We start from the raw sequence: 288,358 nt of genomic DNA, 5'->3' as shown, positions 1-288,358 counted from the left end.
AAACCTATCTAAAATTTCATAAGTAGAAAAAATCCTATCTAAACCGCATCCAAGATGGCTGGCGCAGCTCCGTTCGTAAGTAGAAACATTCGTAAGTAGTTATTCGTAAGTAGAGGTACCACTGTATGTATAAATCTGTGATGCTGCAATTGTCCTAATAAAGATGTTACCTTACTTTTCTCCCCACCTCCCTGTTTCAACACAGCTGCCTGCCATTTTTCTTAAGAAAGAGACATTGTGGCTAATTCTGATATGTTTAGAGTCCTCTGTGCATATAATCCAATCTGTTCCCTGGTGTCTTCTTCTTGTTGTTGTTTAGTCGTTTAGTCGTGTCCGACTCTTCGTGACCCCATGGACCATAGCACGCCAGGCACTCCTGTCTTGCACTGCCTCCCACAGTTTGGTCAAACTCATGTTCATAGCTTCGAGAACACTGTCCAACCATCTTGTCCTCTGTCGTCCCCTTCTCCTAGTGCCCTCAATCTTTCCCAACATCAGGGTCTTTTCCAAGGATTCTTCTCTTCTCATGAGGTGGCCAAAGTATTGGAGCCTCAGCTTCACGATCTGTCCTTCCAGGGAGCACTCAGGGCTGATTTCCTTAAGAATGGATAGGTTTGATCTTCTTGCAGTCCATGGGACTCTCAAGAGTCTCCTCCAGCACCATAATTCAAAAGCATCAATTCTTCGGCGATCAGCCTTCTTTATGGTCCAACTCTCACTTCCATACATCACTACTGGGAAAACCATAGCTTTAACTATACGGACCTTTGTCGGCAAGGTGATGTCTCTGCTTTTTAAGATGCTGGCGTCTTTTAATTTCGTGACTGCTGTCACCATCTGCAGTGATCGAGGAGCCCAAGAAAGTAAAATCTCTCACTGCCTCCATTTCTTCCCCTTCTATTTGCCAGGAGGTGATGGGACCAGTGGCCATGATCTTGGTTTTTTTGATGTTGAGCTTCAGACCATATTTTGCGCTCTCCTCTTTCACCCTCATTAAAAGGTTCTTTAATTCCTCCTCGCTTTCTGCCATCAAGGTTGTGTCATCTGCATATCTGAGGTTGTTGATATTTCTTCCAGCAATCTTAATTCCGGCTTGGGATTCATCTAGTCCAGCCTTTCGCATGATGAATTCTGCATATAAGTTAAATAAGCAGGGAGACAATATACAACCTTGTCGTACTCCTTTCCCAATTTTGAACCAATCAGTTGTTCCATATCCAGTTCTAACTGTAGCTTCTTGACCCACATAGAGATTTCTCAGGAGACAGATGAGGTGATCAGGCACTCCCATTTCTTTAAGAACTTGCCATAGTTTGCTGTGGTCGACACAGTCAAAGGCTTTTGCATAGTCAATGAAGCAGAAGTAGACGTTTTTCTGGAACTCTCTAGCTTTCTCCATAATCCAGCGCATGTTTGCTATTTGGTCTCTGGTTCCTCTGCCCCTTCGAAATCCAGCTTGCACTTCTGGGAGTTCTCGGTCCACATACTGCCTAAGCCTGCCTTGTAGAATTTTAAGCATAACCTTGCTAGCGTGTGAAATGAGCGCAATTGTGCGGTAGTTGGAGCATTCTTTGGCACTGCCCTTCTTTGGAATCGGGATGTAGACTGATCTTCTCCAATCCTCTGGCCATTGCTGAGTTTTCCAAACTTGCTGGCATATTGGGTGTAGCACCTTAACAGCTCTGTGCATATAATCCAATCTGTTCCCTGGTGTCTTCTTCTAGTCCAGTCTATTACAGTATCTGCAGGGACGCAGGTGGCGCCGTGGTCTAAACCGCTGAGCCTCTTGGGCTTGCTGATTGTAAGGTCATCAGTTCGAATCCCTGTAACGGGGTGAGCTCCTGTTGCTCTGTCCCAGCTCCTGCCAACCTAGAAGTTTGAAAGCATACCAGCGCAAGTGGGTAAATAGGAACTGCTGCGGCGGGAAGGTAAACGGTGTTCCCATGCGCTCTGGCTTCCATCATGGTGTCCCACTTCAGCAGAAGCAGTTTAGTCATGCTAGCCACATGACCCACAAAGCTGTCTGCGGACAAGTGCCAGCTTTTTCAACCTGAAAGTGACATGAGTGCTGCACCCCATAGTTGCCTTTGACCGGACTTAACCACGCAGGGGTCCTTTACATTTTTTAATCTATTACAGTATCCTATTTTCTGACAATGAAGGCTTTGTAGGTACATTCATGGCTTATCTACAGGATTTCCTTTGGACTGGGCAATTTAACCTAACACTAATCACCTGTACTAACATTTGTATTACAGATTATGAGCAAAAGCACAGAGCAAAGTCATTCTTAATCTGCTGTACGAATGTCAGTGCAGGAGATTACTCTAAACAAGACACTTTGTTAGGACAATTCCTGGATGGGCAATCTCTGAATGACAATTTGTAAAACTGTGGACATAGGAAGGTGACTTAGCTCCAACCAACAAGCCACACCAGTCTGGAAAGAAAATGAACAAGACAGGAGGCCAGGGAGCTGGGATAGGAGGACTCCCCTGCTCAGGATATCCAATTCCAAGGAGTTTTCAAGACTGTGCGATTCTAAGTCAAAATAGTTACTGAGCAAGCTAAGGGCCAGTTGGCCTCTTCAGTTACTGAGGTGGTACATTAAGGCGGGTAAGAATAATTCTTATTCTTATTCTTTCAAGATTACTTAGGAAATGAGCTAGCATAAACAGATACAGTTATCTCACAGAGATGGAGAGAAATTCTGTTTAATTCACATTTAAAGGCAAACTGACTTAATTTACCCTTCCCGAAGCAATATGTAAACTGAAATACATCTATTCTTCAAAATTCAAATTCATACTACTCTGAATTTGCAATGCAGTTATCCACCCACAAAAGTGTATTTTATTAGGGGAATATCACTTGCAGAATTGCCAATGGATTTTCATGAGGACTTTAAAAATAAATAAATCACAATCAGATGCGGAAATGTGGAGAACTGAACATAAGACTGGAATATTGAGAAACTGAGAAAAACCAAAACTGACAGAATCTACCTAGTCCTAGCACCCCATTTACAATGCTGGTTAAATGGGCTTCAGGTTTCGCTCGTGGGGGGAAATGGCTGACCCCTGTTCTACCACTCCGACCTTCATGGGGAATTTGGCGGCTGCTTGGGGAGTAAAGCAGTCTCCCCACCCACCCCGGGTTTGGATGGGGGGGGCCGCTGGCCCGCGGATGCCCCCTAACCCAACATACATACATACATACATACATACATACATACATACATACATACATACGTATTTGTTTCTTTGCTATACTAGTAAGGGAAAGAGGGCTGGGCTGGTTTGTTGTGCTTATTGGGAAGTAGAGGCAGTGGCAGAGGAAGCCTCTCTGGCAACCATTGCACCTGGCTGCGCATGTGTGGCACCCATACCGAAGGCGCGCACACACCCTCGGCCGCCCTACAGCTGCAGGGGAGGCAGCAGGCAGAAAGCACGGAGCCTGCGGGCGCCCAAGACGTGTGGCTCGGGTGCGCTGCAAGCCCCGCGGTGAGTGCCACCCACCATTGTGTCACACACATACACACAGGTGACACCCGGGGCAGACCGCAGACCCCGCAGACCCCTTCCTACGCCCCTGGGTAGAGGGGGAGAGGTGAGGTGGTGGCAGCAGAGCGTACGCCAGCCAGGTGCAAGAATGCTGCCTCAGCAACATCCTCATGTGGTGTTGCCCAGTCAGAGGGAGGGGCTGCAATATTGCCATGACTCTCCTCCTCCTCCTCTCTGTCCCGGGTCAGACCAGAGCCAAGAACAGAGCTGCATCTGAGTGTGAGCCAGTCCCAAAGAGGTAGCCGGGGGGGCGTCTGGTTGCATCTCCTCTCAAAAATGCCCTTGGGGCCACAGCTCCCCCAGACCCCCTTGCTATGCCCCTGGGTGGCAGTGAGGCCAGTGGCTCCAATCCACTCCTGCCCATGTGTTTGCACTGCACTGACTGCCCTGCTGCCCCCCCCCCCGTAAGCAGCAGTGATGTAACTGACCAGAACTCAGGTGAGCGGCAGCACTCCGCCATCCCATGTGCTCTACTGATTTATACTTTGTCCAACCATAGAAAAAAAATACTCAAGTAACAATAAAATCCATAACAGAAAATAAACAGACCACATAACAGAGTCACAATGCAGAGAAGCAGGGAATAATTCCTTGGAAGAATATATTGTTGAAAGTGCCATGTGCTTGGTACGTTCTGTTGCAAGATCATAGAATCATAGAATCATAGAGTTGGAAGAGACCACAAGGGCCATCCAGTCCAACCCCCTGCCAAGCAGGAAACACCATCAAAGCATTCTTGACATATGCCTGTCAAGCCTCTGCTTAAAGACCTCCAAAGAAGCAAATTCCACTGCCGAACAGCTCTTACTGTCAGGAAGTTCTTCCTAATGTTTAGGTGGAATCTTCTTTCTTGAAGTTTGAATCCATTGATCAAACCCTTATTCATGGGATGGGGAAATAAGTTAGCAAATCAAGAAGTGCGACGATTCAATTCTTTTTTTCTTCCCTTTTCCTCCTTATAAAATTCATCTGCTGAGCCCACTTTCTCCCAGCGTTCAATGTGCTACTGTTTTGAACTGCAGCCAAAGGGCATGGGTGTTACAGAATGCAAATTGTAATAAGATTTACTGGGTCTAATTGCTATGTACTTGTAGGTGCCCCCGAGGACTGTACGGAGCATAAAAGTTTGCTAAGTGTGGTGGACGTGAAATACCGATCAGGACTAAGTGCTGTGACGACCTGTCATCAAAAGGGCATCACTTTCCTTGTGTTTGTTCTGCTTGCATTCAACTCTCCTTAGGGAGCAATTCAAAGCTTGGTGCCCTTGTCAATTGACCCATCAGGGGTTGTCCATGGAAAGCCAATTATTTGACTGTAACCATATGTTTTCTGATGATAAAATGGGCCCAAGACCTTGGACACAATATCCTTATAGAACAGTGGAAGAGGCTGTGGAAAAAAGATATAAAATTCACCGCCTGTTACAACTTGCGGGAAAATATTTTTAAGATGATGTACAGGTGGTATCAGACTCCTGAAAAATTAGCCAAAATGTACAAAAATAAGTCACCAAATTGTTGGAGGTGTGAGAAAGAAATAGGAACCCAAATGCACATGCGGTGGAAATGTGCAGAAATAAGTAAATATTGGAATAACATCTATGAAGAGTTAAAGAAAATGTTGAAATGTAAGATTATAAAAAAACCAGAAATGTTCCTACTAAATATAATACCAGAAGAAATAAAAAGTGCAAACAGAATATTACTTATGTATGGCATCGTAGCTGCGAGAGTTTTAATCGCAAGAAACTGGAAAAGTAAGAACACACCCAATGTAACAGATTGGCAAATATTAATGAAGGAATATTCACAGCTAGCCAGGGCCAGTGGGAGAATCAGAGGACAAACAAAACAAAAAATAAAAAAGGAATGGAGGATCTTTGACGATTATATATCAATGAGTAAAGTAATAAGATCATGAAGGCAGATTGGAACTGAACCTGCTGGAAAATAAAAGGAGAAAAACAGAGGTGAACTTTCTGTGTATAATAAGATGGACTAATATAAATTGCATAGGATATGATTGGAAGATCGTTGTTATTTTTTGTGTTTTACTATATATGTATAGATTTTTCTTTTTTCTTCTGCTTTTTTTTCTTTTCCTTTTTTTCATTTAGAGGAGAAAATTTGTGTATAGAATAGGACATGTCGTGGTTGACATTGCTGTGGTTTTGCTTCCTCATCTTTTTTTTCTATTATTTTGTAAATGATGACTCATGATTCTTTTGTATGGTTTTAAAGATTGAAATAAATAAAAAACATTTTTTTAAAAAAAAAAAGATATTAGTTTGCCCTCAGCAGACTGCAGAAATAAGCAAATACAAGAACAACATTAGATGGATTTCCTAATAACATGGAATGTTTGCAAGACTACCAATGAAGCAGTTGTGGATCTGGGTGTTCCTGTGCGATAGCAGCAGACGTAGAGCATGCTTCTGTATTTGCTGGGCAGGGCTGTTTGTTTTTGTTATATTTCTGTATTTTGGTTAATATGGTCCCCATATGCTTTGTGCTGCTTTAAAATGTGGATTTTATTGTGATTTTTGCATTCATTTCTGATGTTTTTATTGTGATGAAAACCAGAGAGATTTGTTTGAAACATGGAACGGTATATAAATTACCTAAATAAATAAAATATAAGTGTACGTGATAACAGGCTAAGGTATGTGGAGCAACAGATGTGATTCTTCCAGTAGGCTGCATCCCAAAACCAGAGGGTTCTGTGCACAAGCCTCATCTCTCCATCCAGGCAAACGCACTCAAGGACCGGACCGGGTGGGGCAAAGTGAGAAGTGTGTCCTGAGGACGAGGTATAGCCTGGACTCAGTCTCCAGGGTAGGACAGGGAAGCCTGCAGGATTGTGTTTGTCCTCTGGGCCTGAGCCCTGCTTAATGTTCCATGGTGGCAGTGTGGGTAAAACACCTCTGAGCTTATGCAGAGTGCCTTTCCCTTCCAAGGGGAGAGTGTATGGTCTGCAGGCAAACCTGAGTCCCCATAACATATTTTGTTGTATGAATTAAGCTCCAGTGCCAGAAGAGATTGTAAGGGGGAGAGATTATAGAGAACCTCCCCCTCCCCTCAGGAGCAGTTCGTCCCCAAGCAGCCATGAAAGCGCGGGGTCTGAAGGGGCTAGTCAGGAAGAGGAGAGAGAGTGCCAGGTCTCTGGCAGCTCCACAGGCGGGAAGAGAGAGAGGTGGAAAGGGGGAACAGGGAAAAGACGGATCATAGACCCTTTCCCCCGGCACGGGAATTAAGGAGGAGGAGAAAGGGAAGGAGATTCACTGTCCTGAGGCTGTTATGTTGGTCGAAATCGCGCAAAGGGGCAGTGCCGGATTCTGAAACGGAATGAGAGAACCCGACAGCTCACTACACTTTAAATAACGTGCACTAATAAAGACTTTTAAAAGACAAGTATGTGGATAGTCGTTACTCAGGAGTAGCCATAACAACCTCTGACAGAGATATTGACATATTTCTTCCCTTTCTTCTCATTCCCTTAAGGAGTAAGAGTTACAGAGGCTTCTGGTATCTACATTGGTCCTCTCATAGACACTTAAACGTTTGCTTCAACTGTTAGGAGGAAGGAGTACAACTTTAATTTTCTCACTCCTGAGAGCTACAGTCCTGCTGGTCTCTGGGGATTTGCCTCTGATCTATTCAGGTTGAGGTTACTTGACTGACAATTCATCTCTCCAGAAGCTTTCCCCCTGGGGATGAAATTCAGCTCATAGCTGAACTGGTTGCCTTTGGGCTGCTCACTACAAATTTTCGCTTATAAGATTCAACTAAGTCTAAGGATGAGATGTGCCATCACTTTGGTTATGAGTAGAGGAGAAATAAAATTTTATTTGGATTTTAATTAGAAACAACCTAATTCACCTCTCCACAATGTCACCTACCAGCCACTCCATTCAAAGTGCTTGTGACTTGTTGGCCTTTATCTGTCTCAAGAGACAATGGCTGGGCGCCTCCAGCAGTAACGCCAAACTGCTGCGTCAGCACAAGTGTGGGACTGTATGGAGGTCCTGGGCTGGCCAGACGAGAAGACCCGTGGCCTTCCTGATGTGGCCTTCCTGATGTGGTCCAAAGCAGTGTTTACTCCTGAGCCTTTTGTTCTCTCCAAAATATCCTGCAGGGCAGTGGAGGTTTAGGATAAGAGTTTTCCTTCTCCTAGATGGACTCCCTTCCCAGGTTGGGTTGGAGCAATAAAGGGGGTGGTCACCAGGGCCAGTGCTAGGGCTTTTTGCGCCCTAGGCAAAACACCTTTTGGCGCCCCCGGCACATGCGTCATAACGCATGCATCGCGCGTCATGGCGCATTGCTGACGCCCCTGCGTCCCCTCCATAGGCGGGAGGAGCGCAAGCCAAAAGAAGAGCTCAGCACCCTCCCGCCTATGGAGGGGACGCTGTGAGCTCCTCAGCGGCTGCAGCGAGTGAGTGGTGGCGGTGGCGGCGGCAGCAGCGCCCATAGTTGAAGCCTTCAGCTATGGGCGCTGCTGCTGCCGTCGCCACCGCTCACTCGCTGCAGCCGCTGAGGAGCTCACAGCGTCCCCTCCATAGGCGGGAGGAGCACAAGCCCGCGCTGTGGGAGGGCGGAGGTGGCGCGGGGTTTTTGCGGGGCAGGCTGCCCAGCGCCCCCTCCATTTACGCGCTCTAGGCAGCTGCCTAGTTTGCCTAAATGGACGCACCGGCCCTGCTGGTCACCCAAGGTGTGTTCCATATGTGCTATGATGAGCATGTGATCTCCGCAGAATTGAAAGGGCAGGCTGTTACCTGTCAATTACGTCAAGTCTGGCTACATGAACTACTACTGTCTTGTCCTACAAGAAACTGTCTCAGCCCTTGACTCTGCTTCAGGTCCCCCACCCATCTGAAGTGATCGCAGGGATTGCCTATGCCAGAGAAGCTCACCTTTCAGTGTCAGACATAGACTATTTGTCCTGACACTCTGCTTTATATTTTAGTGGATTTTGATGTGGCTTCTGTGACTCTGAGGTTTTATCTTTATGGTTTTATTTTTCTTGCTTTAAACTGTGCACTGCCCAGAGAGTTGGTTCCTAAATGGACGGGCAAAATGAATGTGAATTAAGGGTGTGTGTGGTTGTTTCATGAACAGGATAGGCCAGATGATCTCAGGACTAGGGGGGTCATTATTAGAAAGTGAATTTCGTCCTTCTGCTTCAGAAGGCAAACCTTACAAATTGTGTTGCTGATAATTCACATCACAATGCTGATAATTCTCTCATCACTATGTCCCTTCTCATTATTATGTGGGTGCAGTGCTTGTCATGACGGAGGGTTCCCTGATCTATATCTGAGGCCTCCAAGAATTACTGCAGTGCAAATCATCCTGATGATAAGGGGTGCTCAGCAAAATCCCCAGGGGAACCTCATTACTTTGCAGGATGAGTCAGGAGCAAACTTTTTCTAATATTTTATCCCCTAACCATTGCATCCACTGTGCAATGTTCTAAAGCTGCTCAACAATTCATTAGGCACAGGGCTAAATGTTGGAAAATGCCTGATGGGATTAACCTTCAAAAACTAATTACTGAAAAGATCAGCAATAAAAAAAATAAAATGCAGCCTGCATCTCAGCAGAGCAACACACCACAGCCGTCTGCCGTCTGCAGCCGAGACTTGGAATGTGTGATTTCGACACAAGCTGCTATGTACATAAATCATGCAATGGCAAAAGCCTGTCAATGAATCAACGGCCTAATTATTGGAAATGAAAACAATTTCCCTCCAGAGAATGTTGGTCAGGATAACTAGTGTGTACATTATGTAACAAGGGCATCATAATTTGCACTGGCTAACTGTAGCCGTGTGCAGGGATGGTAATATGGTGTCCTGAGGAAGGACAAAACATGGCACCTCTCTCAAATATTTCTTATTTTCACAGTACGGTAATTCATTTTGGTATGTTGTTTGTTTATGGATTTTCTCAGTGTGTACTAACATTTCTTCTTAGGGCTCATGGATAGGGATATTCTATGGGTACCTTCTCAGTAGGTACCCATATAAATATACCCAAAGCCCTCAACTTTGAAATCTCCTTCTTTGGAGGGTTCTCCCTCCCCCATATTTCATTTATTTTATTTTCTGATAAGATTTCATATCAACAAAATATGAAGAAAAATAATAGAATAAAGAAAAATCTCTGGACTAAATAAAATGTATTTTTAAAAGAAGATTTCTAATAACAGACAAAAAATCAGGAAACATTCCTTAACCAACTTCCTCACCTCTACTTCCATGGTTCCTTTTATCCCCTCTTCCCCCCCCCCCCGCATTTTCTTATTTCACCCTGTCTATCGCAACAACTTTTATATACTTTATTTATTTCGTACTCTGCTGAAAATCTTACCATCCTGCTAGGTAAATTGTTTGCTTACAATACTTTCCCATAAACACTATCCAGTTCTTTATACCTTTCATCATTTTGGTGTCTTAGTCTAGTAGTCATCTCTGCTAGCTCCGCATATTCCATTGTTCTTTTGTTGGTACTTTATCTGTTTTCCATTTTGGGGCTAATAGTACACAGGCAGCTGTTGTCGTGTATAGAAACAGATTTATCTCTTTTTTGGAGACTTCTGTTGTTATTAACCCCAGGAGCAATGCTTCTGGATTTTTAGAGAATGGTTTTTTTGAACAGTTCTTTAGTAAAGTCCAATCTTTCAACCAGCATAAGCATGATGCTTCAAGATATAATTGTAGGTCAGGAAGAGCAAAACCACCTCTATCTTTGTTATTAATCATAATTTTATGTTTTATTCTGGGTTTTCTCCCCTGCCAAATAAACTTAGATAGATCTTTCTGCCATTACTTAAAATTTCAAATATCATTAAATATCAAAAAATCTCAAATAGAGTGGTGCCTCGACTTACGAATTTAATCCGTTCCAAAGGCACCTACGTAAGTCGAAAAATTCGTAAGTCGAAAACGCCTTTGGAAACGCGATTTCCCATAGGAATGCATTGAAAATGGGAAAAAATGTAAGATAAACCCTATCTAAAAATTTGTAAGTCGAAAAATCCCTATCTAAAACTGCCACGGGTTTTTTTTCGGATGTCGAGACATTCGTAAGCGCACGGCCATTACCCCCATTCGTAAGTCGAAAAATTAAGTTGTCGAGTCATTCGTAAGTCAAGGTACCACTGTATCATTAACTATAGCCAATTCAATTCTGGGCTGCATCAATAGGAGTATAGCATCTTGATCAAGGGAAGTAATAGTACCACTGTATTCTGCTCTGGTCAGACCTCACCTGGAGTACTGTGTCCTGTTCTGGGCACCACAGTTCAAGAAGGATACTGACAAGCTGGAACGTGTCCAGAGGAGGGCAACCAAAATGGTCAAAGGCCTGGAAACAATGCCTTATGAGGAACGGCTTAGGGAGCTGGGTATGTTTAGCCTGGAGAAGAGAAGGTTAAGGGGTGATATGATAGCCATGTTCAAATATATAAAAGGATGTTATACAGAGGAGGGAGAAAGGTTGTTTTCTGCTGCTCCAGAGAAGCGGGCTCGGAGCAATGGATTCAAACTACAAGAAAGAAGATTCCAGCTAAACATTAGGAAGAACTTCCTGACAGTAAGAGCTGTTCGGCAGTGGAATTTGCTGCCAAGGAGTGTGGTGGAGTCTCCTTCTTTGGAGGTCTTTAAGCAGAGGCTTGACAGCCATCTGTCAGGAATGCTTTGATGGTGTTTCCTGCTTGGCAGGGGGTTGGACTGGATGGCCCTTGTGGTCTCTTCCAACTCTATGATTCTATGATTCACTGTTCGTCCCCTCTTTCTTCCTCTGCCTCACCACTGCAGTCCGTAGATAACTCAGGTACTGTATGAGGGCTTCCCATGAATGAGTCTATCTTGATTTTAATGCCTTATGAGGAGCGACTTAGGGAGCTGGGTATGTTTAGCCCGGAGAAGAGAAGGCTAAGGGGTTGGACTGGATGGCCCTTGTGGTCTCTTCCAACTCTATGATTCTATGATCACCAGTAGGGTGTTGTGGCTGCTCAATGATCCCACCCCCAACACAAGGCCTATTTGCCCAGTCCCACTGCAACACATGCCCTCTGTTTAGGGAGGACCCGATTTCCAATATTGATGTCCGCTCTATGTCACTGTGGAAACTTTTCTGGCCCTTACCGTACCAACATTGGTGCTCCAATGTCCGGGGGGGGGGAGAGAGATTGGAGTAATCTGGCAGTGCACCAGGAGAGAGCTTGGATCCAAAGGATCTGATGTTTTTCCAGCCCCCCCCCCTCACCTCGCCAACACACTCTAAGGCCAGGGATAAAACTAAGCCAGTGCTGGTACGTATTGAAATATCACGAGACCATTGTTATTTTGAGAAGGTTTTACGTAATATACAATAATGCTCCTTGCATGCCCAGAAATCTTGTGGGGCCTGAGCCCTTTAAAGGGTTCTTTCCATAAAATAGTGCTTTCTCATTGCTAGTTATATGCTGAGATGACCGTGCTTGGGAATTTTAATCTATAAGATAACTTCCACAGGGTCTAATAGTGACATAGTCTGTGAGGAATATCTGCTAGTCTTGGAGCTATGTTGGCTGCTTGCCATATGTTAATTGGTCCTTCCCTCTGCCAAGTAAACATTGTCAAGGCCACTGACCCAAATACCAGGTGTGATTTAGGTAAAGGTAAGGGGGCCCCTGACCATCAGGTCCATTCGTGTCCGACTCTGGGGTTGCAGCGCTCATCTCGCTCTATAGGCCGAGGTAGCCGGTGTTTGTCCGCAGACAGCTTCCGGGTCATGTGGCCAGCATGACAAAGCTGCTTCTGGCGAACCAGAGCAGCGCACGGAAACGCCGTTTACCTTCCCGCTAGATCTATTTATCTACTTGCACTTTGATGTGCTTTCGAACTGCTAGGTGGGCAGGAGCTGGGACCGAGCAACGGGAGCTCACCCCGTTGCAGGGATTCGAACCGCCGACCTTCTGATCAGCAAGCCCTGGTCTCTGTGGTTTATCCCCCCCCCGGGCCACCTGGGTCCCTTGTGATTTATGTGTGATTTATGTGTGATTTATGTAACCCCAATAAGACCCAGGAACACCTCTGCTAGCCAGAACCTCAACGAAAGCTAGATCTGGAAAGTGCTGTGTACCAGTCCCTGCTCTAGCTCCAACTTTAGGAATCACATCCCAGCAACCATTGTTCTTTCTCTGTCTTTTAGCTTTTTAAGAATATAGAGTTATTTTACTTTGGCTAGTAAAAATACAGGAAAGGACAGACAAGTGTCAGTTTCCCTCAACCTTCACTTCTTCTCTGCCAATGTGAGCCTGAATGTTATGATTCATCCACCTTTGGTTCTGCCCCCTCTCCCCAGTTTAGGGTGGTTTTTTAATGGATTTACTGGTGGCTGATTCCATTTTTGAGCCCTCAGGCATCTCCATCTGCTCTAAACTATTCTCCTTGATAGGTCCCACTGTTAAACTAAATGAGCAAATACAATCCTCACATTGCCTCCTAAAGCTTAACTTCTTGTTGAATATTCACACACACTAAATAAATTAGTGCAATCGTGTAATGAATTACAAGCAGCAATTCATTAAATTACCAGCTATTAAATGATAATAGGACTTATTATTTCATTTCTTGCTGACATGAGTAGTAATCCTTTCTAAAGAAAATGCCACCATACTATGTGGCTTTACAGGACAGTTAAGCCTTTATTCTCTGAACTTAATATTCTTTATCATATCACCCCAAATATTTGGAGCACTTTAAATGTCCTAAAAATAAATCCTCAACTTGAGGCCTATAAAATATCCTGTCAAATGGTCTTGTGAAATCCTAATATAACTAAAATCTTCATATAAGAGCTTAACTCGGGTTAATGAAAGTGTGAGTTTTCATCGCTCCAGAGAAATATTAATACCTGTCTGTTAGTGAAACAGTGAATAGGATGGGACATATTAATTGTGAGACCACCCTCCAGGAGAACGCCTCTCTAGTTAAATGGACTTGGTGCAAAGGTAGATGTTTTGAGAAAGCATGTATCTCACTCACATTCCATACACCAAGAACTAGTGTAGCATAACATGGTGCAGAGATGGAGATGGCCTTCCCATCAATGTGGGAAGCCTTTCTCATGACACCCCAGCTGGTTCATTCAGTGGAACCAAGGCTGCAGTCCTAGTACATTTACTGAGGAAGGTAAAGCACTAACATCAATGGGGCTTGCTTCTGATTAAACAGTTAAATGTTTAAACCAGGAGTGGGGACCATTTTTTTTTCCATCAAAGGCCATTGGCCCACAGAGGAATAATGATAATAAGCAGAGGGCACACATGTTTTAATAGTTCTTCCCTATGACAAATAGCCATCAATAAAAATTATTGTAACTTGTATGTAAGGGGGAGACAGTATAGAGAACCTCCCCCTTGCATCAGAAGTAGCTCCTCCCCAAGCAGTGATGGAAGCGAGGGCTCTGAGGAAACCAGACAGGAAGTGGAGGGAGAGTGCCAGGGCTCTGGCAGCATGGGAGAGCCCCAGCTACACAGGAGGGAGGAGATAGAGGGGGAAAAGGGGGAGAAGGAAAGCATGGAGCGTAGACCCTTTCCTCCGGTTCCGGAATTACGCAGGAGAAAAAGGGGAAGGAGGTTCACTGTCCCGAGACTCTTATGTTGGAGGAAGTCACACGGAGGGGCAGTGCCGGATTCTGCATTGGAATGAGCAGACATGTTTTCCACACCTGTCTCACTGTAAATAGAGTGCACCAATAAAATACTGTTGAAGGACAAGCACGTGGAGCAGAACCCCTGACATTGTAGGAAGAAGAGTGTTGACTGTGTTGCTGTCTTCTGAAGCTCTGACAGCTCCAGGTGTGATCCACTGAGGAACAGGAACAATACCACAGCTATCCTTGGAGCAGATTGATGAAAAGCAGACACATCTGCTCCAACTATCAGGGGATGTACGCACACACACACACACACTTTCCAACATTATTTAATGGAGTAGGTGAAGAGTCCCTGGAAATGCCCAGGGCCCAGGTGAAATTAAGTAGGTGGGTGGAAAGCATCTAATCTAACTGGTAATGGAATTGTGAAATATAGAGCATAGTGCAATTGTAGTACATGTAGATTTGTGGCTATTGAAAGTCTTATTTATGCATCTCTGAAATCTGTCAGGAAACCAAAAGGTACAAATTATTCATGCTCAGCAGTGCCTCCAGTCCTCTACGTCAGGCTTCATTTGCCTGTGGTCAGCATTGGATCAATATATCATTGCCGACTGACATCCATCAGTCAACATGTTGCTAGGTCTTGTGGAGCCAGAAGGAAGGGCATAAGGCATAAAGTATGGCTTCTATTTGCACAAAACATGGATAGCATACCTATAAACAGCACTGCATCTATAAGCAGCATTCACTCATATATGGCATAATCATAATCTGAAAGATTACTCACACTTTTTAAAACCTTGGGAAGAGAGCAAAATTCAAGAGGTGCAGTTTTAATCACCACCCTTTCGTTATGACAAAAGGAACTCCATCTTACGCCTAATGGGGTAAAAAGTGCCCAAATAAAAATTGCATCAACCCACATCCTAAATAATTTTTAACGTTTTTCTGTATTTTTTCTGTATTCTGTGCGAAATGCAGCACAAAAATCCCTAATTAAGTTGCATTCTGGAAGCAAGGAATCATTATGAGACATTTATTTTGAACTAGTTTATTTGACATGGACAAGTAATAGGATAATACTCTAGTCTACAGATTTCTTTCTGTTTTTTCTTTTTTGGTAGCAAAAGGCCAATAAAATTATGCCCCTCCCCTCAAAAGACAGCAGGGGAGGTACCAACTAAAAATACTTCTGGATAAAGGTACCCCTGGCCATTAGGTCCAGTCGTGACCGACTCTGGGGTTGCAGCGCTCATCTCGCGTTATTGGCCGAGGGAGCCGGCGTACAGCTTCCAGGTCATGTGGCCAGCATGACTAAGCCGCTTCTGGAGAACCAGAGCAGCACATGGAAACGCCGTTTACCTTCCCGCCGGAGCGGTTCCTATTTATCTACTTGCATTTTGACGTGCTTTCGAACTGCTAGGTTGGCAGGAGCTGGGACCGAGCAACGGGAGCTCACCCCGTAGTGGGGATTCGAACCGCCGACCTTCTGATTAGCAAGCCCTAGGCTCTGTGGTTTAACCCACAGCGCCACCCACTTCTGGGTGGACATGTAGAAATGGAAAACATTATTTTGACTGTCCTTTTGCTTGCTGGCTTAAATCAAAGGAATTTAACATCAGACTACTCCTTCTTGGTAACAGGGACTTCTAATATTTATTTATTCATTCATACATACATACATACATACATACATACATACATACATACATACATACCCCGACCATCTGGCTGGGTTTCCCCAGACACTCTGGGCGGCTCCCAACAGAATATTAAAAACACGATAAAACATCAACTATTAAAAACTTCCCTAAACTGGGCTGAAAGAGTCTCCTGCTGCTGTTTTCTGCAGATGCAATAGAGGCAGTGAAGAAGGTCCTCTTCACCGTCACTATCGCCACTTGGTAGGCTCGACATTGAACTCTAACTTGTGTCTGGTCTGATTCAGAATGAGTTTTCCACCACCGGCGCTCTAGCCGTCAGGGCCGTCTTAAGTGCCCCTGTCGCCATGGTGTGCCGGATCTCTCTGGCGCCCTATGGCCCCCCTGTCGCCATGGTGCGCCGGATCTCTCCGGCGCCCTTCCGCCCCGTTTCCCAGCGCGGTGGGCAGGTGGGCGCCGCGCGCAGCTGCGCAGCGGACCGGCGGACCGGCCGGTCAGCGGGCGGGCACAGCTCGCGGTGCCCTCCTGGCGGGCCGGCGCCATGGTGCCCTGCGCCACCGGGGGTCTATGTAGAGCCGGCCCTGCTAGCCGTCTCAGCAATTGCTTCATCACCCTCAGCTCCGGGGAAAACTACGCGGCTGTCTGGGCTTCATGCAATCAGAGACAGACAATTGATAGCCCTGGTTAACTCTACATTCCAGCGGGTCACCAGGGAATCAGTTGAAAGGCTATCAACATGGGATATAACATCCCCTACCACTCTCTGGAAACCATTTGGATACATTATTTTGCCACAGCTAAGGCATGGGCTTGGAGTGAATTTTTGCAAAGGAATACAGAGAAAGTGTTAATGGCTGCACAGCAAAAGTGTGGTCCTCCTTGCTGTTCCTCTCCAGTAGCCTTGGACCTCAAGTACAAGTTGTGGGGAGCGTCTTGTTCTCCCCAAACACTTGGAGAGGAATCCAGTGATGTGCTATTATGATTCTTCCATCAACACATGCAGATCAACTTGCCCTGTCCTTCTCCTGCTTGCTGTTCAGAGGGTTCTCCGGAGCCGCTTGATTTTGAGGAGGATGGAGGGCATGTAGAAGGAGAAAAGCCCCCCCCCCTCTGCTATTAGCTTCCTCCAACATATTGACTGATGGACACTCCCAGGCCAGAAAGGTTTCCTTTCTGACAGATAAATGTCCACCCAGAACTGTGTTTTTTTATTACAATGGTACCTCGGTTTAAGTACACAACTGGTTCCGGAAGTCTGTACTTAACCTGAAGCATACTTAACCTGAAGCAAACTTTCCCATTGAAAGTAATGGAAAGTGGATTAATCCATTCCAGACGGTCCACGGAGTACTTAAACTGAAGCGTACTTAACCTGAAGTGAACTTTCCCATTGAAAGTAATGGAAAGTGGAGTAATCCGTTCCAGACAGTCCACGGAGTACTTAAACTGAAGCGTACTTAACCTGAAGTGAACTTTCCCATTGAAAGTAATGGAAAGTGGAGTAATCCGTTCCAGACGGTCCACAGAGTACTTAAACTGAAAGTTCTCAAACCGAAGTGTACTTAAACCGAGGTATGACTGCATTGTATTTTGCCTTGAGCTTTTAAATTTTGTAATTGGAGCTTTGTCATTGACCATAATAAAACAACTTGTACTTGAACTTGCTTCATACCTGTCAAAATGGCAAATTGGGATTGGTGCAATCCCCGTCCTGAATGAATGGGGTCTTATAGCAATTTCACTGGGGCCCTTATTTACGGGCACATAAAGAGGAGAATGGCGAGGAATACGGTGGAAAGATGGGGATTTCTTTGCAGATGGATGGCTGAGTCATGTGTGGTGAAGTTAGTTGCCTCTTGGGGAGGGTTCCTCAGCTTTTCCAGTAACACTGAGTCTGCGTGATTTGCTGTATGTGAGCTCTAATTTAGGGTCCGTCCACACTTGTTCCAGGCCTAGACGCTATGGGGCTGAGCGGTTTCCTGCTTGTCCTATGCTTTCTAGGCATGGGCCTGAGTGCTTTTGCCTTTGGCCTTCCTCTTTCCCCTGGAAAATCCCCTCTTTATCTTTAAATTGGACCAAATAACATTCTGCTGAATATCTGAATCATTTGTTCCAATTCAGCACTAGATTGCTGCTTTCCTGGGGGGAAGCAGTGGGGCAGAGGGCAGTGTTTATGAGTCCTTCCTCTATGCAAAATCACCTCCTTTTGCTCTATCATTGTCTTCCACTTGCTGAACCTCACCCTGTGTTCATTGTTGAACAGAACTCCAAACCAACCAAGAGACTGAAAGCTCATTGGTATTGTATAAGAGTGCTGGTGCTGCCCAGGACTCTTCCTGCTGTGAGTGCCCACAGGCCCTGTCCCTACCTCTCTCCACCTGGTCTAGGGCGGGGCCTGGAAGGCCTCATAAAGGACTGCTGCCGCCGCTCTGCTGCTGGTGCTGCCCAGGGGAACTTGAAACAGCACAGAGTTCTTTTTAAAATGCTTTTTAAAGAATTTTTTATGTTTTTATCTTCTTTGGGGGAGGGATTTTTAGTTGGGTGTGGGAATCTGTTAAATTTTAGTGTATTTGTAATTTTTATTGTTTTTGGTTTTATTGTTTTATTGTCTTTTTTGTACTCTTCTTTTGTTGAGTTCTTTGCTGTTTTTTACAGAGGTTTTATTTTGTTTTTAAGGGGAGGGGTCAGGGCTGCCCGGGAGGGGGTCCCAGCAAGCAAAATGGCTGGGGCAGATTCCACAGGGGGGTGTGCACTGGAACAACCGATCTCAGTGGTCACGGGTAGGAGGAGGAGTTACGCTAAGACCAGACCATGTCATTACCGAGGAGGCAGACTTAGTCGTTGTCTGAGGACTATCCCTGCCTCCAGGTCTGGTCCTGACCGGACGGATATTGGAATAGGCAAGGGATACCCACATGACCTGAAGGTGCTGCTGTGCAATGCCAGGTCGATGATGAATAAGACCACCGCCATTCACGACCTGATTGTGGATGGAGGATTTGACCTGGCATGTGTGACAGAGACCTGGTTGGAGGAAGCCGATGGGCCCGTTCTTGGCGCTGCTTGCCCACCAGGTTTCTCTTATGCACAGCAACCCAGGCCATCTGGGCGGGGAGGGGGGGTTGCAGTGATTTTTAGGAAGTCATTAGTTTGCACCAGGCGTCCTATTGGGAAGACCCAGTTCTCTGAGTGCATGTTCTGGAAGTTGGGCAATAGAGGCAGTACAGGATTCCTTTTGGTGTACCGACCTCCCCGCTGCACCAAGGATTCCCTGCCCGAGCTGCTTCAGGTCGTGTCGGATGTGCTCCTGGAGACACCTAGCTTGGTTGTCTTAGGGGATTTTAACATCCATGCCGACACGACCTTACAAGGAGCCGCTCGGGACTTCGTGGAAAGCATGGCCACCATGGGGCTGTCCCTGAATAAGTCTGGCCCAACTCATAGCCGCGGACATGCCTTGGACTTGGTGTTTACCTCTATGGATGTTGGTGATCTGACATTAAGTAAAAGCGAAACAAAAGAAGTGCCATGGTCAGATCACTTTCTGGTGCAACTGGACTTCTCCGCAACCCTTCCCCTCTGCAGGGAGGTGGGACCGATTCGGATGGTCCGCCCCCGCTACTTAATGGATCCAATTGGCTTCCAAAGAGTGGTAGGGGATGTTTTATCCCATGTCGATGGCCTTTCAGCTGATTCCCTGGTGGCCCGCTGGAATGCGGAGTTAACCAGCGCTATTGACTGTCTGGCTCCGAAGCGCCCTCTCAGATTGCATGGAGCCCGGACAGCCCCGTGGTTTTCCCCGGCGCTGAGGGCAATGAAACAGTCGTTGAGACGGCTAGAGCGCCGGTGGCGGAAAACTCATTTTGAATCAGACCGGACACGGGCTAGAGCTCAACTTCGAGCCTACCAAGTGGCAATGGCGACGGCGAAGAGGACCTTCTTCACCGTCTCCATCGCATCTGCAGAAAACAGCAGCAGGAGACTCTTCCAGGTGGTTCGCAATTTAGCGGAACCACCTGCTCCATCCGGGCCCAGTACGGGCCACATGATCTCCTGCAATGATTTTGCAAAGTTTTTTGCAGATAAAGTCGCTCAGATTCGGGAAGAGGTAGACTCCACCGTGGGAGCAGGGCCAGGGCGGGGGAGTGCTAGAGTCCTGTCTAGTCAAGTTTTGTGGGATCAATTTCAATCTGTTACCTCCGAGGATGTGGACAGGCTGCTTAGACGAATGAAACCAACCACCTGTCTCCTTGATCCTTGCCCATCCTGGCTTATAAAAGCTAGCCAGGAAGGGCTGGGCGATGGGCTTCGCAGGTTGGTAAATGCTTCTCTCCATGAGGGAGCCTTCCCAGACCCGCTGAAAGAGGTGGTTATTAAACCGCTTCTTAAAAAACCATCTTTAGATCCGGCCAATATGGCCAACTATCGCCCAGTCTCAAATCTTCCATTCTTGGGCAAGGTGATTGAGCGAGTGGTTGCGGAACAACTCCAGGCACGCCTGGAAGAAGCGGACCATTTGGATCCCTTCCGGTCAGGATTCAGGCCTCATCATGGGACTGAAACTGCCTTGGTCGCACTGGTCGATGATCTCCGGCGGGCTAGGGACAAAGGTAAGAGCTGTTTCCTTGTTCTGCTGGATCTCTCAGCGGCATTTGACACCATCGACCATAACATCCTTCTGGACCATCTAGAGGGCTTGGGAGCTGGGGGCACTGTCATGCAGTGGTTCCGCTCCTTCCTCCTGGGCCGTGTTCAGAAAGTGGTGGTGGGGGATGAGTGTTCAGACCCCTGGGCGCTCACTTGTGGGGTGCCTCAGGGTTCTGTCCTCTCCCCCATGCTTTTTAACATCTATATGCAGCCGCTGGGAGAGATCATCAGGGGGTTTGGGCTGGGTGTCCATCAGTATGCTGATGATACCCAGCTCTACCTCTCTTTTAAATCAGAACCAGTGAAGGCGGTGAAGGTCCTGTGTGAGTGCTTGGAGGCGGTTGGAGGATGGATGGCGGCTAACAGATTGAGATTGAATCCTGACAAGACAGAAGTACTGTTTGTGGGGGACAGGAGGCGGGCGGGTGTGGAGGACTCCCTGGTCCTGAATGGGGTAACTGTGCCCCTGAAAGACCAGGTGCGCAGCCTGGGAGTCATTTTAGACTCACAGCTGTCCATGGAGGCACAGGTCAACTCCGTGTCCAGGGCAGCTGTTTATCAGCTCCATCTGGTACGCAGGCTGAGTCCTTACCTGCCCAGTGACTGTCTCTCCAGAGTGGTGCATGCTCTAGTTATCTCTCGCTTGGACTACTGCAATGCGCTCTACGTGGGGCTACCTTTGAAGGTGACCCGGAAACTACAACTAATCCAGAATGCGGCAGCTAGACTGGTGACTGGGAGCGGCCGCCGAGATCACATAACACCGGTCCTAAAAGACCTACATTGGCTCCCAGTACGTTTCCGAGCACAATTCAAAGTGTTGGTGTTGACCTTTAAAGCCCTAAACGGCCTCGGTCCGGTATACCTGAAGGAGCGTCTCCACCCCCATCGTTCTGCCCGGACACTGAGGTCCAGCTCCGAGGGCCTTCTGGCGGTTCCCTCATTATGAGAAGCCAAGTTACAGGGAACCAGGCAGAGGGCCTTCTCGGTAGTGGCACCCACCCTGTGGAATGCCCTCCCACTAGAGGTCAAAGAGAACAATTACCAGACCTTTAGAAGGCATCTCAAGGCAGCCCTGTTTAGGGAAGCTTTTAATGTTTGATGGATTTCTGTATTTTAGAATTTCTGTTTTTTTTTGGAAGCCGCCCAGAGTGGCTGGGGGAACCCGGCCAGATGGGCGGGGTATAAATAATAAATTATTATTATTATCATTATTATTATTATAATCTCAGATATTGTATAATCTGAGAAGGGGGAGTGGCTGTGAGGGGAAACTGCACTTTGAATTTGCCATTCTTCTACCGCGTGTCATCCCGTATAACCCTTTCATTAGATGAGTTACCTCCTCTTCAGTGTCCCATTGTAAGATAATTGCTTTTTAAGGGCTAATTATATTTGCAGTGGAAGCACGTCCTTGATTCAGAGACGGGTCTCTGTTCACCTTTAGCGCCCAGAGAAACAGTATCTCTCTTTTGTGAGATCCAAAGTTCTAAGATCAGCTCAGGGATTTGGGCAGAACACAATTAAAAGCACACACAGTACAGGTGGTCAATAAATCCCAATAAATACAATAAATCCCAAATTTCTGCTGCAAATGAGAGATTACACCTCTCCCATCCTTTCTGTTTCATGATTGTTCTGTGGTTAGGCTCTGCTGTGTTCTTTTCCACCTTCCTTCTGATTATACTAGGCAATTGATCGATTAATTTTGGAATGAATATATACACGGTTTCACCAGTGTTCAGCTTATTCTCTTTCTTCATAGGTTTCCAATGCACTCATAAGGCACCAGGGCAGACCTTCAGACCCTAGTCGCTAGCAACCAACCTCTTGCACTGGCTGCACTCAGGGGCCTCAGTAGCACAGCCAGACTGGGCTCTATTGATCAGGTACAAATATAATTTATTTACCGTCCAGTAGAAGCCCTCTGCCTCTAGCTTTCCTACAGTCAGCTGTGTCAGTGCATTGTGACATCATTTGGGGTTCCTTTTTCAGTCAGCAGCAGGGCGGGCCCTAGGGCAAGGCTGGGCGGCGCAGGGCACCGGGCTGCCAGGGGGGGCGCCGTGCTGCTGCGCCTACGGAAGCCACGCTGCTGCTGTGCCCACCAGCCAGCCGTACTGGGAAACGGGGCGGGGCCGCCGGAGAGATCGTTGCACCACGGCGCCAGGGCTTCATCACCCTCTTTCATAATCTTCTTTCTCAGTTCAGCTCATCTGCTAGTGAATTCACAAGCGGGACTAAACATGTCACCCATTCCAGTTATGTTTGAAATGTTTACTGAAGAATTAACATTGCAACTTATGCAATTACTGGTCTAAGGAAAATCGAGTAAAACGATGTATGAAGAATCGTTCCTCCTCTCCACTCTTCAGCCATCTGGGCAGAGGAACAGCCACTTTTCTTTTCTTTCTTTTTTAAGCAATTTATTAGATTTTTCAAATAAACACATTAAACAAAACAAAACATTCCACAACAAACACCACACACACCAATTTTCTCTTTTTAACATCTCTTCATCTATCTCATATTCCCAGTGCTCTGCCGAGCTTTGACTTCCCTCCCTCCCCTCATCTGGTTTTCTTATCAACTCTTGTCTCGCAGTTCCTTTACTCCTTCTACTTAAAGTCATTCTGTAGGATTTATTTCAAGAGGAACAGCCACTTTCAGAGCACATCTAATATAGAAGTCTTCTGCTGGGGGAAAAACTTGTTGCTGGGTCAGATTTGTTGACGGGGGCAAAACTATGCGAGGATCATTTCAAGTCTGTTTTTAGATTACACTAACAAGCTGATTGACACCCACTAGGCCCTGTAAAACCATTGGGACCAGCCACTCAGGCCAATGGACCATCTCCTCCTCCAGCATCCTGTTCTCATAGTGGTCAACCAGATGCCAGGGGGAAAGCTACCAGCAAAACCCAAGCAGAATAGCACTCTCCTGTGGCTCCCAACAGCGGTGGTTCAGAAGCCATTTATAACCTTCTTTTCCCTGAATTTATCAAATCTTCATTTAAACCAACTGTAGGAACGAAGTTCCATAGTTTAGTTTCTGCTGTGTAAAAAAGTATTTTCTTTTATATGTCCTGAATCTGAATCTTCCAACATTCAGCTTCATTCCATGTCCACAGAAAGGGAGAAGAATAAAGCAAATTAAAATCAAGATAGACTCATTCATGGGAAGCCCTCATACAGTACCTGAGTTATCTATGGACTGCAGTCGTGAGGCAGAGGAAGAAAGAGGGGACGAACAGTGAATCATAGAGTTGGAAGAGACCACAAGGGCCATCCAGTCCAACCCCCTGCCAAGCAGGAAACACCATCAAAGCATTCCTGACAGATGGCTGTCAAGACTCTGCTTAAAGACCTCCAAAGAAAGAGACTCCACCACACTCCTTGGCAGCAAATTCCACTGCCAAACAGCTCTTACTGTCAGGAAGTTCTTCCTAATGTTTAGGTGGAATCTTCTTTCTTGTAGCTTGAATCCATTGCTCCGTGTCCACTTCTCTGGAGCAGCAGCAGAAAACAACCTTTCTCCCTCCTCTATATGACATCCTTTTATATATTTGAACATGGCTATCATATCACCCCTTAACCTTCTCTTCTCCAGGCTAAACATCCCCAGCTCCCTAAGCCCTTCCTCATAAGGCATCGTTTCCCAGCCTTTGACCATTTTGGTTGCCCTCCTCTGGACACGTTCCAGCTTGTCAGTATCCTTCTTGAACTGTGGTGCCCAGAACTGGACACAGTATTCCAGGTGAGGTCTGACCAGAAAGGAATACAGTGGTACTCTTACTTCCCTCGATCTAGATTAGGCATCCCCAAACTTCAGCCCTCCAGATGTTTTGGACTACAATTCCCATCATCGCTGACCACTGGTCCTGTTAGCTAGGGATGCTGAGAGTTGTAGGCCAAAACATCTGGAGGGCCACAGTTTGGGGATGCCTGATCTAGATGCTATACTCCTATATATGCAGCCCAGAATTGCATTGGCTTTTTTAGCTGCTGCATCACACTGTTGACTCATGTCAAGTTTGTGGTCTACCAAGACTCCTAGATCCTTTTCACATGTACTGCTCTCAAGCCAGGTGTCACCCATCCTGTATTTGTGGTGAGAATTTATTTACTCACAGTTATTCCCTCAACTTCTGCCAAAGTGAGGGAGAGGGGATGAGTGAGCATGTGATGGCTGCTGGTGGAGTTCCTTCCCTTTCCTACCATGTGATCACTCACGCTCCCACCACTGTTGTGACGGAGAGAGTCAGCAAGTGAATGAGAGGGCAAAAGGAATACAAGGTGCTGGAAAGAATTTGGCCTGTTTACCACAGTGTGGATGGGGAGAACCTTGAAGAACATGCTGTGGATTCCAGTAAATATGCACCAAAATGGATCTCAAAGAGCAGATCTTACTAGTGTTCAGATTGCAGCTGCAGGGGGGGGGGTGGTCATATGTTTGAAAAACCCTGCATGCAAAAACAAAACACTCTCCTCACTACACAAAGTCCTCTAACCATTCAACCTAATACAAGCACTGGCAGTAGGAATCGGTGAATCTTCAATTTCGACTTCTCTCTCTCTCTCTAACAATCAGGTTCAGTTCTCCACATTTCCACATCAGGAAAATTCATCAGCATTTTAATGCAAATTTCTCCCAAGAGACACATGTTTGCAAACCAATTTCCCTAATATTAATATCAATATTATTCTCCCTCCCACTAATATGCATTTTATTCATACTTTACCCCAGTGTATACATTTTTTCACACATTACTTGTCCAGAGAACTGCATTGCTACATTTGGAGAAGTACAAATGCAAAAGGATGGCTGTGTTTTGGTTTGTTTATTGTTTCAAAAAGTGTGAAGTAAGTAAATTTGCCTTTAAATGCAAACTGAATCAAATCTGTGCCCTGGTCCTAGTTGGCAGAACATTCTGAGGCTCTATAATGACTTGCTATATTCAAAGATTGCACTTCCTTTACCAAAGCTGATGATAATTATTTTGTATACTGAATTAATTTAACCAGAGTGTATAAATTCAGATCCTTTATTTTAGCCTAGTTCAAGCTGATGCAGAATTTTGTTTAAGATTAGCATATGCTCAGAGTTTTATAATCTGAACAGCCTAAAGAAACACTAAAAAAAAATCAATTTACCTGGTGTTTAAAAGAATCAACTTTGAAATATTTTGACATTTTCTGACATCTGTCAGTTTATACAGGACTAGGTGAGCCCTGTGCTTCCTCTCCTAGCACCATAGCCAATAGATAAATTTGATGGCATGCCAATGCAATGCACAACAATTGGGATTGCTTTGTGCTTTTGTGCCAATGTTCTCCTCTGCAAATGTTTACAGAGATAGCATCTTCAGAGCTCTCTCTTTTTTTCAAAAAGTGAAACCAATATCTGACTCAGATGTGTAATAAACTGGGTATAAGACATGAGCTGATTTTGGAACAAATACATTTGTATTATAGTAATATGTGTTTTCTTTGTTCACCTTGAAATTAAATTGTGTTCTCAACTAATATTGGGATAGAACATAGACCCAGAGTGTCACAGTACTGAGAAACTTTGTTGTGTGTCCCTCATTTAACTATTTTCCCTTGCTGTGTTGTAAGTGACCAGACCACCCAACAAATCCTCCTTTGGCTCTCTATCTGTTCGGTTGCATGAATTCTCTCGATAGTGTCTTGCAAATGGTTGTTGTTGTTGTCATTTCCCTCCATCCTGCTCTAGCTATCTCTCACTTGGACTACTGCAATGCACTCTACGTGGGGCTACTTTTGAAGGTGACCCGGAAACTGCAACTAATCCAGAATGCGGCAGCTAGACTGGTGACTGGGAGCGGCCGCCAAGACCACATAACACCGTTCTTGAAAGATCTACATTGGCTCCCAGTACGTTTCCGAGCACAATTCAAAGTGTTGGTGCTGACCTTTAAAGCCCTAAATGGCCTCGGTCCAGTATACCTCAAGGAGCGTCTCCACCCCCATCGTTCTGCCCGGACACTGAGGTCCAGCACCAAGGGCCTTCTGGCAGTTCCCTCATTGTGAGAAGCCAAGTTGCAGGGAACCAGGCAGAGGGCCTTCTCAGTAGTGGCGCCCGCCCTGTGGAATGCCCTCCCATCAGATGTCAAAGTGAAAAACAGCTACCAGATTTTTAGAAGACATCTGAAGGCAGCCCTGTTTAGGGAGGCTTTTAATGTTTAATAGATTATTTTGTTTTATTTTTCTGTTGGAAGCCGCCCAGAGTGGCCGGGAAACCCAGCCAGATGGGCCGGGTATAAATATATATTAGTAGTAGTAGTAGTAGTAGTAGTAAGTAAAACCTTTATTGGCATCAAACAAACTCGCAGACAAAATAATAACAGATTAAAACTGTCACTGTGCCAAACACTGTGTTAAGAGAGAGAAGGGAATAATCCGCTATCGGCTTTCATGACAATGGGGCTTCTAATAATTCAGATGACTGCAGAGTATAACGACGAGAAAATAGTAAATTAAGATATTGAGCCACCATCTTGGTGAGGACCGGGTCCTTCCCCAGCAAAAGGAATTGTAAGATTTCCCGCTCTGGTCTCCTTCTGGGAATGCAGAGCCGGTCCAGGAATTGTTGACGAAGGTCGACGTAAAGATTACAATGAAAAACCATAGAATCATAGAATCATAGAATCATAGAGTTGGAAGAGACCACAAGGGCCATCCAGTCCAACCCCCTGCCAAGCAGGAAACACCATCAAAGCATTCCTGACAGATGGCTGTCAAGCCTCTGCTTAAAGACCTCCAAAGAAGGAGACTCCACCACACTCCTTGGCAGCAAATTCCACTGCCGAACAGCTCTTACTGTCAGGAAGTTCTTCCTAATGTTTAGGTGGAATTTTCTTTCTTGTAGTTTGAATCCGTTGCTCCGTGTCCGCTTCTCTGGAGCAGCAGAAAACAACCTTTCTCCCTCCTTTATATGACATCCTTTTATATATTTGAACATGGTTATCATATCACCCCTTAACCTTCTCTTCTCCAGGCTAAACATACCCAGCTCCCTAAGCCGTTCCTCATAAGGCATCGTTTCCAGGCCTTTGACCATTTTGGTTGCCCTCTTCTGGACACGTTCCAGCTTATCAGTATCCTTCTTGAACTGTGGTGCCCAGAACTGGACACAATACTCCAGGTGAGGTCTGACCAGAGCAGAATACAGTGGTACTATTACTTCCCTTGATCTAGATGCTATACTCCTATTGATGCAGCCCAGAATTGCATTGGCTTTTTTAGCTGCTGCATCACACTGCTGACTCATGTCAAGTTTGTGGTCAACCAAAACTCCTAGATCCTTTTCACATGTACTGCTCTCAAGCCAGGTGTCTCCCATCCTGTATTTGTGCCTTTCATTTTTTTTGCCCAAGTGTAGTACTTTACATTTCTCCTTGTTAAAATTCATCTTGTTTGCTTTGGCCCAGTTGTCTAATCTGTTAAGGTCATTCTGAAGTGTGATCCTGTCCTCTGGGGTGTTAGCCACCCCTCCCAACTTGGTGTCATCTGCAAACTTGCTCAGGATTCCCTCAAGCCCATCATCCAAGTCATTGATAAAGATGTTGAACAAGACTGGGCCCAAGACAGAACCCTGTGGCACCCCACTAGTCACTACTCTCCAGGATGAGGAGGAGCCATTGATGAGCACCCTTTGGGTTCGGTCAGTAATCCAGCTACAAATCCACTGAATGGTAGCATTGTCTAGCCCACATTTTACCAGCTTCTTTACAAGAATATCATGGGGCACCTTGTCAAAGGCCTTGCTGAAATCAAGATAGGCTACATCCACAGCGTTCCCTTCATCTACCAGGCTTGTAATTCTGTCAAAAAATGAGATCAGATTAGTCTGACATGACTTATTTTTCAGGAACCCATGCTGACTTTTAGTGATCACAGAGTTTCTTTCTAGGTGCTCACAGACTGTTTGCTTAATGATCTGCTCTAGAATCTTTCCTGGTATTGATGTCAGGCTGACTGGGCGGTAATTGTTTGGGTCCTCTCTTTTCCCCTTTTTGAAAATAGGGACAACATTTGCCCTCCTCCAGTCTGCTGGAACTTCGCCTGTTCTCCAGGAATTTTCAAAGATTATTGCCAGTGGTTCTGAAATCACCTCTGCCAGTTCTTTTAATACTCTTGGATGTAGTTCATCTGGCCCTGGAGACTTGAATACATCTAAACTAGCCAAGTATTCTTGTACTACCTCCTTACTTATTCTGGGCTGTGTTTCCCCTGCTGAATCATCTGCTCCATATTCTTCAGGTCGGGCGTTGTTTTCTTTCTTGGAGAAGACTGAGGCAAAGAAGGCATTGAGGAGTTCTGCCCTTTCTCTGTCCCCTGTTTGCATTTCACCATCTGCTCCTCTGAGTGACCCCACTGTTTCCTTGTTTTTCCTTTTGCTACGGACATACCCATAAAAGCCCTTTTTGTTGCTTTTAACCTCTCTGGCGAGCCTGAGTTCATTCTGTGCTTTAGCTTTTCTGACTTTGTCTCTACACGTGCTGGCTATATGTTTGAATTCCTCTCTGGAGATTTCCCCCCTTTTCCATTTTTTGTACATATCCCTTTTAAATCTTAACTCAGTCAAAAGTTCTTTAGATAGCCAGCCTGGCTTCTTTAGGCACCTTCCATGTTTCCGTCTCATTGGTATTGCCTGAAGTTGTGCTTTTAATATCTCCCTTTTAACAAACTCCCAACCATCATGAACTCCCTTCCCTTTTAGTATTACTGTCCATGGGATTTCACCCAGCGTTTCCCTAAGTTTTCTGAAGTCGGCTTTCTTAAAGTCTAGAATTTGGACCTTAGTATGCTTGGTTGCTCCTTTCCGCTGGATAATAAACTCCAGAAGAGCATGGTCACTCCCACCTAATGATCCCACCTAATAAAAGGATTTCCACCTGAGGGTCATGACACGGACAGATCCTCTCATCCTTATTATTATTGTTGTTGTTATTTGCTAAAAGCCTCCCCTGTTCCTCAGGGTGCTCATTTTGGGGATGGGGAGTTCAGAACAGAGGAAGCTACCTTATACTGAATTGGATCATTAGTCCATCTTGGCCAGTGTCATTTAAACCAGTGATGGGGAACTTTTGGCCCTTGAGATTGCTAAACCACAACTCCCATGGAGTCCAATAACACCTGAGAGTTACAGGTTCTCCACCCCAGGTCTACACCGAGTGGCAGCAGCTTTCCAGGGTTTCAGGGGTCTTTTTAGCCCTACCTGGAAATGCCTGGACCCTTTTGCCTACAAAACATGTGCTCTGCCACATGTTGAAATAGGGCTGGAGTGGGGAACCAGTGGTCCTCCAGATGTTGCTGGACTCCAACATCTATTTGCATGGCCAGTGGTCAAGGGTGATGGGAGTTGCAGTGCAGCAACACCTCAAGGGCCACAGGTTTGCCATCTGAATTTATAACTCCTAGGAGGCAATATCAAAATGCATGCAGCATTTATGTACTGGGAGAGAATGCAGAAGAGGGGAGAATTTTTTTAAATTTTATTATTATTATTATTATTATTATTATTATTATTATTATTATATACCTCTCTTCATCACAAGATCTCTGGGTAGTTCTCAGGATAAAAATACAAAGGAAAAGCACAAATAAATAGCTTAAACAGCAAAACAATAACCCATCTCCCACAAACATATGCAAAAGACTGCAGAATATTAATTAGCCAAAGGCCTGATTGAAGAGGAACATTTTCACCTGGCACCTAAATATATAGAATGAAGGCACCAGGTGAACCTTCCTGGGGAGAGCATTCCACAAACAGGGAGTCCCTGCAGAAAATACACATTCTGGTGTTGCCAGAGTGGTGGCACAGCCCCGGCACCTACAGAGGAATGTGAGGAATTTGTGCCGGGGGAAGACTGGTGGAGGCACTCCTCAGAAGAGGAAGAGGAAGAAGTTGAGTCAGAAGCAGGCCCCAGTCAGGGAGGGGAGCAGCCAGCCCCCTCACTTCCCCCCCCCCCATTCACAGCTCTACAACGCCGAGCGGAAAAACGAAGGGAGCAATTAGAAACAGCTGCAGCTCGTAGAAAGCGTAGGAGTGAGTCAGATACTTAAGAGAAGGCAAGATAAGAGTCAATCAGTGTCTGCAACTGCCGCGTTTGTAGGCATAAGTTGAAACGCTCATGGTGTGTGTATTCCTGCATTCTGACTCCTGATTAACCCTGTTCCCGGCTTCCTGATTTCGGCATTTTGACTCCTGGCTCCCCTGAACTCGGCTTTATCTGAACCTGACTGCTGGCTTTGACCCGGACTGTGTACTTCGGCTTTATCTGACCCTGACTGCTGGCTTGACCTGGATTGCGTACTTCGGCTTTATCTGGCCCTGACTGCTGCTCTTCAGCGCACTAACTTGTCGGTGTCCTAACAGAGGCACATGAAGAAGGGCCTCAGATGATGAACACAAAGTCCAGGATGGTTTATATGGGAAGAGGTGGTCCTTGAAGTATAGTGGTTCTTCAAGGGAGCTTATACTGAGCTCATGCTGAATTGAGCCTTGGAGAGTCTACTTAGAAGCACTATAGGTTAGGAATGATATAATTATGGGCTTCTGGTCAATGCCCATATTCAATGATGAGTGTTCTTTACAGCTCCTCTGGGGGTTGTGAAAAAGTTCAAGCAGAGTGGAGGAAGAAAATGAGACATGATCGGTGGACTCGTAATCTGGGGAACCAGGTTCACTTCTCCGCTCCTCCACATGCAGCTGCTGGGTGACCTTGGGCTAGTCACATTTCTCTGAAGTCTCTCAGCCTCACTCACCTCAACTTTGTTTTTACTCGAGGTTTTAGTAAGGCAACAGGTTAAAAATGTGACAATATTATTTCAACAACAAAAAATGTTACAGTCTGCTTGGTTACTACTAAAATAAAAATAAATAAAGACATATAATCACATTCAACTTTGCCTCTTATAGGTCATTTAACCTAATCAAGTCAATATTTATTAATTGACAGCCCTTAGTTTGGTGTCTGGATCCCTTAGGGCATTTTCTGCAGGCTCCTTTCTGCTGCAGTGTTCTCTTAAAATGTTTCAACTCCTTAGTTCATGATCTTCAAGTTTCTCTGAGTGCACCATAGCTGGCTAACTGCTCCATTTACTAGCCTGACTTTGGTACCATTGTATTACTATTCTCCCGAATCAGAAGGAGAGTACGTTCCTGGTTAAGATTCTATTTACCTGTAATTGCCCAATTCCTAGATTGAACCTTTGATCCTCCTAAGCAGAACTTCCTGTGTAAACAATTCCTTTAAACTTTTTGCCCCACTTGCAATAAAACATGTCTCTCCCATTATTGTTCTCTACAGCCAATGGCTCACTGGAAGGACAGATCGTGAAGCTGAGGCTCCAATACTTTGGCCACCTCATGAGAAGAGAAGACTCCCTGGAAAAGACCCTGATGCTGGGAAAGATGGAGGGCACAAGGAGAAGGGGACTACAGAGGACGAGATGGCTGGACAGTGTTCTCGAAGCTACGAACATGAGTTTGACCAAACTGCGGGAGGCAGTAGAAGACAGGAGTGCCTGGCATGTTATGGTCCATGGGGTCACGAAGAGTCGGACACGCCTAAACGACTAAACAACAACAACAACAACAGCCACAGCAGGCATTGTAATTCTCCAACCGTTTGACTTCACCCCCAAAGACACACCCATCCATTGTTTCCCGAGACAGACCAACAACAATGAACTTTTGACCTTCCTGTGCAAATGAGCCTTTACAGCACTGCCAAAAACCAAACCCCGATCTTCTGTGAGATGGTGCTTTGTTCCCAAAGATAAGACTCTCAAGAAACTTACGGGTAATCTGCCAGGAACAAATACCTCCTTGCCTCCCTCCTCTTTGCCAGAGGAGATGAGAGCAGCGTGTTTGAAGCAAGTGACCTTCCCCTCCCATTTTTAATTTTGACTTGAGTGTTGGTGCTGTGGTACTGAAAAGGTGGGTTGAGGGTATTGGTAATATTTCCAATACGGCATCTGTAATAGCACTGCCGTGTGGCGCTAAATTGGCTGGCCACACCTTGAGAGCAGCGATAGGTGAAAATCCTGTCTCCTGGCCTCCTTTCCTCTCTAGAAAGGACTTCATACACTCCTACCAGTGTGGCCAGAGAGCCAGTGTGGTGTAGTGGTTAAGAGCGGTAGACTCGTAATCTGGGGAACCGGGTTCGCGTCTCCGCTCCTCCACATGCAGCTGCTGGGTGACCTTGGGCTAGTCACACTTCTCTGAAGTCTCTCAGCCCCACTCACCTCGCAGAGTGTTTGTTGTGGGGGAGGAAGGAAAAGGAGAATGTTAGCCGCTTTGAGACTCCTTCGGGTAGTGATAAAGCGGGATATCAAATCCAAACTCTTCTCTTCTTCTTCTACCAATGTTTGTTTTTACTCTGTGTGTTTGTGTGAAACCCTTTTTGTCCTATAACCACACACACAAAAAGGAAAGAAAAACCCCAATCTTAAGGAAGTTACAGTGTCAACAGCTGTGTAAGCATTAGCGTTCCATTGCAAACTTCAGGTGGTTCGGTACAAACTGTACAAACCTAGTACATTATATTCTTAGTGAAGTACGCTGCCCTGTGATAAATAGAATGAACAAAGAAATGAATAAATAAGAGACAGAAGAAGAGTGTGCTTGGAAACATAGAATCACAGAGTTGGAAGGGATCCCCAAGGGTCATTGACTCCAACCCCTTGCAATGCAGGAATCTCAACTAAAGCATCCTCAACAGATGTCAGTTCAACCTCTGCTTAAACACCTCCAAGGAAGGAGAATCCACAACCTCCCGAGGGAGTCTGTTCCATTGTCGAACAGCTCTTACTGTCAGAATGTTCTTCCTGATGTTTAGTTGGAATCTTCTTTCTTGTGACTCCTTTCTTCTTATCTAAGTTCCTTACATGGCTGCCATTTCTGCACACCACATTGATCTTCCGAACAGCTTCTCCCATTCAGTTATGCAGCTGGTACCCTGTTCAGAAGTGGGGGGGGGTTGCAGTGGGGTGGTGTCAGGCGAGGCCTCACAAGCAGAATGGCGCACTTCCTAACTGGCAGGCAAGAGCAGCCAGGTTATGGGGACACCAGGAGGGCAAGGCAGAATGAATGGTCCTTTATGGCTTTCTTCCTTTCCCTTTGACGTCTTATGTTAACCTACGGCTGAGACCACGCAATCTTGGCACAGCATCATTCTGTCAGAATTGTCTTCCAGGTTTTCTGGATGGGGCCTTAGGCAAATGAGAAAATCCTTCCCACTTTTCACATCCAGCCCTTGGGTGGCCCAAAGGTTACAGTTGTTTACGTTGTGCTTATTGGTGGTCCGCAATGTGAGGGCTTGCAGCGACTTCCCTCACATCCTAGTTCGCCCAGTTCTCAGAGCTGTAGCCACTGACAAGAAAAGGATTCGTTCTCATTAGAAATGCACCAGGAAGGGGTTTTTTGAGGACAAATGCAGGATTTCACCCCACCCTCCAGGAAAAGGAAGTAAAGTGCCCCCCTCCCTGTTTAACAAGGCCCAGAATGGATGTGTCAGTCAAAGTGGACATTCATAGCTGCGTCTTTAGAAAGGATTTCACTTGACTCCCTCCCCCAATCCCACAGCCTAATTTAAATTAGAAGGTGGTCGTGAAGGTGGCCTTTGATCTTTCTGTGTCTTGTTACAGGCACTCCCCCAACCACCACCACCCATGCTCTAAAATACAAATGGAGACCTCAGTTCAGTTTTTTCCCACATTGTTGAAAGTAAGCCTATTCGTTGCCAAAAGCCAATTAGCAGTGTGCACACAGAGGGCACCTTAGTTTGCTTGGCTATTTATTGATTGAAATTTGCATGCCTATTTCTTTATGACTGCAATTCTGTACTTCCTTACATGGGAATAAGCCCCATGGAACTCAATGGGACTTCCTTCTCAGCAATCATATGTAATATTGTACTGCAAATACGGTATATTGGAGAAAGGCAGTAGGCTACTCCTAAATCACCTTGTGGGTGTTTGCTTAGCTCTCTTCCAACTGAGATTAGGATCTAGCATTTGGATAAAATTAGATGGAATATGAGCAGATTTTTTTGGGGTTTTTTTTTTGCAGTGACATGGAGGTGCATACATGGTTATATGTGTACCAGTGGCAAAAGAGAAACTTGCTTTGGAATAACAAATATCAAGATTGCTGCAGTGTTTCAGTAGCCTATGGGAAATGTACTCTAAAAGACATTCGTTTTGATTTTTATTGGCAATTTGTCCAGGCAAAGTATTTAAATCAAACAAGAGTTGTAATCTTGATGAGAACATGCTTTCATCAGAGTGAGCTGCATGTTTTAATTAAGTCTGGCAGAAAGCAAGAGTAGAGATCTTGAGACACATTAAGCTCCTTGTCTTGAAAATAAGAGCTTTTCGAGCTTTGACCTCTGTCAAGAACATCACATCCTATATTTGGATATGGGTGTATTTGGGTGTTCCACTGTTTCATAAAGATGAAATGATATAATGAAAGGCCATAAATCCTTTCTGGCATCTTCTGAGCAGCTTCATTGATCATGGCAAGACATAGCATGAGTAGGTGAGACATTGTTTTGTTATACAGTGTCCTCCCTCTGTTTGTGTGGGGAGGGGAACTCCTTTCTAGCCATAGGAGACCTGTTGACTCACTAGGCAAGTGGGTCATTTGTCCCAGGAGTGAATTACATCAATCCATCCAGACCACATATTCCTCAAGTTCTACTTTCTCTGAAGTAGAGATCAATAAATCTGTCAACTTTGATTTCTCTCTTTAAAAAATCCAGTTTTGAGTTTGTTTCTTCTCATGATGTTGTTGTTGTTATTTATTTGTACCCCGAACATCTGACTCGGTTGCCTCAGCCACTCTGGGCAGGTTCCAACATATATAAAAACATAGTAAAACATCAAACCTTAAAAAGCTTCCCTATACAGGACTGTCTTCAGATGTTTCCTAAATGTTATATAATTACTAATCTCAACATCTGATGGGAGGGCATTTCACAGGGTGGGCACCACTACCAAGAAGCATACATTTACATGCCGTTGTGATTTTTTTTAAGCAGCATGAAAATGTACACAATTTACTGGCCCCAACAACATCCAACATACCATCTCAGGACCATTTAATTGTGCATCTTCTAACATGCCAACAGTGCCCTTCAGCTCTCTATATTGGACAAACAGGCCAAACCCTACGCCAAAGGATAAATGGACATAAATCTGACATCAGGAATCACAAGACAGAGACCAGTAGGAGAACACTTCAATCTCCCAGGACATTCTATACAAGATCTCAAAGCAGCTGTTTTATTACAGAAAAATTTCAGAAACAGACTGGAAAGAGAAGTTGCTGAATTGCAACTCATTAGCCAGCTTAAAACCATGGAGCCACCTGGAATGAACAGAGACATAGGATTCTTATCTCATTATACATGATCAAGCTTTCCTTAGCACCTCAGCCCTTGCTCCCCCCCCCCCCCCGGCAAGACCACTTGCGGTCGTTAACAGTCATCAACAGGTTTACCACTCCTATCAGCCCATCACCCATTCCCATCACCCCCACCCCCACCCTCTGAATATACATAAGGGTCTGGTTAATTCTGCTTCAGTGTATCTGATGAAGTGTGCATGCACACGAAGCTCATACCAAAATAAAAACTTAGTTGGTCTTTAAGGTGCTACTGAATGAATTTTTTTATTTTATTACACAATTTTACATAGTATATGCATTTTTGCATGCAACTTTCTCAGAACAAAATGCACTTTTGTCATTTTCACTAATATATGTGGACATGCATTCTTTGGATGGACAACTGCACCACAGGCACTGTGGGCACTAGGGGCTCCAGCCCCCTTAATATTTAGAATCAGGGGGCCCAGCCCTCCCCCCATATCAAGGGAGCTTTTTCTGGCTCAGCACAACTGGCAAGAGACCACCCTACTGCAGTCGTGCCTATTTGATCACTTCAATCCGCATAATTTATACTTCTACAAGTGCCACACAATGTTGCTTCCCCATTTGTGATGAGTCATTTCTTTAGTGAGGCAGCATCTGAACTCTGGAACTCCCTGCATCTTGACGTTAGACAGGCATTTTTACTATATTGTTTTTGACACCTGCTGAAAACATTTCTGTCCAGATTTAGTTACATTTCTTAAAGGTTTTATTGGTTTTATCTTTGCTTTTAATTATGGTTTTATGTACATTTGTTTTTAGTTGATTGTATAGTCAACTATAAAACAATCATGCTTTATATGAGGTTTTTCTGTTTGTTTTTTGGTAAGTGCTTTAATACATTTAATTAATTAATTAGTGTGCGCTGTGATCCTATTTCCACATAATAGATTTCCAGGCAGGAAGGAAACTTGTGATACAGAAACCCTACAGAAAACCTCTGGTCATCTAATATCTGCCTGGTGTAGCTCATCATTCTTCTCTCTTCTTTTAGGAGACCGTTTAGGTGGCAATTGAGATCTTGTTATAACTTCATTCAGCTGGATGACACCATTAAATCACTTCACAGTTTGCTGCAAACAGACCTATCTCAGAAGACAACCAGGTTTCACTGAAGATACTATTAAGATAACCAAAGACTTGCAAACAGACCCTTGCCTGGTTGACTGTGGTGAGCAACTGTTCATTCTAGGAAACCTTGCACATAATATTTCATAATGAAAGTTTCAGTGTGCTTCTTTTTAGACTAATACCATGACACAAATAGTGAACATGTGAACTGACATATTAAAACAAACAATTCTGGGTCTTTATCTAGCATGAATTTCTTTGCAAGAGTACAGTAGTTACACCCAGGGGCGTCGCTACAGGGGGGCGGGGCGGGCCACCCTGGATACTGCCCTGGAGGGGGTGACACTCGCCGGGGTCCTGCCCCCGCGATGCTCCCTGGGTGGAGTTGAGGGGCGGGCCAGCGAGGGGTGTCACGCCCACGCGTCATGGCATCATGACGAATGCAATACCCCTGCTCCGTTGCTGTTGTTTTTTGCAGTCTGAGACAGGTGCTTTATCAAGCCACTATATATGATTGAGGAGCTGCATTTGGCTTGGTGGCTTCCGAGTTGTGCAGGTGTGCTATAGTATATGAAATATTGTTTGAAATAACCTCCAAATATGTCACAGACTGTGATCCTACCCATTTCCTTGGAGCTCGCTCAGCATTCTTGCTACACTAGCTCACGATCAGCTGACATAAGAGGTCAGATTGCTGGTCTGTCTCATTCAGCTCAAGATTTTCCTCAAAATTCCATATCAGCCATTGTAACTCTCTGCATCGCTCTGGTCTCAGACAAGTGAGTTGGGGGTATATTAGTTCATGGTATCATACTTGATGATTAAACATCAACAGCTAGGAAGATATTTATACATATTAATCAAAGCAAAGGAAAAGGATAAAAGGGTTATACAAAACTGAAAGTTTGGGTGACTGGATACCAAGGGACTGAGAAACTGCAAAGAAAGCCGTTTTCTGCTCCAGCCTCAAAGCAAGTACTGCAGAATTCCATTTGTTATTGGGGGGGGGGGGAATTAAACATGTTGGCTCTTGCATGTGATGAAAAAAACACAGTTTAGATTGAGGCTGAGTCAAATGCCCACCACTGGTGAATTACTTTGCAAGGATCTTTTCAAAGTTTGGCAAGTGTGTGGGCATTTGGGGAGGGGGTTAAGTAGTAGATAAAAAGATCAAAAATAGTGAGGACACACCTGAAAATCATGCTATAGCACTCTGCAGATTTGTTTCCTGGGGCATCAGCAGCCGCATTTCAGAAGAGCTTAGGAGCCAGGCTGCAAAACCAAGCCACAAATTTTGGCTGTTTAGGTAAAGGTAAATTTTGGCTGTTTAGGTAAAGGTAAAGGTCCAGTCGTGACTGACTCTAGGGTTGCGGCACTCATCTCGCTCTATTGGCTGAGGGAGCTGGTGAACCAGAGCAGCGCACGGAAATGCCGTTTACCTTCCCGCTGGAGTGGTACCTATTTATCTACTTGCACTTTGACGTGCTTTCAAACTGCTAGGTTGGCAGGAGCTGGGACCGAGCAACGGGAGCTCACCCCATTGCAGGGATTCGAACCACTGACCTTCTGATCGGCAAGCCCTAGACCCTGTGGTTTAACTCACAGCGCCACCTGCGTCCCTGTTTAGAGTTTAGAGTTTAGTGGCTGTTTAGAGTGAGACAAAAAGGCTCTCGAAGCACCTCATTGTTCAGTGTATAAATACTAATACTCCCAGATGTCTTTAGAGTCTTCCCCACTCGCCAAATATCTCTCCTCTCTCCCACTCCCACGTCATGGTGGATCAATTTCTGCAGCAGGTGGAGAGAAGAGACTTTAATCTAGCATTAGATGAATGATGTGGCTGGTGCAATTGAATCCATTCTTAGCTCCTGCAACTCCGGAGTAATGGGAAGGTATGCATGTTTAAGATATGTCCCCCAATGATCATTCTACAGCAGCCTTTCTCAATCTTGGGTCCCCAGACGTTCTTGTGCTGCATCCCCTGCCCTCAATAGCCAGCAGGGGCAGCAGTGAAGGGTGTTCAGCCAACAAGAGACTCTGGGGACCCAAGGTTGAGAAAGCCTGTTCTAGTGGTGCCCTGATGTTTCCTCAAATATCTCTGCTAGAGGGCTCCCCCACAAGTGCTAATCTTACAGGTTTTGTTTTATGCAGTGTGAAAGCAGAACACTAACTTGTTGCCATACACAGTGGCGAAGCTGCATGCTCTGGCACCAGGGGTGGAGAGCAGGCGGGGGCATGGCTGGTGCATGTCCTGGGGCGCGTGGCATGAGTTCTGGGGGCGTGGTGTGCCACCTGCAGGGGCATGGTGCCTGGTGGGGTGGGGAGTGCGCTGCGTGTGTCCAGGGGGGCGGCCGCGATGGTACCCCCTTCCCCATGGTGCCAGGGGTGGTACGTTCCCCTGCCCCGCCACCGCCCCATTCCTCCGCCAGTCGCCATACATATTTTTGCTGTTGAAGTGAGAATTACTTAGGTTTATCCCTAAGTTACTCGCCCTGCATTGTTTTCGTAAGGTCAGAAATGCAGCCTAAAAAGCAATCAAAATCATTTTAGATCTTCACCTGCCCTTTGTATAATTCACTGTTCCTTTCCCCTCACTCCTCTGCCACTGCCTTCTGGTGACCCTTCCATTTAGATTTTACTTTTCTTGGAAGTTATGAAGGCAATCTTTATTTTATTTATTCCATTTATCAGCTGCCCAATAATAATGGTTCTCCGGGCAATGCACAAAACAATACAGCTTAAACATGAAAATTCCAATAAAATAAAAATCGATACAGCAGCAAATAAAAAAAATCCCCTCTAAAAAGCAAAACTTAGGGTCAAACAGGACAGCAACAATCAATTATTGCAGAAGGACAAAGGAATCCATTTTACTGAGCTGAAACAACTGTGAAGCTTAAGGAATAGATCACAAACCAGGCAATTGCTCGTACTCTGTCAAGAAGATCTTTATTGCACTGCCATACATCAGGGCAAATGGTCAAGAGCATGTGCATGAAATAAATAAATAAAATGTCTCGTTCACATTAGAATGCACTGAAAGTGGGCCTGCTCCAGCTTGGGCAGAATGTGGCGGCTAGACTGAAGAGGGCAGACAGCTGTCATTACATGCAATCCTTGTTAATACATCTGCACTAGCTGCCCCTCTGCTACCAAGTCAGGTTAAAGGTTCTTGTTTTAATTTACAAAGCCAACTCAGGTCCAGTGCAGGAACTCTTATATTCCAGCTCAACCATGGAGAGCATCTGCAGGAGCATTGCTTGTTGTCTGCTGAGTTTATGGTGCTCATCCAACGTCAACATCAAACTGAACCTTTACTGTTATCAGTCGTTATGTTATGTAGTCATTATGTTATGTAGATGCTCTTCTGATGGAGATTCAGCAGGAATCTTCAATATTAATTCTTAAGCCTTTGCTGAACACCTTTCTATGTTGCCAGGCTGATGCAGACACTTAAAGAAAAAGAAAAATTGTTCTGTTACAGCAATCTGAGTTTGGTTGACATGTCGTATTTCTTGTTTATATATATATTTGTTGTGCAGCACTTGATTTTTTTTAAAAAAAACAAAGGAATTACAGTGTATAAGTAATTGTAAATAAAAATAACATTTAAAACAACAATAAAAAAACAAAGAACAACTTAGTCCAAGAACATTGCAAGGAATAGTGGCAGTGCTTGGCAACATGCTCACACTGTTTTGGGTCTCGTGTGGGTGGGGTACCTTTGGCCTTAACCTGGGCCTCAACTATGAAAGCTCAAGAGGTGGCACCCCCACAAACACCCTAACCACCCTGCTGGATCTTGCTGAAATCTTCCTGAAACTTGCTGCCTCTTTGTAGCCTCCTCACAAATGCAGGCTTTGGTTGGGGTGCAGAAGCAGCGGCAAACTGGGGTGCCATGGTCCTGCTTAACTAATTATGCTCAAATCAGACTTGTAAATAGATAAAACTATGGTCCATAGAATGCAGCCTGGGGTACTTCTGAATCTGTTGTTGCCTGGAGCTCAGGTGGCCTCAGGGGCAGGGGAGTGGCTTCCTTCAGCTTTGGTTGGTGGCCCAGCTATGCCCCTATCTGGACAGGGAAAGCCTAACTTACTACTGTTGTCTATGCTCTGGTAACCTCAAGATTAGATTACTGCATTACGTTAAATGTGGGGCTGCCTCTAAAGACTTGCTTAGAAATGTCATCTGGTACAAAATTTAGTGGCCAGGTTGCTCATGAGGGAAAAACGGTTGGAGCATAGAATCATAGAATCATAGAGTTGGAAGAGACCACAAGGGCCATCCAGTCCAACCCCCTGCCAAGCAGGAAACACCATCAAAGCATTCTTGACATATGCCTGTCAAGCCTCTGCTTAAAGACCTCCAAAGAAGGAGACTCCACCACACTCCTTGGTAGCAAATTCCACTGCCGAACAGCTCTTACTGTCAGGAAGTTCTTCCTAATGTTTAGGTGGAATTTTCTTTCTTGTAGTTTGAATCCGTTGCTCCGTGTCCGCTTCTCTGGAGCAGCAGAAAACAACCTTTCTCCCTCCTTTATATGACATCCTTTTATATATTTGAACATGGTTATCATATCACCCCTTAACCTTCTCTTCTCCAGGCTAAACATACCCAGCTCCCTAAGCCGTTCCTCATAAGGCATTGTTTCCAGGCCTTTGACCATTTTGGTTGCCCTCTTCTGGACACGTTCCAGCTTATCAGTATCCTTCTTGAACTGTGGTGCCCAGAACTGGACACAATACTCCAGGTGAGGTCTGACCAGAGCAGAATACAGTGGTACTATTACTTCCCTTGATCTAGATGCTATACTCCTATTGATGCATCCCAGAATTGCATTGGCTTTTTTAGCTGCTGCATCACACTGCTGACTCATGTCAAATTTGTGGTCTACCAAGACTCCTAGATCCTTTTCACATGTACTGCTCTCAAGCCAGGTGTCTCCCATCCTGTATTTGTGCCTTTCATTTTTTTTGCCCAAGTGTAGTACTTTACATTTCTCCTTGTTAAAATTCATCTTGTTTGCTTTGGCCCAGTTGTCTAATCTGTTAAGGTCATTCTGAAGTATGATCTTGTCCTCTGGGGTGTTAGCCACCCCTCCCAATTTGGTGTCATCTGTAAACTTGCTCAGGATGCCCTCAAGCCCATCATCCAAGTCATTGATAAAGATGTTGAACAAGACTGGGCCCAAGACAGAACCCTGTGGCACCCCACTAGTCACTACTCTCCAGGATGAGGAGGAGCCATTGATGATCACCCTTTGGGTTCGGTCAGTAAGCCAGCTACAAATCCACTGAATGGTAGCATTGTCTAGCCCACATTTTACCAGCTTCTTTACAAGAATATCATGGGGCACCTTGTCAAAGGCCTTGCTGAAATCAAGATAGGCTACATCCACAGCGTTCCCTTCATCTACCAGGCTTGTAATTCTGTCAAAAAATGAGATCAGATTAGTCTGACATGACTTATTTTTCAGGAACCCATGCTGACTTTTAGTGATCACAGAGTTTCTTTCTAGGTGCTCACAGACTGTTTGCTTAATGATCTGCTCTAGAATCTTTCCTGGTATTGATGTCAGGCTGACTGGGCGGTAATTGTTTGGGTCCTCTCTTTCCCCCTTTTTTAAAATAGGGACAACATTTGCCCTCCTCCAGTCTGCTGGAACTTCGCCTGTTCTCCAGGAATTTTCAAAGATTATTGCCAGTGGTTCTGAAATCACCTCTGCCAGTTCTTTTAATACTCTTGGATGTAGTTCATCTGGCCCTGGAGACTTGAATACATCTAAACTAGCCAAGTATTCTTGTACTACCTCCTTACTTATTCTGGGCTGTGTTTCCCCTGCTGAATCATCTGCTCCATATTCTTCAGGTCGGGCGTTGTTTTCTTTCTTGGAGAAGACTGAGGCAAAGAAGGCATTGAGGAGTTCTGCCCTTTCTCTGTCCCCTGTTTGCATTTCACCATCTTCTCCTCTGAGTGACCCCACTGTTTCCTTGTTTTTCCTTTTGCTACGGACATACCCATAAAAGCCCTTTTTGTTGCTTTTAACCTCTCTGGCGAGCCTGAGTTCATTCTGTGCTTTAGCTTTTCTGACTTTGTCTCTACACGTGCTGGCTATATGTTTGAATTCCTCTCTGGAGATTTCCCCCCTTTTCCATTTTTTGTACATATCCCTTTTAAATCTTAACTCAGTCAAAAGTTCTTTAGATAGCCAGCCTGGCTTCTTTAGGCACCAATCCTGGCACCAATCCTGGCCCAACTGCACTAGCTGCCAATTACCGGTAGTTTCTGGGCCCAATTCAAAGTGCTGTTTTTATTATTTATTATTATTATTTATTATTTGTACCCCGCCCATCTGGCTGGGTTTCCCCGGCCACTCTGGGAGGCTTCCAACAAATATAAAAATACATTAAAATATCACAGATTAAAAACTTCCCTAAACAGGGCTGCCTTTAGGTGTTTTCTAAATGTCAGGTAGTTGTTCATCTCCCTGACCTCCAATGGAAGGGCGTTCCACAGGGCGGGTGCCACTACCGAGAAGGCCCTCTGCCTGGTTCCCTGTAGCTTTGCTTCTCGCAGTGAGGGAACCGCCAGAAGGCCCTCGGCGCTGGATCTCAGTGTCCGGGCTGAACAATGGGGGTGGAGACGCTCCTTCAGGTATATAGGACCGAGGCCGTTTAGGGCATTAAAGGTCAGCACCAACACTTTGAATTGTGCTCGGAAACGTACTGGGAGCCAATGAAGAGCCAGTGTTATGTGGTCTCGGCGGCCACTCACAGTCACCAGTCTAGCTGCCACATTCTGGATTAATTGCAGTTTCCGAGTCACCTTCAAAGGTAGCCCCACATAGAGCGCATTGCAGTAGTCCAAGCGGGAGATAACCAGAGCATGCACCACTCTGGCGAGACTGTCCGCGGGCAGGTAGGGTTTCAGCCTGTATACCAGATGGAGCTGGTAGACAGCTGCCCTGGACACAGAATTGACCTGTGCCTTCATGGACAGCTGTGAGTCCAAAATGACTCCCAGGCTGCGCACCTGTTCCTTCAGGGGCACAGTTACCCCATTCAGGATCAGGGAGTCCTCCATACCGGCCCACCCCCTGTCTCCCAAAAACAGTACTTCCAGGGCATTCATGGCCTTCACTGGTTCTGATTTAAAAGAGAAATAGAGTTGGGTGTCATCTGCATACTGATGAACACCCAGCCCAAACCCCCTGATGATCTCTCCCAGTGGCTTCATATACCGTGTTTCCCCTTTTTTAATACGTAGTCAGAAAGTAAGCCATGGCAGCATTTTTTACCATTAGTGAAATACAAGACACCCCCCGAAAATAAGGCATACCTCCATGCCGTGTAGAACGAGACCGCCGAGTGCCCCAGCCAGCCAGCGGGACCCAGACAGACAGAGGGGCCTGGAACCAGCTGCTGCTGCTGCAGGAAGCGCACGGAGCACCTGAGCCAGCAGCCTGGCCTCTTTTTTTTTGCCTGCCCGAGGCGGCCTGCCGCCCTGCCAGCGGAACCGGCGGCTGCAGAGCGGAGCGCTCCGCAGCGCCGGGCGGAGCGCAGCGGCCTGGTCTCTTTTTTCCCTTCTTTTGCCTGCCGCCCCTCCACCAGAACAGGCAGCTGCAGAGCGGAGCGCTCCGCAGCGCCGGGCGGAGCACAGCGGCCTGGTCTCTTTTTTTTCTTCTTTTGCCTGCCGCCCCGCCACCGGAACCGGCAGCTGCAGAGCGGAGCGCTCCGCAGCGCCGGGCGGAGTGCAGCGGCCTGGCCTCTTTTTCTTCTTCTTTTGCCTGCCGCCGCGCCATCGGAACCGGCAGCTGCAGAGCAGAGCGCAGCGGCCTGGCCTCTTTCCCCCCCTTTTTTTCTTTTGCCTGCCGCCCCGCCACCGGCCGCTTCAGAGAGGAGCACCCAGCAGCGCCGGGCGGAGCGCTGAGCCAGCAGCCTGCTGCCTTGGTTCCTGGACCCGGCTGCTGCTGCAGCGCCGAACAGAGCGCCCAGCAGCACCCCGAACCAGCTGCCTGGCCCCTCCGAGGAGGCCTTAAGGTACAAGACATCCCCTGAAAATAAGACACCGTGTTTTTTTTTTGAGTAAAAAAGAGAATAAGACGGTGTCTTAAAAAGGGGGAAACACGGTAGATGTTAAAAAGCATGGGGGAGAGGACAGAACCCTGAGGCACCCCACAAGTGAGATCCCAGGGGTCTGAACACTCATTCCCCCATCACCACTTTCTGAACACGGCCTAGGAGGAAGGAGCGGAACCACTGTATGACAGTCGCCCCCCGCCCCCCCCCCAGCTCCCAACCCCTCTAGACAGAGCAGAAGGATGTTATGGTCGATTGTATCAAAGGCCGCTGAGAGATCCAGCAGAACTAGGAAACAGCTCTCACCTTTGTCCCTAGCCCGCCGGAGGTCATCAACCAGCGCGTCCAGGGCAGTTTCAGTCCCATGATGAGGCCTGAATCCCGATTGGAAGGGATCCAAATGGTCCGCATCCTCCAGGCGTGCTTGGAGTTGTTCCGCAACCACTCGCTCAATCACCTTGCCCAAGAATGGTAGATTTGAGACTGGGAGATAGTTGGCCATATTTGCCGGGTCTAAATATGTTTTTTAAGAAGCGGTTTAATGACCGCCTCTTTCAGCGGGTCTGGGAAGACTCCCTAATAGAGGAAAGCATTTACCACCCCACAGAGCCCATCGCCCAGCCCTTCCCGGCTCGCTTTTATTAGCCAGGATGGGCAAGGGTCAAGGAGACAGGTGGTCGGTTTCACTCGTCCTCGTCCAAGCAGCCTGTCCACATCCTCGGAGGTAACAGATTGAAATTGATCCCTTGAAACATGACTAGACAGGGATCCAGCACTCTCCCGCTCCGGCCCTGCTCCCACGGTAGCGTCTACCTCCCTCCGAATCTGAGCGACTTTATCCGCAAAAAACTTTGCAAAATCGTTGCAGGAGATCATGCGACCCGTACTGGGCCCAGATGGAGCAGGTGTTCCTCAGGCCTTTTCTGCAGTGGCTCCCCATTTGTGGAATACTCTTCCCAGGGAGGTTCGCCTGGGGTCTTCACTGCATATCTTTAGGTGCCAGGCAAAAACATTCCTCTTCTCTCAGTTTCTTTGGCTAATTAAACAATCTATGGCCTTTTAAACTGGCTTTGGGGTATTGTTTTTGTTTGTTAGTATGTTACATATTTTTGTGTTTTATATTATAAACTGTCCTGTGATCTTCAGATGAAGGGCAGTATAAAAAATTCAATAAATAAAAGTTATCGCCCAATTTCTGTGCTGTGCCAAAATTTTATTCCATATTTTTGACCATTATCCATCAATTAATGAAAAAAGAAATTGCATTCAGAAATCATCAAATGGGCAGCAAATTTTTTTTAGTGAATTCTCATAAGCAGGGTGAAGGGCTTTCCTGCACCTCCCTTACTTTCAAGGTGGCTGAGGGGTGTGTGTTGGATGGCCATCAGTCATGTATGATCTAGTGGAGATTCTTGCATCACAGGGGGTTGGACTAGATGACCCTCAGGGTCCCTTCCAACTCTACAATTCTATATGTCCTTTTTCATTCTACAAATCTGGTGGTTTGCAGTCTTCCTGAAACCCATACCATCCTCAGCTCAGCTTTCTGTGGATGTGGGAAATCGCTTCTCGGCCTTTTGGCTAAGATCAAGTGTAGTTTCTGTAGATGTGGAAAAATTGGAAAGGCTACTTACTGTGGGGGGGTGGGGCAGGTGTTCATTGCTATTTTTAAAAGTGAAGTTTTTTCTCTTTTAACCAAATCAAGGCAAAAGAAAGGCCTTCCCTTTAAAAAGGCACCATATTCAGAGGCTTTCTGGCTGGTGCTTTCTCAGATAGGAGGTTGAACAGCAATTGAACAGCTTGGCTGAAGGGGTTGCTGGAAGGCAGCTTGCAAAGCGCCATCTAGTAGGGTATTAGGGACTCTGCTCTGGATTTGTGTAGGGTTTACTCCTCAGCCTTTTCTTCTCCTGAACATATTCCACAAGACAGCAGAGGTTTAGGATCAGAGTTTTCATTCTCCTAGATGCCTCCCTTCCCAGCTTGACAAGCCTCATCTGCCCCTCAATTCCCTCTACAACGTGTGGAAGAACTGCCTTCTTCACCACTGGACCCACTCTTGGTCTTGTCCACTTAATTCACCAGATCCTTCACAGGCAGGGGAAGTCCCTAAATTCACTGGGGATTTGAGGCCAATCAGCTACCCTCATTTGGTTTAGCTTATCAGTCCCTGGGTGTGGCTGCGGTCACATGCTGGCAGTTTCTAGGAACCACAGGTGAGAGCTCAGAGCTGAGTGCAGGGTGGGGACCAAAGGTGGACAAACTACCCCTGAAGGACCATGTTTTCTCCACCGGTAGTACGACCCCTCGTGTCATAAAACCCCTTCTGATCTTAAGTACTCTGAAATTTCTTCCAAATCGTGTGTCTGATTTGCCACTTCTTGTTTTAGTTTGCTGTGTCCTATGCAGTTTTCCTCAGGCCTCATCCTCTATCTCTACTTCTCCTGACCAGCTGTCCTCCAGAGGTTTTGGTCTACAGCTCCTATCACCCCAGCCAGCATGGCCACTAGACAGGAATGATGGTAGCTAGCTTGTCTACCACCCCTTCCTTCAAACTCCTCTTTCTCAGCCCATGGTCTCCACTATAACCTTTCTTCAACCTCCAGGCCTTTGTGCTGCCAGCCTGACTATTCCTTAGCTTTCCTCCATGGGATGTGTGCCTACTCTTCATCTGCTCCTTTTGGCTCTTTAACATTGCCCAGATTGATAACTTTTTCTTCTTAACAGAAGCTGAACTGCAAAATATTATGTTCCCACACCATGCTAGAAAACCTCAGCTAACCGGTGTATGGAATAGTGCGCATACGATTTTGAAAGGTGACTTTGAGCCTATGTGGTATACATGAGAAGAAAGAGCATGCGTTCTGCTTCTGCCAGGTTTATCTCATTAACATCACACATAAACTTTTAAATGTGAAAGACATGAATTCCACAGTCAGTCAGGAAGATTGAAGAAACAAAGGGAGCCACGTCTGCAAAAGAGCATCTGTCAACCATTAGTGAGTGACAACACCAATTACTGCCTCCAAATGAGCTAACATTCAGACTATTGCCTTATTGTCAAAACTACTGCTATTTAGGGCCTGTTTCTAGGTTAGAAAAGCCCAAGTGAATTTATGCATCTCTACAATTGCAAAAGTGTTGAAAGGAAAACCTTTACAAGGTTGTAGGAAAAGCAACTTCTAGGTCCCTCTAGGATAGTGATGGGGAACTATGGCTGTGATCATCCCTGGGGCTGATGAGCGCTGCTGTCCAAGCACGCCTGGAAGGCCACAGCTTCCAGGAGGCATGGGTGCTTTAGCTGAGATCCCTGCATTGCAGGGGGTTGGGCAAGGTGACCCTTGGGATCCCTTCCAACCCTGCAATTCTTTGATTCCCTACCCTAATCTACAAGCTTCCTCTATGACAGCAACTCAGAGGGAGATCCAGTGAGTTAAGCAAATCCAGTGGCAACAACTTTCAGCCCCATGTTGCAGATAGCTCACCACTGCAAGACCCGAGTGAGCTGACTTGAAGTAATCTTTGCTGGATCCTTTTATGAGTCACCATTGTTGGAAAAGGATCCACTGGTGGAGCAATCTATCCCACCTAATGGTAAACTGATCCTAAGGTTAAATTCATAGTTAAATTATCTAGAAATATTCTGTCCAAGAGTGTCTAGAAAAGCAAAATAGCTCTATTTAGCAGACCCTTCACAATTGTGGTTGATGGAAACCCTGGGGTGCCTAGCCTTTGAACTATGAATCACCATGGGGAATTTCCAGCACCTCATTAAGCAGCAGACTAATTATTATGACTTATTTATGGCAGGTCATACTGCAGATGTCCACCGCAGTTTGGGAAACAAATGAAGATGGAACGCTTGGTCAAACAGGTTGTTTGGCATGTAAATAAGAAATGTGATTGTGCCAAGAATTGAAATGGAGACAGCTTCCTGGCGATATGAGCTGGATTCATATTGGCAGTTGGGGAGGCATTTTCAGCAAAGCTGTGAGCATCAGTAGTCACCCTGATGAAATGTTACCTTTCCTCTCTCTCCTGTGTGGCTTGCCTTGCCAAGCTCTGCCAAATGGATCCAACCATAGGGAAGACATGTGGAAGAGATGCCCCCCAATTTGCTTTGTAGCCTTATTTGCTAACAAGGATCCTTAAGTTGTGCCCAGGCAAGGACAGAGACAGTCAATAACGACTCCGAGGGTTGAATCCAGAGAAAGAATTTAATTCTTAAATTTAAGAGACTCTTGGTGATCAGCTTCACGACAAGAGTAAAGAAAGACAAATTTGCAAAGATTCTTATACACTTCTTGGGCTCCTTTCCCCCCCCTCCTCTGTAGGAGTGCGCACGCAAGAGGGTCATAGGTTACAAATACATATATGGATCTTCCTGTGTCCGGTCCTTCTTGTAAACACATGCTGACTCAACAAAGCCTTCAGTAAGGCTAGTCTACGCATCAAGCCAGCAACTTCCAGCGTCAGGCTGGAAGTGCATCCGCTGATAATAAGCCTCTCTCTGCCCCTCATTCTGTGTTCCAGACAAGGCCAGCTTATTCAGCCTTGATAGCCAGCTGCCTCACTGTTGAATGTTTTCATTGCACTTTGGCCTACTTTGTTACAGAGACGCGGAGGCACTGAGAGCGTCCACGGAATATGGGGGGGGAGGGCTAAGCCATACGCTCAAAAGTATACAATGCAGGCAATGCATTGCATAATATATAGGGTCAGATCTAGCTCAATGACACAATTGGCAAATCTCTCCCTTCAGCTTCTGTTCACCTTCCTAGTGGTGCAGCAATAAAGCTGGATGGGGGCCCATCCTGCATTGCAGGGGGCTGGACTAGATGGCCCTTGGGGTACACTCCAACTCTGCAAGTATATGATTCTATTATTTTGACACACACTTCATGAGCACAAGTTGGAACCAATCAGTTGCAGGTGGCTCCCTCCCTCATTCCATCCTGCAAGGTGTCATTCCAAGCTCACTGAGTATCATCTCTCCTCCCACACTACATGGAAGAGGAAGTGGTTCCTAGAGGAGTGGTTTCAGTGGTTTGGAGAACAAGGGTGGGCCCATATCATCTGAAAGACTGTTTGAAATACGGGGAGCAGCAGGTTCCCCAACATTGATTTAAGCAATATGAAATTCCTTATTAGCCAAAGTGCCAGAAATATTTGTCTTCAGCACAGTTTCAATTCTGCCTCTAGGCTTACAGTGGATATTGGATCTACAGCTTACATAAATATCCCAGGAGAAGAAAAGCCAATACTGTTGCTGCCTTTATAAAGGTTAGGGAATGGGATAATTGAGTCTCAGAAGGCTAAAGTCTTGATGGTCTTTGTTCTCAAGTCTGTACTTAATTCCAGCAACAAAAAACAAGATTGTTCATGAGAGAGCTTTACAGCTAATATATATTTGCATCTGTTGTAAAAATGCAGCAACCTCTGGCACAGTGGAAGAATGAATTTAGCATATATTAGTGTAGAAGGTAAAGAATGTTCCCCCTCTCACGAAAGCACTTTAGCAGCCATGCTTCATTTTTGGAAGTGCTTCCAATTCCTACACTCTCAAAACTGTTGGCCAGGTTCTGTCTGAGCCCCCACCAGTCACTGTAGATGTGTAGTGTGTAGATGTCATTACCAAAATACATGAGCATAGCTTTTCCCTACTTTTTCACTGCATTTTACAAATAAGTCATCGTGTCAGTTTATAGGTCAAATACTGGCAGGGCAAAGAATATTTAAGCAATTAAAACATCTATTTGCTATTAGGATATCACTTCCCATCCTGCAATCTGAGAAGTTTGGATAGAACTATATCCAAATAAAATTACTACATCTCCAACTTCAGGACCAGTTTTTCACATACCAGGCGGCATGGATTTCATGTTGCACATTCATTTTGCACAATACATATGCTCTCAATATGTGTTACGATATTGTTGTATAGTTGTAATCATTGCTTCTGCTTTTTAGAACAAGAGGTGCTGGAACTCTCCATGAACACCTCCCTTGTTCTCTTATACAGTGGTACCTCTACTTACGAATGTTTCTACTTACGAATGTTTCTACTTACGAATGGAGCTCCGTCCGCCATCTTGGATGTGGTTTAGATAGGATTTTTTCTACTTACCAATTTTTAGATAGGGTTGCTTCTACAATTTTTTTCAACTTACGAATGTGCGTTCGGAACGCATTAAATTCGTAAGTAGAGGTACCACTGTAATGGCAATGGCACGCACCTGAGAGGCGCTAGAACTGAGTTCTGGCAAGTTCCAGCTGAAAAAAGCCCTGGTTATGAGTTTGGGCAGGAGAGGGTTGATGGGACCAGAATGACAGCAAATATTTTGAGTAGTCTGTGGCAGAGTTGCCAGGCACATATTTTGTTAAGGATATTGCTGGCTAAATGACCATTGTACTCTCTCCGAATGGCTAGGAAATACAAAGAAATACAAAAAAGGGGGCATGGTATCCCCGACCCCCAGCCTTATCTAAGGAACATGTAATATAGATCTCTCTGTGTGTCTATGAAAGGGAACAAAGGAGATGCGGAAAATCATGTCCTGGGCATATGCCAGAAGATTAGGTTAGCCTTGGAAAATGACTTGACCATGGTATTTTTGCTTTCCAGTTCCATTTGTTGCTAGGAATGTTGGAGTACTGCCATTATTTCTAACTAATAGTCAGCATAATTATCTTCAGAGAAGGCAGAGACCAGTGGTAATAATCACATGGAATTTGATCTCAGAAGATGGAGTGATGGCTACCAACTTGTATGGCTTTAAAAGAGGAATTGACAGATTCATGGGCAATACGGCTGTCTGTGGCTACTAACTCTAATTGCCTCCACTATCAGAGGCAATGTGTTTCTGAATACCAGTTGGTGGGAATCACAAGTGGGAAGAATGGTGTTGAACTCAGGTCCTGCTTGTGGGCTCCCCATGGGCATCTGGTTTGGTGCTATGAGAACAGTGAGCCAGCCAGATGAGTGGTGGGAGGTGTGTGTGAATCTGAACTTATGATATGGTTTATCTCTGTAGATCATGGCATAAGTATACGATTGCCATGTCTAATATGACATGATTGGGTTGCCGTCTGTCCCTTATAATAAGGGATTGTCCCCAGAGGCGTAGGACGGTCTGGTGGTGCACGGTGCAGAAAATTTCTTGACATCCCCCTCCCCCACATTGATTTTTTTCTTTTCCTTTTTGCCTGCAAAAATGGTTTTACGTTATTTCATATTTTCTTACAAAGGAACGTGGATTCTGGGCCCCTGGCAACAAGTAGGCGACTGTGGACAGATACTTAAATCTACAGGATGGATTGTGTTTTGGTTCCACTGAATTGAAATTTCAGCCTTCACGACATATGAAAACGGCCAAGTAAACAGTTATTTTCATGGAGGAGGGTCACGATATTAACTGATATGGATGAAATTTCAGATATAGCTATATAATCCCTAGTGTAGTCAGATAAGATGTTTGGAGCAGGCATTTTTTAAAAAAGTTTTTTATGAACCGCCCTAGTAGGGCAGTAATTGTTCCTTGATAATTTGTCACACACACCCTCCATGATGGCACCCAGGGCAGACCACCCCGCCCCCCCTTCCAACGCCCCTGATTGTCCCTTATTTCAAGGGAAAATGCTGCATTGTTTGTCTCTTATTCCTGCCTCACTTTCTTCTCGCCCCATCTCTGCTGAGACGAGTGCTGAGCTCAGCTCCTCCCTCCCATCTCTACCAACACATTGCCTCCCTCCTGCTTGTCTGCATTCTCTCTCTCTCTCTCTCTCTCTCTCCTTCTCTCCTTTCCCTGTTGTTGTTTAGTCGTTTAGTCGTGTCCGACTCTTCGTGACCCCATGGACCATAGCATGCCAGGCACTCCTGTCTTCCTCCTTCTCACATTAAAGCTGACTGTTCTTTTCCTGCTGACCCGGGAGGCAGGAGATACTAGGCTGCTGTGTGGGTCCTCATTGCTTTTACGGGCTTCCCTGACTCTGTTCCTTTCCTCCCCCACCCCAAACCAATGACTATTTAAAGTGCTTTAAATGTTTACTGCAGATGAGGACTCAAACTCCCTTGCAAGAAACTGTCATAGCCCTAAATTCACTTTCAGCCTGATCCTTTGAAAATAGAAATGTCTAGTTAGTTCAGTTGAATTTGCTTTCAAATAAGTATGCAGAGGATTGAAGCCTTAATATGGTTGTTTTTATTTATTTAAATAAATTGATGCAAAATATTGTATAAAGGGCAGGTCCAAAAATGAAGCACACATGTAATCCTAGTGCTTAGATGAATTTGTCTGACTATGATACATGTTCATGAATGCGCGTGGCATTAGCAGCTACTTGGAAAGGGATGTTGGAGGCAAAGCTCCGTGAGGAAGAGAAACAGAATTTGTTGCTATCTTCCCCCCTCTTTCTTTTTTTGGCTGGGTTTCTACATTTACCATTCTTCCGACACACAGAAATTCAGCAAGTGGGGAGGATGTGAGTCATTGAAATGAATGTGCATTGCTAACTGAGATCTGTAGATTTCATTGAGTCTCCTCTATGAGTATGACCAGGACTGGAAACAACCCATTGTAATGGATTGCCTGAGCCAATACAGGTCTTCTTCTTTTCTTCAGAAGCTGCCTTCTACTAAGTCATACCACTGGTCCATCCAACTTAACACTGTCTACCATGGACTGGCAGCAACTCTCCAAGAAGATGCCAGGTATTGAAGCGGGAACTTCCATCATGGAAAGCATAGTTGGAAGGGGCCCGAGGGTCATCTAGTCCAACCCCCTGTAATGCAGGAATCTCAGCTAAAGCATCCATGACAGGCGGCCATCCAACCTCTACTTAAAAACCTCCCCTGTGCTCTACCACTGAGCTATGGCCAAGGGAAGTGTCCTAGTTGGAAGCTTATTTCACTGGATAACCATTTGGAAGAGAGGGTGAAAGTACTGTTCAAAGGTTTTCCTCAAGCTGCCCTGCCCGGTGTGGACAGTTGAATATCTGCCCATGCATCCTCCCTTCCTATTGGCCTGACAACTTGAAGGCATGCAAACTGTAGACAGGAGGTGTTGATTTCTACAGTAAAGGGCCAGGAAAGAAGCCGAGGAAGGCAAACAAGACATTGCAGTGAAGAAAATAAATACATTAACTGTCTGGAATTTTTTTCCCATCTTATTTGGTACAAAGAAAAAATACATTTCACTCTATGGGAGCTGAACTGAGCCTCAGAGGCATGGCAGTATCTCCAGTCACAACCACCACCTCTGCTGTGCAGCCTCCCATAGCTGCCAAGTTTTCACTTTTCTCAAGAGGAAGCCTATTCAGCATAAGGGAAAATCCCTGTAAAAAAGGGATAACTTGGCAGCTATGCAGCCTCCTCCTAAAGAAAACACAGCAGCCTTATCTGCAATAATGTTATTCAGTTTGATTTGTGCTTCAGAGAGATTAAAGTGCTTAAAAAATGACCCTGGGTCCAACTTTTGTCATCCAGTCTATATCTCGCTCCATTCCCCTTTCTTGTGTGTTCTCCGATAAGGGACTTTGGGGACTAAAATATAGATCAAAGCTGTGGCCTAAGGCTGATCAGAAGAAAGGAAAGGTTGGTTCAACAACTTTTTTTGAAAAGGGGAGGAGGAGCCCAATGTCTTTGAGCTGATTGAATCTTCTAACCTGTGGTTTTTTTTAACAAAAACAAAAACTTTTAAATAAAGTATTCTCATAACTTTTAAGATATTGAAAAAGGGAGAGAGGGAAGGAAATATGAGATGGTATGGTGGGGTGGTTCATTGGGTCGCTGCACGCCATCAGCAAATTCTCTTTCTGATTTACCCTCCTCACCACCACCCTGTGTCTGTAAATAACCGTGAGGGTAATAAGTACTAGCCTACATTACAGACTTCTTGTAAGCATTATTGGAGCCAGCTTTAGATAACACTGAAGCAACATGGTGTTGCAAACAGTGCACAGTCATCTCTGGAGTGCCATCAGCCCAGCTGAATGCAAACAGGATCAGGCCAGAACCGATGCCTGGTCATTGGCAGGAGGGCATGGCACTCCAATGCAAATCCGAAGGCTTCTTTATTTTCAGCAAGAGAAGGCAGCACACAGATAGAATAATGGCCGTCACACGCTGGGGAGAAAGCAGCCCTCCAGGGGAGAAACTTCGGCCCTCCAGATGTTTTGGACTACAATTCCCATCATCCCTGACCACTGGTCCTCTTAACTAGGGATCATGGGAGTTGTAGGCCAAAACATCTGGAGGGCCGCAGTTTGGGAGTGCCTGAGCTAGAGCATCAGGAGAAGCAACTGGGTGGCAGGCAAGTAAAAAGGCCTTAATGACTTGGGACCTAGATATTTGTCAGGGTGCATTTCCTCAGGGCAACTAACCTGAGACCTGAGACCAGCCAGGTATGTGTGTCCTTATGGTCCCACCCATGGGCACAACCCATCATGTAGGGACTTGGAACAGGGAATTCTCAATACTTGCAGGCCAGTTGTAGAACTCCCTGGCTTGCCTGACACCACTTTGTGAGTTTATGCCCAAGGCATAGCTGCCAAGTTTTCCCTTTTCTCACGAGGAAGCCTATTCAGCATAAGGGAAAATCCCTTTAAAAAAGGGATAACTTGGCAGCTATGGCCCAAGGTGGTACTTGAACTGGCCTCTTCTTAACTCATCTAATATGATCCACTAGCTTGGGGGTGGGGAATCTATGGACCTCCAGATGTTGTTGGTCTCCTACTGCTGTTAGCCCCAGCCAGCATGGCCAATGGTGAGTGAGAATGGGAGTTGTACTGAACTGAATTTCTCCTCCATCTCTCCTCATCACTTATGGCAAGCTTGGAAATATCCCATTTGCTGCTTATTTTCAGGATTCATTCCCCCTACACTTAAGCCCAATGTAGAAACATGCAAGGGGAGAGTGAAGATGAGCTAGTTGCCTCTGATCCCTCCATGTGGTCACCACTGAAGAAACTACTGTCTGCATGGAGTTTCCCCCCATGATTTTGAACCCTGATCATGGAAGGGTTCTTCATCCTGTTGGGAGCCTCCATGAGTAGAATACACACACACCCAAACATTTGCCCTCCGATGTATTGCATGAGGACACCTTTATTTAGCACAACTCCTGACTAAGGATGGGGGTTTCCAGGACAGAGCTAGCAGGTGTGTTATATTTCTGTATTGCTGTGTGAGCCATGGACTCTTAGCCCTGTTGGCATTGCTTCTTTAGGAAATAATTTACAGCACATTTTGAGATATAAGATAAAATCAAACCCTCTTCCGCCAGGCTACTGAAAAGAGCCCTCATATAGTTCAGCATTGCCAGACACTGTTCAGAATAACGAGACAGCTCTTCAGAATAAGAACCTGGTGTTAGGAAGATTGGACTGAGTACCCAAGGAAATCTTTTTATATTCCTTCTGTCTTTAACATAGAGAGCATTTTTCCTCCTTCTCATATAATACTAGATCTTGGTTCATCCCATAAAGCAGATTGGCAGTATGATCAGAACTGACAAAAGGGAGCTGTTCATCGCACAGTGTTTGCTTTAATTGGTAGGACACACAGTCACAAGTCATGACATTGACTCCTAGCTTAGATAGCATTTTGAAAGCATCAAGCACACCTGTGGAATAAACTATATATTCAGTATAGAGATGCCAACAGGTATCCCTGCATTAGCAAGACTTCGGAAGTGCCCCCCTTTGAAGTCCCTTCTAATGCTATGATTCTAGTCCCATGAGATAGAACTTCCATGTAGAGAGACTGTGCACCTTGTACACCAGATCCTGCGACCAAACTTACAACATAGGGAGGCCATGAGCTTTAGGCTCTGCTCGGTAGTAGCCAGGAGTATCTAGCTGGGCTGCTATTGGAAAGAAAACCCAGGAATGACCCTCATTCTGACCCAGCAAGGCAATACATAATTCATACGTACTTTTTAAGCCTGGAGGATTTCCTGTGGAATCCAAAGTTCTGTCTGCTCCTGCAAAAACTAAAGAAGTTACAATATAATACAAAGTTAACAGGCTTTTATCGGACGTTGAGGGGCCAGAATAACCAGCTACGGGGCTGCTTGCAATCTGTAGGCATTGTCTATATTTTTTACTATAAATCTATATGCTGAGGCACAATGTGACATTAGATGTCTGGATGTGAATGATATCACTGTTTTCCAAAATCACTCTGTGTTCTCTCTCTCCCTGCCTTTTGAAATCTGAATCAGAGTTTCACTTGCTCTTTCAAAATATGCATAAAATGAGCCAATTAAGGTCTGGTAAAGTGGGAACAACGGCAAGATCAAAGAAACGATTTCTTAAAAAATGAATTATCTGATTTTTGCTCCTATACAAGAAGTAATAGTTTCTCAGATTTGCCACTTTATATTCTTTTTATGTATATTTAAATAAGAGCTCTTTCATGCATCTAAGTTACAGTAAAACCTAATCTCCTGACTTTTTGTAGTTGCAAAAAAGGGTGGAGAACAATCAAATTTAAGGAAGGTTAGGCAAGAGCTAGAGGTATGTTCACTTCCGGTCTACTGCCAGCGCTGATCGGCGAGGAATCCTCGAGCTCCGAGGTTCCTGGCGCTGTGAGGGAGGGGGAGAGCCGCAAGAGCAACACGGCCCCCCAGAAGAACCCCAGATTGAGCTTTCTGGGGGCATGAGAGCTTGGCTGCGCCCTAAGGTGACTCCTTCGCTCACCGGTAAGCTCTCAAAGAGTCGGAGCAGAGTTGTAGTCGCAGGTGCCATTTTTGAGCAAATCGCTACCCTCACAGAGCGAAGGATTCAGAATACATAATTATAAGTTGTTGTTGTTGTTGTTGTTACAAGCCCCATCATTCCTGAACATTGGCCTTGCTGTCTGGGGCAGATGAAAGTTGCAGTCCAACAACTGAAGGGCCACATGTTTCTCATGTCTGATCTAAGAGAACCAGCTAATGTTTGCTGTATGTGTATGTCTTTCTGAAAAATACAAGGAATAATTTTGAAGAGGACAATATGGATATGTTCTTCAGATGACTCTCATCTGGCACTTCCCAGTCATGTGCTCTCTTGATTATTTAGTAGATCTCTGGCCCCACCTTTCAATACCCAAGATGACCTGCAAGCTAAAAACACAAAAATACAAGAAAAATAATGAGAACTAGAAATGTTATGGTTATTTTGCAACATCCAGGGGTGACATGAATGTTACCTGCCATTTTTCTATAGCAAATGTGTAGCTGCTATCCACAGGGGAAATGATCTATTTCTATTGGGGCAGCAAGGTTTGAGAATCTATGAAAGCATTTGTTAATTAATTTGTGGGAACACAGTTTAACTAGTGAGGCTATGAATTGAGGCCACACTTGTACTGAGATTTTGCTTAAAAAATTGAATAATAACTTGCCCTAACTCCTTAATAACGCACATCCCTTACCTGCATAATGCCTGAAACCTTGGAGTTTCAGTTAGCCGAGATCAGAGACAAGGAAAAGAAAGTGGGCATGGGTTGGGGAAAGTCCCTAGGCCGATTAAAATTGGTACTGTCTGCAGGGCTGCTGCAACAAACATCCACACAAACCTTGGGGAGACAGAGATGCAAGAGGGCATCAGAGGAGGGAGGGAAGAAATGAGGAACAGAGGCCAGGTTTACCAGCTGCGTCCCTGACAATCATTCAAGGCACTCCAGGGGCCTATGGCAGTGCTCCCCAACCTTTTTATCACCGCGGACCAGTCAACGTTTGATAATTTTACTGCGGCCCACTGAGGGGGGGAATGTTGATTGTTTATATTTTATTTAGATTGTTTTGATTTAATAATTTTAATTTAATTGTATTTAAATGTTCCTTGGGCGGCCCGGTACCAATTGATCCATGGACCGGTACCGGTCCGTGGCCCGAGGGTTGAGGACCACTGGCCTATGGCACACTGGTTGAAAACCACTGGCATAGGAGATAGAATTGAGCCCTGAGGAACTCCACATTGAAGGTTCCACAGGGCTGAAAAGCGCTCCCCAAGCATCACCCTCTGGGAACGACCATCCAAGTAGAACGGGAACCACTGCAAATCAGTAGCATCTACCCCCAACTCAGATAGTTGCTCCAGAAGAATACCACAGTTGATAGTATCAAAAGGTGCTAAGAGGCTAAGGAGAATTAACAGGGACATATTTCCCCTGTCTCTCTCTCTCAAAAAAAATGTTATGATGCAGGGCAACCAAAACCAGGCCTAAACCCCTATTTACATTCCAGGGCTGCCACATTTTTTTCAGTGAAGCTTGGTTTGGTCTGCAAAACCTGGCATATTCTGAACAACATCACTCTTGGGGACGGATCCCTGGACCACTGTGCTGTTGAACTCTTCCATTGCTGAGAACTAGACATTGTTCTCCCTTCATACCATCCCTTCTAAATGGATTTTAATCTGACAAGCCTTTACCTCTCACTCCATGGTTACTGAACTCTTCTAATAGAGTCTTTATCAAAAGCTCCTTTGAAGTTGTGAATACATTACACTGCTTTGCCTTTATTCTTTCTTTTGTTAATTCCGATTGAATTCTGGCATCTTTGATGAGTGCTATTTCCTCCTCCTCCTGAAAAGAGCTCCTTTTTGTCCTATCAGATTAAATACACTTAAATACACTTATTTCTAACACTGTCCTTAGCTATTTTCTCAAGCATTATTTCCACCTCACCCCTTGGACGCTCAAGCTAGACTTTCACATTCTGAACACTTAAAATCACCCTTAGATCACTGTGAATGAATAGTGCAGAATGTCACACTTCCTTCATGTCCAGAGAGGCAACTGTTTTCCTAAGCGGAAAATGTTTTGGATTTTGAATAGTCCGCACTGATTCCTGAAACCAAAGCTAAAAACAAACTGCCAGTCTGTGCACAGCACATTAAAGAATCAGGAAGAATGGATCATGAACAATATGCTGTAGAAGAGCAATTCAGAGATACTGGTGCTATGCAATAATCAGAGATAACAGCAGACAACTACCAATAAAAGGAGCTTTTAGTGTGGTTTATCATCTTCTATTTTATTCAACTATATTTTTAAATTTAAATGTATGCATATTATGACAACTTGAATATACCGTATATGCCCTTCTGAGGATGTTGGCAAAAGTTTATCATTGCTTCTATGTAGATAGCCAGATTCAACTACTGTAAATAGTTGCACTGGTGGGAGCTAGCACAATGGGTCTCTCTCTCCTCTTCTGAGGACCCCCGGACCCCCAAATTAGCCCTGGGATGTCAGGAGAACACTCAGAACTATTCATGGGGGAGGGGAGAGCATTCTGACTGACAAACAGAAATTCTTGCACTGATAGAACAATTGTATTCATGTGATGATGCTGAATTCTGCCCATAATTTACTACTATATACTGCTCTAGTGTTTATATTTTCTGAAGTTTAAATCTGTTTTAAATTTTGTACATGGTATTTTTAATTTTTTTGTAAGACACTTTGAAATACTTCGTAAGCCACTTTTTTTCTTTAAATAATAAAAGGAAAAGGAAATAAAATAAATTTGATTTAAAGAGTTACCCATTTTTAAAGGTTTTATGCCATCACTCTCCGCTTTTCAATTATTGGTCAAGATGCACCATTCCAAGTTTTCAGATGAGTGTGCTCTGCTGGAGCACATGATCTGAGGGGGAGGAACTACTGCTGAGAGAAAGCCAGGCTGAATGAGGAAGTGAGTTGAGGAAGGAGTTAGCAGTCAGCAGCAGTCAAACTTAGCTCAGTGCAGCTTCTGGGAGCTCGCGACCAAGAGCTCACAAACAGGACTTCCAAACAGGGGTGTTTGCAAGGGTGTTGAGTGGGAAAGTTTAAGGGGGAGGCCACTACTCTGGTACTGTCTCATGGTGTGCATAGGATCAAAAGACATGGAGGGCGAGGGAGCTGCTGCAGAGACCTGCAACATCTGTGCAAGGTTTGTCTTTCTGCCAGAGAACATGAAAAGTACACTTGTAGCAAGTACAAGCTGGTTCTCTTGCTGGAACTCAAGGCCCACCTAGTCACACTTCAAGCTACAGGACAACATGCAGAGTTTCTCAATGGAGCTGTGTGGTCTGTGATGGAACAGCAGCACAGGTGGGATGCTCCTAGGGAGAAGGAAGAGCGCCCCTTGCAAGAGACTAACTCCTGGAGGAATGTGATGCTCAGTAGTAGGACAGTCATGAACCATGCTTTGTCATTGGAGCTACAAAATCACTTCCACCTCAGATACCAGAACTGGGCCAGAGGAGCTAGGATAGCAGTTGCCAACCTCAGAGTACACCAAGGTGGTTGTCGATAGCCACTGAGAATTCTTGGAGAACAGGGGAAGTCCCTACAGACTAGAGGCAGGCAATTGCCCCACATACATTAAGTAAAATGGAAACATCACCACCTGACCCCACCCCACCCATCTTTTCCCATCTGCCTCTTTCCCCCTTTTCTTCCCAATGTCTTAACAAATGAAACTGATTTGTAAAACTGTTACGAGAGACATTGCACATATTTTTGTAAATCAAGAAAATCTTTAATAAAAGGGGGGGAGAAAACCCGGGAAACTACAGACCAGTGAGCTTAAAACCCAGGGAAGGCCCTAGAAAACATAATTCAACAGTCGGTCTGTGAGCACTTAGAAAAGGATGCTGTAATGACTAAGACCCAACATGTGTTTCTCAAAAGTAAGTAATGTCAGATGAATCTCATTTCGTTTTTTTGTTGGAGTCAAAAGCTTGGTGGATCAGGAGGATGCTGTGGACATAGCGTATCTTGCATTCAGTAAGGCTTTTGACAAAGTCCCCCATGATATTCTCTTCTTCTTTTTCCAAATAATATTTATTCATTTTCAAACACTATAAAATACACAAAATCACAAAAAGCAAAAATAGTACATAGAAAACAAGAAAAAAGAAAAGAAAAAAACATATCAGTTCTAACATTTTTTACTTAACATTGTAGACTTCCTCGATTCCCCCCACACTGGGTCCATATTTATATGCAAATTAAGCAATTTTCATATTATATCTTATATCATTTTACACATTTATATCATTATCTCTCAGTTGATATTTTTTAGAATAAAAATAACTATCTTAAACCTAAAATACACCAATTAATCCAAATCTAACTTTATTCTCCCAACCATCTATCTTCTTATTCCCCCCTTAGCCTAAAGTTTACTCACAAAAATTCTCCATAAATTCAAATATTACTTCTTCTAACCTAACAACATTTAAACACGTAAATCTTATTCAGCCCCCCTCCCCTGGACTCAGGGTCTCCCAGATGATGTTCTTTTGGGTGGCCACATCGCTCTCATGGCTCCCCCCCCCCAAACAGTGCCAGGAGCTCAGCAATGGCGGTAGACCGGAAGTCCCCCATTATATTCTTATGAGGAAGCTGGTAAAAGGGGGGTTGAACAAGGTAGCTGTTAGGTGGATTTGTAGCTGGTTGACTGACTGAACCCAATGAGTACTCATTAATGGTCCATCATCATCCTGGGAAAAAGTGACAAGTGGGGTGCCACAGGGTTCTGTCCTGGGCACATTGTTGTGCAACATCTTAATAAATGACTTGTATGAAGATCAAACCTATCCATTCTTAAGGAAATCAGCCCTGAGTGCTCCCTGGAAGGACAGGTTGTGAAGGTGAGGCTCCAATACTTTGGCCACCTCATGAGAAGAGAAGACTCCCTGGAAAAGACCCTGATGTTGGGAAAGATTGAGGGCACTAGGAGAAGGGGACGACAGAGGACAAGATGGTTGGACAGTGTTCTCGAAGCTACCAACATGAGTTTGACCAACTGTGGGAGGCAGTGCAAGACAGGAGTGCCTGGCGTGCTCTGGTCCATGGGGTCACGAAGAGTCGGACACGACTAAACGACTAAACAACAACAAATGAAGGAACTGAAGGGATGTTCATCAAATTTGCCGATAACACCACACTGTACAATTCTATGATTCTATTATTCCCTCCTCCTACATTCCTCTGCATTGCTACACACTGCTGTTGCATACTACTCTTTTGTTATTCTGATATTGGTTGTTTTTATGGTTTTCATAGAATCCTAGATTTGGAAGGGATCCCATCTAGTCCAATACCCTGCAATGCAAGAATCTCAGCTAAAGCATCCATGACAGATGGACATCTGACCTCTGCTTAAAAACCTCCAAGGAAGGAGGGTCCACCGTCTCTCGTGGGAGTCTCTTCCACTGCTGAACAGCTCTTACTTTCAGAAAGTTTTTCTGGATGTTTAGTTGGAGTCTCCATTGCCTCAAGTTCTACCCTCCAGAGCAGGAGTTTAATTATATATTTCACTTATTTAATTATTATATTGGTATAACCTGCCATGAAACCATTTGGGGATAAGCTATAAGTAATAATAAAAAACAACAGACAAGCTTGGCAAAGTAAGGAAAGAGTAGGTTTGCCTTTACAGTTTACACAGAGGTTTGCACATTTGCATTGGCCTCACTGATTAATTAGGGGCCTATTGTAATGTGCAATTATAGCACTAGCTCATTAACTTCCCACTTCAGGTGATTGAAATTGGACTTATATCTGCAGGTGGATGGGGCTATGAAGTACATTGTAATGCCCAAACTTCAGTTAGGGAGTTAACATCTGATGCAAATAAGAATTTCTGGCGCATGATGTGCATTGTCTGTGAGCAGGCATGATATCTTAGAGGCCCTCTTGGAGCAAGCTTTGGCACTCTTCAGAGTGAGACACGCACTTTAGATGGCACACACAGAAGGATGAGGGACAGCACTTTGTGTGCCATGTGTAGTTCCTATATTAGCCCACTGTCCTCGGGTGAACTACCTTTGTCCTGCCAGCCTGCTTGTCTTGCCTACATAGAATAGGAGAAGGTGCCACCATCTCCTCTGCCTAAGGTAGCCAAATGATTTGGGCTGGACCTGTTTCAGATTGTAACACATCAGACTGCAAGTGGGGGCTCAGTGGATCAAATACTCCTCCAAATAACAATAATTCCCTGCACAAAGAAAAGCAGATGTCAGGGAGAAGGCAAGACTAGAACTTAGAATTCCTTTTCCCCGTGACACTGAATTTTCTTCCTGCTTGGACCTCCCTGTCCCTCCCTCCCTCATTCAGTTATGTAAATCCTACCTGCATTCTCTGTATTACAAATATGTTTGCGAATGTGACATGAAGGCTGGCAGCATTAGCCTTGCCATATGGGAATCCCTTGCAGATGATCACATTGCCTAGGCAGAAAGTCAGTTTATATAGCAGTGACCAGAGGAGGGATGAAATGCCATGGTGCACCTGTAGCAGCAAAACCAGACTCCTCTATCTGCCCCACCTGCAATAAAACATGTCTCTCCCATACAGCCACAACAGGCACTCTAACTCTCCAATGGTGTGACTTTACCCCCGAGACAGACAGATGCCAACACACCTGCAGTCTTCTCTTAATTGGTACAATCAAAATATATGTTTACTGCATCTATAAAAACAATACTGTAATTTTCTGAAGCTGTACAAACTATAGCAAATACCCACCGCATGTTGTTATAAAGCAAGCACTTATTGCTCCATTGTCCAGGGCTTTATATTGACTTTGCAAGTAGCTAAGCATTCTCTCTCCAACACAAAAAGGAAAGATTAGGGATTGAATTTTTAAACACACACAGCAAATGTGGTGTATGAACGTGGCATAGATAATTTCATGGGCAACTATATTATAGAGGCAGTAACATATGAGAAAGGGAATCTCTTGATGATTTCCTGTGACAATGATAGCAGCAGGAGGATTATTACTGAAAGGAATAGAAGAGGATTAGGTGGAATTCTCCAGTTTACAATAAACATGTTTTTTCCACAAAACAAATGGCAGCCTTCAATAATACGTATGTAGCCTGGCTTGCCTGAAGTGTTCACTACAAAATGCTAGGCATCAGTTGAGTTTTTAATAAATACATACCAAAATGCTGAAATTCATGCTTTGCTATTTTGAGACATAAGATTAGATTGGTATTTGCTTGATACCTTGCCAGTAAAATAAGTCTGGGGATGACTGCATTATAAAAAGAACAAAAGAGGGAAAACAGGAATAGTATTTCAGCCTTGTTCAATGTAGAAACGTCAATAGTGAAGGACAATGGCAGAAGCAGGGACTTCACTCCTTAGAGCAGGGGTGAGTGGCCCTCTGGATATTGCTGGACTGCAACTCCCATTACGCCAAGCTGGTCGGGGTGAATGGGAGTTGGAGTACAACAATAGGGGTTCCCCTATAAGCCCCAAAGAATTCTACAATGGGCTTTTTTTTTCAGCAGCAGGGAGTCCCCTAGCTTGAAAGGATGGGCAGCATGGCTCTCCAAGGTGAAAGAAAGAAAGAAAGCTACAGAACAGTAATATCGGAGGACTATTTTAAGGTGGTGAACTGTTCTGTATAAGAAGCCAGTGCACAATCATGACATGAACCCCATAAACCTTAATGGCATTAGACACTCCTCCCACATTTATCATTTTATTAGAGACTGTTTGTCATGAGGATTGTGCTCCAGAAATAGTCAGCAGAACCAGATTTTCCATCTGGATTTCTGACAGGTTTCCGGGACTGTCTCTGGAATTGGCTTTGACATTTTTGAAGTGGCATTATTTAAATTCTAAGATGCATATGTGCAGAGGCCTCCAATGCCTTGCCCAGGGACTTCCGGAGAGGCAACGAACCTGGTCAGCTGCAGTTGTAAAAAGCTCCAACAGATGTAATTAAGTGGTAGATTTATGATAGAGATTTTCTATTATTTTTATCTCTGATGACAGAGATAATGCTGAGATGAACTTCTAAAGCTCTAAAAAGGATCATTATCCCCCATGGGATCCAGAAGACTTCAAGGACAAGTGAGACCAGAGTGGAAGAAAATACAAGCTTCCCAATCACCACTTACTTTCTAGGGCAAAAACCAGTAAAAATATCCTTTCCGCAATTAATTCTGAAATCTTTCTAAAGTATTACACAGATGTTATCTAATTGTTGGTTTTAATAATCTTTTATTTAATAATAAATCAAAAGAAGTTACTCACAGCTGAGAAGATCCTTCACTTTGGAGAGCTATTTTTATTACATTTTATGGCTTTCCTCTCAGTCCAATATGGCAGTTGAGGTTAGAGTGGAATGCTGCATAGTAAGAATTGTGAGAAGCAAGGACCGTGAATCTGTAAGATCCAACACAAAGATGAAGAACTCTAACTGTATTCCATTAACCAGTGCTCTGGCACAACAACTCTTTGATGAGAAAAGACAAGCAATTAAAACAGAAATCCATGACAGAAACATCAATCTACCATCAACTAGTTTTGATTTAAACAGTGGTGCCATCTCTATTTGCCCAACAGGTAGAAGAACTATCTAGTGAATGATCCTTGGTCAGAGTGACATACTTGGTTAGCAGTTTTTGGCGTCTCTAATATTTGGAGTGTGAAGTTCCCAAAGTTGTAGCCTTCTGGAGTTCCATCACTGTGAGAAGTGAAGTTACAGGGAACCAGCAGAGGGCCTTCTCGGTGGTGGCACCCACCCTTTGGAACGCCCTCCCGTGAGATGTCAAGGAGATGAGTAACTATATAACTCTTAGAAGGCATCCGAAGGCAGTCATGTATGGGGAAGCTTTTTAATCCTATATAATAAAGTCCAAGTGTCTCTGCGTCCAGTCCCTGTGTCCGTGGGATTGTGCTACTGCGCATGTGCCCCACGGACAGCCATTGGGACTTGGAATGCGAAGGAGGAGGAAGGGCAGAGTCCGCCCCGTTTCCCTCAGCGCGCTCTCTGATGGAGGGAGGGAGGGGAGCCGAGGCAGCAGCGCCTTACTGCGCCTGTTTCACTGGCGGTGGTGGTGCCTCCTGCCTCCTCCACCTGAATCTCCTCAGCGACCCAGGAACTGCCGCCCGATGCCACCGCCAACATCCCAGTGCGGCGCAAGGCGGGCGGAGAGCAGGAGCAAGACTGGAGCAGCTCGCGTGCGATGTGAAAGGAAGGGAAGGGCGGGGAGGAGGCATGACCGAGAGCACGAGGTGGGCGGAGCAAAAGCCGTGGGTGAGCCGGGGGGAGAGAGAGAAAAGCTTCCGTATGAGGCAACGCTGGCTCGGGATGGTGTTATAAGCCATTGACGGGAGAGTGACGTGCCACGAGGCGTGCGCGCGGAGGGGGCAGGAAAGATTCGGCTGCGGAAAGAAGGGACTGGAGGTGGTTAATTGAGGCCGAAGCATCCAATGACATTCGCACCAGGATGGGCGGAGCCAACAATGTTCTAGCACCCGTTAATTTAACGGGCTCCATGATACTAGTGTGTAATGTTTTATTATGTTCATATCTATATATTGGAAGCTGCCCAGAGTGGCTGGGGCAACCCAGTCAGATGGGCGGGGTACAAATAATAAAGTTGTTGTTGTTGTTAAATTCTGCACCAGTTACAAAGAAGAAATGTTGATTTTTGTTTTAAGATTATATATATTTTTAGTATATATTAGGAAGAATCAGCTGCACTGGAGAATAATTATGTTAATTTAATTTAGGCAAAGAATTATGGTAATTGGGAACATCTCCTGTGGCAGGCTTTTCTATGGCTGCAACGTTCAAGTTTTGCTGAACTTGCTGTGTTTGGTAATTAGGGTGGCTTTGCAAAACATCTGAAATTTTATGCAAATGTAATGGCAGTTGTTTTCTAAAAAGCCAGCTAGGTATAACTCCATATAATTTATTTTACAGCATGCAATCTTAGAGGACTAAAAGAGAGCAGGCGCATTGTGGGTTATGCAAGTGCAAGATTTTACCCAGATATTTCTGTCAAAGAGTTTCTCCGCTTCAGGAAAACACTTCTTGAAGCAAGAGGACTAATGACTTCCCTTACCCAGTTAAGAGTTTGCTGCTTTTTGCATGAACCAATTTCCATAGGTGCTGCTGATTTGCAGCCACAGCAATACTAGATTTTGTGTTATATTCTGTGTATATTTATATATGAGGCAAAAACTAGACGTGTGTGTGTGTGTGTGTGTGTGTGTGTGTGTGTGTGTGTGTGTTTCCCATATTATGCTCTGAGGTATTCTAGAATTTCTCAGAAAGCCTATCTGTGATTCTTTGAAGAGGAGATTGGTAAAGGTAGACAAGGTACCCTAAAGGCAGCTTACCTGGAACTACTGATCAACCCCTGCAATGTCCAGGTGAAGGGAGTGCTCTCAGTTCAGTCAGGCAACAGTGAAACCCAGCTGTTTGGTCCACATAAAGTGCACTTCCTGCAACTAGGGTTTCCTTATTACCTGCTTGGCTGGGTTTCACGTGGATTCCAGCTATACCACCGCTAGCCACCTGGTCGCCCGGGGTGGCAAACCCGAAGGCACCCCACTGGGGGGGGGCGGGGTGTCCATCGCACGCTTGTGTTGTGCATCACGACGCATGCGTCATGACGCACAACGCACGCATCAAGATGTGAGACGCATGCGTGCACAGGAAGAATAGACAAAGTGCTAATACAAATCCAGGTCACATCTTTGTTCCCTAATTGTGAAACTGTACATATTTACAAGGATAAGAAATTCAGGTGCTGCACAGCATACTCAGAACTGCCAACCAGAAAGCTCTTCCTTGCCTGGGTCTGAAGCTCCTCCTCACTATTTCATCTTCCTTAGAGTAAGTAGGCCCAAACCCACTTCCAAATTGTAGGAGTTGTACAAATCTGTCAATTTCAGTTTCTCATTTTTCTCATCTTTGAGCTCTGTTTTGTACATTTCTGTATCCATTTGCGAATTTCTCTAATGGAGAGAGTGAGAGAGAGAAAGAAATCTGCATGCCGTCTTGTGTGGATTTCTGCATTGTTGTATACAACTTGGTCTAATAGATACATTTCCTCAGGCAACAGTCCCTCATATGCTGTTTTGAACATTCTTTTAACTAACACACACATTTTTCAGTGCACACTTTCTGGATGGTGAACTACATCACAAAATTCAGAGAAGTGCAAAGGATAGCTGTGTTTTGGTTCACTTCTTAGTTCAGGAAGTGTGAATTTAGGTATGCTCACATGAAAATGTGAATTTCTTCCCCATTCCTGCTACCGCTGAGCTGAGTGGCCCCGTAACCCCAAAAAGGAAATGCAGCTTCTGAAAGATAGCTGTATTTCAGTTTGCATAGTGGTTTCAGAGGTGCAAATTCGGTAGATTCTCATTAAAATGCAAATGAAATCAAATTCCCTCTGCTCCCTGCCCTATGGCTTTTGTTGCCCGAGGCAGCTGCCTGTCCTGAGCACACCTAGCCCAAGGAAGACAAACAGCCACTAGTTTAATTCTTTCTTGACAAAGCGCACGCTTAATGGTAGCTCCCAAAGTGCACAGAACACACTTCTGGTGACTAAGCAGCGGCATCCCCTCCCCCAGCTTGTGCTCTGAGCTGGACCCCTGAAGCAACAGCATGGCCATGCCTCTACCCAAACTTACGTACCCTCATCAGATGGGATCCATGCAAGCAACCTGTGACCTCTCCAGCATGGAAGCTGTTGCTGTGCCTGGTCTCAGCATCCAGAGTCAGGGGCAGGTAAGCAATAAAACACGGAGTGTCAGTTAACTAAAACAGTGCCGGCCTAGTGATCACAGCAACTCTTCCCAGTAGGACTGGCCCCAAGAAGGCAGTTGCAAGGACTGAAGGTCCTTCCCAGCGCTCTCTAAGGCTGCTCCCTCGGTTCCTCCCCCAGCAGACCAAGGCTGCTTTTTCAGGTCTCTTTGCTCCACTGTCTTCATTTCTCTGCACGTTCTAGGAGACCAGGAAGGGAGGGGAGCTGGTCACAGCAGGAGGGTTAGTTTATTTGGCTTTTTCAGCAGCCTGCCTCCATTCTGCCTCTTGACCCCCCTCTGATTCTGATTCTGATTCTGGACTGCTCTCTGCCACAGCCTCTTCCTGCTCACGAAGTCCTGTTACCTCTTCAGCTTCTGACGCCTCCTCCCATTCTGGTCCTCTTCTCCTTCTGACCACTCATCGTTGTCTCACCACCAATCCCCTGGCTCTGAGCTCCCCCCCCCCCGGGGCTCCCAAGCTGCTGCCTCCCACAGCTCCTTTGCATCCCAGCCAGAACATGACACTTGATCCTGGGGAAGGGGACAGAGGGGATTCTACCAGCCCCACCCTCTCAGACACTGTCTCTTCCTCCCTCCTGGCACGCCCTGCCCCTCCTCCAGATCCACCTTGTTATGTACTGAGCTGAATCCTAGAACAATAGGATTCAGAATCAGCGGGAGCTACCCAATCCAACTCCAGGTGGAAGTGAATCCGCAACCTGATTGGCCTGCTGGAGCAGCCAATCAGGCGGCTGGCAGAAGTGAATCTGCTACCTGATTGGCCTGTAGGAGCAGCCAATCAGGCTGCAGGCAGAAGTCAATCCACAATATAATTGGCCCACAGGTGTAGCCCTGAAGTAGCCAATCACGCAAGGCCCATTGTGTAAATAATGTATATAAGCAGATGGTTTGGGGAAAAGATTCATTCATCTTCTCTTCTCCTCCTCGATGACCATGAGCTGAATAAAGAGCATGAAATTCACTCTTGACTCCGAGTATATTTCACACCTCCTCCCTCATCTCCGACTGCTCAAACTCTTCCCCTTCCTCCAGCCCTGGCTCCAGCCTCAACGGAAGCCACAAAACCACATAAATTGCTACCCGCCCCCTCCCCTGGATCAGCTTCTGTGACACACACTGCCTCAGTCTGCCTCATGGATGGGCTGGCCTTTGCTCCTGGTGTTCCTTTCCTTTCTTCTTTAGAGGACTGTGTCCTTCTGGACCTTTCTGAATATCGACAAAGGCATTCTGCACAGCAACCAGAAAGGAATGTGATTGTCCTTTGTGTGGTTTCAACAGGACTAACAGCTAGGACAAAAGTGCGGTAGCGCAAGTTTCAAATGGAGAGGAGATTTCTTCCTTAAATAATTGGCCTGCTTTAAAGAGAACAAGCATCCAAGCACTAATTAATTTTTTTTCAAATGAAAATGGACATGAGGTGGTAAAGAGGGAAACAAACTGTCAGAGCTGAAGTGGTTGTAGAATGGGCTCCTTCACTGCCCAGGATTCCCTTCAATCCCTAGAAGGGCCTCACTCTCGAACCATCGCAAAATCCCACCCTACTCTGGCAATCAGTCTTTAGAAATTGTACAACTGGACTACTGAATGAGCTGCCCGTGGTGACTGAAGCGCTACATTGGCAAGGCAGTATGGAAAAACTGCAACTGCTCTCGGCAGGCATGTTACTGTGACTCCATAACTTTATTTTTGGTTGGTGACTGATTTTTCCATGGTAACCTGCACACCACTGATATGATAGAATTCTGTTTCGGGATGAGGGAGAAATCAGATTCAGTTTGCATTTAAAGGCAAACCTATCCACTTTGCAATTTCTGAAAATAACGCAGAACTGAAATGTAGCTAATCCATTGGAATCTGCACTTCTCTGAATTCTGCAGTGCAGTTATTCACCTATGTAATGTGTGCATAAACACATATATAGGAGCAAAATGTGCATAAAAAGCCATCCATTACAGAATATAACAAAAAGGAATTATTATATTAGGAGAGATGTGGAGATCTGAATTTAAGAATGGAACAATGAGCTACTCAAATTGACTGATTTGCCCATCTCAACTACTGTTCCTACTCAGACCGTCGGAAAAGGCTGACTAAAATCTCGGCTCCAAGACATTTTCAGCTTCATTTCCCCAAACATACAGAAATGAGTTGAGTAGTGAGATTTGATTATATTTTTTTAGTAAAATAAAAAAGTATGATTGAAAAGTGATATAGTGGAGGGGAGCAGAAAGCAGATCAGGATCCACTCATAGAATTGTAGCATTAGAAGGGACCGTGAGAGTCATCCAGTTCAACCCTCTGCAGTGCACAACATGAGGCTTGAACCAACAACCCTGAGTTTAACAGTCTCATGCTCTACCGCAGAGCTCTCCAAACTCTGTGTCAGCTGCAGTGTGTAGGTGTGTCACACGGACAATACCCACGCTCCTCCCGGGGCTGGAAAGGGGTTAGTTTAACTTCCGGTTTGCTAGTAAAACTGAATTACTGTGTTGCAAAATGATGCATGTATTAAAAGTGTGTCACCAACATGAAAAGTTTGGAAAGCTCTACTCTACTGACTGAGCTAACCCAGGTCTGGTATGTTGCTGGATTATTTGATCAGCAAAGTTTCTGACCACCAACATGGCACCCCTCCCCACCCCTTGCATTAGGCTGGAAGAATGCTTTGTCTGTAGTAACTCTGGGGTTGCCATACATCCGGAATATTCCAGACATTGCCGGGATTCAGCCATTGGAAACTATGTCTGGGCAAAAATCCCTTTAACCTTCGGGAAAATTTGGACATATGGCAACCCATGTCAAAATTTAAACCCATGTCAAAAATAGCTCAAAAAATCTTGAGATCTTGCCAAAAAGAATCTCAACAACTTTTGTGTCTAGATTTTCACTTTTTGAACTATGGCAACTCTAAATAACTCAGATGTACATTTGCATCTGTATATGCAGGTCCTTCCAGAGTATGGCTTTTGGAATGCAGGGGAATTGACCCTCCTCCTGTGCCACTTACTCTACCCTCAAAATCATCATGCAAATCATCATGAAGCCTAAACTCTTCCCATGCCTGACTGTCATGGGAAAAGATGCCCAAAGAAGACCATTCCGATATTGCCTTGTACAGGATTTCTATGCAAGTACTGAACTCAGCCCTGATATTTTTCAGGTTAAACCCACTCTAATGCAATCCTACAAATGGCTACTCAGAAGTGAGCCCAGATGAATTTAGTGGGCCTTCCTCTTGGTTAAGTGGAGTCAGGATGGCAGCTTAAGTGCAGAAGCAGTTCCTCTACCTGGCCTTCCTCTTCCTCTGTTTATTCCTTTCCATGTAAGCTATAAAACTGCCGATGTTGCACTGTGTTTCATTCATCTCAGTGCACTGCATCAGGCAGCCCCTGCAAAGGTGACAAACTTGCTTTATGCAGAGTCAGCTGATGAGATAACAAGATCCTTTATGTACTTAAAACTGGGAAAGAAGTGGGTCATGTTGCTGACATTAGCATAATTCTCACCAGTGGCTCTGGGAGAAGGTAGGTCACGTCACATGTTTCTACAGAAATGTGTGATGTCAGGAAGGTTAGCAGACAGCACGTAAGGGCGTGTTTAAGGATGGAGATTTTTCTTTTGCGAATTTGTTCATTGAGGGGTTCTAAAAATATGTTCCTGCTCATGAGGAATCCAAATCTGCAATTGTTTTTATGATTGGTTGATGATTAGCTTGGTAAATTGAGATTTGTTTGAAACACACTTTAAAAAAAGCCAAAAATTTGCATTTTGAAGCAAAGTTAAAGTTTTTAATCATTTTATACAAGCGAAACTATAAAGAAATTTTGTTTCCAGCTGTAACAACATATCATTACTTTATCTTATAATGTCCTATTATAGTAAAAAAAGAAAAGAAAAGAATGAATAACATTAATTAGAATTAATAACAAGTTTCATCAAGTCCTGTTTTGATTCATTTCTTGACAAAAGCCGAGGACCTGCTTCTTGGCCTCTGATGTAGCCATCCATTTGTTCCTGTGTATACACTTTTCCTGCAGCCTCTGTGACACATCTTTCAATCCCTTGACCATGACAAGGCCACTGAGGAACTTGCATAGGCTTGTCAATAAATTCCTTTATTTCTGTCAAGGTCATTTTGCATGTTAATAGTGGTTCATAAACTCCATCAAACCAGTCTATCAACTTCAATAAGTTTGAAGCAGAGGTGTTTATAGAAGGTGTCTTCCTTGGACGTACTGAAAGGTCTCCAAATGTATCATCATTGCCACCTCTCAAATTGATGATCTTTTGAATTCCAGCTCTCCTTTCTTCCTTATTATTTGAGCACAGCAGTGTCTGAATTAACGTTTCACTAAATGCATAGCACACTGAACGCTTAACAGTCAGCAAAACAGCATTTACTACAGCCTTGTTTTGAAGTCTAAGCTGTTGCAATTGAAACAACAAATGACGTGGGCGTTCTATCCACAAATGTTTTACTTTGATTGAACCAACACGGATAGTACACACCAATGATGTATTCCACAATCAGCCTTAAATTCTTGAGGTTTTTGCCTTTTAGGCTATGTTTGGAAACCCACAAGCAACAAAGTCTGTTTGCTGTTGTAAGCCACCTTGAATGGCTCACTGGTCCAATTTCAAGAAGTGGCAAAGAGGTAACTGGTTGGTGTGAAGAGCACAAACATGCCAGTTAAGTTTGCGGCTTAGTTTGACTTCTACCCAGTGCATGGTGCCACCTTCCCAGCTGGTATTAATATTTGTTGAATATTAATGGCTTGTTTTGTTTTATCAATACTTCTCTCTTTCATGAAATTCAGTAAATTGTCAGCAATTATTTCAGCTGGTTTTTCATTCTTTGAGCTTTTCTCTGGTGTAAAGTGATAAAGGTATCTCCCACCTGGCTCACTACAAACTGAATAATGTTGTTCTTTCATAGTACTGGGAAACTGCTAAAGTTCTTATAACTTTAGTTGAATCTTCACGTCCATCGAAAAATACGCAATCAATTTGACCCTTCTTACAAATTTCTTCAAATTCATTGTCTAATGATGACATCAGTTTCTCCTGCGCTCTCTTTACTTTATTGTGGTCAACAACAAGTTTCGTATTTTCTTCACTGATCAAGCCAATATCAATAAATGCAGCGGTGGTAATTGCAGCTGTGGCACGAAGACCAACACCGTATCTGATGCTCTGCATAGCAACATTTGTTGTTGTTTAGTCGTTTAGTCGTGTCCGACTCTTCGTGACCCAATGGACCATAGCACGCCAGGCACTCCTGTCTTGCACTGCCTCCCGCAGTTTGGTTAAACTCATGTTCGTAGCTTCGAGAACACTGTCCAGCCATCTCGTCCTCTGTCGTCCCCTTCTCCTAGTGCCCTCAATCTTTCCCAACATCAATGGATCAATGCCTTGTCGTGGCGAAGGGGCTTGAATAACTCAGAGAAGCTATGAGCTATGCCATGCAGGGCCACCCAAGATGGACAGGTCATAGTGGAGAGTTTTGACTAAACGTGATCCACCTGGAGAAGGAACTGGCAAGCCACTCCAGTATCCCTGCCAAGAAAACTCCATGGACAAAGACAACAGGCATAGCAACATTAGGTATATCTAATGTATTGTACTGTTTCTCTCCATTAGAAGTTGAAGGAGCTGTTAAATCATAATTTTATTCACTTCCATCTTCTGTATCAGATTCTTTTTCCTCATTTCCAACCCCAGAGGAACTTTCTTCATGTGATGGAAGTGAAGAAGTCTGCAAGCATTCCTTTTTATATTCAGCATCAGCGAGTCTTGTTCTCTCAACTCCTCCTCGCTTTTGCTTCTTTATCAGCCTGTTATGTTCTGGAAAATCTGGCAAGCCAATTTTGTGTGGTCCAATAGAACCGATCTTGTTTCTCTGGCCTTTAATGAAAGCAAGTTCTTTCACTGGAATCTTCTTGTTTTTAGAGCATGTACAATTAATGTGAGCTTCTTTTTGTGCAATCTGTAGCACAGCCAAATTCAGAGCACATAATGATTTCACATTTGCAGTTGAGAATGTCAAAGAGCTTGTCAAGTTTTGAAGCAAAGGCTTCTTTAATAAATATCTAACTTGCCCCTTCCAAGAGGTATGTTTTTTGCTTGCTCCCAACTTTCTTGAATCTTTGCTAATACTGTAACTCTTGAATTCACAACAGGGAAAACAAAAGAACACTTTGCTCATTCCCATTTTTCAAGTACTTCAGGATATATGTCTTTTGCAACCCTGGCAGCTGGATAGTTTCTCATATCCTCACTACTTTGTTCTCTCAGCAACAGTCCATATCTTAATACGTCTCACAAAGTTGGTAATTCAGAAGGCAACATATCTCTTCCACTTCCAATAAGGTGGCTCATATGTGTGAATGTTCCCTGTCTTGTTCTCTTCTTTGTAGTCATAGTGAAGCAGTTATCACTGGTTGTAGAAAGCAAAAAAGATATCACATACCATTGTATAATATTAATATTAATAGTACAGATAACTACAATACATATATAAGAGAACTACAATATCTTGTAATCAATTTTAGGCACTTATCAACATCTGTTTTCATGAAAATTTGGAAATAACCTATACGTCTATACGTTTAAATGACAGAAAAATTTTAAAAAGGTTAATTAGTAGGAACTTTTCACATAGATATTTACCAAGCAAGACCTAAATATTTACAAGTAACCAAAATACATTTCAAATTATGTAATCATACCACAACTTTTTAACACCCCTCAAATCAGGATTTTTAAAGATGAAAAATTCAACACGCCCTAAGAGAGCAGCCCTTATGGCAGATCTGTTTGCTGGTGTGTACACTATAGAATCAGTGAATCAGACAGAATGAATCAGCGAGGGCAATGGTGGATCAAGGGTGCAAAGTATTTCCCTCTACAGAGGATCACATCTAGGATCAATGGAGGGAAATCAAAGGAGATAGAGCCCAAGGGGAAGCCTGCTTGTCAGTGCACATGACCCTTGATGGATTGGAACGTCTGCACCTCCTGCTCAAAATGTCTTCCTCCTCAGGACTGGGGCCATTGTTCTCCCCCAACCCAACCCATGACACACTGACCAGCTGCTGTTGCTGCAAATGGTTTTTGCCACTTTATCAATGGTGATAGTGCAGGTGCTCCCAACATCTATGGATTCTATGGATACATTTCATCCCACAATCCTTCACTTTGAATGTTAAAGGGGTTCTTCCTCATTGTGGGCAGGGTGGGCCAGACAGAGCCTGTGCTGTCACTGTTTTACTGTGGTAGGAAATGTTGTTGTTGTTGTTGTTGTTTAAAAAAACATGGTGTGCTACCATTATTTTTTAAATACTCTTGGCTACTGCCACAAATAATGCCAAATAGCCATAGAAGACAAGGAATTGTATGCAGGTGAGTGAGTGAATTGGTATAACATACCTGCCAAGTTCCTGCCGGAGAAATAAGGGACAGGACCGGAAGTAGCAGACTGGAATTAGCGCTGCCGCCATTTTGGAACTGGGCGGAGCATGCTCAGAAGCGACTTTTGATGCTGCTCTGCCCAGTTCCAAAATGGCCACCATGCCAGAAGTCGCACTGCAGCCATTTTGGAACTGGGCAGAGCAGCATCAAAAGTCACTTCTGAGCATGCTCTGCCCAGTTCCAAAATGGCTGCCGTGCCAGAAAACGTTTCTGCGCATGTCCAGAGACTCCAGACATGCGCAGAAGGAGCCTCCCCCAGGCGGTAAGTAAACCGGGGGGAAACAAAAAAATCCGTTTTTTCAGCTGGGAACAGCTGGGAAAACGGGGGTTTCCCGGGGAATACGGGAGGCTTGGCAGCTATGTGGTATAAGGATGGAGAGCTCTGTCAGTCCTCAGCACCCAGCAGAGAAAGCAAGCAAGGCGTCAGAAGATGGAAGTTCCCTCCTCCACAACCACAACCAGCATTCAAAGATAGTGGGAGCAACAAAGCCCTCCATTCCTCCCCAGGGGGCTAGTAAGGACTTCGCTTGCTTGCTTGCTTGGCATGCTAGTAACTCTTGTGGACTTACTTACAAGGCTGATGTAAGCCATTTTACATCATTTTGAACATTTAAAATTCAGTGCCTGGAAAAGCAGGATTCCAAAACAAGTTGTGCAAATTTGCTTAGGTTTTATGCATGTGTGTCTGCAAATTACTCTGCATCCTTACTGGGTTTTGTGTTTTTTTCAAAAAAAAATCCATAACATTAGGGGGGGTTCAGGTCAAAGCTGTTGAGTTTTTTTAAGGAAGGGAAGCCCTGTTTTTTGGGTTTAGGTCAAACTTGTTGAGCTTCTTTTAGGAGGGAGGGAGGCCCAATTTTGTTTAGGGCTTCAGGTCATAGTTCAACTATTTTTAGGGAGGAGGAAAATTTTGGGTGAGCTTTTTTTAGGGGTGCCAGTGACCTACCAGTGATCTACCACAGACATCCAGTGATCTACCGGTAGATCACAATCTACCTGTTGGACGTGGCTGCTGTAAATCAAGCAGAGAGAAAGCTGCTTACAAGGCTCCTGTACAGGCGTACCGGTATCTTCCTCTTGCTGCAGAGTTCCAGCATCACAGCGTCACCCAGAGGCACCCACAAATATGAGTTATCCCTCTCTCTATTTCTTCCTTCCTTCCCTCCCTCTTCCATCCTTAATAAAATACGGGGGGGGGGCAGATAAGCCCCACATAGAAAGCCCATCAACATGGGGGGGGGATGACTCTTTCAAATACGATATTTACAAGTAATTGGGGGGGAGGCACCTAGGCCTCTAGGAGTTGGCTGCTATGCCTAGGAGTAGGTCAATTCAAGAAAGCAGAATGATGCATATGCTATGGTAATATATCAATAGAATCATAGAATTGTAGTCGGAAGGGACCACAAGGGTCATCTAGTCCAACCCCCTGCAATGCAGGAATTTTTTCCTAAGGTGGGGCTTGAACCCATGACATGGTTGAAATATTATGCTGATATGCAGCAACGCCTCGGAGCTGTCGTGACTGCAGGCCCTCGCCCACCCTGCCACCCCCTCTCGCCTGCCCGACCCTCCCGTCCTCTCCAGCCAAGCAGGGTAGCCACCAACGCTGCCAGCCCCAGAAGCACAAGGTGGCCGCCGCCACCACCACGATGTCCTCGGGCCTGCTGGCCCTGTAGCCCCGCCCACATTCCCACTTTGTGGCCCCTCCCCTCCCATGCCTTGGCCCCGCCCCTGAATGACCATGGCTTGCCCCCTCCCCCTAGTTTTGATCCTGGCTACACCCCTGCTACTGGTGTTAAACAGGGATGCATTTTGGCCTCTTTCTTGTTTAATTTTTATATTAATGACATAGTTAAAGAACTGGAGGGCCTGCAGTTTGCCCCTGCCACAATTCTTGATCAGAAACTCTCTGTTTTAATGTGCGCCGACGACCTTGTATCTAGAACCGAGTTGGGCCTGAGGCGATTGCTTGCAAAAATAAGCTCATATTGCACGAGGAATGCCTTATCCATAAATTACGATAAAACACAGGTCGTTGTATTTGGGAAGCGCCCTAAATAGCATGTTTGGCACCTGGACAAACACATCATAAACCAAGTAAAGATGTTCAAATACCTGGGACTGGTTTATTCAGAAATGGCATCTTGGAATGCACAGCTGTCCAATATTAAATTGCAAGCCTTTAAATCGGTAAAAGCTATTTTGAAATTTGCTGCTTGCAATGGGGGAAACCAATCAATCCAGCTCTATCGGTGTACAAAGCAAAATCAATGGCCCAGATTTTATATGGTGCAGAGGTTTGGGGCACTTCAAACGTTTCTGGTCTGGAACCCCCACAGAACTATTTTTTTATTATTTAATGTTTCAACTGGTATATTAAAGTGTTTCCATAGCTTTGTGCTGATTAGGTCATGTTTTGATAATGTAAATGTCCTAAGTTTTCTACCAAATTTGTATATATTTTACTGAATTACATTGTATACATTGCAGCAGCCTTTGGCTATAAGCAATAAACTTGATACCTACAGCAACCATTGGAGGGGCCGGCACAGCCAATCCTGGCTCCTCCACCAACCAATTTATTAACCAATGCCTAACTGCAACCTTACAAGTTGTGACGAATTGTAGGCGTAGTAGGCGCAGTAGGCGAAAACCAAGTGGCACCAGCCAATCAGCCAAATGGAAAAATTCCTACCAGGCCCCTGCCCCAAAAGCAGACGACCCCATGGCAGGCATAGCAAGGTCAAACGCAACAGCTTAAATAAAAACCCAGAGCTGGAGCAAGAAGGCATCTTCAAATATTACATAAATGCAAGGAGTGAGTTCCCAGGAATTGCAAGCCCCCTGGTGATGAATCAACCATATATTAAATAAATGCAAGGAGTGAAACACCATTTTCAGAACCAAGGTGTCCGTGATTTAAAATCGCTTTTGAGTCTAGAGGTCTCCAAAACACCCCCCAATAAATCACACTTCACACAGAAATGTAAGTTTGAGGTTTTTGGCATAATTTTGGCCACAACTTTATTTAAAATACAAAATGTGAGTGGTTGCTTAGGAAATGAAAGAGCTGATAAAAAAATGTAAATCTATGAGTAGACACAGGAAAGATATCCAGAAGAGGAGGAAGCTAATGGGAACAAGGACACAAATGCTAGAAAACACATAAAAGAGGCCTCCATGTGACTCCCTGCAACAGGGAATGGTAAACTATCAGATCCAGGTCCACGCAGATCTCTGCACCCACCCACCCACACCCCAATGGTGGGGGGGGGAGCGATCTGCGTGGATCTGAATCTGATGCTATTCCATGTTGCAGGGAGTCACATGTATAATAGTATGTTTTGGAACTTCAGGTGGGCTTGGAGATGCACAGCTTTCCTCTATATACACGACGCAGGATACGTTTCAAATCTCAAGATCTTGTAGATGGCTTTCCGGTATATCCACGATGCAGGATTTGTTTCGAGTGTCAAGATCTTCTGCCTGGCTTTCCTGGATATCCACTATGCAGGATTGGTTTCGAGTGTCAAGATCTTCTGCCTGGCTTTCCGGTATCTCTACGATGCAGGATCCGTTTCGAGTGTCAAGATCTTCTGCCTGGCTTTCCTGGATATCCACTATGCAGGATTGGTTTCGAGTGTCAAGATCTTCTGCCTGGCTTTCCGGTATCTCTACGATGCAGGATTCGTTTCGAGTGTCAAGATCTTCTGCCTGGCTTTCCTGTATCTCAACTGTGGAGGATTTCTCTTTAATTATCAGATCCAGCAGAGAACCACACTTTGAACAAGTAGTTAGACTCTTGCTTTTTACTGAATTTCTTGGGGTAATCACTGCTGCAATTTCTATTCGATATGGATCTGTTGTGGTGGTCCTGATGCGAAATCTCTCCATCCCAACCAATGCTGCACTCAGCAGCTGGAAACCCGCAGCGATATAGCCAAGATAAATAGAAGGTCCAATATGCTGCTCGCTAAGAATTGGAGGCAATTCAAAAGTTTCTGGGAAGTCAATTTTCCCATTCTGCAAGACAGAAGACATGTTCCATATCACAGAAATCAGGACAAGGATCCCTGCAGGTATGTTCAGGAACGCTCCGAGCCTAAAAAAGATTAAGAGGAAATCCTCGTGTTTTCCGGGCTCGAACACATTGCACAAGGCAAATGATATTAATACTAGGGCGGCTGAACTCATAGTGGAAGCTAAGGCCATTAAGTCCTGAGCAATAAAAATTTCCCTTGGGAGGGTTGGATATCGCTCAGTGAGACCTTCACAATGCCAAAAAGAGTTGCCGTCGTCAGAAGGGTTTCTCCAAAAACAGACATTCCAGATTCCAATCCAGACGTTTCCAGAGCCGTTCTCTCCACGCCACACTCTCCAGTTGACACTGGCTGTGGTTGCAATGCACAGAATGCAGGCCAAAATACTCATCAAGAACCCACAGAACTGGAGGCAAGAAACTACGCTCAGCAATCTCCCCACCAGGGAGCCTTCTCTCACCCGCAGGGCGGGTTTGGAGAATAGAGGACCCAGGGAGACTTTGGCAGACATCCTGGAAGCAAAAGAGAAGACAACATACAGTGAGGGAGGGAATAACAAACATGTCTAGTCATTGAAGGACATCCTCCCTCCTGGCCAGAAAGAAGCAGCAAAAGAAAGAGTTCCCCTGCTCTCTCCCACCCCCTGGTTAGGTATAGACATCTGATCCAGAGAAGCTGACACACATACTTCCTTCCAGCACACTGCTCCTGATTGAATATACTGTTGCATTGTTCCTGTGAACATGGCCCTAACCACAGCAACCTGTTGTGGATGGGAATCTGCTCATGATTTCGCTGTTTTGCTATCTGCTACTGCAGCTATCCTTTCCCACAGAGCAGAAACACACCTGATGGCATAGTGAGGAATGTTTAATCCCTAAACTTACGTGAAACGCATTCCTCAGCTAGAGTCTAGCAGGCCAGGAATAGAGCAGGTATTTGCTAGGTGCTCCTGAGCCTCAAAAAGACTCAGCTGCTGGCCACTGGGCTGACGTTCACCTGAGCAGCCGGCCACAGCAGCAACTGCTCTGTAGAATTCTTAGGTCAGTTACTGTCCAGTTAGAATCCTGACAGCAAGACAAATCATAACTCCAGGGTACTGGTCATTTGGAACAGCAGGAAAGTGGGAAATGGGAGGGAACTCAGTTCCCTTCTTTCCAAATGCAGAGTGTCTATTCCAGGACACTGTGCAGTTCAAACACGTTCTTCCTGAAGTCAGATTCAGAGCAGTTCCAGGAGTAAAAATGGTGATTGGTGTATCTCAGTACAAATTTGCTTGATGGTCCTGCATGCATTTCATAAAGGATCTCCATTTACAAGAGAGGCTAATAGCATTAGGCCCTGAACAATCAGAATTTCCTTGGCAAAATTATTGAAGACTCCTTACAAACCTATCATTCTTCTTGGCTGTCACAACTTGTTTGGACATTATAGTAAGGGACAAGATCTTAGCTCTTTTCCTTTGCACTGGGACCACATGAAATTTGTGCCATGGGACCCCATCACTCACACCAATACAGGCAACACCATTTTCAGAACCAAGGTGTCCGTGATTTAAAATCGATTTTGCGTGTAGAGGTCTCCAAAACACCCCCCAATAAATAACACTTCACACAGAAATTTAAGTTTGAGGTTTTTGGCATAATTTTGGCCACAACTTTATTTCAAATACAAAATGTGAGTGGTTGCTTAGGCATTGGTTACGACTATCTGACATCCGCCCGCCTGTGGAAGTCAGGGTGAGGAATAGAAATTGAGGAGAGAATGGAGACGGGGGTCAGAGACTCTCCTCTCCTCAACTGCTCCCAGGGGGTCTTCCGTGGCCCTAGCCCCTTGTAGGGGGTACAGACGAAAGCATGGCCAGCCCCAGAATTTCTTTAACGGAATTCCCCGCGCAGCAGCAGCATTGTAGGGTCAGGCACGGCCAACCATTTCCCCTACAGCAACCGAGACACCTTTAGGATAATTCCCAGATCTGAAAGTGACCACTTTCCACTTGAGTTATCTCTGATATCATTCGTTTCTCCTGCTTTTCCTAAATTATTGGATGAAACGGAATATCTGATACTTGGAAATAAGAGGTGAAAATGGAATGCACAGGTCCAAGAAAAAACGATTCAGATCCTGGATTCCCATGAATTTGTTTCATTAAAGGGGGAATTGTTCTTAGAAACAGGAAACGTAATTGGTCTGTATGAGAACATAATTAACAGAATGCGCCCATTGATGACCACAACTAGCATGACAAAAAATAAAAAGTTTTAAAAACATACCTGGTTTGATAAGGAGTGTCAGAATAGTAAAAAAAAAAGCTTATCTAGGGGACTCAGAAAATTGAAGTTAAAACATGATAAGCACAATCTTGTTATACAAGCTGAGGTAGCCCAATTACGTTATGATTATAAATTACTACTTACAAGCAAGATGCAGCACTTCAAAAGTATTCACGGAAATTTGGGCATCTGGTCGCCCAAGATACAAATGGGCTCGGCTACTCGCTAGAAGCATCAGTCCAAGGAAAGGATTGGGTTACATATTTTACAGGAATATATGGCCCCCGAACCGACTCACCCTCACAAGTTGACCACATTCAGTTATCAGAACTGCCAGAATGGCCAGACGTCACGCCCAACGAGATTAAGAGGCTAATCATAAACCAACTAGCCAATAAAGCCCCAGGAGAAGACATGATCCCAGCAGAGATTTATAAGATAAGACTGGATTTCTGGCCACCCATTTTTGCAAAACTGTTCTCATATATTAACAGCTCAGGTCGCATACCAGAAGGGTGGAAGCTGAGCATAATTGCCCCAATATATAAAAAGGGTGATAAGAAAATTCCTGCTAATTATAGACCTATTAGTTTGCTAGATGTAGCCTCTAAATTATATGCCGACTCCTCCTTGGGAGACTGGAAGAATGGGCAGATACAAATAAGGTGATATCTGAAGCCCAGGCAGGTTTCCAAAGAGGGAAATCCACATTGGACCAGTGCTTTGTGATGAACTTTCTGCTATGTAAATACATCCATAATTTGAAGCAAAAACTGTATGTTGCTTTTATTGATCTAAAATCAGCTTTTGATGCGATTCCGAGACACGCATTGTGGCAGAAATTGGGGAAGACAAATATAGATCGCCGTCTATTATTTCTTATCAGAACATTGTATACTGATACATCGATACAAGTAAAGGTGGATCTTGCCGGCCATCTCACTACAAGAATTAAGACCACTACTGGTCATGGGCATAGGCAGGGGGGGCAGGAGGGGGCAGCTACCCCCCCCTAGAAGCAAAAAATTAATGTATTTTACAGACCATAACCAGCACTTTTCCCCTCCAAAAACTGAAGTGGAAATATTGATGGTTGAAATATTATGCTGATATGCAGCAATGCCTTGGAGCCGTCGTGGCTGCGGCCGTGCCTTGCCTCGTCCTCGCCCACCCTGCCACCCCCTCTCGTCTGCCCGACCCTCCCGTCCTCTCCAGCCAAGCAGGGTAGCCGCCAACGCTGCCAGCCCCAGAAGCACAAGGTGGCCGCTGCCGCCGCCGCCACCGCCACAATGTCCTCGGGCCCGCTGGCCCTGTAGCCCCGCCCACATTCCCACTTTGTGGCCCCTCCCCTCCCATGCCTTGGCCCCGCCCCTGAACGACCATGGCTTGCCCCCCCCCTAGTTTTGATCCTGGCTACGCCCCTGCTTTCATGCACAGATCTTTTGCAGGGATAAGGACTAGAAGCCTGTTTTTTTGAAAAAGAACAAAAAAGGATTTCAAGATCCTGAGAAAGTTGGATTCTGAGCTCTGGGCTCCTGCTGAAACACACAGAGCCCTAGCCATTCCGAAAGTAAAGGGAAGCTACGACTAGTTGGACAGAATGGCAAATTTAAAGAATATATTTTTAAAATGGTACACATGCACGCACACACACCCTCTCTCAGACAACTCAATACTAAACAGATGTAGTTCAGTGGATATTATTACATCTTAGTAATAAACAAGTTTAAATATAAAGTTAATCTGCCTTCCTGAAAGCTTAAGGCACTGCAGACGAAGTTGAGGCTGAGCGAGGCGGAGAGAAGCCTCATTGAAATACATTGGCATAATTTGTTTTCCTGGCAGCTGGGTAAAAATAGGATAGGATATGCGCTGTTTATATTAGGGAGATATGTTCCTATCTAACCCAGACATATTTCATCAGTTTTCCTTTCTGATAATCCGATTGCCGTTTTTATAGTCCATAAAATCATGGGCAGACGTGATAGGAAATGACTTTCAAATATCTTTTTGCTGCCGCTGCTGCTGCTGCTCTATTTTTCTATATTTGCATCATGACTGACTGACAGCTCAGTAAACAACGGCAGATCAGATTTAGTAAAACCACAATCTACTCTTGTTAATTAATAAGGGCATGTATTCCCCCTCCCCCAGTGCCAAGAGGCTGTGACAATAGTGCCAACATCCTTTGGCATGGTTCTAATGAACTTTCAACATATATGTTTCAGTCAAGTTATATTATAATGCACAAAGCAGATTTGTATATTTCAAACATACAAACATGGCTTTTGGTTTCCATCACATTCCCATGGACCCAAGGAATGTCAAGACACAGCAGCAGCAAGGTCTGGAATATGGGGATAAGGTGTTGCTCAGGTGTTTGTGGGTTTCATCGAGCTCATTGGGACTGGTTCATCTATGCCTGTGCTTATCACATGAATAGTGTTTCAACTGAATGTGTAAACTGACTGACTCATTTTGTTGTTGTTGTTTTATTACCCACCCTTCATGCTAATGTCCCAGAGTGGGTTACACAATCTAAAATGCAATATTAAAAACAATTTTTAAAATTGGCAAAGAATACAATCACAAAAAAATAAGAAGAGTCCTACAAATAAACATCTCAGGTGTCAAAGACCAGGATTAAGAGATGAATTATGTAAGAGGTACTATGACAGTTCTGTCTCTCGTGTTAAATCAATAGCCCATCCATACATGGAAGTTATCCACTGATGTCATCAAGTGATAAGTGCATGAAAAAGTTATCAAGTATTCAAGGGCAAGCACTATTCTTTTAAATGCAGTTGAGAATCTAATTCACCGTTCTCTCTTGCTGCCAACTTGTTAAATGAATATAAATCAGAATGGCTGTATCAGTTATTGGCGATTGCCCTTCAGCAAATTAACACAAATGACGTATTATGGGCTATTTAAATATTCTTACTGATTTTTTACTCCATTGATCTTACATACAACAACGAATTCTGTCTAGGTCTATGTATTGTTTTAGCTAGCAATGACTAAGCCATGAGGATTTGTCAATCTTGTTTAGCCCAATTTCATAGGGGTCCTTCTTCCCCGGAGATCTTGCAATAGAAGTTCTATACACCACGATGCCTCCATTCTTCCCCCTACAAAAGCATTTACCATAATCCCACAGATGATCCAGCTGCATGTCCAGATCCACAGGCTGTTCTGCAGCTAACCTGTGTGGTTATTTCATTCTCTCAATAACATGAAGATTTAAAGGAAGTGTGGGCAATTATGCTTAATCACATAAAATGTCATGTGAGGATTAATATGTGGATTTTATTGTTATTATTATTAATTTATTTCATTTATTAATTGTTTTCTATTAGGCATCTCAAAGTGATTTACAATGTAATTAAACCATGTATAAAACACAATTTTAAAAAAGAACTACACATTTAACAGTTAAAATAACAACAATTACATATATAAAATCTATTTCAAATTCAGTACAGATACCAGCTGGGATAGCAATCTTCAATGGCAAGTCTCATTGAAAGAAGAAGCTTTTAATTTTGCACTAAAAAGAGCTGATGCTTAGAATCATAGAACTGTAGGGTTGCAAGGGACCATAAGGGTCATCTAGTCATCTAGTCCAATCATCTGCCGTGAAGGAAGCTTTTTGCCCAACGTGGGGCTTGAACAAATGACCCTGAGATTAAGAGTCTCATGCTTTAGCAACTGAGCTATCAACTGATATTGTCTGATATATGGGAGGCGGTTCTAAAGTGCAGGTGCACTATTCTGATATTTTGTGATTTGCATGGTATCTGCAGAAGGCCTTCTCTTGCAACACAGTGATCAACTGAGTATACAAGGGATAAAAGGATCTTTTAGGTATCCAGTTCTCAAGGTTTGCATACCAGTAGTCGCTCCTTGAATTAGGTAGCTAATTGGTAGCCAGTGCACTTCTTTTAGCATATTATATGTCAGGGACCTGCTGGACAAAGAGGAGTGGTGGGAGGCTGCAGCCAGAGAACCCCGAGGGAAGCCTTAGAGGAGGAAGAATCAAAGCCAGGGGAGAGGTGGTGGAACATGGATAGCAGGTCAGAGGATGAAGGGGGGTAGAATGGTTGAATGCTGAACAAGCAACAGGCTTGTGTGAGGGAGAGGAAACAGAGGCAGAAAGCACTGCAGATGCAGGACAGGCAGCTGATGAGGAGGAGACAGAGGCTGCTGCAACTTCACGGGAACCTGCTGGTCCTACTGTATTAAGATCCCTCCTTTGTCTCCAAGGGCATGGAGAACCCTGCATGTAGCAAAACAAAGAGCACAGAGAGAACAGGGGAGCCCTCCCCAATGGAGTTTACCTAAGTCTGCTTGGAAAACATCCAGCTTAGGGGGAAGTGGGAGGCACAGGTCATCATTTCTAGCACCTGTTTTACTGGAGGCCAGTGTTGCCCATAGGTATCTCTGTTTGTATTCTGTTTCCTTGAATAAAGAATAAACTTTACTGCTCATATCTGAGTCTCTGTGCTGACCCGCAGCTGAACCAGCCTTGACAATGTATCATCTAAGGCAGGCATCCCCAAACTCAGCCTTCCAGATGTTTTGGGAATACAAATCCCATCATCCCTAGCTAACAGGACCAGTGGTCAGGGATGATGGGAGTTGTAGTCCCAAAACACCTGGAGGGCCAAGTTTGGGGATGCCTGATCTAAGGTGTACATACTACAGATTTGCACCAGTTGCAAAGTTCACATTTTATCTATATATTTAACATTAGGATCTGTATTTCTAGTTTGTTATTCAGATCTGTATCAGATACATTAATGCTGAAGCTCTGTTTCCCCCATTACCTGTAATGCTGAACCTAAACACGGTTTATAGTTCTCCCCCTTTTCACAAAAGTGGATGAAATTTGCAGGTGAAGAACTCCTTGCTGAATGGATAATGAATGCCTAATCACAGACTGGCCGTATGGACTACTTCCTCCCTTCTGTTCAGATATCAGCTTAAAGCAGGTGTAGGGAACCTGGATGTGGTTCTCTGGGCCTCTCCATCTGGCCCTTGGGGCTTTCCTCAGCTCACAGCAGGGGCGTACCCAGGATCAAAACTGGGGGGGGGGAGACGGGAAGAGAGAGGGAATGAAGGAGGGAGGGAGGGAGGGAGGGAGGGAGGGAGGGAGGGAGGGAGGAAGGAAGGAAGGAAGGAAGGAAGGAAGGAAGGAAGGAAGGGGAGAGAGGAGAGAGAGAGAGAGAGAGAGAGAGAGAGAGAGAGAGAGAGAGAGAGAGAGAGAGAGAGAGAGAGAGAGAGAGAGAGAAGGGAGGGAGGGAGGGAGGGAGGGAGGGAGGGAGGGAGGGAGGGAGGGAGAGGAAGGAAGGAAGGAAGGAAGGAAGGAAGGAAGGAAGGAAGGGGAGAGAGGAGAGAGAGAGAGAGGGAGAGGGAGGGAGGGAGGGAGGGAGAGGAAGGAAGGAAGGAAGGAAGGAAGGAAGGAAGGAAGGAAGGAAGGAAGGAAGGAAGGAAGAGGGGGAAGGAAGGATGGAGCTCCCGTCCGCCTCCGCCCCCCAGCTCAGGCTGCTCCTCCCCCCTCCCACGTTCCTGTCGTTGGCTGCAGCCGCGGAGAGGGCAGAAATAGCCCGATTTCGGGCTGCTTCTCCCCCCCCCCAATGTTCCTGTCGCTGGCTGCAGCCGTGGAGGGGGTGGAAACAGCCCAATTTCCATAACCCGTAGCGACTTTTCCCCTTCAGTTTTCGGAGGGAAAAAGTGTGGGTTATGGTCCGTATCCCCCTTCATGGATCAATGCCTTGTCGTGGCGAAGGGGCTTGAATAACTCAGAGAAGCTATGAGCTATGCCATGCAGGGCCACCCAAGATGGACAGGTCATAGTGGAGAGTTTTGACTAAACGTGATCCACCTGGAGAAGGAACTGGCAAGCCACTCCAGTATCCCTGCCAAGAAAACTCCATGGACAAAGACAACAGGCATATAAAAGTTATGACGCTGGAAGATGAGCCCCTCAGGTCGGAAGGCGTCCAACATGCTACTGAGGAAGAGCGGAGGACAAGTACAAGTAGATTCAGAGCTGATGAAGCGGCTGGGCCAAAGCCGAAAGGAGGCTCAGTTGCGGATATGCCTGGAAGCGAAAGGAAAGTCCGATGCTGTAAAGAAAAATATTGCATAGGAACCTGGAATGTAAGAACCATGAATAGAGGTAAGCTGGATGTGGTCAAAAATGAGATGACAAGAATAAATATCGACATCCTGGGCATCAGTGAACTAAAATGGAAGGGAATGGGTGAATTCAGTTCGGGTGACTATCATATCTACTACTGTGGGCAAGAATCCTGTAGAAGAAATGGAGTGGCCCTCATAGTCAACAAAAGAGTGGCAAAAGCTGTAATGAGATGCAATCTCAAAAATGACAGAATGATCTCGATACGAATCCAAGGCAGACCTTTTAACATCACAGTAATCCAAGTTTATGCACCAACTACCGGTGCTGAAGAAAGTGAAATTGACCAATTCTATGAAGACCTACAACACCTTCTAGAAATGACACCAAAGAAGGATGTTCTTCTCATTACAGGGGATTGGAATGCTAAAGTAGGGAATCAAGAGATAAAAGGAACAACTGGCAAGTTTGGCCTTGGAGTTCAAAATGAAGCAGGGCAAAGGCTAATAGAGTTCTGTCAAGAGAACAAGCTGGTCATCACAAACACTCTCTTCCAACAACACAAGAGACGACTCTACACATGGATATCACCAAATGGGCAGCATCGAAATCAGATTGATTATATTCTCTGCAGCCAAAGATGGAGAAGCTCTATACAGTCAGCAAAAACAAGACCTGGAGCTGACTGTAACTCAGATCATCAGCTTCTTGTAGCAAAATTCCAGATTAAACTGAAGAAAGTAGGAAAAACCACTGGGCCAGTAAGATACAATCTGAATCAAATCCCTTATGAATACACAGTGGAAGTGAGGAACAGGTTTAAGGATTTAGATTTGGTGGACAGAGTGCCTGAAGAACTATGGATGGAGGCTCGTAACATTATACAGGAGGCAGCAACGAAAACCATCCCAAGGAAAAGGAAATGCAAGAAAGCAAAATGGCTGTCCAACGAGGCCTTACAAATAGCGGAGGAGAGGAGGCAAGCAAAATGCAAGGGAGATAGGGAAAGATACAGGAAACTGAATGCAGATTTCCAAAAAACAGCAAGGAGAGACAAGAGGGTCTTCTTAAATGAGCAATGCAAAGAAATAGAGGAAAACAATAGAATGGGGAAAACCAGAGATCTGTTCAAGAAAATTGGAGATATGAAAGGAACATTTCGTACAAAGATTACCATAATCAAGGACAAAAGTGGTAAGGACCTAACAGAAGCAGAAGACATCAAGAAGAGGTGGCAAGAATACACAGAGGAATTATACCAGAAAGATATGGAGGTCTCGTACACCCCAGGTAGTGTGGTTGCTGACCTTGAGCCAGACATCTTGGAGAGTGAAGTCAAATGGGCCTTAGAAAGCACTGCTAATAACAAGGCCAGTGGAAGTGATGATATTCCAGCTGAACTATTTAAAATTTTAAAAGATGATGCTGTTAAGGTGCTACACCCAATATGCCAGCAAGTTTGGAAAACTCAGCAATGGCCAGAGGATTGGAGAAGATCAGTCTACATCCCAATTCCAAAGAAGGGCAGTGCCAAAGAATGCTCCAACTACCGCACAATTGCCCTCATTTCACACGCTAGCAAGGTTATGCTTAAAATTCTACAAGGCAGGCTTAGGCAGTATGTGGACCGAGAACTCCCAGAAGTGCAAGCTGGATTTCGAAAGGGCAGAGGAACCAGAGACCAAATAGCAAACATGCGCTGGATTATGGAGAAAGCTAGAGAGTTCCAGAAAAACGTCTACTTCTGCTTCATTGACTATGCAAAAGCCTTTGACTGTGTCGACCACAGCAAGCTATGGCAAGTTCTTAAAGAAATGGGAGTGCCTGATCACCTCATCTGTCTCCTGAGAAATCTCTATGTGGGACAAGAAGCTACAGTTAGAACTGGATATGGAACAACTGATTGGTTCAAAATTGGGAAAGGAGTACGACAAGGTTGTATATTGTCTCCCTGCTTATTTAACTTATATGCAGAATTCATCATGCGAAAGGCTGGACTAGATGAATCCCAAGCAGGAATTAAGATTGCCGGAAGAAATATCAACAACCTCAGATATGCAGATGACACAACCTTGATGGCAGAAAGTGAGGAGGAATTAAAGAACCTTTTAATGAGGGTGAAAGAGGAGAGCGCAAAATATGGTCTGAAGCTCAACATCAAAAAAACCAAGATCATGGCCACTGGTCCCATCACCTCCTGGCAAATAGAAGGGGAAGAAATGGAGGCAGTGAGAGATTTTACTTTCTTGGGCTCCTTGATCACTGCAGATGGTGACAGCAGTCACGAAATTAAAAGACGCCTGCTTCTTGGGAGAAAAGCAATGACAAACCTAGACAGCATCTTAAAAAGCAGAGACATCACCTTGCCGACAAAGGTCCGTATAGTTAAAGCTATGGTTTTCCCAGTAGTGATGTATGGAAGTGAGAGCTGGACCATAAAGAAGTCTGATTGCCAAAGAATTGATGCTTTTGAATTATGGTGCTGGAGGAGACTCTTGAGAGTCCCATGGACTGCTAAAAGATCAAACCTATCCATTCTTAAGGAAATCAGCCCTGAGTGCTCCCTGGAAGGACAGATCGTGAAGCTGAGGCTCCAATACTTTGGCCACCTCATGAGAAGAGAAGAATCCTTGGAAAAGACCCTGATGTTGGGAAAGATTGAGGGCACTAGGAGAAGGGGACGACAGAGGACAAGATGGTTGGACAGTGTTCTCGAAGCTACGAACATGAGTTTGACCAAACTACGGGAGGCAGTGCAAGACAGGAGTGCCTGGCGTGCTATGGTCCATGGGGTCACGAAGAGTCGGACACGACTAAACGACTAAACAACAACAACAACAAATGGTCCGTAAAATGCGGTATTATTATTTTTTGCTTCTAGGGGGCAGCTGCCCCTTGCTGGGTACGCCCATGGCTCACAGCCCTCACTTGGCTTGCTTCACACTCTCCTTGAATGCTTTCCCCTAACTTGAAGGTATCCTTGCACTTTGATAATAGCCTGGATGGAAGATAGTGGGTGGTGTGTCAAAGCTAGGCTACTGTACAATGCTCACATTTATAGTTATGGCTCTGTCCACTTTTTCTTCTGTCTTTGCTCACCCCTGGAAGGTTTCTCAAAAGAGAATGTGGCCCTTCGGCTGATAAAAGTTCCCCACTGCCTTAGAGCTTTCCAGTGCAATTAGATGAACAACTATGGTCATGGTTGCAACTGTGCTTTTAAGAGTGCATAGATTTACAGTTTTCAAATGTTAAATGCATGTCTGGGGGATATTACTTGGCATTCAAGAAGGCTACCTCTGGGTGTTGAAAAAAACATCTGCCCTCATTAAAATCATTTAAAGGAAGTACCGCAGCAGCACTCTGGATAGCTTTAATTGAAACTAGTTGAAATGGCATATGTTATGACTGCAAAAGAAAAGATTGTTTTGATCCCTGCTGTGTGGGAAATGACCACAATTACACTATCTGGTGCCTAATGCACACGTTTCTTTCATCGGATACAAAAAAAAAATGTACTGTGGTGCAAAAATAAATTTATTCATTACTGTGCACCAGGGCTTGTTAAAACTGAAATAATAATAAAAATGTATGCTGTTAGGAAACAGGTTTCATAAACATTGTACATCAATGATAAGCTGTTATACTGGGACATGGAGATCTTAAAGACCGAAGTAATCTGCACTAAATATCATATTGGTCGGCTAAATGGGGAAAGCTAGTTAACTCCATTATCTGAAGGAAATGGATCTATCAAAGCTGGCAGAACCCAAAGAACCATCCTTTTCTCCAGTGGTGGTCCCACCCAGGTTTCCTTTTGCTGTGTCCACAGAGATGTATTAGGAAATGCAGTTAATGGGTTTGTCCTCCATGAGTCGGCAGAGATGACTCATTCCCCACAAGGCACCTGCATCTTGCGACTCTCTTTATTACTGCGCAGATTTGGCAAGGAATTTGTGTATAGAAGGACTCAGGTTACAGTGTACTGTATGGGTCGTGGTAGGAGATTTCACGAATTTTTGAAGGCTATCTGTTGGAACTGTGGATTCAAGTGAAGACTTTTGGAAGAGATAGTCTGAGGAAGAAGCTGGGAAACTGCCAGACTGCAAAAGTCAAGGAACTCTATCAATTACAGCAGCGGCATAGCATGGAGGGTACCAGAGGTGCCGTTGCCCTGGGTGCACAGTCTGGGGGGTATAAACCAGGCACACACACACACACCGCAGAGATCCTTGTTGTGCGCCCTCCGCACTCTGCCCAGCATCCAGGGGCAGTGCAGGCTGGGGAGCTCTTCGATCTCCCTGCCCCTGCCTGACGCACAAGCACCTGACCAGTGACGGGGGCTGGCAAACAGTGCAATGCCCCCGTGTTACAGGACTTGGCAAGCAACTGAACTTAGGACTTGGCTGTGGACTTTAACACAGCAAGGACTTTGAAGCAAATAATCCTTTGTGTATATCGTGTGTAGATATAGAGCGTGTTTGGAGTGTGCCAAGTAAAATAACATTGCTAAAAACAACTTTTTCAAGTTGGGGAGCTTAACTGCTTTACTGAAGTTTCCATGGTGCATACAAAGAGAAGACCCTAACAAATTTTGCTTTTGTGTTGTCGTTGGGAAATTTGGGGTTCATCACACTGCCAATTTCCTCCACTTGGTTGGTACACAGTCTAGACTATGCCCCTTCTCACTTCGCTTGCCAATGGCATACTCCCCTCAGTAAACTTGAATACACGCCTTGCCAAACCTCCTACACACACACACACACACACACACACACACACACACACCAACTCCGCTCCCATTCACACCCAATGACCCCGTTGCCAAATAGTAAGATATGGGCTAGCATGAACTAGACACAGGAAGCCAGAATTTGTCTCCCGGAGTGGTATCGGTGGAAAAAGACAGATCAAAAGGAAAGAAAAGATTAAAATCGGGCAGATTACCAAAAATCTTCTTTGAGTTTATAGAGGAATTTGATTTAGTGGACTCATGGAGGGATAAAAACGATAGTGAGGAACAATTCACGTTCTATTCGGATTCTAACAAATCTTTCAGTAGGATAGATGCTATATGGGTCTCGAGACAATTAATAACAAAAGTAGCGGAAATAAAAATCATGACAAAATCAATAACCGACCACAACCCAGTGAGAATGGAAATTAAAGAGACTAAACAGAAAAACAAAGGCTGGCGAATGAATGAATGGCTGCTAAATGATGAGAAAATAATTAAAGAAGCACAAAAAGCAATGAAAGAATTCTTTGATTTAAATATGAGAGATGGGATAGACATTAGAACTGTCTGGGATGCGGGAAAAGCATATATAAGAGGTTTCTATATACAGCAGAATGCAACCCAGAGAAAATTGAGAGAAGCTAAATTAAAGAAAATACAAAAAGAAATAGAAGAAAATGAAAAATTGTTAATAAAATCACCAAAAGATAAGACATTAAGCCAGAAAATCAAATTGCTTCAAGCACAATTATCTACATTACTAGCTGAAGAATTGGAAAATAAATTAAAATGGACTAAGCAAAAAGCATTTGAATGGGGAAATAAAACAGGGAGGATTTTGGCGTGGCAAATCAAAAAGCGACAGAAAGAAAGGTATGTAAATAGAATAAAACACCAAGGGAAAGTATTAGAGACAGAAGAGGATATAAAAGTAGAATTTCTCAGTTATTTTAAGAATTTATATACAAAAGGTTTGGAGACGGAAAAGGATGTAGAAAATTATCTCAAAGGGAAAAACATCCCCAGGGTAAGTGAAAGCCACATCAAAAGATTAAACGATCCAATCACAATGATGGAGGTGCATCAAGCAATTAATAAGATGAAGATCGGTAAAGCACCTGGGCCGGACGGTCTGGCAGCAATACATTATAAAAAATTAGAGGAATCTTTGGCAGCACCACTAAAATGTTTAATGAATGAAATAATGAAAGATGGCAAAATACCAGATTCCTGGCAAGAAGCAACAATATCATTGATTCATAAACAAGATACAGATAGAGAGTTAGTACAAAACTATAGGCCCATTTCTCTTTTGAATAACGATTATAAAATTTATGCGGGCATTCTGGCCAATAGACTAAAAGGAGTGTTGAAGGATATCCTAAACGAAGACCAAACAGGATTTTTGCCAGATAGACACATTAAAACAAATATGAGATTAATTATAGATTTGATTGAATATCTAGACCTCCAGCCGGGCAAAAAAGCAGGTTTTATGCTAGTGGACGCCGAAAAGGCTTTTGATAGTATTTCCAGATGTTTTTTAAACAAAGCTTTAGAGAAGGCCAATATGGGGGCGGACTTCTGCAGGGCGATAAATGCTATATATGAGAGACAAAGGGCCAATATAGTAGTCAACGGGGATAGGACAGACTGGTTCCAAGTTGAGAGGGGCACGAGGCAGGGCTGCCCGCTATCTCCGCTGCTATTTATATTTATACTTGAGATATTACTTAATAAAATAAGAGAAGAGGAAGAAATCAAAGGTATAAAGGTGGGAAAGGAAATTTTCAAAACGAGAGCCTTCGCAGATGATGTTATAATAACGATGGAAGACCCTGAGACAAATATAAGTAAGGCATTGGAGATAATTAATGAATTCGGGGCAGTATCAGGGTTCAAATTAAATAAAGAAAAAACAAAATTATTAGTAAAAAATATGCAAGAAAAAGAGCAAAAGGAATTAGAAATCAAAATAGGATTAAAAATTGTGAACAAAGCTAAATACTTAGGTATAAATATAACGATGAAAAATATAAATTTATATAAAAATAATTATGAGAAAGTCTGGGGCGAAATTAGAAGGGATTTACAAAAGTGGGACAAATTGCAATTATCAATATTAGGGAGGGTCTCAATAATTAAAATGAACATTCTGCCAAGGATGCTGTATTTATTCCAAAAGGTAAAGGTAAAGGGACCCCTGACCATTAGGTCCAGTCGTGGCCGACTCTGGGGTTGCGCGCTCATCTCGCATTATTGGCCGAGGGAGCCGGCGTACAGCTTCCAGGTCATGTGGCCAGCATGACAAAGCTGCTTCTGGAGAACCAGAGCAGCACATGGAAACGCCGTTTACCTTCCCGCTGTAGCGGTACCTATTTATCTACTTGCACTTTGACGTGCTTTCGAACTGCTAGGTTGGCAGGAGCTGGGACCAAGCAACGGGAGCTCACCCCGTCACAGGGATTCGAACCGCCGACCTTCTGATCAGCAAGCCCTAGGCTCAGTGGTTTAACCACAGCGCCACCTGGGTCCTTTATTCCAAACAATCCCCATAATTATAGAGGAAGGATGTTTCGAAGTCTGGCGAAAGGATATAACAAATTTCATATGGCAAGGAAAAAGACCACGAATCAAATATAAATTATTAACAGAAAGAAGGGATAGGGGAGGGTTCTCATTGCCAAATTTGAAGCTATATTATGAGGCAGAATGTCTAATTTGGATAAAAGATTGGATCAAATTGGGTGAAAATAGAATTTTAGATCTGGAAAGCTACAATTGCAGATTCGGCTGGCACGCGTACTTAAATTATGAAAAAGAGAAAGTAAATAAAGAGTTTTTAAATCATATATTAAGAGGGGCATTATATAAAGTGTGGAGGAGATATAAGAGATTTGCGGAACCGCTGACGCCTTGGTGGATTTCACCAATTGAGGCATACGCCATTAAAAGACTATACAATGAAAAGAATTGGCCAAGGTATAGAGACCTAATAAAAGAAGAACAAGGTAATTATAAATTGAAGGAATACGAAGAGTTAAAAAGGTTAGGAATCAGCAATTGGCAGTATATACAGTTAATTAGTGTTTTCCAAAAAGATAAAAAATTAGGTTTTGCAAAAGAAAGTACCAAATTTGAATTAGAGGTCATCCAAAACAAAAAGAAAGTATTATCTAAAACATATAGCTTACTCTTAAATTGGGATCTAATGGAAGAGAGTACGAAAGAGGCAATGATAAAATGGTCAAAAGATCTTGGCCATACAATCACCATCGAACAATGGGATAAGCTGTGGGGTCAGGACATCAAATTTACAGCTGCTAACAACTTAAAAGAAAATTTCTTGAAAATCTACTATAGATGGTATTTAACACCAGTGAAACTTGCAAAGATTTATAAAATCAAATCCAATTTGTGCTGGAGATGTAGTAAAAAACCGGGAACTTTTATTCATATATGGTGGGAATGTGAGGAGATAGCGAAATTTTGGAATAATATACACGAAGAAATGAAAAAAATGATGAAACGATCAATATCAAAAAAACCAGATATGTATTTATTAGGCTTGTTAAATGAGGAAATCCCCAAAGAAAATATAAAAGTTTTCCTATATGCAAGTACGGCAGCAAGAATGCTTATAGCAGCAAATTGGAAGTCTCCTAGGATACCATCAGTAGAGGAATGGATAAATAAATTAAGCGAGTACTTATTGCTGGCAAGGTTAACAGCAGCTGTAAGGGACCAGTCGAAGCAGAAATTAAAAAAAGAGTGGGATAGTTACGATGAGTATATGAGGAAACATTGTTCGAAAGAAGATATGTTAATATGTGTAGACTAGGGATATGAAGAGAATAAAAACAAAAATAATTAATTAGAAATTTAATAGCAAAGTGGAATTATATTGGAAGTAATGCACGAGTGAATACAAGAAGGGAAAAAGGAAGTCGAAATAGTGCGGAGGGAAGTACAGAGGGGAGGGGGAGGGAAAGGGTGGGTAGAGGGGGATTGTATTTATGTATATGATGAATTTTATCTTATTTAAGTTTGTTATTTCTTTTGTTGTATATTTTGAATTCCGAAATAAAGTCTTTTTTTAACTTCAAAAAAAATAAAAAATAAAAAAAAGAATTTGTCTCCCAAAGCATGACCAATGCAAGCAGCCTACCAGAGATAGTGCTGCCTATGAAAACAGGGGTGAAACTAGGCTTTCCTTTACCCAGGTCAAAGACTCAGTTTGGCACACCCACCCACACCCATGCATGTTTACACACACACACACACACACACACACACACACACACACACACACACACACACCTGAACATATTTGTTCTTAAAGGGCATAAAAATAGGCAATTTATTATCTGAATATTTTGAATAACATATTTTTATGTAATATTTTTATTGACTTCAAACATAATTTCACAACAAAATATCCACCATAACTTATGACAAGTTAAAAAAAAAGTATGCATTTTTTACAGCATTGGGAGATATAATGTATATCAACTTATAGTGTTATAATTTTAAAGCTAGTATCGATCAAGTTATTCCATTTTGTTGAATTAATTAAATAGCTTTGATTGGATTTTGAATAAATGTGCAATTAATTGTTACTCTTCTTAATCATGCTTTTATAAGGTATGGGGTACTGGGGATGAGTTTATGCAATCAAGGGCCGATGGCTTGAAAAAGGGGGGTGCAGAGAAGTTTAGCATCTCTTGGCCCTCAAGGGACAAACATTTGTGGGGGGAGGAAGCTTCAGGAGAAATTGTGCAATGGAGACCATGCAGATGTTGGGTCTCCATTTTGCAGCTGGATTGCATGGCTTCAGGCCCCTGCCAATGGGTCGCAGGAGATTTTGTGGGGTGGGGGGCATGGCCTCCGTGGGGCAGTCCCTGAATATGCCTGGCCCAACTCATAGCCGCGGACAAGCCTTGGACCTGGTGTTTACCTCTATGGATGTTGGTGATCTGACACTAGGTAAAAGCCAAATTAAAGAAGTGCCATGGTCAGATCACTACCTGGTGCAACTGGACTTCTCTGCGACCCTTTCCCTCTGCAGGGAGGTGGGACTGATTCAGATGGTCCACCCCCGCCACTTAATGGATCCAAATGGTTTCCAGAGAGTGCTGGGGGATGCTTTATCCCATGTTGATGGCCTTTCAGCCGATTCCCTGGTGGCCCGCTGGAATGTGGAGTTAACCAGGGTTATTGACTGTTTGGCTCCAAAGCGCCCTCTCCAATTGCATGGACAGCCCTGTGGTTTTCCACGGATCTGAGGGCAATGAAACAATTGCTGAGACAGCTAGAGCGCCGGTGGCGGATAACTCATTCTGAAGCTGACCGGACACGGGTTAGAGCTCAATGTCGGGCCTACCAAGTGGCGGTAGCGATGGCGAAGAAGACTTTCTTCACCGCCTCTATTGCATATGCAGAAAACAGCAGCAGGAAACTTTTTCAGGTGGTTCGCAGTTTAATGGAACCACCTGCTCCATCGGGGCCCAGTACGGGCTGCATGATCTCCTGCAAGGATTTTGCTAAGTTTTTTGCAGATAAAGTCGCTCAAATTCGGGAAGAGGTAGACTCCACCGTGGAAGCAGGGTTGGGGCGGGGGAGTGCTAGAGGTCTGTCTAGTCAAGTTGTTGTTGTTGTTGTTTAGTTGTTTAGTCGTGTCCGACTCTTCGTGACCCCATGGACCAGAGCACGCCAGGCACTCCTGTCTTGCACTGCCTCCCGCAGTTTGGTCAAACTCATATTCGTAGCTTCGAGAACACTGTCCAACCATCTCGTCCTCTGTCGTCCCCTTCTCCTTGTGCCCTCCATCTTTCCCAACATCAGGGTCTTTTCCAAGGATTCTTCTCTTCTCATGAGGTGCCCAAAGTATTGGAGCCTCAGCTTCACAATCTGTCCTTCCAGGGAGCACTCAGGGCTGATTTCCTTAAGAATGGATAGGTTTGATCTTCTTGCAGTCCATGGGACTCTCAAGAGTCTCCTCCAGCACCATAATTCAAAAGTATCAATTCTTCGGCGATCAGCCTTCTTTATGGTCCAGCTCTCACTTCCATACATCACTACTGGGGAAACCATAGCTTTAACTATATGAACCTTTGTCAGCAAGGTGATGTCTCTGCTTTTTAAGATGCTGTCTAGGTTTGTCATTGCTTTTCTCCCAAGAAGCAGGCGTCTTTTAATTTCGTGACTGCTGTCACCATCTGCAGTGATCAAGGAGCCCAAGAAAGTAAAATCTCTCACTGCCTCCATTTCTTCCCCTTCTACTTGCCAGGAGGTGATGGGACCAGTGGCCATGATCTTGGTTTTTTTGATGTTGAGCTTCAGACCATATTTTGCGCTCTCCAATTTCAATCTGTTACCTTCGAGGATGTGGACAGGCTGCTTGGACGAGTGAAACCAACCACCTGTCTCCTTGATCCTTGCCCATCCTGGCTTATAAAAGCTAGCTGGGAAGGGCTGAGCGATGGGCTCTGCGGGGTGGTGAATGCTTCTCTCCTGCTGAAAGAGGCGGGTATTAAACCGCTGAAAGACCTGCTGAAAGAGGCGGGTATTAAACCGCTTCTTTAAAAAAATCTTTGGAACCGGCCAATATGGCCAACTATCGCTCCGTCTCAAATCTTCTATTATTGGGCAAGGTGAACTAGGAAACAGCTCTCACCTTTGTCCCTAGCCCACCGGAGATCATCAACCAGTGTGACCAAGGCAGTTTCAGTCCCATGATGAGGCCTGAATCCTGACTGGAAGGGATCCAAATGGTCCGCTTCTTCCAGGCGTGCCTGGAGTTGTTCAACAACCACTCGCTCAATCACCTTGCCCAAGAATGGAAGATTTGAGACTGGACAATAGTTGGCCTTTTTGCCGCATCTAAAGATGGTTTTTTAAGAAGCGGTTTAATAACCACCTCTTTCAGTGGGTCTGGGAAGACTCCCTCACAGAGAGAAGCATTCCCTGCTCGCCCAGCCCTGGTGTCTATCTAATGTTTATTGGATGGATTTTCCCCAAATTGATTCTTGAACTTGAATTTTATTGTTATTCATGCTTTTATACTGTATTTTATGCTGCTTTTATGTTGTATTACAATTAAGTGTTTTAAATTTGTTGTTAGCCCCCCTGAGCCTGGGTTTTTGAACCGGGAAGGGCGGGGTATAAATATAAATTATTTATTTATTATTATTATTATTATTATTATTATTATTATTATTATTATTAGCCAAGATAGGCAAGGATCAAGGGGACACGTGGCCGGTTTCACTCGTCCAAGCAGCCTGTCCACATCCTCGGAGGTAACAGATTGGAATTGATCCTATGCAACTGTAAGCTTTAGATAGTTGCCACCTATGGACTCAATGGTCAGGTGTATTGATGGGAGGGTCTGGCATGCTGCTTTGTATATAAAGAATGTATAAATGGTTGCGTGGGTGTGGACGAGTCATAATGACCTCCCACTGTTGTGGTGTTTGTCCCACATCTGCAAAGGCAGTGACGCTCTGCAGACTTTGGGCTTTCAGATTTCAATGACTCCCTGGCTCTATGTTCTCCAGCATTGTTGTGCTGCCTCCAGTAGCGCTGTAAGTTTACTCTTTCTTATAATAAAGCACCAGAATTGATCGTGCTGGCATTTTTGACATCCTTTTTCTGGTATCCTTTCAGCAAACCACTCCCACAAGGCCATCTTTGGATCAGGACAGGTTTTCATCACTGTAATGTGTGGAACTGGAGAGGCAGTGGTGCTGCCAGGTTTCAGGAGACTCTGAGCAAGACACGTCTGCTATGTCACACAGCTTATTCTCTCCCGCTCCCTTCCTGGTTGCTCATTCTCATCCACCCAAACTTACCAGGAAGCAAAAACAGTTGTACCTTGGTTGTTGAATGCCCTGGAACTTGGACGTTTTGGCTCCCGAACGTGGCAAACCCAGAAGTGATTGTTCCGGTTTGCGAACCTGAATGTCCGACAGGGTTTCTGCGGCTTCTGATTGGCTGCAGGAGCTTGCTGCAGCCAATCAGAAGCTGTGATTTGGTTTTTGGAAGTTTTGAAAGTCGAACGGACTTCCAGAACAGATTCCGTTCGACTTCCAAGGTACAACTACAGGTCCTTTGTTCTTTAACTCCATCCCACCAATCCTCACAGGTTAGGAACCCCTCTTCTCACCCCAATTCTAAATTTAGTAACTACATAGCTCATTTGGCTTCTTGTCATTCATAGGAATGTAAGTATGTAGGAAGCCGAATTTGTCCTGCTCTGCTGTGAGGCTGGATGCAAGGCTGTCACCTCTATTTTTCTATGGATTGTTTAAGGTTGTTTTAAAAAAAAAAGAGATCATAACAAGCTCCAAAAAAAGTGAATGAGTGGTAGCATGGCCAATGAGTTTCCTCCCAGGTCAGGAAGTTAAGTTTAATCTGCCCCATAAAGCTTCCTCATCCACAGTTCCATCCAAACTGAGAACTACCCTTCTCACAGTAATTGGACTCTAACCATTCCATAGCTGAGTAGCTGGAATGGTCAACGCCATCACACCAACTCAGCCAGTTAAGGAAACTGCAAGCAATGAAACAATATAACTTAGCATGGTCTATGCCGAGTGTGAGATGTTGCTGCAGTGCTCCTATTATTGCAGCTAATTGTTTGTAAATAATTGATTTAGGTTACATTAATTGTTTTGCATCTGTTAGGCTTAGATATAAAAATGCAATCTTAAATGTTTATTAGCTTACCCACTCTCTTTTCAAGTCTCAGCTGAACAAAAAGATAATTAGACCTAGAAACAATTTCTGAAGGAGGACTCCATTTAAGTAATTATTTTGTTGTGTCCGGGAATACATTTGGTTTAACAAATGCTGTCCCCTAGAGTTTGCAAGTTAATGGTATGCTTTTGGCAGGGGGAGGAGGAACTGTGTCCAAAGAGAATAGAAGATTCATTTTTTTAAATACGACTTTATTTTCAACAAAATTATTCTTTTGCAATCTGAAGACTCCCCCCCCCCTTGTGTTTATATCACTTTAAAAATGTCTGAGCTTCTTGATGGCTATGAGCACTGATCTTTACTTCACTATTCAATAAATGGAATGGATTTTGCTAGGTAAGCTCACTGTTAAATCTCATTTTAGAGTGAACCACCTACACATTTCATGTTGCAAGACCTTGAAGCACAAACTCTGGATGATGTCCACATTTTTTGAGAGCTGAAACATTAAAGCAGTTTGGAAGTACAGTCATACCTCGGTTTAAGTACGCCTCGGTTTGAGTATTTTCAGTTTAAGTGCTCCGCGGACCTGTCTGGAACGGATTAATCCACTTTCCATTACTTTCAATGGGAAAGTTTGCTTCAGGTTAAGTACGCTTCAGTTTAAGTACTCCACGGACCGTCTGGAATGGATTAATCCACATTCCATTACTTTCAATGGGAATGTTCGCTTCAGGTTAAGTACGGACTTCAGTTTGTGTTTGTAAACCGAGGTGCCACTGTAAGTATTATAGAAAAACTCCAATGCTGCTGTTCTGCTATTTTGCTTTCTCTCCCCCAGCTGTAAAATACATGATAAGTGAACAAATGTTTGTTTGCTGCTTACTGGTATATTTGTCAGTTGCAAGCCCTTTTTGAGATGTGCAAAGACCTCTTGAGGAATTTTTGCTAGTGTTTTTGAAAATCTTTTGGTTTTCCTTAGGCTAGGATGTACTCCACATTTTGCCTTGTATAAACTCGCATTGTGCAATGTTCCACTGGTTTCAAGGAAAACACTTGCACCCACAACAAGGATCTTTGTTGAATTGAAACTTAGATAAGTGGCTTGTTGGTCAAGTTAACGGTAGTTGCTATAGACTTGGTGCCCAGGGGTGTAGGAAGGGAGGGGCGATAGGGGCACTCCGCCCCAGGCAGCGCGATTCCGAGGGCATCACCGCGGCTGCCCCCCGTCCCCGCATGCGGCGGTCCCCGCCCCCAGAACGTGGTCCCTGCCCCTATGGGCGGTCACCACGCCCCCAGAACACACACCATCCCCGCCCCGGCCTGCTCTCCGCCACTGTTGGTGCCCATACTCGTGCCTTCATGAACTTGAAGACTCATGTCGAGCAGGGCCAACTCACCCATAAGGCAAGGTGACGTGACAGCCTTGGATGGCAGAATCCACAGGGGCAGCAGATCCAAGGAATGTATGGTTTTCTGCTGCAGGGACAGCAATGTGTGCTTCCTGGAGGCAGCTCCCCATTGCAACCTTTACAGCAGCCTCTCAGCAAATACTGTAGGACAGGCATCCCCAAACTGCGGCCCTCCATATGTTTTGGCCTACAACTCCCATGATCCTTAGCTAACAGGACCAGTGGTCAGGGATGATGGGAATTGTAGTCCAAAACATCTGGAGGGCCGAAGTTTGGGGATGCCTGCTGTAGGAGGTGCTACTGGTCTCTTCCCACTCTTAAGGAGGAAATGGTGGGATTGCCTTCAGGGGTTTTCTGAGCTCTGCACCCACCCAACATGATTCAGAGTGGGCCCCTTTGCTAAGCATAGTGATTTAATTCACTGAAATTGGGGACGCTTCAATGCATTACGGTGTGTTTCATTCTGGAATGTTCCTCAGTAACTCTCATCTGTTTGGTTAACTCTGGTCACATGGGAGGTATCTTAATACATTCTCCATTTTGTTTTGTGTGTGAGTGACTTGACTGTAATGTCTCCATCTCCATGAACACTGAAGAAGAGACCATGCTAGATAATTCTCTCTCTAAACACAGTAGAGGAGTGCTCATGCTTCTGTGTGAATGTATGTGACAGAAAGAAGTAGAGAAGTGGATGTTCTCCCAAGCAGTAATAAGGAGAAGTCTGCTGGAAGGAGAATATGGAAACCTTTCTGGAGCTGCATGGCTGGGCTGGGTCATGTGTGCAAGGACTGAAAGAGAGAAAGACACAGTTGGCTTGAGTGTTTAAGGAAGAAGCTGTAATCTTCAGCTAAGAAAAAAATAAGCCCAGGCTGGGATAAGCATGTGAATGTAAATACTCTGCATATATTCTTCTTTAGCTATTAGGGTTGCCAAACTCAATAGAGGACAGGACTTCTGTGCCTTTAATTGCTCTGCTCTCTTTTGAGTCTGGAAACCTTAAAGAGAAACCAGCAGACTATAGAATCATAGAGTTGGAAGAGACCACAAGGGCCATCCAGTCCAACCCCCTGCCAAGCAGGAACACCATCAAAGCATTCTTGACATATGCCTGTCAAGCCTCTGCTTAAAGACCTCCAAAGAAGGAGACTCCACCACACTCCTTGGTAGCAAATTCCACTGCCGAACAGCTCTTACTGTCAGGAAGTTCTTTCTAATGTTTAGGTGGAATTTCCATTATGCTGAATAGGCTTCCTCGCGAGAAAAGGGAAAACTTGGCAGCTATGGTGGAATCTTCTTTCTTGTAGCTTGGAAATTAAACAAAGGGTCTGCTGGTTTCTCTGTAAGGTTTCCAGACTCAAAAGAGAGCAGGGCAATTAAAGGGACAGAAGTCCTGTCCTCTATTGAGTCTGGCAACCCTATTAGCTATATGTTCTTCAAGTAAAAGCTTTTTGAATATTTTAACAAGTGTTTGGACTTGTTTTGAGCTTTCAAAACCTGAGCAGCCTGGCACCAGGGTACCTGAAGGATCTCATCCTTTCATTTGCACTGACACATAACTGGGCATTGTAGGATGTAATCGTTCTTGCCCGTGCCAGTTTTCCCTGTTCCATGTGGATTTGGAATGTTTGATAGACCAGATAGAGGTCCTAATTTGGCCAAGGGCCTGAGGTTTCCTACTCTATGGGGAACAGAATGGGCCCCAAGAGCATTCAGACACACTTTTCAACAGGGCTGTTATGTCAAGTGTAGGGATGAAATGCTTGGGTTCTCTCTGTTTCTCATTTCCCCCACTTTAAATTCAGTTCTCCATATTTTAACAGCAATTTGTGATTATTATTTTTTAATCATTATGAAAATTCATCTTGATTTTATTGTGAATTTCTCCTAATAAACAGATTTTTGTGTGCAATTTTGACTAATATACACATTTTTGCATGTTATTGTCACTAACATGTGCCATTGCACATTTCCTCAATATTCATGCATGTGGGAATGTTAGGGATGTGGATTAGGATATATTATTAGATAGATCCTATTCAAGCTTGTGTTATCAAGCTTCCAATATCAGCAGAGTGACATTCCCCTTTTGTGCGCAGCAAAAGTGTGCATTCAGGTTTGTTAAAACCTATACAACAATATTATACTTCCTGGCAAATCCCCTTTGTCCCTCCTAAAAGAAATACACAACACAGTTTCATAAAATAAGATAGAGTTTACTTACAGGTTCATCCTGAGTTAACAGCATAATCTCAGAAAGGCAGGCTTACGTAGAAAAGTTACAAATATGTACATCTGGAGTCTACTTAGTAGAGTCTTGTCTCTCTCTGGGCAGCAGGCCGAGAGGGAGAACCATCCTAACTGTAGATTCTCTGTAGATGTGTTCCCATTGAAGAAGAGATGGTTAAGAGAGAGAATGGCTGCTGGCTAGGGGCTTTTATCTGCCAGCTAATCCATCTCATCTGCATGTCTGGAGGAACAGGAAACTGAGCCTTGGTCAGGTGTTCCTCCAGGTGAGTTCCTCTTAGTGGACACTCTAGGAACTGTTGTGACTTGTCTGCCCCAGTGTTCCATCCCACAATGCATTCTTGTGAAGATGGTTTGGCAGGAGAACCTTTTTGCAAAATTAAGGTTAGTGCAAATTTTGAAGGGCAGCTTCCTGTTGTTTCTGAAAGTGCAAATCTCATGGATTCAGTTTTAAACGTGACCTGAATCACATCTCTCCCCTATCCCTAGTCCAGAATTGTTCTATATTGGTATGTATCTAAGGAAAATATTCTGTAATGGATTATGCAATCGGAAAAGTAGCACTTTTAAAACACAATGCAGCTAGGATACTAAAGGATGATAAGAACCCTTCTGGAAGAGGGCCATGAATGTGTTATGATGAAATGATATCTCAGGGAATTCTTCTGAAATACTTTGCTTGGTTCTAAGCGGCATCTTTAAAGGTTGCATGAGGAGCTGGTACTTGTTTTATAAAACAGTATATTCAGTGACATATAGAAAATCAGGCAATTAAGTGACTGATAAGGCTTGCAGCTTCCTGCCCTCTTTCCCCCTGTTAATTTGCTACGCTGAATATGCTTTTCTGTAGTCTGTGAACCATTCATTTCTTCTGCCTAGATAACTGCTGATTTGTAGAATAGCCTATCACAATACATTTCAAATATTTTCCCCCTCGTACACTTTGAGGTTTCTGCAAGCTTTTTGCTTTCCAATTGTTTTATTATCATCATCAAAGATTGCCGAAAAATTTGCTGTACAACGTGTTTGGTTTTCTGCAGTTTACAAGCAAGTTCAATTGCCTGGCCACTTATTTATTTATTTATTTATTTATTTATTTATTTATTTATTTATTTATTGGGCAGAAAGGAATCTGCTTGGCATGAAATGATCTATGCTCAGGTCATTAAGCAGAAGAGAATGCTAAGCAAAGACCATCCAAAATTAGCCATTGGGCAGATGGCTAACTCAGCTCTGGCTAAGTTGTCACATTAATGCAAGTTGCTGTAACGGTGGCTGATCTATCAAGTGGGAAGTTCTGCTTGCTGCCACCTCACTTGTAGCAGCAGCCCCTGCCATCATACAAAAATGTTCGGGAAAATTTAATGGAGCTTATTTCCAGGTGAGTGAGTATAGGCCTGCAGCCTGAAAGTCACTTAAAAACACTAGCACCCATAGTCCTGGTCTTTCCAAGGAGTGTGTGGCTCTGTAATACGGTGATGTGAATTCTCTGGCCTTCCAGAAGCTGCTGGACTTGAAATCATGAGTAGCCAATATGGCAACCTCTACATTCTTGCTGTACTACAACCATCAACCCCAGGCATTACGGCCAATGTTCAGTGATAATGGGATTTGTAGTTCAGTAACATCCCTGGCACAACACATTCAAAATTCTCCAAATGAGAAATGCCCGCCGATCCAACCTGTTTTCAGTGCGGAGCGAACATGGGAATGGGGATGGCACCTACCAGGATCGGGCTGCTGGGGGCGGTGCACTTCCCCTGCCCTCCTCTTCCTCCGCTAGTGCCTGTTTTATTATCGTTTCTATTTCACTTCATATCAAGCAAGTCTTTTCAGCATTTATAAGCAACATTTGTGCCTGAGTCATCTCCTGCTGTGGCATTTGATTAAATAAAATACAGCGGAACCTTGGTTTATGAACACCTCGGTTTACGAATGTTCGGTTTACGAACGCCGCGGACCCATCTGGAACGGATTAATCCACTTTCCATTACTTTCAATGGGAAAGTTTGCTTCAGTTTATGAACACTTCAGTTTATGAACAGACTTCCGGAACCAATTGTGTTCATAAACCGAGGTACCACTGTAATGTATATGTCCAGATAATTATTGGGGTGTCACTGGAGAAGATAGTATCACAGCAGCATTACTACAAACACTGAAAATTTGTCCTGGCTCCTAAAACTCTTGTCCCAGCATTCTGTGTGATGTAGTTCACAAGTGCACACTCACAAAATAAATCACATGTCCTCACTGAGGTGTCAGTGTGAAGGACATATGTTTGCTTCCATCTATACTATATAGTTTTCCCCTTCTCAGTGAGGATGCAATCAATTCTAGGGGACAGAAAGATGCAACAGCGCCACCTGCTGACAAATGAATACACAGAGCTTGAAGCAGTTTACAATACAGTGGTACCTCGGTTTATGAACACAATTGGTTCCGGAAGTCTGTTCATAAACTGAAGCGTTCATAAACTGGAGCGAACTTTCCCATTGAAAGTAATGGAAAGTGGATTAATCCATTCCAGACGGTCCGCGGAGTAACCATTCATAAACTGAAGCGAACTTTCCCATTGAAAGTAATGGAAAGTGGATTAATCTGTTCCAGACGGGTCCGCGGAGTACTTAAACTGAAGCGTTCATAAACTGAAACATGGGTGTAATTGGTTCCGGAAGTCTGTTCATAAACTGAAGCGTTCATAAACTGAAGCGAACTTTCCCATTAAAAGTAATGGAAAGTGGATTAATCCGTTCCAGATGGGTCCGCGGTGTTCATAAACCGAAAATTCATAAACCGAGGTGTTCATAAACCGAGGTTCCACTGTAAAGACAAAGACAAATAAATTATGAACAGACATATTCATAATAATTCCAATTTATATACCACCCTTTATTAAAAGATCCCAGGATGGTGTACAACATTAAAAACACATTATAGAACATCACTGATAAAAATGATAAACTCAAATGAGTTACTTTAAGCCCAAGTACAGTACATGATATCTATATCTAGATAGCTAAGATTTAAGTTCCTTAGATCTTTAACTCCCAACCAATATAAAAAGCATGCTGTTCACACAACCACTGACACAATCTCACTCTCACCATCAATTCACACAGCCACTGCAACCAATGGATGGCTTTAAAAGAGAAGTAGCCTTATCCTTCATGAATTTATCAATCAATGGCTCCTGGCCACAATGGCTATATTTTACCTCCACTGTTGGAGACATTATGCCTCTGAATAGCAGTTGTTGCTGTTGGTGAGAGGGTTGTTGTGCTCAGGTTCTGCCTGTGGTCACTATGAGAACAGGACGCTGGATCAAATGGGACTCTGGTCTAATCCAGCAGGGTTCATTCCCCACCTCATACAATATCTCTACCAATCACTCACACTCAGCAACACTACAACCCACAAAGACTCACTCCACACTCAATGCTCCTTCCAAATGCTCCTGTCGGTAGTTGCTGGCTACCCAGTGTGGGTTACAGGGTTGTTTGTTCTCCTGGCTTCCCAAAAGGCAGCAGCATGCTCACAGCAACTGCAGTGAACCCCAAAATGGCACCCACTGAGGGAAGAAAGGGTGTGTGAAGAGCTACATCACAAACAAGGGGGGGGGTAAACATCTACATTGGGAATAAGGGTGGGAGGAGGCCAGCATCAACACCTATTTGCCAGAAGTTCACTGTAGAGGTGGTATTTGGGGAGGGGGGTGCCAAGGAGAAGGTACTTCTGGCCTCCAATGAGTGTTGCTGCCACTGCAGCAGTGGCAATGGCGGCAGCAAGTGATGCATTCCCTGGAGGCTGGATCTGCTGCTCCTGTGGACTCTGCTGCCTGAGGTGGGTCAACCCTGGGTGCTCAGCATAGTGGTGGCACAGGGGTGGAGCCAATCCAGTGCACTGCACCAACACAGTGCTGAGCTCCCTGCTGCCTTGCCCCTTCACCTCCTGTGATGCAGCAGTGACGACGTATGACGTTGGGAAGCTGAGAGAGCAACACAGCTACTGGTTGGGGGAGGGAAAAGGGTGGGAAAGGGAGGGAAGAGGGGGAGGAAATGATGTTTTGTTTGGAATATTCATTTATACGTTTTGTTTTGTTTTTGGTATTCTTATAATTTCTATTATGTTCTGTAATTTTCCTTTATTTCTGTTTTTGTTTTGTTTTGTTATAATTTTGTAATGTTTTAACGATTTGAAATAAAGACCTTTTTAATTAAAAAAAAAAAAAAGACCGCACTATCATCTACTACTGGTCCCTGTGATTGAGACGAAGTTGAAACTATTGGGCATGTCTTATTATTTTGTAACCTTTATCAAGATCTCTGGAAAGAGGCCATTAATCTCTGGCAACAGTACATTAAGTCTTATAATACTGTAAATAAAAATGAGTAGCCTCAATGTGAATTGAATTATTTATGCAGCTTGGTTACTTGGGAGCAGAGTCCTGTGTTGAGAGTGTTAAGACTAGGATCAAGTGGGCTCAGGTTCAAATCCTCACTACAAAGCTCACTGAATAACCTTGAAAAGGTCACTGTCTCTCAGTCTAACCTACCTCACAGGGTTATGAAACTTGTTTTGGTGGTGGAGGAGGAACCAAGTATGTTTCCTGAACTCTGAAGTCACTGAGGGGAACTGTAAGCAATAGGAATGAGCGGATTTTCCCCATTCTGTGGGTTCATCCAGCTGTGCAAGGAGTTTTGATTTTTTTTTAAAAAAAAAAAAGAATGCTTTGTTCGTCCGCGTCTAACTTTGCCCCTTTCTACAATTTATTTATTGGTGTGTGTTTTTCTTTTTGTAAATCTACCAAAGAATAAAATAAAATAAAATAAAAATTATGAGGTTTTCTCAGGACAGTGGAGGGCATGTCCCTATTTTCTTCTGAGGAACATTGGAGGGTATGTAATAAGACCTGGCAGAATGCAAACTGTGTGGGTGCTGCCTGTTTTAGAATAAAGCTGTGGGGCGGGGAGAAGAGAATTGCACCTTGAAGGATGTCAAAAGATAAATTCTTGCCTTTCCTCTGGAAAGTGTTGTGTGGGGAGAGTTGCAACATTGTTCTTATTATCTCAGAGGAAGAAGGGTAGCATTTGAAAGTCAAATAAATTGTATGGAGACAGATTCATTTAATTTTTTTTAAAGTACCCATATTGCAGCTTAAGGCATTAACTTTTCTGTCAAATGCACAATAGCAAGGGATGGGGAGAGTTTTAAGTTATGAACACTTGATTGAGGCTGGATTGTCATCAACAGAAAGGCTACAGCCTTGGGGGCTGCTTAATCTTTTTCAGGAGAGAACAGGGGGGCTGCTGAATGCTTCTGCCTGCCTTTCAGAGTTGTGGGGGCAGGGCCATGAGGCCAGGTGAGGTGAGTGCCTCAGGCGGCAGGGGCAGCAGGGCAGCAGATCCCAATGCAGACCTTTATTCCTCCTTGTTCCTGAGGTAGATCTTCCCTCAGCCATTTTTCCTTGTAAGGAGGAGCACGGCTGGGTGGTTTGCTTCATCAGGTGCCGAAATATATTGGGCCAGGCCTGGGCTGTGGGAAGAGAGGGACCGAGTCTGAAATTATGGCAACTACAGAATGCATACAAATGTTGAAGCACTGTGTCTCAGGCTGTGTACATACTACACCTTTCCTGTGGGTGGCGCTGTGGTCTATATCAATGAGTCTCTTGGGCTTGCTGGTTGTAAGGTCGGCGGTTTGAATCCACACAGCGGGGTTGAGCTCCCGTTTCTCTGTCCCAGCTTCTGCCAACCCATGCAAGTAGATAAATTAGGTACCTTTGCAGCGGGAAGGTAAACGGAGTTCTCGTTATCCTTTTAAATGCAAATTAGGCATGCTTACTATTAGCTGCCTCTCCTAAGACAATCTGAAGGGGAAGTGGAATGAAAGGAAGAAGGAGTCTTGGTACAAAAGTCTTTCTTCTGCCCATAGGAGCCAACTCCTAGGGACCAAGTGGTCTTTGCCCCCTTAAATATTTGAGGGAGCTGCCCCCCAAAAGTTAAGCCATTCAAATGGTGTGTGCACACCACATCATGTGATCGATTATACGGGGTGGGGCTTGCCTTGAGTATCATTTTTGAAGAAGTGCCCTTTCCCACAGCTAGTCAGCCATTCTTTTGACTGCTGGATCATGAGGTAAAGGAGAGGAAATTCGGAGGAGCTTTTGGGGATGGTGGAAAGAAAACCTTTGCTAAGTTTTACAGACACACATCATTTGTAGTTACAGGTAGGTAGCCGTGTTGGTCTGAGTCGAAGCAAAATAAAAAAATTCCTTCAGTAGCACCTTAAAGACCAACTAAGTTTATATTTTGGTATGAGCTTTCGTGTGCATGCACACTTCTTCAGATACACTAGAAACAGAAGTGTCAGACCCTATATATATACAGAGGGTGGTGGGGGTGGGTGGGGATGGGAGATGGGCTGATGGGAGTGGTAAACCTGTAGATGGGTGTTAATGGCTGCTGATGGCTGCAATTAGTCCTGGGCTGAGGTGCTAAAGAAAGCTTGATCATGCATAATGAGATAAGAATCAGATATCTCTATTCATCCCAGGTGCTTCCATTGTTTTAAGCTTGGTAATGATTTCCAATTCAGCAACTTCCCTTTCCAGTCTGTTCCTGAAATTTCTCTGTAATAAAACAGCTGCTTTGAGATCTTGTATAGAATGTCCTGGGAGATTGAAGTGTTCTCCTACTGGTTTTTCAGTCTTATGGTTCCTGATGTCAGATTTATGTCCATTTATCTGTATATATATAGGGTCTGACACTTCTGTTTCTAGTGTATCTGAAGAAGTGTGCATGCACACGAAAGCTCATACCAAAATATAAACATCATTTGTAGTTGGTGAGCTGCATGTGCATCTGTTTGCCTTGGGTCAAGCTGTGCTGCTTCTCTTGATGTGCCACCTTCTGTGACCAGTGAGGTCACACAGCCCTGCCACTGCAGAAACACTTGGAGAAAACCTTCCAATAACCATTCTGCATTCATAAAAAGCTCCTGTGCCTGGCTGGGGGGATTTTATTACTGGCATTCTCATCTACTCTTTGGTCTCAGCTGACGGAATGCATGTTGCAATGGTGTGCCCATAAAAATGCTCAGGTAAATGGATTCTCCTGCTCCTCTGTAGCCTGCTAAAAGCATATGACACGTCTCAGCCATTATACCTCCTGTCAGATAATAGCATCTCACTCTGAAGGAAGCCCAATCAAAATTGCCTTAGCCTTAACCGGTTTTATTGATCATTAAACCCCAGAGTCATCAGGTCTGCTGGATTTTAACAAGTGCCTCACAAGAGAGCGCCTTAAATCAAAGCTAAATGACGACTTTCGGAAGAGTTTCAAAAGATTCTCGTTTTCTAGCCTGTCCTTCCGTTTAGATGAGTTTTGTCAAGATATTAGAGTCCCACAGGGGCTCCAGTACAGCATTTGTCAGGCACCTGGTGCAGACTGTTGTAAAAATGTGGTTATCTTTGTGGCTTAGGTCTAGAGCTGGAGTAGATTTTCATGGCATTTTGGATCCTGCATCAAAATATGTGCTTTCTACAGTATAGGTATTTCATCAGATCAGTAGGCAAGTTGTGAAAAATTGACCCAACCATAGGTGCCAACTTGCACCCCAGGTTGCAGGGGGGGCATAGCTGCCAAGTTTTCCCTTTTCTCACGAGGAAGCCTATTCAGCATAATGGAAAATCCCTTTTAAAAAGGGATAACTTGGCAGCTATGAGGGGGGGAGGGGCAGTGTTGTGCGTGATGTGAGGTTGTGATGTCACACGTGTATGATGCTGGGCTCCATGCTTGGCCTCCCAATGTGTATGTGGTGCTTCCCACCACGAGCACCACCACCCCCCTGCCTACAGACACAACCTAGACTACTGCCACCGCCTGCCTGCCTCCCACCACCTTACCTTCGCAACTAGGCCAAGGCTTCCACCTCCGCTCCAAGGCCTCCATTGAAGCCTGCTGTAGCCACAGAGAGAAATGGACCCAGCTTCCAGAAGTATGTCTGCAGATGTAGTGGACCACAAGGGAGGCCTTGCAGTCGAGGTGGAGGCTTACCTTCCAAGTCCCGGACTGCAGAATCCGGAACCGGCAGCCGTGTGACACCGGAAGTTGCGTCGACGTAACTTCCGGTGTCGCTTTGCACTTCTATGGGCACCAAAAATGGTCGCCGCCGATACTGGAAGTCACGTCTATGCACTTCCGGACATGCGTAGATGCGACTTTTGAAACCGGCGGCGGCCATTTTTTGTGCCCATAGAAGGGCAAATTGGAAAGAAAAAAATGGCCGCCGGCAGGAGAAAGTAACGAAGAAAAACGGGAGACGAAGTGATACAGGGGACCACCGGGAAAAGGTAAGTAAAAACGGGGGGTTTCCCGGGGAAAACGGGGTACTTGGCAGCGAGGCCTTTGTGGGTGGTGGATGGGCAGTGGGGGTCCTCTGGCTACTGCCACAGGCTGGGGGGCTGCTTCCACTGTGTGGAAGGCGGAGGAGCCACCATGTTCCTCGCTTGTGTGATCGTGTGACACCAGGTTGAAATATGTGGTGGCCGGTTCCCAGTGAATTAAAAATAGGGGTCTAAAGGGAGTCAGCATCCCAGACCCAATCCACCCACGCAACCACAAGATTTTCCTAGGAATGTAGGAAGCTGCTTTGTACTGCGTCAGAACATTGTTTTATCTAGCGCAGTATTCTTCACACTAACCAGCAGCAGGCTTCAAATGGGGGTGGGGTTTCTCTCTGCCTTACCTGGAAATGCTGGAGATTAAACCTGGGACCTCCTGCATGCAAATCGGATTCTCTATCATTGACCTACATCCCTTCCCAAATCTCCCAATGGCGGGAGAGTCAGGACAGGCAACACAATTCAGCTACAGAACTGGTTAACTCAGAATGTGGTGATGACCACCAACTTACAGCACCAGCTTAATTCAGAAGTTGGCGCTACTGAATTCAATGTGTTTTCTTCCCAGGCAAGTAGGGTTAGAACTGCAGCTACAACTATTTTGAACGCAATCTAAATCAGGGGGTTGACCCAAAAGTAGTCAGAGTTGTGAGTAAGACAGTTTTAATAGGTTATATTATATAGCAGAAGGTATACCAAAAAGACTGTAAGAGAAAATTAAAAAAAAATGTAATTTCTAATGAACTAATAAAAAAAGAAAAAGATCTTATAAATAACCCGGGAAGTAAAGAATTATTACAGGAGATTAAGCTCTTACAAACATAATGTTCAATGCTGCTTAATCAGGAGATACGGTAGAGAGGAAAGTAACTTGAAACAAAAGAACTTTGAGTTTGCCAACAAGCCAGGAAGGTTTCTGGTTTAGCAACTCAGGATATAAACCGAACCCAAACCCAAACCTTAACCCTAGACCTAACACTAACACTAACCTAACCCTAACTGTAACCCACACCCTAACCCTAACCTGAACTCTAACCCTTAACATAACATTAAGCCGAACCCAAACCCAACACTAAATTAACATTTACCCGAACCCGAAACCTAACACTAACGCTAATGCTAACCCTAACCTTAACTTTTTTCCTCATCATCGGGCGCCACGCCCTTCAGAAATAGTGTCTGGTTATCCGCAGGTGTACGGATTCTTTTCTAGCAGTCCCGTGCTATACCTGGGCAATTTCCTGGACACTCACATCCCAGCACCACGGGAGGCTGTTGTTTTGTTAAAGATGGAATGTGAGTAAATGTCTCCGATAACCACTCGTGACGAGGGAAACTTGAGGTCTTGCTTCCGGACAATACCCCAGGCTAACAGGTCCTCTGCTGAGTGATCACTCAACACCCCTCTGCAGGAGAGCATTGCAGATGTGGTTCTCAGGTCATCCACTTGGTAGCGCTCTTTAACCAACTCCAGGAGACTGTTGTTACAGTACCTGCGTAGTATTGGACTTTCTGGGCATGAGCCTTCCGCAGATCCGCCTGTTCGCTCACCACTTGGGCATCGATAATTCAAGCATTTCGTCCAATACTCACCACTATATTGGGTTTCCTCTAACCTTCAGATATTCTGAAGTGAGGCTCCAAATCCACATGATACCCCTGTCTCCTAAGTCCTTTCACGATGTACTTCACTACAGCATCATGCCAGCACACCCTTGACGCATGAGACCTGTAGCAGACTTGGAGAATGGGTTCAGAGTTTCGTGCATCTGGCACCTGCCACGACATAGCCGGTCAGCTCTCCATTCCCTGGCCAAGTGGGACCTGGTAGGAAGCGCATTGATACGCATCCTAATGGAGTTTCGGTAGTCCTTGCCCGACAGGAACTTTCTGCAGCCATAGACCCAGTCATGCTGGCTTCGGGTTTTTCCAGATTCCTTCAATGCGCAACCATCCACCAATTGGTACAGGAAACTGGCCCATCAACAATCTTCAGTCTGAGATGTAAACAGGCTATTTCTCCTCTCTGTCACGGTCCGGTTGGCGGGCGGTTGAAGCCCTGGCTGAGGACGTCAGGACCAGGGCAAGATGGTGGTATAGAAGCAGGAACAGGTGCAGGGTAGAGGGTCCAGCAGCAGGCAGTCGCAGGGTCAAGGAGAAAGGCAGAGGCGAAGGTCTGGGAGTCAAGGAGCAAGGCGTCGGCAAGGCAGAGGTCCAAGGGTCGAGGATCAAGGCGTCGGCAAAGGCGAGGGTCCAAGGAGCAAGGCGTCGGCAAGGCAAGGGTCCAAGGAGCAAGAGGCCAGAGGCAACCAAGCAGGGATAGCGGTGCTGTGGCAAAGAGCTGAGGGGAATGCTGAGCTTTTATCCCTCCCAGCTCCTGCCACCAGGTGCAGTGAGATATCAAGTGGTCTCACCTGAGCGGTCACTCCTTGCCTCTCCAGCACAAGCTGAGGCCTTCACCTGAGTGGCCACTCCTTGCCTCTCCAGCACAAGCTGAGGCAGGCCCCAGTCCTGCAAAGCACTACAGGCCCCAGAGCCTGACTCCTGCCCATACTCCTGACACTCTCCAGCAGCCACCCTTCTACCAGAGAGAGCTCCAGCCTCAGAAAGGTCCCAGATCATGGGCGTAGGCAGGGGGGGAAGGAGGGGGCATCTGCCCCCCCTAGAAGCAAAAAATTAATGTATTTTACAGACCATAACCAGCACTTTTCCCCTCCAAAAACTGAAGTGGAAAGGGCTTTGCTTTAGCAAGAGCAGCTAAGTCTCTGCTTGCTGGGGGGGGGACAGCTGTAACAAAAACACATCAAATAAATAAAGCAAAGTGGCTACCAGTAGTTAAGCAGTTAAGACAATGGAGCATATATCCCCAGGCAAGATTCGATAGCTGACCATTTCACCCTATTGTTCTTAAGTGGGAGTTGTTAATGAGCATTCAGGAGCATTAAGAGTTCTATTGGTGATTTAATGAGGGTGCAGACTCAGAGGATTCAATTTGACTAAGGTGGCTCTGCAAGGCTAAAAAGAAGTGAATAAGAAAGGGGGGAGGCTGTAGCTTTGACAGACACAGTGATGTTTATAAAAAGCAGTGATGTTGCAGTCTGCCCCTCCTCCTGCATCTGTATACTGTAAATCAGGGGTGGCCACCTCCCAAGAGACTCTGATCTACTCACAGAGTTTAAAACTGGGGGTGATCAGGTCAAAGCTGTTGAGTTTTTTTAAGGAAGGGAAGCCCTGTTTTGGGGGGTTTAGATCAAACTTGTTGAGCTTCTTTTAGGAGGGAGGGAGGCCCATTTTTGTTTAGGGCTTCAGGTCATAGTTCAACTATTTTTAGGGAGGAGGAAAATTTTGGGTGACCTTTTTTTAGGGGTGTCACAATCTACCTGTTGGACATGCCTGCTGTAAATCAAGCAGAGAGAAAGCTGCTTACAAGGCTCCTGTACATGCAGAGTTCCAGCATCACAGCGTCACCCAGAGGCACCCACAAATATGAGTTATCCCTCTCTCTATTTCTTCCTTCCTTCCCTCCCTCTTCCATCCTTAATAAAATATGGGGGGGGCAGATAAGCCCCACATAGAAAGCCCATCAATATGGGGGGGAATGACTCTTTCAAATACGGTATTTACCAGTAATTGGGGGGGGAGAGAGGCACCTAGGCCTCTAGGAGTTGGATGCTATGCCTAGGAGTAGGACAATTCAAGAAAGCAGAATGATGCATATGCTATGGTAATATATCAATAGAACCATAGAATTATAGTCGGAAGGGACCACAAGGGTCATCTAGTCCAACCCGCTGCAATGCAGGAATTTTTTCCTAAGGTGGGGCTTGAACCATGGTTGAAATATTATATATTATGCTGATAGGTATGCAGCAACGCCTCGGAGCCGTCGTGGCTGCGGCCATGCCTTGCCTCGCCCTCGCCTGCCCTGCCACCCCCTCTCGCCTGCCCGACCCTCCCGTCCTCTTGCTGCAGAGTTCCAGCATCACAGCGTCATCCAGAGACACCCACAAATATGAGTTATCTCTCTCTCTATTTCTTCCTTCCTTCCCTCCCTCTTCCATCCTTAATAAAATACGGGGGGGCAGATAAGCCCCACATAGAAAGCACATCAACATGGGGGGATGACTCTTTCAAATACGGTATTTACCAGTAATTGGGGGGGGAGGCACCTAGGCCTCTAGGAGTTGGCTGCTATGCCTAGGAGTAGGACAATTCAAGAAAGCAGAATGATGCATATGCTATGGTAATATATCAATAGAATCAGAGAATTGTAGTCGGAAGGGACCACAAGGGTCATCTAGTCCAACCCCCTGCAATGCAGGAATTTTTCCTAAGGTGGGGCTTGAACCATAGTTGAAATATTATGCTGATATGCAGCAACGCCTCGGAGCCATCGTGGCTGCGGCCGTGCCTTGCCTCGCCCGCCCTGTCACCCCCTCTCGCCTGCCCGACCCTCCCGTCCTCTCCAGCCAAGCAGGGTAGCCGCCAACGCTGCCAGCCCCAGAAGCACAAGGTGGCCGCTGATGCCGCCGCCACGATATCATCAGGCCCGCTGTCCCTGTAGCCCCACCCACTTTGTGGCCCCTCCCCTCCCGTGCCTTGGCCCCGCCCCTGAACGACCATGGCTTGCCCCCCCTAGTTTTGATCCTGGCTACGCCCCTGTCCCAGATGTAGACTTCTCCTAACCCCAGACTGTTAGGTCCAATCTAACTTAACATTAACCCCTTACCCTAACTTAACCTTAACCCCAACCTTAACCCTAGACCCAACACTAACTGTAACCCTCACATGAACCCTAACTCTAATGCTAACCCTAACTCAAACACAAAGACAAAACTGAACCCGAACCGCAACTGTATCATTACCCTAACCCTAAATTAACCCTAACCCTAACTGTAATTGTAACCCTAACTTTAACCCTAACTCAAATCCAACCATAATCCTCAACCTGTGCTTTTTAAAGATAAATTCTTTATTGTGTTTATGGTTTAAAATACAGCATATATACTTTACACAATGTGTACACCTTTCACAAAATATATGTATACAAGAAAAAAACAATAAAAAAGAATTAGAGAAAGAAAGAAAAAACGAAAAATATAACCAGTAAAAAGAAAAAAAGAAAAAAGAAGATAAAAAAGATACAATAAAAACAACACTTCAAATTATTCTCTCTGTAGTCTATATGTTTTCGTTATTTTATCGCACAGTTGTAACTATCTACTTGCTATTTCGTTTCTTTTTTCTTCTTTTTCTTCTTTTTACAACACTTTGCCCCTTTTTTGCAGATTTTTTGTTTTGTTATTGCTTCATTTTGTAGGTTTCTTTGTGCTTTCTTTGTTTCTTGTGGTGTTTGCTTCATTTCACAGGTTTTTAATGAGCTTTTGTCTTTCTTTTGGTATTGCATCATCTTTACTATTTTTTGCTTTCTGGTGAACTTGCTTTTTGTCAGTTCATAATAATTTTGCTTTTCCTTCAGTTTGTATTTCTTTGGGTTTCTGGTAGTTCCGCTTCTTTGCCATTTTTTTGCATTTCTGGTGTTTTAGCTTGGTTTAGGGGGATCAAATCTCATAAAATTTAAGAAATACCACGAGAAACACAAAAATCAATAATAATCCCCAAAATGTAGCAATATAGGGAGCAAGGGAAAAGAAACATTTCACCAAAAAACCCAGAACCAATCAAAGTAAAAGAAGCAAAACAACAAAATGCAAGGAACAAGCAAAACCACCCGAAATTAAGCAAATCAGCAGAAACCAAAATAAGACGCAAAGCCACCAATAATAAAGCAAAGCCACAAGAAACTGGAAACAAATATAAAAAACAACCAGAAACCCAACAAGCAGGCAACTTATGGAATTAACCAACACTTAGCATATTCGTTTTCACTGGTTCTTGGGTTTCTGGTGAATGTGCTTCATTTGGGGTTTGTCTTCTGCTGGTTTGGTTTCTTTTCCATTGGTTTGGCTTGTTTTTTGCACCTTTGCTTTATTGCTTCTTTTGATATATATATTTTTTCCGTTCTGTTGGTAATACTCATTAGACATTTCTGGTAGTTTACAGTAGTTTCATTTCGGGTGGTTTTCCTTTTTTTCTTGGGATTATCAAATCTCATAAAAATGAATCACGCTGGTATGCTTTAGAACTGCTAGGCTGGCAGGAGCTGGGACAAAGCAATGGGAGACCAAGGGGCTTAGTGGTTTAAACCAGTGCCACGCACATCCCTAGATAAATAGGTACTGCAGCGGCAGGAAGGGAAACAGCATTTCCGTTCACTCTGGTCCTCATCACAGTGTTGCATGTGCCAGAAGTAGTTTACTCATGCTGGTCACATGACTCGGAAAAGCTGACTGCAGACAAACACCTCCCTCGGCCTGAAAGCGGAGATGAGTGACGCACTCCAGACAAATTTGACTGGACTTAACCTTCCAAGGGTCCTTTACCTTTACTTAACATAAAGGGCTGGTTTATTTTACTTGCTCAGGCTGAGCTTATGTCTTTAGTCTGAACCACATACAAAAAATAATCGACAATGAACAGCTAAACTAAATTGACTTGAGGGTTTTTGTTTGTTCGTTTTGTTTTTAAGCTGCTAGTTGAAGAACCCCCTCAGGGAGCCCTAGTATAGCATTTCATCTCCTAGATACCAACCTGGCCTTCTTCATCATTACAAGAGAGATGAACTGGGGAAACACCATCGTAATCTCTTAAGGAATCACCTTAGGGTGATTCTCAAGCAAAGAAACCTTATTTAAGTCTTGTATGGGTTTCAAATGTCCCTGCCTTGTTAACTTTAACTATGCTTTATTTTTCTACAGTTTGGACCGCATCCACCTTCCTTGATTATTACACAGCCTATCTAAGAATGGCTGCCTCAGGCAGCCCCCTGTGACATTTGTCTTTCCTCAGGTGCCACTTTGCTGCTGCAGAGGCAAATTCCGATGGCTCTGTCCTTGCTCTCCACCCTGGTATATCTCACCACAACCAGGCCTGCTGTTGTTGCCAAGGAACCGCATAGGACATGTGAAGAAATACAAGCCTTGCAAGGAGTTCAAGATGCAAGAGCAGTTGCGGGGAGAGTTTTTTCTTATCCCATATCACCATTTGCTTTCCAGGGGAAAATAACTCACTACAAGGTAATGTAGCATTGCTGGCAATAATTCTGTCTGGTACCAGTCACAGTATTTAAATGGTTTTGTTCTGTTGTAAAATATGCTGCAGGAAAACAGCAGGGCCTGGATGCCCTTGAAAGAGGGAAACAGGTTATTCCTCCCTGTATGCTTATACCACAGGAACACCTATTTTTTGGGTCAACCTGTCAGTTATGCACAGTGAATTAGTATTGTTCTCATTAATTCAATGGTTGTTTGACTTGTGTCAATAACACCAATGTAGTTTTTATGAGGTATAAATACAAAATTATAACTGCTTCTAAAATATGCAGCTTTTTAGCAATTATCAGCATGATTCTTATCGCACGAATGCATACTTGGAAATAAAGCCCAGAATGTTCACTGAGGCTTGCTCCCTTTGAAGTATCTTAATTATATCCAAGAGTGTTTCTTTACATCTTGCCGAGAAACTTGCGCTCCCGTGTGTAAAACCTGAAGTGGCAGCCCTTCAACACAGGTTGCTTCAGGTGAGTTGTCTAAACAACCACATCTTAAGGTAGAACTAGATGTGGTAACTCTGACTTCTGATGAGGAAGCATCTGACTTCTGCTGGTGCATCTTTTAAATAAACAAAACTGGTAGAGTTTGAAAACTGTAAATTGGTGGGGAAAGCATTTGAAATCAACTCATATTCTTCCCTTTATGACTATCTGATGGTCTGCTTGCAATACATCTACAGTAGTCTGGCCGTGAAAAATCTAACTTCTAGTTGTTTAGATTATTATGGGGACTAAGCAATCTTCCTTTGTTCTAGAAATTGCTTGTTACTGACCAGAATGACTGGTAGATGTTTCCTGAATGGGAGCTAATGAGTAGGAAATAGCTGGCTCTGAAAGACCAGTATTAGTTGTCCTGCTGTGGTGTGAAAATCAGGATTCGCCCATCACCATCCACTTGTTCAGACAGTCATATGCAGGTCCACACACCAGGCAAATTAAGAGAGTACCAAATATATATATTTTACATCTTACGAATCTGAAACAAACAGCCCTGTTGCATCTAATGATGCCTGAGGAAACAATATACAGTGGTACCTCTACTTACAAATAACTCTACTTACGAATGTTTCTACTTACGAATGGAGCTCCATCTGCCATCTTGGATGCGGTTTAGATAGGATTTTTTCTACTTACGATTTTTTAGATAGGGTTGCTTCTACTTACGAATTTTTTCTCCCAATGCATATGGGATTCGACTTACAATTTTTTTTGACTTACGAATGTGCATTTGGAACGCATTAAATTCGTAAGTAGAGGTACCACTTTATTTTTTATTATTCACTAGCTGGTCCTGCCACGCGTTGTGGTGGCTCAGTTTGTTAAATGGAGCCTCAGAGTCCCACTTCAGAGTCCCCCCGTTTTTCGTGTGTTATGTTTACATAGCACATCCCTGTCTCTCCCCCCCACCCTGTTCCGACCCATTACCTATCCTTGTCCCTCCTCCCCCCCCAACCCTGGTTCATCCCTGTGATTTGGCCCACCCTGTCCCGACCCATGACCTATTCAGCCCCCCCATCCCCCACCCAGTCAGGCCCCTACCTCCACTCGGCCTAGACTGGAAAGCAGCCTAGTCTGCAAAGCCGAGCCAAGATACCGTGGAGAGGGCAGGTTTCATCCCTGTGTCTCCCCCCACCCTGTTCTGACCCATTACCTATCCCTGCCCCCTATTCCGCCCCATTCCCCCCCCCCCAGGCAAGGCCCTACCTCCACGCGACCTAGTCTGGAAAGTGGGCTACTCTGTAAAGCCGAGCCTGTGGAGAAGGTAGGTTTCCTAGGTGTAGTACCAGTGTAGCCGTCACTAGAGGGTGCTGTGTTGCAATCTCTCCTGTGCTCCCAGCATGCACTTGTGGGTGCTTTGTGAGTTCTGAAACACGGGGTTTGGGGTTTTTTACCTGGCATAGGTGACTCATCTGTCTTTGAAAACGGCATGGGGTCACTTGGGCAGTCACATTTGACTTTGTGTCCCAATTTCAACAGTATTGGTCAAGCGGTTTTGTTGAACATTGGAGAGGAAGGAACATACCCAGTTTATATTTTTATATCTATAGATTATTTTGATTATACTACATTCCATCTCCTGTGCCCACATCTTTTTTTATAATTAAACAGGTTACTCTGGCTAGTGGTTCAGCTTTACCAATGTGGTTGGAATATAACCCTAACACAAATACTCTTCAAGGACTGCCAATGGTGGAGGACAGTAGAGAATACCATCTAACTATAGTTGCATACGGAGAGTCTTGTGGCTGGAAAACACCAACAGCTGGTGCAAACTTTGCAATTCATGTTCACAACAATGCTCTTGCCCATGAAAAGGAAGTGGTCGCCGACCAACAGCATGACAGGTAAGTTGCAGCGATTTCCAAAAAGAAATGTATTTGATTAAATTTATCAGTATTTCATTTATTCCGAACTATGTGCAAATATAGTAGGACGCAGGTGGCGCTGTGGGTTAAACCACAGAGCCTAGGGCTTGCCGATCAGAAGGTCGGCGATTCAAATCCCTGCAACAGGGTGAGCTCCCATTGCTCGGTCCCAGCTCCTGCCAACCTAGCAGTTCGAAAGCACATCAAAGTGCAAGTAGATAAATAGGTACCGCTCCAAGCGGGAAGGTAAACAGTGTTTCCGTGTGCTGCTCTGGTTTGCCAGAAGCGGCTTTGTCATGCTGGCCACATGACCTGGAAGCTGTACGCCGGCTCCCTCGGCCAATAATGCGAGATGAGCGTCGCAACCCCAGAGTCGGTCACGACTGGACCTAATGGTCAGGGGTCCCTTCACCTTTATGTGCAAGTGTGTGTGTGTGTGTAACATATTCAGAACAAAGCTGGGAAAAGACACAGGTTGGATCCAAGGTTCCATCAGCAAAACAAGGCCCTCTTAGGTCTCATCCCCCCTTCTCCCTGCAGCCCCCTATACCTGCTATCTGCTCTGGAGGGTTGGGGGACCCTCTGAAAGGGAGTGAGAAGCAGCACAGATGACTGCAGAAAACCAGGGGGGAAATAAATCACCTCCCTTCACTTCTGTTCAGAGAACCTCTGCTGGATCCAAGCCCTTTCCTCAAACAGAAAGACACATTTCATAGATATTAAATAACATTAGAGGTAAAATAATTGCCCTTGGCATCCCTTAGAATAACTGCCAGGGGATGAAAAACACTCTGCCAGCTGGCTTTGAGTGCCTTTTCCAGCTTGGGTTGTTTGTGGACCAGGATAACTTGACCACAGTAATCCAGGCACAGTGGTGACTTCAAGTTTAGATTACTGTACTGCAATGCACTCTAGGCGGAGCATCTCTTGCAAATGGTTCAGAAACTGCAGTTGCGACACGACTGCTGACAGGAATAAGACAAAAGCATATTTACACCTCTGCACAAAGGTCTGCACTGGCTGCTGATCTGTTCCCGGCCCAAGTTCAGGGTTTTACTATTGGTGCATAAAGCCCTTAACAGCTTGGGGACAATTTGCTCGAATGATTCCCTTGCCCTTTATGTACCTACTCAACCACTTTGATCTACAGAGCTTGCATTATTACAAGTGCCATATAATATTCCTTCCACAGTTGTAAGGGGTCAGTTTTTCAGTATGACAGCACCTATGCCTAAGAACTCCCTCCCTATTAACATTAGGCAGGGACCCTCACTATATTAATTTAGACGCCCACTACAAACCTTATTTCAACAAGCCTATTCAGATATATAATCTACCATTTGATTTTACATTTTGCTGACTTGATCTGCATATTTTATTTTGCTTTATGTATACTGTACTGTTCAGAGATTTATTATTATGTTGTTTATATATTTTTTTCTAAATAAGTAAGATAACCCTTTTTAATGCCAAATTATTTTAATAGCACATGTTTTGGGGCTTCCAGTATCTGTTCTGCAGCACTGTGTGAAAGGGGAATGTCGGTCACCTTTGCTGAGATTATAATTCATACAGAAAATTATTTAGACTTTCAAAAGCGACTAGATCTAGTTTGCACCATGGCAGACTATCTCCATTTGCATCCATCTTCATTGACACTTACTTCCTTTGAAAGCCCATTTAATAAACACTATTGGAATCTAACCATATTAGCTGAAGACATTCAATATATCAACACTATGAAAAAGCATTGTGTTGGAATCCACTGGCCAGTTGGGTTTGGAGTGTTCACTATGCTTTATGAATTAGTACAAATTCTACAACACAATGTGGTGTCAAACCATCTCTCACAGCTGCTGGGGTATGAAATTGCTGGCTGGAGAATACTTAAAAAAGAAGGAGGCAATGGAAAAAATCATTTAGGAAAACGGCAGAGGAGGCAATTAATGGCCACCCCTGGGCTCGTACTGAGACCAACCAAAATAGAGGCTTTAACAATTTTGTCAACTACTATGATATACACACAGTCTGTTATAATACCTAGTGAGAGTTTATCACCTTTGTATGAAGCTGTAAAAGAAGTTATCCCCACTTACATGGATGCCTTAGGGTCCATGGACATTCAAATGTTACTGAATGGTCAGATTAAAACACAAGTATCTGCCATTTTCCAGTCTCTTTCTTCTGAACTTTCACCTTCTCTGATATCACCATCAACAGAATTTGAGGGTAAAGTGACTTCCAGAACACCAACAATACTGGAGGAACTACAGTCTCAAGTGCCGCAACAAAATGTGTATTCTATGCCTAAAAAATCCAAGCCAAAGCACAATTCCACACTATATTTTTTAGATTTTTCTGTGCCAATGAGCAAAACCCAGATCTCAATACCTGCTCACAACATGGAAACTTCAGTTCCACCAGACGTAACTGCTTCTGGAACAGCTTCTCTAGCATACTCAGGGGAATTAACAAGAAGTCTCGATTATACAAGCCCGTATGCACAGCTAACAGCATCTGGACTACTATCTAAAGACACCATATATGTTGCAAATCTCCCTCTACCATCCATGTCAACACTCATGAATTTAATAGCATCATATGGAGTCCGATTTTCCAATGTTGTCGTTTCTTTGCTCTCATCAGATGGCAGCTACGAGATTCAAGACCTACTCAGCAACTACAAACATGCTTCAGAGTCATTTATGTCTTTACCACAAACTACAATGCTGATTGATGTGCCCAGCAGGAATATAGGCTTCAATTTGATTGATATTACGTCACTAGGCATAAGTGGTGCTTCCGTCCACAAATTTAGACTGCCAGTCAACACAAGTCCACCTCAGTTATATTACAGTAGCAATGTTTCAGCTTTGCCAATGCATAGCAGTCAGCAATTCAGGATATCCCCATTTGTCCATTCACTAGAATTTGGATTTCTATCAAGAACAAGCAACACCCCAGCAATGGCTCCCTCTTTACCATTATCAACACCGGCAGAATTCCCTGTATCATTTGGACATAGTAATATGCTACCAATGGGAAAAAACTTGTCTGAAAGGACACAGGTTAGCCCACAGGTAATTAAAATATACACGCTTGCATCAGAGTCTTTTATGACCGTTCCAGAGACAGACAAACTTTTAATTTCAAAAACCAAACTATTAGCTCCTACCACATCCCAGATGGACACTCTCCTGTGGGAAACACAACATTTAATTTATGATGCATCGTCCAGTGCTGCAGTTTCAAGCAGCAGACTCCATGAAGGTGACCCATCTTATAAAATGAGACAATCATCAGAGTGTTATTCTTATGATGCTTTGCTGCCTACCTGGTCTACAGAATTTGCTGGTACCCCCCAGTTACCTTTCTCTACAGATGAAATTGGCTCTTATGCCAGCAACGCTATTAGAACTCATAAGCCATGCTTTGGTGCTTTACAACTAGACACAAGTGATCTAAGCTTGGATAGCTCATTTGGAACCAAAATTAACTTCCAAATTACCAGGGACTTAACTTTAGAACTGTTGGAAAAGTCAACTATTACTTCCAATAAAGATACGTCCAAACAAACTGGATTCCATGTTACTACTTTATACCAAGGTAAGCTATTAATATTGGTGCGATAAAATTTTGATCCAATGTGAGTAACTCACACCAGGTTTCATTGGTATTGTTACTACTGCTACAACCTCAATTTATGTATATACCTTCTTTTGACCAAAAGCCCTCCCCCCTCCATGACTAGCGTAGTAAAAGAACAAAATGTACAGTATAGTTTAATTAGTAAGCAAAAGACAATAAGCAAGCAAAATAATATGACAGCTAATCACCATATAGAAGGGCAGTAAGAAGAAAGCGTTTCCAAGCTAAAGGGTTAAAAGGTACTTAGCTAAAAGGTACATTCTAGACTTAAAGATCTAGACAATGAGAAATATTCAGAAGTGTGCCCTAGTTCAAAGAATTAAGGGGCACTCACAACAACTCCCATTCTAACTAATTGTCATGGGTTTGGTCCAAATAACCTTAGTAATTAACAGTTGTCCAATAACATTTTAAACAAACAAAAATAAAATTAGGAATACTACTAGCAGTTGCCACAATACTAGCAATATTAACAGTTGCCACAAAAAGGAGGAAGAGACCCACATCCTACCCCATGCTTTCTGGGTGAGTAAAGTCTCCCAAGAGCTTAGGATAAATAGGGTGCAACTCTTGCCTTTGGGCCAACACAGGGCGAGGTCTCTCACACAGCGGCTGATTAGTCTCCATTTGTGGTCGAAATGGGACTGTTCCTCCTCAGCTGCTACACCTCAGGACTTTCAGGGGAAGATGACACATAACACATAGGTTTACACAGGTGTTGGGAGGTTTCATGAGTCACATGACTATTTTTGACACTGCAGCTATTTTTTACCAGGTTAATGTGATTTTTAATTATGTTTAAATGGTTTTGTTTTATTAAGTGTCTGCTTAATGCCCTGGCATACAGACAAGATGAGCAGTAAATACACATCCATTCTCACCTCACCTCAGATGTTAACAAGTCACTCCCCATTGTCTGTTGTATACTTTCAAATTATTTTACCCATTTCATGGCTGAGTTGAACTTGACAGGGGCGTAGCCAGGATCAAAACTATGGGGGGGCAAGCCATGGTCGTTCAGGGGCGGGGCCAAGGCATGGGAGGGGAGGGGCCACAAAGTGGGAATGTGGGCGGGGCTACAGGGCCAACGGGCCCGATGACATCGTGGCGGCGGCGGCAGCGGCCACCTTGTGCTTCTGGGGCTGGCAGCGTTGGCGGCTACCCTGCTTGGCTGGAGAGGACGGGAGGGTCGGGCAGGCGAGAGGGGGCGGCAGAGCGGGCGAGGGCGAGGCAAGGCATGGCCGCAGCCACAACGGCTCCGAGGCGTTCCTGCATATCAGCATAATATTTCAACCATGGTTCAAGCCCCACCTTAGGAAAAAATTCCTGCATTGCAGGGGGTTGGACTAGATGACCCTTGTGGTCCCTTCCAACTACAATTCTATGATTCTATTGATATATTACCATAGCATATGCATCATTCTGCTTTCTTGAATTGTCCTACTCCTAGACATAGCAGCCAACTCCTAGAGGCCTAGGTGCCTCCCCCCCCCCCCAATTACTGGTAAATACCGTATTTGAAAGAGTCATTCCCCCCATGTTGATGGGCTTTCTATGTGGGGCTTATCTGCCCCCCCCCCCCGGATTTTATTAAGGATGGAAGAGGGAGGGAAGGAAGGAAGAAATAGAGAGAGGGATAACTCATATTTGTGGGTGCCTCTGGGTGACGCTGTGATGCTGGAACTCTGCATGTACAGGAGCCTTGTAAGCAGCTTTCTCTCTGCTTGATTTACAGCAGACACGTCCAACAGGTAGATTGTGATCTACCAGTAGATCACTGGATGTCTGTGGTAGATCACTGGTAGGTCACTGGCACCCCTAAAAAAAGCTCACCCAAAATTTTCCTCCTCCCTAAAAAAAGTTGAACTATGACCTGAAGCCCTAAACAAAAATGGGCCTCCCTCCCTCCTAAAAGAAGCTCAACAAGTTTGACCTAAACCCCCCAAAACAGGGCTTCCCTTCCTTAAAAAAACTCAACAGCTTTGACCTGAACCCCCCAAAAGGGGGTAGATCACCCCCAGTTTTAAACTCTGTGAGTAGATCAGAGTCTCTTGAGAGGTGGCCACCCCTGATTTACAGTAGATGCAGGAGGAGGGGCAGACTGGAACACCACTGCTTTTTATAAACATCACTGTGTCTGTCAAAGCTACAGCCCCCCCTTTCTTATTCACTTCCTTTTAGCCTTGCAGAGCCACCTTAGTCAAATTGAATCCTCTGAGTCTGCACCCTCATTAAATCGCCAATAGAACTCTTAATGCTCCTGAATGCTCATTAACAACTCCCACTTAAGAATAATAGGGTGAAATGGTCAGCTATCAAATCTTGCCTGGGGATATATGCTCCATTGTCTTAACTGCTTAACTACTGGTAGCCACTTTGCTTTATTTATTTGATGTGTTTTTGTTACAGCTGTGTCCCCCCCCCCAGCAAGCGGAGACTTAGCTGCTCTTGCTAAAGCAAAGCCCTTTCCACTTCAGTTTTTGGAGGGGAAAAGTGCTGGTTATGGTCTGTAAAATACATTAATTTTTTGCTTCTAGGGGGGGGGCAACTGCCCCCTCCTGCCCCCCCTTGCCTACGCCCATGGAACTTGTGGTAGCATTACTGTAAAAAAAAACACCAATTACCTTGAGTAAGCAAAAGCTTTCTTCTCTCAGTTCAAGTGAAATGCTTAGTTATGTTTGTTTCACATTCCTGTCAACTGTCTGTAGTCAGTTTACAATTCAGTCATACGCTGAACTGCAGCAATTTTTTCATATATTCCACATGTATTCCCCACCCAGCCCCCCACCTTCTCCATAATTTGAAGGTTTTGGTAGGAGCTAGAACAATGATATTGTACAACAGTGTAAAGGGTGTAATGTGTGTTAAGCAGTGAGAAAGTTTGGAACAGGCATCCCCAAACTGCAGCCCTCCAGATGTTTTGGCCTACAACTCCCATGATCCCTAGCTAACAGGACCAGTGGTCGTGGAAGATGGGAATTGTAGTCCAAAACATCTGGAGGGCCGAAGTTTGGGGATGCCTGGTTTGGAAACAAAGGAAGCATGGAAGATTGTCACAAAACTCCTATAATTGTTGTGTGTTTTGTGAGTCTTTGGGATTTAGTGGCCCTTACACACCGAACAATCATCAAGCCCCTCCCTCAAGCACAGCACCCAGGTGTCTGTCCCACGATAGGTGTAGGGATCCTAGTGAGAAATCTCCTTCAAGGGAGAGTAAGGCTGCATACACACCATGTTTTAAAACACATCTCTTTCCCCCCCCCCCAAGAATCCTGGGAACTTTAGTTTACCCTTCACAGAGCTACAATTCCCAGAATCCTTAACAAACTAGTTCCCAGGTTTCTTTGAGAGGACATCATATACTTCAAACATCACCTATTTTGCCTCGGTCTTCAGTCAAAAGGAAAGTGATGCCCACCTGGTGATAACAGAATAAATGAGGAAGGAGCTGTGGCCCCTAGCTACTTTAAATGAATTCAAATATCCAGGATCTGACTCTGACAAGCTGCATCCAAAGGAGTTGCAGATGTAACCTCTGTGCCTTTGTCTATGATCTTTGAGAAATCTTAGAGAACAGGTGAGGTCCCTGCAGATTGGAGACAGGCAAATGTTGTCACCATCTTCGAAAAGGTAACTACCGACTGGTGAGCTTGACCAGGAAAGGTGCTAGAATAGATAATTCAACAGTCAGTCTGTAAGCATTTAGAAAAGGATGCTGTGATTACTAAGACCCAGCATGGGTTCCTCAAAAATAACTCATGCCAGACCAATCTGATTTCTTTTTTTGATGGAATTACAAACTTGGTGGATATGGGGAATGCCACATTTTCAGTAAGGCTTTTGGCAAAGTCCCCCACAATATTCTCACGAGGAAGCTGGTAAAATGTGAGTTGAAGTATTAGGTAGATTTGTAGCTGGTTGACTGACTGAACCCAAAAAAGTATTCATTACTGGTTCCTCGTCATCCTGGGGAAAAGTTACAAGGGGCTGCCACAGGGTTCTGTCCTGGGCCCGTTGTTCAACATATTTACTTGGATGAAGGAATTGAGGTGATGCTAATCAGATTTGCAGATGACACAAAACTGGGAAGGGTAGCTAGTGCCGCAAAAAATCAAAATGACCTTAACAGATTGGAGAATTGGGCACACGCTAACAATGGGGACAAATGTAAGGTTCTGCACTTAGGCAGGAAGAACCAGATAAACAAATAGTATGGGGGACACCTGGCTTACTAGCAGTACATATGAAAAGGATTTAGGGACCTTGGTGGACCACAAGCAGCAGGGGGGGGGGAAGTGAATGTTATTCCAGGCTGCATCAACAAAAGTATAGTGTCCACATCAGGGGAAGTCATAGTACCACTCTATTCTGCCTTGGTCAGACCACACCTGGAATATTGTCTCCAGTTCTGGGTATCTCAGTTTAAGGAGGATGTTGAGAAGCTGGAACGTGTACAGAGGAGGGCAACTAATATAATCGAGGGTCTAGAAGGAGCTGGGTGTGTTTAGCCTGGAAAAGAGGAGACTGAGGGGAGATACAATAGCCTTATTCAAATATCTAAAGGGAAGAAGCTTGTTTTCTCCTGCTCTGGAGCGTAGGACTTGAACCAATGGCTTCAAGTTACAAGAAAGGAGATTCCGAGTAAACATACGGAAAAACTTTCTGACAGCAAGAGCTATTCAACAGTAGAACGGTGGACTCTCCTTCCTTGAAGGTTTTTTAAGCAGAGATTGAATGGTCATCTGTCATGGATGCTTTAGCTGAGATTCCTGCACTGCAGGAATCCCTTCCAACTCTTGGGTCCTGCCCTTGGGTCCCTTCCAACTCTTAAGATTCTATAATTATACTAGTGTCATTTAGCCCATTAAATAAATGGGCGCTAGAACATTTGCCCTGATTCGGCGGTGGCGCGTGGGGGGGCGATTGGCCCCTCCCACGGCCGCCGTTTCATCGGGGCGCTCCACTGAGCCCAGCTGGGCAGCGGGCGTCCAGGAGAAGGCCGTGGTTCTTCTGAGGACTGCGAGGGAAACGGTAGGCAGAGGGGTGGGAGGGAAAGCGCTTGCTGCTGGTCGCGGGGGGAGCGTGGGGGAGGAGGAAAAGGAAGCAGCCTCCTCCTCGCGCAGTGAGGCGCTTGTCTGACCGGGAGCGGCAGTTGGCGGCCACAGGTAAAGGGTAGGCAGGGGGTGGGGAGAGCGTGTGTGTGTGTGCGTCCAGTCTCTGCGTCCAATCCCTGTGTCCGTGGGACACATGCGCAGTAGCGCGGACACAGGGACTGGACGCAGAGACACTTGCACATTATTATATAGGATGGTGTGTATGCAGCAGAATTGAACTGGCCAGAATTACACCTGGGATGATCCACCTGAAGCAGAAGGCCAGCTGTCTTAGTGGGGGTGAGTCACTAGGGCCTATCTCAGAAAAATTATGAGAGATAAATTGACATAAACATTTTACAATCCCTCTTGTCATTTTTTGTCAGACTTCTGAAAACTTGGTTTTTATATTTCCTCTCTGTTACCTTCACTCCTATGTAGGTCCAATAAACACCTCCCCAAGAGTTGTTAATGCCATTAACTGGATAACAGCAACAATTGGACACAATTTTTCCTTTTCAGTACCTCCAGACACATTTTATGACCAGGAAGATGGAAATACAACACAGCTGACCCTTGGAATAAACCCAGCCGATGGTTCACCAACAGGTTCGGAAAGCTGGTTGCAGTTTAATTCAGATTATCAAACCATGTACGGTTACCCACTTGATCACGATTTTCAGTATTCACCTCAGGAATTTTTACTCTTTGCCACTGATTCAGGAGGGCTGAGGACATCCGATACCCTCACAATTGTACTACTCAGGCCAACCACTATCCCATGTCATACTTATACCATAAGAACAAAAAATAGTTATCATTCCTTTCTGAGAGACAGGGATAGAGTTAACTTGTTTTTCGAGAAGCTGTCCAAGTATTTGATTGCTGGCTGTCCTGGCAATATGACACTACTTGATCTCAAACCTGGGTCCACTGTGATCACCTGGTACAACAGCTGCTTCTGCACAAGGACCAGCGGATGTGCAAGGGATGAAATCCAGGGTGTGCTGAGGAAACTAAGAGTACCTGGTGGAAATATAAATCCGCATTTTGTTGAGGCAATGTTGCCAGCCTACAAAATTGATCGAATTGAAGAAGTTGCTTTTGGTGGAATCTGCTCACCAGTCACAAAACCAGTGAACGAATCCCTGATATCAAACAGCACCTTGGCTACATTTGACAACCATTCCTGGATAAGAAACATTTTTACTTCCTTGTTAATAAGTGTATGCATTGCAATTATAGCGACTCTGACAGTTGCCTTCCACTGCTGTAGACATCCCAATAAAATAACTGGATTACAATCTACAACATCTCATGGAAGACCCTTCTTCAGCTACATTGATTTGGAAATGGATATGCTGAAATCCCGGAAGTCACCAATGCTTGAACAAGAGATCCCACCCTCAGCTCAGTTATGGTTGCCTGTTCCAGCACATTCCCATCAGCATATCTACAGAACAAAGAGAAATCTTGTTGCCTCATGTCTACCTCCACCACCAAAATACAGATTACCACCATTTTATGGAATGCAAGAACCTAGTCAGACTAACCAGGATGCTAGTCCCAGAAGGTATTATCCCAAAGCTACCCTATACTGAGAATGCTACCGTATTCTGGGAGGGCAGGATGTTTCTTATATAGGAATTATATATTGAGAAATAATATATATATGACAAGAATAATATTGGAGAAAACTGGATATTGAAACCTGCTTAACCTAAATCATATATCCCAGTTTTACAGCGGCCCTTTAAAGTACGCTTCACGCAGAGTATACGCAGTCAGAAGTTGACCTGGCTAAGAAAACACCACCAAGAGCGTAGGGTATTATTTCCCTTATATGAAACCCCTTACTAGCTGCACACTTGTAAAAGTATGCAGATGAAAATACAAACGGTTGGGTTTTTTAATTGAAAAACAAACTGACTCTAAAGAGACTTTAAACTAAATATAAATGCTTTCTTTCTTAGCAATGTTATCTACCCACTTTCCAAACCTCCCACAAAACTACCCAAGAATTAACAGCAAACTAGCATTATAACTAAGCAACTCTCATACTAAGATTCAACTAAGGAATCTCTTAAACTGAGAGTCTCTCTTACTAAGATTCAACTTGGAATCTCTTAAACTGAGAACAACTGAGAGAGTGATCTACTAAGAGATGAATCAAACTGAAAGATCTAAGAGATACAGAAGGCTTTCTGGCAGAGCCTTATATACAACGCCTGTGAGCAATTAACAAACACCGGCACCTGTTTCTCTTAAACAGACAGTATTTACATTAGACCGGCTCTAAAGTAACTTGACTATTCAAAAAATCCAACATTATATAGGAATTATTAATGATGATATATTAACACAGAAGCTAAAGAAATGCAAAGTACAACAGATTTAGATACAAAATCCTACAACATAAGGCAAAGTGTTTATTGTAAACACAAATATCTGCCATGTACAGAAAGCCTAGGAAAAAAACAAGCTGCCTTTTCACAGGCAAGGACACCAATAACAAAGAGAACTACCACCACTTCCACCTGTTTTATCTCTTACTACCTGGCCCTGCACCCGTTGCTGTGCATTAGTCTATGAAATGGAGGGTAATAGCCCCCCTTCAGATCCCCCCTGAGCCTCAGAGTCCCCGAGTCGAGATACTGTGGAGAGGGTAGGTTTCATCCCTGTGTCTCCCCCCACCCTGTTCTGACCCATTACATATCCCTGCTCCCTATTCAGCCCCCCATCCCCCCCCAGGCAGGCCCCTACCTCCACTTGGCAATGTTGGGCCTTGTTGCTGGAAAAGGCCTGTTTTCAGTTGAAACAAAATAAAAATATTCCTTCCAGCAGCACCTTAAAGGGGCCTAGCAGCCTGGCAGGGGCCTAGGGCTCTGATAATGGCCGCCTTTGTGGTTTCAGTTGCTTGGTTGATGATGTCATTTGGTTTGTGGGTGTGGTGTAGATTTCACAGGAAGGGAGGAGGTGTAGGAGGAGGAGCTGAGGGAATAACGCCACTTGAGGGCGCTGTTTGACTTGGTGGAAAACCAGGTCTATACCTGCCCAGGTGTGAGATTTGAGGGATTTTCTTTTCCAACAACGCTCGGGGAGTGGCCTGGATCGTTGTGTCAAGCAGTTACGGAGAAAAGTGGAACATGCACTTTCATGATTTTTACATTTTTATATATATAGATATACTCTCTGGGACAATAAAACAGTATTCCCAGTGGAACTGTAGATGTGTTAATGATTATGTTATTTTCTTAAACTTTCTGTAGATAGTTATTGGCAGAACACTTAAATGTTATGAATCAAAGCCAGGAAATCCTTTTTTAAAGTGTCAGTTTTTATGATGGGAATAGTGTGGCAGCTGCTGTTCCATGGCTTCATCCATCCCATGTCAATCTAGTAACCTTAAGAATATAAAACTGTCGCACGGGAAGAACTATGCCAATATTGCCTCCTCTCATCCAACCTGAGCGTAGCAGACTTTTCCACACAATCACTTTCTTCTGATTTATTTTTTACATGTGATTGAGGGAACAGGAAGAAAGAAACTATGTCACTTAAGAACCAGTCCTTTAAATAAGCTGTAACAACATGGCTTCCTGTTTCCAGCGGTGAGACTCCCATACAATCAGACCTCAGCCGTGCCAGTAATTCAGGGCTGGTTTGGGGGTAATTAGCCCTGGCAGACTCCCCAGGGTGGGGGAGGACTGTCTCGTAGACCCGCAGACCGTCCAAGATTGTCAGCTTGCATCAAGGTGCAAGCGGCAGGATGCTGGGTCCCAGAGCACAACACGACTGGCACTCTCCGAAGCCACTCTCATAGCCGGAAGTATCTGATAAAATAATTAGATTTGGACAATAAACAGACATAGTCTGGGCCGAAGAAGACTGAGGAAAAACCTGCAGAACTGCACAGTCCCTGGTGTTTAAGCTCGGATTTCGAAGAGATTCTCATCATGGTGTTTGGGAGGTGATTGGTACGTTCTTTTTTCCTTCTCGATACCTACAATTGTTTTTCTATGCCAAGCCTCATTAAGAAATCTAGTTTTTTTAAAAGTACAGATGGACTTCTATTTATAATTAAGTATTCAATTGCGCAACTTTACTTAGACTTGAAAAATTTGATAAAATAAGAAACAAGATGGCGCTTGTTAATATGACGCAGCACAGAAAAATGAAAGTTCCTCCCTTTTTCGAGGGAAGTGGGAGATGCTTGCTTGCTAACTTTATAGTGACTTGCAGCAACAATTTGGGATAACATACAGTGCATCTGTTTACAGAATTTCTTCATTATGAGTGAGAGAGAAGGCTAAATGGATGTCTAGCAGCCCTCCTTCTAGGGCCCAGAAGGGGGGATTGTGTGGTCTCCGAAAACTGATCGATTGTCAAATGACTTATATCTGTGGAATACAGTTCATTTACATTGCAATATTGCAAACAGTATGCTCCCAACAATTTTCAAACAACAGGCTTGGACAACAGCCCGGATAGGAATAATTTAACAACTTGGGATTTGCTGCGTCATTAAACTTTAAACAATAGACTTGGACAACAGCCCGGATTGGAAGATTGGAATGAAGTCAGGAAAACTGCGCTGGCAAATACAGTTGAAAAAATAAATATATACGAATAAAGCTGTATTCGATGGATGAAAGGATATATGATTTCTGACATGATTTGAGAATCGCATAGCCAGGGACGGAGAACTTTAAAGTGTTACGTTCAAAATGTGGAAAATATGAGAACAAGAAGAAGAAGGCAGGAACGAAGATATTGGAGATATACTTCAAGAGGTCCAGACTATGCGGAGCCCGGAAAAATTAATAATTACAATGGTTTGTAATTTGTTTTTTTTTAGTTTATTGTTTTTAATTGGATTATGATTATGATTTGATGGATATGTTAATTGGCTGTTTTTATTGGAAAATTAATTAAAATGATTTTTAAAAAAGCTGCAACAACATGACGCATACTGTAGGAATTAACTGTTTTCTCTTGCCTAGATGGTGTCAAAGAAATACTGGGAGACCAGAGTTCAAATCCCTAGTTGGTCATAAAGCTCACTGGGTGGTCTTGGGTGAGTCATAAAACTCTTCGCCTAGCCTACCTCACAGGGTTGTTGCAAGGATAATATTGAGGTGGCGAGAGCCATGTGTGCCACCTTGATCTGGCGGAATACAAGTGCAATAAATAGAAGAAATTAACTTCTTACTAGCTTGCATGTGCAGCAACTTGATCTGTAGACATTGGCAGAAGTTTACTCTCTCAAAGCCATTAAAGGTTTAGATTACTGCTGAGATGGAGAACCTATGACCCTTCAGTTGTTATGGAACAACTCACTGTGCTGGCTGGGGGCTGCTGGGAGCCGTGACTCCAACAACTAGAAGGCCACAGCTTCCTCACCAATGCAATACTAATGTCTGCTTTTAGAAGCACAGGAGCAGGCCAGACTTATGCTTTAGTCTTTTCTTATGCTATGATTTCCACAGGTTCCCCAAAACCGATGTTATCAGTTTTGAAAGTATTAGTTTAAAGGTGTTAGTAGTAAGGAACATTGCTTTACTTCACAAGTTTTTTAAATAATTTCTACAGATTGCTTAAGACTTGAAGGGTAATCTAAGGTAAGAACTGAAAAGGGCAATGCCTTCCATTTAATCATTCTTATACTATCCCAGTAAAGCAGGCATGCCTAAAATGCTAAATGATTTGTTTATATAGGATTGCTCAGCCTAATTAGAAATATTTCTGAGTGCTTTCACTGAACTCCATTATACTATCTTGGGACCAAACATCCCCTTTACTCCCAACACACAAGCAGCTAAAAAGCTGGCAAACACCTTAACAATAAACCTTAACACCAAATACACCTTAACAATTAAATCAAAGCCACACTCACACAATTCAGGACCAGAAATCATTTCCCATCTAAGAAGTTTGGTTTTTTAATACCTGAACCATAGCCTATTTCTGAATAATAGATTACAATTCACCGTAATTTAACATGCTGAAATGGCTGCTAGCTAAAGAATCAAATCTGATGCCAAATTCAGAAGTGTCTGAGCTCAAAATCCAGGAAGGAGCCAGAGTGTTGATTTTTGGCTCGACCAAGTGCTTTTAACAACCAGCAAAAAGTAGTTGAAACAGCAGGGGGTGGTTTTAATTTAGAAATAAACATCACCAACAAAAAAATGGATTAGACATATAACATTTTTTTTTTGTTCTCATGCTTCCCTCTCCCATCACCCCACAATTCAAAAGCTGTGCTGGCCAATAAGGAGTTGCAATCGAGAATACTATCTTTGTATACAAAGCACAAAAGAATGCTATCTTTATAGCTTTCACAGTGTTGCAGGGCTACTTTTCCTTCTGTAGCAGATACTATCTCGGGTATTAGCTGTGATAGTTGGCAGGGTGTCTATTCTCCTTCACAACAGGGTTTTACTTAATGTATCAGTCTTCACAGCCACTATGCAGTAAGAGAACTAATGGAGAGAGTCCAGTGTGAAAAGGAGTGTACAAACACCCTGTAGCCATGTTGTCAATGAAACCAGTTTAGACTGAGGTTTCGTGTGCCATTCAATACACAAAAGATTATTTGCAGCCCTGTCTATAGCTTGTTGTTTAGTCGTTTAGTTGTGTCCGACTCTTCGTGACCCCATGGACCATAGCACGCCAGGCACTCCTGTCTTGCACTGCCTCCCGCAATTTGGTCAAACTGATGTTCGTAGCTTCGAGAACACTGTCCAGCCATCTTGTCCTCTGTCGTCCCCTTCTCCTTGTGCCCTCCATCTTTCCCAACATCAGGGTCTTTTCCAGGGAGTCTTCTCACTTCTCATGCTGTCTATAGCAATACATGTTTAAATTGCACACACTAACCCAAACAACTGATCAAGGACAATCATACTTAAATCTATATTTCTTATCATCTAGGACTGCTATAAGCAGTTCAGCATTTAGATAGCATGTAATTTACAGAATGTGCTTTATAATCTGTTTAGCCTCAAAACAACTGTGTGTGTTACCCTCAACTGCCCCTTCTTTAATGGAATTAAGAGCCCATTGTATAACATACGCAGACAGTTTATCACTGTTCTGTCATTAAAACCAAGACATTGTGTCCAACAACAAATGTGTTTATGCAGCACTCTCCTAAAGTACAGTCTCCTAAAAAGTTTTAATGTATTTAAAAGCACACCTGAAAACAAAACTCAGGTAAAAAAAATACTGTGTTTCTCCAGAGGGAATCAAAAACATTTTAAAATTCCTTTTTATAAAGACCTTACTATTAGTTGGAAATGAAGTCTTGCTTTATTTGATCCTAGAGTAAAAAGGGATTTGGGACAAATGATTTACACATTTATTGAGATTTTCTATTTTATAGAAAAGTGCTAAAAATAGGGGGGGAGACAATCAAAGCAACTTTGAATCAATTTGAATCAAGAATAAAATGTTTATGCAACATAACAAAATATAATTCGTAGATTCCATTTTCACTGCCGACTGGCTTTCCCATTTTCTGTTGCTTCCATTCTGAAACAAACAAACAAACAAATAAATATTGCCTTAAGAGTATTCTAGTAATTATTCCAAAAAATAAATAAATTTGGCATCCCCCCACCCCAGATTTTTTTATTTACAACAAAAGTGATTAGTATGTTTCAAAAATATTCAAGTGTTTTACAACAACCGCCTACAAACCTCTTCCAAACATATTGGCTTCAAATAGTTACATAGTCATACGAATGATCTCTTTGTGTGAAAGAGGGAGGCTGGGGTCATACCCTTTTCTTCCACACATATAAGACACTGTGTGATTAAACCCTATTTTATGAAAGCTAAACAGAAATCTAACATTCTTGCTCCTTTACAGTAGTTTCTAGTGTAAGGAGTGAATTATACAAACATATTGTGTCACTGTGGTATCCTGCCCAAGGCCTTCTGCCACTGTGGGGCAGTATATTTATTGTATGTTTATTACATATTTATTTACAGTGGTACCTCGGTTTACAAACACAATTAGTTCCGGAAGTCTGTACTTTGAAATATACTTAACCTGAAGCGAACTTTCCCACTGAAAGTAATGGAAAGTGGATTAAACTGTTCCAGACGGGTCCATGGAGTACTTAAACTGAAAATACTCAAACCGAGGCGTACTTAAACCAAGGTATCACTGTATATGTAAGTTGGATGGAATATTAATTGCCTCTGGTCTATTTTCTGGGAATCCTGCAACGTGTTTAAGTTTTTACTCTGCTAACTATATGCTGGAATCTGCTCTGGATCAGATTGTGCAGGGGCCATGCTAATCTTCTCTGTATCGTTAAATACAATTTTAGTATATGTGCTGCCAAAGCGAGCACCTCTGGATCAATATTGAGTAGAATTCCATGACACTAATATCATTATAAATATGATATTCAATCAGTTTTTGGCTCGTAAAAAAAATAAATCACATCAAGTAACATGCTATTTAGTAGTACAAACCCATTCTCGTCTTTAAGATGTTGATATAACTCAGCTTTGTTGTTGACAGAGTTCAAGCGACCAGTAAATTCCTGGTGTTTCCTAGAATTTGCAGTATTAATTCTGTTGCTCCATAAAGACAGGAGAGAAACTGGCCCTAGGTTTGGTAAACACAATTTAAGTACATTCAAAAACTCATACAGCAAGCAGCATACATGTTACAGATACATGAACACAGCATTTCCTCTTTGTTCATATTTCACCAGCAGTGGATCCAGGATAAATAGCACCTTCATTTCTAACAGACCAGGGAATATCTAAAAGCAACTCACATTTTAATTCAGAGACAAAATCCAAAATTAAGCTCTATCAGTACCGGTACATTTTATCACAGGGACAACAGAGCCTCCAGACTTTCTTCAACCCAACTGGTTTCTCACAACCCTAGTTTCTCAATGAAAGTACAAAACAATAACAATTTCACTTCATAGCTAGGGCAGGGCAATCTGGAGCAGGTCGGACGCTCTGGTGCTGAGGCGCAGAGATTGCTCCGGCGCCCTCGCAGCGTTCTGGCTGGCTTCCGCGCGGCTTCACCGCGCAGCGCCCCACCTCCCAACCTATTTGGCAATTATTCTAAATCTACCTTTAGTTTTTTCAACAGTTGGGATTTCATCCACTGCAACAAGGGGCTTTTTGTTTGGTGGCTCAGGAGAATCAGGTGAATCTTTTATTACTTCTGCCTCTGCTAGTTCCTCTTTTTCACGATCTAATAAGCCTTTTAACCTGCGGAAATAAATAAATAAAATTACCACTGCAATTTCAATGCCAACAGTTCTGTTTTGTAAGTTGTGAGACAGTGATATTACCTAGAGAATCAAAGAATGGGCCAAAAACGCTGGAGACGTGTACTGAAAAGACATGCACTATTTAACAAACTATGTTGGGAATTAATTAGAATTAAATCTATGGACAGAAAATTACTACACTTCTGTTACTTTTGAAGCATGAATAACTACTTCATTTGTATTGTTTTTATTAAAGCCAGATTTGCTCTCTTTTAGTTTAAGCTTTCAGTTCCCAGTGTGTGTACACACATACACACTCATGAGGTAAGCACATTATGTTGCAGACAAATTGCAGAACACACATTCCACAAAAACTTATTGATACAGTGGTGCCTCGCTAGACGAATTTAATTCGTTCCACGGGTCTTTTCTTATAACGAAAAATTCGTCTAGTGAATCCCATAGGAATGCATTGATTTTTTTGGGATTTTTTTTTTTGCCCATAGGAATGCATTAATTGAATTTCAATGCATTCCTTTGGGAAACCGCGATTCACTAGACGAATTTTTCATAAAACGAATTCGTCTAGCGAGGCAACCTCTGCTCGAAAAATCCTTTCGTTAAGCGGAAATTTCATTAAGCAGGGCATTCGTTAAGCGAGGCACCACTGTACTTGGAACTAGCATGAACCTCAAGTAAAAAGTAAGGGCAGATGTAGCCTGGGTGTTCCCCTTGCTGATGGGGGGTTCTTGAACAATTTTTTAAAGATACTAATACTTTCTGGAGATCTCTCATTCCATGCTCTGGGCTTCATGCTAGAGTCTCATTGCAACAGGCCAGAATCAACTCTTTCTAATGGTGCTGAGACAAAGAAAATTGGCCTGTCACTCCTGCCATTTATATAAATATGAAACCTACAATAAAATTTTATCGGTACTGATAAAGCACCTTTCCGATTCCTGCCAGGATTTTTCTGGTTCATAGTCTTTTCCTGCTTTCTCTGACTTTTCTTCTTTTTCTTCTCTTTTCCTCCCCCGTTTCTTGCGCTCCTCTTCTTCAGGTGGTTTGCTTCTGCAAGCCAGAAGGCACTCCAAAACTCGCTGATGTTTATCCGAGTTGGCTATGTGCGCTCTAACAAGAGTCTCCAATTCATTCCACATGATCCTGTACTGTTCATCTCTATTGAAAAAGACAACACGATTTATCTACACAAATTCTCCAATCTCAAGTATCTAATTTAGCCTCACTTCTATTTTAAGACTTCTAGATTCATTTCAACAGTTTATTCTGGGATGGACAAACTTCTGAGTAGAGAAGAGAACGTACCTTCTAACCAGTAAAAAAAATAATTATTAATGCAATACCTTTGATGTATGTGGTGCATTGCACAGTAAATGGGCAAAAAGGAGAGGGGCAAGGGGGTAACTTCTGCTTTCGAAATATAATTTGAGTTAAATGTACCAGTCAGGGATTGTTCTAGCAGTGAGCATTCCCTGACAATCACAGAAGAGAGGCACCCTGGCTCAGGCAGCATCCTAGAGCCCTTACTGCAACCTCAGACAGGATGTCAGGGGGAGGGATCAGGAGAAGTGTGCAGCGGGGAGATGCCTCGCCCTTTTAAGTTCATGCCTGACTTAAGACATTCCAGGGTGCGCAGGCACAAAGGGAGGAGGGCAGGAATCCCACGCTTACTATGCTGGGGGAGGAGCAGACGCCAGGCATTGGGAGAATCTTCGTCAGACTGATTGGACATGTATTCTTGATACTGAATCACATTGTGAATATCAGGCAAAATAAAAGCCTTAAAGACAGAATGGCTGTGGTACTAGTTTCTCAGAAGTAGCCAAACAAGGACTGTGACAGTACCAAAAAGTCATATTTACCTTTTAGGACCCTTTCCTCTTGTTCCAACTGTTGATATTGGCAGTGGGTCATTTTTTCTTTCCATGTCTACTAAATTGTAAATTGTTTTCTGACAATTGAGGACATCTTCATCTGTCAATGCTTCCTTCACAATAACACTGGCCAATGGCACTACCTACGAGAAGAAGAAAAAACACAGGTGCTCTTCATGAACACAAGAAAAGCCTGCTGAATCAGGCCCATCTAGTCCAGCATTCTGTTCTCACAGTGAACAAGCAGGTGCCTGTGGGGAAATCTGCAACCAGGGCCCAATGTGGTTTCCACCAACTGGTATTCTGAAGCCTCCAATTGTGAAGACAGAGCAACTCCATCATGGAGAGCCTTATCCCTCCATGAACTTGATGCCAGTGAAATCATTATTACCAGTTTATGCTGACGAGTTAACAATGCAAGTAACCAGCAGGAAGCCATCAATTGGTTTTATTAAGACACCCAGATTCATTCCATCTAATAGCTCAGTAGTGCCTTTGTGCTGACAAAAGTGGAGCCAAAATGGGTTCGAGGAAGAGTCAGCTTGCTTGGAGGAACCTCAGGTTTTAAAAAAGTATCAATAATAATGATAATAAAATCATTAAGAGGGGTCAATCTCTCCCTGAAACAAAACAGCTCAAATAGCACTGAATATGTTCAGTGAACCCTAGAAACCACACAATACCAGAAGGGGAAAATATCCCTGAAAACGTTGGGGAGGGGTGGTAGAAAGAAGAGTGAACTAGATTGCCTAAGCCCCTAAAAAGCTTAAGAGTATTCTTGTTAAGGGCTGAGGAGATACTGTAACATTTTGAAAGTACCATGTGTATAGATTAATATTAAGCAAACATTAAATGCATTCCCAACCATATTTACTGCCTATTTCCAAGTAAAATGTGGCTTAGGCCTGGGATTGAAAAACAATCCATAGTCACCTACTGCTTGCATGTTGAATATAGTAGTCTGTGAGATGATCATGGGCCAGTAGCGAGTATGCTTCTCTAGTTGATCTTTGGCTCGCTCCAAGGGAATCTCAAAACTTTCATCACTCTTGTATCTGGGTTCCAGAAAAGGAGTAAGCCTGTTTTCCCTCATAAATTCACCAAAATCCTAAATAAGCAAACAATGTAAAATGAGATTTTTTCCTAACATTTCATGATTACTGCTCAATTATAATATCCCGTCTGATCCTCATACAGTATATTACATGCAATTTAGCTTAAACAGGCTTTCTTAGTGTTCAATATCTTACAGTTGTTACCAACAGGGAAAGTTTAGCTGCACAAAGTTTTAAAAAGTTTTGAAACATTCACACGTTGCTTAAAATATTAACCAGAATTTTTTTTAATGAAGCCATTTCAGATCCTGTTAAACGTTGTTCAAGATTCAAGCAACACCTATTTAAAGCTGGAATCACATGGCACAAAATGGCACAGTGAAGAAGAAAAGTTGTGTTTTGTGAGCTTCAGAGGGGATGTTGTTGACTGGAATTTCTTGAAGTACTGTACAGTGGTACCTTGGTTTATTAACTTAATCCGTTCCAGAAGTCTGTTCTTAAACCAAGGTGTGCTTTCCCATAGCAGCGGGGGACCCAATTTACAAATGGAACACACTCAACATGTGCTTCCAAGGCAAAGTTCACAAACCAAAACACCTACTTCTGGGTTTGCAGTGTTCTTAATCCAAGTTGTTCATAAACTAAGCAGTTCTTAAACCAAGGTACCACTGTATAGTTAATTTTGAACCAATCAGTTATTCCATATCCAGTTCTAACTGTAGCTTCTTGTCCCACATAGAGATTTCTCAGGAGACAGATGAGGTGATCAGGCACTCCCATTTCTTTAAGAACTTGCCATAGTTTGCTGTGGTCGACACAGTCAAATGCTTTTGCGTAGTCAATGAAGCAGAAGTAGATGTTTTTCTGGAACTCTCTAGCTTTCTCCATAATCCAGCGCATGTTTGCAATTTGGTCTCTGGTTCCTCTGCCCCTTTGAAATCCAGCTTGCACTTCTGGGAGTTCTCGTTCCACATACTGCTTAAACATGCCTTATAGAATTTTAAGCATAACCTTGCTAGTGTGTGAAATGAGCGCAATTGTGCATCCTTTGGCACTGCCCTTTATTGGGACTGGGATGTAGACTGAGCTTCTCTGGCCACTGCTGAGTTTTCCAAACTTGCTGGCATATTGAGTGTATACCTTAACAACAACATCTTTTAAAAATTTAAATAGTTTCAGTTGGAATATCATCACTTCCACTGGCCTTGTTATTAGCAGTGCTTTCTAAGGCCCATTTGACTTCACTCTCCAGGATGTCTGGCTCAAGGTCAGCAACCACACTACCTGGGGTGTACGAGACCTCCATATCTTTCTGGTATAATTCCTCTGCCACCTCTTCTTGATGTCTTCTGCTTCTGTTAGGTCATTTCCACTTTTGTCCTTTATTATGGTAATCTTTGTACGAAATGTTCCTTTCATATCTCCAGTTTTCTTGAACAGATCTCTGGTTTTTCCCATTCTGTTGTTTTCCTCTCTTTTTTTTGCATTGCTCATTTAAGAAGGCCCTCTTGTTTCTCCCTGCTTTTTTGGAAATCTGCATTCGATTTCCTGTATCTTTCACTATCTCCCTCACATTTTGCCTGCCTTCTCTCCCCTGCTATTTGTAAGGCCTCATTGGACAGCCACTTTGCTTTCTTGCATTTCCTTTTCATTGGGATGGTTTTCGTTGCTGCCTCCTGTATAATGTTACGAGCCTCCATCCATAGTTCTTCAGGCACTCTGTCCACCAAATCTAAATCCTTAAACCTGTTCCTCACTTCCACTGTGTATTCACAAGGGATTTGATTTAGATTGTGTCTTACTGGTCCAGTGGTTTTTCCTACTTTCTTCAGTTTAAGCTGGAATTTTGCTATAAGAAGCTGATGTTCTGAACCACAGTCAACTCCAGGTCTTGTTTTTGCTGACTGTATAGAGCTTCTCCATCTTTGGCTGCAGAGAATATAATCAATCTGATTTTGATGCTGCCCATCTGGTGATGTCCATGTGTAGAGTCGTCTCTTGTGTTGTTGGAAAAGAGTGTTTGTGATGACCAGCTTGTTCTCTTGACAGAACTCTATTAGCCTTTGCCCTGCTTCATTTTGAACTCCAAGGCCAAACTTGCCAGTTATTCTTTTCATCTCTTGATTCCCTACTTTAGCATTCCAATCCTCTATACTGAGAAGAACATCCTTCTTTGGAGTCATTTTTAGGTGTTGTAAGTCATCATAGAATTGGTCAATTTCACTTTCTTCAGCACCGGTAGTTGGTGCATAAACTTGGATTACTGTGATGTTAAAAGGTCTGCCTTGGATTCGTATCAAGATCATTCTATCATTTTTGAGATTGCATCCCAGTACAGCTTTTGCCACTCTCTTGTTGACTATGAGGGCCACTCCATTTCTTTTACGCGATTCTTGCCCACAGTAGTAGATATGGTCCTCCGAACTGAATTCGCCCATTCCCGTCCATTTTAGTTCACTGATGCCCAGGATGTCAATATTTATTCTTGCCATCTCATTTTTGACCACATCCAGCTTACGAAGCTTCATGGTTCTTACATTCCAGGTTCCTATGCAATACTTTACAGCATTGGACTTTCCTTTCGCTTCCAGGCATATCCGCAACTGAGTGACCTTTCGGCTTTGGCCCAGCCGCTTCATCAGCTCTGAATCTACTTGTACTTGTCCTCCGCTCTTCCTCAGTAGCATGTTGGACGGCTTCCGACCTGAGGGGCTCATCTTCCAGCGTCATAACTTTTATATGCCTGTTGTCTTTGTCCATGGAGTTTTCTTGGCAGGGATACTGGAGTGGCTTGCCAGTTCCTTCTCCAGGTGGATCATGTTTAGTCAAAACTCTCCACTATGACCTGTCCATCTTGGGTGGCCCTGCACGGCATAGCTCATACCGTAGCTTCTCTGAGTTATTTGAGCCCCTTCACCACGACAAGGCAGTGATCCATGAAGGAGATAATAGACCCAAATCAGTTTAAAAACCAACCATTTATTGCTTGCCCAGATCCCACATAAAAAAACCTGTTGGTGGCCCCAATTTCAACCCAGGGGAATGAAAACTAAGGTTGCCTTCAAAGTCCAGGTTATTTGTCATTCCTCAAAGGAGAAATTAATCAGTTTCCCTTTTTCTTGAAATTTCTTGAAAAGTAGACCCAGCTTACTTTTTAGCTGTCCCTTGATTATAAGCTCCCCTCTGTGACATTAATACAAGGTTCCTGCCTAGCTTTTGTGGCTGTGAGAGGATAATGGTTTAAAGAAAAAATACATAGAAGACATTTACTGTAATCCTGTAGTCTGTGACTCTACCACCACATCCTTCACTAATTGAAGGAGGATCTTCCAGAATGGATCGAGAACTGCTTAGAACATGCAGAAAAATCTCTCCTCCATGGCTACTAAGCATATGACTAATTACTTTAGAGCCAGACTTCCGTGGTTGCTCCAACAACACAGAACGACCTATCGAAAGAGAAATTGCTTCATTAGTTATCTAGCTTTAAAATTCTACAAGATACCTGGTTATCCAGTTGTATTTTTAAAAAGGACATAAAATATTTGTAGGAAAGGACATTTTCATTTGCTTACATTATTAAAAATTTTTTTGCCTACTTTCTGAAATTGATCCCATCCCACCCACCCCTCTTTCTCCTGCCTCCTGCTTGCCCATCCCACCCCTTAGAAGCCAAGTGGAAGCTGACCAAGAATGTCCTTGAGCTAGAAGAAGCTAGTAGATTATGCAAGCACAAATTGCATTTTAAAACAAATATTTATATCAATCACTTGCTGGAAAAGTAAACTTAAAGCTTTGGAAATTGTGTCTTAAGAGTGGCAAGCATTATGTTGAAATTAAAATACAGTGGTGCCTTGCAAGACTAAATTAATTCGTTCCACGAGTCGCTTCATCTTGCGGTAATTTCGTCTTGCGAAGCGCGGTTTGCCGCGGCAAAAAAACCCCCGCAAAAAATCGTCTTGCGAAGCATAGCCATAGAAAACTTCATCTTGCGAGTCACCAAAAACTATTTACCGACTATTTACATTTGCCGACTATTTACATCTTGCGAGTTTTTCATTGCGCGAGGCATTCGTCTTGCGAGGTACCACTGTAGTGGCATCAGTTATGTGGCATACACCTAAGCAGTTTAAATAACAACCTCTATCCCTAACGGTTCCTATCTCTGTCCTTGGTATTAAAATCAGGCTTGGTATTAACCCAGGAGCATCATTTTATATTTGTGTCTGTTTGGTACACTAGCAGAAGCCAATTTTGAAAAGCAGCTTATGGTTTGTCTGGAAGGTGTGGAGAAAAAAACACCTGCTTCAAGAAAACAAGAGTTGTATCGAACTAAACCCTTGTATGCAAAGAACAACTTCTGTGAGTGCAACTTAACTTTCCCTCCCTCTCTTCCCCATCTCCCTGGATTCCTCCCTAAACTTCAAGAGCTGATTGAGAATAGGGGTGAAGTTGCATTGTGCTTACAAAATTCCTTCAAGCATGCAGTGATTTAGTTGAATACAATCCTAACAATCACAAACTTAATTGTACAGCTCATGGCATCACGGCCAGAGTTTTTATTATTATTATTGAAGGTTTTCTTGGTTTACAAAGATATGTGCAATGTCTCTCATAACATTTGTACAAATCAGTTTCATTTGTTGAGACATTGGGAAGAAAAGGGGAGAAGAGGTAGATGGGGGGAGGGTGGGTGGGTTTGGGTGACAATGTTAATATGTGTGGGGGCTTTTGTCAGCGTCGCTTTTGTAAGTTCTCTGCTGTTCGCTTGTGTTCCTTTGGTGGTGAGAGGTGTTGGGGTTGGCCTAGGTCAGGATATGGTTGCTCCTTTGTGGTTGGCTGTGGTGGTCTTTGTTTTGTGTGTGAGTGGGGTGGGTGGGTGTTTTGGATCAGGTTAACCATATTGATTCGTATGCTGTTGGTGGATTTTTGTCATTGTCTTGTTGGGCTGTGTATGTGATAAAGGGGAGCCGTCTTCTTCTATTTGTCCCCGTATCAGTTTCAACTTATTGGTTAATTTTTCTAGTAAGGCTGTTTCCCATACTGTTTGGTACCATTGGTCCATGTTTACTTCTGACAGGTCTTTCCAGTGTCTGGTTATGGTGTTTCTGGTTGCTGAGAGTAAGTGGGTTATGAGTTCTTTGTGATGCAGGTGGGCATCATTGTCTTGGAAGATGTTTAGCAAGGCCAATTATGGGGTTATTTCTAATGTTTGCTGGGTTATTTTACGGTACATATTTCTCTAATGGTTGTTGTCCAGAATAGTTGGATTTTGTGGCATTCTCACCACATGTGGAAATATGTGCCTGTTGAGGTGCACCCTGTCCAGCATTTCGGTGAGGTTCCTGGGTGTATTAGCGCTTGTTTTCTTGGTGTTAGGTAACACCTATAGGTGATTTTCAGAGTGAGTTCTTTCCTATTTGCTGATATGGATTTAAAGGGGGGTTTAGACCACATTCTGGTCCATTGAGTGGGGTTAATCTCATATGCTATTTCATCTTCCCATTGTCTTTTGATTGTGTCTATGGCCAGAGTTCTTAACACAATGAGACATTTTCCACATTCAAATAATCAAGGAAATCCTACCAGAGACAAAAGCAAATCTTTTGTGGGAAGCAGCCCAAATTTTAGGCAAGGCAACATAGATATTGCAAGCAGAAGTTACACTTCCTGAATCTATGCAACTATCAAGAGTATAAATAAGCACTTGTATATTATTATATTATGTTCAGACAATATGACTGAATACAATGTTTCCATTTTGTAAAGCCCCAGCCAGGATGCTGTGTGTGTGTGTGTGTCTCAGGGGCACCAAGTATGGGGGGTTCTGGGTCCCTGAGGTATCGCAAGGCCTTGGACAGCATCCCCAAGGCCTTGAAGATGCTTTCTGAGGCCTTGTGAGAACCAGACTTCTGGTGCCACCGGAAGTCAGATTCGGACGTCTCGGAAGACCTCAGACACCATCTCTGAGGCCTCTTGCCTCAGAGATGCTTTCCGAGCTCATGTGAGGTCTCAGAACCTAACTTTGGGTACCACTGGAAGTCAGGTTCCGAGGCCGGAGGGCATGCGTGACATGATGATGTCACATTACGTGACGTCATCATGTCACACATGCTGGGCACCCATAACCAGGGGCCCAAGTTGGCTCCTCTGGTGTGTGTGTGTGTGTGTGCGCATGCACATGTGCACACATGTCCACACAACCAAAACTGATATTTGATCAGCTCAGTATCATTAAGGACAGTGGCTTGAAATGGAAGTCAAAGTATAGCCAACAGAAAGCACTACACAGCTGAGCAGTCAAATGCAAGAGCCTGCCAAATAATGGTATAATGTTGTACACTCCTATTCTCCTCTATACTTCAAGCAAGTTCCTTGGCTTGAGTGTACAGCACTCCAGAAGACTCACTAGGTTAGATTTCATATCGTGTAGTTCCGAGTTCAAACCTGAATCCAGAACAATTAAAATAATATATATATTTTTCTGAGTTTTTAGCAGAAAATATTTTACCATTAAGGAGAAAGTTGGTAAGGCAAGATGAAGGCCGACTATTTACATCTACAGGTGATATTCTGAAAGCTCCAGTACAATAATGAAGTTCTAAAGGGGGGGAGAGGAAGGGAAACTTTAGTTTGATTACAATACAGAAAAAAATACCTAATTCATAAAACAAACAAAAATTAAACACGATAGAATGTAATGAACATTAACCACACTGCAAAACAAAGCAAAACCTATATTGGTGGTAATGTAAGTGGTATAGAAGCAAAAGCAAACACTGATCTTCGTGCACACATACATGAAGTATATGCCATTCAATTGGGTACTAACAGGGGCTTTCATATGCTCCCCAGCACGATAATAGCTTCTAAGTGTATATGGTTCATTTTTGCACATCCTTCAACATCGTTTTGAGATGACGCTTTCATATAAGCTCACATATTCTCCATTCAACACTCATTAACCGCAGTGTATATCTGATCATTTTAAGTTATTTTGACACCCCCCCTCTTTAATTAAAGCTCGCACAATTATAGCTAAGTCATGAAACAAAGATCAAACTGTCATATTTGAAATGAAATAATTTGGCACAGGTCTCCTGACTATGTGCAATGCATGATCAACGAAAAACAGCAAGGTGGAGGAAAAGAAGAAGCAATATTGTTAGCCTTATGCAGTTCATGGACATATCTGAGAGAGAGAGAGAAAAGGGGACCTACCAACACTGTTTGTTCTTGGTGTACACCATTTTAAAGTTACAGTTTCTTTTAATGTACCTTCTTTGCTACTACCACCCATATGATTATCACCTGCAAAACACATTTGGGATAAATGTAACTACGCAATTTAGTAAAACACAGAAAGTAATATAAGTCAATATACAATAGCATATGAATATCACATCCTATTACTTTGCCTATCACCTTGTTGGTGATTAACTCTTTCAAATCCATTGAAACTCTGCCCTAGAACTGCTATATCATACCTTCTATACCTGTAATTATGTACATAACAGCATAATTCAGGCAACCCGTGTGCCTTCCATTGTTGGGTATCAACCCTGAATTGATACAGTTGGGACCAGAGAGGGTCTTCTCCCCTAACCTTATACTGTATACAGCATTAATGTCGCACATCGAACGTAACAAATCTGTACAAAAGACTATGACCTGCAAATAGAGACAATGCACATACTTTTGTAACCCAAGAAAATCTTTAATAAAAAAAAATATACAAACAAACAATAAGCGGAGTTCTGCTCAGTAAATAGAGCTTTCCCACCTCTTCTTCCTACATCAGCCTTTTAGATCCCAGCAAAGAAGCCATTCCCAACAGTTGGGAACCCTTGGAACAACACGGGATATGGAGCTGAAGATGGGCAATTGGACGAGGGTTTTTGCTTGTGCCAGAAGCTCTATGGAAGTTAACCAATACCCTGTTTCTCATATTTTAAGACATACCCATAAAATAAGATATAGCAGGATTTTTAAGCATTCAAGGAATATAAGCCATACCCCGAAAATAAGACATAATGATAGGTGCAGCAGCAATGCTGGCCGCGGCAGGAGGAGGAGGAAAAAAATAAGACATCCCTTGAAAATAAGCCATAGTGTGTTTTTTTGAGGAAAAAATAAATATAAGACATGTCTTATAATATGAGAAACACGGGTAAGCTTTCAAAAATCATAAATTCTAAAAGCAGCCCCAAAATACAAAACAGCCTTAATATCCACAGTTGTAACTATATTATATCTCAGATTATATTATTATGCTGTATATTATCTATATTATTTGTTCTACTCACCACTTTTTAAAAAGTCTACGTGTGCTTCCTTGTGATGAAGTAGTTCCACATCATAATTGGCAGATGTATTGGCATGCTGCTCCTCCTTTTAAAGAAACACACACACACACACACACACGTGTGTGTGTGAAAGAAGATTAGGTTAAAAAAGAAACAAAAGAATACAAGGATAATTTTATGTTTTGCCTTTCAATATAAGACTGCAAAAGGAAAAAGAACACTTATACATGAAAGCGTTAATGAGTTGGAATTGAGGAAATTTATTGAGTTATTGACTTCTTTAACGATCTAGCAGCTTATAATCATAAACAGAACAATCTTATGCATGTTTTCTCTAAAGTCAATCCCACTGTGTTTAATGAGGCTTACTCCCAGTAAGCACACATGCTTGGATCCTTCAATTACTTTATTTATATTACTTTTTATAAATAACTACAATGAATGTTCAAAATCCGATGCCAATGTGAGTTCATTCTATAGCCTTGTCCTTGTTTATTTCTACACATAAAATTAAGTAGGAATGCAATATAAAAACCGATCCAATACCCACTTCCATTCAGAGATAAGTTATCCAACAGGGAAGCATTTTCATTTCATAAGCAATGAACAGTAATTATGATTATAACACCACCATCAGCAAGTGTAGCCATTTCTCATTTTATGGGGATTTCTTTCACTTCAGGTTAGGAAGAGAAACCACACATAGTCTTATCTGGCTTCCACAGCTGGATTAGCAGCTACTATGGTTCAAACTGCATGCATAAGGGTAAAAAGATAAAAGGAAACAGCAACTTTTAAATAGTTGAGGCAGATTAGCAAACACCACATATGGCAGATTAGCAAAAGAAATTCACTAGGACTTGTTTTTGAATAAATAATACAAAGGGAACCCAACATATATACTATTACTAGAAACAACAAAAGGCAAGAAGAGAAAGCATAGCAGCAGCACACAGGTCAGTAAGTTGCAAACAAGGTATTTGCAAACGCAAAACATTGTATGCGATGGTTCACTGAAGTTTAATTCAAATGGCCAGGGTGCATCATTCACACACAAAATGTAACTGCTGCTTTAGGCTACACAATCCAGGCAGTACAATTAATGTTCAGCAAAACCAACAACCACCACACACAAACCCCACTGTTTATTAGTGTTACAATGCTTTTCCTTTTGTGCATTCTTTTAACCAATACAAATACTGAATATGTTCTTTCCAAATAGTGCTCAATTACAACATGTAATTGAAATTTCAGGCTAAGAAGGATGACAGGTTTCTCCAATGGCCACTGCAGGGCCAAGTAAGGCCAATAATAAAAGGAACCCCCCCCCCCCACTAGGGCTGCAATCCTAAACATGCTTACTAGGGAGTAAGCCCCTATGAACACAGTGAGATATACTTCTGAGTAAACATGCATAGGATTACACTAAGTATTAGTAGGGAGAATGTCAAAGCCAGGTAAACGGCCACATTTTTTAAAATATCTCATCAAAATTGTTTTCCTGTTTCTACCTTTCCTGCTGAAATAGCACTAAATTGCTTGGGATTTATTTATTTTTTTAACTCCCGTGTGTTTCTTCTACTTGTTACAAACACCTTTATGTTGGAAGGAATGCATGGAAATGACACAGAGGAAAGAAAGGCTCACTATGCCACTAAAATGCACAAGGGGCAGAAATTTCTAACACATGTATTAAAAACAAAAGAATCACAGACAAAGTAATTTGAAGCTAACTAGATTACATTTATGTACATTTATGTAAAATAAAGGAAAACAAATACTACTTTCATATTTGAATGAATTGCTGAAAAGTCATTTGTTCTGTGATCCTTTTTTTCTCCTTCATAAAATTTACTAACCTGGTCACAGACATTGAATGTGGGCTAATAAAAAACAGAAAAAATATGATATGGAGAGAAAAAAACAAATGTAAAAATATCATTAAATAAACATTAAAACCATTAAGCAAATTTAAAAGAAACGGTGCAGCTACTTCAGCACAGAGCTGCTGACACAACCTTACCTTCATGGGGATGTTAGTTATAGTGGTTGAAGCCAGATCAAAATGCTGCTGTACTAAAACATTCAGTCTGGTGGCCAGATGCCGTCCAGCCCGAACACTATGTACTTCGCTGGTTAAGACAGGAGAGAGCTTTTTAAAAAAAGACAAATACACACATACACACACAGAATTCTCAGTAGCAGCAATTATGGCATGGCAGCATATACTTCAGTAAGAACATCTAGATAGACACAGGAAATTTTGTATCTAGTGAATGACCAATCTGTTAAAATGTATAATCTTATATTCACAGATAAATCTCTGAAAATGTGGTCCTACTCTTTTATATAATATATTCTCTGCAACTATACCCTCTTCCAGGAGTCACTCATTCACACAGATCCCATTCACGTGAAGTTCTCATTGTCAGATTGGTGAAGGATAGCCAACCTCTTTAGCCCAAGAAGTTTCTGACAGATAGTATAAAAGCATGGAATAAAATCCTGGATTATCTGAAACCCAGCTTTACATATTACAGTAATCCCACAATTTATGCACTTTTAACTTCTGTGCATTCAGCTTTATGTGCTTGGCAAATAAAAACAAAAAAAAATTTTTTAAGAGGCTGGAAAGGGCATCCAGGAAAAAAGACTCTGGCAATCCCACCCGCCATTTAACCCAATGTGTCTTGATTTTGGTTTTAGGAACGATCTCCAGAACGTAATGCCAACGTAAATTGTGGGCTCTGTGTGCTAGAGGATTTATTTTACTCTCCTACAGTAACAACACTTTCCCATTAACAAAAAATATTTAATTTTACATGTATGCAGCATAAACACTGAGATAAAATTCTAAACACACAAAGTGCTATATAAAGTAATGCCGTAATTAAAAAGCCTTACCTCTTTTTTAAGATGATCCGACACAAGACTTTCCTCACCAACAGGGTAAGTGTGAATTAAGACCAGCTCACATCTCTGGATCTGCATAAGGCTAAAATGCACAAAACATTCTGTTACCAAGCCAGTAATGCCACATCAACTGCACGATACCTAGCATTCAGAAACTTTTGATTTATTTCATGAATATGAAGCCAGACAAAAGCACTGGTTGTATTATAGTACAGTTAGCGCACACTGCAAATTTCAATTTCTTGATATACTTTCAGGATCACACTTCCATTTCCTGTAAGTAAAACACACAATTTAAATGTTAAAGATTTGTAACTTGTAATACGTAGATGGCCATGATGATGCCAGATATATTGTTTGTATGTGCCATTTGTAAGCCAAAAATGTTAACAAAAATGATTATGGCCTGCCCCATTTTTCTTGTCTGAACTTGTAAGTTGTTCAAATTCTCCCAAATAAGATAGCAACATGATTTCATGCAATATACTCTGTTGTTTCCATTAAGCCAGGAGTGTTTAGTGCAGTCTTTTAATAGAGAAGAGTCATCCCCAAATATAAGGTATCTTTGGGCTTTTGTTTGCTCAACTATTCCAGATGCTTTACACACAATCTGTTCCACTTTTTCTCACTAGCAAATACTTGACTGCCATATCTCACAATACATGGGGAATAGATTGGGCGTAGAGTACAAGATGCTTCTCACAATGCTTGTAAAATATGCTAATGAAAGGCGAAAATAAGGTTTTAGTAAAAACAAACTCCATGCAAGACACATTCATCCTTCTCTCACCTAGGAGCATAGGAATGCTGTCTTATAACTTCAGTCCACTGAACCATTTAATTCAGTAATATCTACATTGACTGCCAATGACTTTCTTAAGAGTTTCAGACAGAAACATCTCTTATCCCTTTCTAAAGATGCAAGGGATTAAACCAGGAAGCTTTTGCATGAAAAGCATGTGCTTTACACTGAGCCATGGCCCCTAAAGGTCTCACAAATTCCATTTTTAGCATCACAAATACAGAATTCAGTAAAATTATGTGTTCAAATGGAATAAGTATCCACAATGTTACTAGTCTGCATACTTACTGATCTGAATTAGCTGCTAGTTTGTTGTGTTCATGTATCGTTTCCTGGACAAACTCCTCAAGCATTCGTACATGGCTGTCACTGGAAAGGAGGACAACATTCATCTTAGAAAAAATTACTGAAAATCAACTTATGAGAAAATATGATAATTCATTTATTATTGCAACTGATATTTACAATGATGATACTGTAGTATTGTTATTCTAACTGCTACATTCTATAATTTTAGATAAAAACATTTTTAAGAACTTGAGGGCCATAGTTGTGTGCATACACATGAAAGCTTATACTCAAAATAAGTAAATTGTCCAGTAGCACCTTAGAGACCAGAACAAACTTAGTTGGTCTCTAAGGTGCTACTGGACTATTTATTTATTTATGTCTCTATTACGCAGTTTGCAGAATAGAAGTGCATTTCCCTCCTTATGAGGACAGCTAAGAGAGACAGGCGTTTGACAACTTACTCAAATTTTGGAATAGACACACGATGCTTGCCATGCTTTCTACTTCCACTCTACTCACCTCTGTAGCAACACAATGGCCACCGTCAGACTCTGATTATGAGTTAATTTTTCAGCAGTATTCCACCAATATATTAATATGCAAGAAGTCTTACAGGTAAAACAGAATCTAAAAAGCTTTGCTAAGTTATAAAATTGTTACATTAGTACATGAGATGCCACAAACCTCTTTGCGTTAGTAATACATATTATTCGTCCTCTGTTTCCAACACGGTCAGCATTCTCCATTAAGAGGGTTCGGGCCTCATGTTGGTATTCAGTAATTTTGCAGAGTGCCTCTACTGCTGCAACTAAGCCATGAAGTATACTGCAGCATTCAGGGTCTGCGCGAGGATTGGGAGGTCCAACAGCTGCTAAAGCGGCCATTAACTGATTAAAAAAAAGTTTTATTGCAATCCTAGTTCTTATTACTGAAGAGATCATATCACAAAAACAAGTTATTCCATACACAAAAGCACATTGACAAGAAAAGTTCCAGAAGTTTCCCCTGGAAACTTCAGGGACCCCTGACCATTAGGTCCTGTTGTGATCGACTCTGGGGTTGCGGCGCTCATCTCACGTTATTGGCCGAGAGAGCTGGCGTACAGCTTCCAGGTCATGTGGCCAGCATGACAAAGCCGCTTCTGGCAAACCAGAGCAGCACACGGAAACGCCGTTTACCTTCCCGCTGTCGTGGTACCTATTTATCTACTTGCACTTTGACGTGCTTTCGAACTGCTAGGTTGGCAGGAACTGGGACCGAGCAACGGGAGCTCACCCCATCACGGGGATTCAAACCACAGACCTTCTGATCGGCAAGCCCTAGGCTCAGTGGTTTAACCCACAGCGCCACCCGCATCCCACTATAAAGCATCTAGGTATATTATCCTCTTAAAATAACAATGCACATAGGTTTCCACACCTATCAGTCAATCACCCATTCCCACCACCCTTCTGAGTAATACCCCTCCCCACCCTCTCACTATATATAAAGATCTGGTGGCTTCTGTTTCAGTGTATCTGAAGAAGTGTGCATACACACGAAATCTCATACCAATGACAAACTTAGTTGGTCTCTAAGGTGCTACTGGAAGGAATTTTTTTAATTTTTTTTCGACTACGCCAGACCAACACAGCTACCTACCTGTAACTACATTTTATCTGTGTATGTCTACAAACAGCTAGATCATTAATCTCTAGGGATATAAACTGGTATGACCCCAAACAAACTCTTTTTCCATAAAGTGCCTAACCATGGCTTCTCAGAAGCAACTCCTAATGTTAATGGGGCTTATTCTTAGAGAAGTGGGGTTAAGATTGCAGCCATAGCCAATAAGAATGAAAAATCAATAGAACAAACACAATGAAACCCTGACCATCTTTAATACAAAAAAATTACTTCCCATTTAAAATTGTACTCTATAAATAACATTTTAGCCAATAACCCATATCAGATTTGTGCATGGCTGCTTTCCTCCATTGGAAAAGGACTCCTTTCACTGGAGGAAGAGAACTTTTTGATAACTTTGTTGATCATTTATTATCTGCCCTTAACCCAAACAATAATCATACCTCCTGCAAACTTTGATCTTCTTGGTTCCAAGAGTTTAAGACATTTGCTCCAGAGTCACTTACAATGAAGTTCACCTGAAAATTTACAGAACACAGCTTAAGAAAACATTTTTACCATGATACTATAACAATTAACACTATCCAAATAAATATTTTCATAGGGTCAGGGAACACATGCTAAATCTTCAAGATCCTCCCAACAAATTATAATGCTTTTACAAAAAGATGAGCTGAAGATGCGTAGAACATCACATCTGGCTGGTTCACATGACACACTAAGCCAAAGCTTGGGTTAGCATAAATGTGCACAGAGAATCTTGGACCTGCTTTGCTCCTCCCAGGTCCCTTTGCTGCTGCACTGCATCAATGTTTAACTCTTGGTTTAACTCTCATTACTAGCAACCTGTAATCACAAAGTCTGACGAGGAGAAAACCTAACCACAAATCCCAGTTTGGGTGGCATGCTAAGTCAAGCCCTGGCTAAGTTGACCCAACAATCTCCCCCCCCCCCCAGGCAAACAAATCTCACTGCAGCCAACTAAAGACAACCAATCACACCCTGCCCCCCCACCTCTCTCACTACCAAGAAATAATAAGCCAGGCATAGGGAAACTTGGCCCTCCAGATGTTTTGGGACTACAACTCCCATCATCCCTAGCTAACAGGACCCAGTGGTCAGGAATGATGGGAATTGTAGTCCCAAAACATCTGGAGGGCAGAGTTTGTCTATGCCTGTAATAAGCGAATAGGGGGAAAAACCTACCCAAGTGATGGTGACACAAAACCCCCCTCATATATTAAATAAAAGAATATGTTTTGCCACCCCACTACCCCTCTCCCCTCTCTTTTCTTCTCCAACCTTATACAATACTAATGTCTCCCAGCCTGGAACTTGAGTACAGCAATGTTTTTTTCTGAATTCTTTTATTCATTCTGATTTCATTTCATTTTTATTTATGTTAGTGTATGAAATTAATTTTAGTAATTCCATGTTTTTTTATTATGTTTTATGTAATTTTGGTAAATCACCTTACCACATCATGTTATTAAAATATGAGCACAATATGAGCATTAAAAAATAATAAAAGGGACTAACAGGGCAGGATGCCTCATTGAACACAGTCGAACAATTCTGAGTACAGGCATACCTCGATTTATCGTGCATTGCTTTATTGTGCTTCACAGATACTGCTCCCCACAAGGACGTGGGTGCAGCTGCAGGCACCCTGGCTGCTTCCAAGGGAGGGAAGCCACCCCACTTCTGGCCATGGGAGTGAAAGTGGCTGGTTTTTCCTCTCCCACCCCTGCAGCCAGGGTGGCTGGGCTTAAGAGACTACAGTATATTGTAAACATAACTTCAATCACTGGGAAACAAAAAATGTAAGACACACTTTATTGCATTAAATAGTCACTTTATCACAGTGGTCTGGAACCAAACCTGCAATATCTCCAAGGTATGCACAGGATGTGCAGTGAATTGCATGTCAACCATTACTGAAAGTTGTAACTAACTGTATTTCTTAAGTGTGAAGAAAAATGTGGTAGCAAGTACCAAATTCAAAAAAACAGATTTCTCTTCAGTGATTTTTAGAAAATAAAATGAACGTGTTAGTTTCTACTAACACAATGTTCCCATGGCTATGGAATGGGTTGAGCTCACCATGGCTACCAATTCTTTACAAAATATGGTTACTTCCATACCTTTGCAAACTTATTCATCATCTCTTCTGTATCTCCCACTATCTTCAGTTTCATCAATTTTGTCTTAGGCACCAATGTAAATGCAGGCACAATTGTACTTTACACAATACTAAAATCAAAAGACCAAAAACAAATTGTGCAACTGAATAAGGCGGCCAAAGATCAAGATTGCAAATTTCAAGAAGCACTACACTGCAATCATGACCACTAAAGTGCAAATCCTACAGAACTCAAGAGTAAACATAGTTATGATGCACTATTAGTGTAGACTCCCTTAAATACAAAATATAATTTTACCTGTCACTTACTAGTTTTTTAAAGGGGAATATATCAAACATTATTCTACAATATTCCATGGATGATTCCACTGAACAGGTCCATAGCGATCGTGATATAGGTGCAAGAGGTATGATTCCTTGGGTCCGATTCTTCATTAACATATCAAAGTCAACATGTTGTCTGCAAGATTCTGCCATATAAGGGCAGTGATCCACTACAAAAACTGTTTTGTGTGATTCTGAAAAAAGTTTCATTTTCTTCCTACGAGAAATGAATAACAGAATTAGTAAAACACTATGCAAATTTCAGCACAATCATACATATCTACTCAGACATAATTCCTAGAGTTCAATGGAGCTTACTTCCAGCAAGTGACTACAGGATTGGAGCCTCATAAGCAAGCCTAAAAGTGAAAATGTGAATAAAAAATACAAAAGGGATTGGAAAATGTTTGTAAGGTATTTTAAAAATCAGTATAAACAGGTGAACAGATTAGCAGGACTTGAATAAATTCAGCAGTGTAAGAGAAAGTAGGAGATAAAGTGTAAGAAGAGTAGAATTAGGTAATTTAGAATACGTAGAAGGGGTAGAAAACAAAAGAAACCAGCGAAGGAGAAGAAGGGAAGTCCTTATGAGTTTTGTTCTTTGTTCTTATTTTTTGTGGGTTTTTCTTTCTTTTTATGTCTTTTCTGAATCGTATGTAAAAATGCTAATAATTTTTTTATTAAATGTGAATGTGAAACACTTCTTTTGATGTACTTTTTAGTTGTACCCATTGGTAATCCTTTCCTGCTTCCTTTGATGTGTGGTTCAGTAATTACTTTGAAAAAGCAAATTGTGGCCCAGTTTGCACAATACAGTAAACAGTAATGATTTGCTGGGATGGGCTGATTTGCTGCTTCCTGCTAGTGCCAGGGAAAAACAAACCACTACCCCAATTTTACATTGTGCTTTGCTTCATTCCAACAAATCATGATCAGTATGTCAAGAACAACCCCCGGAATAAAGGACATTTCCTTCAAATGGGATCCAATGAGGGTTTCCAAGTCAGTAATGCTTTTAAAGACACAAATAGTGTTGGGATTTTCCATTCCACCTTTAGTTGAAGACATGGGATTATTATGTGTCACGGTATCAGTATCGGTATCAAGTTTATTGCTTATAGCCAAAGGCTGCTGCAATGTATACAATGTAATTCAGTAAAATATATACAAATTTGGTACAAAACTTAGAACATTTTCATCAGGGGTCCCCAAACTAAGGCCCGGGGGCCGGATGTGGCCCAATTGTCTTCTAAATCCGGCCCCCGGATGGTCCGGGAATCAGTGCGTTTTTACATGAATAGAATGCGTCCTTTTATTTAAGATGCATCTCTGGGTTATTTGTGGGGCCTGCCTGGTGTTTTTACATGAGTAGAATGTGTCCTTTTATTTAAAATACATCTCTGGGTTATTTGTGGGGCATATGAATTCGCTCATTTTTTTTTCAAAATATAGTCTGGCCCCCCACAATATTTATTAAAATATAAAATATTATATTATTAAAATATAAAATAATAAAACTAAAATCATCACATGGCCACTGATGTATTAAAAGAAATATTAAACAATACAATCGATAATTCTGTACAACTTTGGTGAGAGAGCTGCATCTTGGTATGGATGGAGTCAGATAAATTCATCTCCTTTACAGTTAATAGTGGGTGGGCTAGAGGGTGGGAGAGTGCACGCGGGGGCGCGGGAGCACACGGCTATGCGCACCCATGCGCATACGCTATTTCTGGCACACTCCCGACCCGGAAAGCGCCGGAAATAGCCTGTGCACATGTGCAGAATCCTCCTCTGACCCAAAAGTACACCGGAAATGACGCTTGCGCGTGCGCACAAGCTATTTCCGTCGCTTTTCCAGGTCAGAAATCGGCAGCCGCACCGCACTGGGGGCTGCATAAAATAGCCTGAGGGGCCGTATGTGGCCCCCTGCTTTAGACTCTCTCTCGGAGGAGATGCCAAGGAGAGATGACATGTTTCTTTGTCTTGATTTATGCTTAATAAATCCATAGTATGTATTGTATTCACAAGCCTCAGCCTCTTCTGTTTGTGTGGTTTACACTGCTGAGTATAGTGTGCCCAAGTCTGGGAGGCTTGGGTCACTGATTTATGTTGGAGCCAGAGGTCGATGGATCTTCACAGCGGCACAGCTGGAAGGAGACGATCCAGCTGGGGGCTAGCCAGCTGGCCTTTCAACCCTAGGTAAAGGTAAAGGGACCCCTGACCATTAGGTCCAGTTGTGACCGACTCTGGGGTTGCGGCGCTCATCTCGCTTTACTGGCCAAGGGAGCCGGTGTACAGCTTCCAGGTCATGTGGCCAGCACGACCAAGCCACTTCGGTACCTATTTATCTACTTGCATTTTGAGGTGCCTTCGAACTGCTAGGTTGGCAGGAGCAAGGACCAAGCAAGGGATGCTCACCCCTTGTGGGGATTCGAACCGCCAACCTTCTGATCGGCAAGCCCTAGGCTCTGTGGTTTAGACCACAGCGCCCCCCGCGTCCCTAAAGGGCGATATACAAACTGAATAAATAAAAATAAAAGGTGTTTAATTAGCCCGGGTTTTATCGAAAAGCAGTTTTTAGAGGGTCGTACACGTGTCCCCCTGGGACCTGCCTCGGGGGCAAGGCACTCCGTGCTAACGGGGTTTGCATGCAGCTGAGGAGCGGGAGCTACAGAGGGCTCTGCAGGGGGGGGCAGGGCTGCAGTTCCCGGCCTCAGAGGGTGTTTCTTACTGTGGTTCCTGACCTCGGCCGTCCTCGCAAAGTCTAGCTGCACCGAGGGTGACGTAGGTAACGAAAGCGGAAGACGCTTCGGCAGCCCGCGGACTCGCCTCACGGGAAATGGGCCAACCGGTCCCTTCAACCTACTCGAAGCCGGGCCAGCCGCCCTCGCCTTTTCCGCGACGGCTCCCCTAAAACATCGCGAGAGCCTCCGGTTTTTCTACAGCGGCCCATAGAGGCAAGAAAGGTAAGAGTAGAACTCCAGCTGCTCCTGGGGAATCGCGAATTCCCCGGTTCCTTTCGAAAAACAATGCAAGGAAACCCAAGGAAGGTGAGCGCCGCAGATCACGCTCGCCGCTTCCTCCCAGCCAGTATGAAAGCGCTCGGAAATCCGGTGCGTATTGCGTTTTAAACTGCATTCATAACGGCTCAATGTCGAATTCAGTGAGGCCCGGATTCGAAATACTGTAGCATGAATTTCCGGACAACTTTGGGACTCTCACGCGCGTACACCCCTACATGATCCCAGGTGCAATGCTAAAGTTCTGAATGCTAACGGACATCTGTCACCATAGGGGCTTTGGTCCCCGCCAAAAACTATTTGAGGGGGCCGGGGCACCGCAAAGTTGATGAGCATTGCTATTCAAATGGTGAGCATGCATTATGTCATGTGATCCATTATGTGAGGCGGGACTTACCTGGGCTCCCACAATACAGTATTCCGTTCAAGTTGGCGCCCCTGTCACTTCTGCCACAGGAGGCTTACAAAAAGTAGTTCGAAGTTAACCCAGAAGCAATCTCCTCAGTACACGTCTATTTGTGCACATCTATGTCTGCTTCTCCCTTGAGGGAGATTCTCGCGATATCTCGGCGCAGACTTCTATTAGCTCGAGAAATTGAGAGGCATTTCCTCCTCTCCCCTTTAGGGAAGTCCCGCGATACTGCATTAGGCGCTGCACTTGGGCCCCGCCCCCGGGAAAGCTGAGGTGATGCTGGGTGAGCTCGCCGCTCTTCTCGCTATGCTCAAAGAGCGAGCGGCATACAGGCGACGGGAGCCGCGAAATCTCGCGATAGCCGCTTTTGCGTGACACTCGGGTCCATCCTTCCAGCCGGCTGTTGGTGCTTCTTGGTGCGCCGGCGCCTGTCTCGCTCTTCCTTACCTACCTCACAGCCCTCTCATGGGGTCTGTCGGCGGATCTGCGCCGCCTCCGCGTCCTCCTCTCCCTCGAGCCGTCGCCATTTAAGGAAGCGACGCGGCGGACCAGAGGCGAAGCCGGATTGCGGGGGTCTCGCCACATCCCCGCCCCGCCCCCAGCTCCGGGCGCTGGCCGGCCAGGAATGAGGTTGAACCATCGGTGAGTGGCGGCGTTTTGTGCGGGAGAAGGAGCGCGCGCAGGGAGGGGGCGACAACGACCCTGCCGCGCTGGGATTGGCTCGTGGGGAGGCGCGCGAGCGCGCAGGTGCCTCGCTTCTCTCGCCCCCGCCGCGCGCCCTTGGAGAACGTCAGGGCGGAGCCTTCGAACTTAAACGGCTCTTTTGCGGTTGTGGTTACAGAATATTGAGAAATAGGCCAGGAGGAGGAGCGATGCTGGAGCCTGACGAGGCAGGCAGCTGTTGCCACAGTATAGAATCATAGAATTGCAAGGGACCCCCGAGGGTCATCTAGTCCAACCCCCAGCAATGCAGGAAACTCACCTAAAGCATCCATGACAGGTGGCCATCCAACCTCTGCTTAAAAACCTGCAAGGAAGAGTCCACCACCTCTGGTGGGAGTCCTTTCTACTGTCAAACAGCTCTTACAAGAAAGGAGGTGAACTTTGTGACAGTAACTTGAAGGTCCTGGTGGGGCAGGTGCCTGCTTGCATCTGCTCCTGCTAGAGAACTGTTGGAGGATGTGGATTATTGGCATGGGTGTGCAGTATGTCCATAGGGGCTCCTCCACAACTTTTTGGTTGTTGAGTGTATGCTTAAATCATAGGTGCTGGTCAAAAAACCCACAACAAAACAGGCATTAAAAGATAAGGAACTTAGGTTTTGTACCCATCACGGTCCCTGCACTGATAGCAGCAGGGCTGACTGAAATGTATTTACTTACTTCACATGATTTATACCCCACCTGTCAGAGGGCCTGGTATGGCTACTCTAGAGTAACGACTCCAGCATGGTCTTTTAAGGTTTTTATTAAGTGCTGATTATTTACAGTGTTCAGAGCAGTAAAAATGCATCCTTAAGGTGAGGTGTCTGAACTCCCGAATGGCGATTGGCGCGTTTTCTTCCAGCACCACAGCTTTGGCAGACCCAACCTCTTCCCCCTACGTTTGCGTCGCAATTCGGGAGTTGGGGGAATTGGCCTCCCCCCTGTGCGTCCAACTTCCTGTCCCACCTGCGGCCTGGGCTCCACAACCTTGCCTGAGCCTCGGACACCACTTCCTGACTCTCCGCTGGAGGCAGAGCTCTCCTTACTCTCTCCCGCGCTTGGGGATGGGCTGGAACTTAAGATGGGAGGGACTTCCCTGTATCCTTCGTCCCTCACATCCATCCCCCTCCCAGGCTCCTCTCCCCCCCTTCCTAGTGGCTCTCCGCTTGCTGGGGACGAGTGAAACCCCAAGAAGTCTGTGGCATCCGAGCCTGTGGGTGTAAAAATTTCCCCCCAATCCTGCGATCTTTCTCCTTCCCCCTGAGAAGACGGGAATCCCAAGAAGTCAGTGGCGTCAGAGCTGGTGGGAGTAAAAATGTTCTGCCAGTCCTCTCCTGCCTCTGACGTCGTTGACCTCGGTGAAACCCACACCTCTTCTTCCGTGTCCTCAAATTCCGCTTCCCATCTCCATGGAGAGCTGCTGCCTGCTATCCCTTCCTCCTGCCCCTCCCCCTCTCCCTCCCTTTCCATGTGCCAGGGCTTGGGCCTGTGGGGGAACAGGGCGTGGAACTCTTCCACTAAAAATTCCTCAGGTACTTCTGTGGCCGGTATCCACTCATTGTGGGACGGCGGAGTGTCCTCCCATGCTATCAGGTACTCCAGTCCTCTCACCCCTCTCCTTGAGTCTAAAATCTCAGTTGCCTCATTGAGCTGTCGGGCGTCTCCCGTCTCCCCCCCTCCCTCTGGAGGCTGATCGCTGTCCCTGAACCTGGTACTTTCCCTGTACGGCGACAGCAGCGATCTATGAAACACTGGGTGCACTCACATGTCCTCCGGCAGTGCTAGCCTGAAGGCTACCGGGTTGACCTGTTGCGTGACCGTGAAGGGGCCCAGCCTCCTGGGTGCTAACTTCTTGCATCGCCCCCTGGTGGGAAGACCTTCCGAGGATAACCAAACCTTGTCCCCCACCCTGATGACCTCTCCCGGTCGCCTGTGGCGATCTGCCCCCTTCTTGTACGCTTCCTTGGCCCTCTCCAAGTGTTCTCGGAGCTGCTGGTGCACCGTCTCCAGGTCCTCTGCCCAATCCTCTGCCTGTGGGCCCTCTTCCTCCTCCTCCCCCTCCCTCTCCGGGAAAGATCTGAGGTCGCGCCCGTAGTTGGCCTTAAAGGGCGACACCCCTGTGGAGACGTGCACCGCATTGTTGTAGGCAAATTCTGCCAGTGGCAGGCGATCCACCCAGTCCGTTTGCCTCTGGCTGACGTAACATCTCAGGTACTGCTGCAGAATGGCGTTGACCCGCTCCGCCTGTCCATTGGTTTGCGGGTGCCTAGCCGTCGACAAGCTGACCTCCACCTGCAGGAGGTTCATGAGCCGCCGCCAGAACCTGGAAACAAATTGGCGGCCACGATCCGAAATAACCCTTAAAGGCAATCCATGCAGTCTGAATACGTGGTCAACAAACAGTTTGGCCGTCTCTTCTGCCGAGACCGCCCTGGCACACGGTATAAAATGGCACATTTTGGACATGAGGTCCACCACCACCAACACTGCGGTCTTGCCCCTGGACGACGGCAGGTCTGTGATGAAGTCCATGGACACTACTTCCCACGGCCTGTGCGGTGTGGCTAAGGGCTCCAGCAAACCTGCTGGTGGCGCTCTGACCACCTTTGCTCGCTGGCAGGTGTCACATCCCCTTACATAATCCCGAACATCCTCCCGCACCCCTGGCCACCAGAAGTGTCTCATGACTAGGTGAGTGGTTTTGTCCCTTCCAAAATGACCCGCCGTTGGGTTGTCGTGCATCTGCTTGAGGGCCTTACCTCTCAGCTGTTTGGTTGGCAGGTACAGGGCTCCCTTGTAAAAAAGCAAACCCCTCCTTTCCTCAAAGTCTTTGGCCTGCTCCCCCCCCCTCTCAGTTCTCTGAAGATGCGGGTGGCAAATTCATCAGCTGCTGTCAGTGCTGTGAGTTCTGCCTCGCTCACCACTGCTGCTCCGCAGGACCATGCTGATGGGGGGAAAATATGCCTGGGTGCCGGTGGCAACTCCTCCTCCATGTACTCTGGCTTGCGGGAGAGGGCATCCGCCCTGACATTCTGCTCTCCCGGGATGTAGTGGATGGAGAAGTTGAAGTTCGAGAAGAACTCTGCCCACCGTATCTGCCGCTGGTTGAGCACCCTGGCAGTTCTCCAGAACTCCAGGTTCTTGTGGTCTGTGCACACCTGGATGGGGTGCTTGGCGCCCACCAGGAAGTGTCGCCAGTGCTGGAACGCAGCGTGGATCGCGAGAAGTTCCCTGTCAAACACTGTGTAGTTGCGTTCCGGCTGGGTCAGCTTCCTGGAGAAGAAGGCACAGGGTCTCCACTCTCTGTTGGCGTCCAGTTGCAACAGAATCGCTCCCAGAGCCTTGTCCGAAGCATCTGTCTCCAGGCGTAGGGGCGCATCCTGCACCACGTGGAACAGGTGCTGGTCTGAAGCGAATACCCTCTTGAGGCTTTCGAACGCTGCTTGCGCCTCTGGTGTCCACCGGAACTTCTGCTTGCCTCTCAGGCAGTCGGTGATAGGAGCCGTGACGCGAGAGAAGTTCTTGATGAACTTCCTGTAGAAGTTCGCGAAGCCTAGTAGGCGTTGGGCATCTTTGCGCGTCCTGGGGCTGTGCCAGTCCAGGATGGCCTGCACCTTGTCCTTGTCCATCGCCAGCCCCTTGTCTGACAGCTTGTAGCCTAGGAAGTCCACTTCTTTGGTGTGAAACTTGCACTTCTCCAGCTTCACATACAGGTGGTTGTCCTTCAGGCGCTGCAACACCTCCCTGACATCCTTCACATGCTGCACTGGGTCATTGGAGTAGATAAGGATGTCATCCAGAAAGACCAAGCAGTTCTTGAAGAGGAGGGACCCCAGGACGTGGTGCATGAAGGCCTGGAAGCATGCTGAGCCCCCTTGCAACCCGAAGGGCATCACCAGATATTCAAAAGAGCCCAGAGGCGTGAACATCGTGGTTTTCCATTCATCACCCTCCCGGATCCTAATCAAGTTGTACGCCCCTCTTAGGTCGAGCTTGGTGAAGATCTTGCCCCTGCGTGCCGCTGTCAGGAGATCATCCACTCTGGGCATGGGGAAAGCCACTGGCTCTGTCACCGAATTCAGCCGTCTAAAATCCACCACCAGACGGCGCTGTTGCGTGTCTTTCTTGTCCACCCAGAAGACCGGGCTGCCCCCTGCTGCCTTGCTTTCTCTGATGAACCCCCGCTTGAGGTTCTTGTCGATGAAAGCGCGCAGATCCTCCAGTTCCTGATCTGACATGGCGTACAGCTTGGCTGGGGGTATAGTTGCCCCTGGCACCAGGTTGATCTGGCAGTCAAAAGGCCTGTGTGGGGGTAGGTGGTCGGACTCCGCTTCGCTGAAGACCTCCTGCAGGTCCCAGTACGGCTTGGGTATTGCCTCACCCCCCTTGACGTGCATGGTGGCCACCGTGGCTATCGGAGGCCCCTCCCCTGGTTGGTGCTGCATGCAATGTTCCAGACAAAAGTCCGATCCAAAAGTGATGCATCTCTGGTGCCAACTTATGGAGGGGTCGTGGCGCGTCAGCCAGCTCATGCCCAAGACGATGGGGGGGTCTGAGATGGTTGTGACGTTGAAAGCCAGTGTCTCTGAGTGCCTGAGTGCCGTCATTCTCATGGGGGGGGTTTGATGCGTGATGGCCCCTCCCAGCAGCTCTCTGCCGTCAATGGTGGCCACGTGCAGGGGAAAATCCAGCTGCAGAAGTTGGATCTGGTGCTCTTCCGCAAAGTTTCTCGAGAAGAAGTTGGCTGAGGCACCACTGTCAATTAAGGCGAGGACTGTCAGGGGATAGCCATTTGGGAGCGTGAGCGTGACTTCTAGAACCACTCCTGCTCTGGGAGGGGTGGGCTGGCTGTGCTCCTCTCTGTGCGGGTGGGCGGGCGGGGGCTGTTGTCTGCTGACTGTGCCTGGCCGCTCCCCCTTGTCTCCTGCAGCCAGGCTGTCTCGTTTCCCTGCTGTGGTGCTGCGTCAGCTGGGGAAGGTACAACCGTTCCCGCCTTTCCTTGCCACTCTCTGCGATGAGGGCAGTCTCTGACGCGATGCCGGGGGGAGTTGCAGAGAAAGCAATTCCCGCCTCTTCCCTCCTTGCGTCTTGGCGCCGCCGGGGTTTGAAAAGCCCGCGCGCGCGCTCCTCCGATCTCCATCGGTTCCGGCTCTGGGCTTGGCCTGGGCGGGTGTGGGGGCGGGCCCTGGGGTGGGGTTTGGTGATGTGGTCTGTCCTGGGAGCGTGGGAACCAAGGTTTTGCTGCGCGCGTCGCTTGTTTGTCATTCCATCTGGATTCCTGTCTCACCCCCACCGCTAGCGCCGCTTTGCTTAACTCATCCATAGTTCGCGGTTTGGGACCTCTTGCCAGCTCATCCTTAACGTCTGCGTGCAAACCCATGTAGAAGGCTGATTTCACTGGCTCACTTTGCAGATCCCACCCCAGTTTGTGCACCAGCATGGTGAATCTCGCCCAGTAGTCCCTAACTGTCGATTTTCCTTGTGTTAAGTTATGAAGCTCCTCTTTAGTGGCCTCCATTTCACTGTCACTAGCGTACATTATTTTTAAAGCTTCTAGAAATAATTTTGCGTTCTTCATGCAAGGATTTTTTTGCGCGATGAGCGGTCTTACCCATTCTCGGGCGGCCCCCGTCAAATGCTCTATGATAAAGGAGACTCTGTGCGCGTCATCTGGGAATTCTGCTGCATGCAATTCCAGCGCATAATTTATTTCTGTCTCGAATCCTAGGTACTCCCTAGGGTCGCCGCTAAACTTGGTGACTAGGCTCTGTCCCCTTCTCACTTGGACTAGCTGCGGCTGGGGCACCCCCCCACCTCTAGCGGCTTTCTCCTCTTCCAACTTTTTCTGTAGGTCCAAAACCATCACCCTTAGCTGTTTCTCAGTCTCCTCTTTTGTCCTCACCTGGTCCACCAGCTTGTTCAGCTCCTCCTGCGCCCCTCGCGCTTCCTCTTGAGCGGCATGCAATTGCTGCTGTGCGTGCGCTGTGAGGTTCTGCAGCTCCTGCTTCGCTGTTTCGGCCTCCAGCCTCCAATGCTCAGCCTCTTGAGCGCTCATCGCTGCACTCCAAAGTAGCCAAAAAAAAGATTCGGGAGTTGCTGTCAGAGGGCCTGGTATGGCTACTCTAGAGTAACGACTCCAGCATGGTCTTTTAAGGTTTTTATTAAGTGCTGATTATTTACAGTGTTCAGAGCAGTAAAAATGCATCCTTAAGGTGAGGTGTCTGAACTCCCGAATGGCGATTGGCACGTTTTCTTCCAGCACCACAGCTTTGGCAGACCCAACCTCTTCCCCCTACGTTTGCGTCGCAATTCGGGAGTTGGGGGAATTGGCCTCCCCCCTGTGCGTCCAACTTCCTGTCCCACCTGCAGCCTGGGCTCCACAACCTTGCCTGAGCCTCGGACACCACTTCCTGACTCTCCGCTGGAGGCAGAGCTCTCCTTACTCTCTCCCGCGCTTGGGGATGGGCTGGAACTTAAGATGGGAGGGACTTCCCTGTATCCCTCGTCCCTCACACCACCACTTTGACACAGGTTAAGGTTTCCAGGGCAGCTAATAAAGTAGAAAGAAACGCATAGTACAATTTAAAATAAATACTATTATAATATCAAAAAGTATAAACTAACACAACAAATTAAAAAACAACAAATCAAAACATTTAATAGCCAATTTAAATTGATTTCACCATCTCTGCTCTTAAGGTTAAAGAATGGTTGCATTAGGTGTTCTTAAAAACCTGGGTGAATAAAAATGTTTTTGCCTGGTATCTAAATAGTAGTAATTGGGTCCCTGGGCGAGCCTCCTTGGGGAGGGCATTCCAAAGCTGAGGAGTCACCACAAAAAGGCTAATCTACTTAACACAGTGTTTGAAAAGAGACATATTTGTTGCCTACTTCAAATAATGTTTTTCATGTACTGCTCTGGTTTGCCAGAAGCGGCTTTGTCATGCTGGCCACATGACCCGGAAGCTGTACGCCGGATCCCTCGACCAATAACACGAGATGAGTGCTGCAACCCCAGAGTCGGTCACAACTGGACCTAATGGTCAGGGGTCCCTTTACCTTTTTACCTCCAATAAGCTGAAGATGGCACACGCAGTTCTCTTTCCGCCTCTTAACAACACAATGAGGTGACTTGCTGAAGGACGCCCCACTAAGTAAGCCCCGATGACTGAGGGGGGTTTTAACCCTTGGCTCTCCAGTTCTAGTCCAACCACTACAACGTATGCTAGTTTCACTAACATTGTAAACCACCACCACCACCACCCCATATAATAAATGCCAACATTGGAAAAACACATTAGAAATTCACTGACAGTCACAATCCATTCCTGCCTAGGTACCGTAGTATTTCAAGCCACCGTACAAATACGGAAAGTCAACGTGATTATCCTATCTTTGATTGTACACTTCCTCTGACACATCTTTTGTTAATGTGATTTACATAACAGGACACTTTACACTGGCAAAGTTCTTAAATTCAAAATGTAACACCTAGTTTTAATCCGGCCCATTCTAATGTGCAAATTCTTTTACTCTCATTGCTGTAAAGTTTTTGCTTTTAAGCGTTTTTATTAATGCTTTTGGAAATTGGTTGGTATCTGTATATTTTATTCATTATACAGCATCATTTTATGATTATATTGTGTGTCATTATGGGTACTGTTAGTAGACGAGCAGGATATAAATTTTGAGAAATGTGTGAAACAGCACCAGATTTAGGGTGATGTAGGTGGTTTCTCAGCACAAGGCGCCGAGCTGAAGGGGCACCCTGAGACCTACGTATTGGACAAGGCATCCTTGTGGTTGGAACTGGGGCAGCTCCAGTCGCTGCTTCCTCCTCCTCCACCACCTCCCAGTCTGGGTGGCTGCTGAACTTCTCTGCGTTGCAGTTGCTACAGTGGGGGGAGGCACCAAATTTTGTCCATCCACCCCTGACCAAAATCCCCCATGACTAATGTATTGTAGTTCTCCAAAATCACAGTGGAGACAACCTTCACCAGCTCAGAGGGGTATGTTGTTGGACAGTATGTGGGCATGAATGGACAAAGTGAGACTATGTCCCTCACTGGCAGCTCCACCTATCACAAAAGCTGTGACGATGCAGACCGAAAGAAAAAAGGTTTACCCCTGTGAGAGTCAGTGTGGTGTAATTGTTTGAGTATCTGTAGGAGACCCAGATTCAAATCCCCGCTCACCCAAGTTGTTCACTGGGTGTTACTGTAATAATACTAACAATAATTTTATTATTTATACCCTGCCCATCTGGCTGGGTTTCCCCAGCCACTCTGTCCTATACATGCCTAAATTTAAGGCCCACTGTGCTGTCTGTACAACCTGTTTTGCTATGGCTAGTTACAACCTTCCAAATTACCACAAACTACAAAAAGAACCAAATAAATTATGAAAAAATAAATAGAAAGTGCTGTTGCATTGGGAAAAAAAGGTGACTAGCCATTCTGTTTTTGCGCCCATAACCCAGGTTCTAGGAGCCATGTGGTGAATAGCTTTTCTATCTCAGTTGCTAACACTTGGTTGTTGTTTAGTCGTTTAGTCGTGTCCGACTCTTCGTGACCCCATGGACCAGAGCACGCCAGGCACTCCTGTCTTGCACTGCCTCCCGCAGTTTGGTCAGACTCATGTTTGTAGCTTCGAGAACACTGTCCAACCATCTCGTCCTCTGTCGCCCCCTTCTCCTTGTGCCCTCCATCTTTCCCAACATCAGGGTCTTTTCCAGGGAGTCTTCTCTTCTCATGAGGTGGCCAAAGTATTGGAGCCTCAGCTTCACGATCTGGCCTTCCAGTGAGCACTCAGGGCTGATTTCCTTCAGAATGGATAGGTTTGATCTTCTTGCAGTCCATGGGACTCTCAAGAGTCTCCTCCAGCACTAGAGTCCATATTGAAATGCTTCCTCTGGCTGGGGAGTAAAATGATAATTATATTTTAATGTTTCAGAATATGGGAACACACATGCCACACATCTTGCAAGTAATGAAATTGTGTTTATATTACGCAACAAACTCTTTGTCCAATTATTTATTTTAGAAATGAGTTGCACAATTGAGAAGGCCCTAGCTGATGCAAAAGCACTAGTGGAGCGACTGAGAGAACATGATAATGCAGCCGAAGCTCTGATTGAACAAACTACGGCACTCAACAAACGAGTGGAAGCAATGAAGCAGGTGTGTGGTCTCGTTAATTGTTCCTGTTTGGAAATAGACTGTTTAAATGTGACCATTTAAGATTATTTGCAATGGCCTAGGGAGTAAAATGAATTACACAGCTACCGTACTTAATTGTTTAATAAGGCGTTTGAATTAGTTAATGCAATCTGTTTATTGTGTGTTGTATGTGTGTGAGAGAGGACCTTCAGCTTTTTACATATAAATTGGAGACCAGTTTAAGTAATGTAGTGTTGTCTACTGAGACCAATCCACCTTCACTTTCCACACTTGTTGTTGTTTAGTCGTTTAGTCGTGTCCGACTCTTCGTGACCCCATGGACCAGAGCACGCCAGGCACTCCTGTCTTCCACTGCCTCCCGCAGTTTGGTCAAACTCATGTTCGTAGCTTCGAGAACACTGTCCAACCATCTTGTCCTCTGACGTCCTCTTCTCCTAGTGCCCTCAATCTTTCCCAACATCAAGGTCTTTTCCAAGGATTCTTCTCTTCTCATGAGGTGGCCAAAGTATTGGAGCCTCAGCTTCACGATCTGTCCTTCCAGGGAGCACTCAGGGCTGAGTTCCTTAAGAATGGATAGGTTTGATCTTCTTGCAGTCCATGGGACTCTCAAGAGTCTCCTCCAGCACCACAATTCAAAAGCATCAATTCTTCGGCGATCAGCCTTCTTTATGGTCCAGCTCTCACTTCCATACATCACTACTGGGAAAACCATAGCTTTAACTATACGGACCTTTGTCGGCAAGGTGATGTCTCTGCTTTTTAAGATGCTGTCTAGGTTTGTCATTGCTTTTCTCCCAAGAAGCAGGCGTCTTTTAATTTCGTGACTGCTGTCACCATCTGCAGTGATCAAGGAGCCCAAGAAGGTGAAATCTCTCACTGCCTCCATTTCTTCCCCTTCTATTTGCCAGGAGGTGATGGGACCAGTGGCCATGATCTTGGTTTTTTTGATGTTGAGCTGCAGACCATATTTTGCGCTCTCCTCTTTCACCCTCATTAAAAGGTTCTTTAATTCCTCCTCGCTTTCTGCCATCAAGGTTGTGTCATCTGCATATCTGAGGTTGTTGATATTTCTTCCACACAGTTCTGTCTTATTTTGCGAATCTCTATATTGTTCTGCAATTCATCTCACACGTCCAAAATCAGTTCCAGGAGTTTTTGATAATCCACAAAGTCTAAAGAGCCAGATGATGTTGTGTCTACTGACATCCTGTTTGTCTCAAATTCCATGGGAGCTGCACAGATTACAATGCAGGAATGCAGGAAGTGGTGCTGTTCGTATTTCCAAACCTCAGAAACCCAGCCAGAAGGGCGGGGTGTAAATATATTATTATTATTATTATTATTATTATTATTATTATTATTATTATTATTATTCACCCCTGCCACACCCATAGGTAAGTATACCAGCCAGCTGAGAATAACAGTTCATACATGTACATAAAGGTGGTGGGCCCATTCTGAAGGCCAACCCTCAGAGACTAATGGAACCTGATGCATTTCTGAATGCTGTGGGGGATTTTTCTAGTGGAGAAAGTTGGTGATCTTGTTGAAGCCCTGGTCTTGCTATGGCAGTGTTTCTCAAACTTGAGTCTCCAGCTGTTGTTTTACTACAAATTCAATCATCCCTAGCTAGCAGGACCAGTGGTCAGGGATAACCCAAGTTTGAGAAACGCTGTGCTATGGAATGGCAAGAAGAATGGGTGGTTGACACAATCATTCCTGAGTGTCCTATCCAGTGTTTTGGAGCTCAAGCAGCTCCTTGATACTCTGAGGGGCTCCAGACTATAAAGCAGGCTGGACAAAAAGTGGCGCAAGTTTCGCTGTGAAGCTGACCAAACAGAGTGTAGGCAGGCATACAACTGCAGACACTGATTTAACAACCCTTTCCCCCATAAGATAAGGGGGAGGGGGGGTTGGTGAAAGGATACTTCAGAGGAACACCCTGAGTACAATGCTGGAAATACCACAATATTATGCAGTACAGCATGCCAATTATGAAAAATTTCCCTACTTTCAGTACCAAGAAGAAATTCAAGAACTTAATGAAGTAGCAAGACATAGGCCCCGCTCTTCACTGGTCCTGGGAATCCAGCAGGAAAACAGGCAGATCAGGGAACTACAGCAAGAAAATAAAGGTGAGTAAGCATTCCCTCTAGGAGATTCTGCACCATTTACATAGTTTATAATAATGTAAGTTCCAGTAACTGAATCCCAAGGATTGTTCATGAACTTTAAAACATTTCATTGATACTAATCATTTGTTTACTACCACTGTTAATACTACTACTTCTGTTACTACATCTGAGGTGCATATACACTGTTCAGCCATCAAAAGGTCTGAAGCAATAGGTGGATGCTGCTTTGAAGGTAGATGGGATTGGAGCCTGATTGGACTGAAAGCTCTAAGGAAATGTGTCAAGATTCTGCAGGTGCTTGGAGAGCTAGAGACTAGTGTTAAAGATGCTCTTTACCCAAGATAAAAGCAGATGGTGATGGTGATGATTATTTGTTTGTGACCCTCCCACCTGACGGGGTCACCCCAGCCACTCGGGAGATATAGAGTAAGAAGCAGGTAACTTTATATGAGACACTATACAGATTGGATGGGTAAACATTCAAGGGCATATGCTTATAATGCATTGATGCTAACAACTAGATATTTGGGTTATGTATGCAAGTGGTAAAGAAAAATACATTCAATTGAACATTTAAATGGTTAAATACAAGGTAATTCAAAACATTGATGGTCACCTCCCTCGTGCCTTTAAAAAAATCTTTCTTTTTTTCTTTTTTAAATTCTTTGTATTATAATTTTCCAACAAAATTTTAACATAATCAATTCTAAATAAAAAACCCACAAATTACATTTTAAATTTTCTATTCCCCCTCCCCCCGCACAACTTTCCCCAACTTCCCTTTCTGATTTATCACATATTCGTTTCTTCTGCCTATAATTTTATATACCTTATATTTTGAAATTACAGTTATGCCTTATTAACAAATTTTTAACATTTTATCCTTGTATTTATATTTTCTGTTTGTTTGATAATTGTGTCTTAATCAAATCCTGCAAGTGAGTCCATTTCAGTGCGTCGTTTCTGTATATACATCATGAAAGGTTCCCAGTCTTGCTTAAAATCATTACAGTATTGTCCTTATCTTTGAGTCTCTTTTTTATGTCCCACTGTTACCAGTTGTTGGTGCCCTTAGAGTAGTTTTGTTTCTTGATGATTATTTTGTGTATTTTTTCAGGGTGTAGTTTTTTTGTCCTAGTGACCTTTTTGTATGTACTGTACAAATTATATAAATAAAATTTGGATTAAAAAAGTAATTAAGACTTTGAAAACCTACTAATAGAAGACTTTATTTTCTTCTGTGTGGCAATATTGGTATAACTCTTATCAGATTGAATAGAAACTGCTTCCACATATGGGTTTTAGGAACCAGGGGTGACAGATTGTGATGGAATAATTGAACATGTGGTCTGCTGTTGCTAAAGAAATTATCTGAATACAGAAAATTTAAAAGGGGGGGGGGTAATTAGCAAATCTTCTACAGGTAACTTGCAACTTGCATGCATTGTAGGTAGTTTGGTTTGATTAAACAAGTTGCCACTTATATTAATGGTGTACCAACACTTTTGCTTATCTGTTTGTTGTAGTGCTAGGCACTATCAATTCACAGTATCAGAAATTTGGGTTAGTTTCACACATCCACCCCACAATTAATACTATGGCAACTAATGAAATGGGTTGTATAAGCAGTCTGAGAAGATCTCTCCTCATCGAAGAGGAACCACTGCAGGGGGGGGGGAGTGTTTTTGGCCCTGTGCTCCAGCCTATCCCTGCTGCCGTGCCGCGCCGCGCCTCTCAGCTGGCCAATAGGGCCGGCTGTGGGGCGGAGTTTGACTACATTTGAGCTGGTGCGGCAGCGTTCGAATCCTCTTTCTGCTGCTGCACCACTTCGGATAAAAAAGGACTTCGATGAACTTGCTGCCTTGTTTCCTGAGACAACTCTGTTTTGGTCCTCCCTGCTCAAGAGGAGAGTGTGGCATGACAGTCATAACCCTGTGGCCATCGACATATCCAGGAAACTCTTGAATTGTGTGGTGGCTCGCAAACTGCGTTATATGCATGGCCATGATATTGAGCACCCTGACATCAGGTTCAGCGAGGTGGCTTTGTTTCGTGATGATGGCGTTCATCTTTCCAACCAAGGAAACAACGTGTGGTTGGCTGATATTGCAAAAGCATTAGGAATTGGTTGCAGCAGTGAGGGTATTTGCGGCGAGCCTCTTTGGCTCGGGTGGCGGTTAGGCATTGGAATATGTATTTGTCTTGTGCGTTTGAGGAGTGGTTGTGGCCATCATGCAAGCCTCCTCTTTTAGGGGTATCCTGTTAAAGGGATCCGGCGGCCGTGGATCCCATCCGATGCCCTGCTGGTGGCTAGGGCCATGGCACGACCCCCGGTGACATCAGGGGACGCTCTCAGTTGTATTTGCATCAACAGGCTCCTCCCACTGGTTGTTAACCTTCTATGACTCCCCGCTGAGCAGGGTGGAGTCATGCTTGCTCGGGTGTCCAATGCCAAATCCACATCACTTTAAGCTAAGCTCATAGACATAATAAAACAAGAACAGAAACACACACGATTTGATTTACAATTAAAAGGTAAAATAGCTTAAAGGATATACAGAATTAGATAACGATATAATAAAAGAATTTCAAATTGTATATAACAAAGTATCCAATGCCTAAGCCAATACCTCTCGCTTGCTCTAACCAATGAAGTTGTGGCCTTATTTTACCCATTAACCTAAATTCATGTGTCGCCATGTCTTTTATTTCTCGCGGGGGGGGGCGGGTCCTCGAATCGCAATATAGTGGGTTGTTTGTATCCAACATTAGCCTGCTCAAAGCAAGCCCACTGAAATGAATTGACATTACTAATGTTGGGCAATTCATTTCAATGGGGCTACTCTGAGTATGACCAAACTGCGGGATGCAGTGGAAGACAGGAGTGCCTGGCGTGCATGGGGTCACGAAGAGTCAGACACGACTAAACAACAACAACTCTGAGTATGATTCAGTTGGATACAATACAAGCAGACGCACCTGCTATATTTAGATAGGGTTTCCTGTGCACAAGTTAAATGTGTTGAACTTCTTTTGACAGAATTACGTACTTCTCTTGAAGAACACCAATCTGCCTTGGAGCTAATAATGAGCAAATACAGAGAGCAGATGTTTAGGCTGCTCATGGCCAGTAAAAAGGATGATCCAGGTATAATAGTGAAGTTAAAGGAGCAGCACTCTAAGGTAGTATGCCTTTTAAAATTCTCTAAGCCTTTTGCAGTATAATGTTTTACCTTCTGATTTATGCACCTTCAGTAGTTTTAACTTCAAATTTTACTTTTTTACTCTTAAGACTAGAGCTGAATGGCCAAGTCTTCACCCTCTTCTACTGCACATTGGCATTGGGGGGGGGGGGAGATTTGCAAAGTAGTAATTGGTAGCAGGAGGAGTACTTAATTCTTTTCCCATCAACTACTTTTGCTTGTAACTCCTGGTTTCACCTAGCCAGGATTCCAGACCCATCTATGTTTCTACACATCTAAACAAGTTTAACTGCATACCATGAATAGGTTTGGTGGCATACTGAAGACATATTGAAGAGTACAAAATAACCTGAAGTAGTCAATAGAATGCTAACTCTCCAAAGAGCTAAATGAAAACTTTTCAGTTTCTCTAAAGTTTCTCTATTAGATAGAAAAATGCTTCTGAAAACAGTTGGCAAACAAATCCAGTAGTTTTTGTTAATATAATAGTAAAACCTAATTCAAAATCCTTTTTTAAAAATTAGTACATTTCAGCATGTAAAACAAAACAAAAACAGCAAATATGTATTAAGTTTTTGTGTTCTAAATATATAACTTCCTCTGTGCCCAAATAACTGGGTTGATTTCCTCAAGGCGGATAACCCAATAGAGTGCTGTTAGCCTACACCAGGCACCCCCAAACTGCGGCCCTCCAGATGTTTTGGCCTACAACTCCCATGATCCCTAACTAAGAGGACCAGTGGGCAGGGATGATGGGAATTGTAGTCCAAAACATCTGGAGGGCCGAAGTTTGGGGATGCCTGGCATGCACACTTGCTTACTGCAGCTAATTTAACAGGATACCCCCCCCCCCCCGCAGTTTCCAATCACCTTTTGAATGACTTATTTAATGTTCCTCCTGAATTGATGTGCTACATGTTTATTGCAAAGTGAGATGAGGCGCTTTAATTGCTCAAAAAATGGAATGCAACTCTTGTTTGAACACTATGTCATTGATGCCCCTAAAACCCTTGCACATAGAAGTATAGTGTGCCATCATGGAGAAGGCAGTTGTTCATAATGTGTGTTCTCCTGAAGGTGGCTCTAAAACCGTGGTTCCCAACATGGGGCACCCACCCACCAGGGGGGCAATTTGATTTTTAAGGGGGGCATTTTGAGAATCAGTTAGACCAAGTTAATGGCCTTTTTGAATAATAAGAATTATGTCATGGGGGGCATGGCCAAAAAAAGGTTGGGAACCACTGCTCTAAAAAAAGCCTCCTGGATATGAAGCAGCAGCCAATGGATCTGCATGTTTTGAAATAGGCAAAACACAATGGGAAGAAATACTTTTGGAATATTGAAATAAAAAAAATCTTATGCTTTTCATAAACTTTTCTTACTTACAACTCAGTTGGCATGTTAAATTTGAAATGCGACTAGTGGTTTTTATGTTTATTCTTTTGGTTTAGGAGCTACAAGAACACGTGGACCAAATCACAGAAATGGCAGCAGTCATGCGAAAGGCCATTGAAATTGATGAACAGCAGGGTTGCAAAGAACAGGAACGCATTTTTCAGCTTGAGGTAAATATTAAATTCTATGGAAATTCAAAAAAATGAGTGATACTTCTAAACTGATGAATTCAGATCATTAGTAAATGACAGAATTCATTTTCATATTCATTTTCTGTTTTGAATGAAATTGGTCACTTAGCACGAGGCAAATATTTTAGAAAATTTACTTTAAAATGCATTTTTAATTACATTTGGTAGTCATACCTTATGTGGTAAACAGACTTACTTTATTGTGTAAAAAAACCCACCATTTTGCATCTTGGTCCTAGGGGCTGGCTTTCATTGCAGTGGCCCAAGAAATGGCTTGTGCTGCTGTAAACACGATTGTTTCCAGTAGCATATTCTGGGAAATTTTGGCACAATTTATTGTGTAGCCTCATGGGAAACCTAGTTCCTTAAAGCATATTCTGGAGTAGAGCTCGAGACAACATAGGGCTGGGACTTTACCTGTGTTTGAAATAACAATACATTCCCTCCATAATGTCTTCTTTGTGCAAATATTATTTCATGCTTTGCTGTGCTACATTTAAAAGCATTGTTTCCTTGGTTACAGCAGGAAAACAAAGGACTGAGAGAGATCCTGCAAATAACTAGAGAATCATTCCTGAATCTCAAAGATGATGCATCAGAAAGTACATCTCTGTCAGCATTAGTAACGAACAGCGACTTGAGCCTGAGGAAGAGTTGAAGATCCTATTGAAGTTTTGTATGGCCAACGGCACCTAAGATCTTGAAGTATCAGGGTTCACTTGTCAAGCAGCTGTTTCCCAATGCAGCCTTGGCAAGTTAATGCATTCTAAATTAGATGACAATTTGATACTTTTTATACCATGTACAGTACATTCAGATTTATTTAAAATTGTCATTATTGCCCAATATTGATTACCGGAAACATAATTTCTGAAGGAAACTGGCTAACATCAGTTAAAGTTTTCAAAACGGCACCACTCGGAACAGCTGCAAAACTACACACATGTATTTAGAAGGTTCCAACTACTCATATCGGGTGCTTATAAATATACATAAAAACAGAAGTTCCTGCTCTCTAGGGCACATTCACACCATCATCTACCCACGTACTTATTCCATTCATGGACTGAACTTGAAGAAAATCAGTTGTTTTGAACAGTACTGATTGTCTTTCATCTTTAGTCTCTATCTGCTTCAAGTCATGTGACATTTTACAAATGGGTTGTATTTAAGAAAAATAAAAAACAAGGTACCAAATAAATTAATGCATTGTCTTCTTTTTAGGTACAATTCTTTTATAAAATACTGTAACCTCTCTAGTGAGGAAAGGAGAAAGTTGGGTTTTTCTTGCTTGTGGGAAAGATTGCAACAATTGTTAATACCTGTACACATTGGTAATCTAAATAGAATGAAGTCTGAGGTCTAAGATCAATCTGTAGCTAATACCGGGTAGTTACAGTATTGTTGCACATCCAGTGCACTTCTAACATTAATTGCCTTTCAAATAATTGGTAGTGGCTCCTTACAGTGGAAAGAGAAGTTGGAGTCCAGGGAAACAGATCTATTTCACTTCTACACCAAATAATGGGTTTAAAAATACAGTACAAGGCTTGCTTTTCAGCTGTAAAGAAATCAAACATAGCAAGCCCCAAACCTACTTGTAGACAAGGAAGTAATCAAATGAACTTGAGATTCTAAATCCACTATCTCGTGGTCTCTATACTATATTAATTTTTCAAAGAAATGTAGAAAGTACATAATTTTTCCAGAATATTTTTCTAGATCAATAATAATTTTGCTCAGCGCTTTAGTGCGAAGCACTTCATTGTCTTCCACTATAAATTAAACACAGAGGCTTGGATTCAGTAGCTATGGTGTTCATGTGTGTGCACTCTGAGTTTCCCACTACAGCTCCCTATACCCTCTGGGAAGTCACTTCTGAAGAGTTTTCAGAATGGTGTGTGCACTGCAGGGCTGCAGCCGAGGGTGGGTAGAGAATGGGTTACCATTCCCCTGGGGTTTCCAGTTGTGCATGCATGACACACTTTGGGATCCAAGCCTAAATGGAGAAGCTACTCATCTACTAAAATAAGTTGAGGTTTCAGTAATATTTTTTGAAGCACCTGGAACATTATTTCTGTGTGTCAGAGTCTTCTGACAGATGAGAGATGTCAAAAAATAACATTGTGGAATTAATTTGCTCTGATATACTCAACTTTGACCATTTGTTAACCGGAAACAAATATTAGATATTTGATAAGAAATCCCATTCTTTAAGCAGCATGACTGACAAGATGGGTTGTAATTATTTCTGAAGTACTTTGCAGAACACTCCTGTGTATGAGAGGTATGCTATTCTAGTACTCATGTACTAGACATAGGAAATTTTAAAATGAACAGTTTAAGGCGGCAAAGCTTCAGAAGCAGCATGAGATACATCCTTGAGGAAATCTAGAGTGAAATCTGGAAAATTTAGAAACATGCAGAAAAGTGGCGCTTAACTTGGCCTCAATTTATAAGCAAAGTAGTAGCTACTCTTTATTCATAATACAACATTTTGTTTAGATTACATTCACAAATGGTACAGTGCACACTCATTTAATAAAACTACTTCACCTGCACTATCAGTCCAAATAGTAGCCAGTTGGAATATCTGTTTAATCCTAAACATTTGCAATGACATAGTTAGGCATAGTGCTGGATTTTTTTGATGCTAAAAACACAGCTTTTTAAAATACAAGCTGGTCAAAATATGTGACTAACTTCTATTTCAATTTTATTTTAAACATTTTGTCCTTTATCTCAATCTGTTTAGTCTGCTCTGGTATAAGTGGTTAATTGTGGTAGGCACTAAAGCAACTTTAAAATAATTGACAAATGAACATAATTTATTATTACTCCAATGGAAAGGAACTTGTTTATAATTTGCACATAGAAGTTTTATAATCTGACTTTCTCAAACAAATTGTTTGTCAAATAAATATTCGCCTAAGCACAAACTTTTTGTATACATTTTTTTTCTTCCAGGTGGACAAGAGTGAAATTTCTGGAAGCTCTACTTAATCCTCTGTAAATTATGACATATTTATGTAAATAGTTTAACAAAAACTTATTTTCATTATATTTGGAGTGTAAAATTCTAACTTCTTTCTCTCAAAATGCAGGCATCTCCAAGCTTGTGGAATGGAGCAGTAGTTAACTCACCAGTAATTCTTTATGGAAAAAGAGGCTTGACTAATGATTCGTAACTGTAAATTATTGTGATTGTCTAGTTCAGATTTTCGGTTGTCTTGAGTTTGATTCTTTTGCATGCCCAAAACAGCATAACTTTCTTGGAGTGTGGCATGAGTTTTCCTTATATCATTATTTTTGTAAGGCAGATACTTGTAATGACCTTGAAATGCATCCTGTACAGTAAACTTATTTTTGTCAGTACTTTTGCGTCAGGTATATATTTCAACAATTCAAGTTTTGTCGAATGCCAACATGAAGTGTCTGTTCTGGTACAGCTGCCTCAGCTCCTAACAACCCGCATCCCCTGGCCCAGCCCCAGAGACACCATTCATCTGGGGAGCTTGTAGCCAAAGCTGCTGCAACAAACAGCTGTGCAAGCCTTTGGGAGGCAGAGAGACAAGAGGGCATCAGAGGAGGAAAGGGACAGAGCCCAGTATTGCCCATGGCACTCCTGGAAACCACTGCCCATCAGCTTGACAAGGACATGTTTTTTTTTTTCAGTGGTGGCACCAGTTGCAGTATTCCATTGTCGAGAAAGCAGCTGGAAAAGGCATGCAGAGACCACAGCCCTGTTTACCATCACTCCCACCCCCAATACTCACTAAGCCTGCTGTGGCCTGGAACTGGTTGTGTAAAGTGCAGGTGGCCAATTGCTGAATGGACACAGCTATGGAAAAACTCCACCAGAACTTGGTGCCCGCCCACAAAAACAAGCCCTGCCGCAAGTGGTAGGCCACCGCCCGCCACTGGCGCTGCCAAATGGACTTAATCCCTTTGAGTTACCCCTAAGGAGAGTCACAGGACAGGAGGGCCACTCATTGATTTCCAACTACCATGAAGTTTGCACCAAGGCAGACTAGGGGGCTGAGGTCAGCAGGTTCAGATGAACCTGGGAGAGACCCAGGGGGATGAGAGGTGTTGAGTGGGCAGATATGACGGAAGGAGGGGTGTGTGGTACAATCAGTATGCAATTATGGTATTGATATTGTTATATAGCACTTTATGAGATGTTGCTAGCATGTTAATCACTAGCACACACCTTGTAGCATTTATATGAAATCCCAGTTTCCATATTGCAATGGATTGTATGTTTGGGGGTCATGGGTTGGGCTGTTTTTACCATTTTAATGTGTTTTATATGCTGTAACCCCCTTTGGTACCGTCTAGTACAGTGGTTCCCAACAGGTGGTCCGGGGACCCCCAGGGGTCCGCGAGCTATGCCAGAGGGGTCCGCAAGATGCTATTAGAATAAAAAATATATTAAATATATTTCGTATGATAACAGATTTTTTGTTTTGGCCGCTTCCTGCATGAGCAGAGTCTAGCGCAAAACTAGAATTAGATAGAGGCAGTAGTTCTGCTGTATGCTGTTAGGGGGCGCTTTACAAACACTACTGTTTTGCAAAGAGGCAGCGCGCGCATTCTACTAACGCTCACCTCCCCAAGATGCTTTGCGTGCGTCGGCTTCATTTGTGCGCTACTGCGCAGATACCCTGTCTTCTCCATTCCCCTCCCTCCTCCCTGGCGCACGCTGCCTCTTTGCAAAACAGTAGTGTTTGTAAACAAAGCGTTGTTTTTCGCGGAAGCTACAGTTCGCGTAGTTAAAAATGGACCGTTGGTTAAAAAGTGGTTCGTTAAAACGACAAAGGCCTACAGATGAAGAGGAAGATAATGCATTTGATGTTCAAGCAAGTAAGTCAGTGACTCTCGAACCGATCTTGTCAGTGTCCATTGAACCTAAATCGTCGGCGTCCCTTGAACCTAACCCTTCCAAGATCAGTGTTAAGCTTACTGGAAAAATTAGATTAGGAATTAGATTTAGGATTAGGAATTAATGGGGGTCCTTGTCACAATAGCGGCTCAATGAGGGGTCCTCGAGAAAATGTTGTTGGGAGCCCCTGGTCTAGTAAAATGTTGATAAATACAAAATAACTACACCCTTCTGGTTGCACCCCCCCCTCCCACAACCCCTGCAGACTTTAATGGTCCCCTAAAGACTTGGGCCACTTGGGGGCGCCACTTGGGGACCCAGGTGGCACTGTGGGTTAAACCACTGAGCCTAGGGCTTGCTGATCAGAAGGTCGGCAGTTCGAATCCCCATGACGGGGTGAGCTCCCATTGCTTGGTCCCAGCTCCTGCCAACCTAGCAGTTCGAAAGCACGTCAAAATGCAAGTAGATAAATAGGAACCGCTACAGCGGGAAGGTAAACGGCGTTTCAATGTGCTGCTCTGGTTTGCCAGAAGCGGTTTTGTCATGCTGGCCACATGACCTGGAAGCTGTACGCCGGCTCCCTCGGCCAATAATGCGAGATGAGCGCGCAACCCCAGAGTCGGTCACGACTGGACCTAATGGTCAGGAGTCCCTTTACCTTTACCTAAAGACTTTTTATTCTGCTAAATGTTTTAATATGCACTCTATCTGATGTTAAAACAACTGAACGACATTTTGTAAACATTTTTATTGCAAAGCTGCCTTTGAGAAATTGCCCTAAAATGTTGGGATAGAAATAAAGTAGTACGACCAGTAACAATGAAATGCCATATATGTAGCAGATTTAAGGACAGAGTTCGCGAGGCCATCCAATGGCACACTGATGTGTATTTGATCCTAATGTGCAGGAAGTTTCCATACAGAAGCCAGTCACCACTGTAGTAGCTACATATTCACTTACCTTGCAAAGCAGGAATTGTATTTCCCATTCCTTCACTTGCAAAAACACATATAAGCTGCCTTCCCTTCAAGATAAAAGGACAACATGAGACAGAATGAACTCAGACACACTGATGAATCCCTAAAGTGTAACACACACAGGGAGATCATACAAATTGCACACCTTTCAAGTACACCTTTATTATAAAAAGGAGTAGAAAATGGGTTTGTTTTTTGTTTCTTTGCATTGTAAATAATGGCAGTTATAAAAACCGAAGCAATTGGAGCTAGTTGCTTTATAACAAAGTGTGGCCCAAGCAGCCAATATGCAGTATTCTCAGTACAAAAAAGATCAGAGAGCTAGCAAAATGAAGCTGCCCTTGACAGAAGGGGACACGGTATATTTCATCTACAGCTTCTACTTTTCAACATTAAAATGAAATTATTCTCTGTCTAGTTGTCAAGAACTGGACTTTTCCATCTGGAAGCATCTTAAAACCCTAACCAAGACACCTCCACCAGTTTCCCTCCCCCACAATAAAAAAAAGGCCCTGAGAATAAGACTTAAGCCTGGGTGCACATTGACTAATGCAATCGCACACCACTTCAGGTTTAAACTGGATGTTCCCTGCAGCCACACAAGTGCTTTGAGCTGTTCATTACAGGGAATGTGTTCGTCAAATAAGGTTCTGGTATAATGTTCAACTGACTGCTTTACGTATAACTGCATTACTCCAAGCCAAAGGGTCATTATTGGGGAGGGCCAACTAATAAGCTAAAGAGGCACAGAGGGAGGGGTAACTCTGTGTGTGAGCTGCAAAGCTAGGAGTGAATGGGTATATGGCCAGAAGCAGGAGTTTAAATGTTTCTGTTTTCTCCTCTGCCTGCAGAATCCTCTTCTCTGAACTAGGTGTCCCAAATATAGTCTTGGGGATCATTCCACTCCCGCTCCTCTAAGCCTAGAAGTGACATCATGGCTGAGGGTGATCTGGTCTGAACTCCTAGGCAAATTACCCAAGATCTGTCCTTCTTTCCCCCACCCTCAAGGCTCTGGAAGTTGGCTGCCCTAGATTTCTGTTACATTTTTCTGAGCAGCAGTGCCCCCCAAATGCCTGCAAAATGGGTTTAGGGTTTCTTTTCTTCTCAAATATTAAAAAAGGAGAGAAGGGGGGGAATTAAGTGACAATTAGTGTAGTGGCAAACACTTCAATATGAAAAGGAACTTAAGCAACTGAAAATACTGTAAAGGCTACTCATTGCGTGTTCCACCACTGATCCTATTAAAAACAACCTTCGATTTCAAAGTGCGTCAAGAGACTATCCTTTTTTACAGCCTTAGCAGCTGCCAACTCACTACAACCAGATTAACAGCCTAGTAGAAAATTGAGCCCTAAACTTTCAGAAAGCTTTTTTTCTCCTCTTGGGTGTTGGAATCAAAATTACTTGATTTTCTCTCACACAGAAAGTGAAAGCAAGCTAACCTGTTAAATGGTCAAAAAATATTTTAGTACAGCTTGGCATCTTAAAGGTATTGGCTAGCAGCGACTGTGCAAGTTTAGAATTAATAGTGCCATGGTCAGCAAGAGGCTGTTTTTCCATATATTCCCCCCCCCTTCCTGCCATAGTCTGTACAACAGAAATGATTGTTCAAAAGGTAGCACTTGTTAAAAGGGTGTACTGTGCTTGAAGAGAACCATGCATGTGCTTGAAGTGTCCATTTTCCATCCCTCGGGAATTTGAAGTTGCACACCTGGCCATTGCATTCTCTCCCCACCTTACCCGCCCATCCCTGTATTTTCACACATTGCACATATGTATACTCCATCCTTGTGGCGAAGTACAAACAGATGCAAGAGCCTGTGTGCCACAGCAAACAATCAAGCAGGACATCTATAAGTAAACTAGTGTTGATCTTCTTCTAGTTCATTCTTATCTCTGTTTAGCAAGGCAAGGTGACAGAGGAAGTTCTCAGCACCACTGGGGTGCTTGCTGGCTCCAGAAAAATCTATGCCTGCATTTCTCAAGTCTTCCCAGCTGCAGGACAGTTTACAAGAGCAGTGGTGTTCTCTCCCCTGCTGGCTGCTCTTTTTGGAAAAAGTCCTTGATCTGAGATAGCTTGCTATGAATTCTTTCTTTCAAGGGAGGGACGTGATGACTAGGATCTAGGATGTTAGTTATCCTGCGCTCTCTTTCACGCCTCCATATCAGGTAGGGATGTGGTGGGAAAGCGGCTTCGCGTTTCTCTCGGCGTAGCTGTATCGTTATCCCTCCAATTGCCAGCATTGCCCATACCGCCAAGAGTATGATGTCTGCAAGATGAAGAAACCAATAGGTAAGTCTCAACTGCTGAAGTGGGATCTCTTCCTTCACTCTTAGTAAGCCAGCCCAAGACCTCATTTACTTATCCAGGCCAGTTTGCAGTTTCTAAAACCTACACCTGCTTTTTGAAATCCATCTTCACATCTACTTTGCCCCACAAAGGCCTTGGGAACTGCTACTCTGCCCCACTCCCTTATGCGATTTAAGATGTTCCATCAAAGTATCAAAAGGAAGACCAGTAACCTGCTGAGTCTTCTCTGAAGGGACAAGGTGCAGAGTATTCATCTCCAACTAGGACAAAACATATGCACTTCTCTCCTTTCCCTTTGGCCAAAACCCAGAAGCTTGGGAAAGAGCAGCATAGTCATTCACCCCTGTTTGGGACATCCAATGCAGCACTAAGCTAAGAGTATCTGCAACTGCACTCTTAAGGCACAATTATTTTCTGTCCTCTACTTCAGTGTTTCTCAACCTTTTTTGGGCCACGGCACACTTGTTCCGTGAAAAAAATCACGAGGCACACCACCATTAAAAAAGTTAAAAAATTTAACTCTGTGCCGCCCTATATTATAATTATGACTGTAAGAAACACTTGCCAAATATTGCTTTCCGGCGGGTCAGCTTTGGTTATTGGCGGCCGCCAGGCTCGTTTGCACTGAGCTTTGGGAAAGAGGAGGAGAAATATTGCTTTCCGGTGGGTTAGCGTTGTTTATTGGCGGCCGCCAGGCACATGACAATGCAAATCGCCCTTCTCGTTGCCGCACGTCGCGGCACACCAGCCAGCGTCTCGCGGCACACTAGTGTCTCGCGGAACAGTGGTTGAGAAACGCTGCACTACTTTAACATGAGCCTGCAAGCTTTTTTGAAACATTCATGGTTGCTACAAACTTCTCTTCTGAGGTTCTCAATGGCAAGCCTCCAATCAAGGAACTCAATCATCTGAAGACACACTTACCGTTACGCTGAAAGGGCACATTGGTGAGAGCTCTTTTGAAGTTTTCATCTAGAATCCTCCGGAGCAGGTCTATGCTAATGTAAGAGAGGCTTGTGTACAAGTAACATGCTGTAGCCAAGACTATGGTGTAGGATCCTATTATACCACATGTCAAGATGTTCAGCTAAGGAGAAATAACAGATTGTGAATGCCTTTGAAAAGAGGTTGGCCACTATCTATGAAGGCAGAAGATTGCAAAGCATCATCTGGACAGCTACAAATTCCCTATCCCCAAATTACTGTTTTGTAGGGGGGGGGGTTTAGAGCATAGCTTTCATAAGGGAAAACTACTGAAGGTTCCACTGTAGCTCATGCAGGCATACAGAAGAAAAAGTTAGTCAATACATGCTCAAACTAAGAAAACTCTGAATATAAGAAATTGAATATGTAAATGAGAGAACCTTTTGAAAAAGAACTTGAGCATTGTGGCCTAAGCCAAGATAAGTGGTTTCATACGAATTTGAATGCACTAAACATAACTGAAAGCAGAAGGAGAAACTACTGAAGAAGCCCGTCATATGGGAGAAACAGGCGAAAAACGCCGGCAGCCTATCACTGACACTTCGTTCGACCTGCTGCCACTTTGCTGACCGCTATATAGCCTCAAAGACCATAAAGACTGGTTTGCCTTTCGGTATTTATTTGTATATGTTATCTGCTTGACGTTTGGTTTTGGCTTCTGTGTCAGCACTTGTATATGGTTCTCTTATTGTTTTCTTTTTGGATTAATAATACTTGATTGAAACTTGATTGAATCTTGTGCCCTTGCATGCTGCTTGTTTTGTATTAGAAATGCAGTGAAGCAGAGCCAAAATGTAGCCAGGCTGAGCTGATGCAATTCACCAAGGATGGGTCATTATTAACAGAAACTGCCTTTCTACTGTAAGGTACACCTGGAGGAGTGAACAATTACAGCAATAAAAAATTAAAACAAACAAAGCTGGGATGTGGGAATTGTGTGGGTGGATGGGGGAAAGAAAACATAACGAAACAGGAATTCTTATATCAAAAGCTTGGCTCCCTGGATATGTGAAGTATGCATAACAGAATGTAAATGAGAGGGAGTAAGCAAGCACTGGTTTTTCACAACTATGTCCAAAAGGGGGAAAGTTTAGTTACAGCATTCTGTCCACCATCACTCCAAAATGTACAGGAACTGAAAAAATAAAATAAGGTACTTACAACTCTGGGGGAGCCAACAAAAACTATTGGGACTATCAAGGCAATGCAACAGAAGGTCACCCAGAAAACTGCATCATCTTGGAAAACTTTATAGTCTCCTGTGAAGGTCAGGTCAAGTCATTTTATTACAGTCAATGACCAGTATCAAGACAATAACACCAATTACAAAATTAAAAGCTCAAAACATGATAAAATTGCATATACAGTGGTACCTCGCTAGATGAACGCCTCGCGGCACGGGAAAATCGAAAGACGAAAACGTTTCGCGATTTTTGGGCAGACTCTCAAGACGAAGTTTTCTATGGCCGTGCCATAGAAAACGCCGCAAGATGAGGCAGGGCGCCGCGAGGAGGAGAAAGTCAGACCCAGCCTCCTCCGGGGAGCCCGCCCGCCTTGCGCTTCCGCAGGGACATGGTAATTGGCGGCGGCGCACCGAAACAGCCGCCGGCAGCCGAGCAGCAGCCGGATCCCCCCTCACTCTGAGCTTAAGAAGCCTGCGCGCGAACGGGAGAGGACGGCCAGACAGACAGCCTGCCTGCGTGCGTGAGAACGGGCTGTCTGTCTGGTTGGGCGCGAGGGTCCGGCTGCTGGGGAAGGAGGGAGGGAGCCTCTCCATGGCCCTCCTCCTGCTTCCCCCTCCCCAGAGCCTTAAAACTTCCGGAGCGGCCGTGGCACTTGGGGGCAATGTGGCTGCTGTGGCTGCTCCTGGGCTCGGCGGGTGAGTCGGGGTTTGTGAGCGCTGGATTGCGCCTTAAGCTGCTTTGCTATGGTGCCATTTCATTGAAAGGAGAGCTTTCTCTTTGCCCATAGGAACGCATTAATTAAATTTCAATGCATTCCTATGGGAAACCGCGATTCGCAAGACGAAATTTTCGCAATACAAAATGACTCGTGGAACGAATTAATTTCGTCTTGCAAGGTACCACTGTACCTTTTTAAAAAGCAGATCTGGGTGGTTATTTATCTGTCAGAAAGGAAACCCTTCTGACCTAGAAGTGTGTGAAGGGCATCATATTAATGTGAGTTAAAGGCAATTCCAGGTCATTTATAAATGCATTCAAAGTCATTTATCAATGTTCAAAGCCGTGCCCACATAGGGAAGTATCTTTGCAATAGGCATCTGGAGGCCAATATCTCTAGCCCGTGATTTTGAGAGAAGTAATTGTATTTAAAGGGATGACTGAGGAGCAAACTAATTGCCAAATGTTGGCCGCAATACTTTCCTCAAAGTGGATTCTTGGCAAAACATTTGCTGAAATATATCTGAACTCCTATTAGATAACCAACACAAGATTTGTCACATTTAGAAATATATATATAGAATATGGCCATTCTTACACAAGCCCATTGTAAATAATACGGAATACTTTGAGTGTAGCTTATTTTTATGTAGCAGTTCTGCCACTATGACATACAGGTTAGTTTTGATGTAAGCCACCTTGGGAAGGTTTTGCCCTGAAAGGTAGCATATATATTTTTGAAAAGGGTAGAAATTAAATTGGCAACACTCTCTGTTTTAATACAATATTTTTGCTCCCAGAAGTGCAACTGGTAGTGCCCTTCTCTTCAGACCTAAATCAGTGGAAAGCAAAAGACAGCAAGAGTAATCGCAACACAAAACTTCATAAAGTAACAAAGAATATTCACATTTCATAGGAATCATAACTATGTGACATACCTATTGGAGTGAAGAAAACTGTAGATGCGACAAGGAAGCCTAGCACTAGCCCCACAATCAACATACAGAGGATCACAGAGCCAAATCGCCACCAGTAAGCGACCAAGAGGAGACCTCCAACAACTCCAGCTACTGCAGTAAGACCAAGATTGACTGGGGTGACCAAGGAAGGGGGTGGTAAGGAAGGAGAAGAAGAAAAGGGGAAAGTGAGGTTTGTTTCTCCAACATCACCCACTCGTGTGCAAATGCACCTTGATTTCTTTAAAATCCACGCTAACACGTTCCCAGAAAGGTAGCTATGCCAGTTGGTTGACATAACAAACCAGGAGTGTTAGAGAATGTTAGAAAGACTAACATATTAATTATGGTCTACATTTTTGTGGACCAGCCTCTGGGGTCCTAAAAGACTTTGTTCTGCTAATCAAGATGACTTCTGCTGCATGTTGGGCTCCTCCATACTGGATACAGGTGGGTAGCCGTGTTGGTCTGACGTAGTCAGAACAAAATAAAAACAAAATAAAAAAATTCCTTCCAGCAGCACCTTAAAGACCAACTAAGTTTTTTATTTTGGTATGAGCTTTCGTGTGCATCTGAAGAAAGCTCTGGAAGGAATTTCTTTATTTTGTCCTCCATAGTGGTTTAAAAAGAAAAGTGAAATTAAAGGGTTGCGGATTAACCATGATTGGCTGGACCCCTTATTGCCCAAGTAACATTTTGAGTAACCACAGCAGTGCTGCATCATTCATGGAAATCAGAAGCTACACCGCACTAGAAATAAGAGTAACAGAAATAGTAGTAATAACAGTAGTAGTACTAGTACTAGTAGTAGTAGTAGTCGTAGTAGTAGCAGTAGTGGTGGTGGTGGTGTTTATTTATATCTTGTCTTTTTCCCTGACAGGGACTCAAGGCAGCTTCCAGATAAAATAAGAACAGCTAAACAATTATGAATGTAACATGTAGTTTTAGCTACTTATTCCATGACTACCTGTGGTCCTCTCATTAATCAAGAAATAAATATAAATTTTTCAAGGCAACAATGGGATTTACATTTGCCTGAATTTTTCAACTGGCTATATGAGATTGTCAAATAGGATTCTGAAATTACTAGCATAAAAAATTACCAGCCTCTATAAAGAACTGTGCATCTGTTATGCTAACACAATTCATTTGGTATCAATATGCAGAATTCTGCTACAAAATATGGAAATAAATCTTGGTTGTATCTTTCTGCATAGTTTATTACACTTTATCTTCTTTCCAGGATTTATTTTTGTTTTGCTCGTCGTGGCAAAGGGCAAAAAGTTATGCAACATACTGAATCATTACCAAAGCAAAGAAAATAATAACTTAACCATTTATTTTGTTTTGAGATTTTTTTTTTTAAGTGAGAGTCAAAATATTCAGGAAACTGAGTTCTGAACTTGCATGTGCCATGCTGTTTCTGTAGGGCAATGGAACTGAAGAATACACACAGCCATGGCTTATGGACTCAAACTCCTGCAGCTCCAAACTTGAACTGAAAGAAATGCTGACAGATTTATAGATGTAATGTGGACTTTGCTTTCTCCCAGCACAAATATTAGTAGCAGCTTAAGGAAAAAACAAGTGTCATTTCTGTTGATTCTAATGCATCCTTAAATCTTAGTCTTGCACTGTACTGCACATTTCAGTATTATTTGAAAAGTCTTCCTTAGTCACTGTTTAGTAATTCAGGAGTGAGGTGAAACCAGAAACATACACAGCATCAATCTGGCCAGCTGATATTAACAAGAGCACCTATGTTCTAATGCTAGTCTTCAAACAAACATTTCCAAGGTATTAATTAATAAATCCGTACATCTCTCTGCTTACCATCATAACTGAGAGCAGATGTTCTCGAAACGGTTATGAAGAAAAAGAATGCCGTAAAGATGAAGCCCATGAAGAATAAATCTAAGAGGGGAAATTGCGTAATATAAATATATATTTTAAAACAGTATTTTCCGGTTTTTGAATGAGAAGAGTCCATTTGGATTTAAAAGAGTCCTACAAGTTCACCACCCCACAACCTGGGCATGTAACCTTTACTGCCATGACACCTATAAGTACAGGGACTCAAGCAACTGATAAAACTCACTGTCATGTCCTTGAATGAGCCAGTGAACCCTTTTTGAGACAATGGAACTAGCAAGAGCCATTCTGCAACACCAATGTATTCCTGCAGCTATGTGATTTCACCGTTTTTTTCAAGGCAACAGTCCACACACATACACACACACACACACACACACTGGGTTGTAACTGATCATTTGATCATTCCTGATGTAGAGACACTGCAGAATTGCCTTCCATAAAAGAGGCTACCTGTATCTTCTAGCTCTGGGGTGGCCTTTGACCAAATCACCACAGATTAGTGACTTGGAGTATATAATTCTCTTTCAGTCTTTCTAAAATGGGTGGGGAGGAAGACTTGTTTGCTGAGCTGAACCCTGAACTCTCCCACCCTAACAGGACAGTTCAACAGCTGGGTGGCCCCACCCACCTGTCAATGACCTGGTGTCATGTGATAGAATGTCAAAGGAAAGAATTAGAAGCACAAGGTGAGTTCACGCTCAAGTTGTCCTTTGCAACCTGGCTTAAATTGCTTTGCAATCAAGCCAGAGATGCAAATTAAGAGTTCTTGCATTCTTCTTACTTTTACCAACAACTTGAACTTTCCCATGCCCCTCATATACAGCAGTGTTTCTCAACCTTTTTTGGGCCACGGCACACTTGTTCTATGAAAAAAAATCCCGCGGCACACCAACTCTGTGCCGCCCGATATTTAGTTTAGTTTGGAGGGGAGACACATAAAGCATGCCACTGAAGAACTGCTGCGCGGTAGCCAGGCGGACCCACCAGGCGCAGAGCCTGCGGAGCGAGCGGGGACACGTCATAAGCAGCCTGGGGGTGGCTCGCCTCAGGCCGCCCGGCCCAAAACCGGGCCTACAAGCCTGGTCCGCCGCCCGCCTGCCTACCCGCCCTCGCTCGCTCGCTCCTCCCGCCTAGCCACCTGCCGGCCTCCTTCTTCGCAAGCGGTACCTGCTGCTCAGGCGGGTGTCGCCGCCTCCGCCACCACGCCACTCGGCCTCCCGTCAGAAAGGCGACATCTCTCTCCCTCTGTCGCACCCGCCACAGCGGTTGGGGAAGGCCGGCGAACGTGCGCACCTCCTTGGGCGGGCTCTCTACGCCGGGCCTGCTCAGTCGCCGGTCGCTGCGCGCGCTCTCGCTCAATGTCTGTCTGCGCAGCAGCAGCAGCCTCTCCGTCGTCGTCCTCTTCCTCCCCCCCACCCGCAATCACTCATCGGCAGGCTGGAAGCGAACGGGGTGTGGGGGGGAGGAGGGAGGGGGAAGGCTGACCTCTCGCGAGAACAAATCACAGCCGTCGCGGGAATTTTCAAATTCTTGAGCTCTTGCTGTTGTTTCTTTTAAATTACGGCACGCACAGACCCCAGGCGGGCAGACGATAAGGGCGATTTGCATTGTCCTTTCTGGCGGGTCAGCGACGTGACAATGCAAATCGCCCTTCTCGTCGCGGCACAGCAGCCAGTGTCTCGCGGCACAGTAGTGTGCCGCGGAACACCGGTTGAGAAACGCTGATATACAGTATCAGGGCCAGGGAAAGGGACTGTGGTTTGCCCAAAAACAGATACCTTAAACCAGATACCTGAATTAAGTAGGCTTTCTATTATAATTGGGGAAGGGGGATCAGTGTTTCCTCTGCAATCTATATTTAGGGCACACTGCTCTCTATTTTTGTAATAATAATACTGATAATGCTGATAATGCTATTATTATTATTATTATTAATTATTATTACTTGTATCCTGCCCATCTGAATGGGTTGCCCCAGCCACTCAGGGCAGCTTCCAACAAAATATAAAAAACAGCACATCGTAATGGAGCTCATCAATTAAACTAACCTGCAGGGATCAGAACAGGGAAAATGCCATTGTGCTGGGAACCAAGAATTTGTAAGACACACCCTCTCTCCCTAATCAGTACAGTGGACGCTCGGGTTGCGAACGTAATCCGTGCGGAGGGCACGTTCGCAACCCGCAGCATTCGCAACCTGCAGCACTGTATCTGCGCACGTGTGGGTCGCGATTTGGTGCTTCTGCGCATGCGCGAGCACTGAAACCCACGTAACCCATTCCGGTACTTTTGGGTTCAGCGTGGTGCGCAACCTGAAAATGTACAACCTGAAGAGTCTGTAACCCAAGGTGTAGGGAGAGAATTGCCAATTGTATTATTGAGTTAATTCTGATCCTATGGTTTGCATTGCCTGCATTGTATAATTGTGAGTGTATGGCTTAGCCTCCCTGGGATGTCTTGCTTAAAATGCTTTTTTTTTCCTTTGCCTCTCTCTGTGTGCCAAAGGGTAAGCCAGACAGAATGCCCTGCTAAGCTATCAAGGCCGGATGACTGCCTTGTCTGACACTATCAGCCTGACGCACAGAACAGACATTCAAGGCTGCTGGAAGATGCTACCGGGGTAGCATGAGTCAGCATGTGTTTATTATGCACAGGACCGGGCACAGGAAGATCCTTATATGTACTTGTGACCCCCTTGCGTCCGCACATTTACAGAGGAGGGGGAAAGGAGCCCAAGAAGTGTATAAGAAGCTTTGCAATTTGTGTTTCTTTGCTCTTGTCGTGAGGCTTAACGACCAAGAGTCTCTTAATTAATTAAGAATTAAACTCTTTCTCTGGATTCAACCCCCGGTGTCATTATTGGCTATCTCTGTCCTGCCTGGGCTTAACTTAAAGGACCCTTAGTAGCTGATAAGGCTACAAAGGTATGACTGTACCTGTTTTCCAGAATCTGTGTCCATGAAAACAGATGAAGAGGCCAAGGACAGCAAGCACAGTGAAAAATATTTTGGTGGCGAGTCTTTCTACAGGAGAAAAGAACATTTCATGACATGCCATTAAACTTTCATCCAAGGAATGACTACCATGTCATAGAATCATAGAATCATAGATAGAATCATAGAATCATAGAGTTGGAAGAGACCACAAGGGCCATCCAGTCCAACCCCCTGCCAAGCAGGAAACACCATCAAAGCATTCCTGACAGATGGCTGTCAAGCCTCTGCTTAAAGACCTCCAAAGAAGGAGACTCCACCACACTCCTTGGCAGCAAATTCCACTGCCGAACAGCTCTTACTGTCAGGAAGTTCTTCCTAATGTTTAGGTGGAATTTTCTTTCTTGTAGTTTGAATCCGTTGCTCCGTGTCCGCTTCTCTGGAGCAGAAGCTCATGTACATGTCATGTACATGTCATGTACATTGAGTTGGGAGGATGAGACAGATACATTCCAATGACTTACTCAGAGAGGAACAGTTATCCGCCGAGCCAGAAAGGCTACACATGTATGTATGAGCAGGCACATATGCAGCAGAGGTATTCCACAGTGGATCCTTTACTATGACATTATAGATTACTCCTTGTCCAGGAAGCGAGGAGAAGTACAAGTCAGTTTTGTCTTGGTTCACTAAGGTCATCATCTGTGGAGGACATAGAAAGAGTAAGGGCACAAAAGAGATTGGTTATTTCCCCACACACACACACCTCAAGTTTGAGAGACAAGTTGGATGTTGCCTCTTAGCCCTCTGAATTATTGAAATAAGGGCTCACCGCAAACAGGGACTACAAAAAGCTTCGAGAAATCTTCATTCAAAACGGACTGAAGAAATTAGCAGAGTCACACCACAGGATCTGCAGAGCGCCATTCATTCATACGTCGAAACCGCACAACTTACTTTAGTGCCATGCATTCTGATGCTTTGCACTTCAGACATCTTTCTCATGTGGCTCACAAACGATGCTTCAGACAAGTCGTTCTCTGGCAAGAAATACTGATAGACTTCATAAGATAGTCGCCACCTGGAGCTACTGCCCAAATCACACAATGGCGGGTTTGTACCTCTGGAAAATTGCAGGGGAGAATATTTGTTTGAATTTGTTAGGCTAATTTTCACACTTTGCTTTGGTGCTAGAGTTTGTAGTGCCAATCGCTGCTTCCCTCCCATACATTGCAGAACGGTTTAATATATTTTAATGTGATCCACAGGCAAAAAACCTAACTCCAAAGTTACAAATCACAGTAAATAACCGGGAAATTCTGTTTTACAAAATGTTAAGCTGGGGCCTCTTCCTTCCCATCTACTGCAGATCCATTATTAAAGAGGCTTCAAGATGTGGGTCATTTTAAAATGTTGATAAAATCAAATTATAAAAGTTAACCTAAAGAATTATCAAAATATAAGTGAAAACAGGTGCTATTAAAAATATACACAATAAGATTACATGGCTGGGTAGGCCTGATTAAACAAGCAAAATAAGCTTAAGCAAGCCTACCCAGAATTGTTATTTTATTATGTACAGTGGAACCTCGTATTACGGACAGGATCCGTTCCGGAGGCCCGTTCATAACACGGAACTGATGTAAACTGAAGTGCCGTGTCTGCGCATATGCACAGCACAATTTAGTGCTTCTGCACATTCATGAAGTGCATTTTAGTGCTTCTGTGCATGCGGCGAAATTCAGAAGTAACCCGTTCCAGTACTTCCAGGTTGGCACAGGACGGAACACGAAAACACACAACCTGAAGTAGACGCTACATGAGGTATGACTGTATATGACTGAACATATAATTGCTTCCAAGGTTTACTATTTTCTGCCATTGCCTTTACATTTACAGTGGTACCTCGGTTTACAACCACAATTGGTTCTGGAAGTCTGTACTTAACCTGAAGCGTACTTAACCTGAAGCGAACTTTCCCATTGAAAGTAATGGAAAGTGGATTAATCCGTTCCAGACGGGTCCGTGGAGTACTCAACCTGAAGCGTACTTAACCCGAAGTATGAGTGTAATTGGTTCTGGAAGTCTGTATTTAAACTGAAGCGTACTTAACCTGAAGCGAACTTTCCCATTGATAGTAATGGAAAGTGAATTAATCTGTTCCAGATGGGTCCACGGTGTTTGTAAACCGAGGCGGTTGTAAACCAAGGTATGACTGTATTTGTAAGAGTTAGAAGTCTACATTCTTCCTTACCCCCACCCCTTCTGACTGCAAGAACCGGCCTTGGTTTGCCCCAATGTGTCTGAAGGATTTTAAAAAATCATAGATTACAAACTGCCAGTCCTCTGGACAAAAATAGCTAGTCTAGCTCTGGAAACCACCTTAATTTCTTCGTTTCAGGCTGCAGAAAACAGGTATGCCTTAGGATTATGATGCAGACTCACCTAAAACAACTTTGTTTGGAAGTCTAGAAACACAATAACCCATCTAAGAGGAAGACCCATACCTCACATATCCTAGATTTGCTGGGGCAAATTTAATGTGTGTCTCAGCCAAGTTATAGTCTAAATAAATATTGGGGTCAATTTCCAAGTTAAATTCCATGTTGCAGCCTCCAGGGATTGGATCTAAATAGAAAGAGTCAAATGACTTCAATAAGAAGGAGTAACACATTTTCAATCAGATGTTAAAGTAAGATACTGAGTCTTATGTTCACTGCCTTTGTAAATAGGCTCCTGTTGCACAAAGTGCTGTTATTCAGCCGGTGCAATCATAATGGCTGCAAAAAATGGTTTGCAACTCAAGAACCAGCTTCATGAACATGTGATCTCTCCGCTCCCACCCCAGCCCACGGTTCTTGTAAGGGGAAGAGAATATAGGAATCCTCTTCCCCTCATCAGAAGCAGCCCCTCCCCAAGCAGCGATAACAGCGAGGATGCTCAGGAGTCTAGTCAGGAAGTGGAGAGAGAGGGCCGGGACTCTCTCAGCACGGGAGAGCCCCTGCGACACAGAAGGGAGGAAGAGAGAGGGGGGAAAGGGGGGAGAAGGAAAACATGGAGCGTAGACCCTTTCCTCCGGTTCCGGAATTACGCAAGAGAAGGAGGGGAAAGAGATTTGCCGTCCCAAGACTCTTATGCTGGAGGCAGTCCAGGGGCTGTCCAGTGCCGGATTCTGCGTCGGACTAAGCAGACATGTTGTACATACCCAGCTCACTGTAAATAGACTGCACTAAATAAAAACTGCTAAAAGACAAGCATGCGGAGGGTCGTTACTCTAGAGTAGCCGCAACAATCCCGTGACAGTTCTGCATTACAGATGTGCCAGGCCAAGCCATGGTTCCTTCAAAAGTGAAGGAAAACCATGACTTGAAGTAGGATTGCACTTAAAAACTGGTTCTGAGAGGGAGCCCAAAGTGACCTAAGGTAGAAAGTGTGGAGTTCTCAAAGTCTGCAGGAGGTTCTTGAGAAGCGAGGGGAGTGAAGTAAACAGCTACAGGCCAAGAAAATTAAAAGCTCTGAAAAAAATTGGATGAAGAAATACAACGGAGGAGGATTTTTTTAAAGGGATGAAAAGAGAGCAAGACAGGACATTTTGCATTTCTGCTTGATTTCCCAAACCTTCACTCTCCTCTATGTAGGAAGATTGGAAGGCACAAAATTTGTATTACACACAGGAGCTCAGACAGGATAGCCTTCGAGAACGCCACAAATCATTTTGACCCTGACTGCAGGAAAAATAATATGCCTTACCTCTTTCAGCATAAGAGAAAGTAACAGCAGTGCTCAACACCTGGTCAGCACCCAAAGCTTGCAAGTACCACGTACACACTGTCTGCTGAGGCCGAAGGATAGAAACCAGTCCTTTGTCTGCCCCAGCTCCCGAGTTGTTGCTGGAAGGTTTCTAAGAAGCAAAGAGATTAATGAGTACCTCTAAAAGCTGCAACGTGCTAAATTTATTTTTGTGCATTCTCTCATAGATTGCAGGGTGCTGGAGTAATGTCCAATTGCCCATTTTGAGAGCAATCACTAAATCCAATTGTCAGCTGCTGCATATTTGACAAGAGGCAAACAAGGATGTTGGGGTTTCTGCAGATACAGCAACCGGGAATTGAAGGGCATCAGGGTTCATGAGATCCCACTGAACCTACCTAGGCACTCTCAGTCCACACAAGGTGTCCGTTATTCCAGTTTAGGCTGGGTATCCCAGATGCAAGTGAACCAAGTATTAGATCAGTGACTAGGCCTGGGCGATATATAAATATATCACCCAGGACGGGTATGAGGGGCAGGCTGTGATGACAGCTTCGCTCAGCAGTATATCGCTGGTTAAACTGCCGCCACTCCAGAGTCCCTCTGCCACCAGCGCCCAGCATGCGGAGGGAAAAACAAGCTCCAGCCAGGGACTCAGGAGCGGTTTCACCAGTGATATACTGCTGAGTGAAGCCGTCATGGCAGTCTACCCCGCGTACCAGCACAGAGGGAGAAGCAATCTGCATTGGTGAGGAGCGCTAGAGCTTCTTCCTCCCTCCGCTTCTTAAAACTGCTTGGTGGGGTGGGGGCTCCGTTAGAGGGCTCCCCCTCCCCAGCAGAGAGAGCCCTAATTGTGTTCCTGCTTGCTTGAGAGCAGGACCAGGACCATGGCTGCTCAGTTGGGGAATGCGAAGCCCAGGCTCCCCAGCTGAGAGATTGCCGCCCCCATCCCTGCTTCGTGGCCCCTCCCCTCCCGTGCCTTGGCCCCGCCCCTGAACGACCATGGCTTGCCCCCCCCCCCTAGTTTTGATCCTGGCTACGCCCCTGCCCCAGGAGGAAAGCGGCAGCACGCCTGCACAGGCGAAGGCAGTCAAACACACAGAGCCTGACAGGCTCCATGCTGCCTAGTCCGTCTTTGGGGAGGGATGGCGTGGTGGGGGCAGGAGCCTTTCCGCCCCGCCCGTCCCAAACTGAGTAGCAGGCTGGGGCCAGCTGCATTGCCCCCAGCCCGCGAGGTGCTGAGTGAAAGACCTCAGCTCCCACAGTGAGGGCTGTGGCATGATGTTGAAACCCCAACATTAACCCAGTCCTGATAGTGACTGAAACATCGCAAGGGCTAATAAGCAGTAATTCAGATACCTTATCAAAGGAAATAGTCACATTCCTGTGGTGGGTGTGGATCTGAAAGATAATGACAGTCACATTGCTGTCAATATTCCTCAACACTGCTTCAGCTGGAATGGTTTCGTTCAGCAACACATTCTTAAATTTTCCCAAAGAAAGCTCCAAGAGAGAGCCTGCATGAAAAGGGGGAAAGCAAGTGATCCTGGTTAGTTGACTTGAGTAGATGAAGACACACAACTAACTAGCAGTCTACAAGAATGGAGGTGAAGTTGACTGGTCAAATATTGTCAAGAGTTCCTTGAAATGTCTTTGTTTAAATTGTTGCCTCCCTTTTCCACTGGGTCACTAGTCATCCTAACTAGCTTTTCATCAGCCCTCCAGAAGTCTGGGTCACAAGGTGCCACCAATTCTTTAGAACAGGCATCCCCAAACTTGGCCCTCCAGCTGTTTTGGGACTACAATTCCCATCATCCCTGACCACTGGTCCTGTTAGCTAGGGATGATGGGAATTGCAGTCCCAAAACAGCTGGAGGGCCGAGTTTGGGTGGGCCAGACTTTGGGGGGGTCAGTGAGCATTCTAGTTCTAACTTCTTCCTTCTGAAATAAGCCACATGGCCTAGCGTACGCTGGTTATTGTGTTACAACTGCATGCAATTCTAATGTAGACAGAGTGGAGGAACCATGCTTCATGACAAAATAACACAAGCAACCATTATATTAACACAGGACACAACTGCTGAACCACTGCATTCACTGAGTCAAGGCATGTTCGCACTGCAAAGTTTCTCGGAAGGCTTGGAGTTTTCTGCAAGGCCATCAATTAGTAAATACAAGAACTTTCTTTGCTACTGGTATTAATCACCATTAATTGACCATTTTGGCCAAAATTCAACTGACAGTGGACCATGTTGTTGACCAGTCAAGAGCTAGCCCTATCTTAACCCAGATACCCCAGGAGTCAAGAGCCTTTGTTTGCTATAGTCAGAGGTATTTAACTGGTCCCCCCACCTCAGCCATTTTTCCCTCATAAGAAACAGACCCTACCAAAGTGGCATATAGGTGGGATAATTTTGGTGAAAATTTTAGGGGCTTTCGGGTGATTACCTTAGTAATGTTTACAAGGTGGCTGAGAGGTGTGGGTGTTCTCTTAACACTTTAAAAAAATACTTGTCTTGCTTTTTCTACAGGGCTCCACAATCTCCCTGGCCAGCACACTTCCTGAAGTACTCATGGGGGAAAGTCATGAAATGAATATCCTCAGCTGGGAACACCATTAACTACATCAGTCGGGAGGCTGTGGAGGGCCAAAGAAAAAGGAGCGTCTGCACTAAGTAGGATTGGTTGGACGTAGCCTGTTATTATAACCAAAGTATCTTACCCCAAAAGATCTGCACAAACCAGTTTATCTGACTGCATTATTCTCATGGAGGCCTCATTTATTTATAATTGCCTAATCATATGGAACTAAATTGCATTATGCTGCAAGGACCTTTAATAAAAGCTTAGAATTGTAGAGTTGGAAAGAACCCTGAGGGTCATGTAGCCCAACTCCCTACAATGCAGGAATCTCAAGCGTCCATGACAGGTGCCATCCAATCTCTGCTTATAAACCTCCAAGGAAGGAGAGTCCACTAGCTCCGAAGCGAAACCGTTCCACAATTGAACAGCTCTTACTCTTACTGTCCAAAAGTTTTTCCTGAAGTTTAGTTGGAATCACCTTTCTTGTAACTTGAAGCCGTTGGTTCATGTCCTACCTCCAGAGCAGGAGAAAAGGGGCCTGCATAAAAGTGGTCACTAGTGAGTAGAGCACACACAAGTTGAGGGATGCCTGTACTCTCAAGGTCCATTAGCAGTTCCTCCATTAGACCAGGGTTAGCCAACATTGTGCACTCCAGATATTGTTGGACTAACTCCCACCATCCTTCACCACTGGCCATGTTCGCAGGGGCTGATAGGGGCGGGAGTTCAAGAACATCTGGAGGACACACCATTATCTACCTCTTCATTGGGGATTTAGTTACTAATCGTCAAATGACTTTTCTCAGCTCCACTCCCATCTCCAACCTTTCAGCCCTTACAACATGCCGCAAAACCAAGCAAAAAGGTTTAAAATAATGATTTTTAAAGAAGATGTTGGGATATTACTGTTTGATGTACTAGCATTTTTGTAGTTAAGACTTTAAGAAAAAAATATTTGCATTAATTACATCAAGAATTAACTGAAGGCAGCCCTGTTTAGGGAAGTTTTTAATGTTTGAAGTTTTATTCTGTTTTTAGTGAACTTTTATTCCGTGAAGAATATTCCTGCATTATGAATGGTCCATGTCACCTTTAAGAAAAAGAGGTAGGATTAGGCCAGGCATGGCCAAACTTGGCCCTCCAGCTGTTTTGGGACTACAACTCCCATCATCCCTAGCTAACAGTGGTCAGAGATGATGGGAATTGTAGTCCCAAAACAGCTGGAGGGTCAAGTTTGGCCATGCCTGGATTAGGCCAACCTTCCAGATTCCTGTATCAAGTGACTTTTCTTCTTTAAGTTCTCAAAGTTCTTAACCTAGCTCAAGGTTGTCATCTGAACTAGCCAGGTGTTTAACTGATAATCAATCACAGCCAGTCAATCCTTTGAAAAAATAAGAGTTGAGAGCCACCTTGTCCAAAAACGGCAACTAGACATTCTGTCTTGGCAACTGTAACCTTGGTTTAAGGAGCGTTTTGGTGCCTAGATTACGGTATATAGTTGAGTTTCTAACACTGCCCACCTCTATACTTGGGCTTGCTTCTGAAGCCATATAAAAACATGGGATATGCCAACATTGTACAGTCTGCAACATGGAAAAAGCAGAACATCTCCCACTTAGGTTACTTTTTCAAGGTTCTTCTTTTCGTACTTCCTGCTTTGGTCTGATTGTGTGCAACAAGTGCAGGAAGCTCCGTTGTGGGTTGTGGGTTTGTCCTGTGCGACTTACGTTGACCTAGACCTGCACAGCGTGCACCCCATTATCATCAAACAGGCTCCAACCATGTATTGTGGCTTGTGCACCCGCGTCTATTGGGCCATTTCAGGAAGGTGGCAAAGGAAAGAGAGAGAGAGAGAGAGAGAGAGAGAGAGAGAGAGAGAGAGAGAGAGAGAGAGAGAGAGAGAGAACAGGAGGTTCTCCATCCAGTGAAAACAATTTTTGTATGGCCACATTACAATGGTTGGTCTTATTTATTTAGCAGCATACACCTCACAATAGACTCAAGGCAACTTATGAACATATATATGATATCATACACAGCTGCCAAGTTTTCCCTTTTCTCACGAGGAAGCCTATTCAGCATAAGGGAATTTCCCTTTAAAAAAAGGGATAACTTGGCAGCTATGATGATATCTAAAATACAATAAAACAATTTCATACTCTAAAACCAAGTCAGGTTAAATAGAATTCTGCTCTTTGCAGACTACAGCAAGATAATTTCTATTTCAATTTGGAACTGCACAATTTTAAACATACAGACTATGTCAAAGGGATCACTTCTTCCCCCCCCCCCCATGTAACCCTGCTCTTCTGAAACATTTGAGGCATTTATAATTCTCTCTGAGAAGTACAAAGCAGTCCTTAGCTTCAAAGAGTTTATGATGCCTTAAGGTGATGTTATGTAAGCACTAAATACCGCAAGAGCAATCTTCTGCCTATCTCTCTTCAAAGGATATATGCTGATGAGAGCAAATTAATCATGACTTTCCCAGCACACTCATCACAAGCATATGACAAAGCTTTCAAAATAGGTGTGAAGGAATAGAGAAGCACATAAAAAGCACATAAAATGTGAGTGTAGGTCAAGGAGTGCTGCACTCAGACATTGTTGCAATGCTGGTATCTCTCTCCTCCGTGATAATTACAATTTTATCTTTCCACACCTCTCTTTTAAGCAATTTAACAGGCTAGTTGAGCGTATTCATTTGCCTATTGTCATGGCTCAGCCAAAAGGGCTGTGTATTTTGCACAAATCAAGAGGCACTTGGGTATTAGTCACCTTTCCTCACCCCATACTTTGGGGATCAACTACTTTGGACCACAATTTCTATATCCATGAATGTATATCTCCCTTCCATATTGAAAATAGCTACGTACCTAAAATCCTTGTAATGAGCATGTGAGGTTCTGCTGTTGGCATCTGTCTGTCTTGGGAGACACCTTTCACTGTGTAATGCTAGTTGTTTGGGATGTTTGGAAAACGTGTTGTCTTGAAGATCTACTAATCCAAAAGCGGAGCTTTATTTTCATTTAGTGAGGTGCCTATTCCAGCCCTTTATCACCATTTGCTTTGCCTTCACTGCGGATAAGAGAGGTGGCTGGTGGCCTTCAATCACTATTTGATTCCAATAGCAGATTTGCATATTAGAAAGAAGAGTAGGGAGAAGAAGTGAAAACTGTTAATGGGAAGGATGTCAGCCATAAAGATGAACTGATTACTGAAGATGCTCTTTTGATTTCAAACTGCTCCAGTAACTGGCAATACAGGGTGTTTCAAATAATGGCAAAAAATATATTTCAAGATTTATCTGGCGGGGGGGGGGGGGAACGGAGGATAAAACATAAAATTTTGATAAATGCTAACGAAAGAGAGGTGGATTTTCCCTGCCAGATTTAAGACTATATTATGAGGCATCCTGTCTTTGTTGGTTAAAGGAGTGGTCAACATTGAAAAATGTGCAACTTTTGGATTTAGAAGGATATGATAATAAATTTGGCTGACATGCATATTTGTAGTATGGAAAAAACTGAAATGCATAAAGGTTTCATGAATCTTGTCATTAGGAAAAACTTATATAAAGTGTGGGATAAATACAAAAACTTGTTGGAAAGGAAAACACCATTATGGCTGTCACACATAGAAACTATAATGGTGGAAAAAAGTGTTGTAATGGCAAAGATGACACGACTCAAGGCAGGTTGAACTCAATGGGAAGGCGACCAAGAGCAGAGCTTGAGCGCTTCCTTTTATTGAAAGCTCAGGATGACAGTTAATCAGTGTAACTTCTAGCCAATTACAGCAGTGCAGTCCCATACAAGGTGATGTTTCCTGTAACGTCACAACCGGTCACTCCCTAAGACATCCTCCATAGCCCACGTGTTGTTTTGCCATGCTCTCTGTCCATGCTCCAAGCACATGTCACTCTGTAAACACCCCCTCCTCATTCCCATTGTGTTACCCTCCTTGGCTTGACCCATCTGGTTTGTCCTGATTCATCCAGTTCCGTCCAGATCCTCCTAGATCCTTTTAGCTCTGTTGTGACCTGTTGCCCTGCTGACCTGAGCCTCTGACCTGTCCTTCTTCACATGTTTCCCATTCTGACATTAGCCGGCTTGCCGCGCTAATGCCCACACTCTCGAAGATCGGTGTGGCTTGCCAGCACCAGATCTCAGTCATTCCCACACATGCCAGCGCCATTTCCTCGTGTAATCCCCACAAAAAGAAATATGAGTGATGAATGGATAACATATAGAGATTTGCTAACAGAGGTAGAAGGTAAGATTAAATTAAACAGTTTGAAGAAATAGTAACAAGTTGGTTACAATATTATCAACTTAACAAGTTATTTAAGTTGGGCAAAAATAATGGCTTTACAAACCAAACCTCTCAACTAGAAAAGGACCTGTTAGAGAAGAATCAAAAAGTAATGTCTAAAATGCTATTAGAATGGCAAGTGAAAGATGAACAGGTGGAATCATCAATGATACACTAGGCAATGGATACAGGATTTAATACTGAAATGGCAGCATGGGAAGGAATGTGGAATGTGGATTTGAAATTTATAGCGTGCTCTGCAATAAAAGAAAATTACATGAAAATGATGTATAGATGGTATCCGACTCCTACTAAATTAGCAAAAATGTATAAGTCGGAATCAGATACCTGATTGAAATGTAAAGAGGAGGGTATCTTTTTCCATATGTGGTGGTCAGGCAAGGTAGCAACAGCTTTCTGGGGACTGATTTATAATGAGTTGAAGATAACTTTTGTTTTTAAAAAAACCAGCAGCTTTTCTTTTAGGTATAAAGAACAGGGGAGGGGATTATGTATGCTACGGCTGTCTGATTGACTTATGCCAAGAGATGGAAAGAAGAAAGAGTTCGGTGAAGGAGGACTGGCAATTAAAACTGATGGAGTATGCAGAAATGGCAAAACTTACCAGAATAATAAGAAACCAAAAAGAGATACTTTTAAAAACAGAAGAGGGAAAATGTATTGATTATTTGAAGATGTATTGTAAACAGCTTAAAACATTGGCAGGATTGACATAAACACCTACAGTAAGAAATAATGAAAAGGGAATATAAAGGGGAAATTAGTAAAAAGTTTTGAACGGGATATGCAAAAGATATAAAATAAGTAACCGCAGAAAGGAGGGGAGGGAAGTTGAGGGAAATGAGACTGGTTATGTAAAGATTTTGCTTTTTTGTTAAAATATTTGTAAAATGAGAGAATGAAAAATTTAATTAAAAGAAAAAAGAAGTGAAAGCTTGCATCATCGCTATGCCTTTTTTTTTGGGGGGGGAGGTAATTTTTGAACCTTATCCAAGCCATGTGATTCTGAGAGTTGCTGTCTGAGATCATTGAATTTATCAGCTCTCCTTAGTGCATAAGTAAATTGCTGGATTGGCAAGAATAGTCTGGAATAAGAGCCACTTCCTTGATGCCTGCCTTTTCGAAGTCTCTTGTACACAGGAAATGCCCAACTTTGGGCTTGAACTGTGCTGGTTTTTCAGAGAACAGCTACTTTATACAGCAGTTTCATGCTGCTTTAAAAGAGAGAGAAATACTTTATCCAGAGTCCCTGTCCCTACATCATGAGATGCTAAACAAACCAGCTTCTTTGCCAAAGTTCTGGGCTACCAACAGTAACAGTTGCTTATAACCTATATGAGTGTGAAACATTTTAATTTTTGTTAAAGTTGACAACTGAATCTTGCTCATTCGAATGGCGTGAATCTTGGCATGACACATAGTTGAAAAACAGCACCACAGAACTCTGTGTGTGAGACCTTTAGTGAACCAAATAATAATTTGTAGATCCTCTTCCTGTTTGAAAGTGGATAACAACAACACATAATACTTGTACTGCATGTGAAAACATGCAGTGAGGAATGTATTTCACAGAAATATGATAGTGAAAACTAAAAGGCACTTTGAGGATACAATAATACCTCGGGTTACGAACACGATCCGTTCCGGGTCGCAGTTCGTAACCCGAAAAGTTCGTAACCCGAAAAGTTCGTAACCCGAACGCGACCCAAACCGCCATTTTGCGCATGCGCAAAGCACTATTTTCGCACTTTGCGCATGCGCAAACCGCACACGCTGCTTCTGCGCACGCGCGCGTGGCGAAAATACTTCCGGGTTTCCGCAGTTCGTAACCCGAATTGTTCGCAACCCGAGGTGGTCGTAACCCGAGGTACGACTGTACAGTGTTAGTAAGGGGCAGTGCGCTCCCATCAATATTCGAGCAGGCAGATTACCACTGCCAAGGAGTCATTTTCACATTCAAGAAGGATTCTTCTTTTCTGTATTGCAGCACTGCCCAAAGCCAAAGGACAATCTAGTGCAAATACCTGTGCAAGGCATGACAGAAAAAGTACTTACAGTAGTTTACTTCAAAATATAATGCCAAGGGAAGCTGGGCAATGCAAAACCCCATTGCAAAAAAATGAGATTTATTCAGCGTCACACAGGTACACAATTATTCTTAAGATCCATTAGTTTTAATGAGCCAGATGCGGACCCTGATTGGGGATGGTGCTCATTATGTTTCAAACAGACAAGATATTTTCTATAGCTAACATAACAAGAGATACTATTGAATTTGGCCTCAATTGACTTTGTACCAAGTGCCCTGTCCAAATAAAGCACCATTCTGTTAGTAAAGACTACGGTACTTTGTTCCACATTCTCTGCTTTTCTACTTGACAAGGGTTTTCAAAGACTCACAACACAGAAGGCACAGAAATCCCTTCACATTGTGGCTGTCACATTTTTTTCATTTGCTCCATATGTTTTCATTAATTAATCTGTGAACAGCCTATATAACCCATGTGCTCTGAACACGGCATAATTCTGATTAGATTGTTTCGGAACGTTAGTACCATTTGTGAAAACTGCTGATCAATACGGGCATATCATATTTGAGTGATTGTAGGGCAGTTCAAAAGGACATCAAAGTGCAAGTAGATAAATAGGTACCGCTCCAGCGGGAAGGTAAACGGCATTTCCGTGCGCTGCTCTGGTTCGCCAGAAGCGGCTTAGTCATGCTGGCCACATGACCCGGAAGCTGCCTACGGACAAACGTCGGCTCCCTCGGCCAGTAAAATGAGATGAGCGCGCAATCCCAGAGTCGTCCACGGCTGGACCTAATGGTCGGGGGTGCTTTACCTTTTTAGGGCTGCATTTAGTTCAATAGTTCTCTGAAGTGAAATGACATTAAAATCAGACCTGGTGTTAACATACAACAAGATGAGCAACCTGCTACTGCTGTGTCCACACCCCTGCGTCTGGTAGCAGAACTGCTACACATGAACTTTAAGTCAAAATACACCCCCCCAAAAAGAGGCAACACGTCGACCAATTCCAACAGGTGAAATGTATCTGTTTTTAACTTTATCAACTATAACGACATGCGAGACAGTGATCCAAGGTAATCATACTGTTTCGGTTTGGTCTTCTTCAGTTTTTTAACTACAAAAAATAAATCAAATAAATATATATATGTTGTAAGGGGGAGGGATTACAGAGAACCCCCCCCCCTCATCAGAAGCAGCCCGTCTGCAAGCAGTCATGAAAGTGCAGGGCCTGAAGGGGTGAGTCAGGAGACGGAGAAGGAGTGCCAGGGCTCTGGCAGCATTGGAGAGCCCCTGCTCCACAGGCAGGAAGAGAGAGAGGCGGGAAGGGTGGACAGGAATAAGGCAGACCGTAGACCCTTCCTCCCGACACCAGGATTGAGAAGGAGGAGAAAGGGGAGGAGATTCACTGTCCCGAGGCTTTTATGTTGGTCAAAGTCGCGAAAAGGGGCAGTGCCGGATTCTGATTCGGAATAAGGAGACATGAAACCAGCAGCTCTTTACACTGTAAATAATGTGCACTAATAAAGACTTTTGAAAGACAAGCATGTGGAAGGTCGTTACTCAGGAGCAGTCATAACAACCTTGACAGCTGTCATACATTATATTGAGGCCAATGGCCAGCATGAACACGAGTCTATACAGTCCACAATATCTTAACATTGAAAAAATACAGACAAATACAAAAAATAAAGCATACCTTAGTGTTTGTATACAATCTGCGGAACAGGGGTCAAACACTTATGTAACCCCTGCTGCCTGAAGCAGAAAATGAAAAGCTTAATATACAGTTCCACCACAGGTAACACCCTAGTACTAATCAAGGCTATTGGAATTTTTAATTTGGAATTTTCCAGGACTCACAGCCAAGATGGTCTATGCAGTCCAGGGGGTGACTCTGCCTGCCAGCTTCCTCAGTCTCAATGTTGATCCTTGTAGGGAGGAGCTTGGGGGCAAACTAGAATGAGTTGAGCTCCTGTTGCTCTGTCCCAGCTCCTGCCAACCTAGCAGTTCAAAAGCACACCAGCCCAAGTAGATAAATGGGTCCCACTGCAGCGGGAAGGTAAACGGTGTTTCTGTGTGCTCTGGCTTCCATCACAGTGTCCCATTGCTCCAGAAGCAGTTTAGTCATGCTGGTAACGGAAAGCAGTTGAGCAGTTTAGTCATGCATGAGGCGGAAAGCTGTCTGCGGACAAACACCGGCTTCTTCGGGCTGAAGTGAGACGAGTGCCGCAACCCCAGTTGCCTTTGACTGGACTTAACCATTTTGGAACAATGTCTGATTGCTGAGCCACTGGCTACACCAGTAAGGAGAGGTTTTCTCTCTTAACGCCTCTCCAGAGCTGCCTTAATGACAAATAAAAGGAATGCACATTGGAGAGACTCATTTGTTTTCCAATTCCAAAACAGAAACAAAAGCCAGAGTCTGAAAAATAAGATCACGAGAAAAGCCCCACTGGATCAGGCCAGTTGCCCATCTAGTCCAGCCTTTTGTTCTCAGTGTCCCGCCAGACGCTTCTGCGATGCTTGAAAGCAGGTCCTGAGGGCAACAGCTCTCTCCCCACTTGGGATTCTGAGCAAATGGTATTCAGACAGTGGCGGCAGATTGTGGCCTTATCCTCTATTAGGTTCTTTAATCCTCCTTTAAAGCCATCCAATTTGGTGGCCTCATTACTTCTGGTGGGAGCAAATTCCACAGTTGAACTATGTGCTGTATTGGTATTTTAAAACAAATTATTTCTTGATGTTTAAGTAGTCTCTCTTGACTTATGTAATGCCGTCTCATTCCTGACCTAAGATGAGCAAAAGCAGCAAAGCTGCCCATTTTATGGTACTACAGTACCTTAATTTTGGGCAGGAACATACAACTGATAATTGTGTTCTAATAAGCCTTCTGAAGTCAAAGGGTGGCAATCTTCATAGTGCAGGCTCTGAAACTCAGGGCTACCCTAACAGGGTAGTGTGTCCTAGACCTGGACCTGTTTTAATTCTCTTCTCTCTATTTCATTTTTAACTCAATGTGCCGAGCCTATTTTGGGCTATTTTATGCTTTACATATATCTGCATATTAGATTTTTGGCGCTGGCACCTAAATATTTGCATTATTGTCTAGGGGTAATTTAAATGTTATTATGCCAGCAATATCGCCTTGAATTATGCTTTGTTGCTTGTCTCTGGCATTTTTGTATTGTTTTATTTTGCTATGGCTATATGCTAACGCAATAAAGGTTTGACTTTGAAGTCAAAGGAAAAGCAGTTTAGGTTCCCAGCATTGTACAGTATTGAAAAATACCACAGCCCTAGAATAGTCACATTCATCACGCTGTAAAAATGCTCCCTGCTTCTAATATTAATTAAGTTGGTCTTCTGTAGACTATTATCAAAGCTCATGCAATATTGCAGCAAGAACTCTGACAAACCAGTGAGAGCTGCAAAACTAGTTTGAGCATTTACATATAATGTAATTGCGTCCAATGACACATTTGCTGCTGTTCCTTCTGCATTATCCACAGCAAAGCTTAAGCCTTTGTCTCAGCAATAAAAGACATGCTAGTTCATCAGCTCAGGGAACCAAGAACACTGCACAGATGCCAAGGCACATGACTCAAACTATGAAGACACATGACCGGTTCTTTTAAAGCCTACAATTCCCATGACTGCTTTGCTTCCATTGGAAGACAAGCGGGTAATATAGGCAACTACTGTAATGCCAATATTCCCATTGCCAGCCAAAAACAAGGAAGCCCCCTCCCTGACCCTCCTTTGCAGCTTCCTTGAGTGTTTTTCTCTGGCTGGAATGGGTCCTTGGACTCCAATAATTCCTTCTGCTTGCCGGGATCTCAGCTAGAGAGAGGTGTGTTCATGAGTGTGTAGAAGCTTGCCTGCCTGCTGTACCAAGGTAAAAATTACAGCAATCCATCGTATACAGCCAGGCCCTACGTTACAAACGCATCTGTTCCAACTCTACAGACAGAGAATCTCACCTAAGAGATCTACAGCAAACCTTTTTAGAACTAAAATATCCACCTGATGAAGTTAAACAACAGATCAACAGGGCCAGACTGATACCTGCTGCAAGACAGACCCCAAAAAGAAAATAACAGAACACCACTAGTTATCACATACAGCTCCTAAGTTAAAACAGTACAACGCATCATCAGAGATCTACAACCTAGACAATGACAGCTCTCTTTCTCAAGCTCTGGGAGGAAGACCTTTCATTGCCTACAGACAGCCACCCAATCTTAAACAACTCCTCACCCACAATAATACAACCACCAGACTTAACATGGACACTGGTACCAGAGCCTGCAATAAACCCAGATGTCAACTTTGCTGCCACATACACCCGGACAACACCATTACTGGCCCCAACAACATCCAACATACCATCTCAGGACTATTTAATTGCTCATCTTCTAACATTGTGTATGCCATCAAATGCCAACAGTGCCCATCAGCTCTCTATATTGGACAAACAGGCCAAACCCTACGCCAAAGGATAAATGGACATAAATCTGACATCAGGAATCACAAGACAGAGAAACCAGTAGGAGAACACTTCAATCTCCCAGGACATTCTATACAAGATCTCAAAGCAGCTGTTTTATTACAGAAAAAATTCAGAAACAGACTCGAAAGAGAAGTTGCTGAATTGCAACTCATTAGCAAGCTTAAAACCATGGAGCCACCTGGAATGAACAGAGACATAGGATTCTTATCTCATTATACATGATCAAGCTTTCCTTAGCACCTCAGCCCTTGCTTTTCCCCCACAAGACCAATTGCAGTCGTTAACAGTCGTTAACAGTCATCAACAGGTTTACCACTCCTATCAGCCCATCACCCATTCCCATCACCCCCACCCCCACCCTCTGAATATACATAAGGGTCTGGTGGCTTCTGTTTCAGTGTATCTGACGAAGTGTGCATGCACACGAAAGCTCATACCAAAATAAAAACTTAGTTGGTCTTTAAGGTGCTACTGAAAGAATTTTTTTATTTTGTTTCGACTCGGACCAACACAGCTACCTACCTGTAACTAGAGCTTAGGGTTTTGTTTTTTTAAAAAAACACACACACAAAACATGCCCATTGCCCCCTCCAAAAGTTTAATGTGACACAGGAGACAGTGAACCATATAAAGGAGGAGCCAGGTTGAGAGGACACCTGGTGGCAAACTCAGGTTTGCTGTTGCCCACTGTGCAAAACAGAACACAGTACCGATTAGATAAAGGGGGGATATTCCTTTGCTTTAACTGAATCAACAGTTTTCATACACAGCCCCGAAAACACACAGCAGCATTAATCCAAGGCGCATAATACAGCCTGCTTTGTTGACCGACTACCGATGAACAAGACAGCCCTTCCTGGCTTCTACACCATGATCCCTTTGGAAGGAAAACAGCTTTAAGCCACGAGCACTCCAGCCAGTATCCAGACGGCCCCAAACTACCGTACGTTAACTTCGGGCATGCAACAGGCATGGGGGGACCGTTTCCCAGAAACGAAACCAGATGCGGCACAATATTTCACTTGTCTGGTCAGTTAGCAAACCCAGATAAACTGGGTACAGGATTTCTTTAGAAGCATCAGCCTTTGTGGCCTTACCTGCCGCGGCGTCCTCTGCACCTTCGCACCTGTAAAAGCCCCCGAGTACTAGAAACAGGGAAAGGAGCCACATGGTGCCTGCAGACTAACCGCCGTCTCTCCACGCGCAAGAGGATCCGGAGCGCGAGGCGAGGGATCGCATGCACACAAACAAACACACCACACAAGCCGAGAGAAAGAAATGGGAGCGGCGGTGCAAGCAGGCTCTACTACCCCGGGCAGCAAGCGCCGAGTCTCATCCCTGCTCCAAGGCGCGCGCTCCCTTGTCCTTGGAGCGCGCGGCTGCAACGCGCCTCTATGCCCAAACCCTCCGGCTGCGGAACAGGCCAGCAGGAGCTCACTTCCGGGGAGGGAACCCTTCTCTCCCCAGCCTCCCTTCTCCCCGCGCGTGTTTGCGCAGAGACAACAGCAGCAGCACGTCCCGCGGAGTTTGTTTGGCAAAGGGGAAAAGGTTGCAGCAACCCTCATTCCCCAAAAATGGCAGCTCAGTTGCTTTGCTTGCATCTGTCGCCGCCGCCGCCGCCGTGGATGGGAAATGCCGCTTCACCCGAAATGTCAAATGCTTGAAAATTCAGTTCACCTTAAAAAAAATAAAAAATGATTTCTTGCTTCAAGAGTGTGGAGGGGAATAACTAATCCGCAAATGCAGTCTTAAATTATGGAAAGAAAATCTATTGGCGTTTCAGATGAATGGGCATGGGAGATGGGGCGCAGGAGCAGGCTAGACTACATGGACTTCTAGGGGTCTACTATATATAACCAAGGGAGGGGCCTGGGGCAAAGGAGCTGGTGCCTAGGGCCAATTCCTAGGGACCGTGCAGGGCATGAGCGTAGCCAGGATTTTGTTAAGGGGGGCAACCAAAGTGGTTGAGCTTTTTTTCAGGCGATCTGCCCCCTCTTGGCTACTCCCATGTTGGAGGGCCCCCCCCCAGTGCCATTGAAATGGTGTATGTGCGCCAAGTCTTGTGATCAATTATGCTGGCTGGGTCTTACCACCTGAGCTGATGTGCAGGTTTATGGGCCCTGAAAGAGGCTGGTGGTTTCTAATTACAGTTGCCATCTTTTTCAGCACAAACACGTTTTAAGTGTGGTTTAAGTGCATTATACAAATGTGACACTAGTTGGTGGGGGTGAGCTAATGGAAAATTCCATATATATTTTTAAATGTTTTCTTAATAAAAGCATTTTCACAGCATTTTATATATGTGTGTAGTTTCAAACATGCGCTGGATTATGGAGAAAGCTAGAGAGTTCCAGAAAAACATCTACTTCTGCTTCATTGACTACGTATTGATCACAGCAAACTTTGGCAAGTTCTTAAAGAAATGGGAGTGCCTGATCACCTCATCTGTCTCCTGAGAAATCTCTATGTGGGAATAACTGATTGGTTCAAAATTGGGAAAGGAGTACAATAAGGCTGTATATTGTCTCCCTGCTTATTTAACTTATATGCAGAATTCATCATGCAAAAGGCTGAACTGGATGAATCCCAAGCTGGAATTAAGATTGCTGGAAGAAATATCAACAACCTCAGATATGCTGATGACACAACCTTGATGGCAGAAAGTGAGGAGGAATTAAAGAACCTTTTAATGAGGGTGAAAGAGGAAAGCGCAAAATATGGTCTGAAGCTCAACATCAAAAAAACTAAGATCATGGCCACTGGTCCCATCACCTCCTGGCAAATAGAAGGGGAAGAAATGGAGGCAGTGAGAGATTTTACTTTCTTGGGCTCCTTGATCACTGCAGATGGTGACAGCAGTCACGAAATTAAAAGACGCCTGCTTCTTGGGAGAAAAGCAATGACAAACCTAGACAGCATCTTAAAAAGCAGAGACATCACCTTGCCAACAAAGGTCCGTATAGTTCAAGCTATGGTTTTCCCAGTAGTGATGTATGGAAGTGAGAGCTGTACCATAAAGAAGGCTGATCGCCAAAGAATTGATGCTTTTGAATTATGGTGCTGGAGGAGACTCTTGAGAGTCCCATGGACTGCAAGAAGATCAAACCTATCCATTCTTAAGGAAATCAGCCCTGAGTGCTCACTGGAAGGACAGATCGTGAAGCTGAGGCTACAATATTTGGCCACCTCATGAGAAGAGAAGACTCCCTGGAAAAGACCCTGATGTTGGGAAAGATGGAGGGCACTAGGAGAAGGGGACGACAGAGGACGAGATGGTTGGACAGTGTTCTCGAAGCTACGAACATGAGTCTGACCAAACTGCAGGAGGCAGTGCAAGACAGGAGTGCCTGGCGTGCTATGGTCCATGGGGTCACGAAGAGTCGGACATGACTAAACAACAACAACAAAGTTTCAGCCCTGTTTGCTCAATTCTTTCTGAGTTGAACGAGGTTTTCTCCATAGTAATAGCCCTGTCAGATACATGTTTCTCAGAAGTAAATCTTGCAGAGATCAGTGGTGCTTACTAGTAAGTGCAGAACAGTTGCATGATTTGCAAAAATTCAACAGGTGCAGAATCTCATGCTCTACCAAATGAGCTATATAGTACAGAGGTTGACAGCATCCTTTTCACAGCATTTCATAATACATCACCACTGATTTCAACAGAACTTCTTCCTGAGAAATTGGAAATGTCAGAAGCTGCCTTACACTAAGTCAGACCATTGGTCCAGCTAGCTCAGTGTTGCCCACACTGACTCTGCAAGTTTCAGGCAGAGTCCAGGGATTAGAGGTGGGACTTTTTGCATGTAAGCCATGTTCTCTGCCACTGAGTTATCCTGCACACATTTACTCCAAGTGAGTGCACAAAGGCTGAAAGCTCTAGCAGCTCCATCTGTTTCTCTACTGCCAATCAGAGGGGAAGCTGGATTAGTTTGTTGCAGCAAACACCACAAAAGAATATTGTAGAATCTTAAAACACTAACATATGTATTACTTTATTGCATAAGCTTTTGTGGATTGGAGATGGATATGCTCAAACAAGGGAAAACTGCAATGTAAAGCCACATGATTCATCAAGACCAACTGAATCTTGTGGCACCTTAAATATTAGCACATTTATTTAGAGGTCCAATTCTATGTACAAATGAATTGAAAAGGAATAGTGACAGTTTAATCACACTAGCTTACAAATGCCAGGATATATCTGCCTTACCCCATGTTCATCCACTCAACTGCATAAACCTGTGGAACTGGTACCATTACAGTATTGGTGCCTCATAATGCTTATTCTTATCATTTATTTAATTTGTATACCACCCTTCACCCAGCAATCCCAGGGTGATTTATAGCAGAAAAATACAAAATGAGAACACATCACGTTCCACATTTGTAACAAAATCTCTTAATGTGGTGACACCTAAACTTTGGAACTTCCTGCCTATTGATTTCTGTACTCCATTCAGTGTCTGCTTGAAAACATTTTTGTTTTTGAAAGCCTATCATGTAAGTGCTGATGTGCCTTAATAGTTTTCACTGTTGGTTTTAATGACCTTTAACTGTTTTTATTGATGCTTTTAATATTTCTCGTAAATGGCTTAGTCTTAGTGTATATAAATTTCGTTTAATCGATAAAATAAACACCGCCAACACTGCTTTACGAATGGCCACAGCCTCAACATAATACTGCAACACTGCTACGTAAAAACGTATTACTTTCATTTTCCTCCGACCTCACCGTTTACTCTTCCGCTGCCATGTGTACCATACGCACCAAAAACTCTCAAGCTCCGCAACCCCAGAGTCGGTCGCGACTGGACCTAATGGCCAGGGGTCCCTTTACCTTTCTTTACTAGGTGCCACAAGACTTTCCCCCCTTTTTGCTTTCTCAAAATGAGAGTGGAAACGCCTCGCTCCTCCTTTCCGATAGAGGGCGGACCACCAAACGGTTCTCGCTGCCACAGAGACGAGACTCTCGCCTGGGTTTACTCGTTGTTTTCCCCGTATGGCACCGACAGCGAGTCGGACCAAAAAGGGAACGCTTCCGAGGCGTGGCCCTGGCAACCTCAACGCCCGCCTCCCCGCTCCTGCTCGGTCCATTGGCTGCGTCCATTGGCTGCGCCCAATGAGGAGCTGAGGAAGAGGGCGCCGCCTCTGAATGCGGGGACTGGGGCGCCATGGCGGACCGCCTCACGCAGCTGCAGGATGCCGTGAACTCGGTGAGCCGGGGCGGCGCGGGAGGCCGTGTTTCGCCCGGGACGGGGCTTGTGTCTTGCGCTTAACATCCCTGGGCCCATTAAAAAAGGGGGGTGGGGTGGTAGGAGGAGCGGGAAGGGAGCCTGTGGCTGGGCATAAGAAGGGCCGTACTGGATATCGTGATGCTACCGTGTAATTATTATTATTATTTTAATGTAAAAGCCTTTCTGAAGAACTTATTATTCAAAACCCCTAAGCAGTGTGCAAAAACGCAGGGGTAAAGCAGTAAAAAGAGGGTCATAAAAACATGAGTAAGGTCCAGGCTTATGAGTCAGGGGAGGAGCCTGGGCATAAAAAGGTGCTTCATGAGATGCCTGAAGCAGCTGACGGGTGATGCTTCGTGTATTTTGTGTATTTGTCTATAGCTTGCAGATCAATTTTGTAATGCGATTGGAGTATTGCAGCAGTGTGCCCCACCCGCTTCCTTCACCAATATTCAAACGGCAATAAACAAGGATCAGCCTACTAATCCTACAGAAGGCAAGTAAACTTCCCGGTAATACTTTTCAGGGAGAGAAGAGTAATGTAATGCACTGTAATGTAAAATGGGAATCTCTCTTTTTAATTCCTTTAAAGTAAAAGTAAAGTCCTTTACTTTTAAAAAATGTCTTACTGGTTTTATAAAATAAACAGATGTAACAAGAACAATGAAACCCAGTAACTCTCCTTTACTTTTTAATAATGATTATGTAAGTTTCTTCCTTAACAGCTTTTTAATCAATAATGAATTGGCAGGGATTATTTGTAGGGTGTACAAGTGTGTAAAGCAGGTGTGGGGAACCTCTTGCCCCTCCAGAGGTTGCTGAACTCCAACTCCAACATGGTCAATGGCCAGGGATGATGGGAGTTGATCCTTTACCAAAATCTAGAGGGCTAAAGGTTCTCTGCAACTGATGTAAGAGAGACTGCTAACATTTGCCTCAGTTTAATTGTCCATGAGTAATTCCTCCAAGTAAACATTGAATGAACCTATAAGACATATTCATACCACCATAAGTTTTTGTTTGGGTTCTTGTGGCTATAAGTTGGACAGCCTGGGGACTATGGACTGCAGGAATATACCGCTTTTCTGACTTATAGTGATGCTACTGCCCTGCCTCCAATTGCTCAGATGTGAAGCATCTTATAGCAAACTAAATCTGTGAAACTCTGGTATTTGTGTATTGTCACTTGCATAGTAAGGTCATTTAACCTGATGTTGGGAAAGATGGAGGGCACAAGAAGGGGACGACAGAGGACGAAATGGTTGGACAGTGTTCTCAAAGCTACAAACATGAGTCTGACCAAACTGCGGGAGGCAGTGCAAGACAGGAGTGCCTGGTGTGCTCTGGTCCATGGGGTCACAAAGAGTAAGACACGACTAAACGACTAAACAACAACATGCTTGTTTTAACCTATTCTATGAGATTCCTGCATTGCAGGAAGTTGCACTAGAGGACTCTTTGGGGTCCCTTTCAATTCTGTGATTCTTACAAGTCTTACCATGTTGAGTGGGCCTTCCTAACTAGTAAACATGTTTTGGATTGCAGCATGAAGATGCTGTGAGTAAGCTACACTGAACGTTGTAGAACTGATTTTTAAGTAAATATGCAAAGGGATTGTGCTGTGAAACTTAAATGGCCATCACAATGCTCACATCTCATAATATTGTTTCCTGTTCATTAATGTACTAACATAATAGAACCTATCCTGTGGAGGCTTTGCCATAGTAGCAGGGGCATACCTAGGGATTGGCCAGGTTATCCCATGGCACAAGCCCAGGTGGGTGCAAAAATTGTACTTCTCCACTCTGGCTCAGAGTGGCTATGAGCTTCCCCTGCCTTCCACTGGTAGAACACTTATGACAACATACATGCATACATACATACATACATACATACATACATACCCTGTTCATCTGGCTGGGTTTCCCCAGTCACTCTGGGTGGCTCACAGCATATATAAAGCATAGTAAAACAGCAAACATTAAAAACTTCCTAGTACCTTCAGGTGTCTTCTAAAAATGATGTAGTTCTTTATCTCCTTGATATCTGAAGGGAGGGCGTTCTACAGGGAGGGTGCCACTACGAAGAAGGCCTCCTGGTTCCTTCTAACGTCACTTCTCATAGTGAGGGAACCACCAGAAGACCCTCAGAGGAGGACCTCAGTGTCCAGGCTGAATGATGGGGGTGGAGACACTCCTTCAGGTATACTGGACCGAGTTCATTTAGGGCTTTAAAGGTTAGCATCAACACTTTGAATTGTGCTCGGAAACATACTGGGAGCCAATGAAGATCCTTTCGGACCAGTGTTATATGATCCCAGCAGCCACTCCCAGTCACCAGTCTTGCTGCTGCATTCCAATATAGGCAGTGGGATTGTTGAAAATCAGGTGCCCTGCCTTGCATGAACAAAGTGCTTTCTGCTTAGGCAAAACCAACACTAGATCCAACTTGTTTGCACTCTGTAGGGAAATGTGGTTGTTTTAGACTTTCTGTACTCCATTCCCATGTGCTGTACAGTAAATCTTTACAGTAGTTATTATAATTACTCTCAGAAGACAAGTAAAATAAGAAAAATATCTGTCATTATCAATATTCTTGTGCATCTTGAAATTTTATTTCTTCTAAACTATGACCTGAACAACTTGATCTTCTGCAATTTATAAAGATGGTGTCAATGTTGTTGCTTTTACAGAATATGCCCAGCTGTTTGCTGCATTGATTGCAAGAACTGCCAAGGATATTGATGTATTAATAGATTCTTTGCCCAGTGAGGAATCAACAGCCACATTACAGGTAAAAATGAAATTTAAATGGCTCATATGCTTTGTGTAATACTGCTTTTGTGTACTACTGGATGCTAAGAATATGAAACAACCATGACTGGCACAGAGAAGTCTATAATAACTACTAATGTAAGGGCCAGAGAACCTGTGGCCCTCCAGATGCTGCAGAACTCAAACTCCCATCCTTCCTGACTATTGGCCATGCTGGCTGGGGCTGATGGGAGCTGAGGTCCAGCATCTGGAAAAGTATGGTTTATCACCTCAGACAGCATTTTCTTTGGTGGGGGTGGTGATCTCTGTAGGGAACCATTGACTCGAAACGTGTCTCCCAGAACCCCCTTCTGGAACTGCACTTCCCAGAATGATTTGTGGTGCCAAAGCCCCATTTCAGCCTGTTAGTCCAGAAGTGTACCCAATTTTATGACATCAAACCTCTGCAAATCCAACTCCTGATTGATGTAGTAGAGCAACCAAGGTTGTTTTTGTTCTATAACTTGGCCTTTGTTCTATAACTATATGAAAATGGACCAAACCTGGAGTTGAGAGGCCGCTCTGTGCTGGTAGCTTGCCCAAGAACTGAAGACTGGCCTAGTTCCTGCTGTGACCATTAAAAAGCTTAATCGATCTATCTTAAATACAGTTCTTGATAACATAGAAATTATTAGCTGTGGGGGTATACTGGTATACCTGTTTTTTAAAAACAACATTTTATATCTATTTTTAAACATTAAAATGTATTTAATTCTATTTTTAATTATATTTTGCTACATGATTGTGTGATGCACTGGGCTCTTTGGATAGGGAAGATAAAAATTTTAATTAAATAAGAAGTCCACTTTTGAGTGCTTGAGGGGGTGTCGGAATATAGGAAGCTGTTGCGTACCAAGTCAGACCATTGGTCCATCTAGTTTAGTATTGTCAACACGGACTGGTAGTAACTCTGCAGGGTTTCAGGTGGTAGTGTTTTCTCAGCCCTGGAGGGTTTTTTGGATGCAAAGCATGTGCCCTACCACTTCTGCGAAGTCATTAAGAGAGTTGTCTCCAATAAATGAAACTGTACAGTGTTAGACTTTTCAGGTTCTGTGTTACTGAAATGCATAATAACATGCAGTATTACAAATTGTTATAAGACACCAGCTATTCACAGGCTAAAAATAAGAGGGTCCCAGAAATGGCTCTTACCTCCTGCCCCCCCCCCCCCGAGTAAATCCTCGTCAGTTTTAAAGGACTAAACAAATGTGCTGTCAGCGTTTCTATGTTTTTCCAAATGTATAGGCTGCCAGTTTGCATCGCTTGGAGGAAGAGAATCACGAGGCAGCTGCACGTCTTGAAGAGGTAGTTTATCGTGGGGATATGCTCTTGGAGAAGATACAGAATGCTTTAGCTGACATTGCTCAATCACAGCTGAAGACAAGAAGTGGCAGTCATAGTCAACCTGCTCCAGATTAACCACCAGAGGTCTTGGGACTTGACCATAAAATTTGAACTTCTTGAGAAAAACAAGTTGTATATTACTGTTGAGCCTTAATCGTGTGGAAAGACGTCTGGTGTTGTGTTTCCGGGAAACCATCTCCCTGTTGACAAAATATTCAGTCTTTTGTATGGCATTGCACTAGTGGGAAGTAATCACAAATTGAGAGTTGCCAAACTTTTTATTTTTAATATGTTCCTTATGCCCAAAGCCCTGTGCTTTGATTGTTACTGTTTGATAGATCAGAATGTCTGGTTTCATTTGGTAGGCAACCTTGTGAAGTCATAATGAATTAAATGCCCCAGGCATGCATACTGACGCACGGTGTTTTATTGCATGGAATTATTTTCTGTGTGAGAAACAGAATACAGTCATACCTTGGAAGTCGAATGGAATCTGTTCCGGAAGTCTTTTCGACTTCCAAATCATTCAACTTCCAAATCGCGGCTTCTGATTGGCTGCAGGAAGCTCTTACAGCCAATCGGAAGCTGCGGAAGCCCCATTGGACGTTTGGCTTCCAAAATAATGTTTGACAGTCGGAAAAGTCACTTCTGGGTTTCGATCGTTTGGGAGCCAAAATGTCCGAGTTCCAGAGCGTTTGACAACTAAGGTACGACTGTAAAGTGTCACTAAGTCTTTAACTTGCTCCTAATGTTTATCATTATTTTTCTATTGACTAGCAGACTAAAGAAAATCCTTTAGTTTTTCCAGTACAGATTTGCAATGGATAGCAAGAGCTTGGTTTTTATTTCTTGTGGGAGATCTGGGTAATATCCAACTGTTGAACAGCTTATGGACAGCTGCATGTGGGTATGGATGAACACTGTACATTGGCGTGGGAAACCTCTGGCCCTCCAGACATTGTTGGACTACGACTCCCATTAGCTGCAGCCAACATGGGCAGTGGATTATTGGAGTTGTAGTCCAGCAGCATCTGCAGGGCAATAGGTTCCACATCCCTTCTGTATACACTGTTATGGATATAATTGGGTGGTCTGCTTTGGTGTGAAAGGGGAAGGAGAGAAGGTATGGAAGAATTAGAGGTTTGCCTACCTGTTATACATGGGACGCAGCTTGGGCTAAATCAATTGATTCAAACCAGGCATCCCCAAACTGTGGCCCTCCAGATGTTTTGGCCTACAACTCCCATGATCCTTAGCTAACAGGACCAGTGGTCGGGGAAGATGGGAATTGTAGTCCAAAACATCTGGAGGGCCGAAGTTTGGAGATGCCTGATTCAAACAAAGGTGAGCTGTCATTTTTTATTGGAAGCTCAGTCTTGATGGTATCCAAAGTTAGAACTTAGACAGTTTGCATAAATGAAGCATAGCTGAATATGACAGGTCAACACTTTAATGTTAAACATGTGCAGACAAATAAAAAATAATTTTTGTCATAAAATAGTTTGTTTATATCTATATTTATATTGTCTCTCTCTGACACTCTCACACACAATTTTACCCTACTGCTTTTCTTTGTGTTGTAATATTAGAAACTAGCTAAATTGCCCTCACATCATCCTGATATTTGATTAGAAATCAAACCTTTTAAATTCATTTTTATTCTACCATCAATTATATAAATGTAAAAATTAAAACACAGACTGAAGTGCTTTTTACAATATTTTGTACCCTAACTAATTGTTTGATGTGCGCTTAACAGTACAAAATCAGAATTACAAATACAGTGGTACCTTGACTTACAAAGATGATCCGTTCTGCGGCCGTCTTCGTAAGTCGAAGTCTTCGGTTGTCGAAGCGCCGCTTCTGCACATGCGTGAAGCGCTTTCTTGCTCTTCTGTGCATGCGCTGACTGCGCTTTGCGCAGGGGCAGAATGCGCGCGCAGGGCACACGCGGCGAAAAGACTTCCGGGGTTGTCGACTTCGGAAGTCGAATCGTTCGGATGTCAAGGTACCACTGTATACTAAAAGCAGATTAAAACAATAAAACTCAGACCCTAAAAAGGACTAGGGGAAAAAACAATACACCCACACGTGAAAAGATAGAAAAGTACGGTAGTTGCAGATGGGTCTGTGGGGAGGAAATTACATAAATGAGGTGTTGCCCTCTGATTGCCAGCCGTTTCATCTTGGACACTATGAAGAGCCTTTTTGCTGACAACAAAATACAGCATTACCTGGGCTTTATATGCATGTTATTCAGATTTTGTTGAACTATCAAACCATAATCTTTGTGCCAGATTTAGTATTACTGATATTCAGGGAATAAATGGTGAGGATTCCTGAATATTATAATAAATCTTTAATACGGTCAAAGACCAGTGAGAGAATTACCGGTATACAGTTCAGTTCATATAATGGGTATCTACATAGTAAAATTGCAGTTAAAATGTTACAAATTTTAAAATTTTATAAAAGTTTGATATATGAATCTCAGCCACCTGCCGACACTCCTGTGATAATCCTACAATAGATCAGCTAGGTTATCTGTCACTGGTGGTTGCTGCCATCACGGCGTGTCTTATTCTTGTCGCTATGTAGCAAATTTTTGCTACAATCCTGGTAGTCTTTATGTCCTTGTCAGCTAAAAGGTGTCTGGTGAAGGCTTCCTCTGATCGGCCGGGCTGTTTCACTAGGAGTGGTTCGATCAGCTCTTTCCTCGTATCACGATATAATTGGCAATATAAATGGACATGCCCGATGGATTCGATCTCATTGTCATCACAGGGGCATAGTCTTTGGTCAATCGGAGTCTTGTTGTATCTACCAAATAATAAAGCTGAGGGGAGGGCGTTAAAACGGGCCCTGGAGAATGCCCAGTGATGTTTGGGATTATCTAATGCCTGAGGTAATTTGCTAAGTGGATCCTTCGATGGTCATAAACAGGCATCCCCAAACTGCGGCCCTCCAGATGTTTTGGCCTACAACTCCCATGATCCCTAGCTAAGAGGACCAGTGGTCAGGGATGAGGGGAATTGTAGTCCAAAACATCTGGAGGGCCGAAGTTTGGGGATGCCTAGTCATAAAGGTGCCTATAAATTGTTGCGAGTCAGGTAAGATCGTTTCGGAGTTCAGTGTCAGTTATTATTTCTTTGGTTAGGTTTTTCGCTCTTCCCATTTCCAGGCTTAAAAGATGCTCTGTTGAAAGTCCGTATAAGGATAGTTTCCTGCGGATGCTCTTCTCCCAACTTAATTGAAAGTTATCACAGTGTATCAAGGGGAGGAGGCCAGTTGGTGTCTTATTAAATCTTAGCCAGAAGTAAAAGGCAGCTTGCCACACTTTAGCTTCAACCCTTGTAGGCCTGTTTCCAGACGTAGGACTGCATTGGGAGTATTGATCTTAGAAATCCTGATTGGATTTTTTCATAGAGTCCAGGTTGGAGGTAGGAATAAGTGGTGCACCATACAATAGTTGGGTTAATGGTTTTGCCATAAATAATTTGACGGCTGCTGGGATGTAATTTCCTCCCTTTGATCGGTGGAATCTTGCAATAGCTGTCGTACTCCTTTGTGCGATGGAAGAGATGTATTTAATGTGGGCTGTTTTCTTCCGGGAAGCTTGAAATACAACTCCCAGATATTTAAAGCATGTTACCTGCTCGATGGTTTGCTTGTCTATGTGCCAGTTGTATATTTTCCTTTTATTGGAAAAAAAACATAATTTTGGTTTTTTGGTAGTTCACGATTAATTGTTCCCTCTTACAGTATTGTGCAAGTTTGTTAAGTGCTCTTTGAAGGCCAATCCGAGTCTGGGATAAAATGACCGCATCATCAGCATAAAGCAGGATGGGTAGCCTTTTGTCTGCTAGTTTTGGGGGGTGAATATCTGCTCCTTGAAGATATGCAATTAGAGAGTTTATATAGATGTTAAATAGGTGGGGGGCTAATATACACCCTTGTTTAACTCCCTTAGTTGTTCTAATTGTGTTGGAGAGTTGGCCTTCCCAATTGCATCTTACACGGAGTCGTGTGTTCTTGTATAGCTTATATATTAATAACAGCAGACATCGGTCTATAGATGACTTGCTAAGTTTGTCCCATAGGCGGATTCATGAGATGGAATCAAAGGCCGATTTGAAGTCAAAAAATGCTGCAAAAAGCTGGGGATTATGCTGTATTGTAATTCCTGAATATTTAAAACAGTTGCTTGAAGAAATGTGGATCTTCCTTCTCAGCAACTCTAGTACTGGACTCGTCCCATTCACTCTGGTATTAGAAAATGAAGAATGAGTACTGTAAGCCCTTGTCTATGTCCCTTTCCTGGAAACAATTCCTAGGGGTCTGTGTTTATTCATCATCAGAATAGTTCTCTCAAGTCTAGTAGATACAAAAGTTTTGCTATATTTTCATTATGTTAACCATTTTCCCTCTCTTTCATAATTGGATACGGAATGGAATAGAGGGTATAGCAGAGGATGTATATCATTCATTTACGTATTTTTATTTTTAAAGATTTTAGATTTCCCTGAAGTATGACCAGTTAGGATCTGAAACATGTTGGATCTATAAGCAGAACCAGGCAGACTACTAAGGAGGGCTTGGGAGAACTTGAAACTTGAAAGTAAAGAACAATGTGCAGCTCTTAATTCAGTTCCATGGCCATCAACTCTTTTCAACTCTGACCTCATTGTGGGAATTTACTATAGATCCCCAAGCCAAACTGAGTACAAATATGAAGCCTTCCTGGAAAAGATGACCAAGCATTCAAAAGAAAGTGAGATAATATTAATGGGGGATTTCAACTACTGTGTCCTGATATTTGTTGGATGTCAAACTCAGCCAAGAGCATAAGGTCGAACAGATTCCTCACTGGCCTTGCAAACAACTTCATTGTCCTGAAAGTGGGAGAAGCAACAAGAGGATCAGCCATTTTAGATCTGATCCTAACCAATAGTGATGACCTGGTTAGTGGGGTAGAAGTGGCAGGATCATTAGGTGGGAGTGATCATGCTCTTCTGGAGTTTATTATACAGCGGAAAGGAGCAACCAAGCATACTAAGACTCAAATTCTAGACTTTAAGAAAGCCGACTTCAGAAAACTTAGGGATACGCTGGGTGAAATCCCATGGACAGAAATACTAAAAGGGAAGGGAGTTCATGATGGTTGGGAGTTTGTTAAAAGGGACATATTCAAAGCACAACTTCAGGCAATACCAATGAGACGGAAACATGGAAGGTGCCTAAAGAAGCCAGAGTGGCTATCTAAAAAGCTTTTAACTGAGATAAGATTTAAAAGGGATATGTACAAAAATGGGAAAAGGGGGAAACCACCACAGAGGAATTCAAACAAATAGCCAGCACGTGTAGAGACAAAGTCAGAAAAGCTAAAGCACAGAATGAACTCAGGCTTGCTAGAGGTTAAAAGGAACAAAAAGGGCTTTCATGAGTATGTCCGTAGCAAAAGGAAGAACAAGGAAACAGTGGGTTCACTTAGAGGAGAAGATGGCGAAATGCTGTTATAAGAATTTTGAGGTCATATCTATATATATATAATAATTGTTCATAAAACATGTACATGAATGTACAGGCACATGTCTGAAGCAGCACAGGAAGACAGGCCTTTCTGACACCATTTTGACTCTCTCTCTGACCAGGTGTTCCTCTGCAAGGAAGAAGTGGGGTGGGGGGAACCTTCTCATTGTCTCAGGAATTAAAGTGATAATCCCTGGCATCCTGATACCTGACTGCCAGACAAAAGGGTGTGATTAACTTGGCTGGGAAACAGGGAAATGTAAATATCTCTCAATTTTGTTGATTAGGTTTTGGGGGGCAGGGGGCAGGGTCCAGACTGCTCAGATTACTGCCACCAGACCTCCCCTTTCATGATGTACCTATGATGAATCTAGGGAGGGGGGTCTTGGGCTACACCCCTTCTGTGACATATGGATGATGCTTCTGGGGGGTGGGCTGAAACCAATTTCAAATTTCTTTTTAAGGGCAAGACATCTTTGTTTGGGGTTCCTTCCTTGTTCTCCTGTGTGAGAGGAAGGACCCTGTTGCAACAGTTAAAATAAAAGTGCCTTGCTTCGTACGTCCTGGTTTGGTCTCTGTTATTTGGTGGGCAGGAGACGCTTAAATTCGTCTGCTTGCCTGGATCCTTGAGCTCTCCCTGGGTCAAGATCCATTTCTCTGGGTTCATAGGAACCAGCTTAAATTTTACAACAATTTGGCGACCACTTCGGGGACCCAGTTTTGCCTTGAGCTCCGGGTTCACTGAGGAAGGGGAGCCCAGCGCGCCCTTGCCTCTTTTGCAGGGGGGTAAACCAACCTCAGGACCCGAGGCACTTGGTAGTAATTGAGAGTCCAAGCGGGACCCCCAGGACGAAGCAACGTTTAAAGGGACAAGGCTGTTTTTTTTTCAGGAACCAGTTGGAAGCTGGAGACAACGGGATTCGACTGAAAGGATCGGTCGTGAGTATTAAAAGGGGACACCTTGGGTGAGCTAAGAACCACAGCAACTAAAAATCTATTTCTCCACTTGGACTATCCTTTTCTACTCTCCTCTTTGGACCTTAGTTGCAGCAAGGCTGCCAGGCACAGTTACAAGGTAGAACTGAGGTCCAGGGCAACAGTCTTTACGTTAAACGCAGAGCTCAGAAAGACTGTCCCAGCTCCCTTCTGCCAAACTGAGCAGAAGTCTGAGCAAACTGTCGCTTTTCTACCAATCTGGGAATCTGGCTATCCCAGCTCTGTTTCCTATTCCTCTGCTCTTAATCTTCGGGTGAAGACGCCCCCCTGCCATGGCGACCTTTGTTAGGTATGACCCATGACCAGAGATTGCAAGTGCGCCCGTTCCTTTCCTACTACTCTGTATCTCTGTATTCCTCAGTTCCGACCTGACATTGCGTAGGCAAGCGTTCAGTAGGATATGAGTCTAGTGTGTAAGAGGCAGGGAAGTTGCTGTGGAACCCTCAGGCAATTGATGACCAGTGGGAGGGTTCCAATAGGGTTTTAGCTGCACCAGGCCGCCTAGTAGTTAGTGCACGCGAACGGCAGGCAGGAACACCACTAGGACGTGGGGGTGAGTCATAGACTCGGGAAGTTAAGAGTGTCCAGGAACAGGGTCGGGGACCCGAACTGCAGTATAAAAAGGCTTAAGTAAAATGGGTGCAACCCACTCTAAGGAATTCCTTTCCCAGACTCCCAACCGAGGCAAAGCACAACTGAGGCTTGGCTCCGGTAAGGACTTTGAGGATGAAAGTCCACTCCAATTCGTTCTCTTAAATTGGCACGAAATCCCCGGGGCGGACAAGCTTGAAGGGAACCAATTGCAAAAACTTTGTAAGAAAAAAACACTGGGTCCGCTTTACTATGGACCACCCAGATGAGGGGAAATGGCTACCAGGAGGTTCCTTTAACATACAGTGAATCTCCGCTTTAAAATTAACCCTGGTGAACTCTGAATGAGAAAAGTTTTGTGAGGAATCCTACAAAGTATGTTATGGTATAAAATTATATATGTTTGCATGTTACATGTTGTCTGTGTTGTCTGTGAAGTGTATGTGCGTCTGATCCTTGTGTCTGCTATAGTTCATTGTTCCCCTTAAAGTAAATGAGAGATATAATCCAGGTTTAGGAAATTAGGGGTTTGTGTAAAATTTGGCCATGACACCCACAGACTGCCTTTTTTAAAGCATGCATAGTTTAAAATAATATAATAATAAGGCAAGCTTGCTTAAATAATCTTATGTAAGGGCTTGATCAACCCAAAAACAATGGCAAATATTTAAAAGAGTGGAGGTAGTGTGTAAAGGTTTGTTTTAAAGAGGCTGTAGAAGGCCATTTTTTCCTCTCCAAAAGTAAAAAGAGGGGGCAGGATGAAGGAAAATAAGAGTAGTAAGTTTGAAAATGCTTGCTCAATGCTTTGAAAATATTTTGAAACTTGAAAATGTTCACTTCATGAGGTGTGCAAATGTTTGTTATTGAGAGAGGCTCTAAAAGGGAGTCTTCCTCCAAGTGACTAGAGGAATATTGACTAAAGGAAAATTGAACAGCTATTCCTATAAAGGTGAATTGTTTGTCAAAAGTAGAGCTTCCTTAGCCAGGAATTGTCTATCTGAGTCTAGTTTTAACTTCAATTGTGTTGGGCTCCTGATATCACCTCTTAAGGAAAAAAACTCATCTGCTAAAGGGTTCTGTATAAAGTTGGTATTTTCATTCAAATCTTGTGAATCCTGTATCTTAGAGGGTTAGACTAAATGACCTCAGGGTCCCTTCTAACCCCCATTTTAGAGCTATGTGAAAGGCAATGTGTCTGATGTGGTGATGGGTTGAAATTCAGCCCAGCTCTGCTTTCTGGCAAGGAAAGATTATTGGTTTTCAGAGTTGGAACAAGAGTGTAATTGTTGTTTTTGTGGAGTGATTATATAAGTTTTTATCACTTTCTCTATTAAGGGTTAAAGTTTAAGCACATATGAAAGTCTTGAACATTTCCCAATCTTTCTCTAGAGAGTAAAAGTGGGGTGTATGTGCATACCTACCCCTTTCTGTACAGAAAGGGGGAGCGGGAAGGGAAAAGGGAGATTGTAACCTTGAAAATGTTTGTTTGTGAACTCATAATATTTAAGGTCTGTGTCACAAGGGAGCCATGTGCTCTGTATGTAATGTTTCACCATGTGACTATGGAATATGGTGTTCCTTCTAGGGAAATGTTATTAAAAGTAGAGGATCCATAGCCAGCAAATGTCTATCTGAGTCACTTTAACCTTGATTCAAATGGACAGAATGGTTTTAGTAAGGAAGTAAATTCCCTCTTAAACTGTTTATCCAATCTTAAGGTTTGCTAAAGGCTTCTATATAACGTTGGTACTTTTAATCTTCCCCTTCCTTATTTTTCCCTTAGTACACACATGTGCTTCCGTGATAGGGCATAGCCTGTGTTTCCTTCCCAGTCAGGCGTCTGTACTCAAATGTATGTGTATCCTAAGGGCAGTGATAGTGTTGAGATCCCCATATTTCAGAAGGGGTGGACTAGATTACTCAAGATCCCTTCCAACCCTTTCCATACTTGCAAAAAGGAGGGAGAGAAAATGTGTTTGTAAGCACTGAAAAGTGAGTTTCTGTGTAAAATCTAACCCTATTTTAAAATCTACTCTTTCCCCTTCCCTTCCTTTATTCAGATGGTAATTTTGTCAAGAGGTGCAGCACTTTAAAAAATGGTACAATAGACTGCCGAATCATGAACTCTGTACATGCACAGAGGCTATGTCAGCTTGAAGAGGAAAATAGAGGAGAAAAATGAGGTTTTAACTAAGGGGCGAAAAGGTTATAATCTGCTCATGAAATATTATTCAAATTTCTTAATGTAAAGCTTTGAACCACTGAGGGAAAACAACCTCATGTGTGTTACTGGTCCATCAAGGTTAAGTGGTTGCCAAGTTCCAAAAATCTTAACATGCCAGATTCTTTCCACAGGTATAAATAGCAGAGTACTACTATAAGTCTGTCTCTTGAGTAGTTTATAAATTAATTAAGAGGTTCAAGGTTATGCTTTGCACATGAAACTTAAATTTAAATTTCCTTATGTAAAAATAAATAGATAAAGAACCATTGAGAACCATCAACTGTTTAGAAGCTGCCAATTCCAGTTCAACATGCAAAACTCTGTACATTTTAGGAACATTTCCTGACTGATTTTCACATGAAATAATTTTCCCTTTCCAGCAGAATACTGAGATTCAGGGTGTGGAGAAATTCTTTCAGAACCTTAATGCAAAATTATCTCCCAATGGGGGGGGGGGGGACGCCACCTAAACAAGCCCCTCCACACTTGGAAATTCATAGAAAATTGCTGTCTACCAGTTGACAGACTATGCAAACAAAAGGCTCCATTTCTTTCCTAGCAGGTACTCAGGATGGATACTTATCTCCCATTTGCATTTCACCCCGAAGCATTACCCTATGTTAATATAACCCTCCCTTTTCTAATGTAGCAATGATTGAGTGTTTTGCCAATTCTTTTCTTCCACAGCAAAAAAAAAAAAAAAAAGTGAGGAGTGAGGAGATACAAACAGTAATTTCATTTCTCTTTGGCGCTTCTCTTTAGCTTATAAATAATCTGCTTCCATTTATTATATCAGTTTTTCCATTATGTCTATGAAATTATTCTAACAATAACCAGGTAAAAATTGTTGTGTGAGTGGTAATCTAAATTTTATTTTGTTTTATTTTTGTATCTTTTTTTTTTTGGTATTTCTACTTTTTCTTTCTGTACATACAAATGTAGCATCTAAGTCATTCTTTCCTGTAAATAATAATAATAATAATCCCTTTCAAACAAGATACATGAACCTCAAAGAGAATTCAGAACCACATAAGGAAAATGTTAATAACTTATCGATTGTGTCCTAATTAACAAAATTTTTGTCCTTTGTTTCCTCCACAGCCAAACTAGGTGAAGTAAATTAAACTGACTGAGTAGACAATAACAGCAGTAATTAAATAACTATGATCTTATATTATTTGCAGCTCCCCAAGAAGAAATTTCTAGAATATTCTCCCCTTTCTTGACTATTTATCACTATTATTTTTTAACTAATTATATCTTCAGGCCCCAACCCCCTGCAGGCCTATTTTCAAAAGGATGTTTTACAGGAAACCAAATTGACATTTTATCTCTTTGATCACAACCTAAGAAGGAGGACCTAGAAAGCTATAACGTTTCAGCAAGGTTTAGAAGTGCTGTTATAGAAGTACTGTTAACTTCCTCCCAGTGACTCGAAGGCAGACAAGAAAACCCCCTTGTTGGAGATACATGCAAAAGCAGCAAGAATTATCTCAAGTTCACCTGATTGCCTCAAGATATACAAATGGCGTATAATTAATAATTTGAAGGTTTTGTGCATTATGTGTTATATAGGAATACTGAAATGTGTCAAATGACTTTGGGACAAAGGGGGAAAGTGAATTGCAAGGACATTCTCTCTCCTTGACCTCAAGACTCTGTGCCCTAGGATTTAAAAGCAGCCGGAATTGTCTCAAGATCATGATGGCCTCAAGACATACAACTGATATATAATTATTAGGTCTTATGTTGCGTGATATTCGACAGAAACATTGAACTATGTCTGACAGTATGTTATTTCCACAAGGAGGGGGAGGTGAACCAATTTTGTGTTTAATTGTTGGGTTTTTTTTAAAAAAAAAAATGTATAGTGTCCCAATGTTTTTTTTTTTTTGTATTATTGCCATGCATTGTATGCCTTTTAAAGGATCAGGATATTGCATAGTTCAGTATTTAGATTAGATCAACTTATGACCACATTTTCTTGTCCCACCTGGCACTCTGCAGTGTGCCAACCTTCTCTACACATTTTTTAAATTTGTTTTTACTCATTTTACCAAGAATAAGCTCCAAGATCCATGAAACACCAGATAAATGAAGGTATTTATGTCTTGATTTAACAGGAATGATCCCTTTTAGAGTTAAATTTGACTAATTTGGACATGTTTTATGGGGCTGTATAAATTTTAATTTGGCTTCAGTTCTAATTGGGCAAGTGTATCCAAGGTGCAAGTAGCTTTCTTCCTTTAAGAGCAACTGGGCAACTCCCTACAGTGCAAGGCCAGAGCCTATAATAAAGGCCCATAGAAAGCCCAAGGCAAAGGCATCTCTCTCATGACATGTCCAAACCTGTGGCAGCTATGGTGAGTGCCAGGCGACATGGTCAATATGAAAGCCCTAAGGGGATTCACCAGGGATTGTTGCTGTTGTGCCACGTTGGAGGTGTGCAACCAGAGGAGAGCTAGCTTTTGACACCTGAGAACACACAAAAGGGTAAACAAGCAAACTGCACTTTCCAGTCAATATTGGTGGACCATCCTGTTAAGTGTAATACATAGACCATTTTTGAGAAATGCTTCTCCCAAAGTACTAAAACAACACATCTGGTTATTCTTTTGTGGGGCAACAATTTTTAAGAAAAATTATAGCCCCAAATGGGGAATTGTTATAAGAATTTTGAGGTCATATCTATATATATATAATAATTGTTCATAAAACATGTACATGAATGTACAGGCACATGTCTGAAGCAGCACAGGAAGACAGGCCTTTCTGACACCATTTTGACTCTCTCTCTGACCAGGTGTTCCTCTGCAAGGAAGAAGTGGGGTGGGGGGAACCTTCTCATTGTCTCAGGAATTAAAGTGATAATCCCTGGCATCCTGATACCTGACTGCCAGACAAAAGGGTGTGATTAACTTGGCTGGGAAACAGGGAAATGTAAATATCTCTCAATTTTGTTGATTAGGTTTTGGGGGGCAGGGGGCAGGGTCCAGACTGCTCAGATTACTGCCACCAGACCTCCCCTTTCATGATGTACCTATGATGAATCTAGGGAGGGGGGTCTTGGGCTACACCCCTTCTGTGACATATGGATGATGCTTCTGGGGGGTGGGCTGAAACCAATTTCAAATTTCTTTTTAAGGGCAAGACATCTTTGTTTGGGGTTCCTTCCTTGTTCTCCTGTGTGAGAGGAAGGACCCTGTTGCAACAGTTAAAATAAAAGTGCCTTGCTTCGTACGTCCTGGTTTGGTCTCTGTTATTTGGTGGGCAGGAGACGCTTAAATTCGTCTGCTTGCCTGGATCCTTGAGCTCTCCCTGGGTCAAGATCCATTTCTCTGGGTTCATAGGAACCAGCTTAAATTTTACAACAATGCGAACAGGGGACAGAGAAAGGGCAGAACTCCTCAATGCCTTCTTTGCCTCAGTCTTCTCCAAGAAAGAAAACAACGCCCGACCTGAAGAATATGGAGCAGATGATTCAGCAGGGGAAACAGCCCAGAATAAGTAATGGGGTAATACAAGAATACTTGGCTAATTTAGATGTATTCAAGTCTCCAGGGCCAGATGAACTACATCCAAGAGTATTTTTAAAGAACTGGTAGAGGTGATTTCAGAACCACTGGCAGTGTAATGTTTGAGAATTCCTGGAGAACAGGCAAAGTCCCAGCAGAGTGGAGGAGGGCAAATGTCCCTATTTTCAAAAAGGGGGAAAGAGAGGACCCAAACAATTACCGCCCAGTCAGCCTGACATCAATACCAGGAAAGATTCTAAATATAAATATAATCAAATTATTTCTAATTGTAGGGCATTTCCTACAGGCCTTTTCACTTTGTTCTATTTAGTCCACTGCAAACTAAATTTTCCCAATGTTGCTTACACAGCATGAAATACTTACATTGGTCTGGGAAATCCATTAAGGTGAGATCTGCCACCACAAAGCCCCATCTGGCATTTATTTGTTCAATGCTTATTAAGGTAGCTAGTGACGTGCTTCCTTGGGCTTGCCGACTCTTACAGCCACAGATGTCAGCTGTCTAGCATTGTCTGCAATTACCTATATTTGTCTTACTCTCAGGCTGTTGTGTCTGCAGCTGGTGTGTGTTTGCATTTCTCACAGTCTTTATCATCCATTAAAGTCACCCCTTGTAATAGGGCAATACAGCCTTTTATTCCTAGGCAAAACAAGCATTTATTTAACAAACTACATTTATTGACTGACTTTACAGTAACATACTCCTTTGACTCCTTTTGCTATGAACTCTGTTCCCCCCCCTCCAGTATAGACAAAAGCATACTAATTACATAGCTGCCAAGTTCTCCCTTTTTTTAAGGGAAATTCCATTATGCTGAATAGGCTTCCTCGCGAGAAAAGGGAAAACTTGGCAGCTATGTAATTAGCCTGGGAACAGGACAGTTGTTATTAATTATCAGGAGAATAGCTCACTTTCAAAGCACTCACATATCTGAACAGATGAACTTTCAATATTTAAAAAAAGCTTTCAGCTTTCCATCCTGGTGTTATATAGTTGATTTGGCATCTTAATGGACTTTATAATTGCAAGTATTTCACAGCCATGGAGTTGCCATTATTGCAAAATATTACAAATCCACACACAAAGTGTGTTGAGATTCTATGCAAATATGCAAAATGTAACTGTACAATACAGCTGAAGTTTTAATATTAATAATGTAAATCATTTTATTTGACTATCAAAGTATTTATATACCACCAATTCAATAAAATTTAACATGGCAGTGTACAGCAGTATACATAATAAAAATATAAAATCAACAACAAAAGGATTAAAGTGACTGGTTGATAAAATTGTAAACAGTTGCATAGATCTGTTTACATAAAAAGGTCTTCAAGAGATGCTCTTTTAATGCTGGACAAAAGTCCAGAAATAGCATTGCTATCAATGTTTGACAAGGTTAAATGTACCCAATGCTATGGAGGACTTAGCTTACAAACTTGCTGACAGTGGCAAGGGTTATTATAGCTAGGAAATGGAAAAAGCAAGGTGGGTATCAAAATTAATGATCAATTAGCATGTGCTATCAAAGTAAGAAGGGGAAAATGGAAGATTTTTGTGAAATTTGTATTGTTAAAACAGAAAGGTTGTAAACCATCTCAAGAAGTGTTACATTTTTGGAAAGTTGAATAATTATGATAAATAATGGTCTCGGGGTCAGGGCACACATTTTTATTTGTATTATTCTTATTTAAAGAAAGAATAATGTGTCACGAAGAGTCGGACATGACTAAACGACTAAACAACAAAGAAAGAAAGAAAGAAAGAAAGAAAGAAAGAAAGAAAGAAAGAAAGAAAGAAAGAAAGAAAGAAAGAAAGAAAGATGCTCTTACCTATCGTACTGGTAAGAGATGTGGATCCCACCCCCACGCGCTTATAAAGCCAAATCATCTGCCCTCCAACATTTCTCTGAGGAAAATAGAGACAACCTATTCAACATCAGAAAGCGTCTCACATTGGATCTCACAGCACACGTATACGTCATATTTGTCATGCATTGATATTGATCACCTTGAGCCAATTGCAACCTCTGCACCTCACCTATCTCACGGGATTACTGAAAAGAAAAAATGTGCAAGGGAAGGGATCAACACCTTCCACAGATAAATGGATCAAAATAAAAATTTAGTGTAAGGGAAAATGCCAGAGAGCCTACCCCACCCCCTTTCTTTCTTTCTTTCTTTCTTTCTTTCCTTCTTTCTTTCTTTTTCTTACTTGTGTTTGTTTGTTTGTTTTGAACAGGGGTCAGCAACCTTTTTAGCCGTGGGTCGGTCCACCGTCCCTCAGACAGTGGTGGGCCGGACTATATTTTTTGGGGGGGAAATGAACGGATTCTTATGCCACACATATAACCCAGAGGTGCATTTTAAATAAAAGCACACATTCTACTCATGTAAAAACACGCCGATTCCTGGACTGTCTGTAGGCCGGATTGAGAAGGCGATCGGGCTGCATCCGGCCCACGGGCCTTAGGTTGCCTACCCCTGGTTTTGAAGATTCTCTGGAAGCTGCATTCTGCACCCACTACCATATTTGGTGGGGGTGTTTTCTGGAACATAAGAAATTGCCTTCTACCACGTCAGACCATTGATCCATCTACTACTGATGCTGTGTTGCAGATATTAAATATTGCAGAGTTTGAAGTGACTGGAAGCATAAAAACTGACTCCTTTGGAAGTGAAACATTGTCCAGACCCATAGAACTATTATTCAAACTTTAGCTGGCAGAACTGGAATCTTTGTTAATACGTTACAACCTGGCTGAGTCTGAATATATTACTGGGAAAACCTGGTTGGTGGCACAGGGTCAATAGTCCGTAGAACGAGCGGGGGCTCTGTGTGAACACCACAGTATGTTACAGCCATAGCTGCCCAGTCTCCCGTTTTTCGCGGGAAAACCCCGTATTTTAAACCGTTTCCCGCTGGCAGCCCGGATTGGAAAAAATCCCGTAAATCCCCTGGATTTCCTACCTGCCAGGGAGGCTCCATTTTGGGTCCTGGCGCCACCTGATTTCCGGTGCCTAGACATGGGTACCGTGGCACCGGAAGTCACTTCTACGCATGTCTGGACATGCGTAGAAGCAACTTCCAGTGCCGCTCCGCCCATGCCTGGGCACCGAAAATCGGGCATAGCGGCACCGGAAGTCGCTTCTACGTAGAAGCGGCTTCCGGTGCCGCGCTACCCATGTCTGGGCACCAGAAATCGAGCGTCGCCAGCACCGGAAGTTGCTTCTACGCATGTCCAGACATGCATAGAAGCGACTTCCGGTGCTGCGCCGCTGCTGATCCCACATTTTTCAGCGGGAGACTTGGCAGCTATGGTTACAGCAATAAGTTGATAGGGGAAGCAGTAATCAGAGAATGACATCATTGCGCCTATTGTTTTGTCAGTCAGCTAGGATCTAAAAGGACCACATGGTGGAAATGACTGTACTTCATCACTATATAGTGCTACTCTGGAATCTATTGATCAACTAGCAACAGGGAAATAGTTTTGGAGGACAAAAATCTTTTAACAGTTCCAGATTTCAGATTCCCTCCATCTTGTTTATGAGCCTAACAAATCCCAAGAACATCTTGAAGCAGAAGGATTTAAATTGGTTGCCATAAAAAAATAGGAACAGGGGAAGAATTCTGTATTTTAGGAGAAGGGTTCTGTCTATGACAGTCCGACAAAGGCGGGGAGAACCAAAGGAAGGTCACGGGTAAAGTTTTGTTTGCACTTTTCTGGTAATCCAATATTTATTAAAAGCAAGTGAAGCATGGCTTTTTCAGCATCAAGCAAGCAGCTGGGAATTTTAGCAAAATCGTTTTTCTTCCACCAGAACTCAACAGGTCAGATGTGGCTTAGTCTTGCAAAATACCCTTGGCCAATATACCACAAAGCTTTAATGTAAGGCTTGTCTCCTAGTAAATAAATGCAAATATTTCAATAATTCATTTCGTATGGTTCTTCAAAACTAGTGTACATTCTCAAGGAGTTTTATGCCCATTTAGAGACAGTTTTCAGTGTTCATTCTATCCATTTAGAGAGGGGACAGCCCACCTTTCAGATTACATACGCTTATCCTACAGCAGCATCCATTTCATTAGCTCACTGGCTTATAGACACTGAATGTTTATTGCTATAAGCAATTAAAAATACTGTCAATCTTGCTATGTTATAACTTCCCAACCACAACATGTTCTTAAGATAGAATCATAGAGTTGGAAGAGACCACAAGGGCCATCCAGTCCAACCCCCTGCCAAGCAGGAAACACCCTCAAAGCATTACTGACAGATGGCTATCAAGCCTCTTAAAGACGTCCAAAGAAGGAGACTCCACCACACTCCTTGGCAGCAAATACCACTTTCGAACAGCTCTTACTGTTAGGAAGTTTTTCCTAATGTTTAGGTGGAATCTTCTTTCTTGTAGCTTGAATCCATTGCTCCGTGTCCGCTTCTCTGGAGCAGCAGAAAACAACCTTTCATCCTCTTCTATATGACATCCTTTTATATATTTGAACATGGCTATCATATCACCCCTTAACCTTCTCTTCTCCAGGCTAAACATACCCAGCTCCCTAAGCCGTTCCTCATAAGGCATCGTTTCCAGGCCTTTGGCCATTTTGGTTGCCCTCCTCTGGACACGTTCCAGCTTGTCAGTATCCTTCTTGAACTGTAGTGCCCAGAACTGGACACAGTATTCAAGGTGAGGTCTGACCAGAGCGGAATACAGTGGTACTATTATTTCCCTTGATCTAGATGCTGCAGCCCAGAATTGCATTGGCTTTTTTAGCTGCTGCATCACACTGTTGACTCATGTCAAGTTTGTGGTCTACCAAGACTCCTAGATCCTTTTCACATGTACTGCTCTCAAGCCAGGTGTCACCCATCCTGTATTTGTGCCTTTCATTTTTTTTGCCCAAGTGTAGTACTTTACATTTCTCCCTGTTAAAATTCATCTTGTTTGCTTTGGCCCAGTTGTCTAATCTATTAAGGTCATTTTGAAGTGTGATCCTGTCCTCTGGGGTATTAGCCACCCCTCCCAATTTGGTGTCATTTGCAAACTTGCTCAGGATGCCCATCAAGCCCATCATCCAAGTCGTTTATAAAGATGTTGAATAAGACTGGGCCCAAGACAGAACCATGTGGCACCCCACTAGTCACTTCTCTTTAGGATGAAGAGGAGCCATTGATGAGCACCCTTTGGGTTTGGTCAGTCAGCCTGTTACAAATCCACTGAATGGTAGCATTATCTAGCCCACATTTTACCAGCTTCTTTACAAGAATATCATGGGGCACCTTGTCAAAGGCCTTGCTGAAATCAAGATAGGCTACATCCACAGCGTTCCCGTCATCTACCAGGCTTGTGACTCTGTTTAAAAAAAGAGATCAGATTAATCTGAAATGACCTATTTGTCAGAAACCCATGCTGACTTTTAGTGATAACAGCGTTCCTTTCTAGGTGCTCATAGACTGTTTGCTTAATGATCTGCTCTAGAATCTTTCCTGGTATTGATGTCAGGCTGACTGGGCGGTAATTGTTTGGGTTCTATCTTTTCCCCTTTTTGAAAATAGGGACAACATTTGCCCTCCTCCAGTCTGCTGGGACTTCACCTGTTATCCAGGAATTCTCAATCATTACACTGCCAGTGGTTCTGAAATCACCTCTGCCAGTTCTTTTAATACTCTTGGATGCAGTTCATCTGGCCCTGGAGACTTGAATACATCTAAACTAGCCAAGTATTCTTGTACTACCTCCTTGTTCTGGGCTGTGTTTCCCCTGCTGAATCATCTGCTCCATATTCTTCAGGTCGGGCATTGTTTTCTTTTTGGAGAAGACTGAGGCAAAGAAGGTATTGAGGAGTTCTGCCCTTTCTCTGTCCCCTGTTCACATTTCATTATCTTCTCCTCTAAGTGACCCCACTGTTTCCTTGTTCTTCCTTTTGCTACGGACAAACTCATAAAAGCCCTTTTTGTTGCTTTTAACCTCTAGCAAGCCTGAGTTCATTCTGTGCTTTAGCTTTTCTGACTTTGTCTCTACACGTGCTGGCTATTTGTTTGAATTCCTGTTATACTGTTATATACTGTTATAGATATACTGTTGTTTTTGTAATTTAATCTAAAATATATCCAAGAATGGGGACAAGAAGTTTTATGTGAATTCTTGCAACCTCAAAATCATTATAATCCCCCCACTGAAATGATAGCCCATCTATCCTTTTTAATAATTGCATATTATTAAATATGCACAGAATCTCCACTGGCACCAATGGCTGCATATTAGCAGAATGCTCATCTGCAGAAAAGAAGGAAGAGGATTATTAACAAACATGCTGTTGGACAAATTTGCCCCATTGATCTTCCCCAGAGGGGAAGAAGGAGTCAGACACCAAGACCAGGCAAAACCAAAGGTTCTTTATTCTGAAGACAGAGCTGCATGGGCAACTAACTCCCCGACACGTGCTGCAAATAGGGAGAGCCCCGTCCTGTTCACATCAAAGGTACCTTATACCACACATGCTTCCAAACTTTACGCAGCCCTGTTAAACTTGCTTAGCTTAGTAATGAGACAGAGCCGAGAGGGAAATACCGGTAGTGCTGCTCCAGTTCACCAAATGAAAATTATCACACTAATTAACTGCAGTGCTTGAGAAATGAAGCAAAAGGGACAAAAGGCAAAGATGAAGAATACAAGCAATATGTAAAATGTTAGCAGCAGCAGGCACCAGGAATGGCTCTATAAAGGGTTTCATGCTTTTCCAGCCACTGCAGTAATTATTTGTGCAAGTATTATTATTTATTTAGCTGGCCAGTCAAAGCCATTTCCCAGGTGTGGTTGCTGTCACATCCTGACAGCTTCTAGGAGCCACAGGTGAGAGCTGAGTGCAGGGTGGGGACCAAAGGTGGACAAACTACCCCAGAAGGAGCATGACGTGTCCCCCACCAGACCTGTCCCACACTACCTCCTCCGCTAACACCCCAGACCTAGTTAGCATTCTGTTTTTAATAGTGGCTTGCAAGATGCAGGGTCCTTTCCATTTAAAGAATAGAAAAAAGAAAGTCTATATTTATTTCTCCAGGTAAGGTTCAATAGTCGCTCTTGCTTAGAAGTAAAACCCCATTGAAATTAGTGGGCTTCGCCTATTTGAATAGATGCAGAAAATATAATTGTCCTCTGCAAGTTTGCCAAAGCCCAAGTACCACCAAAGGCCTTTTTATCCTCGTTGTGGCAACATAGCTGCCAAGTTATCCCTTATTTTAAGGGATTTCCCCTTATGCTGAATAGGCTTCCTCGCGAGAAAAGGGGAAACTTGGCAGCTATGCAAGGCAGTTATGTCCACATAACATGCATCCAAATGGTCCACTGGAATTAAAGTTGCAGAAGCTTAGTAGTGGAAAGGAGGCCGAGGCTGTCTTTCAGAGAAGGGTGTCCACCCCCGCTACGCCCATAATTACCGGTAGGGTCGTTTGTCTTGTAGATGGCTTTTGCGATGGTTTAATGGCAAGGAAAACTCAGCAATGGCCAGAGGATTGGAGAAGATCAGTCTACATCCCAATTCCAAAGAAGGGCAGTGCCAAAGAATGCTGCAACTACCGCACAATTGCGCTCATTTCACACGCTAGCAAGGTTATGCTTAAAATTCTACAAGGCAGGCTTAGGCAGTATGTGGACCGAGAACTCCCAGAAGTGCAAGCTGGATTTCGAAAGGGCAGAGGAACCAGAGACCAAATAGCAAACATGCGCTGGATTATGGAGAAAGCTAGAGAGTTCCAGAAGAACGTCTACTTCTGCTTCATTGACTATGCAAAAGCCTTTGACTGTGTCGACCACAGCAAACTATGGCAAGTTCTTAAAGAAATGGGAGTGCCTGATCACCTCATCTGTCTCCTGAGAAATCTCTATGTGGGACAAGAAGCTACAGTTAGAACTGGATATGGAACAACTGATTGGTTCAAAATTGGGAAAGGAGTACGACAAGGTTGTATATTGTCTCCCTGCTTATTTAACTTATATGCAGAATTCATCATGCGAAAGGCTGGACTAGATGAATCCCAAGCTGGAATTAAGATTGCTGGAAGAAATATCAACAACCTCAGATATGCAGATGACACAACCTTGATGGCAGAAAGCGAGGAGGAATTAAAGAACCTTTTAATGAGGGTGAAAGAGGAGAGCGCAAAATATGGTCTGAAGCTCAACATCAAAAAAACCAAGATCATGGCCACTGGTCCCATCACCTCCTGGCAAATAGAAGGGGAAGAAATGGAGGCAGTGAGAGATTTTACTTTCTTGGGCTCCTTGATCACTGCAGATGGTGACAGCAGTCACGAAATTAAAAGACGCCTGCTTCTTGGGAGAAAAGCAATGACAAACCTAGACAGCATCTTAAAAAGCAGAGACATCACCTTGCCTACAAAGGTCCGTATAGTTAAAGCTATGGTTTTCCCAGTAGTGATGTATGGAAGTGAGAGTTGGACCATAAAGAAGGCTGATCGCCGAAGAATTGATGCTTTTGAATTATGGTGCTGGAGGAGACTCTTGAGAGTCCCATGGACTGCAAGAAGATCAAACCTATCCATTCTTAAGGAAATCAGCCCTGAGTGCTCCCTGGAAGGACAGATTGTGAAGCTGAGGCTCCAATACTTTGGCCACCTCATGAGAAGAGAAGACTCCCTGGAAAAGACCCTGATATTGGGAAAGATTGAGGGCACTAGGAGAAGGGGACGACAGAGGACAAGATGGTTGGACAGTGTTCTCGAAGCTACGAACATGAGTTTGACCCAACTGCGGGAGGCAGTGCAAGACAGGAGTGCCTGGCGTGCTCTGGTCCATGGGGTCACGAAGAGTCGGACACGACTAAACGACTAAACAACAACAACAATGGCAAGGCCATCATCTCCCTCCCTCCGCCCCTCTGGCAAAAAAACAAGCTCAGCCTGTCAGCTCACCTTAATTCCCAAAGCTCCGATTAATACCCCAGCAGGCAAGAATCTAGAGGAGGAAATCTGGCACCCCACTAACCCATAACAATGTAAGTTGATGCACTTTTTAAATAAGGAGCGGCAAAAAAGGAGGGGTGGATGGGCATGACCAACAAACTGCACGTAGTTTTCCACTAGGTTCAAATAATACCTCCACGCCCCTCCCTGCCTGCCATCTGCTGCTGTGCTGGCAGAGTTCACGGAGAAGCACCCAGTCGAGCTCTCCATTGTCATGCTGGGAATATTTGTTCTCTTTCCGCTTACAGCTGGTCTTCGCTGCCCTGCTTTAGGATAAAGCTCTAGCATTCCCGCAGAAGGGCCACTCTGTACTCTACTCTACGCACAGCGATCGGGCTCTGCGGAAAACACAGAATGCAGTTCTATGTTAGCCATTTGGATGTGCATGTCTGCGCGCGCGCAGTTAGCCTTGCCTAGGGCGCAAAAGAAGCCTCGGCGCGGCCGCCACCACACTACGTACGACCATCAGCTGGGGACCCGCTGCAAAAGGTGGGCCCCGCACAGGGATCCGATCCCGCTCGTTCCCGACTGCGCTGCTCTCAGGGTCACCCACAAACAACTCCCGCGCGGGAACTTCAGCGCCGCTTGCTGCGCGCCGGCCGGGATCCCCAGCTGCGTAAAAGCAGCGCCGGGCGCACGTGCCACTCGGTCGCACTCGGAGCGCTTCAGCCGCCGCCGAGAAGCCAATAGGCAGCGGCTCTCGGCGCCCCCTTTCCTTTCTTGTGCAAGGTGATCTACCCTCTCGCGAGAACTGGCTAGTAAACAGATAGATCCCTCCTGCTCGCTTGGCTGCTGCTGCTGCTGTTGTCGTCTCCCTCCCTCCCTCCCTCCCTCCCTCCCTCCCTCCCTCCCTCCATTAGAGGCACAGGAGGGGAAGTGGCCAGACGCTCGGGCTGCGGGCGAGTGAGAGAGAGCGAAGGCTTGGCGAGGTGAGTGCGGATGGGGAAGGAAGGAAGGCTGTCCCGGTGAAGCCCACCCCCTTCAGAGAGAGGTGGGGAGGGTGAGGGGCGGGCGGGAGACTTGTTTCACTTTGGTGCACTGTCACACCTACAAGGAGGTCATGTGGAGAGCCCCCCGCTTTCTTTCTTTCTTTCTTTCTTTCTTTCTTTCTTTCTTTCTTTCTTTCTTTCTTTCTTTCTTTCTTTCTTTCTTTCTTTCTTTCTTTCTTTCTTTCTTTCTTGTGAGCCATCGGCAGAGGCCAGAGCCATCCCCGTGGGGGGAAATGCCAGATGCTTCTGCCGAGAGAGGAGCAGATATTAGGAGGCTATCCAGAAAGAGGGGAGAGTGTATGCATGTCATATAAACGCTGTCAGTTTATATTTCTCTGTCTCCTGCTGGCCCTCCCCCAATCTTGATGCAAGAGTGAAGTGTAGGGTGTACCGTATTGGGGAAATGAGGTGCCTTGTTACATGCAGCCTGTGACACGGTTGAGAAGTGCCCTTTTTCACCTGAGAAGTGGGGGCAGCTAAAGGACAAGCTGTGACTCAGTTCCAAGCCTCATATCTGCTTCCCAGTATGAGAGAAATTAGTTCCACTTGCTCACTTGGCTGGCTGTTTCAAAGCCTTGCTAATGTGGCAAAGGGATTGTCACTGAATTCATAGCAAAGATTCCACACACAGACAATTCTGTTCCAAACATAGATTGGCACGTGTGCTAAGTCACCTTCAGTTTCACGCTTGTGGATGTGCGCCATCAGTTGTTTTGGATTTCAGGTGTGCATATGCATTCAGATCAAGTTGTGATCTCAAAATGCTCTGGGTTCCCAATTTTGTCAGCTACTTTAGCAGGTTTATATTCTTTCTGAAAAGTTGCCATGTTTTAGACTGCTGCTGTATACATGCTTACTTGGGACTGAGCCCCATGCAACTTAATCCCAAGGAAGCATGCATAGGAGTTCTCTAAATACTTTTTTGGGTTGTGATTCCCAAATATTTTACCAAGAGAGCTCAACGGTAAAACTGTTCTCTTCTTTTCCCCGACCTCTTGCTACATAACCCACTGTTGGCACCTTTGTGACCTGCATGTTCTGTCAGATACATTCAATAATGTGGCATCTTTTTAACAAGGATTTACAAGCCTGATAGAGGCCTAATACTGTACATAGTTCAGATATGTTCAGTTTTATTTTTTTCAAATTTGAAATGCTATTGTTAGCCAAACTTGAAGTGATGGGGAAACGTGCTTTAAAACAAATAGACTGTTCTAGAAAGCAATGTCCAAAGGGCATAGCACAAAGGTTAACTTGACTTCCTGATCAAAGTTTTGTTAGTTGAGGGTCTGCTTGAATCTTTTTGAAATACTGTAGGTTTGGGGAAAGAGCTAAAGGTGCACAGAAAGTAGGATAATGTTTAGGTTGTAGGCCTGATGCTTTAAAGAAGTCAAGTTTGTTAGAACAAAGCCTTCAAGTGCATACATGAGACAAAATGGTACATGAGAACAAAGAAGTTGGTGAACAAGATTAAAATCTGTATTTTTGATTAGCAGGTTTGTTTATTAGGAGTTAATTTTATGCTCTTAGCGTAGAACTATTTCATTGTCATTAAGCATGTGCTGAGCTCATGTTTCCTTTTGTGCTTGTTCCATATAGAGGGGTAGGTCATCAGGTCTGCAGTCTGTTTTTGTGTCTTACTTTATCTCAATTCTCAAATATCCTGCTGTGTGGCAGACAGTTCTGCAAAGTCACTTTCTGTAAATGGATCTCCGTGGAGAGGGATGTACGCACTGCTGCATGTACAGTATACAGGGTTCTGTGGAATATATTGTGAAATAGAGTCGCTTCTCTTCAGACAGCAAGAAAGAGCAAGAAATAAAAATAAATCTCATTAACAGCTTTTCCTGGTTATTTTGCAATCACTGCCATTTTCATTAATTTCTTGATTAACTTAAACTGGACTACTTACTAGGTGAAAAGTCAGTGAAGTTTTATTGACTTTCATGAGTTTTGTCAAGCCAAGGAACTTCCAGATGATGCAGTAAGCAGGTCTCAACACAGCATGCATCCTAGTAATATGTAATAGTTTGCATCAGGCATAGGCAAACTTGGCCCTCCAGGTGTTTGTGGGACTAGAACTCCCACCATCCCTGACCACTGTTCCTGTTAGCTAGGGGTGATGGGAGTTGTAGTCCCAAAACATATGGAAGGCCGAGTTTGCCTATGCCTGGTTTACATGATATATGTAATAATATATAAGCTTTTCCGGATCTAGTCTAGCACCCATTCTCAAACAATGGCAAGACAGATGCTTTGGGAAGCCCTTTGGTAGGGATGAAGACAACAGTCTTCTCCTTTTTGCCCTCCAGCAGCTAGCATTCATAGTACTAGGGGTTGTATTTATATGGCATGGCCGATAGCCATCTTTCATAAAAATTCCCCTTTAAAGTAATATAAGCCACCTTATCTTTAGGCAGAAAGACCAGTCTTTTCATAGGCTGTTTGTGGAAATCTTGCACTGGCTTTGTTCTCATTGAGAGATGTGAATCTTGGAGGCAGTGTTAGAAACTCGGATATATAAGCTAGGCACCAAGTGGCTCCTTAAACCAAGATTATAGTTGCCAGGCTGCACAGAAGCAGCATTTTGGTTCCCGAAATTCATTCTGATTGTGTAGATATAACTGATAGAATTCTACAGGATATGGTATTAGTGTGTGAAAACAGTCAAGATCTAGTGATCCCCAGGCATGGATCCCCAGGCACTCAGTTGCAAGTGGCTGACAGCCAGGTGCAGAATCCGCCTGGGCTGATTTCGAACACTGCTTGGACGCAACAGTTCAGGCACCTACAACAGAAATGAACACTCAAGGTGAGCCTGTGTTCAGAGTAAGAGTTGGGAGGACCCTGATGTAACTTGAATAATCCATTCCTTCTGTCCAGATATTTATTTATTTATTTATTTGCAACTTACCAAAGGAGCAGCTTCCCCCATTTCCATAGGCCTCTGGTTCCAGTGATGAACCGCACTTGCGATTTGTAACATTTAGCATAAATCTTTGTTGTTTACGACTACTACTACAGTACTTGCCCTATCCTTGGTAGAGAGAATGAGAATGTGATGCTGTTCTTTCCAGGGAGGGGGGTGGAAATCATTATTCTGTTCCTACAAATTTATATCCCTTTTTCTTCTAGCTAAGAGATTGTCAGCTTCTGTATTTTCAGTGGTCACTCTTGTAGATAGCTGTGTACAAGACAGTAGTGTGAGACACTCCAAAAAAGTCTGGACTAGTACAGGTATCAGTAGTTACCGGTATGTGGGGCTCATGTGCTCAGGCGCTGCGTAAAATACCTGAGGAGAGAACAGGTTTCGTTCCTTTACAAGTTAAATGGTAGACTTTAAATGAAGCAAAAACCACACACCTTGATTAGACTTTGGCTCCAGATACAATGCATTCATGGTCCTATCAGGCACGGTTTGTTCATCCTTGCTGTAGTTTAAATAGTCAGACTTTTTCTATAGGCTTGGCTTTATCTTTGTAGCAAGTTGCAAAAAATTCTCAGAAATAATCTTTGAGAATTCCTGGAGAACAGGCGAAGTCCCAGCAGACTGGAGGAGGGCAAATGTTGTCCCTATTTTCAAAAAGGGGGAAAGAGAGGACCCAAACAATTACCGCCCAGTCAGCCTGACATCAATACCAGGAAAGATTCTAGAGCAGATCATTAAGCAAACGGTCTGTGAGCACCTAGAAAGAAACGCTGTGATCACTAAAAGTCAGCATGGGTTCCTGAAAAAATAAGTCATGTCAGACTAATCTGATCTCATTTTTTTGAAAGAATTACAAGCCTGGTAGATGAAGGGAATGCTGTGGATATAGCCTATCTTGATTTCAGCAAGGCCTTTGACAAGGTGCCCCATGATATTCTAGTAAAGAAGCTGGTAAAATGCGGGCTAGACAATGCTACCATTCAATGGATTTGTAACTGGCTGACTGACCGAACACAAAGGGTGCTCATCAATGGCTCCTCTTCATCCTGGAGAGAAGTGACTAGTGGGATGCCACAGGGTTCTGTCTTGGGCCCAGTCTTATTCAACATCTTTATCAATGACTTGGATGATGGGCTTGAGGGCATCCTGAGCAAGTTTGCAGATGACACCAAATTGGGAGGGGTGGCTAATACCCCAGAGGACAGGATCACACTTCAAAATGACCTTAATAGATTAGACAACTGGGCCAAAGCAAACAAGATGAATTTTAACAAGGAGAAATGTAAAGTACTACACTTGGGCAAAAAAGATGAAAGGCACAAATACAGGATGGGAGACACCTGGCTTGAGAGCAGTACATGTGAAAAGGATCTAGGAGTCTTGGTAGACCACAAACTTGACATGAGTCAGCAGTGTGATGCAGCAGCTAAAAAAGCCAATGCAATTCTGGGCTGCATCAATAGGAGTATAGTGTCTAGATCAAGGGAAGTAATAGTACCACTGTATTCTGCTCTGGTCAGACCTCACCAGGAGTACTGTGTTCAGTTCTGGGCACCACAGTCCAAGAAGGATACTGACAAGCTGGAACGTGTCCAGAGGAGGGCAACCAAAATGGCCAAAGGCCTGGAAACGATGCCTTATGAGGAACGGCTTAGGGAGCTGGGTATGTTTAGCCTGGAGAAGAGAAGGTTAAGGGGTGATATGATAGCCATGTTCAAATATATAAAAGGATGTCTGTGAGGGACAGGGGATATCGCGAAGTCCCTCCCCTCCTGAGTTCAAGCCAATCCCCGAGCACAGGGGGAAGCAGAGAGAGTTCCGATTCCAGTGGGGAAGCAGGAAGTCGTGTCCGAGGCTCAGGCAAGGTAGAGGAGCCAGGGTCCCAGGTGGGACAGGAAGGGGCGAATAAGGGCGGGAGACCCATCCCCCCAACTCCGGAATTACGCAGAAAGAGGAGGGGAAAGAGGATGGGTCTGCCAAAGCTTTTGTGTTGGAGAAAGACGCGCCAAAAGCCATTAGGAGGTTCTGAAACCGACTGACCACATCACTCCGTGTAAATAGCAATGACTCAAGCACTGTAAATACGCAGCACCAATAAAAGAATAAAATGCAGAGCTGCGTAGCGTCGTTACTCTGAAGTAGTCCGCTCCGGCCACTGTGACAGCAACCTCCTAATCCTTTTTGGGCTACTTTGGAGTTGCCGGGATGAGCGTGTCAGAGGCGGAGAGATGGCGGCAGATCGCGGAGCAAGCCCAGCAAGAACTGCAGCAGCTGTCGCTGCAGGCGCAGGGGGAATTGAAGGCAGCTAAAGAAGAGACTAAGAAGGTCCAGGACGACCGGCTACAACTTGCGGAACAGGTGAGAGCGCTACAGGAAAGAGAGCAGGAATTAAGGGCGGTGGCGGTAGACCTCCAAAACAAGCTGGATGCAGAGAAAAACAAGGCGGGAGGGGCACCCCAAGTCCAAGTGCTGCCAGGAAGGAGAGCCGGGACGCTAGTAAGCAAGTTTAATGGAGACCCGAAGGAATATCAGGGCTTTGAGACTGAGATTGTGTATGCTCTTGAGCTGCACCACGATGAGTTCCCTGATGATGAGCACAGGGTAGCGTTTATTGTGGAGCACCTTACCGGGGCAGCCAGGGAGTGGCTAAGACCGTTAATTGCAACAAAGAATCCTTGCATGAAGAATGTCAAACTATTTCTAGAAGGTTTGAAAACGATGTATTCGTCCGATAGTCATATGGACCAGACTAAGGAGGAACTTCACAATTTACGCCAAGGAAATATGACAGTTCGCGCGTATTGGGCGAAATTCACCATGCTGGTGCACAGATTGGGGTGGGAACTAGAGTCACCCCCAATGCAAGCGGCGTTCTACTTGGGGTTGCATGAGGAGGTGAAGGATGAGCTCTCGAGAGGTCCAAAGCCCAGTAATATGGATCAGCTGAGCAAAGCGGCTCTGGCGGTGGGGGTGAGACAGGAATCCCGGTGGAGCGACAAGCAAGCAACGCGCGCAAAGCGGGCTTGGTTCCCACGGTCGCAGGAGAAGCCACCCCCCCAACAACCCTTTCAAGCCACGCCTGGGGCCAGTCAGGACCAGGAACCCATGCAGATTGATAGCGCGCGCGCGCGGGCTTTTCAAACCCCAGCGGCGCCAAGACGCAAGGAGGGAAGGGGTGGGAATTGCTTTCTCTGCAACTCCCCCCAGCATCTCGTCAGAGACTGCCCACATCGCAGGGAGTGGCAAGGAAAGGCGGGAACGGTTGTGCCCTCCCCCACTGACGCAGCACCACAGCAGGGAAACGGGAAAGCCTGGCTGCAGGAGACAAGGGGCAGCAGCCAGGCACAGTCAGCAGACAACAGCCCCAGCCCACCCACCCGCACAGAGAGGAGCAGAGCCAGCCCACCCCTCCCAGAGCAGGAGTGGTTCTAGAAGTGACGCTCACGCTCCCAAATGGCTATCCCCTGACAGTCCTCGCCTTAATTGACAGTGGGGCGTCAGCGAACTTCTTCTCGAGGAACTTTGCAGAAGAGCACCAGATCCAGCTTCTGCAGCTGGATTTTCCTCTGCACGTGGCGACCATTGACGGCAGAGAGCTGCTGGGAGGGGCCATCACTCATCAACCCCCCCCCCATGAAAATGACGGTGGGAAGGCACTCAGAGACACTGGCATTCAACGTCACCACCATCTCAGACCCCCCCATCGTCTTGGGCATGAGCTGGCTGGCGCGCCACGACCCCTCCATCAGTTGGCACCAGAGATGCATCACTTTTGGATCGGACTTTTGCCTGGAACATTGCATGCAGCACCAACCAGGGGAGGGGCCTCCGATAGCCACGGTGGCCACCATGCACGTCAAAGGGGGTGAGGCGATACCCAAGCCGTACTGGGACCTGCAGGAGGTCTTCAGCGAAGCGGAGTCCGACCACCTACCCCCACACAGGCCTTTTGACTGCCAGATCAACCTGGTGCCAGGGGCAACTATACCCCCAGCCAAGCTGTACGCCATGTCAGACCAGGAACTGGAGGATCTGCGCGCTTTCATCGACAAGAACCTCAAGCGGGGGTTCATCAGAGAAAGCAAGGCAGCAGGGGGCAGCCCAGTCTTCTGGGTGGACAAGAAAGACACGCAACAGCGCCGTCTGGTGGTGGATTTTAGACGACTGAATTCAGTGACAGAGCCAGTGGCTTTCCCCATGCCCAGAGTGGATGATCTCCTGACAGCGGCACGCAGGGGCAAGATTTTCACCAAGCTAGACCTGAGGGGGGCGTACAACTTGATCAGGATCCGGGAAGGCGATGAATGGAAAACCACGATGTTCACGCCTCTGGGCTCTTTTGAATATCTGGTGATGCCCTTCGGGTTGCAAGGGGGCTCAGCATGCTTCCAGGCCTTCATGCACCACGTCCTGGGGTCCCTCCTCTTCAGGAAATGCTTGGTCTTCCTGGATGACATCCTTATTTACTCCAATGACCCAGTGCAGCATGTGAAAGATGTCAGGGAGGTGTTGCAGCGCCTGAAGGAGAACCACCTGTATGTGAAGCTGGAGAAGTGCAAGTTTCACACCAAGGAGGTGGACTTCCTGGGCTACAAGCTGTCAGACAAGGGGCTGGCGATGGACAAGGACAAGGTGCAGGCCATCCTGGACTGGCACAGCCCCAGGACGCGCAAAGATGCCCAACGCCTACTAGGCTTCGCCAACTTCTACAGGAAGTTCATCAAGAACTTCTCTCGCGTTACGGCTCCCATCACTGACTGCCTGAGAGGCAAGCAGAAGTTCAGGTGGACACCAGAGGCGCAAGCAGCGTTCGAAAGCCTCAAGAGGGTGTTCGCCTCAGACCAGAACCTGTTCCACGTGGTTCAGGACGCGCCCCTACGCGTGGAGACAGATGCTTCTGATAAAGCTGTGGGCGCCATTTTGTTGCAACTGGACGCCAACAGAGAGTGGAGACCCTGTGCCTTCTTCTCCAGGAAGTTGACCCAGCCAGAGCGAAACTACACGGTGTTTGATCGGGAACTTCTTGCGATCCACGCTGCGTTCCAGCACTGGAGACACTTCCTGGTGGGCGCCAAGCACCCCATCCAAGTGTGCACGGACCACAAAAACCTGGAGTTCTGGAGAACTGCCAGGGTGCTCAACCAGCGGCAGATACGGTGGGCAGAGTTCTTCTCGAACTTCAACTTCTCCATACACTACATCCCGGGAGAGCAGAATGTCAGGGCGGATGCCCTCTCCCGCAAGCCAGAGTACATGGAGGAGGAGGCGCCACCGGCACCCAGGCACATTTTCCCCCCGTCAGCATGGTCCTGCGGAGCAGCAGTGGTGAGCGAGGCAGAACTCACAGCACTGACGGCAGCGGATGAATTTGCCAACCGCATCTTCAGAGAACTGAGAGGGGGGGGAGCAGGCAAAAGACTTTGCAGAACGCAGGGGGCTGCTTTTCTACAAAGGTGCACTGTACCTGCCCACCACCCAGCTTAGACGTACGGTCCTCAAGCAGATGCACGACAACCCAACGGCGGGTCATTTTGGGAGGGACAAAACCACTCACCTAGTCATGAGACACTTCTGGTGGCCAGGGGTGAGGGAAGATGTTCGAGACTATGTAAGGGGCTGTGACACCTGCCAGCGGGCAAAGGTGGTCAGAGCAGCGCCACCGGGATTGCTGGAGCCCTTAGCCACGCCACACAGGCCGTGGGAAGTGGTGTCCATGGACTTCATCACAGATCTGCCTTCTTCCAGGGGCAAGACCGCAGTGTTGGTGGTGGTGGACCTCATGTCCAAAATGTGCCACTTTATACCGTGTGCCAGGGCGGTCTCTGCAGAAGAGACAGCCAAACTGTTTGTGGATCACGTATTCAGACTGCATGGATTACCCTTAAGGGTTATTTCGGATCGGGGCCGCCAATTTGTTTCCAGGTTCTGGCGGCGGCTCATGAACCTCCTGCAGGTGGAGGTCAGCTTGTCGACGGCTAGACACCCGCAGACCAATGGACAGGCGGAGAGGGTCAACGCCATTCTGCAGCAGTACCTGAGATGTTACGTCAGCCAGAGGCAAACGGACTGGGTGGATCGCCTGCCACTGGCAGAATTTGCCTACAACAATGCGGTGCACGTCTCCACAGGGGTGTCGCCCTTTAAGGCCAATTACGGGCGTGACCTCAGATCTTTCCCAGAGAGGGAGGGGGAGGAGGAGGAGGAAGGCCCACAGGCTGAGGATTGGGCAGAGGAACTGGAGACGGTGCACCAGCAGCTCAGAGAACACTTGGAGAGAGCCAAGGAAGCGTACAAGAGGGGGGCAGATCGCCACAGGCGACCGGGGGAGGTCATTAGGGTGGGGGACAAAGTTTGGTTGTCCTCGGAGGGCCTTCCCATCAGAGGGCGATGCAAAAAGCTGGCGCCCAGAAGGTTGGGCCCCTTCACGGTCACGCAACAGGTCAACCCGGTGGCATACAGGCTGGCACTGCCAGAGGACATGAGGGTGCACCCAGTGTTTCATAGATTGCTGCTGTCGCCGTACAGGGAAAGCAGCAGGCTCCGAGACAGCGAACAAACCCCTGAGGGAGGGGGGGAGAGGGAAGGCAGGGAGCAACTCAATGAGGCCACAGCCATCCTGGATTCAAGGTGGGGGGTGGGGGGACTGGAGTACCTCATGGCATGGGAGGATGCTCCACCGTCCCAGAATGAATGGGTCCCAGCCACTCAGATACAGGAGGAATTCCTGGTAGAAGAATTTCACGCCCTCTTTCCCCATAGACCCAAGCCCTGGCACATGGAAAGGGAGGGGGAGGGGGAGGAAGCACGGGAGAGCAGTTCACCATGGCGCTGGGAAGCGGAGTTTGAGGAACCAGAGGATGACGTATGGGTGTCACCGAGATCCACCCAGTCAGAGGAAGGAGCAGATTGGCAGAACATTTTTACCCCCACCAGCTCTGACGCCACAGACTTTTTGGGATTCCCGTCCTCCCAGGCGGAAGGGGGGGGGCTTGGAGGACTGGGGGGAGGTGTTCACACCAACGGGCTCGGAAAGCACTGAGTTCTTAGGCTTCCAGTCGTCACCGACACCTGGGGGGGACCTGGGGAGGGGTGAAGGAGAGCTTGGGAGGGGGGTGGATGTGAGGGACAGGGGATATCGCGAAGTCCCTCCCCTCCTGAGTTCAAGCCAATCCCCGAGCACAGGGGGAAGCAGAGAGAGTTCCGATTCCAGTGGGGAAGCAGGAAGTCGTGTCCGAGGCTCAGGCAAGGTAGAGGAGCCAGGGTCCCAGGTGGGACAGGAAGGGGCGAATAAGGGCGGGAGACCCATCCCCCCAACTCCGGAATTACGCAGAAAGAGGAGGGGAAAGAGGATGGGTCTGCCAAAGCTTTTGTGTTGGAGAAAGACGCGCCAAAAGCCATTAGGAGGTTCTGAAACCGACTGACCACATCACTCCGTGTAAATAGCAATGACTCAAGCACTGTAAATACGCAGCACCAATAAAAGAATAAAATGCAGAGCTGCGTAGCGTCGTTACTCTGAAGTAGTCCGCTCCGGCCACTGTGACAATGTCATATAGAGGAGGGTGAAAGGTTGTTTTCTGCTGTTCCAGAGAAGCGGACATGGAGCAATGGATTCAAACTTCAAGAAAGAAGATTCCACCTAAACATTAGGAAGAACTTCCTGACAGTAAGAGCTGTTCGACAGTGGAATTTGCTGCCAAGAAGTGTGGTGGAGTCTCCTCCTTTGGAGGTCTTTAAGCAGAGGCTTGACAGGCATATGTCAAGAATGCTTTGATGGTGTTTCCTGCTTGGCAGGGGGTTGGACTGGATGGCCCTTGTGGTCTCTTCCAACTCTATGATTCTATGAATATGAATAATATCAATATGAATAAATCTGTCTTTACCCAACCTGTGAAAATATTGTTGTTTACATGTGAAATATTTTTGATTTTATTCCTCTTTTAGACTTTTTAATTGTCATATCTTTATATTCTCTGAAATGCAGATAGATGAATAAAAAATGTGAAACAGCTTAATCTCTGAAATTATATCACGAAAGATCTGTAGCAAGCTCATCTGCTAGGATAATACAAGGAATTACTTTAAATGCAGTATTCATCACTCAGATGTAAAGAGTAGATTGGTATTATGCAGTAAATTGTTTGGTTTTGTTGATCTAGTGGAGGCTTTACATATCTTTTGGTAATGATGGCTGGCATAAATCAAACATCCTATTGAAAATAAAATCACATAATCTTATCTCACTCTCTGTTCATTTTGGTGTATAGCTACATTTATAAGAGACCTGCTATTGACAGTAATTGCATTATAACGTTCTTCAGAGAATGAGCTCTGTAAACAAGCAGCACAACTAAAGTTTTAATTGTCTGTCAAACATTTGTTACAAATATTTTTAAAAGGATGTTGAATGCATCTTGATCAAGCAGGGGAAAGAGTGGAGGAAGATTGGAGAAAGTTTAAAATATATATAGGGAATTACTTTTGAAAGTTGAAAATCTGAACATCTAGGGAAATACAGAAGTTAAGGCAATAGGGAGATAAGAGGAGTCTATAAGGTTGAAAAATTGATATGCAAATATAAAGATGAGATTAAGAGGAATTAAGGAGATTATAGTATGGAGGAAGTAAAAGAGATGAAATAGAAATTGCTACAGTGATATTCAAAATGAAAATCAGATAGTGGGGAGTTGGGGAAGCCAAAAAGACAATGATTCAAAAAGTTGATTAAAGATGATATGCTTATGTTTTTGTATGTATTGATGTTTTTTGTATTTTTGTATTGATGTTTTTTTTGTATTTTTGGTATTTTTGGTATTTTTTGTATGTTTTTTATGTTATAAAATGCTTAATAAAAATATTTTTTTAAAAAAATGAATGCATCTTGATCAAGGAACCATGATGGAAATAAGAACAGAGACAATAAATAACTATTGCTTCAAAACTATGCTAACAGCTGACCTGGTGCTTGAAATGCCAGAGAGAGGCTTATCCAGCTGAGAAGATCTGTGTATCCATGGCATCTGAATGTCTTTTGGCAATTGCTCTCTCTCCCTCCATCTGCAGAAGCAAGTGAGCAAAGGGACATGTTTCTCTAAGAATAACTGAAAACAAAAGCTTAGATCGACCAGTGAAATATCTCAGACATTTGTTCCTTGCAATTGAAGTGTAGTTATTTGTTGTTTTATACCATGTTTTTGCAAAGGGTGTTGATACAGTCTGTTGTGCTGGACTCATTGGACTGAGGTTCTCAAAAGTTCCTGTTATGGGATGCTTTATAACCGTGGTTCCCAAACTGCTCCCCTCATGCTGATGATCTTCCAACTCTGATTCTATGACCTGGAATTCAATGGATACTAAATCCAAATGGTAGTGAACTCCTAGAAAGTTCAACGACCTAACTGAAATAAGGAAGGGCTGTTATCACTACAGCACAGAAATACTGTAAGGCTAAAAATAGCAAGCATTGTAACAAATGCTTACCAGATGCAAGGTTACAGTCCTAAATGTCAGGCAGTTTATTTTGCTGAGATTAGTAGAAATAATTAATAGAGACACTCTTTCATCTCAAAAACACATATGATTTTATAAATGTCCATCAAATAAATAGCTGGACCCTAACTGCTAATAGGGACGCAGGTGGTGCTGTGGATTAAACCACAGAGCCTAGGGCTTGCTGATCAGGGTCAGTGGTTTGAATCCCTGCGATGGGGTGAGCTCCCATTGCTCGGTCCCAGTTCCTGCCCACCTGGCAGTTTGAAAGCACTTCAAAGTGCCAGTAGATAAGTAGGTACCGCGGATGATGCCCTGATCTTATCCAGGACTCCAGTCGGGCTACGACGGGCGGTATGGTCATCAGCTGAATGGGCCTGAATGGGCCAAAGAGGCCTGTCTTGTCATAAATTATCAGAAGACAAAAGTAATGTCTTTCGCCAAACGCCCTAAGATTCGTCCATGGAGCATAAATGGTCGGAAAATTGAACAAGTTCACTGCCTAAAATACCTAGGTATAGGTTTCCATGATAAAGGGCTAAAGAAAGCCCATATAACACAGGCAGTGGCAGTTGGCCATAAGTCCTCCGTAGCTTTTTTTAGATCAAAGGAGGCACAATATATACCTGCATCCCTAAAACTTTTTGAGGCAAAAGTGATGGCCCAATTGCTCTACGGAGTCCAACTACATGTTCCGCCACCAAATCTGATCCCACTTGAAAGAGTCCAGTCAAAATTTATTAGAGCAGCCTTCAAACGCTCCCCTGTATGGCAAACACTGCTCTACGTCTAGAAGCAGGCATAATGTGTGTGGAAGGCAGAGTTTGGATATAGGCTTGCAACCTCTGGCTGAAACTACATCTGAACCCCCAGGGCCTAGCCCCGCTGACATTAAAAGACAAACATCAGTCTGCTTGGAGCAGGGCCGTAGTTAATAAGATGATAAGTACAGTCACGAAATTAAAAGACGCCTGCTTCTTGGGAGAAAAGCAATGACAAACCTAGACAGCATCTTAAAAAGCAGAGACATCACCTTGCCTACAAAGGTCCGTATAGTTCAAGCTATGGTTTTCCCAGTAGTGATGTATGGAAGTGAGAGCTGGACCATAAAGAAGGCTGATCGCCAAAGAATTGATGCTTTTGAATTTTGGTGCTGGAGGAGACTCTTGAGAGTCCCATGGACTGCAAGAAGATCAAACCTATCCATTCTGAAGGAAATCAGCCCTGAGTGCTCACTGGAAGGACAGATCCTGAAGCTGAGGCTCCAATACTTTGGCCACCTCATGAGAAGAGAAGACTCCCTGGAAAAGACCCTGATGTTGGGAAAGATGGAGGGCACTAGGAGAAGGGGACGTCAGAGGACAAGATGGTTGGACAGTGTTCTCGAAGCTACGAACATGAGTTTGACCAAATTGCGGGAGGCAGTGCAAGACAGGAGTGCCTGGCGTGCTCTGGTCCATGGGGTCACAAAGAGTCGGACACGACTAAACGACTAAACAACAAAGTACAGTATAGGCCTTCACCCAACTCTCCTGTTGTCGCATGATTACAACTCAGCAAAGAATAGTGTCAAACAGAGGATGACAGATATCAAGAGACAGAATGATTTGAGCAATGTTCCTTATTTTCTGATCCAGCAGGAACGGAGATATTTGTCCCTCCCAGCCAAATATCTAGCTCATCTCGAGATACCTTCACATAGAAGAGCGATCGCCCTGTGTGCCACCTGCCGTTTTGCAAGGGAAATTTAGTCGGGTTCCACTGGGCGAGAGACTTTGCCCGTGTGAGTCCAGTGAGGTAGAGACCATCGAGCACATGCTTTTGCGATGCTGTTTCTATGGGGACATACGAAATGATCTTATTTATACGACACTGGCTGATTTCCCAGGACGATCGGATAGTTTCTATATGAAATGGCTTCTCTCGGACTCTAACTCAAATGTGACACCCAAGGTAGCTAAATTCTGCACTAAAGCCATTAAGCTTCGCCCTAATTAATACCACCCATATTATTTTATGATAGAGCCAGAGAAGAATCAGAGTCATTATTTGTTATAGTTCATCCTCTGATGTAGTGCTATTTTGGTTTAAGGATGGTAAATTTTATTAGTCTATAATTCTAGAATATATTTTAGATTATATCTCTGAATGTTTTCCTTCTTATGTTTTACTAGCTGGCCCGGCCACGCGTTGCTGTGGTTCTTTCCTGTGATTCACCCCACTCTGTCCGGACACATGACTTATCCTGCCCTCACCCCCGATTCATCCCTGTGACTGTCCCCGTTCTGTCCCGACCCATGAGCTATCGAGCCCCCTTTTCTCCCCCACCCCCGCGGCACATCCATGTGACTGGCCCCACTCTGTCCCGACCCATGAGCTATCGAGTCCCCTTCTCCCCCCATCTCTCCGGCACATCCCTGTGACTGGCCCCACCCTGTCCTGACTCATGAGCTGTTGGCATAGGTGTGAACTCCCAGATAGAAAAATCCAGGATCGGCACCGGAAGTCGCACTGCGGCCATTTTGGAACTGGGCAGAGCAGCACTGGAAGTTGCTTCTACGCATGCTCTGCCCATTTCCAAAATGGCTGCAGTGCCAGAAATCGCTTCTGCGCATGTCCAGAAACTCCAGACATGCACAGAAGGAGCCTCCCCAGGCCGGTAAGAATCCGGGGGATTTACAGGGGTTTTTTAAAAATCCGGGCTGCCAGCGGGAAACAGCTGGAAAAACGGGGGTTTCCCGGGGAATACGGGAGACTTGGCAACTATGGCTATCGAGCCCCCTCCACCCCCCACCCCCGTCTGCACCCTCTGTTGTCCCCGTGGATTGTTGCTCCCTCCCCCCTGTATTTCCATACCTGGGCCCCCACCCTTGGAGAAGGAACTGTCAGCTTCTGGGTTCTATTTCCCAGCATGCACTTTTGTCTGAGCCCTCTGTTGTCCCCAGGGAGTGTTGTCGCCTCCCCCCTGTATCTCCATTCATTGGCCCCTGCGCATACATCGTGAACATTTCTTTGTACTGTATTTAGATTTTAAAAAGTTGAAATAAGAACATGAGAAGCAGAAGTTATTATTGTTTAATTTTATTTTGGGGGTTGTCATTTATTTTGGTGGGTATTGTATGATTTGGGCGTTGTGTGTTTTGTGGGGGGGTTTGTGTGTGTTTTTGGTTGTTTGGATAAAATTTGGAGTAGGTGTTTTGAATGTAGGGTGTGGTTTTGGGTTTTTTTATTGTGATGTTTGTGATGTTTTATTTCTCTAGTTGGGGTTGTCATTTATTTTGGTGTGTAGTGTATGATTTTTGGTGTGGGTGGTTGCTTTTTTATTTTTGGTGTAATTTTTTGGAATGTAGGATGGGATGTATTTTGTTTTTTTTTAATGTGTTTGTAACTTTTTTTTATTTTTATGGTTTTTATTGTGGGTATAATTAAGGAGTATTTGGTGTTGAGGAAGGTGAGGAGAGGTCCGTTTGGACACCGGGCATGCGTAGAAGCGACTTCCGGTGCCGCTCTGCTCAATTTCCGGTGCCCACACATGGGAAGAGCGGCACCCAAAATGGAGGCTCCCTGGCAGGTAGGAAATCCGGGAGATTTCCGAGCGGGGTTTTTTAAAAAATAGGGGGGGGGGGAAACACACACTTAACTGGTTGCATCAGGTCTTTTAGATCTCATAAGGATTTTAATTATGATTATACTTGCTTGCTTGTTTTCGCTAGTGTAAATTTTAAAGTCATGTTTAATTGTTCTCTCCTTGACAATAAACTTGAAAAACCACTAGTTTCAAAAAATATACCTAAGCCTTTACTAGTTTGTGGGGGCCAGCAGCAAGGGGGTGGAGAGCTCAGACAGGTTCCTTTCTAGCCAATTTCACTGACATTTTCCTTGACATCTTCAGTGGTGGTTGACATGGCAGTGATTTCAATGTAACTCTGCATAATATATACATTCAGACAGGGTGGATTTGATTTAAATCACGATTTAAATCACTAGTCAGTAAGGCTTGATTTAAATCATAGTTTTCTACATAAAGACTAATTCTTGCTGGTATAACTTTAATATGCAAGTAGATGAAGATTTTTAGAATAACAACTTTTCATATTAGGTTTTTTATCCCCAGTTTAATAGGTTAATCATTCATACTGTATTTGGACAACTTTTCTGTTGTACTTAGGAAGGAGAAAAATAATCATTACCTTAATAATAACAATTTAAATAGATTTATTCAACTGAAACAATAACATTACAGCATATGTTATTTGCTTAAACAAACATCCATGTTTGTTAACTAATTTGGCTAAACAAAAACAATATATATATATTTTAAGAAACTTAGACTGTCAGCCCAGCCTACACATGAAAAACTTAAATACTGTCCACTCCAAACCAATCAGAAAAATATTGTTTCTATTCTATTCACTGGACTTCTTGAAACTTAGCACTGATTCTGTATTCATAAGTTTGTAGAACAATAGGATTAAGGTCTTTTTCTCAACTCTGTTCATGTTATAACATTTTTGCTGTGAAGAAGAGGCATGTGATCTCTGCTGAGTCAAATTCAGTTTTGAGAACTGCAAAAGTAAACCAAGCACCTGTGATAATATCTTGCAGGCAGAGAAACTGCCCAATGATCTTACAAAAACCTCTGGAAGAGCATGACATTGTGAATGGATGAATGGAATTTATTTACCCCCAAAATTAAACATATACAACCTTATTCTACATAATTAAAAAACTAATCTTTATTTCATGATGGAATAACCTTTGGATGGTAATGTATTTTCCTCAAAAAGCATTTTTTTAAAAAATCCAATTTAAATAAAAAAAATCATTTTTTTTATTTTTATTTTAAAAATCATTGATTTTTATCCACCCTGCCTTCAGATCTACTTTCCTCTTTCTGTTTCATTGGGTTCTGGGTCTTTGTTTGTGTGTGTGTGTGTGTGTGTGTGTGGAGAGGGTGTTTACAGGTTCATACTGTATGGGACACAGGCTGAAAATAGCAGTATCAATCTGCTGTACCCAAAGGAGATTCCTGAGTGACTTGAGTCCATGATGATTGACTTCAGATGTTTATAGGCGGGTGAATAGTGGAACATCCCACAGTATGAAAGCGTCCCAGGCAGAAATTAATACTGTAAGGGACTCTGTGTTCCTCGTCACGGGTTTCTGTTTTTTGGTGAGGGGAAATGAATTTTCTTCTGTGGAGTAATGATGATTTTATGCACTCTGTTTCAGTACATGTTACTATGGCAATGACTGCAGGGACTCCAACTTCCTTTCCCATGAGCAACCACACCCGGGAGAGAGTGACAGTCGCCAAGCTCACACTGGAGAACTTTTATAGTAACCTAATTTTACAGCATGAAGAAAGAGAAACCAGGTACTGGGTGTTAGATTTCTTCTACACTGAGATTTCTATGTGTGGTAGATGTTTGGTGTGTGTGTGTGTGTGTGTGTGTGTGTGTGTGTGTGTGTGTGTGTGTGTTATTCCCCCTCAAAACATGTTCACAACTCTGGCTAGCAAATAACTTTTAACTGGCCACCTATTTTCTCGGTGTGAATAGCTAAAATGGTTTCAGCAGCTTTCCCTTGTGCCATTTCAGCCGCTGTTCTGCAGCTGTAAACATTGTTTACAATGTTTATATTTGTGTATCAATGTACTTGTTAATTACAGTAACCCCTTGGAAAAGCTGAGGTCTCAAAAGAAGCTTGGAAAAGCGAGGTCTCTGCTTTTTATCTAGATGTTCAGAAAAATGTACCTTTTTATTTTTAGTTGGATATTATTTCCCTACACCAAGTCAGTGAAGAAACATGTTTTGCGATACTTTGCAAGAAATGTTGAAGAGAGGAGAAGGTGGAGACATGTAAGATGAGAGAAGATTGTTCTTATGTTGTCTTGTGTCCTTCTATTCTCTTGTGTCGGGATTAGCAACCAGGAGGCTGGACAGTGAACTTTTTACTCCTCTCCTCACCTTCCAGGGAAACACAAAAGGGACCCAAGCAGGCGAATAAGTCTGTGAGTGGTCCTCTGGATCTCTGTATGTCACCCAGACTTCCCCAACCTGTTGTCCTCCAGATGATGTTGGACCCAAGCTCCCCTCACTCGCAGCCAGCTTGGTGAATGGTCATAATAATTTCTATAATAATAACTTATTATTTATACCCCGCCCATCTGGCTGGGTTTCCCCAGCCACTCTGAGCAGCTTCCAACAGAATATTAAAATACAATAGTCTATTAAACATTAAAAGCTTCCCTAAACAGGGCTGCCTTCAGATGTCTTCTAAAAGTCTGGTAGTTGTTTGATCAGAGAGGGTGGTAGTTGTAGTCCAACATCTGCTGGGTGCCAAGTTGGGGAAAGATGAGGAAGGGCACTGGGTAAACAGTGGCAGCTTAAAATAAACTTGTATTCTGTACTAGACATTTCTGTGTTCCAATTCTTCCTACTGATATGATTTGAGGAGTGAAGTCAGTCTAGTAGAGTCAAATACAGGCTGTTCATTTTATAATAGATACACACACACCTTTTTTTTCTACCAACCTAGGCAGAAGAAACTAGAAGTGGCCATGGAGGAGGAAGGTTTAGCAGATGAAGAGGTAATGTGGATGTAATTTAAGCTGGAAGCTTTTACACTTTACTGTTCAGAATTGGTGCTCAATGATTCACGGGCATACACTTGAGCGGTCTCTCTTGGAATCACGATGCCTAGAAAGCAAGAGTAAGCAGAAGAGAACACATGTAGGAGGTAATAACTGCACCTTCTTTGTTGTGGGAAAGTAGGATTGCTAGATTTTGGAACAGGATAGAGTTATTCTGTAGAAGGAGCTGCCTTTTCCTTAAGGAGGAAGATAATCCCATATAATCGAACCAGTACAGTGGTGCCTCGCAAGACGAAATTAATTCGTGCCGCGAGTCGCTTCGTCTAGCGATAATTTCGTCTTGCGAAGCGCTGGTTGCCGCGGCAAAAAACAAACAAACAAACAAAAACCGCTGAAAAACTTCGTCATGCGAGTCACCAAAAATCACAAGATGCTTTCGTCTAGGGAGTTTTTCGTTGCGCGAGGCATTCGTCTTGCGAGGCACCACTATACAGTATTGATATTTTAATGGTTTCAAACACTTGCGGTCTCTTTTAGCATAGCAGATTCAGCAAGACTGCCTTTTATTGGCAAAGATTTTCAAACAGTTTTTATTGGTTGGTTGTAATTGATTTTAGTATTTATACTGTGCTGTAAGTCACTGTGGTTCACTTTTATAAGTAGAAAAACTAATGAATCATCATGCTCTCTAGTAATCCATTCCTTATAGCACCGCGAGAGTGGGGATGATTCTGCAATAGTTTTTAGCCATTATATTGACCTTGCAATTTTTCATAAATAACACACATTGACGCTGGCTTACACCAGCGATTGAGAGGGCCAATGTCACACAATGATGTGACATCCCGCATGTGATGTTGTGTGACGATGTGACGTCACCACTGGATATTGAGGGGGCTTAGCACCCTCCTTAAAAACTGGGGGGGGGGGCAGGAGCCAATGCCTCTGATAGCATGCTACAAGAGATGATTGGGAAAGTTGGGGAATCTCATGTTGACAGAAATGGGGATACAGTGCCATCTTGTGGCTGTAAATGATACAAGATAAAAAGCATTGGGGTTTTTAGAGGCACCCTATCAGTCCGAAAGCACGTCAAAGTGCAAGTAGATAAATAGGTACCGCTACAGCGGAAGGTAAATGGTGTTTCCTGCGCTGCTCTGGTTCTCCAGAAGCGGCTTAGTCATGCTGGCCACATGACCTGGAAGCTGTACGCCGGCTCCCTCGGCCAATAACACGAGATGAGCACCGCAACCCCAGAGTCGGTCACGACTGGACCTAATGGTCAGAGGTCCCTTTACCTTTTATCATAGTAGAATCAGAGAAAGGTAGCGTTGTAAGGGACCGCAAGGGTCATCTAATCCAACCCCCTGCAATGAAGGAATCTTTTGCCCAATGTGGGGCTTGTATCCATGGCCCTGAGATTAAGAGTCTCATGCTCTACCAACTGATGTTTGCCTATTTTGCTCATGAAAACTATTATTTGGCACCTTTTCTAATATTATGCAGCATGCTGTATATTGCATGTCAGTTATTAACCAATTTTCTGTTGAAGATGGGGCTCAAAGCATGGACCTATAAAGTTGCGTAACACAAAAGCAGACCATTGGTCTATCTACCTCAATACTCTCAGTAGCAGCCGCTCTCGAAGGTCTAAGTCCTAGCTAAGATACCACTGCCTATTTAACTGTTTTGACCAGGAGTGATATGTATTTTGGGAGTAGGTCATTGGAGGAAAACAAGCCATAAGCCTGGGTTTGCACAACAAGCCATTGTGACAGGAACAGCACAGAGGTGCTGTGAGAACTTTTTCAACAGCAGGCACCAGCTGCATAATCACATTAAACCATAGTTTGTTTTAAAATATTAAATTTTGTTTATGCTTAAATAATACATTTTGTTTATGTTTGAATATTAAATGTGCAAAGCAAAAATTCTTAATTTCACATATATGCCCATGGTGTCTGAACTGGCAGTGACAGATGAAGAACAAGGCCTTGGGCTTGTAGTGGATGGCTCTATGAAGATGCTGGCCAGTGGGCAGCAGCTGTTGAAAAGGCAAATGCTAGGAGTCATAAGGAAAGGAATCAAAAACAAAACTGCCAATACCAGAAGGTCATCATACACCTGGTCACTTCGCCTCACAAAGGGTATTGTAGAGTTTGAAAAAGGTTCAGGAAAGGGCACCCAAAATTATCAAGGAGATGGAGCAACTCCCCTGTGAGGAAAGGGGACAGGGGGGGTGTGGAGTGCAGAGGGGGTAGGAGCCCGCTGCGCCGGGCCAGCCCTCCCTACCGAAATGACACGAGTCGCTGGAGTGACACCACTTGGGGCTGGTATTGTTTCAGTGGCACGGTCTGTCCTGGGGCAGTGGGTTCTGTTCGCCCTCTGCACCCCGCCATGGAAACACTTCTCACAAAGCCACTTGAGGAGTGTTTCCCCGGTGGGGTAGAGAGGGTGAGCAGAGCCCCCACTGCACCAGGTCAGCAATTGCTGCCGAAGCAACACCAGTGCAGGGCTGGCTCGGGCAGAGGCGTAGGAAGGTCAGGTGGTACCCGGTGCGGAAAATTTCTTGTCACCCCCCTCCCCCACATTGATTTTTTTTTCTTTTTGCCTGCAAAAATGGTTTTACGCTATTTCATATTTTCTTACAAAGGAATGTGGATTCTGAGCCTCTGATAACAAGTAGGTGACTATGGACAGATACTTAAATCTACAGTTTTGGCTTGTGTTATTTCATTTATATTTGTTTATTTATTTAATAAAATTTGTTTTTTAAAAAGCAGTTTACCAAAACAAAAAACAAAAAAACCCACAGCAGTAAAATCAAGAAAAATTAACATTCCTACTTTAAAACATACAAAAGCTAAAATATTACCGGTACCAGTAAGATTAAAATTACGTCAACTTCCTAAGCATCTAGGTATGCTTACCTAAAAAAGAATGCTTTTAGCAGGTGCCCGAAAAGAGTCTAGCAAAGGCACATGCTTTGTTGAAATTTCAGCCTTCACGGCATAGGAAAACGGCCAAGTAAACAGCTATTTTCCTGGAGGAGGGTCAAGATATTAACTGATATGCATGAAATTTCATATGTAGCTATATATTCCCTAGTGTAGTAAGATAAGACCTTTGGAGCAGGTATTTTTTTTAAAAAAAGTTTTTTCATGAACCGCCCTAGTAGGGCAGTAATCATTCCTTGATAATTTGTCACCCCCCTCCATGATGGCACCTGGGGCAGCCCCTCCCCTTTCCTACATCCCTGGGCTCGGGGATGGCGGTGTGAGGAGCAGCCCCCCCCCAAGTGTGCCTGGGGCAATCACCCCGGAAGCTCCCCCCCCCCGCTACGTCCCTGCAGTACACACGGGTTGTTACTTTTTGTTTAGTGAAAAGGTGAGTTAGAAGTGCATAAAACTATGCATGGCATGGAGAAAGTGGATAGAGAAAAGTTTTTCTCCCTTTCTTATATTCAGTGAAACTGAATGTTCTAAGATTCAGGACAGACGAAAGAAACACATGGTTAAAACTAGGGAATTTGCCCCCATAAGAGGAAGTGATGACCACCAACCCGGATGGCTTTAAAAAAGGATTTGACAGATTGGTGGAGGAAAAGGCTATCCGTGGCTGCTAGCCATGATGTCTGTCCTCTGCCTCCAAGGTCAGAGGCAATATGTTGTGGAAGGAGAATGCTGTGGCTTGCATGTCGTCTTTGCAGTCTTGGCCACTGTGAAAACAGAACAATGGACTAGATGGGCCACTAGCCTGACCCAGCGGGGCTATTCTTGTCTTCTTCTTTTAGGATACATTAACCACACCAATGGGAGTCACTGAGTCCTTCATCCCTATGGGAGGCCAGATGGAATTATATCCCACTCTTGGTGATAGTAGCATTATAAACGGGTTACTCGTTTATACCATTTTTGTGGATTTTCTCATGCTTAATATATATTTCAGAAAAAGCTACGGAGATCTCAGCACGCCCGCAAAGAAACCGAATTTCTGCGGCTGAAGAGAACAAGGCTAGGCCTCGATGACTTTGAATCTTTGAAAGTTATTGGAAGAGGTGCTTTTGGAGAGGTTCGTAATTTGTGTATTTTCTTTGGACCTCTTAATTTCGGGATACCTTCCTGTCAGAATAACTTACTGAACAATAATCCTGTTTATGGTATGCAGGGCAGGGAAGAACAGGCCTTATAATGAGCTCAGAATCCTTCATTTTTTGTACTGCTCTCCCTCCCCTGGCTGGCTCTTTGAGACTTTGTTTATTGAATGTTTATCACAGTTATTAAAAAATCAGTAAACTTGGGTTTCTCTCCCTGCACCCCCAATTTTCTCAGTTCTCCTTAGAGACCTTCCTTCTAATCTTCATGGATTTTAGTAGCATTTTTTTGCTCTTTGTAGCAGAGATCAGGTGTTCATATAGATTGCCTGTTACGCTCACCCTTCTTCCATTTTTTGGAAATGCTCTTAAGCCAGTCTGCTGCATTTACCCCAGTATTGCAAATTTGTTAGCTTAACAGTATGCTTTAATAATGGCTTTAAAAAAAAAATTAATCCACAGGTCCGCCTCGTTCAAAAGAAAGATACGGGTCATATTTATGCAATGAAGATACTAAGAAAAGCTGACATGCTAGAGAAAGAGCAGGTATGTCTTTTTAGTATATTGCAAGCACTTCAAAACCAATAGTGATGATACACCTTGTTGTGTGCAATATGCATTTGTAGTATTGCCACTTCGAGCTGAAAAAGGACCAGATTGTGGGTACCTGTTTCCTGCAGCACATTTGTTGCCCTCGGGATGCATTGCTTGTCCCTATTAGTAGAACTGAGAAGTTGGGCAAGATAGAAGGATGAGCTGGCTGAGACTGAGATTTTGGGGTGGAAGACAGATCAGGCTGTCTTTAAAACAAAACACTGGGGACTGGGGCTATATATGCATGCCGTGCTAATCCCTCTTCAGGGTCTTTGGGAAAGTGTGTGCTGCAAATCTAAAACAAATCTATATTTATATTTCTTGAGAATAGTGTGATGTGATTCCTTAGTCAGTTTGTGTGCAAATATTACATGTATTTCCACTAAATCCTGGACTGGAAGGAATTGTGGCACTATCCAACAGCTGTGTGAAGCTGTCTTGTCGCAGATTCAGCATTGTGGATCCATGCTTGCACAACTTATCTCTCAAAAAATCTGAAAAGTGTAGCTTGTGACTCAGGTATGTTGGTGCATCTTGGCTAACACCCCTGGAAGTAAAAGCTGGTATTGGCCATTTAGGTAAGGTAAAGTTACGGTAAATAACCCCTGGATGATTAAGTCCAGTCAAAGGCAACTATGGGATGCGGCGCTCATCTTGCTTTCAGGCTGAGGGAGCCGGCATTTGCCCATAGACACCTTTCTGGGTCATGTGGCTTCTGGCCATAGAAGGAAAACACAAAAATAGCCAGTCATTTGAAACACTTAATCAGGAGTTGAATTCTAAGATAGAATTAAATACCTTGTGTTATTTAATTGTTTACTGTAAACTATTGTTTACTGTATTGTTTACCTTCTTTACTGTGCGATGGAGCGAATTCACGTGAGCATGTATGATACATGATCACTACGCCTTAACACGTAAAGCTTGGTTCTGCAAAATGGACCTCAAGCTTGCAAATTGATTGAGCTTGTCTGACAGCTGTTACCTCTGTTGATAGCATAAATAGGCTTTCTTTGAAATTATTTGGCTTGTATTGCCCAAGAGGGCAATGTAGAGGGAATGTTGAAGTCCCAGTGAAATCAATGACACAGAGTTAAGTACTAAAAATTTAATAATATCAATGGCAATTGTATGCCTTGTAACTTTCTGGGGCTGACACTGAAATCGCTCTAGTTTATTTTGGGAAGTGCGTGTGCGCGCAAACCCATGTACTTACACTTTTATATTATCTAGCAGTAATGCATTTCTACATTGCATATGAAAATGGGTCAACTGGTGGTTTATGTAGGAGAATAATTGTGAACATTCTGTTTTGTTGTTCAATATTCACAACTATAGGTGGCTCATATACGGGCAGAAAGAGATATACTGGTTGAAGCAGATGGTGCCTGGGTGGTGAAGATGTTTTATAGTTTTCAAGACAAACGGAATCTCTACCTAATCATGGAATTTCTACCTGGAGGTAAATAAATAGTCCATGCTTCATGACTGAAACCAGTGTCACTGGCTGGACTGAGAGCTGGGTAGAATCTAGACACAAATAAAAACCGCTCTGAAAATGCTTTTTTTTTAGCAGCACTTTAAAAAATATATTGAATTTTCCATAAGACTCACCATCGCCATCTAGTGTCACATTGTATATTGCACTTAAAACGTTTTATTTGCAGCTGTATAGCTGAGTCCCTGGACTGAGGAAAGTGTATAGCTATTCCCAGTCATTTAAGCACAATTAAAGGATGAAGAATGTTTTGTTCACACTGGCATTTATTCTGTCACATAATGTAGCAATACAAATACCGTTATTGTTTTAAAAAATCAAGAGAATGCTTAAGTGTATATGCAAGTGACTACATAAAATGTTTGGAGTCCTCCCCAATATTTCATGAAAGGGCCTTTATCACTCTGCTCTGAATTGCTGAGTTTCAAAAATACTTATTGGAACTGATTGACCTTGTGTCTTTATAAATATTTGGATTACCAAAGCCTATTTAACTGTAAAATCCTATAATATGTATTTCTCCTTGATTCAGGAGATATGATGACATTATTAATGAAGAAGGATACTTTATCAGAGGAAGAAACACAGTTTTACATATCTGAAACTGTGCTGGCCATTGATGCAATTCACCAGCTGGGTTTTATTCACAGAGATATTAAGCCAGATAATCTTCTCCTGGATGCAAAGGTATAAGATGATTTTACTTTACATCTCCTGTACTTTCCTGTCTTCATTCTGACGTTGGGTATTTGCAGCATGCAAAGGCTGAAGGGATTGGCAGGTGACCATGGTAGAAAGCCAGTCGCCTTGTCCCTCACAATATGTTTATGCCAGGGATGGTGAATACTTTTCAGCTCAATGGATGTGTTCCCTTTTGAGCAACATCAAAAGGGAAGGGGAGTTATTCTTTTGTTTTACTTATTTAACATATTTTTTGCTCCATAAGACAAACTTTTTTCCTCCTAAAAAGTAAGAGGAGATGTCTGTGTGTCTTATGGAGTGAATGCATGGTCCCTGGAGCCCAATTGCCCAGGGGCGAAAAGCAGATCGTGCTTTTTTTTTTTTTTTTGGAAGAGCTAAAGGCTAACAAGAGGGAAAGAGAACCCGCTCAGCAGCTGATTGCAAGAGATTGGGGAGGGAGATAAGAGACGCTAGTCCCTTCCTGGCCCCGGCCCCTTGCCCAGGCCTCCATTGTTTTGTTTCCCCAGCTGACATGTGACTGGCTGATTAGATTATCTGTCTGGAAACTGTAGAAATGGCTTCCTTTCCTAAAGAAGCTGCAGAATTGTGAGTTGAACCCCATAAAAACAGGATTTTTTTCCCTTTGCAAGGTAAGCTCGACAACTTTGAGCTGATCCTCAAAAATGAAGCTTTCCCCCTTTACAAAAAAACTGCACAACTGTGAGCTGATGCTCAAAAATGGGGCTTTTCCCATTTGCAAAAGAAGCTGATCCCCCCCAAAACAGGGCTTTCCCCCTTTCCTCCTCTAAAAATTAGGTGCATCTTTTGGTCAGGTGCATCTTATGGAGCAAAAAATATGGTACTTGTGTTTTTATCTTGTGCTAGCTGTACCCAGCCACACGTTGCTGTGGCCTAGTCAAGGTCCCCGTTTCCCCTCTCTCTGTTTCCTCCAGCGTGTGAGGTCATCCTCGCCCCTTGTTGATGAACGTTCCTACTGAGTTTGATTTGTAATTACTCGTTGTGTCATTTGCAGTCTGCGAGCACGACGACCCATGTTTCTTTTATTTTATTTTGCGAGGCATTATTCTGATGTACTAAAGGAGATTGATTAAACTGAGAAATAAGGAAGAAATTAATAAAGAACTAAAATAAAATGGGGAAACATAATAAAATGGGAAGATATTGTATGCATTTGTGGAATATAAGTAGGGGTGTCTTAGGAATAGAGGGTAGTGGGGAAGTTGGCAAGATTCGAAGTTCTTGAGGGTGGGTGGTGTTGGAGACTCAGTGTAATATGGAGGTGGTCAGGGGTCTCAAGGTGGGATTTATGTGGGGGGGGGGTTAGTGGGGCAAGTCGACATGGTGTAAAGTTATGGGGGCCGGGTCCGATATGTCACATCTTACCTGGACAATCCTCTGTGGAGTGGAAGGGATGTTGGGGCCTGAGGCAGGCCTGGGGCTGTGGTGTTGGTCTGGTACTTGGGGTGTGGGCTCCATCGAGAATGGGTCTTCTGGGACCCGGCCTGGTTCCCTGGGGGTTGGGGGCGGTCTGGTTGTCGGGGCGGTCTGGTTGTCGGGGCGGTCTGGTCGGCAGCGTTGTCTCTGGGGTGGCCTGGTTCCCAGGGCAGTCCGGGTGTCAGTCAGCAACGCGGACTCCGGGGCAGTCTGGCTCCCGGTTGGTGGCACGGCCTCTGGGGCGGCCTGGCTTCTGGTTGGCGGCACGGCCTCCGGGGCGGCCTGTTTCCTGTTTCGGGCCAGTCGGCTGCGATTCTGGAGAGGCCTCGATGGGGAGTTAGGAGGGGGAGGCGGGATTATGGCCCTATTGCTACACAATGGCGTGTGTTCCTTTGACGTCCACTGGAGGGCGCTATGTTTTTTAAGACAAATTCAGGTTTTTACCTGTCACAGGTATGACATCTGTCCAATCTAAGTGCATGCAAACACTCGCGTATTCCCATGTGATGTTGTGGCCAAATTTGAATGCAATCGGTCAAGCGGTTTTGGAGTTTTATATATATATATTTTATTTATTTATTCTTTGAACCTCCCTGTGATCCTATTATGAAGGGCGGTATATAAATTTAATAAACAACTTTCCAAGGCCCAAATGCCAGGGATGGGTGAGGCCAGAGGCAGAAACAGGCAGAGCAGCAAATGTAAATTTTACCTTTGTACAATAAGCTAGTTTCTGCACACACTAGCGTACCCCTCTCTATCCGACATGCAGGAGGCACCAGAGTTCAAGGACACACTCCAGCCTGGCAAAAACACACTCTTATGTGAAGCAGGACCAGTCAGGGGTGTCACCTGGGGAGAGATCAGTTGGCCAGATAGAGGCCTGAAGGTCTGCATTCAGACTTCAGTTTGCAGGTTACCTGCTCCTGGTACATGCAAAGGTGTTAGAGGAAAGGAGTTGGAAAACAGGCTCCTCTCAACCGGAACGATGCAATGCTGTTTATATTATGCTTGTTGACTGAAAATCATTTTGTCTTTTTAAAATATGTGCCTCTTCCTTTGTTGTAATTCTCTTCTAGTTTTGGGCATTTTAAGTATGGACTCGCAAGAACTTGCAAGCTTTCAAAGGATTTTAGGTAGTTCAGCACCTAAACACGTGTAATGTTTTCTTTCCATAGGGGCATGTAAAACTCTCTGATTTTGGACTCTGCACAGGTTTAAAGAAAGCTCACAGAACCGAATTCTACAGAAATCTTACACACAATCCACCAAGTGACTTCTGTAAGTACAGCCTGTTGTAGCTTAAAAGTATTACACTACTCTGCACTCCCTCAGAGGCATTGATAGGTACACCAGACAGGTTAGGCATTATATAAGTGCATTCCTTTTGCCAAAGCTCCTCTTTGAATGAGAACAGTGCCAAGTTCATACTACTTTGCTGTGGTTGGTGTTCTACAGAAACCTTTGGTCACTTGCTCCAACAGCTGCCATTTTTGCCTGGTCGGGTGAAATTAGCTGCTGCTAGAGAAAATGAGCAATGGGGACTTGGGAAAATGGAGCTGCAGAGAGTAAGTGGTTTGAGTTGGCAGTTGCATTGTTTTAGTAGCCGTCCTCCTTTCCAAGACTTGGGGGGACAGTAAGCCAGGTGTTGCCGAAAGGTTCTCTTGTTCCCTGCTAACTATTCAAAACTTTGGTAGATAAGAGCCTCTCCCCTCTCCAAATTAGATAGATATATTTGAAACAAGGCCATGTAAATTCAGCCTGGTCTACACATGGCAGCAGAATGTGATAGAATAGATTACCATTTTTCAAAGTTCCTTTTTTTAATTCTGTAAGTTAAAAAACCCACAGAAAAACTAGCATATGTTCATGTTCAACCTGCTCCTAACTCTCACTACTATGTGCCTGCTTTTTGTTTGCAGGTGTTGTTGTTGTTGTTGTTTTTTAAAAAAACAACACACATACACATTGGCAAGCATTAAAAAATGACACCCCCACCTGCAGTTTGAAGTGGTATGGCCTATTCTGCTATCTGATTTTGCTCCATGTGTGGACGAGACCAAAGATCACGGCACAGAAACAAAACCGGGATACCCGTTTTTCAGTTATAAACAAAGTCCATCTTCCTGTGTCTTCTGTGCTGAAGTCCTGTACAAATATTTGGCATGAACAGTTTCCAGTGTTGCATTCACTTTCCATCCCTTGCATCTATAAAACTTAATTTCACACATTTACCCTTCTGTGGAGCTGCTTCAGAAAAGCCTGATTCCGTATTGCTCTGGTAATGTGTTTTAAGCAAGTTTGGAGAGTGGAGGGGGGAATGATGATGGCATTGGCTTTCATACCCTCATTCAGGAACTGACCACTAGTAACCACATAATTCCTTCTTCCCTAAACATGGCTTTTGTTTGCACATTTACCAGTGCAGCTTCAGTATTAAACTATGCTAACATAGCTCCCACTGTACAGAGGTAACATTGGGATTGTGCCCTATCTGAATTTTTCTTGTGTTGGTAAAATTGAAAGCAGTAATTTATGTTTTTGCAAATTAGCATTTCAGAACATGAACTCTAAAAGAAAAGCAGAAACATGGAAAAAGAATAGGCGACAGCTGGTAAGTCCTGTTTTTGGTGAGCTATGGTAAACCTTTGAGTGCTTTCTGCAAAGTTTTTCAGCATGATGGCCTTCTGCAGAAAAAATCATGCTTTCAGCGACCTCTACTTGTCACTCAGTCTCCTCAAGCAACTAAAAGGCTGTTATTAGATGGCAGGTGAATGCTTATACATTATTATAACTCAAGTTAATAAGATTGCCAGAGTATTGACTAAATCTTTTTCTTAAAATCATCTTGCTTTTAGGCATACTCTACTGTTGGGACCCCAGATTATATTGCTCCAGAAGTTTTCATGCAAACGGGTTACAACAAATTATGTGACTGGTGGTCGTTGGGAGTGATTATGTATGAAATGCTAATAGGTAAGAATTATTGACCCCGTTCATCTTTTTGTCCCTTTTCTTTTCCAATGAGAATAACACTTTTTCTGAGGGTTTTGTTGAGACAGCCAAGGATCGACTTGCAGGTTTATGTTCAGTCTTATGTCTGATTTATAACCTTTCCTGTAATTTAGTCTAAATCTGACATTCAAATCAGTACAACATTTTTAATGATTTCCCCTCCCCTCCCCCCCATTTCTTCAGGTTATCCCCCTTTCTGCTCTGAAACACCTCAAGAAACATATAGGAAAGTTATGAATTGGAAAGAGACGCTAGTATTTCCACCTGAGGTGCCCATTTCAGAAAAAGCCAAGGACTTAATTCTAAAGTGAGTTGATGCTTCTGTTTTCTTCCACTACCCTTTTCCTGCTTGTGGAACAAGCACAATGATGCACAGCTTTGTTAGCACTGAGCATGCAACGGAGATTCCTTTGGTCATTGCCTTACCACTGTGGGAGCCTCTGCCCTGTGGATCCAGGTGGATGTGGGAGGGGCTGCAAACATAGGTACTCTCCAGAACAGCATTGCTCTTCTCACAAACGTGGATGATAGAGTGGGAGGTAAGTGAATCGGAAGCCTTCCCCCATAAATTCAGGCTTCCAGTGTTACGTCAGTGGCACATGAAGGAGCTACATTGTACCAGCTCCCACAACACTGGCATTATGTTAGAAAGTACCCCTAATTTTCACAAAGCCCAATAAAATCTGCTTTGTTAATCTATGTTTTGAAGCAAAGTGAAGTCCAATCAGTTGTAAACTATTGAAGTTATGGTGGAAAATCACTCCTGAAATTAGGAGCAGAAGCAAGATTCTGCAGGAAAGATCCTTACAATAAGTTAAGGCAAAACCTTTAATTGGTGGTATCCACTTGCGTAATGTGGGCAAGATAGTAGGACTAGTTGATCCAAGTTTAGCAATGTAGATGTCAGTGTTTTAAGCATTTTTACTCTGTTCTTCAGCCAAAAAGGGCTCAGCTTGCATAAGATTAAGAATGAACAAGAAGCAAGACAGTCCCTGCCTGCAATCTAAAAGTCATGGCTCAAAAGGAAAAAGGATTGGAAGAGGAAGAGGGGGGGAAAGTGAACTCAGACACGATTTCTTAAAGTTGGAGTTTTTTCAATGGCCTGCTTGAGTGGAAGCAGTTCAGAGAGAGGAGTATGCAAATGAAGCAGATCTCTGCAGAGCCTTCTTGTCCCATTTCTCCCTCTGCTGCAGCCAGATATAGCCTAAGTATTTTGAGCCAGTATGCTGCTGAGTAACTTCTTGGTTCTGTTTATTCTGTTCAGCTGAGGAGCTAATGCACTTTCCCTGCATTCAACTTGTAATATTTTTACCCGGGGACAATGTTATTCTTCCCCCCACACCACAGACACTGCCTCTCTGAGAGTGCATTCACTTCACTTAGGATTGGAGGCTGTGTCCTCCAGCTTTATGGAACACCACTGCAAGCTGAAACTGACTTAGCACCAAGGCAAAATCTGGAGTTGTGTTGGTGGGTAAGTAGTAGGTAGGTGGGTGGGACGTAGTTGTTATAGTATTAGTAGTAGCAGTGCTCTATTGAACTTTCAAGATTGGAATTTTGGTGTAGGGGGAAATGGTGGTGGTGTTGAAAAAATTATTCAACTGCCCTGCTGCTGCTGTTGCCCACCATCTTTTTTGTTTGTTTGTTTATTTTGGTGCTAGTTTAATACTATTTTCAGCCCTGAGTAGACTGCCACTATTTGGGATTTATTGTATGTATGTGTGAGGGGCAAGGGATATCGCGAAGCCCCTCCCCTCCTGAGCTCCAGCCCAGCCCCGAGCGAGGCTGAAAAGAGGGAAAGCTCCAGCTCAAGTGGGGAAACAGGAAGTGGTGTCCAAGGCTCTGGCAGGGTAGAAGAGCCATCGTCCCAGGTGGGACAGGAAGGGGGAAGGAAGGGGGGCAGACCAGTCCCCCCAACTCCGGAACTGCGCAGAAAGCGTCGGGGGAAGAGGATGGGTCTCCCCAAGTTGTTATGCTGGCGCAAGACGCGCCAAAAGCCACTTGGAGGTTCTGATTCAAGCTGAACAGATGTGTCTTTGTAAATAGCACTGCCATCACCACTGTAAATACTCAGCACCAATAAAAGATAAAATGCAGAGCTGTGTAGAGTCGTTACTCTGAAGTAGCCTACTCCGGCCACCGTGACAGCATGAATGAATGAATGCATGATGGATTGATTTGCAGTGGATCCTCCTGGCAGTAACTGTGTAGTATGGTACAGTTGGTTGCTTATTCTTATATGCAACTGTATGGCTGATTTTAGTTGGAATGGCTTTCACCAGGCTTACAGCAAAATGTGGTGTTGTAGTGAAGCTGGTGCAGCCTGCCTCTCATGTACCCCTGCAACAGGAGTTGTTAGGGAGAGACAGTGGTGCTATTTGTGTTCTAGAGCACACTTGGTCTAGCACACACTCAGCTTGAAGGCGGGAACAGCAGTTCTGTCAGGGTCTAGCACAACCTGAGGAAAAATCCCCGTCCGATGCCAGCTCTGTGCGTAGCGGCGGGGGGAGAAGCGGAGGAACAGATCCGTTCCTCCGCTTCTCCCCCTTCTAGCCCTGCTAGTTCCCCTTTGTGTTCCACTGGTCTCTGCCGGTTGCCCCTCACTGCTCGCGGCAACCGGCAGAGACCAGAGGAACACAAAGGGGAACCAGCTGTAGCGGGCAAAGGAGGCAAAGGAAGATCAGCTGACAGGCGTCTTGTCGTCTTGCGAGGCAACCTCTGATCGCAAAACCCATTCGTCTAGCGAAAAATTCGTCTAGCAGGGCATTCGTATAGCGAGGCATCACTGTACTAAATTGGAAATTAATTTGTCATTTTTATGGTTAATTTGAGTTTGGTTAACTTTGTCAATTTTCTTTTTGGTTTTTTTTGAGAATTTAATAAAAATTAGAGAGAGATTATGAAAATGGAGTGTCTGGTTAGCAGCTTACTAAAACCAGGCACACCTCCTAAGGTGCACAGGAGTCTCCAGGAACATACAGAAACCAGCTTCCTCAAGGCTGCCTTAGGCACAGTCTGCACATTGTCCTCCTAGTTCAGCACAAGCTTTCTTTAGCACCTCAGCCCAGGACTAATTGCAGCCATCAGCAGCCATTAACACCCATCTACAGGTTTACCACTCCCATCAGCCCATCTCCCATTCCCACCCACCACCCTCTGTATATATATAGGGTCTGACACTTCTGTTTCTAGTGTATCTGAAGAAGTGTGCATGCACACGAAAGCTCATACCAAAATATAAACTTAGTTGGTCTTTAAGGTGCTACTGAAGGAATTTTCTTATTCTAGTTCAGCACAGTCTGCTTTTAAGATCCTTTAATCTCATTCAGGGACTTAAATAGGGATCTCAATATGTACAAAGTCTGTGATTTACCATTTGGCTATAGTCACTGATAGTGCAGCACCTTCATAATTATCCCCATACCCTGTTCAAATTGCACCTCAGAACTTCCTATCTCTGCTACTCTGGCAATGTAGCTGTTCACCACAAGGATTTTTTCCAGCCCTTACTTTCCCCATGCCCTTGTATTAAAAAAAAAAAAACCTGAATCAGCCCTGGGTGTGTTACAAGGTAAAGGCACAATTATCTAGTTGGTTTAAGGAATTTGGTGTGTGTCAGTATCTAAAGAAATTTAAGCTTTAAGACTTTTTAAAATTTGCCGTGCAATTAAATTGAAATAAGAGGAACAGAATCATTCAGATGAAATGCTCTAAAATGCTTGTATGTTTTTATTTTACTTATATAAATTATTTATATTTTAAATATTTATTAGCAGTTCTTCAGCCATTGCTTTTGGAGCAGTTTACAGAATAAAATCTGTATGGCAATAAAATCTCACAGAGAATAAAATCTCACAGAGGCAAAAAGTGGGAAGGCAGTTAAAAGAATCTAGTGTAAAATAACCACAAAACTAAGAAGTCTTAATAGCTTGAGCTATGTATGATCTTGGAAATTCTTAGTTCAATGACATTTCTGCAACCCACAATGTAACCTTAGGAAAACTAGTTACTTGTTTGCATAGCATTCTTCCTGTACTAGATAGATAGATAGATAGATAGATAGATAGATAGATAGATAGATATAGATATATCACTAGAGCAGCATCCAGTAATAAAAACATTGTGGAAAAAATAAAAATAAAACATTTTAAAATGATGGAACAATAAACCATGATAATGTTAAAATAGAATGGTGGCAGTGATAAAATCAATATCCTTATTTGCTAAAAGCACAGGTAAATAAGATTTTAAACTTGGTATATTATCTCTCTGCCTTAGTTATGTGCTGGGAATATAGAGATAACACTGACCTAACTTACAGGGTTGCTATATGGGTCAATAGCTTTTGTGTTTTGAAAAAAATGGAAATGTACACTATAATCCTAAATGTGGTACTAGTTACAGGTAGGTAGTTGTGTTGGTCTGACGTAGTCAAAAATTTTTTAAAAAAATCATTCCAGTAGCACCTTAGAGACCAACTAAGTTTGTCATAGGTATGAGCTTTCGTATGCATGCACACTTCTTCAGATACGCTGAAACAGAAGTCCCCAGATCCTATGTATAGTCAGAGGGTGGGGAGGGGTATTACTCAGAAAGGTGGTGGGAATGGGTGATGGGCTGATAGGAGTGGTAAACCTTTTGATGACTGTTAACGACTGTTAATGACTGCAATTGGTCTTGCAGGAAAAAGCAAGGGGTGAGGTGCTAAAGAAAGCTTGATTGTGTATAATGAGATAAGAATCCAGTGTCCTTATTCAGACCAGGTCTCTCCATGGTTCTAAGCTTGGTAATGAGTTGCAATTCAGCAACTTCTCTTTCCAGTCTGTTTCTGAAATTTTTCTGTAATAAAACAGCTACTTTGAGATCTTGTATAGAATGTCCTGGGAGATTGAAGTGTTCTCCTACTGGTTTCTCTGTCTTGTGATTCCTGATGTCAGATTTATGTCCTTGTGATTCTTACTAGCCCATTATCAGATTTATTTGTTTTCAAAAATTGGATTTTATCCAATAGAAAGTTGTCTATGTTCTGTTTTGGTTACTCTTTTTTCCATGGGGTGGCAAGAGGGGTGTTGTGTCCATCCCTTGTTGGTTGTCTATGTAGCCCAAAGTCCTCTGGTAAGTGAAGAAGCCATGGGGAAGAAGTGGTTCTTGTCTCATCTGCACATTTGTGTATGAAGAAAATAAGGAACTATGGGAATGTCTTGCAAGCCGCACAAGTTTCATCAGTTTTCTTAGAATTAGTAAGGGAACCTAAAACTCCCTTACAAATTCTCCCGGGTGTCAGTAGCGATTTTCCATTGGTGACCAACATTTTGTCATGTTTTCTTTCTCTCAGATTTTGCGTTGATGCAGAAAACAGAATTGGTAGCAATGGAGTAGAAGAACTTAAGAGTCACCCATTTTTTGAAGGTGTTGATTGGGGACATATCAGGTACAGTTGCTGAAAGATTAAAGCAGGAATGGGAAACCTTTTTCAGGCCAAGGACTGCAGTCCCTTGTGGTCAGTCTTCCGACACCCAGAGGCAAAAAGTAGACAGGGCCAACAGATGCAACTCTTATCTTTGTACAGTAGGCTACATTCCAGCAGAAGTCAGATGTTCCTACACAAACACCTGCACTCAAACATTATTCTCTATCCAGACAAATCAAGGGCACCTTCCAGCCAGGCAAAAGCACTTAATAAGGATGTGAAGCAGGGCTTGTGAGGGTTGTGGCATGGAGATAGTCCCAATGGCTATACAGAGAGATCCAGTGGGCTGCATTCAGCACTTAATCCTCGGGTCCTCGATGAAATAATAGCAATAGAATGGAGCAAATATACAGTATCTCTAACATCTACGTGATCTAGTGAAGCCTCCTAGAAAGTTGTGATGTTGTTAGGGTTTTTTTTATGCACTGTGAGATGATTATAAAGTTGCTTGTGCTGTTCACTACTCTGGTGTTTTTGTTTTGCTGTAGAGAGAGACCAGCTGCAATCACTATAGAGATCAAAAGTATTGATGACACTTCCAACTTTGATGAATTCCCAGAATCTGATATTTTACAGCCAGGTGAGAGTGCACATTAATGCTACAATATGGATTAAATGAACCACACAATTTTGGGAATAAGGCCCCATTGCAGAGTTCTTGTTTTTTGTTATCTGCGGGCCACCCCATCTCTTACAGTTTAGGAGGCCTCTTACATCTCCCTGGCACATGGGAGAAATGTTGTACGTCTTTGCTATCATCTTTCACTTTATCCCCTGTACCTGTGCTTTGTGTTCCTTAACTTCTCATTATAAACCGAGGTGTTACAAGCAAATTTATGTAAACCTAATCAGCATATTTTTGGTTTGCTGCTGTTGGCTTTTTAACATTTTTTACTGCTTGCTTTTAAACCTGTTTGTACCTTATGCATCTATCATTTTAATTGGGTTTTGATATAAATTGTGTATGTCTTCTTTTGTTAAGCTACTTTGACTACTTCTGATAAAAAACAAGATGAAAATGAGAAACTAAAATGGAACTGAAGTGTTCTTCGCTTCTAACTGATCAGAAAAATATATACTGTAATGCACTAATGGATTTATTTTGTCAGTGATTGGCTGAGCTGCCCTAATTTCACTGCGGGGCTGTGTGTACAGAAGAGGTTGTTGTGCTATTAGCTGAGCATATTGTACAGAGGGGAAGAGACTGTGGGTGGGCTTTGTATAAAACAATTAATACAAAATAAAATAAGAACGACCAGGGGTCTAGGATATAATGAGGGAAAGGACTGAAGTGGCAGAACAAGGGAAATAGAAGTACTAAGGAAAAAGAGTTGGAAAGTGGGGTATTCCAAAGATAAAGGAAGAGTCTGAGAGATAGAAAGCTACAGAAGTAAGAAGTTCCTCCCTGTAGTTAGAAAACTTATTTAATCTGAAGGGAGCTGGTTGCCTTTAGGGTGGGCTTCCAACTAGTGTTTCTTACTGCATTTGTTGTTTAGTCGTTTAGTCGTGTCCGACTCTTCGTGACCCCATGGACCAGAGCACGCCAGGCACTCCTGTCTTCCACTGCCTCCCGCAGTTTGGTCAAACTCATGTTTGTAGCTTCAAGAACACTGTCCAGCCATCTCGTCCTCTGTCGTCCCCTCCTTCTTTCCCAACATCAGGGTCTTTTCCAGGGCTGCTATACGTCTGGAATTTCCCAGACATAGCCGGGATTCGGCCATCGAAAATAGTGTCTAGATGGAATTTCTGAAAATCTGGGGAAATGTCTAGGAAAACCAGGGCATATGGCAACACATGTTGGAAGTGTTGTTTTTTTGGTGAATTTTTTTTAAAAAAACTTAAAAACTTCATGGGTTGGTTTTGTTTTTTTGGAGATTTTTGCCAAAAGAAGTCTGGATTTTCACTTTTTGAAATATGGCAACTCTGTTACTGCAAGAAGTTTTGGGGATAATGCAAATGTAAACTAGAAAAATCATGCCTATAAATAAGAGCAATACAGATGAATCTCCAAGCATTCTGAAGGGGTCCAAGTTTAATGTGTGAAGTTAGCCTCTTGTTCACTCTCGGATCCTAAGTAAACTCTGTAAAATGCATCACCATTTTATTTGTGTAATTTAAAGGTCATACTGTGCGAATGATTAACTTCCGTCTTCAATATTAATTTAGTTTGGCATTGCTTGAAGCTTGACTCTGTGCATATGCATGTATATTTATAATCTTTACTTTTGCATTCTAGTGCCAAACACCACGGAACCTGACTACAAGTCCAAGGACTGGGTTTTTCTTAATTATACTTACAAAAGGTTTGAAGGGCTCACTCAGCGTGGCTCCATCCCTTCGTACATGAATGCTGGAAAGTTGTGAAACACAGCAGAAATAAAACAAAGAACTCAGGTAGCTTCTGCATCACCAAGACCCGCTTGGCATAGATCTTAATACACTGAAATGGTCACAACGATGGACTGAAACTAGGAAATTCTACCGGATTAGGATTTCTAAGACTACTACAAGAATTAGTTGGCAGTGCCAGCTGGCTTCTCCCCCCCTCTCTCTCTTTCACTCTTTTTTTTAATAGTGAATATTTTTGTTAACTTTATTATAACAAAGGTACTGGAATAAAAAAGGAATGGACATCTTTGTATCTGCCGTGTGTGTGTGTATGAAGGTCAATTATGCCTCTGTTTGTATTGTGGCTCTGTACTGTAATGTGTCTAATTTGCCCAGGGGTTCAACCCATATCACATTTGTAAGAAGCAACATTGCTTCTCAGTAATGTTGCCTGTTGTGTGTTTAACCTGGGCAGGGTTTTAGATATGCAGTATGAAAACCAGAAGCCACTTTTTTGTAACTCTATTAGATAGGTTTCCTACAGACGGCATGTGATGACATAAGATTTTGCCATGGAACTGCTTGAAACAAATGCATATACTGGTTGAAACAAACTACTTTGAAGGCTATTCTCTTCAGATTGGAACTGGTATAGAAATGGGACCCGGGACCCAGTATATTTAGCATTATAAACCTCTGCGGAGAGAGCTGCAATTCTTTTATTTTCAGGGAAGAAATGGTACTGTGAAATCAATTAAACTACAGCTTCATAGTGGAAAACTTCTAGAGAGGAGAAAAATCTGGGAAACGGACAGGCTAAACAGCAGCCGAACATGCTTTCGAAAAGCAGTGTACAACCTACCTTTTCTTTCTTTCATTTTCTTCCTCCTGCATTAACTTCCCCTTGATGGTTTGTTGTGCCATTTTATTCTGCTCTGAGTACCAAAGATCCTGAAATGGCTTGATTGCAAATTTATACAGTTCTGTTTACTAGAAGTATATATGGTTCACTTCTTGTCAACATGTGGTGTTTAAAGGTAAAGGGACCACTGACCATTAGGTCCAGTTGTGACCGACTCTGGGGTTGCGGCGCTCATCTCGCGTTATTGGCTGAGGGAGCCGGCGTACAGCTTCCAGGTCATGTGGCCAGCATGACAAAGCCGCTTCTGGCAAACCAGAGCAGCACATGGAAACGCCGTTTACCTTCCCGCTGTAGCGGTTCCTATTTATCTACTTGCACTTTGATGTGCTTTCGAACTGCTAGGTTGGCAGGAGCTGGGACCGAGCAATGGGAGCTCACCCCGTCGCAGGGATTCGAACCACCAACCTTCTGATCAGCAAGCCCTAGGCTCTGTGGTTTAACCCACAGCGCCACCTGTGTCCCTTTTAAGAAGAATTAAATTACTCACATGGTTTTAACTTCGGGAGGTGAGGGTTGGGTTGACTAATATTTATAGCTGTTGTTGTTTTAGTACAAGGAATTGGAGATGAACTTACAAACTTGCAAATATCACATAGCACAGCCCTCTTTGTAAATGGACCACTTCAGAACCAGAGTGGTGGACAAGTTGCATCTTCCAAGTTAAAGAAAAAATTGAATAGAGTTCCTGCTTTTAAGCAACTAGCTGCATGTTGGGAAGAATTCTAAAATTCTTTTCCTGCCATGCTAACTTTCTACAGGTA

The 288,358-nt window shown here is 43.9% G+C and overlaps 7 protein-coding genes, 1 non-coding gene and 1 pseudogene across 24 annotated transcripts; 5 read left to right on the top strand and 4 right to left on the bottom strand.

Annotated features, from left to right (window-relative positions):
- Positions 1 to 46,695: 46,695 nt before the first annotated feature.
- LOC118091595 (U2 spliceosomal RNA) lies at positions 46,696 to 46,890 on the top strand. Its single transcript, XR_004693404.2, has one exon. It is a non-coding gene; the product is annotated as a U2 spliceosomal RNA (small nuclear RNA).
- A 33,690-nt stretch (positions 46,891 to 80,580) lies between these two features.
- Positions 80,581 to 81,723, bottom strand: LOC148684513 (uncharacterized). The gene has a single exon (XM_088651856.1). The coding sequence runs from the start codon at positions 81,721 to 81,723 to the stop codon at positions 80,581 to 80,583; it is 1,143 nt and encodes a 380-aa protein (XP_088507982.1).
- Positions 81,724 to 121,459: 39,736 nt separating this feature from the next.
- On the top strand, positions 121,460 to 135,135 carry LOC118091091 (dystroglycan 1-like). Of its 6 annotated transcripts, none has more exons than XM_088676793.1 (4): positions 121,460 to 122,261; positions 124,406 to 124,641; positions 126,883 to 128,268; positions 133,845 to 135,135. In XM_088676793.1, exons 2-4 carry the CDS (start codon positions 124,581 to 124,583, stop codon positions 135,002 to 135,004), a joined length of 2,607 nt encoding a protein of 868 aa, XP_088532919.1. In that variant the 5' UTR covers positions 121,460 to 122,261; positions 124,406 to 124,580; the 3' UTR covers positions 135,005 to 135,135. The 6 variants fall into 6 exon arrangements, with proteins under 6 accessions (XP_088532919.1, XP_088532917.1, XP_060135395.2 ...); XM_088676791.1 differs by having other exon boundaries at positions 121,528 to 122,261; positions 126,170 to 128,268; XM_060279412.2 differs by having other exon boundaries at positions 121,528 to 122,261; positions 126,149 to 128,268.
- A 4,185-nt stretch (positions 135,136 to 139,320) lies between these two features.
- Positions 139,321 to 166,029, bottom strand: INTS13 (integrator complex subunit 13). 7 transcript variants are annotated; one of them, XM_060279470.2, is made up of 18 exons: positions 165,896 to 166,029; positions 161,992 to 162,223; positions 159,983 to 160,057; positions 158,598 to 158,800; positions 157,911 to 157,991; positions 156,812 to 156,902; positions 155,931 to 156,059; positions 155,767 to 155,790; positions 153,908 to 153,992; positions 152,823 to 152,912; positions 152,113 to 152,202; positions 148,872 to 149,050; positions 145,484 to 145,654; positions 144,535 to 144,689; positions 143,600 to 143,830; positions 142,510 to 142,649; positions 141,888 to 142,023; positions 139,321 to 140,933 (listed from the first exon to the last, which is right to left on the bottom strand). In XM_060279470.2, exons 1-18 carry the CDS (start codon positions 166,027 to 166,029, stop codon positions 140,894 to 140,896), a joined length of 2,286 nt encoding a protein of 761 aa, XP_060135453.1. In that variant the 3' UTR covers positions 139,321 to 140,893. The 7 variants fall into 7 exon arrangements, with proteins under 7 accessions (XP_060135453.1, XP_034983181.1, XP_034983179.1 ...); XM_035127290.3 differs by lacking the exon at positions 165,896 to 166,029 and adding an exon at positions 165,430 to 165,671; XM_035127288.3 differs by lacking the exon at positions 165,896 to 166,029 and adding an exon at positions 164,744 to 164,924.
- LOC118091604 (U6 spliceosomal RNA) lies at positions 141,663 to 141,763 on the bottom strand (annotated as a pseudogene).
- Positions 164,959 to 185,626, top strand: FGFR1OP2 (FGFR1 oncogene partner 2). 3 transcript variants are annotated; one of them, XM_088676801.1, is made up of 6 exons: positions 164,959 to 165,125; positions 175,191 to 175,327; positions 177,345 to 177,462; positions 180,503 to 180,645; positions 182,117 to 182,230; positions 182,775 to 185,626. In XM_088676801.1, exons 2-6 carry the CDS (start codon positions 175,193 to 175,195, stop codon positions 182,907 to 182,909), a joined length of 645 nt encoding a protein of 214 aa, XP_088532927.1. In that variant the 5' UTR covers positions 164,959 to 165,125; positions 175,191 to 175,192; the 3' UTR covers positions 182,910 to 185,626. The 3 variants fall into 3 exon arrangements, with proteins under 3 accessions (XP_088532927.1, XP_034983184.1, XP_034983183.1); XM_035127293.3 differs by lacking the exon at positions 164,959 to 165,125 and adding an exon at positions 165,818 to 166,086 and having other exon boundaries at positions 182,778 to 185,626; XM_035127292.3 differs by lacking the exon at positions 164,959 to 165,125 and adding an exon at positions 165,818 to 166,086.
- Positions 185,627 to 188,256: 2,630 nt separating this feature from the next.
- Positions 188,257 to 217,718, bottom strand: TM7SF3 (transmembrane 7 superfamily member 3). 3 transcript variants are annotated; one of them, XM_060279474.2, is made up of 13 exons: positions 217,380 to 217,697; positions 208,284 to 208,521; positions 204,184 to 204,341; positions 202,825 to 202,975; positions 201,582 to 201,702; positions 200,032 to 200,197; positions 199,599 to 199,776; positions 199,078 to 199,164; positions 196,100 to 196,180; positions 194,249 to 194,401; positions 192,571 to 192,668; positions 191,350 to 191,512; positions 188,257 to 190,384 (listed from the first exon to the last, which is right to left on the bottom strand). In XM_060279474.2, exons 2-13 carry the CDS (start codon positions 208,324 to 208,326, stop codon positions 190,122 to 190,124), a joined length of 1,662 nt encoding a protein of 553 aa, XP_060135457.2. In that variant the 5' UTR covers positions 208,327 to 208,521; positions 217,380 to 217,697; the 3' UTR covers positions 188,257 to 190,121. The 3 variants fall into 3 exon arrangements, with proteins under 3 accessions (XP_060135457.2, XP_034983732.3, XP_088532926.1); XM_035127841.3 differs by lacking the exon at positions 208,284 to 208,521 and having other exon boundaries at positions 217,380 to 217,718; XM_088676800.1 differs by lacking the exons at positions 208,284 to 208,521; positions 217,380 to 217,697 and adding an exon at positions 206,928 to 207,030.
- A 3,711-nt stretch (positions 217,719 to 221,429) lies between these two features.
- On the top strand, positions 221,430 to 227,174 carry MED21 (mediator complex subunit 21). Its single transcript, XM_035126725.3, has 4 exons — positions 221,430 to 221,498; positions 221,901 to 222,015; positions 224,212 to 224,312; positions 225,578 to 227,174. Exons 1-4 carry the CDS (start codon positions 221,457 to 221,459, stop codon positions 225,749 to 225,751), a joined length of 432 nt encoding a protein of 143 aa, XP_034982616.1. The 5' UTR covers positions 221,430 to 221,456; the 3' UTR covers positions 225,752 to 227,174.
- A 20,782-nt stretch (positions 227,175 to 247,956) lies between these two features.
- Positions 247,957 to 286,988, top strand: STK38L (serine/threonine kinase 38 like). 2 transcript variants are annotated; one of them, XM_088676790.1, is made up of 15 exons: positions 248,317 to 248,468; positions 266,179 to 266,323; positions 266,717 to 266,807; positions 267,487 to 267,538; positions 271,490 to 271,612; positions 272,097 to 272,180; positions 273,567 to 273,690; positions 274,259 to 274,413; positions 277,041 to 277,143; positions 278,415 to 278,476; positions 278,721 to 278,838; positions 279,061 to 279,184; positions 284,213 to 284,308; positions 284,836 to 284,927; positions 286,584 to 286,988. In XM_088676790.1, the coding sequence occupies exons 3-15, from the start codon at positions 266,755 to 266,757 to the stop codon at positions 286,709 to 286,711; spliced, it is 1,314 nt and encodes a 437-aa protein (XP_088532916.1). In that variant the 5' UTR covers positions 248,317 to 248,468; positions 266,179 to 266,323; positions 266,717 to 266,754; the 3' UTR covers positions 286,712 to 286,988. The 2 variants fall into 2 exon arrangements, with proteins under 2 accessions (XP_034982612.1, XP_088532916.1); XM_035126721.3 differs by lacking the exon at positions 266,717 to 266,807 and having other exon boundaries at positions 247,957 to 248,468.
- The last annotated feature ends 1,370 nt before the right edge of the window (positions 286,989 to 288,358 follow it).

Source organism: Zootoca vivipara, chromosome 9 (assembly GCF_965207765.1).
Source record: "Zootoca vivipara chromosome 9, rZooViv2.hap1.1, whole genome shotgun sequence".
Taxonomy (NCBI): domain Eukaryota; kingdom Metazoa; phylum Chordata; class Lepidosauria; order Squamata; family Lacertidae; genus Zootoca; species Zootoca vivipara.
This window is presented reverse-complemented; position numbering and strand designations above follow the sequence as displayed.

Coding starts and splice junctions, on each gene's coding strand:
- MED21 (XM_035126725.3), top strand. CDS start 221,457: ATGGCGGACCGCCTCACGCAGCTGCAGGATGCCGTGAACTCG. Junction 221,499..221,900: donor TGCAGGATGCCGTGAACTCG/GTGAGCCGGGGC, acceptor ATTTGTCTATAG/CTTGCAGATCAATTTTGTAA. Junction 224,313..225,577: donor AATCAACAGCCACATTACAG/GTAAAAATGAAA, acceptor CCAAATGTATAG/GCTGCCAGTTTGCATCGCTT.
- FGFR1OP2 (XM_088676801.1), top strand. CDS start 175,193: ATGAGTTGCACAATTGAGAAGGCCCTAGCTGATGCAAAAGCACTAGTG. Junction 175,328..177,344: donor GAGTGGAAGCAATGAAGCAG/GTGTGTGGTCTC, acceptor CCCTACTTTCAG/TACCAAGAAGAAATTCAAGA. Junction 182,231..182,774: donor AACGCATTTTTCAGCTTGAG/GTAAATATTAAA, acceptor CCTTGGTTACAG/CAGGAAAACAAAGGACTGAG.
- INTS13 (XM_060279470.2), bottom strand. CDS start 166,029: ATGTGGCGAGACCCCCGCAATCCGGCTTCGCCTCTGGTCCGCCGCGTC. Junction 162,224..165,895: donor CCCCATGAGAGGGCTGTGAG/GTAGGTAAGGAA, acceptor CATTTCTCGTAG/GAAGAAAATGAAACTTTTTT. Junction 158,801..159,982: donor AAGATCAAAGTTTGCAGGAG/GTATGATTATTG, acceptor TTTTTTAATCAG/TTAATGGCCGCTTTAGCAGC.
- TM7SF3 (XM_088676800.1), bottom strand. CDS start 207,015: ATGTTCTGCTTTTTCCATGTTGCAGACTGTACAATGTTGGCATATCCC. Junction 196,181..199,077: donor ACACAGATTCTGGAAAACAG/GTACAGTCATAC, acceptor TTCCCCTCTTAG/ATTTATTCTTCATGGGCTTC. Junction 191,513..192,570: donor TTGTTGGCTCCCCCAGAGTT/GTAAGTACCTTA, acceptor ATTTCTCCTTAG/CTGAACATCTTGACATGTGG.
- STK38L (XM_035126721.3), top strand. CDS start 266,190: ATGGCAATGACTGCAGGGACTCCAACTTCCTTTCCCATGAGCAACCAC. Junction 271,613..272,096: donor GAAGAGGTGCTTTTGGAGAG/GTTCGTAATTTG, acceptor ATTAATCCACAG/GTCCGCCTCGTTCAAAAGAA. Junction 279,185..284,212: donor GCCAAGGACTTAATTCTAAA/GTGAGTTGATGC, acceptor TCTTTCTCTCAG/ATTTTGCGTTGATGCAGAAA.
- LOC118091091 (XM_060279412.2), top strand. CDS start 122,067: ATGGCTCTGTCCTTGCTCTCCACCCTGGTATATCTCACCACAACCAGG. Junction 122,262..124,405: donor GGAAAATAACTCACTACAAG/GTAATGTAGCAT, acceptor ATAATTAAACAG/GTTACTCTGGCTAGTGGTTC. Junction 124,642..126,148: donor GCCGACCAACAGCATGACAG/GTAAGTTGCAGC, acceptor TTATTTTAATAG/CACATGTTTTGGGGCTTCCA.
- LOC148684513 (XM_088651856.1), bottom strand. CDS start 81,723: ATGTCTGCCAAAGTCTCCCTGGGTCCTCTATTCTCCAAACCCGCCCTG.